The 230,902-nt window shown below is 58.1% G+C and overlaps 18 protein-coding genes across 51 annotated transcripts; 8 read left to right on the forward strand and 10 right to left on the reverse strand.

Annotated features, from left to right (window-relative positions):
* Positions 1-1,206: 1,206 nt before the first annotated feature.
* Positions 1,207-6,302, reverse strand: SLC39A4 (solute carrier family 39 member 4). Of its 2 annotated transcripts, none has more exons than XM_038555842.1 (12): positions 6,095-6,302; positions 5,395-5,676; positions 4,781-4,976; positions 4,521-4,666; positions 4,265-4,436; positions 3,804-3,976; positions 3,490-3,627; positions 3,287-3,409; positions 3,075-3,129; positions 2,834-2,986; positions 2,501-2,688; positions 1,207-2,395 (listed from the first exon to the last, which is right to left on the reverse strand). In XM_038555842.1, exons 1-12 carry the CDS (start codon positions 6,281-6,283, stop codon positions 2,267-2,269), a joined length of 1,944 nt encoding a protein of 647 aa, XP_038411770.1. In that variant the 5' UTR covers positions 6,284-6,302; the 3' UTR covers positions 1,207-2,266. The 2 variants fall into 2 exon arrangements, with proteins under 2 accessions (XP_038411770.1, XP_038411771.1); XM_038555843.1 differs by lacking the exon at positions 6,095-6,302 and adding an exon at positions 5,808-5,994.
* A 3,017-nt stretch (positions 6,303-9,319) lies between these two features.
* On the reverse strand, positions 9,320-13,406 carry VPS28 (VPS28 subunit of ESCRT-I). Of its 3 annotated transcripts, XM_038555844.1 has the most exons (10): positions 13,326-13,405; positions 12,071-12,137; positions 11,498-11,526; positions 11,342-11,379; positions 11,014-11,103; positions 10,438-10,543; positions 10,240-10,341; positions 9,848-9,901; positions 9,649-9,740; positions 9,320-9,567 (listed from the first exon to the last, which is right to left on the reverse strand). In XM_038555844.1, the coding sequence occupies exons 2-10, from the start codon at positions 12,105-12,107 to the stop codon at positions 9,450-9,452; spliced, it is 666 nt and encodes a 221-aa protein (XP_038411772.1). In that variant the 5' UTR covers positions 12,108-12,137; positions 13,326-13,405; the 3' UTR covers positions 9,320-9,449. The 3 variants fall into 3 exon arrangements, with proteins under 3 accessions (XP_038411772.1, XP_038411773.1, XP_038411774.1); XM_038555845.1 differs by lacking the exon at positions 11,014-11,103 and having other exon boundaries at positions 13,326-13,406; XM_038555846.1 differs by lacking the exons at positions 11,498-11,526; positions 12,071-12,137; positions 13,326-13,405 and having other exon boundaries at positions 11,246-11,351.
* Positions 13,407-13,532: 126 nt separating this feature from the next.
* On the reverse strand, positions 13,533-25,133 carry TONSL (tonsoku like, DNA repair protein). Of its 4 annotated transcripts, XM_038555848.1 has the most exons (26): positions 25,053-25,133; positions 24,784-24,879; positions 24,471-24,613; positions 23,702-23,885; positions 23,244-23,373; positions 22,842-23,013; positions 22,643-22,757; positions 21,994-22,139; positions 21,745-21,897; positions 21,395-21,520; positions 21,077-21,257; positions 20,116-20,198; positions 19,927-20,016; positions 19,533-19,605; positions 19,296-19,459; positions 19,104-19,227; positions 18,357-18,967; positions 18,193-18,269; positions 17,723-17,876; positions 17,558-17,636; positions 16,754-17,055; positions 16,451-16,622; positions 15,721-15,896; positions 15,137-15,210; positions 14,544-14,677; positions 13,534-13,833 (listed from the first exon to the last, which is right to left on the reverse strand). In XM_038555848.1, exons 1-26 carry the CDS (start codon positions 25,075-25,077, stop codon positions 13,643-13,645), a joined length of 3,975 nt encoding a protein of 1,324 aa, XP_038411776.1. In that variant the 5' UTR covers positions 25,078-25,133; the 3' UTR covers positions 13,534-13,642. The 4 variants fall into 4 exon arrangements, 3 of the variants coding, with proteins under 3 accessions (XP_038411775.1, XP_038411777.1, XP_038411776.1); XM_038555847.1 differs by having other exon boundaries at positions 13,533-13,833; positions 19,927-20,198; XR_005368932.1 differs by lacking the exons at positions 13,534-13,833; positions 14,544-14,677; positions 15,137-15,210 and having other exon boundaries at positions 15,754-15,896; positions 16,208-16,622; positions 19,927-20,198.
* Positions 25,134-27,858: 2,725 nt separating this feature from the next.
* On the reverse strand, positions 27,859-39,389 carry CYHR1 (cysteine and histidine rich 1). Its single transcript, XM_038555852.1, has 4 exons — positions 39,012-39,389; positions 31,104-31,342; positions 30,206-30,417; positions 27,859-28,616 (listed from the first exon to the last, which is right to left on the reverse strand). The coding sequence occupies exons 1-4, from the start codon at positions 39,387-39,389 to the stop codon at positions 28,225-28,227; spliced, it is 1,221 nt and encodes a 406-aa protein (XP_038411780.1). The 3' UTR covers positions 27,859-28,224.
* Positions 39,390-40,543: 1,154 nt separating this feature from the next.
* On the reverse strand, positions 40,544-42,310 carry LOC111098591 (cysteine and histidine-rich protein 1-like). Its single transcript, XM_038555854.1, has 2 exons — positions 41,545-42,310; positions 40,544-41,334 (listed from the first exon to the last, which is right to left on the reverse strand). The coding sequence occupies exons 1-2, from the start codon at positions 41,635-41,637 to the stop codon at positions 40,849-40,851; spliced, it is 579 nt and encodes a 192-aa protein (XP_038411782.1). The 5' UTR covers positions 41,638-42,310; the 3' UTR covers positions 40,544-40,848.
* Positions 42,311-43,005: 695 nt separating this feature from the next.
* On the forward strand, positions 43,006-50,750 carry KIFC2 (kinesin family member C2). Of its 2 annotated transcripts, XM_038555850.1 has the most exons (18): positions 43,011-43,349; positions 43,578-43,659; positions 43,797-43,960; positions 44,077-44,215; positions 44,381-44,505; positions 44,588-44,653; positions 44,791-44,919; positions 45,345-45,422; positions 45,540-45,654; positions 45,729-45,838; positions 46,263-46,371; positions 46,481-46,638; positions 48,356-48,460; positions 48,540-48,661; positions 48,754-48,877; positions 49,002-49,131; positions 49,224-49,480; positions 49,830-50,750. In XM_038555850.1, exons 1-18 carry the CDS (start codon positions 43,251-43,253, stop codon positions 50,082-50,084), a joined length of 2,367 nt encoding a protein of 788 aa, XP_038411778.1. In that variant the 5' UTR covers positions 43,011-43,250; the 3' UTR covers positions 50,085-50,750. The 2 variants fall into 2 exon arrangements, with proteins under 2 accessions (XP_038411779.1, XP_038411778.1); XM_038555851.1 differs by lacking the exon at positions 44,588-44,653 and having other exon boundaries at positions 43,006-43,349.
* Positions 50,744-54,514, reverse strand: FOXH1 (forkhead box H1). Its single transcript, XM_038555853.1, is given in 5 exon segments — positions 50,744-51,032; positions 51,034-51,675; positions 51,762-51,866; positions 52,214-52,485; positions 54,059-54,514. Coding segments are annotated over 4 exon segments (1,077 nt in total). The 5' UTR covers positions 52,388-52,485; positions 54,059-54,514; the 3' UTR covers positions 50,744-50,876.
* A 120-nt stretch (positions 54,515-54,634) lies between these two features.
* On the forward strand, positions 54,635-89,983 carry PPP1R16A (protein phosphatase 1 regulatory subunit 16A). Of its 8 annotated transcripts, none has more exons than XM_038555856.1 (13): positions 54,636-54,696; positions 72,395-72,561; positions 81,268-81,459; positions 84,266-85,267; positions 86,557-86,627; positions 86,702-86,847; positions 87,985-88,088; positions 88,155-88,279; positions 88,365-88,490; positions 88,582-88,657; positions 88,733-88,862; positions 89,033-89,198; positions 89,468-89,983. In XM_038555856.1, the coding sequence occupies exons 4-13, from the start codon at positions 85,009-85,011 to the stop codon at positions 89,837-89,839; spliced, it is 1,575 nt and encodes a 524-aa protein (XP_038411784.1). In that variant the 5' UTR covers positions 54,636-54,696; positions 72,395-72,561; positions 81,268-81,459; positions 84,266-85,008; the 3' UTR covers positions 89,840-89,983. The 8 variants fall into 8 exon arrangements, with proteins under 8 accessions (XP_038411786.1, XP_038411784.1, XP_038411785.1 ...); XM_038555855.1 differs by lacking the exon at positions 54,636-54,696 and adding an exon at positions 54,717-54,811; XM_038555858.1 differs by lacking the exon at positions 72,395-72,561 and having other exon boundaries at positions 54,635-54,696.
* Positions 89,984-90,917: 934 nt separating this feature from the next.
* GPT (glutamic--pyruvic transaminase) lies at positions 90,918-94,953 on the forward strand. 2 transcript variants are annotated; one of them, XM_038555863.1, is made up of 12 exons: positions 90,918-91,567; positions 92,042-92,201; positions 92,329-92,418; positions 92,493-92,601; positions 92,757-92,890; positions 93,041-93,284; positions 93,416-93,495; positions 93,572-93,625; positions 93,782-93,956; positions 94,129-94,284; positions 94,370-94,482; positions 94,552-94,953. In XM_038555863.1, the coding sequence occupies exons 1-12, from the start codon at positions 91,263-91,265 to the stop codon at positions 94,936-94,938; spliced, it is 2,007 nt and encodes a 668-aa protein (XP_038411791.1). In that variant the 5' UTR covers positions 90,918-91,262; the 3' UTR covers positions 94,939-94,953. The 2 variants fall into 2 exon arrangements, with proteins under 2 accessions (XP_038411791.1, XP_038411792.1); XM_038555864.1 differs by having other exon boundaries at positions 90,920-91,567; positions 93,572-93,708; positions 94,552-94,780.
* Positions 94,954-95,925: 972 nt separating this feature from the next.
* On the forward strand, positions 95,926-97,808 carry MFSD3 (major facilitator superfamily domain containing 3). The gene is made up of 5 exons (XM_038555874.1): positions 95,926-96,660; positions 96,964-97,111; positions 97,193-97,317; positions 97,385-97,494; positions 97,593-97,808. Exons 1-5 carry the CDS (start codon positions 95,976-95,978, stop codon positions 97,764-97,766), a joined length of 1,242 nt encoding a protein of 413 aa, XP_038411802.1. The 5' UTR covers positions 95,926-95,975; the 3' UTR covers positions 97,767-97,808.
* Positions 97,809-97,885: 77 nt separating this feature from the next.
* Positions 97,886-104,001, reverse strand: RECQL4 (RecQ like helicase 4). Its single transcript, XM_038555073.1, has 19 exons — positions 103,812-104,001; positions 103,403-103,737; positions 102,615-103,192; positions 102,427-102,526; positions 102,211-102,355; positions 102,002-102,112; positions 101,605-101,913; positions 101,388-101,524; positions 100,701-101,039; positions 100,447-100,626; positions 100,232-100,373; positions 99,889-100,148; positions 99,520-99,796; positions 99,304-99,433; positions 99,053-99,222; positions 98,780-98,960; positions 98,555-98,711; positions 98,329-98,437; positions 97,886-98,223 (listed from the first exon to the last, which is right to left on the reverse strand). The coding sequence occupies exons 1-19, from the start codon at positions 103,999-104,001 to the stop codon at positions 98,099-98,101; spliced, it is 3,975 nt and encodes a 1,324-aa protein (XP_038411001.1). The 3' UTR covers positions 97,886-98,098.
* A 184-nt stretch (positions 104,002-104,185) lies between these two features.
* On the forward strand, positions 104,186-107,956 carry LRRC14 (leucine rich repeat containing 14). 4 transcript variants are annotated; one of them, XM_038555869.1, is made up of 5 exons: positions 104,186-104,239; positions 104,511-104,732; positions 105,691-106,044; positions 106,216-106,800; positions 106,890-107,956. In XM_038555869.1, exons 3-5 carry the CDS (start codon positions 105,716-105,718, stop codon positions 107,455-107,457), a joined length of 1,482 nt encoding a protein of 493 aa, XP_038411797.1. In that variant the 5' UTR covers positions 104,186-104,239; positions 104,511-104,732; positions 105,691-105,715; the 3' UTR covers positions 107,458-107,956. The 4 variants fall into 4 exon arrangements, with proteins under 4 accessions (XP_038411797.1, XP_038411799.1, XP_038411798.1 ...); XM_038555871.1 differs by having other exon boundaries at positions 105,824-106,044; positions 106,199-106,800; XM_038555870.1 differs by having other exon boundaries at positions 105,824-106,044.
* A 320-nt stretch (positions 107,957-108,276) lies between these two features.
* LRRC24 (leucine rich repeat containing 24) lies at positions 108,277-113,711 on the reverse strand. 4 transcript variants are annotated; one of them, XM_038555868.1, is made up of 6 exons: positions 113,657-113,711; positions 113,503-113,551; positions 110,453-110,785; positions 110,063-110,341; positions 109,796-109,964; positions 108,285-109,255 (listed from the first exon to the last, which is right to left on the reverse strand). In XM_038555868.1, exons 3-6 carry the CDS (start codon positions 110,618-110,620, stop codon positions 108,348-108,350), a joined length of 1,524 nt encoding a protein of 507 aa, XP_038411796.1. In that variant the 5' UTR covers positions 110,621-110,785; positions 113,503-113,551; positions 113,657-113,711; the 3' UTR covers positions 108,285-108,347. The 4 variants fall into 4 exon arrangements, with proteins under 4 accessions (XP_038411794.1, XP_038411796.1, XP_038411795.1 ...); XM_038555867.1 differs by lacking the exons at positions 113,503-113,551; positions 113,657-113,711 and adding an exon at positions 112,519-112,648; XM_038555866.1 differs by lacking the exons at positions 113,503-113,551; positions 113,657-113,711 and having other exon boundaries at positions 108,277-109,255; positions 109,796-109,955; positions 110,453-112,512.
* C13H8orf82 (chromosome 13 C8orf82 homolog) lies at positions 112,935-113,822 on the reverse strand. The gene is made up of 3 exons (XM_038555875.1): positions 113,657-113,822; positions 113,503-113,551; positions 112,935-113,380 (listed from the first exon to the last, which is right to left on the reverse strand). The coding sequence occupies exons 1-3, from the start codon at positions 113,798-113,800 to the stop codon at positions 112,935-112,937; spliced, it is 639 nt and encodes a 212-aa protein (XP_038411803.1). The 5' UTR covers positions 113,801-113,822.
* Positions 113,823-115,099: 1,277 nt separating this feature from the next.
* Positions 115,100-204,308, reverse strand: ARHGAP39 (Rho GTPase activating protein 39). Of its 5 annotated transcripts, XM_038555876.1 has the most exons (12): positions 204,242-204,308; positions 160,016-160,179; positions 149,182-149,616; positions 138,005-138,088; positions 129,996-131,304; positions 128,257-128,818; positions 120,368-120,460; positions 117,800-117,873; positions 116,797-116,996; positions 116,028-116,119; positions 115,649-115,818; positions 115,104-115,368 (listed from the first exon to the last, which is right to left on the reverse strand). In XM_038555876.1, the coding sequence occupies exons 2-12, from the start codon at positions 160,093-160,095 to the stop codon at positions 115,174-115,176; spliced, it is 3,294 nt and encodes a 1,097-aa protein (XP_038411804.1). In that variant the 5' UTR covers positions 160,096-160,179; positions 204,242-204,308; the 3' UTR covers positions 115,104-115,173. The 5 variants fall into 5 exon arrangements, 3 of the variants coding, with proteins under 3 accessions (XP_038411806.1, XP_038411804.1, XP_038411805.1); XM_038555877.1 differs by lacking the exon at positions 120,368-120,460 and having other exon boundaries at positions 115,174-115,368; XR_005368933.1 differs by lacking the exons at positions 115,104-115,368; positions 115,649-115,818; positions 116,028-116,119 and adding an exon at positions 117,131-117,281 and having other exon boundaries at positions 116,861-116,996.
* LOC119874446 (translation initiation factor IF-2-like) lies at positions 115,627-127,187 on the forward strand. 5 transcript variants are annotated; one of them, XR_005368937.1, is made up of 3 exons: positions 115,627-117,025; positions 118,857-118,955; positions 120,438-122,515. XR_005368937.1 is itself a non-coding variant. In XM_038555883.1 (3 exons), exons 1-3 carry the CDS (start codon positions 120,245-120,247, stop codon positions 121,487-121,489), a joined length of 813 nt encoding a protein of 270 aa, XP_038411811.1. In that variant the 5' UTR covers positions 118,962-120,244; the 3' UTR covers positions 121,490-122,515. The 5 variants fall into 5 exon arrangements, 1 of the variants encoding a protein (XP_038411811.1); XM_038555883.1 differs by lacking the exons at positions 115,627-117,025; positions 118,857-118,955 and adding an exon at positions 118,962-120,247 and having other exon boundaries at positions 120,438-121,174; positions 121,417-122,515; XR_005368939.1 differs by lacking the exons at positions 115,627-117,025; positions 118,857-118,955 and adding an exon at positions 125,735-127,187 and having other exon boundaries at positions 120,644-121,174; positions 121,417-121,497.
* Positions 157,136-172,993, forward strand: LOC119874445 (mucin-1-like). Of its 4 annotated transcripts, XM_038555882.1 has the most exons (4): positions 157,136-157,486; positions 157,721-157,786; positions 168,850-168,971; positions 169,560-172,993. In XM_038555882.1, exon 4 carries the CDS (start codon positions 171,691-171,693, stop codon positions 172,708-172,710), a length of 1,020 nt encoding a protein of 339 aa, XP_038411810.1. In that variant the 5' UTR covers positions 157,136-157,486; positions 157,721-157,786; positions 168,850-168,971; positions 169,560-171,690; the 3' UTR covers positions 172,711-172,993. The 4 variants fall into 4 exon arrangements, 3 of the variants coding, with proteins under 3 accessions (XP_038411810.1, XP_038411807.1, XP_038411809.1); XR_005368935.1 differs by lacking the exons at positions 168,850-168,971; positions 169,560-172,993 and adding an exon at positions 162,242-164,567 and having other exon boundaries at positions 157,227-157,486; XM_038555879.1 differs by lacking the exons at positions 157,136-157,486; positions 157,721-157,786 and adding an exon at positions 165,045-166,416.
* Positions 204,309-226,068: 21,760 nt separating the features above from the next.
* Positions 226,069-228,031, forward strand: COMMD5 (COMM domain containing 5). Of its 2 annotated transcripts, none has more exons than XM_038555109.1 (2): positions 226,069-226,157; positions 226,936-228,031. In XM_038555109.1, exon 2 carries the CDS (start codon positions 226,985-226,987, stop codon positions 227,657-227,659), a length of 675 nt encoding a protein of 224 aa, XP_038411037.1. In that variant the 5' UTR covers positions 226,069-226,157; positions 226,936-226,984; the 3' UTR covers positions 227,660-228,031. The 2 variants fall into 2 exon arrangements, with proteins under 2 accessions (XP_038411037.1, XP_038411038.1); XM_038555110.1 differs by having other exon boundaries at positions 226,091-226,157; positions 226,894-228,031.
* Positions 228,032-230,902: the final 2,871 nt, after the last annotated feature.

A 230,902-nucleotide genomic window follows, 5' to 3' on the forward strand; every position in this document is an offset into this window, starting at 1 on the left:
GTGCACACAGTCGCGGCGCACGCGTCCCGGGGCCCCCGCGTGCCTGGGAACAGCGGTGCCCGCCGGGCCCTGGCCAGCAGCCGGCACGTCCAACGCCCCACGGATGACCCGGCGTCGCGGGACAGGCGGCCGGGGCGGGGGCGCGGGCGCTCTGCGGGAGCACCGCCCCGGGCAGCAGGGCGACCTGGTCAGGAGGCCCAGGGCGGGGGACGGGGCCGGGGCCAGGAGGCGGCAAGGTCCGCAGGGTGACAGACAGGAGCCCGCCTGGGGGTCCACGTTCTCAGTGGGAGATGAAGGTGGGAGCTGGCTCGTCGGGGAGGGACGGGGACCATCTGGAGGACGCCCCCGGCCGGGGAGGGACGCCCCGGGCTGAGGAGCAGGCGGCAGGCTGGGGGCTGCAGCAGGAGGAGCCCTGGCAACTCTCAGCCCCTCCTGCAGTGCCACCCGCCCCCTCCAAAAGCCAGCGCTGGCCCCATACTGGAAGCAGGGGACCCTGCAGTCCAGGCCACGCTCCTGATGCTCCCCTGGGCAGCACTGTGCTGGGAGCTGGTGGCTTTCCAACCTCCCTGGTGCCAGGAGGGCTGCGCTAATTCCCACAGCACCCTCCTGGGGGTTTGTGCAGCTTCTTGGAGAACCAAGGGTCTTGGATACGCGGGAGCATCTGCGTACCTGTTGGGCCAGGGCGCTCTTACATTCGGCCCCTCCTGCCCAGTTTGCCCCGGGTGGGTGGCGAGCAGCACCCACCTCTCTCCAGCACAAGTGGACGCGTAGAGCGTAACAGGACACTGACTTCCATCCACTCTCCCGCTTTTGTGTCTGTGTGTTGGGTAAATGACAGGCTGAATCTGATATCCCCTGGACCCCTTTCTCTTTTGATCTTTCCTTCTACCTACCTCCTTTCTGCTATCCGGACAGTGCATTTAATGGCTGGAGCTCTGGCAGCCATTTTGGACCATAAGAGGTGTTCTAGATTGAATTGTGTCCTCCCAGGGACACCTGGGTGACTCAGTGGTTGACCATCTGCCTTCGGCTCAGGTCATGATCCCAGGGTTCTGGGATCGAGTCCCGCATCCAGATCCCCGCAGGGAGCCTGCTTCTCCTTCTGCCTGTGTCTCTGCCTCTCTCTCTCTCTGTCTCTCCTGAAAAATAAATAAAATCTTAAAAAAAAAATGGGTCCCCCCAAAAGATATGGAAACCTACCAACAGTACCTCAGAATGTGACTTTTATTTGGAAATAGTGTCATTACAGATAGAATTAGTTAAGACAAGGATACACTGGAGTAGGGTGAGCTGGTAATCCCATAGGAGAAGAGAAGAGACACACGAGGAGAGGTCATAAAACAGAGGACACTGGACTCATCCTGCCCCAGACACGGAACACTTGGGCCCACCAGAAACCAGTAAAGTCTCATGTGACAAATTCTTCCTATGGAGCCAAGAAGGAACACAGCTTACCGACACCTTGATTTTAGACTTCTGCCTTCAGAATGGTGAGAAAATGTCGTTTTTAAGGCTCACAGTTTGTGGTGGGCTGTGCTACAGCCTGGGGGGCTACAAGGGGACTTGGAGGATGAACAGTTCTGGCACAGACCTCAGAGCAGAAGAGGCCCAGGCCCCGCGGACCATGGGCCACACACTCTAGCCTGACCAGCTCTAGGCCTCTATCTTTTTTTTTTAAAGATTTTATTTACTCATTTGACAGAGAGAGTGGGCACCAGCAGAAGACCAGCAAAGGCACTGGGAGAGGGAGAAGCAGGATCCTCCATGGACCGGGGAGCCTGACCTCCACCTGAGACTCGATCTCAGGACCCTGGGATCGTGACTGAGCCCAAGGCAGACGCTTCACAGACGGAGCCACCCAGGGGCCTCTCGACCTCTTTCTAGGCGAGCATAGCGGGTTGTTTTGGTCTTTTTGCTATGAGTCAACAAGTTTGATTCCTGATTGGAGACCAGGCCTCACCTGCTACCTGCAGACCCCCGCCAATTTCTCTGACCCCACTGCACCTTGCAGAGGGGGACTGGGGCGGGCTGCCAGCAGGTTCCTGGTCAGAGCCCCACCTGTCTGCCTCTCCTGGTGGGAGACACTTCCCTAACAGCACGTAGAGCAGCTGGGCTCCAAGGACAAGAATGTCTTTATTGAAGCAGGAGGCGGAGGCGGGGCGGGTGCACCCAGGGGCAGGCCCCGCACTGGCAGGTCGGGGCAAGGGGCTGAGATAGGCCAGGGTCAGCAGGCAGCATCAAGGGCCGGAGAGTGGGGCGGGGGCCATCAGAGGGTGATGTTGTCCTCATACAGCGACAGCAGCAGCAGGACGGTCCAGCCGCCCAGCAGGCCCATGTTGTGCAGCAGGAAGAGGAGCCAGGGCCGCCGGTCCCGCACGTGCAGCATGGCCGGGAGCTGAGGGAGAGGGAGAGGGAGGCTGTGGTCAGGGGCCAGCTCCGGGCCCCGGCTCACCCTGCTCAGCTCACCCCTGGGCGGCCGACTCCCGCCCTCCACCCTGACCATGTCGCAGAGCGCCACGTAGAGGAAGAGGCCGGTGGCCACCGCCAGGATCCAGGCCTCGCTGTCCTCGCCGACGTCGACAGCGAGCGCCACGTAGAGGCCGGCGAAGGCAGTCAGCGCCGAGGCCAAGTTCAGCAGCAACGCCCGGCGCACCGACAGCCCCGCGTGCAGCAGGGCCGCGAAGTCCCCTGGGGCGGGAGGGGCGGGGGCGGGGTCAGGCCGGGGCGCCCCGCCCCGCGGCAGCCCCCCCGCTCATGGCCCGGCCCACCGCCCGGGAGGCCCGGCCCCCCGCAGGCCCCGCCCCGCCCCGCCAGGGGGCCCAGCGCCGCGGACCTAGCTCGTGTGGCAGCTCGTGGCAGAACACGGCCAGCGACGTGGCCAGCCCGGTCTTCCAGGAGGACGCGAAGGCGGCGCCCACGGCCAGCCCGTCGGCGAAGTTGTGCAGCGCGTCGCCCAGTGTGATCACGTAGGGCAGCAGCCGGAGCTCTGCGGGCGGTGGACGTGGGTGCGCGCCCGCCCGGCCCCCCGCCCGCGCCGGCCCCCCGACCCTTCTGGGGCTTTCCTCGGGACTCACCTGGGCTCAGTCTCCGGGGCTCCGCGCTCAGCAGCTCCGGGCTCTCCTCCGCCACCTGCGGGGTGGTCAGGTGGGCCGGGAGGTGAGGAGGGGCGCATGGGCTGGGTCCCCCGAACAGCATCGGAGGCCCCGGGGCGGTGGCGGGGCAGGTCCGGGGCCCTTGGGGGAGGAGCTCCCTGTGGCATGGGGACGTCGGGGAAGGGCCAGCTCACCAGGTCTGCGCGGGAGCCCTCGTGGGGCTGCTTAGGTGGCCGGAGCTCGCTGGGCGCCAGCTGCAGGGACACCCCATGGCTGTGGCCACCATGGCTGTGGCTGCAGGGCCCATCCTTTGAGTCCTGTGGGGACAGTGGGTCAGGGCCCAGCAGGCCCCCACGCCTCTGTCTCCTCCACCCGCCACGTCCAGCCCCCACCTGACCTCTGGGTCCAGGGGCAGCAAGAGATTAAAGAGGTTTTCAAACAGGAAGAAGGTGTAGAGGCCTCCCAGCATGGCCACGAGGCGCCAGGTGGTCTGTGGGCCAAGGCCCTCCCCGCTGTGGGAGTGCATCCCCAGCACCTGGGGGAGAAGGGGGCTGAGTAAGGGGACCTTCAGGCCTCCCACCACCCCTCCATCCCACCACCCCCACCAGGGCCAGGAAGAGAGAGACTAGAGGGGCAGCTCCAGGAGGATGGGCCTGGAAGGCCTGGGCAGGGGCATTCCTGGCTGGGGAGAGAGAGGAAACTGAGACTGACCTTGGGTGTTAAGTGCAGGATGGCATCGCCTGTGAGCGCGCCCACGGCCATGCTCAGGAAGGTCTGGATGACATAGTGGGAGGCAGCGCGGCAGGTGGCACACGTCAGGAGCAGGAGGCCAAAAATGGCACAGAGGCAGATGAGCAGCGTGGCTAGGGAGCCGTAGAGATACCCTGCGGCAGTGGTGAGCTGAGCTGAGAGCCTCTCAGCCTCCGGCCCCTACCCCTGCCTCCCAGGGGCGGGAGTCCAGGAGCCAGCAGAGCTCACCAGGGATGCAGGTGGTCAGGCCCGCCGCCTCCCCTTTGCCCCGGTGCCTCCCTCTCCTGCCAGCCCTGGTCCAGCTCTCCCCGCCTGTCCCCTAGCCCAGTGGCCGCGCTCTCCCCCCTGTGAGGTCCCACCTCTGTGCCATTAGCACCCGTGGGCACAGCCAGGCAGGCGCTACTGGGGAGGCAGGCACTCACTCTCCGCCTGGCTGAGCTGGTCCTGGGTGGGGTTCCTGGGCTGGGGGTTGCAGGCCCCACTCAGTTGCTGTTGGAGCAGGGCAGGGCTCAGCTGGGCCCAGGACTCTGGGGTCACCCCGGCCTGCTCAGACAGCCCGTACACAGCCATCACTTCGCTGGCACTCAGGCATACCTGGGGGTGGTAGCACTCGATCAGGGACCTGAGCCAACTCGGGACCCCACCTCTCCCCGGGAGTACGATGCAGGGGCTGCTCACTGTGTCCCACAGGCTGGAGCTGCTGTTCAGGGTGGTAAGGGGCACAGGGCCCTGGTAGTTGGCCCTGGTCCTCAGGTGATCGTGGTCACTGTGGTCGGTGTCAGCCACTCTGCCTACCCCCAGGCGCTGCATCAAGGCCTCCAGCTCTGGCCGGGGAGACGGAATGGCAAAGTCGGTGTGGGCTCCGGGCCTGCCTCCCCCATGGTCAGGGAGGCCGGGCACTCAGGGCGCCCCCCACTCTGGCCCAGCCCAGGCCTCACCAGCCAGTGTGATGTTGGGAGTCTCGCCGCCGTGCTGCCGAAACACAAAGTCTACAAAATACTGGGGGGTGGGCAGGGCTCGGAGGCAGGACCCGCTGCTGACATGGTCCAACAGGGCGGCCAGCACCAGGCCAGGGCTGTTGGGAGCTCCTGCCCTGTCTGTCTCCTCCAGCAGGTGAGGCAGGTCTACGCAGGCCTAGGGGAGGAGCCAGGGCTCAGCCTCTGCTGCAGTGTGACCTTCTGGCCTCCAGCCCTGCCATTGCCCCGAGTGTCCCCCGAGTGCCACTGACCCCAAGGTCTGTCCCGACCTGGCCCAGACCAGCCTTCTCAGAGCGCCACCACTGGTCCTGCCAGCTTAAGACCCACACTGGGCCTGACCCCCCACCCCGGGGCCCCAGGAGTCTAAACGGCCCTGTCTGACTCCCCAGGGCCTGCCCTGAGTGGTACTGGACCTCTGTGATCCTCGGTCCAGCCCAGACTCCCCCAGCTACCTCCGGGAGCTCCGAGGGTGTCCCGCCCACTGCAGCCGGGCCCACCCCATGAAGTGCTCCGTCCCGAGGGATCCCCTTAGGCCCTCCCCGCCCACCCTGTCTGGCCACCCTACCCAGGCTCACCTCCGCAGCGGGCCAGCCAGCAGTCTGGGCCTGGATCCTTTGCAGCAGCCTGCTCAGGCCCGGGGCCAGCGCTGTGGGGCCCTCCAGCAGGGCCAAGAGCTGGTCAGCGCGGGCGGCCCAGCGGCCAGCCCGGATATCTGCACACGTGCCCCTGGGGTCGCTGAGGTAGAGGGCGGCGGCGGCACTGAGACGGGCGATGTGTCTGGGCGCTAGGACTTGCCCCTCTGGGAGCCCCGGCGTCTCGGGCCCGCCCAGGGCCAGGGCATCATTCACAGACAGGCACTGTGGGCAGAGACGGGTGGGCGGCAGCTGCCCGCTTCCCTGGGGGTTCCACGCCCCCCCGCCCTCCCCCTCTCATGCACCCCTGCATCATTGCTCTTTCACACCCTCCCGTCACCACCCCCCTCAATTACACGAGTGCACATGCGCACACAGAGGACTCAGGGCAGGGGTCCCCCCACCCTAGGTGGCTCCTTGCTGGAGCCACCGCCAATCTGATGTCCCGGGGCTCCCGGAGCTGTGTGCGCCCCGCACGGTGCCCAACCCTGGAGCAGCGGGGGGCGCGGGCCGCAGGGAAGGCCTGGGTGCTTGGCCACCCAGCCTCACCTTGACCCGCCCCCTGGAGTTTGCCCAGGGCCCTTTGCTTCCAGCCTGGGGAGGAGCGGCGGCCGCTGGGGGACCCGTCGGGTGGGGCCGTTACCTTTCCACACGGCCCGTCGGCGCAGTGCACACGGTCCGCCAGCGTATTTAACAGACTGCCCAGTGCCCCGCGGTCCAGAGCACCGTGGCCCGAGGACAGCGCGGCCAGCAGGCGGGCCGGCGGGGCCCCCACGGCGAGCAGCGGCAGGGTCAGCAGCAGCGCCAGCGCCCGCGGGCCCTGGGCCGTCATGCTGAGCTCCTGTGCTGTCGCTGCGGGTGCGGGGCAGTGCGCGGTGCTCCTGGGCTGGGGCTGGGCTCTGACCCGCCCGGCGGCACCTGTCCCAGGTATTTGCGCGGGGCCCTGTGATTGGCTGCCGCCAAGCCGCGGGTTAACCATTCCAGCAGCAGGTCCTCCCCCGGCCGCGGGCGGCTGCGCTCCGGCCTGCGGCCACCACCGTCCTCGGGGCTGCCCCGCGCGGGCGCCTGGCAGAGGGGCACCGATGGCACCCGACCCCTCGGGCCCGCCCGGGACATGCGGCCTGCGGCCCGGGGCACACCCCGGCCTGGCCCGGCTCCCCCGCTGGGCAGCTCGCGCCCGCCGCCCCCGGCCTCAGGTCCCTTGGGCTGTGACGCCCAGAGCGGGGGGCGGATTCCGAGGGGACCCTAAGGTGCTGGCTGAGTGCTGCCCCCTCCCAAGTCCAGAGGGCCTCGGGCCTTCTGTTTGTTGCCCCCGGGCAGGATCTTGGGCGGTGGCTCAGGCTGGGGCACCAGCCCCCCCCACCCCTGCCGGCTCCCTCTTGGCCTTTGGACCCCGGGACTCATCTTTGCCTGGTTGGCAGTGCAGGGGGAGGGGCCTGCCCGGGGAGCCCGCGGGCACCCCTGCCCGGGCTTAGGGCACTGTCGCCTCCTGCAGCGCATGTGGGTGTCCCTCCCCTCCCCCAGTTCAGCCGAGCACTGACCCTGAGCCCGGTGGGGTGTGGTCGGGACCGAGGCGGTAGCTGGGAGCCCGGGTACTCTGTCCCCAGTCCTCGGGTGCCCAGGGCTGCGGCCCCGGCCCGAGGTCACGCCACCACCACGCAGCTGGGCGGCACTGCAGGGTGACCGCCCCGGGTCCTGGGGGCAGCTGGGCCAGAGGAGGGCATGGGAACAGCCGCGGGGTCTAGATGAATCTTGGGCCCGAGCCAACAAGCAGGGAAGCTGGAGAGGCCCAAACTGCCGTCTTGCTGACCCGCGGCACCGGCCACTGGGGCTAGAGCAGGAGGCAGGGACCTGGCTGCCGCCTCGGGCCACCCCTGCTCAGCCCGCTAGCCTCAGGGCCAGGGTCTAGGACCCGCCGTCCAGCCGCCCTCCCCGGTCCCAGGCAGGCGGCCTGCAGCCCCTCGGCCTGAGTGAGCTCTGGGCCGGCCACTTCCCTCCACCTGCCGACCGTCCCACCGCGGCCGGAGCGGCCTGCAGCTCCTAGCTCACTGTCCCCACCCGTGTCCCCAGCCCCCCACATCACCTGCCATCCCGCCAGCCCACCTGCTCCCACAGCAGCGCTCACAACCTCCGGGACACGCGCCCCCCCAAGGATGAACAAAATGTGCCCTGTGCGTACAATGGGACATTCGTCCTTAACAAGGACACCTTGCTGGCGCAGGAGATAGAGCCAGCTCCCATCACAAGGTCTTTTTTTTTTTTAAGATTTTATTTATTCACGAGAGACGCAGAGACTGAGGCAGACGGAGAAGCAGGCCCCATGCAGGGAGCCCGACGTGGACTTGATCCCGGGACCCGGGGTCACGCCCCGGGCTGAAGGCGGCGCTCACCCACTGAGCCACCTGGGCTGCCCATCGTACTTACTTTAAAAAAAAAAAGAAAAAAAAAAGGACGTTTTGACAGATGCGAGAAATAAACGCACCACGAGAAGACCAATTGAGTGTGATTCCACCACTGGCGGGAGGCACGGTCACGGTCACACCCCAGGTCACACCCCGGGTCACACCCCAGGTGCAGAGAGGGTGGTGGCTGGTGGGGCCAGGGCTCACTCGGGCCGTGCCTCTGCGGGGGCCACGGAACTGCGGGAGCTGGACGCGGGCGGCGGTGGAGCGAGCGGTGCTTGATCTCAGGGTTGTAGGTTCAAGCTCCACGTCGGGTGTAGAGATTAGTTAGCAATAAAATCCTCAAAATGTTTAAAATGGCAAATTTTGGTTTTTATTAAAAAAAAAAAAAAAAGACCAGAACAGCCGTCCTGTCGGTTCAGCAGCCGCTGGCAGCAGGATCTGGGGCTCTGGGCCCTCCTGGCCCCTCGGGGCTCCCCTGAAGCCTCCCCTCCCCGGGCCGACTGGGCTCCTCCGAGTCCGCCCTGACACTGCGGCCCCTCCGTGTCCTGGGGCCTCTGAGCTTCCCAGGCCTCAGCCGCCCCCCTCGGCTCCTCGGCTGGTCTTCCCACCCCAGCCTCCAAATGTGGTGGAGCCTCGGGCCTCTGGGGAGAACCTCTGGGACCCAGGGCGGCAGCTTTGCCCGGGAGATGCCAAGCCTTCATCTTCCCCCCTACGACTCCGCGTGATGTGCCGCTGCCCACCCGAGCCCACGCGGACTCGCTCTGTCCCGGCAGCTTCCATGCACAGGACCTGCTCTGCTGGTTCTGGGATATCCACTGCCCAGTGCGCTCGGCCAGGGGGCACAGTGGGTGCCACACGCGACACAGCCTGCACCCAGACCCCCAGGGCCCCCTCGGCCCCTGCTGCTGATCCTGCTAAAGTGGATACAACGGATCATGGAACCCGGAGCCTCGCTCCAGCAGCTGGCAGCATGCACCCACGTGGATGGGGACGGAATGGGATGCTGCAGGCTGGGGTCGCTTGCAGAGCCCATAGCCCGGGGCCCCATAGCAGGTGACACTAGGAAAGGAGCCAGCTCTGGCCTCTGAACCCGCGTCCTCACCTGCAGACCCTGGCAGGACTGGCCCACCCAGCAGCCCGGCCTCAACCCTGAGGCAGACTGTTGGTGCCTTGCTGAGCCACTAAGAGGGCGGGCGTGACCCCGCGGCAGGGAGGGGGAGGTGGCTCGGCCAGCTAGCGGCCAGACACGGGGGTAGGGGCTCAGATCCCAGCTTCACCTGGCCCAGGGGGAGGCTGGCTCCCTCCCAGGTGCCCAGGCACTGCCCACCAGGGACGCGGGGGCCCTAACTCCTGCTCAGACCTGCCCCTGCGGAACCCGCGGGCTCCGGGAGGCTGAGGGAAGACAGAGCAGCAGGCCGGGGGGGGGGGGGGGGGGGGGGGGGGGGGACGCAGCCACAGTGGCAAGGAGGTCAGACAGCACCTTTATTGCGAGGAGGGCGAGGGCGGGGGCTCCAGGGCTGACACACCCGCAGGAGTCACAGGCAGAGCCGGTGGCCCTCCCTGCCCCCGGGGCCCAGGGCCCAGCGCACAGCCTCAGGCGTGCAGGAAGCGATTGAAAGCGTTGTAGGCCGACTCCAGGTCAAAGAGCATCTGGCGCACCTGCGAGTCGTCGAGCTCGTCAGAGGCTGACATGCCGCTCAGGGTCTGCAGCCTGTGGAGCACAGCGCTGAGGGTGAGCGGGAGCAGGCTGCCGGCCTGGGGGTGCCCAGAGGCTCGGCGCAGCCGCACTCACCACTGGCTGACCGTCTGGCGACCCTCGAAGTCAGGAGGCAGGTGGCTCATGCGGTGCATGGTCTCCATCAGCTCCCGCAGGTCAGGCTGGATCTGCGCACAGGACACGGGGCTTCCTCCTCCCTCCTCTGGGAGCCCGCCCCTCCACCTCTCCCCTGCCCTGCCCCGCTGCCCCTGCACCCCTGCCCCCAGAACTACACCTCATCCATGGCACGGATCTCCAGGCGCAGTTTGTCCATCACCGTGATGAAGAGCTGGGGACGAGTGCGCACGTGAGGGACCGCAGACCCAGCCCAGGGGCCGAGAGTGGGGCCCCCCAGCCTGCTTCCCCTGTCCGACCGGCCCGGTCAGCCCCCACCCAGCCCCTCCGGCCTCAAGAACCCACAGTCTCCCCCCTCAGCCCGTCCCCTCGGCTGCCGGGTCACCTAGGTCCCTGCTGCGTCCCTGTCCCCACAGCCCCTGGCTCTCCACGCGCCCCTCGCCCACGTGTGCCTCCAGGGCCCTGGTGCACGGGGGCCTCCGGCCAGGTCCTTCCTGGACGCTGCCCACCCTCTGGCCACGCGTGAGCCCTCCCCGGAGGCTGCGGGCGCACCGAGACCACATCGGCGATGCAGCGGTTGAGGTTGCCCTTGTCGTCCTTGATGGTGATGGGCCGATCCTCCTTGATCCTCTCCATGGCCAGTGGGCAATCCAGCTGCAGGGGGGTGGGGGGGTGGGAGCGTGGGTGCACAGCCCCCCCCCCCCCACTGGCCCGCAACAGCGCCGCCCGCACCACCTCCAACTCACTCACACGAAACTTGCGGCAGAACTCGTCGATGGAGCTGATCTCCGCGCCTTGGACCTGCCGGAAGGCGGCCTTGTACTGGACCAGGAGCCGGGAGCAGGCCGCGGTGTACCTGTGGACACGGCCAGGCTGCGGCCCTGCTCTCCCGGGCCCCCCAGGCCCCCCAGACGCTCGGCAGCCCCTGGCAGGCTGGGAGGAGAGCAAGCAGCAGGGAGGGGTGGCCAACACGTGGCCCCACAGGGGATGGAGATGGGAACACGGACGCGCCCTCCCACTGCCCCGGGATGCAGCAGCCACGCCTCCCCACCCACAGCTCGCGGGCTCACCGGGCAGGCCTGTCCCGTGTGCCTCCTAAGGGCCAGGCCAGGCCAGCAGCACGTCCTGTGCTCCCCTCCCTGACCCTTCTGCCAATGGGGACCCGTGTGCCCAGGGAGCAGGCTCGGGACAGAAGCCAGGGCCCAGGGGTGGGCATGCCTCCCCCCTGAGGCCCTGCAGCAGCACCAGGAGGACGTCCTGGCCGAGACAGTGCCCAGGCCGCCCGCCCTCCGGAGCACCCTCCTCGTGCGGGGACGAGGGGCTCACTCGTTGGGGGTGACGCAGTCCTTGATGTAGGCCTTCTCCAGAGCCTGCATCGTCTTCACAACGGCAAACAGCTCCGCCATGTTGTCGTACCTGAGGGCAGTGCGACCATCGGGCCACGGCTGCCAAGGCCCCCAAGGCCCAGGGCGCCCGCGGTCCTGGGCGAGGCTATTTGGCCTGCGGGGCACAGGCTCCTCGGGAACGGTTCCCCAGCCTGACCCCATGCCCTCCTGACCTCAGTCAGCCGAGGGGTTCAGAGGTTGGGGGAAGCTCCTTGGGGGGCTGCTGGGCACCGCACGTGTCGGGGCGGGCGGTCTGGGGCTGAACTCACTTCTCCCGCTCCCGGGCGTTCTTGTACAGCTTCACCTCCTGTTGGAGACAGGGGCCAGAGTGTCAGGCGGCAGGGCCAGGGAGGCCGCAGGGTCTGGGTGAGGCTCACAGCTGTCGGCTACTGGCCACTGCGGCCAGGTGGGCATTGGCCACTCACCTCATACAGCTCCGGCTTGTTTCCAGGGGCTGCAACAGAGCAGAGAGCTAGCAGGCTGCCACACTGGTGGCCCCAGGGGGGCTGGTCCACTGTCCCTGGCCCCAAGGCCTGACCCTGTGAACTGTCCCCATGAGCCCAGGGGTATCTGGAGGATGAGGTTCTAATTTCAGCTCCGCACCAGTCTGTAGGCAGGGGGGCCTGAGCAGAAGACGCCTCAGACCAGTAGGCCACAGCCCAGGCCTGGGCCCCCCATTCCACCGCCACTCCTAGTGACCTCCCTCTACAGAATGACCACACCTACTTACAGTGCAATGACAGCGTATAAGTGACATTTGTCACACATCTTGTGCCCTCTCCCCTGGCTGGACTTGATAATGCCCGGGATCCCTGAGGTTCCAGCCACACTAAAGCTGTCATCTCTGTGCCCAACTGGCCCCACCTGGAGGTCCTCTCTGGGCCGTCTGATGATGAACAGCCCACAGACACAGACCTCCCCACAACCCCTGGCTTCTGCCGCAGGGGCTGAAGGCCTGGGCCCTCTGGGTCCCTGGGACCACCTTGGGCCACACTTACCTCCCATGCCTGGAGTGGGCGGGATCCCGTGAAACATCCTGCAGGCTCAGATGGCCACAGCAAAGATCTGGGGAGCAGAGCCAGCGCCAACTCAGAGGTGACCCCCAACACTCCTGGGGCTCACGAATTGTTTCTCTGACCTCAGCAGAGTCAGATGAAAAATACCCGAGATAGAAAAACTTTAGAATTCCATGAACAACTATTTTGTTCCATTTCCTGCTCCATTTTTAATAAAAGATTTTATTTATTTATTCACGAGAGACACAGAGAGCGGCAGACACAGGCAGAGGGAGATGCAGGCTCCACGCAGGGAGCCCGATGCAGGACTTGATCCCAGAACCCCAGGGTCACAACCTGAGCTAAGGGTGGCACTAAACCGCTGAGCCCCCCGGGGCTGCCCTCCTGCTCTAGTCTTAACACGAGCTGCACCCCGACCTTGGACAGGCCTCATAGTACAAATGACGTAGGTCCTCATGGTAAAGGCCAAGGGGTTAATGAGTTCCTTGCAGTCTCCAGGCACAGGTGATAACATCTGGGGAGTGGCTGGGCGAGGCTGTCCTTGCATATTCCAGACCAGGACTGGACGTTCTGACGCCAGGACCCCTGGCCCTGCCCCGTTCCAGAGAATAACTGATTTACTGAGGACACCTGGACACGGCCCTTCGCTCTGGTTCTTGGGTGCCCGAGCCACGGGCGGGCTCAGTCTTCCTCCCTGAGTCTCCCAGACGCTCTGTCTGGATCTGCTCTCTCCGTAGCCTCCGCTCACTTCCTGCTGCGTGAGGTTCCTGGTCTGCAGGAAGCCAAGGACCTGGGGATCCCCTGGGCGCTGGACCCGGCCGCCCGCGGCACAGTGGCGCGCACAGGGTGCTGGGTGCTGCGGTGGGGCCGCCCGCTCTGCCCTCGGGCCGGCAGGAGGCCGGGGAGCTGGGCCCCAGCTCGGGCGAGCGGTGGCGGCAGGGTGCGGGGCTCCCGGGAGCCAGGGAGCCGGCGGGGGCGGCCCCCGGGCGGGGGGGAGGCGGCCCAGCTCCGGCCACCGACCCCACAGGCAGCGCCCGCGTCCCACCGGCCGCAGGAGCAGGAGCAGGAGCAGGAGCAGGAGCAGGAGCAGGAACAAGAGCGCCAGGCTCGCGGCCGTCGGGGCGGGGCCGTCCCTCCGACCAGGCGTGCGGGCGCCCGCGGGCTACCCTGGCGCCACCTTCCCGCCCCCGGCCCGGCCGCGCCCCACCTCCCTCCTCTCGCCGCCCCCACCCGGTACCTGGCTGCCTCGGCGGGTCGGGGCGTCGGGGGTCGGGGCGACGGCGCCCGGGTGCGGACGCGGATCGGCCGCTCGGCGCTCTCCTTCCTTCTGCGCCTGCGCACGCACCCCCCCCCCCCCGCGTCGGAGCCCCGACCGACCGACTACCGCCCTGACGCTTGCGCCTGCGCGCGCCGGAAACGGCCGGCCCCGCCCCCAGGCGGCCAGCGCGGACCCAGCCCTGCACCACAGCGGGCCCCCGGCCTCCCTCCGCCTTTCAGAGGCATTGGCGGCGGCGGCGGCGGCGGCGGCGGCGTCCGTTTATTGGGGCGGGGCGGTCACAGGCGCCGGAAGAAGAGCCGGGAGCCTCGGTCCAGCGTGCAGGCGCCGGGGATCGGCGGGCCGGCCAGCAGGCTCAGCGCAGTGCGGTCCTCGGGGGCGAGGCGGCGGCTGCACAGCTGCAGCTCCTGCACCCGCGCGGCGACCTGGTGCCACAGGCGCTGGCCCAGCGGGCCCTGGACGGCACAGCCTGCGGGCGGGGGCAGGAGCGGGCCTCAGCGGGGACCGCGGTGCGAGCGCCAGGGGGGCCACCCGGGATGCGGGCCCCCGGCGGCCGGGCAGGAGGGCCACTGGCCAGAAAGCCGCAGCCGCATCTGTGCCGCCCACGGCTGGACACAACAGGGGTGCCCGCGGGCCTCCAGGGACACGGGGCCGCCCGGGTCTGATCTCGACAGGTCAGCGCGCCCAGCAGGCTCAGGACCCAGGGAGCAGCCCCTTGTGCAGGCCTCCTGCCTGCCCGCCTTCAGGGGCGGGGTCGGGAGCAGAAGGGGGGGGCTGCTTCCCCGTGTGCACACCCACTCCTAGCCCTGGTCCCCTGGGGGGCAAAGCCTGTACTCTCCTGCTGCAGGCCTAGCTGGACGTGCCAGGTGGCCAGTTGGGGTCACCCTCAAGACAGCTTTGGGGGGTGCCCTGTCAGGTGTGGCCAGAACAGGCTGGGAAGGTGGAGCCCCAGCAGCCCCTGCAGGAAGTCGGGAAGATCTTGTGGTAGCAAGTGTTTGCCATCCTGACTTTGAGTTCCCTCCTCCTCCCAGTGGTAATTAGGAAATCCTTGTGAAAGGGCATCTGTCCCCGGACCACAGGGTCTCTGAGGGTCAGGCTGACAGGGTCAAGAGCAGAGATCCCATGTTCCCCCTGCCTCACACCCCTCCTGGTCACATCAGTCGCTGTCCCCAAGCTCACCTGACAGGCCAAGGAAGCCGAGGCCTTGGGGCCGCATCTGGAGGGCAGACAGGAGCTCCTCCAGGCCCACACGTGTAATTTCAGGGTTGGCAGACAGGTCCAGGGAAATGAGTGAGGGGCAACAAGGAAGGCATCTGAACAAGGGACGTGAAGGGATCAGCCTCCAGGGACGGAGGCCCCCAACACTAGAGAAAGCTGCCCCCAGAGAAACCACACCTCTGGGAGCCACAGGCCAGGCCCTGTAGACTCTGCCCCTCGCACGGCACAGTGCACGCTTCTCCAGGGCTTGCGGGGCGGCCCTGCCAAAGGCCAGACCTGGTACGCCTGCCTGGCTTGAGTGCCCAACACTTCCAAGAGCCAGCTGAGGCTGGAGGGTCAAGAGAGGCCCTCGTATGGGCTGTTGCACACGGGGTAATGGGAGAGGCGCTCAGGAGCGTCAGGAGTGTAGGAAGGAGGCAGGGTCGGAGCTGGGAGGAGCCAGGTCCTGGGACACACTAGGGGGGAGGAGCTGCTATCCCGTCCCTGCTGACCCAGCTTCCCCAGGGTGCTGGCCTCGAGATCAGACTCCCTCAGAATGGGCAGGAGCGGCTTACCTGCTCAGGTCTTTCACGGCCTTGTCACCCAGATGGTTTGCAGACAGACTCAAGTGAGAGAGAGCACAGCCTTCCTAGACAAAGCAGAGGCCCAGGGGGCCCGGGCTGGGTGTGGCGCGGGCCCTCCCTGCCTCGTAGTAGAGGCCCCATACCCAGGTCAGGGGTGTTCCTCCTTCCTCAGGAACCAGGGGGCATTGGCCTGACCCCCACTGCACCAGAGCATAGCGATATCCCTTCAATCAAGCAGATCAAAGGGAAACACCTCCCCTTCCAGGTAGAAGTAGTCACACCTGGCAGGTACAAACCACAAGGACCAGCCCCACATGGAAGAGCCAGCGGGGAGAGCCCTGGGAAGCCTGGCAAGACCTTGGGACCTGCCTGGAGCAGGGGGGCCACCCCGGGTCCCAGGCACTTTTCCTGCTGGCCAGGGACTCAGCCTGAGGCAGGCAGCCCTACAGAAAGCTTCCCCCGTAGCCGTACTTTCTGAAGCTCCAACCCTCTTCCCTGCCAGGTTTTAGCTGTGGGACTGCAGGCTGGACGGCCCCGGGTGGCTCCTCTTTGGCACCCCCGCCCCACATACATACCTCGGTCAGGTATCTGACCACAGGCTCCACGAGGCCAGAGTCGCTCTTGCTGGCTGCCACGGAGCTAAGCTCCAGGCGCTGGAGGGTGCGGGCAGGCAGGCTCTGCAGGGCCCGGGCCAGGGCAGTGGTGCCCAGGATGTTGTAGGACAGAGACAGCGTCTTCAGGTGCGTGGCATCTGCACAGGGAATCAGAAGCCCGGTCAGCCACACACCAGCACCACCTCAGCCCCACGACCCCTCTGCGGAAGCTACTGTCCCTGAAACACTGTGAGCAGAACGGAGGTAGCTCCCACGGGGGCTCTCCCGGGCAAGGAGGGGGCAGGGCCAGGCTCCTGAGCCCATCTTCTCCCCACCGACCCTGGGCACCTGCCTCCCTGTACCTGAGACGGGCTGGGCCAGGATGTGTGCATGTGGGGTGGGGCCGGGGAATACCATCCACTGCACCACCCCAGCTTCTCCCCGGCACTCTCCCATCCCTGAGCCCCACCTTCCTGGCCCACCACGGCTGCAGAAAGCCCCCAAGAGGCCCCCCAGTCTCCACTTCTCAGTCCTGGGACCGCGGCCCATGGCTCGTCCTAGGGGAATGTCCCCGAGCCCAGGAAGGCCCAGCGCGTCCAGGTCCGGTGCCCCGGGGCTGCTCTTGCTCGAGGCTGGCTGTACCTCTGGAAGGTGCCCTTCTGAGGGCAACCGGAACCCTGGGGCCAGGAAGTGGATGTGCCCGCCAGCTCACCTTGGAAGGCGCTACCCAGGGCTGCCTGGTGGCTCAGGAGGAAGCCGGGGCCCAAGCCACAGGCCTGGAGGTGCAAGGTACTGAGTGAGGGGCAGGCCTGCAGGACAAACGCCAGGGCCTGGCCACAGCCATCCCCGAGGGGGTTCATGCTCAAGTCCAGCTCCTGCAGGTTCTGTGGAAGACACGAGCCCCTCTGGAAAACTGGTCTCCCCGGGCACTGCCAGCACTGCCAAGTGCAGCCCAACCCAAGGACAGGCTGAACGCAATGCTCTGCCGCCGCTCTGCCGCTCCCCGCGCCTCTACCTGCAAGGCGGTCTGCTCCCGGAGGCCCGTGGCCAGCTGGCGTAGACCCTCAGGGCCCAGGTGGTTGGAAGAGAGGTCAAGGAGGACGAGGCCGGGCAGGGTGCCCAGGGCGGCCAGCAGCTCAGCAGCACATCCGTCTGCCAGCCGGTTCCCTGCCAGGCGCAGCTCTCGGAGCGCCGTGTGCAGCTTGAGGGCGCGCAGGAGGGGGGTGAGCTGGGTCTGGCGCAGGGCCAGGGAGCAGGCGCTGAACGAGGGGCCGGAGCCCTGGCAGCCCATGGCCTGCAGCACCTGCTGGTGCTCCTCTGCAGGGGAACGCGGTGTCAATAGAGCCACAAGCTGCTCTGCCCTGGGCGCCCTGGGGACCCAGCCAAACATGCCCGCCTCCTTGGGAGCCCTGGGACGCCCAGTGGGGTGCTGCAGAGCCCATTCCCACAGGCCTGTGGACCCACATGGGCCCCCAACCATGGCCGGTGGACGGGGTGACCCCTCTGTCCTGGTCAGGCCCTCCTCGGCAGGGCCTACCCTCCATCAGCCACCCCACGTCTCCAAGGCACACTTCCTTGGAAAGCCACCCCGGGCCCAGCCTCCGGTGGCTCTGGTGACTCAACGCCATCCCGCCGCCAACGGGGCCCGTCTTCCCCCACCTGTCAGCACATCGTGGGCACGGGGTAGAGGACGAAAGCCCGAGGCCAGCTGTGCGGGGAGGGTGCCCACGGCGGACGTGAGGCCCCAGACCTGGGAGTGGCACAGGAGCCTGCACACCCGGGCCCCTGCCCAGCTGCTTCATGCCCTGTGGGCCCTCACCTTCCTCCAGGCTCTGGCAGGCCCTGCGGTAGCGGTCGGTCAGCGGGGGAAGATCCCACGACGTGACCTCGGCCAACACCTGAGGGGCGCCACCAGTAAGCCGCCCGAGGGGCTCCCAGGGCCGGGGCGTTCCCTGCCCTCAGCGCCCGGGCTCTTGCCGCTCACCTCCTCGTTGCTCTGCAGGACGTCAGGAATGGGGTCCTGTGGGGCCAGCAGGGCTCCCTCCTTTCGCAAGAGGAGCCTCGGCAGCAGCCCACAGGCTTGGCAGTAGCGCCGGGCGGCCTGCTCCGCAAGCCAGGCCACGGAGTGGGCCTCCTTGCTGCAGGGGGAGAGCTGCGCTGGCCAGGAGCTGACGGAGGCCCCGCGGCCCCGCCATCCCTGCTCGGGATACGCCCGGGCCCCCAGCAGCCTCACAGACAGCCGGCTCTTCCAGGCTTTTCCTGGGGCCACGGGGCCCAACCCAACCAGGCCCGGGTCCTGCCGCTGCGTGTGCAGGGCGCCGTCACCAGCCCCCAGCCGGCAGGGGGGACGCAGCCGGTCAGTGCAGGCCTTGGTGCCCATGCCACCCGATAGCACACACGAGGCTCTCCCGGGGCCCAGGGGAGCCGGGCCTGGGCACGCACGCGCTGCCTTACCTGTGCGGGACGGGAACGAGGAAGAGGCTGTCCTGCACTCGCACTCGCACCCGGATGGGAGGGGGCACAGGCGGACCCTGGGGGGCGTGAGGCGACGGGCGGACTCAGAGACTCGGTCCCCGGCCCTGACTGGCCCTCCGTCCCCACCGGTGCAGGGCACCCACCGAGGGCTGCCCTGCCGCAGGGCTGTCCCCACCAGGCCCCGAGGCCCGGGACGTGTTGGGGCTCCGCGGAGGCTCTGCCGCTGCGCCGCCCTCTCCCCGCGCCCCGATCGGTGCGTTCCAGCTCGTGAGATGGGGCAGCCGGCTCTGCCTGGTCCTGGCCCGGGGCCGTGGCCTGCCTGGGCTCCTGCTGCCTGACCCGGGGGCGCCGCGGCTGGTGCCCTGGGGGCGGGGCACGGGGCCATCCTGGTGGCTGTGGGTCAACGGCGAGTCGTCCTCCAGCCAGTCGCCTGCCAGCCAGTCCTCCTCGGGGATGAGTGCCGCCCGGTGGGGGTCGGGCTCACCCAGGCCCCGAGGGCCGACCTCCGCCGCGGTGTCCCGGCTGCTGCTGGAGCCAGGCCTCCGGGCCACCTGCTGTGCGGGGACAGAGTGCCGCGGCCGCTTCGGGGTGGGCCGGGCTGGGCCGTCCTCGCCCTCTGAGCTGCTGCTGCTGGCCAGCGTGTGCCTGTTCCTCCAAGGCCGGGCCCCCGGGGGCTCCGGGGACCCTGGGCAGGGGCTCAAGGGAGGCGAGATCTCAGGGTCAAACAGATGGCTGCGTGGAAGACCGTGGGGAGCTGTGGGGGGACAGGACCTGGCATGAGGCCCCGGCCCCGCCTGGCCACCCGTGCTCCACTGCCCCCGAGAAGCAGGGCCTGGGGCACCCTCAGGCCAGGGAGAGGGTCCCCAGGCGCAGAACAGGTCTCTCCTTGCCTTGGCCTGCCGCTGCCGCCCGGAGCAGCCTCTCCATGGCTCCAGCCTTCTCTCGGGTCTCGCTGTCCAGATCCCGGCCATACAGCTTCACCCACTGCTGCAGAGTCTCCAGTGGGCTGTGCCCCTGCGTGGCAGCCAGCTCAGCGGGGGCGCTGCCCCAACAGCCTGAGCCCCCCTGCCCCCCACACTCACCTTCGAGGTTCGGAGGGTCACAGATGCCCCCCGTCCAATGAGCAGCTCGGCCACCTCAAAGTGACCGCAGGTGAGGGCGTCGTGCAGGGGAGTGATGCCCTCACAGCCCTCGCCGCCTGGGTCGTCCACCACAGCCCCGTGGTCCAGCAGGAAGCGGACGATGTCTGAGGGCCGGGGACAGGAGCTAGCTCCCAGCCCTCGGCGGCCCCGCCCCGGTGTCCCGGCCCCCGTACTCACCCAGGTGCCCATAGTTGCAGGCCTCATGCAGGGGTGTCCAGCCACAGTAGTCCCGAGGGTTCAGAGGGTGGCCCTGTGACCAAGGATGACAAGGAGCCTAGCCCTGAGTACCCCCCGGCCCACTGCAGGGCTCTGAGGTTCCAGGAGGGCCAGGGCCTAGGTCTCAAAGGCCAGAATGAGCCCTGCGGGCCCCTCCCCAGGCCTGGCCTGACCCCGGCCGACATCCCAGCAGAGGGAGGTGGTCTGCACACCAGATGCACCGTTTTGGGGAGGCCCCTGCAGGGGCTCGTGGGGGCTAGCAGCCACGGTGCACCCTGTAGCCCCGTGCCCCATGCCACCCCCCAGGGAAGACTCCGGCCCCCAGGGCACCTAGAGAGCGCGGTGGCAGGCGCACCTGTCTCACGAGGTCCTGGACGCGAGCCAGACGGCCCTCGATGCAAGCTCGGTGCAGGAGAGTCTCCCCAACGTCATTGCGCCGGTTCCACTGTGGGCAGTTGCCCCGGGACAGGGGGCAGAGGTGTGAGGGGACCAGGCAGGCCTGGCAACCACAGGAGGGCCATGCGATGCCCCGCACCATCCTCACCTTGCTCGCCCTCCGCTGGCCCAGGCAGCCCTGCAGCTCCTCATCCTCCTCTGGCTGCTGGGACAAGCCGTCAGCATCGCCCTCTGGAACAGAGCGGCGCCCACCGGGTGAGCCAAGCCCCGCTGCTGCCCCGACCGCAGGGCGCCCTGACCACCAGGCCCAGGGCCTCCACCATCCACTGCCAGCCCTGCCGGCGGCTGCCACCCTCGCGGTCCCTTTGCCCACAGGGGATGACCCACCCTATCTGCCCACCTGTCGCCTCACCCCGTGCTCGGACTCCACCCAAGACTCGTGTCCCCCTCCTGAAAGCACCTGTCAGCCTGGGTCCTGCTCCGGGAGACAGCTCATCCCAAGCCCAGGGGCCTTCACCTGCACACGCTGGCCCTCCCGTCGGCGTCTGCCTCTGGCTCGCTGGCTGCCCAACCCCACACCTTCCCTCCGCTCCTCCCTTCCACTCTCTCTGCTTCTGGCCCCCACTAGAACCTTCTCTCTCACGTGCTCCTTCTGCAGCAAGCACGCATTGAGCGGCGTCACGAGTCCCTGCTCTGGCCCCAACGCTCCCGTGGGCCCCACACTGCCCACCAGTGACCCCAGCCCAACCGCCCTGTGCATGAACTCCCCGCAGCGCTTGGCCTCTCACTCAGAGGTTCTGGAAGCCACCCAAGTTCGAATCTGACCTGATTCCTCAAGGCCTCGGGGCTGGGCGCCCCCCAGCTGCCTGCCCTCTTATGCGGCCCGCTCTGCGCCCCCCCCCCCCTTCCATTTCTCCAGGTCTGATACTGCACCTGCTGCTCCAGGAACGTTCCAGGCACCCTCCCCCCAGCCCTCCTCCATCCACCAGCACGAGCGCCCTTCCCACAGCCCGTGAGCAGCCCCCACGGCAGCTCCCCCCGCACCAGCCCCAGCCTGGGGCCCAGCGAGAGCAAGTGCCGGGGCGGCCACGGCGGCGTTCGGGCCTCACCACTCTCGGAGAGCTCCACATCGCTGGCCTCGGGAGTGTCACTGTCGCCCTCCTTCTCTTCCTCCTCATCTTCCTCCTCGTCTCCGGGCACGCTCAGCTCCTGCAGTCTGGCTGCAGTGGTGGGGGCCTCCTGGGGCTGCAGCCTCAGCTGCACGGTGTGGAGGTGCCGCAAGACCTGCCTCTGAGGAGCGGGGGATGCCGGGCTCAGGGCCACAGGGGCACTGGATGCCGAGTGGGGGAGAAGGGGGCAGGGAGCGAGGACAGGAAGGCTGTGCTAGGGGATCCTGCGTGGGCAGGGGCATGGGCAGGCTTCCGTACCTGCAGCCGGGGCTGCTGGGCCTGCTGGGCACAGCCAAGAGCCTTTTGGAAGCATGGTGCCAGCAGCTCATAGGCGTCCCCGGCCTCCTCTCGGGACAGCGCGATGTTTAGCCAGGTCTTGGCCTCCTGGAGCAGGAGGAGGAAGGATGAGCTTGGGGGCCACTGCCTACCCGCTGAACAGGCCGCACCCCGGGCTCAAGCTCCCACGGTTGCCCCCATGAAGCAGAAGGATGGCGGGCCTGTCCACGCCCAACACTCCAGGGAGGCAGTCCTGAGGCAGAGCTCGGGGACCTCCTTGGAGCCCCTCTGTATCCCACACCCTGGGTGGGGCCAGGCGCCCTCCTGCTCACCTCCAGAGCGTCGCCACCACGCAGCCTCAGCTCCTGTTCGTAGTGGGACACAGCCCGGCGGTGGTCCTTCATGTCTCCCAAGGTGGTGGCCAGGGACACGTGGATGATGGCCAGCTCAGGCCCTGGCCTGCCCAGCAGCTCCGCGAAATGCAGCTGCGGAGACAGTGACAGTGAGGCCATGGCTGCCTTGTACCTTGCCGGCCGGAGGTGTCACCACCCCTCCCCCCCTCCTCAGCAGGGGACGCACACCTGCTTCTGGTAGGCCTCAGCCGCCTTGGGGAAGTCGCCCGCCTTGGAGAACAGGTCCCCCAGCTGCTCGCAGATGGCCATGGCACCCTGAGGGTCACTGCCCTCGGACTCCTGCAGCTGCCGCTGCAGCTGGACCACAGCCAGCACTGCGGGACAGGGCCTCGCGTGAAGGGTGGTGCTGCGTGCGCCTGCCTCTGTCCCTGCGCAGTGCCCTCCGGCAGGCCAGCCACCCTCTCCAGGCCCCCGCTCACCCCGCGGTAAGAGCGGGTAGTAAGAAAATGTACCACGGGGCCCACGAGGATCCGAACTAATAAAGGACAACCTAAAGCAGCACCTGGCTTGCAGAGGAGCTACACTGCCTGCCGCCTGCCGGTCCTCACAGGCCACACGCGCCGTCCACTCTCCCATCCTCCTACGTCAGACTTCCGTCTCCACTTTGCCCGTGGAGATCCTGGCGCCAGTATAAACGCCCAGCCAGGCTCCTGACCATCTCAGTCCCCCGCCCCCTGCCCCCTGCTGCCACTGAAGGCTCAGAGAAAAGTGGGGGTCTCTTCCCAACAAGGGGGTAGGGCAGGGAAAGGCTCCCCACTGATGTGGCCACCTCTCCGCCCCTTTGGGAGAACTTCAGCCCCCAGGTCCCCAGGCTCACCATATTTGAGGGTCCGGCAGACAGCTGCCTTCTGCAAAGGCTTCTGGAAGCCCAGCCTGTAGGCTTTCTTCAAGGCTCTCTTGGCAGCCAAAAAATCCCCCAGGTCTTGGAGAATCTGGGGGGCAAGGGAAGGTGAGATGGGCAGGCTCCCCAGAGTCGAGCCCCTCTGTGGCTAATTCCAGAGCTGTGAGAGCAGCACCTGTGAGACGAGCACACAGCACTCGCTCTCCATGAGCTCCTTCCTCAGGACGCGTGCACACTCTCGGGCCCCCTCCAGGCAGCGCATGGCTTGGGAGTGCTGCCCTTTGCGCCAGTGGATGGCACCCAGGTTGTAGCGGGCACGGAACAGGTCCTCATGGAGGTGGTTCTGCCTGCGGGTGGTGACAGGTGCTGAGGCCCTGGGCACTCCTGCTTGGGAAAGCACACGGGGCACCTGACGTGCGGATGTGCAGCTGCAGATGCTAAGCTAAGCCTGCTCCTTCCCCAGCCCCTGCCACAGACGTGATCTGGGCGTGCAGGGCCTCCTCTGCTCATAGGGGACAGGCAGGGACAGACAGGGGGTTCGCTCGGGGGCTCCTTCCTCTAGGGACAGAGGTCTTACTCGGCGAGGAAGATGCTCTTCCGGAAGTAGTCGTTGCATGGGGCCATCTGCTGCAGGCTTTCGAAAGTGAGGCCCAGGTTGAGGTAGAGTCGGGTCCTCATCTCATTCAGCTCTCGCTTGGCCAATGTACCTGGAAGAAGCCCCCCCCCGCAACACCCACTCAGTGCCTTGCAGCCACTTGGGGTGTGCAGCCTCTCCCCAACCCCTCCTGTTTCGCACTGTGGGTGCCAGGGGTCCTGCTGTAGACAGAGCATAGGAGGACATAGGGCGGACTGCGCCCAGACCTGAGGTTGGAGGAGCATGGGCCACACATCTCCTGATGGGAAGCCTTATGGACAGGTCTCAGCCTTGCAGAGGAAGGGCCGTGCCACACGGACAGGACAGGCAGTGCAGCTACAGCCTCCTGGGCCAGGGGTCTGGAGGCAGGGGCTGGGGCAGTTAGGCCTCAGAGTGCTCACCCTGCAGCTTCTCGTCCACAATAGCCAAGCTCTTCTCAAAGGCAGCCTGCGCCTGCAGCAAGGTGTCCTTTGACTGGCAGTGGTCATAGATGTCCAGGTAGGTGCGGCCGATTGTGGCCCAGGCCCTCTGCTGCTCAGTGTGATTAGACAGAGAACAGGCCAGCTCCAAGTAGCGATGCTGGTGCTGGGGTGCAGAGGAATGGCCATTGGGAGCCAACCCCCTCCAAGCAAATCCCATATACACCCCAACTCCAGGAGGTCTCTACCTTTGCTAAAGAGAGTCCCCTAATCCCCCAAATCCCCACAGAGCGGGCCAAAGCCAGGCTGCACACGTTTCCTCTCTTCTATGCCTGTGGGATATGGTGGTGCCACACTCCAACCAGCCAACGTCAGGATGGGGGAGTTTGCTGGGTTGCTGCACCCCCCTAGCCAGGACGGGAGCAGGCTCTCTGTGGGGGGTGGGGGTGGGTGGGTGGGGTGGGGGCAACTCCCCAGCTGGCCCACAAACACAGCTCAAGTGTTTTGTCCATTAATGGTTGCTGGGCCCAGGCTCCCGGGACCCGCCATCATGTGCCCACCAAAGGACCAGGCTCCAAGCCCCTGGCACAGGGCTGTCTGAAGAGGCTGTGTGCAGGCTTGTCCTCCTCTAGCCGGAGGCCAACGCTGCAGACTGTGCTTCCCTCCGCAAAAAAGGGACTGGAAGGAAGCTGGGCCCCGGAGGGCTGTGTGGTCGGTGCCAGGGTGGGTGCTGGGGTGGACGGGAGCCCACCTTCAAGGCAGCAGAGTAATCCTCCAGCTCAGCCAGCCGCTCTCCGATCTTGCGGTGGGCCACGGCACAGCCCAGGGCGTCGTCCACGCTCTCCAGGAGCTGCAGCTCGTGCTGGTGCTCCCGCAGGGCCTCTGCGTAGCGGCCTGGGTGGGCAGGAACGGCGGGGCAGTGGGTCCGGGCCCGGGGGCGAGCGAGGCGCTGACACCGGCCCCTCCCCGGGGGTCCCTCGTCCCTTCCGGTCCCGGGGCCACCCCCCCCCACCTCCGGACACCCCGGACCACAGGTGGGCGAGGCGCCGAGCACGAGCACGCACCGCTGCTGGCCAGGAGCTCCCCCAGCTGGTGGCAGGCGGCGGCCTCCTCCCGCAGCTGCCCGCTCCTCTGGGCCTTGGCCTTGGCCTTGCTCAGCTCTGCAGAGACACGGAGCCGGGAGACTGAGCCCTGGGATGTGGGGCCGGCCCCGCTCCCCGCGCGCTCCCCGCGCCCCCCGGCCCGGTCCCCCCGCCCCCGGCCCGCTCCCCCCGGCCCCGCTCCCCGCTCCCCCTGGCCCCGCTCCCCGCCTGCTCCCAGCCCGGAGACTCACGGCGAAGTTCGCGCTCAGCGCTCATGCTCAGGCCGCCGCTGGCCGGGATCCGGACTTCCCGCGCTCCCAGCCGCAGGCCCCGCCCCCGACTCCGCGCCCCCGCGGCGCGGAGCATCCCGGGAAGTGTAGTCCAGCGTCCCGGTGCCCCCTGGGAGCTGTAGTCCGGCTGGCGTCGGGGGGATGGCGGCGAGAGGGCGCGAGCCGCTGGGGCTGCCCGGGGCGGGGGCTCCTGGCCGAGCCGCCCGCCGCCGCTACGCACTCGCCCAGCCCCGGTGCAGGAGGACGCGGGGGCCTCTGCCGGGGTCCAGGCCGTCGAGAGCGAGCCCGAGCCCGAGCCCGAGCCCGAGCCCGAGCCCGAGCGCTAGCGGACCGTGCGGGGCAGCGGGGCGGGCACCGGCCGTGCAGCGCGGCGGCCGCGCGCGGGCCGAGGGGGACGGGGCTGCGGGACACGGCTGCGCCCGCGGAAGGCGGGTCCGACGGGCAGGGCAGGGACCGGCGGGGAGCGGCTGGCTACCGCGCCGACCCGGGCGCCCTCGTCCTGGAGCGGAAGGGCTCCGCGGGCCCCCGCTCGGTCTGGGGCTCAGAGCAGGACCCACAGGCCGCGGAAGGGAGGTCGGCTCTGCCCTGCAGGCCCAGGGCGAGGTCCCCGCGCACACCGCGGACGCCCGCTGACCCGCCGCGCCCCGCCGCCTGTCCAGGGCGCCGGGAGCCCGGGAAGCACACCCACGGGGCTGCCTTCTCGCAGAAGGAGACACAGACAAGACGTGGTTTGGAGTTTTTTTGAAACTATAGTTACATACAGAAAATATCCAAAGAGAACACAGACCACAATAGCGACATGGAAGTCATTTCCCACAGTGATAAAAACACCTCTCGCTCTACTCTTTAAAAAATTATTTTTTTATTATTTTTGTAAATGTCTCACTTGGGTGAACTGAGGGATGTAGTGCTTGTGCGGCAGTGGCCATGTCAGGGAGGGAGGGAGGGGCCAGCTTGCTCTGTGCCCCCAGGCCACCCCCACATCGGCGGGGTTGCACCCCCACTCTCCTAAGTCAGGGTGTCAAGGTGGCAGGGGTCCTGGAGACAGACCGCTGCTATTTGCTCCTTCCTAACAGCATGGGGAGGACATCCCCAGTAAATCAACGACCCTCGGTGAGATGCCACGAGGACATCGTGACACCAGCTCCTAGGCGTTGCTGGGACATACCACCATCTCCCAGGGTACCTGGCCCCCCAGGCCGTAAGGCTCAGCTGCTGAGGTGGGGACGGGACACTGGGAAGTATGACCACTCCTCTTGGCCACCCCCAGACACATACCCCTGCAAGAAGGGCCTTGTGTGGGTGCCGTCCTGCCCCCACGCTCTTGGGCTGCCGGAACTGGTGGGCCCTATGCCCCCAGCAGCCAGGAACCCCAGCCCGCCGTCATCCCCCAACCCCAAGGCCACTAGCCCCGGGACTGCAGAGGCAGGGCTGAGAAGGCCCGGCCACATGCCTGACCTGCGTGCAGATCTGCTGCCTCTCACCCGCCCCACCCAGCAGAGTCTTGGGGTGCCACCCCACCCCCCCCCCCCGCCCGCTCAAATCTGTCCCTCAGGCAAGCCTGCCCTGCCCTGACTCCGCCATAACACAGTCGCTTTCAAATCCAGAAACTCTACAAAGATGGCATGCCCCCCAAGAACCGCTGAGCTGCAAGGACACGGCGCCGTCCCCTCTACACACAAGCCGGCCCACAGCTATCTGTCACCCTCCGTGCCCACTAGGCGGGGAGCCCTCGAGGGCAGTGGGGCAGTGGGCCTCCCGCACCAGGGTGAGCCCCCACACATGTGCCAGCGGCCAGGCTGGCATCTTTCTTTGGTGTGTGTGTGGCGGGCTGCAGGAAACCAAGCACAGCACCTCTGGGCGCCCTCAGCGGCCAGGCGCAGGTGGCCTGGCAGGAGGGCTCCCTGGAAGCCCCGCGCCCTAGGCTGCAAACGGGAAGCTGCCACCGTCTTCTCAATACAGCTCAGCAAGCTGTCCTGCGGGGAGAAGTGGCTCAAGGGCCACCGCCTGGACTAGACACCAGGGCAAGGCTTTCACTCCACCCGGTGACACCAGCTCCGGAGGGACCCTGCGGAGCCTACAGGGCCTGGGAAATGGGGGGCCAGGAGGCTGGGGGTGGGGTGGGGGCGGCAGGGACTGCTCTGAAGCCCAGGGTAGGCCAGGGGCAGAGGACATGGTTCTTTGGTATTTAAGCAACAGAAGCCTATCGCAGAAGCCGTGTCTCCTAAGACAGGAAGGGGGCCACGATCCCCCTTCCAGCGGGCGTGGAGGCTGCCCCAGGACCACCCCAGGCTGCAGAGTGGGGCCGTCCGGCCCCCGCGACCCTCACTGCTAGGCCCTTGTCGCGGTGCCCACGGCTTCCCCCACAGGCTGAGGGTGCTGTGCCCTCAAGGCTGAATACAGAAAATAGATCCTCTCGCTAAACTTTTTAACTTCTAGAAGAGCCTGTAAAGAGTTTAATTGTTTTCCTGGGAAGATACAGGAGTTCCCCCTGCATTCCGAAGCATCTGCTGAGCCTGGGTGCGGCCACGTCCTGCCTTTCTGCAGCAGATGGCGGCGGGGGGGGGGGGGGGGGGGGGGGGGGGGGCCAGGGGGGGGTGCTGGGGCCACCGCAGGACCGGCCCTGGCCCGGGAGGGAGGCCACAGCCCGTGCAGCTGTGTGTGCAGGTGTGGTAACAAGGACCTCCGGGCTCGGACCCCCAGGCCAAACCACAGCTCCCCAGATGTCCAATCGCAGCTACGCCTTTCCCTCAAACAAAACAGAAAGTAGGAAACAAGGGTGCCTTTTTAATTGCAATCAAATATGCCGTCTGAAGTCAGCGTGCTCCCCGAGCCCGGCCCAGGGGTCGTGCACGGCCCAGAGCAGACGGTGCGCCTCACCGCGCGTGGGGGCCGGGGCACGGCCGCTGGGCTTAGCCCTGCTGTGTCCCTGAGCCACCGTCTCCTCTGCAGGTGGCCCGGCCTCTGATGCCTGGGACAGGGGAGGCGGGGCGGAGGGCGAGGTGTAAGTGCTCACACCTTCGCACACGCATGCAGACTTTCCCAATGTTCGCGTTTGTTCCTTCTCCTTGGCTAAAATGGTCAGCACTGTGAAGCCACTGCCGGGCCGGCGGGGGCAGCCCAGCGGCGCCGCCTACTTCTGTATCTGGAACAGGAAGAGCCGTAGGTTGATGTTCTTGGCGGCTAGCAGCTTGTTGCACTCCACGGAGTCGACGATGGGCAGTGGTACGTAGTCCGTCTCGTTGCTCTCGTTGGTGAAGACGAAGTGGTAGATGACGGGGCTGATCTTGACGTCATCGTACGGGCCCTTGAGCAGCAGGAAGGAGCACTCCAGGGGCGCCGTGACCTTGCTCTTGAGGAGGAGCTGGAAGGAGAGCGTGCGCTTGCACGACAGGTTGGGGTTACGCTCGGAGTCGTTCACGCGCGCCTTCAGGACCCACGTCTGGTTCAGCACCGTGAACCTCGGCGTCTCGTAGTACAGGCGCGTGATGAAGTCATCCGTGCGGTAGGGCCGAAACTGGACCTCTGTGGAGACAGACAGGCCGGGAGAGCCGGCAGTCAGTGCGGGCGGGGCGGGCGGCGGCGCCTTCCGGAGGCCGAGGATAAAGGCTCAGCCAGGGAGGAAGGCCACTTACCAGGAGAACACAGCGTGCTCTACTTGTCACAAGGCAAATCAAACGCAATTATGGCAAATGGAGGCGCACATAAGCTTTAGGGAAACAACTACAAACAGAAGTGACACGCGTTAGCTGCAGGGAGTCCGGAGGCTGAGAGAAGTGAGTGGCCCGACCCTCGCCGGCCGCCCTCCTTGCCTCCCCCAGGGCCCAGCCCAGGCACAGGGAGGCCCACCCAGGGGCGTGGGTAAGCAGACACACAGACAGGATGCATTCTGAGAACAAGTGCACTTTATTGGTTCTGATACAGAGCTGCCAGGAAAGCCGGCGGCGCCGGGCGGGCAGGCACGTGGCACGGGAGCCTGCCGGGGCGCGAGGCAGAGCGCGGGCATGTGGCCCGGTGCTGGGCTCCTGTGCTGTCACACAGTTCTCTCAGCACAGCCCGGGGCCCATGGCCCACGAGTCCCTCCACGGAGGCGGCCAGTCCTTCCTGTGTGGACGGGGATCCCCGCCCAGCCACCGCCACGATCACGATGCCTCAGCCCGCCCAGACCCACGAGGCGAGGCCTGGACCGTTTGTGCCATGGCGCCCACCAGGGCAGCTGAGGCTGCAACTAACTAGGGCCCACGGCCTTCTGCTGCTGAGGCTGCGGGGCCCTTCGCCTCTCAGGCCCCTGCGGGCCCACACCTAGCCAGGCCCGGTCCAGGCAGCGTGGTGTGACTGGTTGCCTGCGCCCGCCCTTGACGCTCTGAGCCGGCTGCCTGGTGTGGGCCGAGCCGTAGAGGGCCGCGGTCTCCCTCAGTGGCCCCAGTGGCAGCAGGTGCTTCTCGCTGTTCTCTGTGTCTGGACCAGGCCCTGGCCTGCTTCCTGCTCCCCAGCGTGTCCAAAGGCAGTGGCCGGGGCCAGGAGAGCCCACGGGATCCAGTGGGCCTGGGTGTGATCCAGCCTGCCCGTCCCCGGGCGTCCACTCCCAGCTCTGCATTTTGAGCGGAGCACCCTCAGCTCATTCAGGAGCCCTGCCCCTGAGCATCTTCTTGATGGCCTCAGGAGGCCCGTGGCCACTGCAGTCAGTGCCTGCAGGCAGGACCGGCTGTGCTGAGTGCTCTTCTTGCCTTTGGCTCCGCAGGGCAGGCCCCTAGCTGCCGGGCCCTCCAAGACACACCCACCTTCTGCTTAGACACTGACTGTCCCAAGGGCTGTGCAGCCCCACGCAGCGGGACACCACCTTGTTAGGGTGGCAGGGCCAGGGAGGGGAGGACAGGTGAGAGGGCCTCTGAGAGCCATGCAGGTGCCCCTGGGGTCCTGCCCCGGCCCCTCCCCTGCTTGGCCTCTGGCACGTCTTCTCCCCCAAGGTGTCCTCCCATTCACCAAAGCTTGTCCAGAGCCTGGCCATCCAGCAGGGCCCGTGCCCACGGCTCAGAGCCCACAGCTCCCCAGGCTCCCAGCCACCCGCCCCCCCCCAGCCTGTGCGGCATGCAGTGGGCGGCGGGGCGCCTCACCTGTGTAACCAATCTTTTCAAAGCTGAGCAGGCTAAAGATGCTGTTATAGAGCTGCATCTCCTTGCGGTGGCTCTGGTCCATCTCATCCAGAATCTCCATCAGCTCATTGCCCGTCTTGGTTGGGTGGGCACATGCAGCCTCATGCACCGTCAGCTCGTGGAAAGGGCCATGCCACGGGCAGCCGATGCGCTTATATTTGCACTGGGTCACCCTGGGGAGGAGGTGAGCACCGTGGTCACGGCCTGTGCCCTGTGGCAGGTGGCTCTGCCCAGCGGTCCTCCAGGGTGGGCCTCTGCTCGGTCCCCTGCCCGTACACAGGTTACCCCTCGAAGGACATGTTCACCACGTGCCAGCCCCAGGAAGGGGTCAGAGTGTGTGTGGGAGACAGGAAAGCAGCGCACGAGAGCTCTGAAGACGCACGCCACCGACACCCTTTGCTGTGAGGATTCTCTTGCTTGAAAACAGTGGTCACTGACCGTGATCTTGGACCCTATGCAAGTCTCAGTGGCCTGACTCCACGGGCAGGGACCGGGTCGGGGTGCCCATGCAGCTTCGCACCGAGCTCCCGGAGCTTGCCATGCTCTCCTGGGCTCAAGGATGCCAAGGACAGCCAGGTCTACGAGGCCACCACGCAGCCAGAGAGCCCTGGAGAGCCAGGGCGATGTCCCAACAGCCACTGGGTCCAGATCCAAGCGACCGGCGCTCTGCAGCCCACTCCTGCCCACCCACCCCCCCAGGCCTGGGCCCCGAGCAGCTCCACCCTGGCCCCCGAGGGAACTCCGGGTTGTCACTGGGCTAGGTGTGCAGGAGCCAAGGCCAGGCCAGGCAGCAGGGACCAAGCAGAGTAGGTGGCGCTCCGGGCCTCGCCAGCCCCATCCTGGGCCCCCAGGAGGTTACCTGTCCTGGCACTCCTCCTTCTGGTGCCTCTCCAGGAGGGAACGGGGAAACTGACGCAGGCAGAAGCCACACTCGGAGGGCAGTTCGCTCACGGCTTTCTCCACAGCCAGGTTGCGGCAGCAGAGGCTCTTACTGATCTCACAACGACAGTTAGGGCACGTGGCCTGCTCCTCCTTCAGCCGGGCATCTGCTAGTAGGTGGATAAAACAGCCAGCGCACATCAAGTGACCGTTAGTACACTGCGAAGAAGGAAAGGGAGATGAGCTCACAGACCTGCAGGACGTGCACACACGCACGCGCCAGCCGGGCCGCTGGCCGCAGCAGGAGGGCCTGCTGGCCAGGACAGGTGCGGGCACGCTGCTGTTCGGCAGACGGGGCCACCGCTCAGGAGGCCCATGGCCAGGGGGGTTCCTGTGGAGAGCGAGGTGACTCAAAGTGGCCCTCGGCGGCTTGCAGACGTTGCGGATCCGCACTGAGGTGGGCCCGCTGGTGGTGACCGGTTTGGCCACACTGGGGCTTGGAGCCAGGGACTGTCTCAGGAGCCCCCAGAGGCCCTGATTTCAGGACGCCTGTGGGGACGCGGGCTCCCGGCACCTAGCCGGCAGCCCGTGCGGGGGCTGGGGACCTTGCTCAGACGACCCAGCCCTCCCTGGCCAGCACAGGTGAGAGATAGCTGCCACCTGCCCAGTGAGGCTGGCTTCCTGCAGGGACTTTCCTAAAAGCTGGTGGCCCAGAGAGTGGCAGGCGGGGCGGCCTAGCTGGCCTGGGTCAAGGGTGTGTGTGCCCCATGCAGGCCCGGAGAACGGGGGCTACAGGGCTATGGGCAGCAGAAGGGAGGCCCCTCCCCTTCTGACCCCGCGGCTCTGAGGCCCAGACACTGCATGTCAGCACCCTGCCCTGCTGGGAGCCTTGCGCCTGTGATAGTCTCTGCTCTTGTCTTGGGTCTCTGGTTCCACACCTGCCTCTCGAGTTCCCACTGGGTGCTGTTCAGAGAACTACACGGGCTGCGGGGAAGGAGGCCCACGGAGAAAGGAGATGTACGAGGGCAAAGCCTTGGGCAGACGTATCTCCCCAGGCCTGGCCCTAGCTGGTCAAACCCTGTGGAGGCAGAGGTTAGGGAAGGCTGTGGGGGGCACAGGGCGTTCCGCTCAGGGCAGCTGGACTTTCACTTGGAACCCTCCCACAGCCGGGCGAGGGTGAACGGGCACATGGCACTGTCACAGGCCTCGCCAGCAGCTGGCCCGGGCTTGCCCGCCGTGGCACCCCTCCAGAGAGCCACCCCTCCAGGCTCCCCTCGAGGTCCAGAACGCTTCCGAGGGGCACGCTGTGCAGCACACGCCTCTGCCCGGCCACAGCCACACCCGTGGGACGCTCATAAACACCAACTGCTGTCCCATCAGCTCAGGGGTCTGTGTCCCCTGAACTGAGCCCGTCGCACGGGGTGCTGGGCCCGGGGTCTTCTGGGCGATGGGACTGACGTGCTGAGGACAGAAGCCACGTGCACGCACACGGCACAGACGATCTGTACTGAAATCTCAATTCAGGCCAAAAATTAAAGTGTGCAAGATGAGAAGGGGAGCTGGCTGGGTTCAGGTTTGCAGGGGGGCAGTGCCAGCTCCGGACACACGGGCTGGCTGGGGGGTGGATCCCAGAGGCCGCCGGGCTGCGCTGGGGCCTGCTCCCAGGACGCCTCTCCCGTCGCCCCCAGGGGTGGATGGAGAAGCCAGAGACACTGTGAGGGGAGGGGAGGGCACAGACACCACAGGCCCTTTCCACCCGGCAGGAGGCACAGACTGAGGGCCCGAGGCTCGTCAAACCACAGCCCGAGGGAAGACTGCTGCAGCTCGCGGGAGGCATCAAGGGACGGTGCTCACGCTCATCTAACTACTTATTCATGGAGGAGACTTCAGGGTTCCCCTTGGAAGTGAAGCCACAACCAGCGTGGCCACCACTTGCCTGAGCGGAACAGCAACGGAACGCACATGGCTTCGTCTGCGTCAAGGCAGAGCAGCAGGGTGTGGGCTGAGGGTGAGGGACTCCCATGGAGTCCGAGACGCTCCTGAGGCACACCAAGGGGGCCAAGCACATGGCTGCCTACCTCCCAGCACTACCCTCAGAGTCCACTGCTGGGGCGCAGAGAGCCGGCCTGCACACTCCTGCCAGCAGGTCTCTTCCTATTCCCCGGGGGCTGAGGGAACCTCCAAGCTCCCAGGCCAGCTCCCACCCGCTCCTCCTGAGCCATAGGTGACAGGGCACCGTGGAGCAGTAGGACTCTTGCCCTTCTCTGGGGGAGGCAGGTCACTGCCCCTTAGGCCACAACAGCTCCGTTGTTAAGTCGAAAGACAGTGAGCCAGGAAGATGCTGCAGAGTGCTGCTGGCCCTGCCAAGGGACGAGCGGACGTCCACATGCAGCCAGCACCTCATGGTTAGCCAAGGGATGTTCTTGGGTAAAAACCAGGTGGCTGGTCTGGGCCCAGCTGGTCTGTCCACAGCAGGGTGGGTCACCAAGCCCCAGAGCCCTCCCCGCTACCCAGGTCCTCCTTGACCTGAGCACAACTCCGACTTCACATGCAGGCCTGGCCACACGGTAACACAGAGCAGCGTCCTCGGTGGCTGGGCTGGACTGCACCTCCCCTGGTCTGCGCAGCCACAAGCTGGGCACAAGCCTCTGATGGACAGCTAGGGCAGGCCAGAATGCCCCACTCGGCATGCTAGAGCCAATTCTCCAAGAGCCTAGGTACCCCAAGAAACAGCCCCTGCAGCGCCCACCCAGCCAGGAAGATCCTGATGGGAGGGGGGCAGGAAGAGGGCAGCCCACCACAGAACACTGCAGGGCTTCCCCCGACAGATGCTGGTCTGACCTCTAGCCTACAGGTCACCAGCTGCATGACCTGGGCTTCTTGCTTCCCTCTCTGGGCCTCACTTTCCTCAGGCACAAGAAGTGACAGGGAGAGGACTAGCCTCATCATGTGCTGAAGGGGTGAGGTGAGACAACACGTATGACAGCAAGCTCAGCCCCCAGCACATGACAGGAGCAGAAGAAAACCCACCACGGCCATCACAGGGCTGCCACCTGCAAGGCCTCAGAGGGACTCCTGGCACAGGCATGTGATTTCAGCAAATGCCCTCCCTCACCCGTGGACCCTCCAGTCCCACCCAAGCCACAGCAATAGCCCCCAAGCCCCTTGCAAATGCCCCAGGAGCGGGCATTCATACCTGTCCTCTGAGGACACCACCCATCAACCCCATCTGGCCACAGGCAGCTCACATGCACCCAGGCCAGCTTTCCCCTGGGTGACAGGGGCGCTGAATGTACCATCCAACCTCACAAGGAGGAGCCCTGATCCCAGGCCTTGGGCCGTAAGAGAGCCTTAGAAAATACCTTCCTCCCCAACTCCTGGAAACCAAGCCTTGGCCAATCGGCCTTTTAGGCCCTCTCTTAAGCCTGGAGTGCACGGACCCCTCAGGTGCCAGGGGCTCCAGGAAGGCTTCCCACCTAGGCCGATGTGAGCACCCCAGCCTCCAAAGCACAACTAAGGCACTAACCCCAAACCTGCTGCTCAGCACAGCTGAAGGCCCCCTTCACCATGCCCATCAGGGCTGCAGGCACCCCATGTCCCCCTCCCCCAGGTTTGGCCTGAGGTCTCCTCAATCCCTTTATTCAAGGGGCTTAAGAAAGGACCTCACAGGGACACCTGGGGGGCTCAGCGGTTGGGTACCTGCCTTCTGCCTGGGTCATGATCCTGGGGTCCTGGGAGCAAGTCCTGCATTGGGCTGTGAGGGGCCTGCTTCTCCCTCTGTCTGTGTTTCTGCCTGTCTTTCTCGGTCTCTCATGAGTAAATGAATAAATCAGAAAGAAAGAAGGAAGAAAGGAAGGAAAAAAGAAAAGAAAAAAGAACGAACCTCACAGTGTCCAAGGGATGCAGCTGTTTTGGGTAAAGCCAAGCCCTAACACTCCACCAGGTTTCGGGTTTGAAGTCCTGGTGTCACACCTCAAGACCTAGGATCCGGATGGGAACCAATCAACCCCATAGCCACGTTCTTGCTCAGATGTAGATACTCCCTGGATCAAAAAGCAACTCAAATGACAAGTAACCACCACATAAAACCCAGCTTCTCACACAGCCAGAGCTCAGAAACCTTCTCCTCTCAATGCTCGTTTTAGAGAAGCAGACACACCTCCGCAGCTCTACTCTGCTACCTTTCTCAGCCCAAAGCATGAGGCAGGACTAGGGAAGAGGATCCCAGGCCAGCTGGGTGGGCAGCCCCATGGGGGATTCCTTAAAGATCAGCGGGAACAGAGCCTGCAGCACCGGGCACGCTGACAACCACTGGAGGCTTCTCCAGGCCTGCGACCATGCGGCCGGGCCTGGGCAGAGACGGGCCTACCCCTGCTTTCTAGGCCTTTTACCAATGTGACGCCAATCAAGTAACCAGTTTCCTTGTGCCAGGGCCCGAGTCCTGGTGGAGACAGGAGACCCTAGGGGTGAGAGGCACAGCAAGCTACACCCACCCCCCACAGGGCAGAAACCGGCAAGTGCCCCAGTCAAGTGAGGACAAGCATCCTGTAGCACGGAGCCGCTGCCTCTGTGGGGCCCTGGAAGAGGAGGAGGGATGGAAGACGGCAGCTGGGTAGAAGGGGCACAGGAGCAATGTGCTGGGGGCAGGTCTGAGGCCGCGAGTGCCAGGCCAGAAAGCCAGCTGGGGGGCCACATCCTGAGACCCCTGACTATTCCTTCACCCCGGGGATCACAGGGAACTTCTCAGGCTGAGAACATGGTGGGGGCGGGGGAGGTACACGTGCACTGCTCCAGGCACCACCAAGGCTGTGCCTCCCCCACAGAAGGCACTCACACACGCAAGGCACCCGGGCACCCTGCCCCGGAGCCGCAGTCTGCATCTACGCACACACCTGTTGCCTGTCCCGCGTGAGTGTCCCAGCTGCAACTCACTCCAGCCCTCTGCCCCGACCTCGGTGCCTGCCTGCGACTCTGGTGAGTGGCCCCAAACCCGGTCAGGCCAGTCACCAGGGACACACCCAACACCTGCAGAGAACATCAAAGCACCTGCCGTACCTACTGTCCCTGGTCTGACCTGCGTAAAGTAGGCCACGGGGGAAACCATTTGCATGAGCATCTTGCTCTTACACCAAAGCAAGTTCCCCAGCCCAGGTGTGTGGCTCAGCATGCCAGATGTGTAGGAGAGCCAGCTGTGCGGAGCCAGGCGCTCAGACTTGGGAATGGGGGCAAGTCTGTTCAAGGCGAGCTCTTGCCACCACCGAAGCTCCCCTGGCAGTGCACAGGTGGGGTCTGGTGGCCACAGGGCAAGCTCTCAAGTTACCATACACTCAGCCGACTCGAGACCCAAGGATTTGCCCCCCAGGCTCAGGCAGGCACAGTGCACAGGACTCAGCACGGCCACTGGTTACTCTCCTCACCCCAGAGCTGGGCACCACCTGGTGCCTGCCCCAAACCATTCGTCCTGGTGGGTCAGGAGAACAGAACGTGTGACGTGCCCGACACCAGCCCACCGGAAATGGCTAGTCAACACGGCTTACCAAAGAAGGCCAGCAGAAACGGAGGGGCTGAGCCCAGGCCACGAGGTGATGGCTAATAACAGGCCCCAACCAGGGACACACAGAAAGCTGTGTGTCTGCCTGTTGCGAGACAGCATGTGTAGGACTGATGCCACTTGCTGACCAAATCCTCCTGGGAGCAAACCCAGCTCAGATGCAACCAGGTAATGGCCCAGGCCTCCAGGCCCACCCCAACCCCTACCCTTAATGTCCCCATCCAGGGTTGTATGCGGCAGGAATCACCAAGAAGCCTTCCCTCCTTCCTCTGGCTCATCCCTCAGGCCCCTCATGGGCACTGCTATGCATCCTGCCAGGTGTGCTCCTGACCCATGGCATGGCTTCCAAAGCAAATGCTGACCCGTGGAAGGTCTCTGGTCAACCTTTCTAGAGCCAAGGGCTCCACCACTGATAACATGTTCTAGAGCTTTCTCCAGGCCTCTAGAGATGAGAGGGAAACAACTCCCTACCAAGGCCTGGCTGTCACTTGGGAAGGATGGAGGTGGAGCAGGGGACCAGTGCCAGAGCCCACAGCTTAGCCTCACTCTCCTTGCTTAGCAGGCCTGTTTCCAGGGCAGCTGCTCAGCAGAGCCCACTAGGCCTGGGGAGGGCCACAGGTCGGGCTGCCTCAGCTCCTTCACTCTATCCGTCACAGCTGCTTAGCTGCCTGCCTTCAGCCTGCCCAGGACAGAGCTCAGCTCCCAGCACAGTGCGGGCCAGTTTGAACCAGCCAGGCTCAGAGGCCCCATCACAGTGGCTCTGGCCAGAGGCAGAGCTTCGGCTCTGTGCTGAGTGGACCAGGAGGCGGCATCATGTGGCCTGTCATCATATCATCATGCCAGGTCCAGGTCTAACACAGGATGGGAGACTCCCCCAAATTCCCCTGGGACCCTCCTCCCACTCATCATTAGCATGGCTGTTTGGGCTCTCATTTAAGACCCGAGGAAGGAAAAGTTCTTCTACGTAAGAGGATCAAAAGATCACGGGCAAGGAAAAAGGGGACCGGAGAGGACACAACTCCTGAGGGTAGCACCTCCAAGGCCGAGGGGCTATGGGAAGCATTCCCCCAGTGGGGTCAGAAGACCTGCGGTGTTCTTGAGCAAGGGCCTCTCGCCAGGGTAGGCTGAGAGCCAGTATCCTCCACCCAGAGAACTCAACCCACTCCCCTGCCAACGCCTCCTCCCTTCTCTGTTACCTGGGCACACCAGGGTCCTCCTAAGCTACTTCATGCCAAAGTAGGAAAGGACCTGGAGACTTACAGGCTGGGGAAGCGGCAACCCAGGTCAGCTTCGTACTGCTTACTACAACGGCCCTCTCACCCACTGCCCCAGTCAGAGTAACAGCAGGAAAACAAGGCCCCAGCAGCAGCGACCAACTCCCGAAAGTGCAAAGAAAGGTGATCGCGAACGTGTTCTAGCCCTCACAGGGGCACTGGGAAGAAGGGGTATCCAGGTCAGAGGATGAGGTGGAGACACAGATGAACAAAGAGGGCAGCACACTGCAAACAGCCCTGGGCCAGCGTGTGGCCCCTGCTGCTCGTGATGCAATGGCAGGCCCACCGGGGCCAAGTGCCCTCTCTGATGGCTCTGGCTGGTTAAGGACTGGGTCCAGCCACTATTCTGGACCCACACCTGGGAGAAGGGGGGTGGACACACCTCCTGGAGTGCTGGTAGCCTAAGAAGCCAGGCCTGGTGTGGGTCAGGCGGGATGGGGAGGGAGTCTAACTTAGGACATAGCGTATCTGGACCACACAGCACAAGGCCAGGCTGGGAAGAGAGAAGGGACCCAGACCGTGGGGCTCGATGCAGGTGGTTGATCCAGACCAGGAACGACAGGAGGGACAAAACGTGATCAAATCCCTTCTTTCAATTGGGAGACAGAAGGTATAGGAGAGAAGCTTCAAGACAGCTCTCGGGGGTGTGGCTGCTAAAAGAATAGAGAAGAAGCTCTTGAGTGAAGGGGGAGCACCAGGATCCCCCGAATCCAGGGATGCAGAGTGAGGGGAACCGACTCTGGGGGGTGTATGGGGGGGCGTCTGTCACCAGCTTCCTCGGGGCCAACTCAGAGGGTGGGCTGGGGAGCGCTGAGCTGGGGCAGCGGAGAAGGCTGAAAAGCAAAGAGGAGAAATAACATTCGAGTCGAGAAACAAGGGAAGCGAGGCCGGGAAAGAAGCTGGTCGCGGAGAGGAGGCGAGAGGAGAGCTCCCCAACAGACGCCAGGACCCGCCTGCCGGGCCCCAGGGCTCAGACCGGCTTCCGAGGGCCGGGGGCGCGGGGAGGGGGCGGCCGCGGCAGGGCTGCGGCCGGGCGGGGTCGGGGTCGGGCCGGCGGCCCTACCTGGTACACGGAGGCCTTGGGCAGGTCCAGGCAGACGGTGCAGCACAGCACCGAGTAGAGCCGCTCCTCCAGCTTCCCGCTGCCCGCCGCCGCCGCCGCCGCCGCCGCCTCGGCCGCCTCGGCCGCCCGCAGCCGCTTCTTGGGCGGCGCGTCGGGGTCGCCGGCCGCCTCCTGCAGCTGCCGGGCGCCGGCCAGGCCCGCCTCGTCCGGGAGCCCGGGCCCCGCCGCCTCGCCCAGCGCCGCCGCCGCCGCCGGCCCCGCGGCCGCCCCCGGCCCGGCCCCGACCCCGACCCCGGAGCCGACCCCGGCTCCGGCCGGCACGGCGCCCGCGGGCCCCGCGGCCGGCCCGCCCCCGCCGGCCTCCTCCGCGCCGGACATCGCGGCCGGTCGGCCCGGCGGGCGGGTGCCGGCGCGCACCCGCGGCTGGAGATTAGGGGCGCCGCGCGCTCCCGCCGCCCTCTCGCCGCCGCCGCGACCCCGCAGCCCCGCTCCCTGCGCCGCCGCCTCAGTGGGTCCGGCCCGCGCGTCGCCCCGAAGCCGCCGCGGCCACCGACCCCGGCGCGGCCGCCATCTTTGTTTTCGCTGCGCGCCCCCCCTGCCGCCGCCGCCGCCCCCTCGGCCTCCCCGTCACGTGACCGCGCGGGGCCAATGGGAGCGCCGCTCGGGGCTAGACGGCACGTCCGCCGGGGCCAATGGGCGCGCAAGGACGCCCGAGGGCCCGCCCCTGCAGAAAGTGGGCAGGAAGGAGGCGGGGCCCCCGGCGGCCTGCGGAGGGGCGCGGGGCGGGGGAAGTCCTGGGGATGGGGGCGTGCGCGCCGCTTCCGGTCCTCTAGGGTGCGGCCCCCGAGCCAAGGGCCACCCGAGGGAGGTGTGCGTGCGCCTTTGTCCCGCAACACGGAGGGCTGCATGCGCGGCGCTGTGGCCAGGCTCGGCCGAGAACCCCGCCGGCCGGTCCCGCCCCTCTGCTGCCGGACCAGCTGACGGCCGTTGCTTCCACCGCACGCAAGCAGAGATACTCCCCGAGAAAGGGCCCTGGACCTCGAATTTAAACCACCTTTCTGCCTAATCCCGGGGTTGGGAATGGAAGAGGGGTCCGGTGAGGAGCGTGAGGGTTTGGGGACATAAGGACGTGCCTTGCACAGGCCAGAGGGCGAATGAGCACACGTCGAGTTAGCTCTGGGAGGGAAGGTGCATTTCTGAGGACAGCCGTAATACAGATGTACTACAGTCCTCCCCTGTCCCCATTCCGATTGGCAGCCCGTGACGGTCACTGTCCCAGAGGGTCACCTGCCATGCTGGGCAAGGATACTCAGAGCTCCACCGTGTCGCAGGAGAGCAAAGGCCCAGGACGAGTTCTTCTCAATCTAGGGGCCCTCCTGGCAAAGGTGCCACTAGGTCAGGCCGAGTGAGGCCCCAGGGCTAGTTCTAGGATATTCCCCTTTTTTGCACAAGGAAACCAGCTGCTGCCCTAAAGCTTTAGAAAGCTCACTGGAGGATCCCTCGATCCCTTGCAAGAATGGGCAGATTCCATATTCCTGCTGTTTCCCTAAGGTTTATTGGAGACCAAGCCTCTCTCTGGATCCACAACCATGGCCTGCCCAGCAGCAGGCCCCAAAATGTGCCTGGGGCCCCATCCCCTTCATTCTGGTCTAGGCGAGTTCCCACACTCAGGCAGAGGAGGGACGGTGGTGCCTGGACTCAGCCTCCTAACCAAGGCATCCATCACCCTGCAGCAAGCTCTTTTTGGGAGACCCGAGAGTCCATCCTTAAGGGAGCAGGCCTGTGGGAGAGGGAAGCGGTAGCCAGGACGGAAGCCCCACCATGCTGTCTCTAAGCATCACTCCCACTGCAGGCGCTGTGTGTGCAGGGCTCGGTGGTAGGCCCAACTGCCTGCAGCAAGGGCCCAGCGACAGATGTCCTCTTTTGGCAGCAGCAGCAGTCTGTCTTCCTCCAGCCGGCTCAGGAGGCCTGCAGCACCCAACATCGCACCCCCCCACATTCCATAAGTGTTGGTTGTGAAAACAGCCACGATGAGGATAGTCACTGCAACCACCAGCACCACTGCCTGGCCAGCCACAGAGCGACCCTCAGCACCAAGGTGGTCACCGGCCACAGCCAGCACCATCCCTCCTCCCAGGAGCAGGTTGGCAGAGGAGCGGTCCCCATTCACCCAATGGAAATCAAAGGCCAGAAGGGGCAGGCCGATGACAGTGGCCACCCAGGCTCCAGCAAGAGAGTCTTCATCTGTGCCCAGCCCTGGGGCCAGCAAGGTGGCAGAGGCCAAGGCCTGGAGCAGGAAGCCAGCAGCCGCCCCTCGACTTGCCTGTCAGCACAAGGATAGAAGGAGATGCAGGGGAAAAAAAGAGCAAGGACCTTCCTTCAGGCAGAGAAAGGTCTGGGGGTCTCATGCAACCCTGGCCCCCAGACTCAAGCTCGCACCACCCTTTCTCCCTGACCCCGGGGAACTGGACCCGATTCAGGTCCTTGCAGTTTGTGAGTGGGTCACACCCCTGCTCCACCCCAGTGTACTCACCTGGGCAGTGCTCACGGCTGCATGCAGAGACACCACTCCCAGTGTCAGGTGGGACAGGGTGGTACTCCACTCATTCCAAGGCTTGGAGGCCATGGTACCTCGGGGGTAGTGAATGTGAAACAGGAAGGGGACTCAGAACTTAAGGAAGGAGCCCTCGACCAGGAGCCCTAAGGGCGATTCTCCAGGACTCCCAGGTTCCAGAGCCCCATCTCTAAGTGTTGGGATAGGCTCATCCGAAACTTTCTGGGGCCCTGAGGCACCGGACACAACTGTGGGGAAGAAGAACCTAGTTAGGCTGAGAAAAGAAGGGGGAAAGAGAGTCAGACCTGGGAGGCCGTGAGTTCTGGAGCCCTGGAGTCCAAGTGGGGGTTCCGGGCCTCGGGGAGAGTCATGCGCAGGCCCACTCGGCCTGGTTCCTGCGCTCGGGGAGGCGCCGTCTTCGGAACCGGGCCTGGGAGCAGCTACGGTGCAGGCCCTCAACGGCGGCTTAGCTGAGCGCCCCGACGCGGCGGCGAACAGTAGGCCGGAGTCGGCCGCCCCACCGTCCGCCGGGGCCCCGGCTCCAGCCCAGCGCGGGCCGGGCGCGAACCAACGAGAGGAGCGGAGGCTAGAGTGGCGGCGGGGGGCGGGGCCTGGGCGAAGGGGGAGTCCGAGGAGAGCCGGACGAGGTTGCGAGGGCGGAGGGCCCACCCGGAGGAGGGAGCTCGGCCCTCCGATCCGGGTAAGGCACCCGCGGGGTTCCGAGGGCTTCGTGGCTAGCGGAGGGGCTGTGAAGGGGAGGGCTGTGGGCGGGGCTGAAAGGGGAGGAGGGGTACGGGCAGAGGGGAGGGGCTGTTGCGGGGGGCGGAGCCTGTGAAAGGGCTTGTGGGCGGAGCTGCGAAGGGAGCTGATGGGCTGGGAAGGGTGTGGGCGGGACTGTAACGGCGGTCTGGGCGGGGCCGGGTGGGAGGGCGGTCTGGGCGGCGGTGGGAGGGGAGGGGCTGAGAGGAGGGCGGCTCTGGGTGGAGCTGTCGCAGGGGGCGGGGCTGAGAGGGATGTGGGCGGGGCTACGAGGTGGGACTGCGAAGGGCACTGGGCGAGGCTGAGGGGGTCCGGGCGGGGCTACGAGGTGGGACTTCGAAGGGCACTGGGCGGGGCTGAGAGGGGGCGGGGCTACGAGGTGGAACTGAGAAGGGTACTGGGCGGGGCGGGGCTACGAGGTGGGACTGCGAAGGGTATTGGGCGGGGCTGAGGGGATGTGGGCGTGGCTGAGAGGGGAACTGGGCGGGGCGACAAGGTGTCTGGGCCGGGCCGCGCGGGGCTGGAGGGGTCTGGGCCGGACTGGGCGGGGCGATGAGGGCCGGGGCTCCGTGGAGACGCGAGCTTGGCCTCCCTCGGCTGCCGGCTGCGAGGGGCGAGGGCGGTAGGGGCCTCCGCGGGAGGCTGGGGCGGCTTCCGAGCAGGGGCCGTGCGGAGGCCGTGGGCGCTGTCAGCCCGGGGTCGATGAAGTAGGGGTGGTAGGCGCGAGGCGGGTGTCCGGGTGCGGCCCCGGGGACTCCGTCCCTGGCACCCCCTTTCCTCCGGGCGCGCGCCCTCCGCCCGCGGGAGCGGGGCCGTGGGGGCGGCCGCCCCGAGCATGCGCACCGGTGTTGCAGCGCGCGAGCGCGGAGTCGGGGTGCTGGGACGCGGGGCGGCGCGAAGCGGGCCCTCTGCCGCCCCGCGCTCCCATGTACGCCTTCTATTCGCTGCTCATCTACATCTTCTACAGCCTCTTCCGCAGGGATGGCGCTGCCCCGGCGGCCGGCGACCCCGAGGACCCCGCCCAGGTGAGAGGGGCGGGCGCAGCTGGGCCGGCGCCCCCCTTCTGAGCGGGTTATGCGGGCCCGCGCAGCGTATGTTCCCGGGGCGCTGACGCTGGGGCGGGGGTGCCGTGCGGGGGGCTCCGTCTCTGTTCTGGTGTTGGAAGCGGAGACCTCACCTCCCTCGGCCCGGTCTCGGAGGGCGGGCCCACAGGCTACCCCCCATCCTCAGAGGTCCCGCCGCTCCCTCCCTAGCCTGCAGGTTGCAAGCGCGGGGGTCGCCGCCGCCCCGACCCGCCCACGGCGGAACTGTGGACCGAGCTGACAGGCCTGGTCGGTAGGTGCTGTCGGTGCGCCGGGAGGGAACCCGCCGGCCGAGGGAGGCGGGGTGCCGTGACCTCTCTGGGAGGGAAGGGCCCAGCAGGTGCCGCCTGCCGGCCTGTGAACCGCGAGCCTCGCCTTCCCCGCTCCCAGGCCTCCCGGGCTGCTCCGAGTCCGAGGATGGACCGGAAGAGGGAGCGGAGGGCCGCCCTGCCGAGGTGTCCCTGGAAGAGGCTCTCGTGCGTCTTGCTGAGTTCCTCTCCGTCCAGCTGGGGGCGGAAGAGAGCTTCGGGAATCCTCCTCCTGACCTGACCAAGGTGAGCCGGGCTGGGGATCCTTCTCCAGCCCACCGGGACTGTCCGCAGGCCTTCTGGGCTCCCCGTGCGTGTCATCACCTCAGGCTCCGTTGCTCTGGTCCTTGTGTCCTTTACAGCCGAGCGATGTCCCCCCACTGTTGACGGTGACGGGTCAGCTCTTGGCTCTCCTGGCCTGGATTCGGAGCCCCAGGGGAAGGCAGGCCCTGTCCCAGGGGACTCAGCCAGCCGCCGAGGGGCAGTGCCCCACTCCTGCTGGTGCGTAGGGAGTAGTGAGTTGTAAAGGGAGTGTGGCAAGGGAGTGAAGCCCGCAGAAAGGGAGCGGCCTGGAGTTTGGGGCCCCATGCCCAGCTTTGCTCCCGAGGTGTCCCCTTCTTCAGGTTAGAGACCTCATCGGTCTTAACTGGGTCCACCCCACCCCAGGATCCCCATCTCAAGAAGAAAGCCCTCCTCTCTCACCAAGGGATGAGGCCCAGGGGCAGAACCCTCCCCAGTTGGCGGAGGACCAGAGGGCGTGGCAGCGGCTGGAGCAGCTCATCCTTGGACAGGTAGGGGTCCGGAAGGCAAAAGGGACAGGGTGGAGGGCCTTGGAGGGAGATGCCTCACCCTGTGCCCTTCCCTCCTCGTCAGCTAGAAGAGCTGCGACAGCAGCTAGAAGTGCAGGAGGAGGAGCTGGGCCGATTGCGCCTGGGAGTGGTAAGGCTGCCGGCCACACACACACACACACACACACACACACACACACACATACATATGCCTCCGGGAGGGTGACCGAGGGTAATGAGAGGTGGCCCCAGCTTCCGGTGAGTCTTGAGGGCTTCTCTCTCCGCCAGGGGGCGACAGACTCCGAGAAGAGAGTTCAGCATCTAACCCTGGAGAATGAGGCTCTGAAACAGAGCCTGAGCCTCACCCGGGATCTCCTGCTGCACTGGGGTCCTGGCCCCTCCACCAGGGCCCCCCAGGTATCCTCCTTAGCTGCTACTGTTCCTGCCGCCTGGGGCTCCTGCACACCTGGCTATCTGCAACACTGCCCAGGATCTAATGCTGCTGGAACAGAAGCAGGGGGGCCTCTCTGACCTTTCAGGGCCAGAGTCTAGGAGTGTGGACAGGCCCTGGGATGGTCTGTGCAAGGTAGCCCCATCAAGGAGACCCATGCCCGCAGGAGAACATGTCTACCCTGTCCTGTGGCTTTCCCAGTGACGGCCTCAGGAGAGCAGAGGGACCTGGGGAAAGGCGTCCGGCATAAAGTGGGGAGATGTGGATTCATGGCCAGCTCTGCCCGCCCCTCTTGACATGACTTCCCCGTCCATGACATGGGGCGGCTGGAGTGCCCTCGTTCACGTCCCTGCCGGCTCCATAGCTGATCTGGCTCCCACCTTTCTTGCAGGAGGAGGCGGAGGCACTGGTGGAGCTGCAGAGCCGGCTTCAGGAAGCCCAGGACACCACAGAAGCACTTCAAGTCCAGGTGGGCGCTGAGCCCAGGGGCCGGGAAGGCTGGGGCCATGGGGGGCGGGTGGGATCTGAGGCAGGGCCTGGTAAGTGCCTGTTGCCTCAGTGACAGGGGTGGGGTTGGGCGGGCCAGCTGGGGGTGCAGGAGGTGCAGCTGCAGGGCCTGCGGGGGGCCCTTCGGCAGCTCCAGCAGGAGACTGAGCAGAACTGTAGAAGGGAGCTGCGGCAGATGCTCGGGCAGTTGGCAGGTAAGGGCGGGGACCCGCGGTTCACGGGGAGGCCGGGAACTGGGCTTTCCCTCACAACAAACTCTCCCTGCCAGGACTTCGGACACGTATGGCCAGCCTGCGTCAGGGCTGTGGGGACCTCCGAGGACTGGTCAGCACGTTTACCCAGAGCTGTCAGTGTTCGCTCAATGAGGCCCGGGGTCAGGTCAGAACCACTGCCCCCTCTCTAGCGCATGTTCTCTGGGCAGCTGGGTCACTGTTCTTCCATGGGGGCCTGTGTTCCTTCTTCCCACCCCAGGGCCTTGCCTGCTCCAATGCAGGTGGTAGGCTCTGGAATCAGAACAGCTTGTGATCTCACCCATTCTGGGTGTGATCTCGCCTGTGGGCCTCATTGTTGTCTGTGTAAACTAGGGCGACAGTAAACCCCTCACGGAACTGTCAACCCCATAGGAGATAGATGTCTTTTTCCGTGATCCTCCTCACGTTCTGGGTCTCCATCCTGGGCCCACTGAATGATGCTTCTAAGGGCCCAAAGCCAGTAAAAGTTGTGCATCACCACAGCTGGTAGCTCTGCATTGCCCCAGCACCCCTCCCCCAGCCCCCACTTCCTCACATTCCTATCCCACCAGGTATCCTGGGCCCTGGGGGCACTGTCAGCTGGCGCGGCTGGGACTCAGCTCCCTGAGGAGCAGCAGAGGCCCCCAACTGGATGCCCAGGGCGGCTGCTGGAGCTCAAGGGTATGGCAGGCTTGGAGAGCAGAGGAGTGGGGCGGCGAGCCTGAGGACGGAGAGCCTCCCTGTGTTTCAGGGCCCCGGAGGCAGCCCACTGATGTGATCTCCACTCCAGGAAATATCCGTGTGCTGTGTCGGCTGAGGCCAGGGACACCCTCCAGCCTGGTGAGCTCGGAGCCTGGCCCCAGTGGCACTGTCACCACCTGCTATCGAGGGCGCCAGCGTCGCTTTCGCCTGGACTGGGTCTTCTCTCCAGAGGCCAGCCAGGAGGAGGTGATGCTCTGCCCTTGCACCTGTGCTGACCTTCCCTCGTACTGCCTGAGAGTCAGAAGAGGCTCCGGGTTTCCCTCCTTCTGCCTTCCCAGTAGCTGGACTCCCGTGAAGGGAAGCAAACAGGAGGTTCTGGGAGACAAGAATGACAGCCTAGCTGGATACCTCCTTTCCTTCCAGAATATTCCCATTACATCCCTTTGCGATTTCAATGAAAACGAGCCTGCTGGTTTAATGGAAAGGTTAACGTTTTTAAACGTAATTTTTTACCAAGGAAGTAAGAAAAATGAGCGTGTCTGATATGATGATGGCTGCTGCTCACAGGGAGCTGGCTGCAGAGCAGGGCCAGGGTGCTGCTGTGGTGGGGACAGTGCTGTGACCTTCCCCCAGGCTTCATGGGCTACTCACTCTTCCAAGCCTGGTGAAGTGGGCCAGCTGTGAGGGCAGGGCCAGGGCGGGGCAGCGCAAGGCAGGGTGTGGCGGGCGCACGGGCTGGGGAGCCAGTAGCTTCCAGCCTTGGCGCTCTCCTGCCCTCCTCCTCCCAGACTCCCAGGCCCAGCTCAGCACCTTGCTTCCTATACTGGCCGTCTCTGTCTACATAGACTTCCAAAGCTCAGGAAACAGAGTCAATCACGTAAGGTGCAGAGCTAGCCGAGATTCCGACCCGGGTTGGCCTCACAGGGACACAGTGTGAGGAGGGGCTGGCAGGTGGCAGGTGGCCAGAGCTCAATCGCCCACTTCCTAGAGAGCAGGGGCTGTTTTTCACCTGTGTCTCTATCTCACACACTTCCCCTGTCTCAGCCTGCTTCCCAGACTTCAAACATCCCCCACCCCCCCACTCTCCATCCCCCCCCCCCCCCACGGTCTGCTACCTTCTGGGCAGTCCTCTGGACACTGCTGTCCCTTATGTGTCTGACCAGAGGCATCTTTCACTGAGCCCCCTCACCTGTGTTTCCCATCTCTGCAAGGACACCACACAGTCCCCGCACCCTGGTCACCCCCAGTGCTTCCTGTCAGTCATGGAATCTTAGTGACCTCATGGGCAATTCTGGATTCCGCGCTCGCTGCTGGCAGTCAAGGTGTTAAGTAGAACCCACAGGCTACTCAGTTACCAGCCTTCTGGGCACAAAAGCTGGCCATGTCGGTGCTCAAAAGGCTGCTGCTGGGGTCCAGTTGCCAACAGGATATGAGTCCCAGCCACATCTCCTCAGCTGCCTCTGGACTCTCCCAGGGCCAGGGTTCCGGTGACCTTGGCTAGCCACCCTCTGCGCACCTGTGGAGCCCTCCTGGGCTCACCCTTTATGTGAGTCCTCTCGCTCCGAGCTCCCCTTGATCTTTACACCAGGTATCACTGCAGTGGTCACCTTGGAGGGAAAGCCTTGGCCTAGAAGATCCATGTGTGCTTTGCTTCCTGTCACAGCTGGGCTTTGAACCTGGCAGTCAAGCCCAGCATTTGGGCTCCTGGCTGCTGCTCTCCTGGGCCTCCAAGCCTCCTCAGAAGTCCAGCGCTCCGTGTTGCTTGTTCTCTCACATCCCTTTCCTTCCTTGCCTGGCAAATTCTTGCAAATGCCAGTTTCTCCAGGGAGCCACCTCAATTTGTTGGGAGATCTGCCCTTCCACCATGCTCCCCTGGAGCCATCCTCCCTGGGTAACCAAGCTCTGTCCACACTGTGTCCTAAGTCCTGGGGCTTAGGACCCCTCGCACCCCTCCTCCCCCTAGGTCTTCAGGGAGCTGGAGCCAGCTGTGCTGTCCTGCCTCCGAGGCTACAGCGTCTGCATTTTCACCTATGGTCAGACAGGGACAGGGAAGACCTACAGTATGGAGGTGGGAAGGGGAGACCCTGGGTGGCTCCTGGGGCCAGGAGCTGGGCTGGGAGTCTGATGCAGCACTTGCCCTGTTCCAGGGCCCACCTGAGGACCCTGGCATAGCTCCTAGGGCACTGCAGTCACTGTTCCAGGAAATGGGGACTGGGGGACACCACCGTGTGACTCTCAGCATGGTGGAGATCTACAATGAGGCTGTCAGGTCAGGTCCATGCTATAGCCCGTCCTCTGTATCCTGTGCCCCTCCAGTGACCCTGGGAGTCTCGGAAACCCAGCCCTTCCCTTTCTCACTAGGGACCTCCTAGCCCCAGGGCCTCCTGAACGCCTGGCCGTCAGGCAGGGCCCGGCAGGCCAGGGGGGCATTCAGGTGGCTGGCCTGACGTACTGGGACGTGCCCAACCTGGAGACGCTGCACCAGGTAAGGCTGCCCAGTGGCATCGCGCCCCCCCAGCCCTCCCAGCAGCTCTCCAAGGCCCCCGCCTGTGCTCCCACGCAGGGACGCAGACCCTGCGGCAGGCCGGTCGTGTCGCTCCGCCCTCCAGATGCTGAGCCTGGGGAGGAGCAACCGGGCCACCGCCGCCACCACCAAGAATAGGCACAGCTCTCGGTCTCACGCCTTGGTCACGCTAACGCTGCGCACGGCGGCCCCCCCGCGCGGGCCGGGCACCGCAGGTACCGGGGGCGCACCTGAGCCCTGCGGGGGGCGGGGGGCTCGCAGCGCCGGATCCGGGGCTCCCCCCACGCCCGCTCGCTCGCCCGGGCAGGCACCCTGCACCTGGTGGACCTGGCGGGATCCGAGCGTGCCTGGAAGGCGGGGGCGGCCGGCACGTCGCGGGGAGACCGAGACGGCGCGCAGCGGCTGCGGGAGGCCCGGACCATCAACCGCTCGCTGCTGGCCCTGGGCGGCGTGATGGCTGCGCTGCGGGCCCGCCGGCCGCACGTGCCCTTCCGCGACTCGCAGCTCACGCGCCTGCTGCAGCCCGCGCTCGGGCCGGGCGCCACCGCCGTGCTGCTGCTGCAGGTGGGCGGCGGGTAGGAGGGGAGGAGCGGGGCGGGAGCCGGGTCGAGGCGGGGGTGGGAGGGGACCGGACGACACCGGCGTGCTGCTGCTGCAGGTGGGCGGCTGGCGGAAGGGGACCGGGGCGGGAGGGGGGCGGGCCGGGCGCCACCGCAGTGCTGCTGCTGCAGGTGGGCGGCGGCAGCGGGGCGGGGCGGGGCGCGGCGAGGGAGCGAGGCCGGGAGGGGGCGGGGCGGGGGCGGGGGCGGGAGGGGACCGGACGACCCCGCGGTGCTGCGGCTGCAGGTGGGCGGCCCGGAGGGGGCCGGGAGCCGCCCGCGCGGGGCCGCCCACCAGCGCCGCTTGCCTGCAGATTTCCACGCGGCCGGAGGACCTGGGCGAGACTGTGTGCTCGCTGAAGTTCGCCGAGCGAGTGGGCCAGGTGGAGCTGGGGCCCGCCCGGCGCTGCAGGGTTCCGCGCTCGGGGACGCCGTCTTCGCTCAGCACCGACACGCCGCTCACCGGGACCCCGTGCACGCCCACGCCGCCCCCTGGCAGCCCTCCCAGCCCCGGCCCAGACAGCGACTCCAGCTCGGCCCTCGGGACCCAAAAGGCCGGGGACTCCTAGTCCCGGCCGCGCCTCTGCCGGCAGAGGCGGCAAAGCCCCTGCCCCCCTCCCGGAGTCGGTCCCCCTGCCCCGCGAGGAGTATTTAGCCTAGGGACCTGATCGCCGCTCCCTCCCCCAGGCCCCCGGCTCCCTCCTTATCACCATTTGCTGTTATCATCGCGGCGCACAGCAGGGGATGCCAGGGCTGTGGGAGGTAGGCCCCGCCAAGCGGCTACCCCAGTCACCCCCATCACCAAGAATCAGACTTGGCATTAAAATATTGTCTACTCCTTTACTGTTATCTTCCCCACTACCACCACCGAAACCAAGTAGGGTCTTGATTTCCTTTCCCCAAAAAGGTGCTACTACCTCATTCCCAGGCAGAGGAGGGAGGACAGGACTTCAGGCTGAGGCACCGTGTAGGGTCTCCCTCCCCCAGCCGGGAGCCAGGGGTGGGAAGTGACACGTGGTGATGGATGGATGGAAGGAAGGAAGGACACACGGACAGAGAAAGTGGGATCAGGAAGGGGCTACTGCGAGCCAAGCCCCCACTCTTTGCAGTTTGGCCTCTGGGGGTGGGGGGATAGGAGAGGCCCGACTGAGCATCCGGGCCAGAGCAGTGCCTAGCTAGACCCCAACCCTTTGTGGGGTATGGGGTAGTCCAATAAACATGGTGGATTCTCAGCACCGCTGGTGCCTGGTGTTTCAGGGCTGCTGCGGCCACAGACACCTCCTGGACCTCTTGGCCGTGGTTCCCCAACAAGTCAGTGGTGGCAGGAAGGTTAGAAGAAAGCCGCCCCTGCCCCGGGAGCCTCACAGGCTGTACCAGGAGAGTAGCCAGCCAGGGGTGGAGGCAGCTGGATCTCGGGAGTGGCTCACCCATACATCATAGATGCTCTTGTTGGGTGGTACCCCCTGGAAGAGGGCATCGAGATCCCAGAGCAGCCCTGGGGGGCCGTGAGTTTCAGAAGGCCACCCCCCAGTAGGCTGAGCTGGTTGAAGGTGGGCACTGGGGACAGGATGCGGGTGGTAGTGGAGCCAGGGGCATTACCACATTGGGAGTGTAGATGGGCAAGTAGGAGGTGGGCAGCTGCCCCCAGAGTGAGGGCCTGTGACTCCCACCGGGCAGCCCCCCGGGGTCTGGGGAAGCCTGCAGTAAGTGGAGAGGCCAGGCTCTGTGCTCAGGGGAAAGGGGTGGGGGCCTGCTGGTCCCCCCCTGGGAAGCCTCCCCATCTGCTCTCCTGGGCCCGGTGAGCAGGCAGGGCGGCCACGGAGGCTGCTCGCAGGGCAGGGGGGGAGTGCGCACCCCCTCCTCCCCCGGGCTGCCCCGGGCTGCCCCTTCCCCGGGGTCCCCCAGCAAAGACTTTATGCTGAAGCCCTCGCTGGGCGGCGGCTGGGGGCTGGGCGGCGGCTGGGGGCTGGGCGGACGGTAAGGCCAGCCGTGCAGCACGTAGGGGCCCAGGTCCTTGGCGAAGGCGCCCCGCGCGCCTCTGCTCTGCCAGCGCCTGCACAGGGCCGTGTTCTGCAGCCGCAGCGCCTCGGCTGGGATCAGGCTCACGTCGACGGCCCAGAAGTTGCCCTTGGCCTGGGGCTTCGCCGGATCCTTAGGCACCTGGACGGGGAGGGGAGGCTCGGTGAGGCGTCTGGCCCGATACAGCCCTGCCGCCCAGCTGCGACCCCCCCACCCCCGGGCCCCACCTTGCGGAAGCAGCGGTTGGAGGAGAGGTTGTGGCGGATGGAGTCCTTCCAGCCCTCGTAGTCGTCCTTGAAGAAGGGGAACGCGGCCTGGACCTGACGGATGATCTGAAAGCGCGGCCCGGCCGGTCGGCCCGGCGCCGTGAGCGGGAGCGGGAGGGGGAGGGGGGCAGCACCACCCCTCCCCCACAGCCAGGCTTAGGGGCGTCGCACCCCTCCCCCACCCCTCACACCCCCGCCCACAAAACACCTTGGTGCCCGCAGGAGGGAAGGGTGCGCCTGCCTGAGCACCTGGGCTCTTTCCCCTGCTGCCCAGGCCTGGATGGGCGCCCTGGCTTAGCTGGGTAGGGCCAGGTGAGGATGGAGGCCGGAGTCCCAGCCTGGGCCTAGAAGGGGGACGGGTCCCGCCAAAGGTCCGATCGCCCAGCGTCAGGGAGAATGGGGGTCCCTCTCACCTGGGCCAGCTTCAGCCTGCGGGAGGGTGCGGCCTGGATCACCAAGGCAATCATGGCCAAGTAGGTGTAGGGGGGCTTGTCATGCCGCAGGTATCTCTTCTTCCTCCTCTTGGGGGGCTGGGAGGACGACTCCGACCCAGGGAGCCCCAGGCGTGGGTGGCTGCAGGGCCCCATGCAGGGGAGGCAGGCAGCGTGGGCTGGGGCCTGGCCCCGTGGAGGCAAGGCGACCGGGCGGTGTAGTGAGGAGACGCTGGGGGCCTGAGGCCGGGGGCCTGGCGGGCCAGACCCTTTATCATTCGGATGGAAGGGGGAGGGGAGGGGAGGCAAAGGGAGGGAGGAATCGGCTGGTGGGGGAGGGGAGCATTCGAGGGCTGCCACAATTAGCAGGTTTCAGCTAATCTGGAAGGGAGGGGTGGGGAAGATTGCAGTGGGGGCTGCGGGCGGCCACCCGGGCCTCATTCTTCGCCCCTAGGCTGCCTTCAGCACCCCCTGCAAACTGCAAGGAAGAGCCTTTGGAAGGGTCCCCTGACCTAGGATTCCTTTATCCTGGCTGCGCTGGCCTATTTGGGAGCCAAGGGAGTTGGTTTACCCAAAGTTGACCTGCCAAGAGTGGGTGGGGCCTGCTCAGAGTTCAAGGCTGAGCAGTTTCCCGGACCTAGATGGGGGGGGGGGGGGGCGGGGAAACCTGGAGGTTTCCTGGAGGAAACCTCAGGAACAAAATAGGTACACAGTTAATCCAAGGCATTTCCCCAGGGGCTGCTACAGGGCCCCAGTGGATTCCCAAGGCCGTGGAGGCCCCTTCCTGCCTTCCATGATGCCTGTCAGCAGTGTAAGCTGACCAGCTCTCATTATTCACTGTTTACCTCACTGGCCTTCCCTGGCCACAGAGGCCTTTCTGGAGGCAGTTTGCCTCCCTTTTCCTCTTTTGGTCCTCTGGGTCCGAAGCTCCGGAGCTTGCTACGCAGGAGGTTGCCCCTCCTTCTTCTAGGGCACCTGGGCCATGCTCCTGGGTGTGTGTGTGGAGGAAGAGGTCGCCTAGCTGGAGAGGGTTTGCTGGACACCTCTTGGGGCCAGGCCTGGAGGATACAGCTCCATGGGTCATAGTTCCTGCGCAGGGAGCGTGCAAGGACAGGAGTGAGAGCACAGGTGTGCTGTGAGAGTACACAGGAAGGCTTCTCAGGCAGCCACAGGACCCTGAGGCTTAGTCTAGATGGAAGGAGATGCTCCCCAGGCAGGTGGGGGGTGGCCTGCATGGAGGAGGGGCACTCTAGGAAAGGGCGGAGCCGCAGGCTGGGGGGCCTGAGGGGCCGGCACCCCCTGGGCACCCCTTGCGCAGGCCTGGCTGTGGCCTCTGAGGATTTTGGCAGGCCTAGGGCCTGCCCCAGTAGTGTAGTCCCAGAAAAATGCCTCTGGCAGGTGCCCTGAGGCTCACTGGTCCCTCTGTTCCCAGACCCTGTTCTGTCCTCACCTTCTCTCGGGCCACCTGATTCGTCAAGGCCTTTTGAGTCAGTCAAGGCCTGTGCTCTGGACTGTGACCCAAAGCGCGGTCCTGCCCCTCCCCAACAGGTTTGCCCAAAGCGGGTGCTAGGTCCAGGACACTAGCAGCGGTGTCTGGTGCTGGTGTCAGGGCCCCCAGGCCCGGGGGGAACCAGAGGAGCACAGGGACACTTTATCACCCCAGTCCCAGGTCGCAGCTGTGCCCGGGTAGCCAACACTCTTAATTGGTTGGAAATCCGGGGCATATAGGAGGTTCGTAACTGGGGCTGCGGCGCTGAGGGGCGCCCTGGAGACGCAGGGGCTGACCCAGGCAATGGGACGCAGGAGCGCACTACTCCCCTCACTCACACCACCTCTTCCGGTCCCGGAGCTCTGGTTAGAGGGTCGCGGTGTCTCCGCGGGCTGTGACCACCGTCTCTGAACTTCTAGCCCTACTCTATCCGCAAAGAGGCCCTCTCCTGCAGGTCTGTCACCACCTCCCTGGCACCGGGCCTGTCTCGACATTCAAGGCTCCTTGAGTCCGGACCGGGCTCCTCCAACCCCTTAGCCACCACCGCAGTGGCTTCCCATCGCCCCAGGGCACCGGGTATGCCTCGCCCTGTGTGTGTCCGGGATGGGTCTGCTTTGGTGCACTCCGACTTCTCCCTAAAAGCCCAGGGCGGGGAGACGGACGCCCTCCCGAGAGCCTCAGGACTGCCGGCCCCTCCCGCCCGCCTCGCGCCTCCCGCGCCTCGGAGGCCGCCGCCGCGGAGAGGCTGGCACAGCACGGTGGGCAGCGGTCCCCGCCGGGCAGGCCCCGCCCCCGGCTCCCCGGCCCCGCCCCCGGGCTCCCGTGGGGCGCCGCGGCTTCCGGCTGTGGGCCGCGCGGGCCGGAAGTATAGCGTTGCCATGGCGAGGGCCGGGCGCGGGACCCGCCCCCCCGGCGCCCAGAGGAGCGCGGGGCGGCGGGAGCGGTGGCCGGGATCCGGCCGGCTGCGCGGCGGAAGGTGCGGCGCGGACTTCCGGGGCTCGCGGCGGGGGAGGGCGGGGGCGCGGGGTGCCCCCGGGTCGGGCGCGGCCGATGTGCCTGCGGACTGGTGGTTCCTGCGACCTGCGGGTCAGGTAGGCAGGGCGGCGGGGGCTCAGGCCGGCGGGGCGGGGCGGTGCCCGGGCTTCGTGCGGGCTTCGGGCTTGGGCCAGGCGGGGAGCCGGGCGGCCGCGCGTCTCGGGGGAGGCGAGCGTGGCTCCGGGCCGCTGGGGACGTGCAGGCCCCGGGGCAGGGGCGGAGGGCGCGGACGGCCGTGCCGGGTTAGCGACGCCGCAGGAAGGCCGCCTCCCGGGGGTGCAGCGCCTGCCGGGGCCCAGCGGCCAGGCCCCGTGGGTGCTCCGCTGGGTGCCGGGGTGCTCCTGGCTGTGCTGCCTCGTTCACTTCAGGGACCGCGAGGGCGCCCCAGCCGGGGTGTCGAGGAGCCGCGGTGCCCGAAGCAGCCTGCGCAGAGGCCACGCCGGGCTCCTCAGCCCTGTCCCCAGGCTCTCGGCCAGAGCTGCGGTGCGGAAGCTTTAGGGGGTCCTTCCTTGCCTCCTTCCCTCCCTGTGCACGGGCTGGCCTTCCTCTTGGTGGCTGGAGCCTCCTCCCCGGCTCTGCTGCTCCGTCCTGGCCTCGTCTCCCACCTGGCTGGGCTGCGCCTAGACTTTGCCCTCTCCTGCCAGCAGGAGGCTGGCGGGCACTAGGAAGAGCGCTTCGGATTCTGTGGGCTCCACCTCGGGATCTGTGTCCCAGGGATGTCTGAGTCTTTGGTCTCCACCAATGATCGTCTCCATTGTGTGGTTTGGGAACTTAACTCTGACCTCACCTCCCACGACCTAGCTCACCAGACACAGGGAGGTACTTGGCTGTGGACTTGGAAGGCAGAGTGGTAGCAGTGTCCCCACTCTCCCTGGTCACCTGAAGACAGTGAAGATTAGCGCTTAATGTCATTGGCTTCTTAGGAGGAAAAATCACAACCAAATCATTTTTTTTTTAAAGATTTTATTTATTCATGAGAGAGAGAGAGGCAGAGATACCAAGCAGAGGGAGAAGAGGCTTCATGCACGGAGCCCAACGTGGGACTGGATCCCAGGTCTCCAGGATCACACCCTGGGCCGAAGGCTGTCACCCAACCACTGAGCCACCCAGCCGCCCCACAACCAAATAATTTCTGAGAGCAACCTGAGGACCCGTGTCCCGAGCAGGCTGTGAAGGAGCACAGACTTGTGGCTTTCCACAGTGCAGCTCCCTTCAATCATAAAGGAAGGTCAATATAGTTAGAAGGCAGGTTCAGGGTTCCAAACACAAGGATGTTTTACCACATGATCACCTTGGCTTCTCACACGGCACGCAGAACACGGCACAAGGCGACCCACCCGACAAGCCAGGTGACAGAAGGGACAGGATACTGGCGACCCAAGCCTCAAGTGGGGCTGTGGGCGGCGGGGGAGACGAGGCCTGGGGGAAGTCCGGGTCAGCTCATGGGGAAGCAGGGAAGGATCCCAGTCCTGTCGGGGTGAGCCGGGCTCAGCCAGGGGCAGGTGCAGAGGGGTCGTGTCTGAAAAGTTGGCCGGCTGGCTGCACGCCTCCTCCCCTTTCTAAAGGGGTTTAATCAGTCTTGGGACCCTGCCGGCCTCCGCCTCCGCTGGTTATCGGGCCTGGGGTGTGAGCTGCAGCTGGACCCAGCGGGGTCTCGCTGCAGTAGCATTAACTGCGCATCACGGCCTGACAGGCTCCTGCTTCCGTGAGGCACCCACCCTGCTGGCCACCGCATCCCACCCGGCACCTCTGGCGCGGTCTACTCAGTAGGCGAAGCGAGACACCTGGGGGGCTCGTCCCTCACTTTTAGGCTCTCTATGAACATCTTCCTAAATATCCTTGATTGTGGCCCTTCCAGTCCATCCCTTCCACCAAATAGCCCACCTCTGTGGCTCTTCGTGACCCTCTGGGATATCAGCAGTTTCTCCTGAGGGGTCCTGGCTCTGTGTTAGCCCCTTGCCCCCATCCTTCTCACCTTACAGTGATCTGAAATGCAAATCTGATTTTTATATTTTCCTCCTTGAAATCCCTCCTCACAGACTTCGGAATAACACTCCTCTGCCTTTGCAGACTAGCCCCCATCCTCTGTCCCTTCACCTAAACCCTGAAGACTTTCTTATGTGTGTGTCATGCTGCCACCATACTGAACCCCTGCGTGATGGTAGAAGGGAGACAGCAAACCTCCCTCCACCCCTTCCACCAAGCTCTGTGGCCTTGGGCAAGGCCTCAGCACAGTAGGGTGAGAGAGAAGGGCAGAGAGATGTAGGACCGGGTAGCTCCACAGATGCTCAGGGGCCAGGGTCCCCTGGAGGAGGAGGAGCTTGACTGCCAGGAACCCCGTTGTGGCAGCTATGATAAGGTCTGCTGGTGGATGTTGGATTCTGGGCTGTGTCCTTCCTAGGCAGCTGTGACAAACGCGAAGATTGAATAGATTGGTACTGGCAGAGGCGTACTGGAGAGGTCCACGGAGATCGGAGAGATTATGGAGATGATCTGGGCAGAGGAGTGCCTGGCATCGTCAAGGTTCCAGGCAGATAGAAGGGGCCTGGGCTGCACAGTGGAGGTGGAGGGTTGGGTGGTTGCACTGCTCCTGTGCTCCATGCTCAGCCCTGTCTGGCCGTGCCAGGATTCCCTGACGCCTGGGCCATCCTTGGATGTGACCATTGCGGTTTTGTTGATTTTGTGTGATGTGCTGTGTAAGCTTCACCCCCCCCCCCTCCCCCGCCGACACACACACACACCTTTTCCTGTTTGGGAAGGAAGGGAGGATGGTGGGGATGCAAGTGACTCTTTGGGAGCCTCCAGGCCTCAGATGAGGAGTCCGGCTCCTGCCGAGCCCTCCCACACGTCAGTAGGTTTGAACGTTCCTCTCTGTGCCACAGGGTACAGGTCAGAGCCCTGCCATTGTGATGGACCTCCCATTTTTCCAGTCCTGACACCCCTGTAGGCACAGCAAAGTGATGGTGCTTTCCATCAGATCAGCTCACCCACAAGCTCAGAGGCTCCTGAGTTATGGTCTGTACTAACCCCCCGGGCCAGGAACACAGTTACTGAGCACTTCCTACACGTCAGGCACTACGCTCAGCCCTGAGGACACAGCAGGGGAGGTCACAGTCAAAGGCATGTCAAGTGTTAGAACAGGGTGGGGCGCTGAGGTGGCTCAGTCTGTTAAGCGGCTGACTCTTGATTTCCGCTCAGGTCATGATCTCAGGGTGCCGTGAGCGAGCCTGCATTGGGCCTGCACCGGCTCCGTGCTCAGTGAGCAGTCGGCTTGAGATTCTCGTTCTCCTCTGCCCCTCCCTGCATGTGGGTGTGCATGCCCTGACCCTTGCCCTCTCCCTTTTGCAAATACACATATACATACATTTTTTTATAGGACTTATGTCCTATAGGACATAAGTCCTATAAAAAAATTAGAACAGGGTGGAAAGATAGTGACAAGGTGACAACAGAAGACTTCTAAGGAGGTGATATTTACATTATGACCTGAGTTGCAAAAAAGTGAGCAATTCTAAGATCTGATGGAAGAACTTTCCAGACACAAGGAACAGCTAATACAAAGTGGGAGCAATGATGAAGATAATAGCATCAAATAAACATGATAGATCAGGGATTGGCAGTTTTTTTTTTTGTTTTTTTTTTCTGTGAAAAGCTGGATAATGAGGCACCTGGGTGGCTCAACTGGTTAAGCATCTGCCTTTGGCTCAGGTCTTGATTTCAGGGTCCTCTGGTTAAGCCCCACCTGGGGTTTCTGTGCTCAGCGGGGATCTGCTTATCTCTCTTCTTCTGCCCCTCCCCCTGCTCATGCGTGTGCTCTCCGCCCAAAAAAAAAAAAAAAAAAGCTAGATAGTAGATATTTTAGACGTCACAGGCCATATGGCCTCTGATACAACTACTCCATCTGCCATTTTGTGTAGAAGGAGCCACAGAAAATAGACATGTGGATATTCTCTTTCAACAAATCTTTATTCCTAGACCTTGAAATATGAATTTCATATCATTTTCATGTGTCACAAAATATTTTCTTTCACAATTATTTTTTTAAATTTTATTTATTTATTCATGAGAGACACACAGAGAGAGGCAGAGACACAGGCAGAGGGAGAAGCAGGCTCCGTGCAGGGAGCCTGATGTGGGACTCGATCCTGGGTCTCCAGGATCAGGTCTTGGGCTGAAGGTGGCACTAAACAGCTGAGCCACCCAGGCTGTTCATCTTTCACAATTATTAAAAAATGTAAAAGCCATTTTTAGCTCATGATCGTGTACAACCAGATGGCAAGCAGTCATATGCCAATCCCTGTGCTAGATACCAGAAATACTGTTACTCTCTCTCTCTCTCTCTCTGTGTCTCTATGAATAAATAACAAATCTTAAAAAAAATGAATCGACAACATAGATATTTCAGGATTTCCTATTCTATTCATTGATCTTATGCTAATATTCCCACAGATTTGATTATTATAGCTTTATAATAAGTCTGGAGATCAAGTAGTGTATATTCTCCAACATGGCTTCTGTTTTCCAAATCATTTTGGCTCTTCAAGATATAGAGCAGTTCTATATAAATTTTAAATTTATTTATTTATTTATTTATTTATTTATTTATTTATTTATTTATGATAGAGAGAGAGAGAGAGAGAGAGAAGGGCAGAGGCATAGGCAGAGGGAGAAGCAGGCTCCATGCACCAGGAGCCCAACATGGGATTCGATCCCAGGTCTCCAGGATCATGCCCTGGGCCAAAGGCAAGTGCCAAACCGCAGTGCCACCCAGGGATCCCAGAGCAGTTCTATATAAATTTTGGAAGTAGCTTGTCAGTTTTTCCAAAAGGCTTTCTGGGATTTTGTTTGGGATTGTATTGAAGCTTTAAGTCTATTTAGGAGAGATTTGGCATTTTAACAATATAGAATAGAAGATGGTATATTTCTATAATTATTTAGGTCTCTGTGTTAACCTTAAAAGTAAAACTGCCATTTATTTTGCTAGCAAAAATGCATTTATTTGGGTACAGCAGAGAACTGCAATCCCAGACAGGCAGGTCTGCAGAGTGAAGGAGAGGAACAGAGCAAAGCAGAGGAAAGCTGTTTTATAGAGGAAAGGGGGAGTTAGGAAGGGCTGTTGTAAACTGAAAGCCCATTGGACTAACCTGGGAGTTCTAAGTATAGTGGCTTCTCATTGGCTGGGCTGTTGCTAGGGGGAGAAGACAACCTTCCTCTGGGTAGGGTGGTACAGTAGCATCCACTGTGCTAGATCTGTCTCTTCCTCCTGGGTGAGGAATTGAATAAGGACTGGAAGGGCCAGAGGTCTTCTGCTGGCCTGGGGCTGCGTTCTAAACTAAGTTTACTTTTATTGATCTTTACATTTCCCCTTTTGATTAAGATCTTTCTTTGAGGGGCACCTGGGTGGCTCGGCTGTTGAGTGTCTGCCTTCAGCTCAGGGCGTGATCTCCGGGTCCCAGGATCTAGTCCCACATCGGGCTCCCTGCAGGGAGCCTGCTTCTCCCTCTGCCTGTGTCTCTGCCTCTCTCTCTGTGTCTCATGAATAAATAAATACAATCTTTAAAAAAAAAATCTTTGTTTCAAAGCATCACTAATCAAGAGGCAGATTCTCCATATTTACTGGTTTTGCCCCGCAGTACCAGGGAGGACCTTTCCTAGTTGTCATGTCCTAGGCAAGAAAGAACCTGCACAGCATTTGGGAACCATTTAAGGCCACATTTGGGTATCAAGGAAGGTTAGGAGGGAAAACTCTCAGGCACTTCCCATCTGTAGTCTATAATTATCAAGGTCTTACTTGTTGGAGATCATCTTGAAGCACAGAGCCAGCATCACCTTATTGGGTACACTGTTTTTTGTTTTCTTTTTTAAGTTTGACAGATGGGTTTGACACGGCTCTACAGGGCTTGATCCCAGGACCCTGAGATCACAACCTAAGCTGAAACCAAGAGTCAGACGCTCAGTCTTCTGAGCCACCCAGGCGCCTCTATTGTATAATGGTTCTAAGCCAGGACTCTAGGTCTGAAAGTAGCCAACTGAAATATTTGTGGGCAATTATTCAGACTTAGGAGGGGAGGGTTCTTCCCACAAAGGTAAACCCAGAGTCATGTGTGCCTCCTGGAAGTCTCCACTTAAATTATGGAAGCAGAATAGTGGGTACTGCAAGAGCACACTAAGAGAATTAACCAGGTTCATTTGGGAAGATACAGTGCAGGTATAAACATGAAGCAATAGCTGATGAATTTTGTGCAAAACAGAAAAACTCCAAAGATGTTTGAAAATAATTATTATCTCAAAAGAATTGTTTGAAACCAAGTGTGTTACAGATAATACAGCCTATAAGGTTGCAAATTCAGGGATTGTGAATTTGGATAAAAATATAAAGTCTGTGAATATTTCCGTTGAAAGAAGACTTTTGGGGGGTGGGAGTGAATGGGTGACGGGCACTGGGTGTTATTCTGTATGTTAGTAAATTGAACACCAATAAAAAATAAATTAAAAAAAAAAAAGAAAGAAAGAAGACTTTTGTGAATTCTGAGCCTTCTAACCTTTCAGAAAAAGCAGTTGAAAAATTAATTTATCATGAGATCATGATGAGGTTGTTTCCAAAAGGCCATAATCATCCCAGGACCCCGGAGTCATGACCTGAGCCAAAGGCTCAACCGCTGAGCCACCCAGGTGCCCCTCATTTACCCCTTTTGTAAGAGCTTGGGAAATGCAGACAAGGGCTTTGTCTTTCCATGAAAGAGAAATAAGAAGCAACAGTGAGAAAAAGGTCCAGGGGCCTAGTCTGGACGTCTTGGGAAAGCTGTCTTGTCAGATGTCGTCTGCTTTAGTTGTGGGAGCTCTTTACCTTCAGGTTACCAGGTGTTGTGCAGGGCCAGTCAGGCTCTCCTGCTTCTTTAGATGGATCTCATGAATCCAAGAGTCTATTTCTCAGAGTTTGGTGGCACAAGGGTGATTAGCAGTACCTGATAAGGACTGTTTCAGAGAGGTTGAAAAGTCTTTTTCAACAGATAAAATCTAATTTGCTGTGTGATGCTTTAGGTCATTGTCTCCTGCGAAAGTACTGTGAAAAGGTTGCTCTATTAAAGCATGGTTACTTTTTTTTTTTGATGATTTTATTTTTAAGTAATCTCTACACCCAACATGGGGCTTGAATTTATAATCCCAGGATCAAGAGTCACATGCTCTACTGACAGCCAGCCAAGTGCCCAAAGCATGGCTACTTTTAATGGAAGTAATTAGGCCTTTACAGTATCGAAACATATCTCCTTTTATCAACTGTGGGTCAAAGGAGGGAGAAGCCAAGTGCGTTGGATGTCTTGTGACTACCTCAAAGGGTGAGAATCTATGAGTTCCCAAGGGAGTGGATCCAAGATTTAGATGGGTTGATGGCAGTGCTTTTAGCCAAGGTGTTTAGAGGGTCTCTACAGACTGTGCCACTGAAGTCTTTTTTGTTTTGTTTTTTTTATGCCAGTGAAGTCTTAATAGTGCTGTTAGTGCAACTAACCCTGAGGATCCAGGTTGGTGTGTGTAGTCAAAGTGTTGTGAAACTGCTGAGCAGCATGGATTTGTCAAAGCCACCTGACCAGTAAAATGAGTTCCCTGGTCACCAAGACATTTAAGAGGGGTTCCCTGAGTAGAGGTAATCTTTTCTAACAGAATTTTAGTCACAGAAGCAGCATTGACCTGTCTAGAAGAGAAAGCTTCATTCCAGTGAAAAAACATACAAACCATGACTAAAACGTGTTTAGTTTTAGATGGGAAAAGCTGTCAGAAATCCACACGTATGTGAACAGGTTTCCCTGGATTATACTTCAGACAGGTGGGAAAAGCAAAATAGGCACTTTTTGCTTTTCTTTTCTATTTCCCCACCAATATTCGTTCATGAATACTGTCATTCTGTTAGTAGACCAATGGTTTAATGCAAATTTTAGAATTTCTGGTAGGGCTGGATTGGTTTTTTTTTTTTTTTTGGATTGTTATTTGGTCCAAACTAGAGTTCTTATTGAGCCCCAAATTACTAGATTTCCAAAATTGTTTTTATTTTTTATTTTTTAAGATTTTATTTATTCATGAGACACACACACACACATACACACACACACAGATAGAGGGAGAGAGAGAGAGAGGCAGAGACACAGGCAGAGGGAGAAGCAGGCTCCATGCACGGAACCCGATGTGGGACTCGATCCCGGGACTCCAGGATCACGCCCTGGGCCGAAGGCAGGCGCTTAACCACTGAGCCACCCAGGGATCCCCTCCAAAATTGTTTTTCATCTCTGGGGCCAATTCTTGGATATCTCTTGTCAACTGTTCTAAATGTCCTTTGGGAGAACATCCCTTTGGACTATGACAGAGATCTGGCTCTTGGTTTCCTCGAGAGCAGCATTTTTTGATGGAAGCAGCAGTGATTTCCTTTGGCCTCCAGGGAGCCGAGTGTGGAATGCCCAGGAAACTCAATAATAGAGCAGCCAACCAAAGTGTAGCGTGTAATGCTATTTTGGACATAGGACCCATTTTAAATTTTATCCCCATTGTAGATAACATTCCAAAGTCATAGAATACCCCAAAGGCAAGCCAACCTTTGGTATAAATGTTTATGATTTTACTGTTGGCTGAGGTACAAGCTAGAATAAGGGGATGGGGCAGCCTGTGCGTGGAAGTAGCCAGAGGTCAGACCGCTGTCTCAGTGGCTTCAGAAGGACTTGCAATAGCATGCCCAGCACCATACTTAACGTTTTCATTCTTTTCTTTTTTTTTTTTTTAATTTTTAAAAAGATTTTATTTATTTATTCTTGAGAGACCCAGAGAGAGAGAGAGGCAGAGACCGAGGCAGAGGGAGAAGCAGGCTCCCTGCGGGGAGCCCGACGAGGGACTCCATCCCGGGCCCCTGGGACTCCGGGGTCACGCCCTGACTTCAGAGGACACTCAGGGGCTGGCTGGAGCACGCGAGCGGGTTAGCAGCCTTCTTACCCGGAGCCTGGCTCTTTGCAATAACAGCAGAAGCTAGAGGGGTTTGGTTGGTTTGGGGGCCTTCGTGTCTGGAGTTGAAAATTAAGAATTTTACTGGTCTTTCTTCTGTGTTGACTCGTCTAGCCTGTGAGTGATGTGCTTTGCCGGATCAACCTAGATTGACTTAGCTCTTTCCTGGTCTCTTTAAAGCAGAAAGACCCGGTTCAGCCTGTTAGTAAACACGGAGTTCAGGGCTCCCCGGGTGGATCTAGCCTCTAAAGGAAGACCAGAATTTTCTTTAAAGACATTTGGAGTGGATCGTAATTATGAACAGGTTCATCAGGCTCTTGTGTACAAGCCCGGAGTTCGTTCCAGTCAACAGGCTCGGGAAAAGCTCCCGTCATTGCTCTGTGGAGACTTCCACCTTGTAATCTTGCCTCTTGCCCAAAGTTAGGGCTTTGTTTCTGTAAAGCCCCTTCCGGATGTCTCCTCCTGGCTAGCTTCATCCGATATTTGGCCTGGCCCTCACAAATAACATGTGGCCTGATTAATAAAAATCTGAGAGACCAGGTAGGTAAGTTTGGGTAACTATGTTAAATTCTTCAGGAATCCTAGGAGGGTCTTTAGGACACTTTTTAACAATGGCCCACAATTTGACCTTGGTCTAGGGAACATAGGAAACTTGGGATTAATGGATTGATTGATTTTTAAAGTTTTTATTTATTTATTTGAGAAAGAGATAGAGAGAGACAGCACGTGCAGGGGGAGAGGAGGCAGCAGATTCCCTGCTGTGGGGAGCCTGATGCCCCTGGATCCTGAGACTCCAGGATCATGACCTGAGCTGAAGGTAGATGCTTAACTGACTCAACATCCAGGCGCCCCGGGGTTTATTTAGAGCCTCAGAAGACTTAATTTTACTTATTTAAAAAAATGTATTTATTTGTCCATCTCTCTGCCTATCTTGGGGCTCCGACTCCCAAGCCCCGAGGTTGAGTCTCATGCTCTACCAGCTGAGCCACTCCGGCGCCCCAGAGGACTTCACTTTAAGTTTTATTCTTTTTCTTTAGAGAGGGAGTGTGCGCCAAGGGGGCGCGAAGGGCAGCCGGGAGAGGCCGCGCCCACGTGAGGTCCGCGAGTGGGGAGTGGGCGCCGCGGCAAGCCGGGGAGCCTTGGGCCTTCCTCCCACCGGGGCAGCGAGGAGGCGGGGCAGCGAGGAGGCGCTGCAGGCTCCGGCGCTGAGTCCCTGCAGCGGGGCGGCCCCTGCCGGCCGCCAGCTCCCATCTGACGGAGCTTCCCTTTCCTCCGTGTTCACGTCTGTGCCTGTCCATTGCTGGGCAGCACGTCACCCGAAAATACAGTGACTTGAGACAACAGCATTCATTATCTGGCAGCTGCCGTAGGTCAGGAGTTCAACAGTGGCTTAGCCGGTGGCCCTCGTTTAGGGATCAGGGTCTCCTGTGGTTGCAAACAGGATGGTCAGGCCTGCATTTTCTGGGGGCTCGATGGGGGCTGGAGGGCCTGCTCCGAAGCGGTGCCCTCCCCGGGCTATTGTCAGGAGCTCTCAGCCTGAGCCTCTCCCAGACTGCGTAGACGGTAGACCCGCTCATTTCCTCCAGCAGCAGAGATCCAGGACGTGGCAAGCAGGCGGCTGCATCGCCTTATGGTCTAATCTCATAAGTTATACATGACCATTTTGTTTGCTTGTTTTCTATTCATTCAGTTTCTGACATTTTTTGGTTTGTTTTCTGTTTGTTAGGAATAACTAAGTCCAACCCATAATGAAGGAAAAGTGGATTAGGCTTTATCTTTTTGAAGGGGGTGTGAAAGTATCCCGTACTTTGTATAATAATTTTGTGAATGATAATGAACATTTTACATTTTCTGATTGTTGGTGGTACAGAGATACACAGTTAATTTTAACATATTGTCCTTGTATTTCACAACCTTGCTAAATATATTCTAGTTCCCATATTGAAGGTTACTAAGGGTTTTATTTTTATTTTTTATTTTTTTAAAGATGTTATTTATTTATTCCTGAGAGAGACAGGGACACAGGCAGAGGGAGAGGCAGGGGACCTGGGATCCGGGACCCCAGGATCACACCCTGAGCCAAAGGCAGATGCTCAGCCACTGACCCACCCAGGTGTCCCTTTCGGAAAGTTTTTCACTGCAAATTTAATTTAATAGGTATATGGCTATTCTGGTTTGTTTTTTTTTTTTTATTCTGTTTCTTCTTTAGTTCATTTTGATAATTTGTTTCATTCAGATAATTTGCCTATTTAAGTGAAATATGGCAATTTTTCTTTTATAAAGGGCCAAATGGTAAATTTTTTAAGCCAAGTGGTGTCTGTTGCAGCTACTCAACTATGTCATTGTAGCACAAAGCAGCCATAGACAATACATAAGCAAATGAGTACTGCTATGTTCTCATAAAACTTCAGTTATGGTAACAGTAACCAGATTTGGTCAGTGGACTCTCGTTCATTGCCCCTTGACCTAAAGTATTGAATTTAGTGTCATAAATTGTTCAGAACACTACTATTTTATCATTTTTTTGGTCTGTAAGGTCTGTACCCCCCTTTCTCAGTCATGATATTGGTAATTTTTGTCTTCTGTATATATATTTCTAAAGATCTATTTATTTATTTATGACACACACACACACACACACACACACACACACACACACGCAGAGGCAGGCCCCCATGCAGGAAGCCCCATGTGGGACTTCATTCCGGGTCTCCAGGATCAGGCCCTGGGCTGAAGGTGGCGCCAAACCGCTGAGCCACCTGGGCTGCCTGTCTTCTATATATTTTTAAAAGATCGACTTGTTTATTTTAGAGAAAGCGTGTATCCATGAGCAGGGGTAGAGACAGAGGGGGAGCGAGAGACTCTGAGGCAGGCTCCCCGCTGAGTGTGGGACTCATGGTGGGGCTTGATCTTACAACCCAGAGATCATGACCTGAGTCGAAACCAGGAGCTGGACACTCAACTGAGCCACTCAGGCACCTGTCTTCTCCTTTCGTGATCATTTAGTAAAAGTTTATCAATTTTATTGAGATTTGTCAAAAGAACAGTTTTTTTTTTTAAGATTGTATTTATTTGAGAGACAGTGGGTGGCAGTGCTGGCATGCACATGAGTTGGGGAGAGGCAGAGGGAAAGGGAGAAACAGACTCCTCACTGAACATGGAGCCGGATGCAGGACTGGATCCCAGGACCCTGAGGTCATGACCTGAGCCACAGTCAGACACTCAACCACCGAGCCACCCAGGAGCCCTTGAAAGGAGCAGCTTTTCGTTTCAATATTTTCCTCTTTGTCTATTTTGTATTTCATTATTTTTTATTCTTATTAGTATTTTCTTTTACTTACTTGGGTTTAATTTTCCTCTCTTTTTCTAGCTTCTTAAGTGAAAGCTTAGGTCCTTGATTTGACCTTCTTACTTAAGCAATCAAAGATAAACATGTCCTTCTAAGCACTGCTTTAACTGTATTTCACATTTTTTTTTTTTTTTTTTTTTTTTTATTTATGATAGTCACAGAGAGAGAGTGAGGCAGAGACACAGGCAGAGGGAGAAGCAGGCTCCATGCACCGGGAGCCCGACGCGGGACTCGATCCCGGGTCTCCAGGATCGCGCCCTGGGCCAAAGGCAGGCGCCAAACCGCTGCGCCACCCAGGGATCCCTATTTCACATATTTTGATATGTATGTTTTCATTTTCATTCAGCTCAAAATATGTTCTAATTTCCATTTTTTTTTTTTAAAGATTTTATTTATTTATGATAGTCACAGAGAGAGAGAGAGAGAGGCAGAGACATAGGCAGAGGGAGAAGCAGGCTCCATGCACCGGGAGCCTGACGTGGGATTCGATCCCGCGTCTCCAGGATCGCGCCCTGGGCCAAAGGCAGGCACCAAACCGCTGCGCCACCCAGGGATCCCTAATTTCCATTTTGATTTCTACCTTAGCCTGTAGGGTAAGCATACTTTTAAGCTTCTAAATATTTGGAGTTTTTCTAGATATATTTTTGTTATTGACTTCTAATTTAATTCCATTGTGGTTGGTGAACATACTCTGTTTTCATTTCTTTTTCTTTTTTTTCCTGTTTTCATTTCTTATAAAGTTACTGAATCTTGAATTATGTTCCAGCATATGGTCTACCCAAGTGAAATCAACTTTTTTTTCTCTTTGATAATGGAAAATTTCAAACATCCATACAAGTAGTTAGAATACAGTGTTCCCCACATACTCATCACCCAACTTCAACAATTGTCAACTCATACCAGTTTTGTTTCACCTATGTCTTTTTTTTTTTTTTTAAGATTTTATTTATTTAGGGGATCCCTGGGTGGCTCAGCAGTTTAGCGCCTGCCTTTGGCCCAGGGCGCGATCCTGGAGTCCCGGGATCGAGTCCCACGTCGGGCTCCCGGCATGGATCCTGCTTCTCCCTCCTCTCTCTCTCTCTCTCTCTCTCTCTCTATGTCTATTATAAAATAAATAAATAAGTCTTTAAAAAAATATTTTATTTGTCAGAGAGAGAGAGAAAGGGGCAGACAGAGGGAGAAAGGAGAAGCATACTCCTCACGGAGCAGAGAGCCTGATGCAGGGCTCGATCCGAGGACCCTGGGATCATGACCTGAGTTGAAGGCAGACACTTAGCTGACTGAGCCACCCAGGAGCCCCAACTGTATCTTTTATATTATTTTAAAGGAAATTTCAAATATATTATTTACTCTGTAAGTATTTTTGTATCTGTTTCTAGAAGGGATACTTTTTTTTAAGTTCTACCCTTAATATGGGGCTTGAACTCACAACCCTGAGATTAAGAGCCACAGGCTCTAACAACTGAGCCCCTAGAAGGAACTTACTTACTTACTTACTTATTTATTTACTTATGACACAGGGGAGAGAGGCAGAGACACAGGCAGAGGGAGAAGCAGGCTCCATACAGGAGCCTGACGTGGGATTCCATCCTGAGACTCAGGGTCACGCCCCGGGCCAACGGCAGATGCCAAACCGCTGAGCCACCCAGGGATCCCTAGAAGGAACACTTTAAAAACATATCACAATTCCTGAACAAATTAACTATAATTTCTTAATATAATTAGTGTTCAAATTTCTAGTTGTCTCATAAATGTCATTGTTCTGTATTTTATGATTCATTTGAATCTGGATCCAAAAAAGGTACATATCTCTTACCCTTTTAAACATACAGGTTCCCCAACCATTGTTTTTTTTTTCTTCCGCAGTTTATTTGTTGAAGAAACTTGGTGTCTTGTTTTTATAGTTTCCCATGTTATGGAACTTTCTGGTTGCACCTCTGTGATGCCATATGATGTGTTCTCTGTCCTCCATATTTCCAAAGACTGGTAGTTGAATCAAACTTTAATCAGATTCTATTTAGTTTTTATTGTTTAAAAAGACTACTTGATATAAGATGATTGTTCCTCCATTGTGTGGCACAATGTCCAGGTGTCTTTTCTTGTGATTAATAAAAATCTTACCACATCAGGTATTTGGTACAGTTTATACAGGAGAAGAGAACAGATGGTCACCTGATGGGAGCTGGGTGGGAGGAAATGTGAACGGTGCTGGGGACTAAGGAGCACACTTGCGGTGATGAAAACAAAACACAAAAACATCTCTCAAGAGGATTAAAAAGAAAGGTGACCCGTTCTCTCTTAGTTTACAGTTTTCAAAATAATGAGTTAGAATTCTCTGATGAGGGGGATCCCCGGGTGGCTCGGCAGTTTGGCACCTGCCTTCAGCCCAGGGCGCGATCCTGGGGACCCGGGATCGAGTCCTGCGTCAGGCTCCTTGCGTGGAGCCTGCTTCTCCCTCTGCCTGGGTCTCTGCCTCTCTCTGTGTCTCTCATGAATAAATAAATAAAATCTTTAAAAAACATTTAAAAAAGTGTTAAGTATGAGCTACTTACCTGTTACATCTCACAGGAAGCCTAGAACGGTCTTAGGGTGAAAGTACGAGCTTCCCTGCCAGTCACATGATTGTGGCAAACAGGCTGTTTAGGCAGCTTCCCTCTGCCTGCGGGATCTCCATCCTGCTTCAGCCCAGCCCGGCCTCCTGCGAGGGTAGGAGAGGTGCTGGAGCCTCCCGCCTCTTGTCACCTGTGTGCCTTTACTCTTTTCCCCCATAATTGTGATAAAATGTCCATAACATAAAATAGACAGGGCAGCTCCGGTGGTGCAGCGGTTTGGCGCTGCCTGCAGCCTGGGGCATGATCCTGGAGACCCGGGATCGAGTCCCACGTCGGGCTCCCTGCATGGAGCCTGCTTCTCCCTCTCCCTGTGTCTCTGCCTCTCTCTCTGTGTCTATGAATAAATAAATAAAATCTTTAAAAAAAAAAAAACATAAAATAGACCATTGTAACCATTTTTAGGAACAATTCAGTATTGGGCAGCCTGTCAGTGTCCATTAGCAGAACCTCTCAACTACCTGAAACACCAAACTGTCCCCTTTAAACAATTCCCGCCCAGGCCCCGGCCCCGGACAACCTCCAGTCTGTGTGTGTCTGTGAATTTACCTGCTCTAGGTCCCTCTTGTGAGTGGAATCGCACACTGTGTGTCCTTTGATCGCACGCTGCGGCGTGGGGCAGAACTAACTTCCTACGGCTGAGTGTGGAGACCACATTTTGTTAATCTTTTCATTTGCCCGTGGACATTTGAGTTGTTCTGCTCTTTAGCTAGTGTGAATGATGTGAACATTGGTACGTGGCTCTCTGAGTCCTGTTTTCAGGACTGAAGTCGTCAGGATCCGTATCCTAACGCCGTCACCTTTCACCGCAAGGTTGGTAGAAGGCCGCGTCTACTCGGGGCCGCGGTTCCTCATCCTGCACTGCAAAACTGCAGAAGTTGGAGACGACCTCGGTCCTTCTGTTTGCAGAGCCAGGCGGACCACAGCTGTGCCTCCTCCTCTGAGTGGCCTGCACCCCTAGGGGAACGGGACTCCTGGCTGGCTTTCGGGTCTCAGGGACTGTGCTGCTTCATGTATTACCTGTCCCCTTTGTCGTGTCTTTGGGTTTTCCTGACCTGCATCGTTCCCTGGACACCTCCTCTGCCATCCTCTCTGTTCAGGGGCTCCCACCGCCCTTCCCTGCAACTTGCAGGGATTGGTGTACTCATGAATGCCTTCCTCTCTGACGCCCCTCACTGTGGGTACCTGGGTGCTCAGTTGGTCATTTGCACCCGCACATGTCTCGTTCTCAGGCTGTGTGGTCCGCGTCCCTTGTCTACATCCGCCCCCCGCTTTCCTCAGTGCTGTTCCGTGCCCAGGGTCATTGCTGGGGAGCACATTCTGAGTCCAAGCAGATCCAGGATTACAGTTTTGTGGTTTTGGCCTTGTACCAGACAGACCTCAATTTCCAAATCTACATGATGGGGTCCTGGCCTATTGGGGTAACTAGGCTGACACGCATAAATGGGACAGTGTGGGCTTTTCTTTCCTTTTTTTTTTTTTTTTTTTTTTTTTTTAGTGTGGACTTTTCTCTTCAGTTAGGGATGAGCCTCCTTTCAAATGGAGATGCCTCCAGCCTGGCTTTTCATGAGGGTGCCTAGGCCCCTGGCACCTTGCTGTTTATTAGCTTTATTTTGGAGCGGAATGGCAAAGGAAAAGAACATGGGGGAGGAGGCTGGGAGCCTCCTGATTTCTGGGGAGAGGCCGTCCCAGATTCCGGCCCCTTGGGGGCACTGCTGCTGGAGCCCACCTGTGGCCCGTGCCTTGTGTGGTCCACGCATTTGACTAGTGCCCGCGCGAGGCCCCGGGCCCTCACCCGCAGATCCCCTCACGGACCCATCACCTGGCAGTTGTAACTGAGCCAAGTGAGAGTGCATTTTTGTAGGTCAGAAACCAGGATAGCCTCGATTTCTGGCTCTATGGCTCTAGGGTAACGGGAGTCGTTGGAACACTGAGGCCCCCCGGGAAGGATGCGGCCCCCATGGGGTGTTAGGGAGGCGGCGGCTGGGCCCGGGTCGAGGGCCGGAGAGCTAGAGACGAGCTGGCCACGAGCCACCGCAGGTAGTGCTGCATCGTGTGGGCGCAGGGGAACGGAGTCGGGAATCTTTGTGGACCTGTCACGGTGGTGGCACTGCCCATGCAGGGCATGGCCTTTACCGGTGTGGCCAGGCCGGTTGGGTGTCCCACGGGGAGAGTGGGTTGGAGCCCGCACCTTGGGGCGGCCACACCCCTGCGTCTGCGTGTGGAAGTCGCGTGTGGATGTGCGCAGAGGAGACCTGCGTGGACACGGACACGCGCGGGTGGGTGGTTCCCACGTGGCCTTCGCGGTGTCCTTTTCTGCGCTTTCTGTGTTTGTATCAGTCCTCACCATAAAGGGCTTTCAAAGGGGACCCCGACACCCTGGGGAATTGCGTGGGAGCCTGTCCTTCCAGGCACTGGGCTCGCAGGACTGATGTGAGATCCAGCCTGGCCGGGTGGGGGGGCGGGTGTCTGGCCGGGTGGTGAGCAGGCCTGCTGGTGAAGCTCGGCCTCGCGGGGCCTTGGGTTCTGGTCCCAGGCTGCGGTTCAGAGATAAGCTGGAGCCCTGGCTGGAGCAGGCCGGCAGGCGGGAGGCTGTGGAAGGTGCAGACCTGGTGGGCACCAGGCCCGCGGTGCCGTGGGCCTCCCCACTCCTGCTCTCACCTGCTTCCCGGTTCTTAAACTCTCGTGTCTTCCCTCAGAGTCTTGCCACTGGCCCTCGCTTGGACTGGATGCTCCTTGCTGCCCACAAGATGGCACCTCGTGGGTGTGTTGACCATCTACCGCCCTTCCCTTGAGTGACTGCTACTTGTAGAAGACACGAATGGACGAATGGATGAGCAGGAGAGGCAGGCCTCCTGGAGCCGAGGTCTGCCCTGGTGACGGTTGTGGTGGCAGGGTCACTGAACCGTGGAGCCGGGTGGCCAGTGCCAGGGCCGTTCCCAGGGCGGGCACTCCCTTCTTGGGGATGCTCCTGGGAGTATGGTGTCTGGGAGGTGGAGGCTGGGCCCAGGGGAGTCGGAGGGACCGTAGGAGGTCCCAGGCAGTAGTGTAGGCAGGATTAGAGTCCAGTCCACCAAGGGGCTGCCCATAAGGGGTTCCTGAGACCCGATGGTAGGAGGCCGGCAGAAGGACAGAGGGACAGGCATACGGCACTGTGAGAGATCAGGGCATGGAGGAAGGACCCTTTGGAGTAGGAGGTCATTAACCCCATTCCTGTGTTGGCTGTGAGACACATGTGAACCTGGAATGACAGCTGTGAAACTGTGGATATGGCTCCTCTCCTGGGAGTCCTGTGCCACCCGGGCCGTGAGCAAGGATGATAATCCCTCTAGCCTCGTAGGGCTGGTCTCTGAAAGTGCGTTCTGATGCTGTGCCAAGTGGCAGTTATGTGACAGCTGATCCCTTCCATTCTGCTCCTGGAATGATCCTGGTGGTTCCCCACTGCCCATGAGGCCAGGTGCTTGGGAAGCCATTCATGCCCTTAATACTTGAGCAGTGTTTCCTGAAGGTTCAGGGAGCTGGACGTGGACACAGCACTGAGCCCACAGCACAGGTGGCCAGCTGCCCTGGGAGCGTCCTGTGTAGCCATGCCCCTGGAGCAGCTCAGTTCAGGACCCTGGCGCATCTCCCTCGGGGTCATGCCTGCAGTGGGGTGGCTAGTGGGGGACACGTATACCATGGGCAGTCTGGGGTGCTCCCAGTTGCTCTGCGCCTTACCCACCATGGGTCTCCACTGGCGGGGAGTGTACTAATATGAGTCTCTGCTGCCTTTGGGCCTGGGGCCCCTGTGTGGCAGCGTGTGGATGAGGTGAGGCAGTAGCAGACGGTCTTGGCCCGTTGCCGTGTTTGGTGGAAGGGTTCCTTTCGCTTTTTTGTAGTTCTTTCTAGATCACTTGCTAGTTATATATTGCCAATACCATTCCCTACACTAGGCCTTCCTTTTTCACTCCTTTTATTTTGAAACTCAGTTTTGAGGCCACTGTAGATTTTCCTACAGTTGTAAGAAATAGTTCAGAGAGACTGTCCTGTTGCACAAGTTGCCAGTCCCTTGAAGGCATCTAGGACCCTGACTTGCACACATTCCACTGACCTTTTCAAATTTTACCAGTTTTTTTTTTTTAAAGATTTTATTTATTTATCCATGAGAGACACACAGAGAGAGAGAGAGGCAGAGTCACAAGCAGAGTCACAGGCAGAGGGAGAAGCAGGCTCCATGCACCGGGAGCCTGACGTGGGATTCGATCCCGGGTCTCCAGGATCACACCCTGGGCCAAAGGCAGGCGCCAAACCGCTGCGCCACCCAGGGATCCCAGATTTTACCAGTTTTATGTGCATTTATTTCTGTGCAGTCTTGTTAACCGTGTAGATCTGTGTAACCATCAGAGTCAAAGTGAAAGAACAGCTCCATGACAAGGACTCTGTGCTGCCCTGTGCAGCCCTGGCCACCGCCTTCCTCTGCCCGCACGCCCCACCCCACAATCTTACCACATCAAGGATCTGTATAAGTGGAATCATGCAGCGGGTGGCTGTGAGGGAGGAGCCTAGGCCTCAAGAGCCATCCAGGCTGTGTGATCCATAGATGACCCTTTTCATCCCTGAAGAGTGCTCCATGATGTGGGTGGACCGGAGTTTGGTTAACTACTTGCCATTGAAGGCCTGGGCTATTTCCAGGTTGGGCCTCTTATGAATAAAGTTGCTGTGAAGTTCACGTACAAGTTTTTGTGTGGATGTAAATGTCCATTTCTGTGGGACAAATGCCTGAGAGTGCAGCTGCTGGGTCACGTGGTGAGCGCATGCTCAGTGGTTTTAGGATACTGCTGATCTGTTTTCCAGAGTGGCCGCACCGTTTTATGTGCCCACCAGTAACGTATGAGACCCCTGCCATTCTGATAGGTATGCAGTGATGCCTCACTGTGGGTTTTGGGTTTCTTTTTTTTAAGATTTTATTTATTTACTCATGAGAGACACACAGAGGCAGAGACACAAGCAGAGGGAGAAGCAGGCTCCATGTGGGGAGCCCGATGCAGGACTCGATCCCAGGACCCCAGGGTCACACTGTGGGCCAAAGGCAGACGCTCAACTGCTGAGTCCCCCGGGTGTCCCCCTCACTGTGGTCTTTTTTTTTTTTTTTTTTTTTAAGATTTATTTATTTATTTATTCAGAGAGAGCAAAAGAGAGGCAGAGACACAGGCAGAGAGAGAAGCAGGCTCCATGCAGGGAGCCCGATGTGGGACTCGATCCTGGGTCCCCGGCTGCAGGCGGCACTAAACCGCTGCGCCACTGGGGCTGCCCTCTCACTGTGGTTTTAATCTGCATTTTCCTAATGGCTGATGCTGTCAAAGATTTTCATGGGCTTGCTTTCTTTCTTTCTTTCTTTCTTTCTTTCTTTCTTTCTTTCTTTCCTTTCTTTTCTTCTCTCTTTCTCTTTCTTTTTCTTTTTGCTATTTGTATATCCTCTTCAGTAAAATGTCTGCTCACACCTTTTGCCCAATTTCTAATTGGATTGTTTGTTTTTTACTGCTGAGTTTTGAGTCCTTTATGTGAACCAGAGAGAAGTCCTTTTTGGCCTGTGATTTGCAGACGTGCTGTCCGGTCACTAGTTTGGCTTTTCACCCTCTTCACAGGGTCTTTTGTGGAGCAAAAGTTTTTTAAGTGTGGTGTGGTCAAGTTGTGATATGTGGACTGTGCTTTGGTGTCCAGTCTGTAGAATATGGCTTCACCTTTAACATTTAAATGTGCAGCACACCTGGGGTAGGGGTTAAGATGAGTTGTTTTTTCATGTGGCTATCCAAGTGACCCAGTCCAATTTATTGAAAAGGTTCTTTTTCTGCTGCTCTTCAGTGTCACAAATTGAGTGTCTTCCCTTAGTGGGTTTGTTTCTGGACTCTCCTCTGTTGCATTGGTTGCATTTGCCTCTAAGCCAATACCGGAGAGTTTTACCAATCTTTATATTAAGTTCTGTTACAGAGTAGCATGAGCATTTCACATTTGTTCATTTTTAACCTTGTCCTGACTGTTCTTGGCCTTTTGCATTTCACATAAAATGGAGAATGAGTTTTGTGAGTTCCAAATACAGCTACTGTGATTTTGTTTCTTCTTTTTTAAAATTTTTTTAAATTAATTAATTTATTTATGATAGTCACAGAGAGAGAGAGAGAGAGGGAGGCAGAGACACAGGCAGAGGAAGAAGCAGGCTCTATGCACCAGGAGCCCGATATGGGACTCGATCCCGGGTCTCCAGGATCGCGCTCCGGGCCAAAGGCAGGCGCTAAACCGCTGCACCACCCAGGGATCCCCAGCTACTATGATTTTGGTTGGGATTGTGTTGGACCTTCAAAGAGGGGAGAAATGACAGGCTGGCAGTTCTGAGCCTTGTGACCCACAAGCACGGTGCGTCCTGTTATTTTGTGGTTCTCTGTGTATGAGTCTTGTGCCTCTTTTGTTAGACTTATTCCTAGACATTGATGATTTTGGATACTATGTTACTATAAATGGCTTCGTAAAGCTTCATTGTCTAGTTGTTGCTGGCATTTGTAAATACAGTTATTCTTTTTTTTTTTTTTTAAAGGTTACCTTTTTTTTTTATTTTTATTTTTATTTTTATTTATTTATGATAGTCACACAGAGAGAGAGAGAGAGAGGCAGAGACACAGGCAGAGGGAGAAGCAGGCTCCATGCACCGGGAGCCCGACGTGGGATTTGATCCTGGGCCTCCAGGATCGCGCCCTGGGCCAAAGGCAGGCGCTAAACCGCTGCGCCACCCAGGGATCCCTCTTTTTTTTTTTTTTTTAAAGATTTTATTTATGCATGAGAGACACAGAGACACAGGCAGAGGCAGAGGGAGAAGCAGGCTCCATGCAGGGAGCCTGACGTGAGACTCGATCCTGGGTCTCCAGGATCATGCCCCGGGCTGAAGGCGGCGCTAAACCGCTGAGCCACCCGGGCTGCCCAATACAGTTATTCTTTATGTTGACTTTGTATGTGCCAATATTGCTGTTTTAATTAGTCCTAGTGGCTTTTCTATAGGGTCTTTCAGGTTTTTTATCATACACAATGTCATTTGCAAATAATGAGTTTTTTGTACCCCTCCTATCCTCATTCCACTTAGTTTTTTCTCTTGCCTAGTTGCAGTGGCTAGAACCTTAGTACAGATATGAATAGAAGTAATGATAGCAAACGTTACTGTGTCATCCAGTATGATGTGTTTTTATTTATTTATTTATTTATTTATTTATTTATTTATTTATTTATTGTTTTTTAAATTAGGTTAGAGTAATCACTGTGCTGATGGGAAGGACCCAGAGGCAGGAGAGAGCTCATGCTGGAAGACGGTCCTGGAGGGGTCCTGGGGCGTGCATCTGGGTCCTTGCAGTGGGATGAAGCTGGGGCGGGGGCTGCAGGTGGATGTCCTTGTCTCATGGCTTCTGTCTTCTCTTGAAACATGTCAGCAGCTGAGCATGAAAATAAGGGAGAAGAGGCAAGGAAGCTGTACGATTTCTGGAAGAATTCATGCCATTGAATGTGTGGGGTCTCCTCATTACATGGTCACCAAATGTGGGGTGACCCAGTCGGGTGCAGGCTGGCCCCACGGGTGGTGAAAGAATTCACCTGAGGCAGAACAAAGGAGAGAACTTTATTAAATCCATGGGCAGGACAGCACTCAGGACAGAGAGGGAGACTGCCAGGAGGTGGTGGTGGGGGCTGCCATCGAAGGGGGAAGGTATGGGAACGTGGGGAGACTGCGTCCAGGTGTCAGAGGCCCGCTGGTCAGCTAGGGCTTCTGGGTCTTTTGAGATGGGCCACCTGATGGGCCTGTCTGTGCTCAGCTAGGGGGCTGGGGGTCGCCGTGGGCCCTTCTGCCTTCCTCATGGTTCCATGGCGCAAGGTGTTGCCTTAAAGCGGCCTCTGCCGAATGGCCCTGCCCGTGTCTGAGGTGTGGACTTCAGCCTGCGGCTCTGCTGGTTCATTCAGAGCTGGGGCAGCGGTGCTAGACGGGCTGGGCTTGCCCCTGCACTCACGGAAGGGTGCGTGATGGTTGAGCACAGCTTGAAGCTGAAGGTGAGGCCGTGACAGCATGGGGTCGGCATCTGCAGGACAGGAGCTGGGACCGCGCTGGGGTAGGTGACGGTCTGAGAGTGGGATGTTGGGTTGAAACGCCGGAGGGGACTTGAGGGGGGACAGGTACTGATGGCGACAGGCTCAAGGGCATAATTGGGGCAGAGGACGAGGTCATTGGCCGGAAGAAGGGGTCACGACTGAGGAGCAGAGAGCTGCAGGCTGGTCCTAAGAAATTGAGGCCACCGGGAAACAGACCTGGTGTGGCGACGGGGTGATGCCCGCAGCCAGGGCTGGTGGTGGGGGTTGGCTCAGCTCATGGCTTGTGTCAGCGAAGACTCCAGAGAGGAGTGGGGAAGGGGCCGCAGGCCACGGTGAGGAACGGGGGTGCCGGGTGCCCCCTTCCTGGCCAGGGGGCTGAGGTGGCTTCAGAGTTGGGGGATTTTTTAAAAAATATTTTATTTATTCATGAGAGAGAGAGAGAGAAACAGATGGAGGGAGGAGCAGGCTCCACGCAGGGAGCCCGATGTGGGACTCGATCCCTGGACCCCGGGGTTACACCCTGGGCTGAAGGCAGGTGCTAAACCACTGAACCACCCAGGTTGCCCAGAGTTAGAGGATTGAGCGCAGGGTCAGAAGCCCCCTCGATGCTGCTTCTCTGGTCAAGCCTGTCTCTTGGCTCCCTCCCAGCTCAGCCGAGGTTCTCTGGAAGTGGAGTCCACACCATGTCCGTCCACGGGGACTTCTGCTGAGCTCGTCTCCTTATCCTTCTCTTGTAAAAGACAAGACGGTTCCTCCTTTGAGAAGGATCACCCATGCAGTGGGAGGTCCACGGGCCGGGCAGTTGTCCCCACACGGTGTACCCGGTCCAAGGCCTTTTCCATTTCCCTAGAGCCCCAGGAGCATCCTCCAGGCTGGCACCCTTGGGCTTAATGCTCCAGCCTTGTGTGCCGTGCGGGCGCATGTCCTGCTGGTAATTATTGGGGACTGGAGTGTCTGACCATGTTTCCAGTGGGATCCGTGTCCTTTGTCCCAGGAGCCGTCTTCACTTCGCCCACGCTGCAAGGCCCCATCATGACTGCCCAGAGGACCACTTTGCCATGTGCATTACATGTGTTTTGTCCAGCTGACCATCTGTTTTCTGGTTTTGGAGGTTTTGGTTTGGTTTGTTTTCTTCTTCAGTGCAGATCTAGTGCAACCGTATTTATCAGTCTTTTCATATCTGGGTTTTGTGTCAAATTTAGAAAAGGCTTTCCCCTGTGCTGGGATTACACAGATAATTCTTCCCTTCTTTCTTATACTCCTGTGGCTTTATTTTTCCTTGCAGCTGTGTCTCTGATGAGTCTGGAATTGATTTTTTTAAAATATTTATTTATTTATTTAAGGGGGGGTGCAGAGGAAGAGTGGGGGAGAGAACCTCAAGCAGGCTCCCCGCCAGCACAGAGCTCTACGCGAGGCTTGATCCATGACCCTGAGATCATGACCTAGGCCAAAATCAAGAGTCGGATACTTAACCGACTGAGCCCCCCGGGCGCTCCCGGAATTGATTTTGGGGCGTGGAGACAGGGAGGTCCTGCTCTGTTTTTCCAGGTAGTTGGTTACCTGCCATCTGTAGCCATGCGTTGGAGCAGAGTTTCCCCGGTCACTGTGCACGGCCCTCCCCTGCTTCCCTGCAGTGGTCACGCTGGTCCTCCCGTCTGTATCTCTGCTGGCCCCTCACTCCTGGATGCTCTCTTCTGGGCTTCCTGGTGCCAGTTTGCCTGGACACTGTTCAGACCTGCTTCTGCGGGCCCTCCTTCCTCTGCCTCTCACTCCCTTGCCCTGCATCTGACAACCTGTCCCCTCCTCATCCTGTTCTTGACTTCTCCTGTCCATTCGTGGGCAAGTGTCAGGTTCCCCTTACCCCCAATCTGATCACATCAATCATTTGTCTGAAAGCTTCTGTGGCTCCCAAACCCTAGACAGCTGAGGATAGAAGATGCTCCAGGAGCTGAGCATGGCCCGTGCTGTTCCTCCCAGGTCGGCCCTGGCAGCCAATGGGAGTGCGCACACCTGCTCTTCTGAAACAGCACTTGCAGGCGCTGAGGAGAGCCTTACCTGGCGTGCCTCAGAAGCCAGCAGGAGCGACCCATCCACCTGCGTGTTCCCCATCCACCTGCCTCTGCACCCCACCGTGACTTTTGGTCTTTTTTGGTGTTTCTTGTGTTCTTATATACATTAAAATAAATATATGTTCTTATTTACTCCTTTTTTCCACAAAAGGCAGCATACCGTATGCAGACTTTATACCTTTTTTTTTTTTTTTACTGAACAAACACTATTTCTTTTTTTTCTAAAGATTTATTTATTTGGACCCCCGGGTGGCTCAGCAGTTGAGCATCTGCCTTTGGCTCAGGGTGTGATCCCAGGACCCTGGGATCGAGTCCCACGTCGGGCTCCCCGCAGGGAGCCTGCTTCTCCCTCTGCCTGTGTCTCTGCCTCTCTGTCTCTCTATCATGAATAAATAAATAAAATCTTAAAAAAAAAGATTTATTTATTCATGAAACACAGAGAGACAGAGACACAGGCAGAGGGAGAAGCAGGCTCCCTACGGGGAGCCCGACGTGGGACTCGATCCCGGGACTCCAGGATTGCGCCCTGGGCCAAAGGCAGGTGCCAAACCGCTGAGCCACCCAGAGATCCCCATGAATAAATAAATCTTAAAAAAAAAGATTTTTTTATTTATCTGAGAGAGAGAGCATGAGATGAGCAAGGCGAAGGGCAGAGGGAGAGGGAGAAGCAGACTCCACACTGAGCAGGGGTCCCGATGTGGGGCTTGATCCCACAACCCTGAGATCATGACCCGGGCTGAAATCAAGAGTCGGCTGCTGAACCGACTGAGGCCCCCGGGTGCCCTGGACAGACACCGTTTCTTAGTGACCGTTCCATGGTGGTGTATGGAAGGTCACGAACCCCTCGGGGTCTTGCTTGATTAGGCCCTTTGCTAACAGGTAGGTCATTTCCAGTGTTTCTGTCATAGAGGTTGCTAGAGCCTTGGCCTGCCGGCAGCCCGTACCATTGCTGCTGGGTGCTCTGGAGGGTGTCCCGGCGCTGGGTGCCCGTGGCCATGGCCCAGATCTGTTCGTCCCTTGGCCTGTGTACAGTGCCAGGTGCCACCTGCCATGCCACCAGCTCCCCACACTGCAGCTGTCCGGGCGCCCTGTGACCACGGCCTCCTGCCCACGGCCCCGGCCTGAGCACGGCCGACCTCCCTACGCAGCGACGCGCACCCTGCTGCTCTGCCAGCCCAGTCCCCAGCCCTGGCCTGCCGTGGGGCAGAGGAGAGCAAGCGCCCAGTGGCCCGGCCGCCCTTCACAACCTGGTGCGGCCGTGGTAGGGTCTCCGGGCATCAGGTCCTGACTGCGTGGTGTGGGTCGTAGGGCACCTCGGGCCTGCGCTTGTCCACTCCTTAGCGTCACTGCGCCAGGCCGGGGCCCCCCAGCCCTTTACACACTCTGACCAAAGGCTCCTCTTGCAGGTGCCGGCACGTGGTTGAGGAGATGGACGGGGCGTGTGCCCTCAACACGCTTGGCCTCTAGTGAAAGAGACAGGCCGGGACAAATAGTGCTGTGTCTGGTGTCCAACCTCCGCCGGCTCGGGAAGCTGCTGGAGGCGCCTGTGGCCTGTGCCCGTGAGGGAGTGGGCCGTGGTGGCATGGGAGTCTTCCAAGGTGAGCCAGTCTGCGGGAAGGGCGAGCACGAGGGGTGGGGCCTGGCTCGGCCCGGAATGGGGGCATCATGCTGTGTCTGCACCGACGGACAAACCGGGACTGCGTCGGCCCCGTGCCAGGGTTTCCCAGGCACTGTCCCGGCACCTTCCTTGTTACTCTGTACAATGGGAACATGTACTTTCCCAGAGCGAGAGGCGTCTAGGGTTCTCCCATTTTTTGCTCTTGTACATAATGCCACAAATAAAACCGGCTCTTTGATTGCAAGTCACAGGAATCCCCCCCCAGGAAGCCAAGCAGAGCTTCACATGTGGGGGGTGGGCAGCCCGAGCTCCCCCAGCCTCCAGCCTCCATCTCTTCCCTCCGCACAAGGCCATGGGTGAGTAAAGTGACACTCACTGCCCCTCGCAGGCCTAGATTCTCGTTACACCGTCGCTCACCTTCACACGGTGCTGATGTGGGCATGAGGTGGACCGGCTAACAGAGGACTTTGTTTTTTGTTGTTGTTGTTGTTTTGTTTTGTTGAATTTTTTATTTTTATTATTTTTTTATTTTTATTTTTTTTTATTTTTTATTTTTATTTATTTATTTTTTAATTTTTATTTATTTATGATAGTCATACAGAGAGAGAGAGAGAGAGAGAGAGGCAGAGAGATAGGCAGAGGGAGAAGCAGGCTCCATGCATCGGGAGCCTGACGTGGGATTCGATCCCAGGTCTCCAGGATCGCGCCCTGGGCCAAAGGCAGGCGCCAAACCGCTGCGCCACCCAGGGATCCCTATTTTTTATTTTTTTAATATAAATTTATTTTTTATTGGTGTTCAATTTGCCAACATATAGCATAACACTTGCTCATCCCGTCAAGTGCCCACCCCAGTGCCCGTCACCCAGTCACCCCCACCCCCCGGCCTCCTCCCCTTCCACCACCCCTAGTTGTTTCCCAGAGTTAGGAGTCTCTTATGTTCTGTCTAACAGAGGACTTCGGATGGAGGCGTGGGCACAGTGTCCCTGTGGAGCAGACGGGGATCATGACCGGGATGTGCTGGGGAGGTGGTGACAGTGGATGTTCGGGGCCGCTGAGCACCCGGGCCAGCGTGGACCTGTTCGCGCTGGGCTGGGGTCCGGGTCCTGGGCCTCCCGTCCCAGAAGCCAGGGGTCCCGGCACGCTCCCAGCAGTGTGTGGTGTGCGCTGAGAGGCTTGGGGGGCAGTGGCCATTGTCTTTGCAGGTGGCTCCTCCCATCTCGGTCCCACGCTCTTGTGCCACTTACCTGGGCACGGAGCTGAGACTTGGATGCCATCGCCTAGATTCTCTCTGTTTGACATTCCAGCGAGACTTAGGGGGCATTTGTGGACAAGGTGGGAGAGGTCCTGCTTGCCTCCCTCGCCATCCCCCCTGCAGCCTGGGTTGGTGTGCTGGCCATTTTGTGGGACTCCCCTAAGCCATCTTGGCCTTGGTGGCCCCGTTGAGGGTCGGCTCTTTCACTTCCTGTGGGCTGTTCCTGGACTGGCTGGGAGGAGGCGGCTGAGGGGGTCTAGAGGCCGTCAGGCAGGTCCCGGGGGCTGGGGCCCAGAAGTCTTGGGCTGAGCCTGGAGGGGCCAGGCATTGGGCGCTGTGTCACCCCCTGATAGAGACTGTCCTGAGATGGGGTGCCCACTGTAGTGTTTCTTCCTTAGGGTCACCTTGGGCTCAGAGAAGATAGCAGCCCAAGGACCTGCCCAAAGTGACGGGGAGACTACCCTCGGGCATCTTCCAGCAAGGGGTGCTGCTAAAGAGGCCCAGAGCAGACCCAGGGTGTCAGGGCTGGGCCCACCAGAGTCAGAGGCTGAGGACCCCTGGAAGCTGCCACAACCCAAACCAGGGGACCTCCTGGTTCTTCCCACTGTGGCTGGGTTGGTGGGGGAGATGCTGAGGCTCTTGGTCCTGCCTCGTGACGAAGGTTCATGGATGGCCTTCAGGATGAGTAAACCAAAAGACGTGTATTCAGTTCAAAACCTGCGTGCTCTTTTCGGTGGTTCTCCGTCGGACGTGGTATCAGAACCCCTTAATCTGTAAAGTCACGGGCTGGATGATGCCCCCTAAATCTGGCTAAACACAGCCAGGAGTTGGCTTTGGTCCTGGTGCCCGTCTTCAGGAAGCGAAACGGTCCCTACGACCCTGTGAGCCCACTCTCCAGGGAGCCCTGGCCTATGGGGGGGGCTCCTTCCTTGTGGGGGGGACTTCTCCTGTGGGTCCCCCCCCCATGGCTCAAGACTGAGTGTGTGCCTTGCTCCTTGCTTATGATTCCCTTGGAGTGGGTTATTCGGGTCGGCTTCCCGGGAACGTCACGCCCTGTAGCGCGCGTGTGGAGCCTCTCCTCCTGGGGGGCTGGGAGTGGCTGGGAGGGAAGGGGAGTCCTGCAGAGGCGCTCAGGCTCTGGTGTAGGGTGCAGAGCCCTCCGGGCAGCCCCGGGAGGGCCCAAGGCCAGGGTGACCCTGTGCCCACCGGCCTGGGGGCAGACGGTCAGGGACGCCGTAGGGACCCGGGCCAGAGCCGGTGGCAGGGAGAGGCTGCAGACATCTCCCCGAGGCCAGCACAGGGGAAGGCTCGCTGCCACCTGCGCCTGCGGCCCTGCCGACTCCTGCACCGCGCCGCCTGGCCCTTCCCGGGCACACGTGCGAGCCAGCACTGGGCACAGCAGGCCCCGGCCGGGAATGTTGTCCCACAGTGTGGCTGTGCGCTGCAGCCGGGCCTCCTGGGGCAGGGCGAGCTCGCACCTGCTGGCCTCCCCGCCGGAGCCACCCGTGATGTGCTTCCTCTTCCTCCCCTGCAGGCTAGTGCAAGCCGCCTGCTGTCTGCAGCCTGACCAACCGCTCTTCGAAAGCAGGCCCTCCGGGAGACGTGGTTGCCAGGCCTGCCGTGCCCCTGGTACTCTGGCTGCTTAGACCGGCTCACACTGGGGCACTGGGGGCTGAGACCCCGGGACTCTGTGGGCACACCCTGCCCTGGCCTCTCTGGCTGCACCTCCTTGTTAGCACTGATGTACTGACCCTGGTGGGAGAGGGGAGGGAAGGCCAGGGCATGGCTGCTCCCCGGCCCCACCCAGGATCCTGAGCCTGGAAGGTGAAGGGGCTTCCGGAACTCCCAAGGTCTCCCAGGGGCCTCTGCCCATTGCCCTGCCCTCCCTTTGCCCTCACTGAAGTACCAGGACACTGCAACTTTGTTATCTGGGTAATTAGCTTCAGACCCTGGACTGAGGCTGGCCAGGTCCTGGGGTGCTTCCCACAGGTGCACCCTGACCCCAGGAGGGAGGTGAGGCCCTGCCCGTTGAGCAGCTGAGGTGCCAGGGCTCTTGAGAGGCAGGCTACCCTTCCTGCCTGGGGTCCGTGTCCTTCAGGATTGCCTGGAGCCTCGTGACCCAGCCTTGCCAGGGGCAGAGGGCACCACCGAGCCTTAGGAAGGGGATGCCCCCAAAGGTGCTGGTCCAACCAGCTGCCCCAGTGCACAGGCCCAGTTTGGCCCCTGTGCTCCCCCATCTGGTGCCCCGTGCAGCCCCCCTGGCAGGTAGCCCCCGCCATGGCCGAGCACCTGGAGCTGCTGGCAGAGATGCCCATGGTGGGCAGGATGAGCACGCAGGAGCGGCTGAAGCACGCCCAGAAGCGACGTGCCCAGCAGGTGAAGATGTGGGCCCAGGCTGAGAAGGAGGCCCAGGGCAAGAAAGGGCACCGGGAGCGGCCGTGGAAGGAGGCCCCCGGTGGCAGGCCGCAGAAGCGGGTCCTCTTCCCTCCCAGCGTCACCCTTCTGGAGGCTGCTGCCCGAAATGACCTGGAGGAAGGTGAGCGTGGCCGAGCCCCAGGGCAGGCCCTGTCCCTGGCCCAGCCCCTGAGAGCCGTGAGGGCACAGTGCCGTCGTGTGGAGGCCCGGGGCAGGCCCGCCGCCCTCTACTGCATGCTCTACGTGGTAGGCCGCCCACTGGAGGCTGGCCCCTGATGGGGCCGCATGCACAGGGTGCTGCTGCGGGGGTGAGGTTGGTGGGCAGGGGCACTGGGGAAGCCCCCAGGAGTCTGGAGAAGTGCCGGGGGCTCGGCTCAGGTGGGCTGGGAGTGGCCCATAGTCTCCGCCGCCTCTTGCCAGGGCACTGGGCGATGATCAGGAGAGTCCTGGCCACCACCTGCTTGGGTCCTCAGTCTCCACCTCTGTAAAGGAGGACGGTAACACCCACCTCAGCAGGTTAGAGCGTGGGGGCAGGGGTCCCCCACAGGCCAGCCCGCGCGACACCTGCCTCAGGCCCTGTCTGACTTCTTCCTCCCCATCAGGACCTCCCTGGCTAGATGACAGGCCTGAGCTTTTGGCAGCCTCCTCATTCCTCCCCTGCCCCCTGCGTGCTCACTGCTCTCGTGGAGAGGCTCTGGAGGGCTCTTCCTGGCTTCCTGCAGGGCAGAGGCTGGGGTGCAGAGGGCAAGGAGGGACGGGCAGTGCCTCAAGGCAAGGGAAATAGGAGGGCGTGGTGGGTGTGCCCAGGCTATGGCCCGGGGAACTGTGGGAAGGTGGGCGAGTTCTCCTCCTGCCTGTGGAGCGCCTGGGAGGGAGGGCCAGGCCACCAAGGAGGTCCAGGGTGACCTTGGCAGCAGCCTGGGCCTCCTGAAGAATGAGGACAGGGGCTAGCTCTGCGGAGGGGCAGACCTTGAAGGGGCCGGACTGGACGCCCTGGGCCCACGCTGCAGGCTGCGGCGGGGCAGGAGGTTGCTCCGGGCGGGGCATGTGTGGGATGGAGGGCCCGGAGGCGCATGGGAGGGTGGTGTTGGGGGGGCGCCGGAGCCCTGGCCAAAGTGGGATCGATGAGCCCAGGGGGGACTGCCCCACACGGGAGCCTGAGGGCTGGGGGTCCTCCAGGGGCTGGAGGCAGGGCACGCGGCGGACGCGCACTCGGGGCAGATGGAAACCCAGTGCCCCGGCCCTTGAGCCTTCAGCCTGTGCTCGGGGTCCCTCTGGCCGCCTGACCGCAGTCCTCCTCGCCGTCCTCTGCCTCCAGCCGCAGTCCCGGGCACCCTGACCAAGCAGGGCTGGTCTGTGGCTGGACCTCTGCCTCTGCACCCTCACCACATCCCGCTCCCCCCCTCACAGTCCGCCAGCTCCTCGACAGTGGGGTCAGCCCTGACCTGGCCAACGAGGATGGCCTGACGGCCCTGCACCAGGTCAGCCATGCGGGGAATTGGGGAGGGGGGCGCACTGGCCCCGGACTCTGGCGCTCAGGCCCTGTGGTTTGTAGAGCTGCATCGATGACTTCCGAGAGATGGTGCAGCAGCTCCTGGACGCCGGGGCCAAGGTCAATGCCCGTGATAGTGAGAGCTGGACGCCCCTGCACGCTGCGGCCACCTGCGGCCACCTACACCTGGTGGAGCTGCTCATTGCCCGGTAGGGCCCTGTCGGTGTGGCCACCGTGGGCACCTGTAGGAGGGAGGGATGCGGCCAGGCCAGGAGGGGCCAGGCCTTCCTTGCAGGCAGTGGTTCATCCCGGCACAGCCCAGGGGTCTCCTGCAGGAGGCATGCTGGGCCCTTGGCCTCCTGTGTTCCCACTCACCTTTGCTTCCCCTGCCTTCATCTTGGCGTGGAGGTCAGGGCCTGGGCAGAGGCTGCAGACTCCGTGACATCAGGGGAACAGGCATGTGCTCAGGGAAGTGTGGCCGTGCGCCCGGGTGCGTTCTCCTGCCAGGCACCCTAGCAGTTTGGGAACTCCTTGAGGGCTTTGGCCTCTAGCTCGGGTCTCCCTGCGGTCTGCACAGAGACCTGCCATTCTGGACAGTGACGGGGTGGCAGTGACACAGATGGAGGGGCACCTGGACACAGGGGATCTTTAACAAGGAGGGCGGGATGGGGCACATGCGCCTCGGTGAACAGGAAGGGTGGTCGGCCTCACCAGGGGCCAGGAATTCCCCCCACTGCCCTGGCCCCTCAGCTCTGACCCCTGCTATGGAACAGATGGTCAGGGGCTCAGGCTCCCCTGGAGGGGTCCGGGTGCTGAGGGTGGGAGTGTGGGCGGGAGGCAGTCTCCTCCTGTCGCATGTAGACGTCTCTGCGTGGGGGGGCGTGTGTACCCAGACGGTTCCTGTCCACAGTGAGCGCCCACCTTTGTGGTCTGAGCTCCCTTCAGCTCCCCGTCTTCCCCAGGGCTATGCTTCTGCTTGAGCCTTGTGCCCTGAAGCTCTCTCCTGGCACCCAGGCACTCTTCCTCCTTCTACCTTTTGCTCCCTGGGGCTCTTGAGTGTGGCTCCCCCTCCCAGCTGGCAGGCCCAGGCTGACCGAGGCACATGGGTGTCAGGAACGTGGAGCTCAGGCAGGGGTGGGCACTGGGGCTTGGCCTGGCTGGCTTGAGGACAGGATCCAGAGCTCAGGGCCAGCCAGGTGGACCCGAGGGCTTGGGCCACCTCCACATGTGACCCACACTATCCCGGAGGGAGCCCCAGGCTGAGGGCTGATGCAGAGGGTGGACCTGGGGCCTCCGTGGGGGGAGAAGGTTGCTGTGGTCAAGGCCCCTGCCCGTTCTTCCTGCAGCGGTGCTGATCTCTTGGCCGTCAACACTGATGGGAACATGCCTTATGACCTATGTGAGGATGAGGGGACGCTGGACTTCCTGGAGACAGCCATGGCCAACCGTGGTGAGTACGAGCCCACTTGCCCACCAGTGGTGCCAGGGTGCCAGCTCTGAGCCTGCTGCCTTTCAGGCATCACCCAGGACAGCATCGAGGGGGCCCGGGCCTTGCCAGAGCTGCATATGCTGGACGACATCCGTGGCCTGCTGCAGGCGGGAGCCGACATCAACGTCCCCCAGGACCACGGGGCCACGCTGGTGAGGGTGGGGCCGCGTGACCTGTGGGCGGGGGCTGCTGCTGGAGGGCACAGCGGGGACTCAGGGCTGAGGCGTCTGCCTGTAGCTACACGTCGCGGCTGCCAATGGGTTCGGCGAGGTGGCTGCCCTGCTGCTGGAACACCAGGCCAGCCCGAGTGCCAAGGACCAGGACGGCTGGGAGCCGCTGCACGCTGCAGCCTACTGGGGCCAGGTGAGCACGGACCTGGGGGCAGCCGGGCCTGGCTGGTGGCTCCCGGCTCCTGGCTCCGCGGCCTTCAGCAGCCCGGGTCGCTGGCCCTCAGGTGCACCTGGTGGAGCTGCTTGTGGCACATGGGGCCGACCTGAACGGGAAGTCTCTGATGGATGAGACGCCTCTTGGTGAGCTGGGGCTGCCTCTGCCAGCCAACAGGGTGGGCGGGAGGGCACCCGTAACCTCCGCCCGCTTCTCCTCAGACGTGTGTGGGGATGAAGAGGTGCGCACCAAGCTGCTGGAGCTGAAGCACAAGCACGACGCTCTCCTGCGTGCCCAGGGCCGCCAGCGCTCTCTGCTGCGCCGCCGCACCTCGAGCGCGGGCAGCCGGGGGTGAGCGCCCGTGGTTGCCCCCCAGCTGCAGACACCCTGCCCGTCCTCCCATCTCCCTCCCCGCCTGCCCAGGCTTTGCCCCCGCTGATGTTGCTGAGGTGCCAGCAGGGCCCCCGGTAGTTCCGTGGGGCGAGTGGCACCCTCCCCCACCCTCTCCCTGCCTTCCCCAGGAAGGTGGTGAGGAGGGTGAGCCTGACCCAGCGTACCAGCCTGTACCGCAAGGAGCATGCCCAGGAGGCCATCGTGTGGCAACAGCCACCGCCCACTAGCCCGGAGCCCCCCGAGGAGGACGAGGATGGCCGAACGGATGCAGAGCTGCGGCCTGTGCCCAGCGAGGTGAGCCCGACGCGGGTGGTGGGCCTGGGCGCTGCCCTCTGAGCAGTGCGGGCTTGTGGCCTGACATCGGTGCCTTGGGCCTCCCGCCGCACCCGCCCTAGGAGTCGGTGGGACCAGCGAGCCAGTGCCCCCACTGGGCTAGTGCCCTCGGGCAGCTGCTGCCCACACCCCTGTGTCTGCGCCTCGGCTGCCACGCCGCCTGGTGCCCAAGTCCCAGGGAGGCCGGAGACGCCTTCCCGACAGCCTCTGAGGTCCCTGCTTCCTGGCAGGAGGAGGAACCAGAGTTGGCCAGGCCACACAACGGCCGCGTGGGAGGTTCCCCAGGGCGGCACCTGTACTCCAAGCGGCTGGACCGGAGCGTGTCCTACCAGCTGAGCCCCCTGGAGAGCACCACCCCTGACGCCCTGGCCTGCGCCAAGGCCCACCACACCCTGGCGGAGCTGAAGCGCCAGCGAGCCGCTGCTAAGCTGCAGCGACCCCTGCCCGAGGGCTCCGAGGGTGCTAAGCTGGGGCTGCCCGTGGACCCCGAGAGCCCCCAGCCATGCAGCCCCAGGGCCGCCGGAGACCCGCCCCTGCTGAGGCTCACAGCGCCCTCGGAGGAGGCCCCCACGGAGAAGAGGCCCTGCTGTCTGCTCATGTGAGGCTGCCCTCGGGCGACCGACGACGCCCTGCTCCGGACCCCGGTGCTGCTGATGGGGGACGGCCCCTGGCAGAAGTCGTGCGGGGGGACCTGCTGCGGAGACCTAGTTTCATCCTGTGACTCCTGATAAAGGGCTGTTCCGCCACCTGCCTTGTTGTGTGCGTCGGCCGGGCCACCGTCCCGAGGGTGGGGAGCCGCGGTGTTGCTGCTTCTAGGTGTGCCTGCCCCTGTTGGGAGGCCTGTAGCTGCTTGCTTGTGGCTGCCTGGCCCTGCGTGGGAGTGAGGCCCACGGCCACTGGGCGAGAAGCCCGGCCTGCGCCGCTCCCGGCCTCCTGGAGGCTCCCCTGTAACTCTTCACCTTCCTGAGAGCAGCAGGGAGCTCTGCAAGGACATTCCTTGGGGGGTGGGGTGGGGGGCATCTGTGCCACAGGGGCCGGGGGGGCCTGGCTTAGAACAGGGAGAGGGGTTTCCACAGGCCTCTGGAGCCACACGCCGGAGCATTGGTGCGAGGCTGGAGTCAGAAGCCTCCCTGGGGGATGAGTCCCCCGATCCTGGCATGGAGCCCCGATCCCGGGACCTGGCTTCTAGCCTCCGCCTGGGCTGGCAAGGGGGCCAGTAGTTGGCCGGCCAGATTCACAGCGTGTCAGGGTGACAGGGGTCCCTTAGGGGCCTCGAGTGGGAGGGCAGATGGCACCGCCAGCTCCTCTATCCCTGGGAGCAGCTCCGCATGGCCACCAGTGCCCAGTGACACGGGCTCAGGTCACCTCCTCCTGGTGGGCACTGACCCAGTCAGCCCGGTGACGGCCAGGCCCCCCTTCCCTGAGTAGCACTGGTTGTAGGGGTGTCCCCAGCAGGGCTGGGAGGGCCGGGGAGAGGCTGCAGGTTAATTTTAGCGTGTGGGGTAGCGCAGCTGCCAAGGTCCACCTGCTAGCACGGCTGCCGCGTGAGCCTTGCTGCCAGGGGCTGGGAGGGCCTGGCTCTGCCTGGGGCTGGGATCATGTTAACCTGTGCTCTGCCTGGGGGCCAGAGGGCAGGCCTGTGCACTGGGAGGGCGGGGGGTGGGGGGGGGGGAAGGGGCGGTGCCCGAGGTGGGCAGAGGCGCAGGGTGAGACTAGCCTGGCTGCCCGGGGCTCCTGCTCTTTCCTTTCCAGCCAGTGAGCCGGGGAGGCCAGGCCGCCCCCAGGCCTGACCAGCTGCCACAGCCCCTCGCGGAGGGCGGAGGGATGGCTCCTTGACCTTCCGTTCAGTCAGCTGTCAGCCCCTGGGGCAGCCACCTCTGGGCATGGCCTATCAGCGCCTGGGGAGGTGGGGCCCCGGGGGCCTATCACAGCTTGCTTCCCACTGTCACTGCCAATCAGGAGCAACAGGGAGGGGAGCTTAGGTCACCCTGCGATGTGGCCCCAAGGGCAGCCCCGGGCTGGCGCATGGTGAAAGGGCACGACAGCGGCCCAGAGCTGCCGAGGTGTCCCAGGGCCCTCCGAAGGCCCGGAGCTGCCCTACCCTGGCCCCCGGCACCCCAACCCAGCGGCTCTGGCCCCCACCACTTGCTGACTGGGGACCAACGTCCAAGCAGGGCTCCTGTGGCCTGCGGGCTGTCGCAGGAGGGGTTCCCCTCCCCCATAAGGCCAGGATTCTATAGAGGCCTGGCCAGTTACCTGGGAGACAGGCCGCTGGCCCACGCTAAGATGGGGGGCCTGAGAGGGCTCAGCCTTGGCAGAGCCCTGCTGGGGTAAATCTCCAGGGGCCCAGCTCCAGTTCCCTGGGGCTTTGGCTCTGCCCAGCCCTGCCAACCCCTTCGGGCACTCAGCGCACCTCCCCCCAGGCCCAGGCCCTCAGAGTTTCTTGAACCTTCTGTCCATCCCTCCCCCTATGTAGGTCTCCTGCTCCCCTGTCATGGGGACACTGGGCGGGCGCTGGGCGTCACCCCAAGCCCCGCCTGCCTCCTCCTGCGCTCCCTATGGCTCCCTGGGGCAGAACTGTGCCCGGACGGGTGGGGCGGGGCCCAGTGGCCCGGCTGCTTCTTCAGCCCTTCCTGTCCCTTTCAGTGGGGCCAGCAGCCTGCTGCGAGGAGGGTGCCCTCTACCCTGAGTGCCCCTCCCCTGCTCCCTGTTCCCAGCCCTGGCCCACTGAGTCTGGACTCAGCGTCCCTTAGCCCCACTTCTGGATCCTGCCGCGTCCTGACCTTCCTGCCTGGTCTGAGTAGGATCATGGCCTTGAGGGCAGGTGACCAGGTTGCAATGAACGGGCTGAAGGAGAAGGTGCTGACGCTGGACACCATGAACCCGTGTGTGCGGAGGGTGGAGTATGCCGTGCGCGGTCCCATTGTGCTGCGTGCCCTCGAGCTGGAGCAGGAGCTGCGCCAGGTACGGCCCCGGGCCCCACCACTTTCCTCCAGGCTGCACCCGGGCAGCCCATCCCCACAGTCACACAGGACAAGGAGCCACCAGAGGGATCAGGCCCCTCCTCACTGCACGGGCCCCTCTGTCCCAGGGAGTGAAGAAGCCCTTCACTGAGGTCGTCCGCGCCAACATTGGGGATGCACAGGCCATGGGGCAGAAGCCCATCACCTTCCTACGTCAGGTGAGGCTCAGCCTTGCCCGGGAGCCCTCCCCCGTCAGCCCACGCGCTCTGGCCTCAGGATCTGCCCCTCCCAGGTCCTGGCCCTCTGCGTCCACCCGGATCTCCTGAACAGCCCGGACTTCCCCGAGGATGCCAAGAGGAAGGCGGAGCGCATCTTGCAGGCATGTGGGGGACACAGCCTGGGTAAGTGCCAGGGCCAGGACGAGTGACTAGGAGGCTGTCCCAGGGGAGGGGTGGGCCCGCCTGCTGGAAGAGGCGGCGGAGAGGTCCGGGAGCACTGCTAAGGGACCTCTTGGTGCTCTTCTCCTCCCCGCTCTGCCCCCCGCCCCCGGGCCCAGGGGCCTACAGCGTCAGCTCCGGCATCCAGCTGATCCGCGAGGACGTGGCTGAGTACATTGAGCGGCGGGACGGAGGCATTCCCTCGGACCCCAACAACATCTACCTGTCCACTGGGGCCAGCGACGCCATCGTGGTAGGCTAGGGCCAGGGCAGGAGGACACCGTGTCTCTCCCAGCGCAGCTGGGCGGACCCTGCTCCTCCTGGCACCGCGGTTCCAGGCGGGGCAGGAACAGGTGCAGCCCCTGTGGGCCCCACCAACGGTGCCTGCCTCCCTCCCCTATAGACGGTGCTGAAGCTGCTGGTGGCCGGAGAGGGCCCCACCCGCACAGGGGTTCTCATCCCCATCCCGCAGTACCCGCTGTACTCGGCTGCTCTGGCCGAGCTCAACGCGGTGCAGGTGGACTACTACCTGGATGAGGAGCGCACCTGGGCGCTCGACGTGGCCGAGCTGCGGCGCGCCCTGTGCCAGGCGCGGGCTCACTGCCGCCCCCGCGCACTGTGCGTTATCAACCCTGGCAACCCCACCGGTGCGCCGCCCGTCGCCCCAGCCCTCCCGCCCCCCCCCCCCCCCGCCCCGCCCCGCCCTTCACCCGCGGGAGCTCCAGAGGAGCTCGGAGCCTGAGTCTGACCCCGCCGCGCTGCCTCCCCCGCACCCCAGGGCAGGTGCAAGCCCGCGAGTGCATCGAGGCCGTGATTCGCTTTGCCTTTGAGGAGCGCCTCTTCCTGATGGCCGATGAGGTGCTGGCAGGGGCCCGCCTGGGCTGGGGCCCGAGGGCGGCGGCTGCCCCCGCCCCTGACGCCGGCTGCCCCGCAGGTGTACCAGGACAACGTGTACGCCGAGGGCTCGCAGTTCCACTCGTTCAAGAAGGTGCTCACGGAGATGGGGCCGCCGTACGCGACGCACCAGGAGCTTGCCTCCTTCCACTCGGTGTCCAAGGGCTACATGGGAGAGTGCGTGCAGGCCCGCAGACTGGGCGGCCCGGGCTCCTCCCCCGGCCGCCTGCACAGCTGCCTCGCCTCGCAGGTGCGGCTTCCGCGGCGGCTACGTGGAGGTGGTGAACATGGACCCCGCGGTGCAGCGGCAGATGCAGAAGCTGATGAGCGTGCGGCTGTGCCCGCCCGTGCCGGGCCAGGTCCTGCTCAGCACCGTGGTCAGCCCGCCCGCGCCCAGCGACCCCTCCTTCGTGCAGTTCCAGGCGGTGAGCGGGCGGGGGCGGGACGAGGGCCGGGGCCAGGGGTGGGGGTGGGGGGTGGAGACAGGGCACGGGGGCGGGGCGGGCTCCACCGGCCCTGCGGGTCTGGGTCTCCTAGATCAGATCTGCTCCCCGCCCCCCCCACCCCCCACCCCCCCCCCACCCCCCGTGGCCGCAGGAGAGGCAGGCGGTGCTGGCGGAGCTGGCGGCAAAGGCGAAGCTCACGGAGCAGGTGTTCAACGAGTCCCCGGGCATCCGCTGCAACCCGGTGCAGGGCGCCATGTACTCCTTCCCTCGCGTGCAGCTGCCCCCCCGCGCCGTGCAGCGCGCTCAGGTCAGGGTCCCCTGCGGGCGGGGCCGCGGCGGAGGGCGCAGGCTGGGGCGCCGCCCTGACCTCACCGCGTGCCGCCCGCCCGCAGGAATTGAGCCTGGCCCCCGACATGTTCTTCTGCATGCGCCTCCTGGAGGAGACCGGCATCTGCGTGGTGCCCGGCAGCGGCTTCGGGCAGAGGGAAGGCACCTACCACTTCCGGTGAGGCCTGGCCCTGCGCGGCCCAGCCCCGCAGCCCCAACACCTCCGCTTACCCCGCTTCCCCTTTAGGATGACCATTCTGCCCCCCATGGAGAAGCTGCGGCCTCTGCTGGAGAAGCTGAGCCAGTTCCACGCCAAGTTCACCCGAGAGTACTCCTGAGGCCCCCCCCCTCTTTAGGGCCAGGCTTGGCCGGCAGGGCCGACTCTGGATTTACGATGGCCGGGATGGCCGGACCGTGGGGGTCTCTGCAGCCCCCTGGACTTGCTCCTGCTGCCTGTGGGGCTGGGCCCCAGCCTTCCTGCACGCCCCTAATAAAGCTACGAGGCAGTCTGACCACTCCGAGGCTGTGTGCACACCTGCCCACGTGGCCCACCTTCCTCTCTGGGCTGGGGTTCTGTGCAGGGTATTGGTCGGCCTCCAGCAGGAGTGGTCGCGGGGGGTCCCAGAGGAGGTGACCTTCCTGCCAATGAAGCGCCTCCCCCGGGCTGGTCTCCACTGTGGTCTCTGGACTGGAGGCCGGCACCTGCAGGCCTCACAGAGGTGTGAGAGGTGTGGAGGGCACTCGGCTGGGGGCGGGGCTGGATGAAGAAGCGGAGGCTGAGTCCAGGGGTGGCCACATCAGAAGGAGCCTGAGGAAGACCAAGGGGTGTTCTCCGGCCTGGCTCCCCTCCTGGACTGGCTGGCAGCACCGGGCACGAGAGGACGGACTGGGTGGGGGGGCGGGCAGTGGGAGACAGAACAGAGAGGCCCCCGGGCGGGGGGGCGCTGGCAGCCTCAGTGTACCTCCTAAATGGGCAGCTGGCACGCAGCTGCCACCTGAGGCTGCTGGGGGAGCAGCCATGCCAAGAGCGGGGAGGGAGCCACAGGGAGCAAATGGGTCTTGCTTTCTTTGCGTTGGGCTTGAAGCGTGTGACCCCGTAGTGCAGATGCAGCCCTTGCGCTGGAGGAGGGCGGTGGCTCCCACCCTGGGGCACCCAGGGGCGCAGGCCGGGAGAGGGGCGCGTGGGGTGCGGCCGGAGGGGCCGTGGGAGGCCCAGGCTGGGGGGCCGAGCCGCCCTGTCCCTGACGCGGGACGCAGGAGCACCTCCCGTGCGCGGTCGGCCGGCTTGTGGCCGCCGTAGTCCACCTGTTAGGAAGCCTTGTAGGACGACAGGTGGCTTCACTCGCCGCCACTCGGGGCGCCAGGGGTGGGGAGAGCGGCCTGAGGGCTCCGGACGTAGGTCTCGGCCACAGGCCACTCCCTGCTCCCACGGGGCCCAGAGCCGTGGGGCTGCAGCTCTGGGAGGACCGACCCTCGAGGCCCGGGACGCGGCCAGCGGGGGGCGCCCGAGGGCAGCTGACGCTCTGGCCCGCCCGCCGCTCCGTGGCCGCCGTCTGCGCCTGGGCGCTGCGCTCGCCCGGCCCCGCGCCCTGCGCTGTCGGCGGCGGCGGCTCCCGCGGCCTCGTCCCGCCCGGGCCGGACCCCGGGCAGACCGGGCGGACCGAGCGGGCCATGCGCGGGAAGCTGCTGCCGCTGGCCGGCCTCTACCTGGTGCAAGGCCTGCCCTACGGGCTGCAGTCGGGCCTGCTGCCCGTGCTGCTGCGGGCGCGGGGCCTGTCGCTGACCCGCGTGGCGCTGGCCAAGGTGCTGTACCTGCCCTGGCTGTTGAAGCTCGCGTGGGCCCCCCTGGTGGACACGCGGGGCTCCCTGAGGGCCTGGCTGACGCTCAGCACAGCCGCCCTGGGCCTGGTGTGCGCGTTGCTGGCCGCCCTGCCTCCCGCCGCGGGCCCCGCGGGGCTGCCCGCCACTGTGGCTGGGCTGCTGCTGCTGCTGAACCTCGGGGCAGCTGTGCAGGACGTGGCCCTGGACACGCTGGCCGTGCAGCTCCTGGAGCCCGCTGAGCTGGGGCCTGGGAACACCGTGCAGGTGGTCGCCTACAAGCTAGGGGCCGTGCTGGCAGGAGGGGGCCTGCTGGCCTTCGTTCCCGCGCTCTCCTGGGCCCTGCTCTTCGTGCTCCTGGCTGCTACCTATTGGCTGGCCGCTGCCCTGGTCTGGGCCGCGCCGGCCCTGCGGCAACTGCCCGTGCACCAGCCCCAGCCCTCAGAAGCACCCCTGCGCACCCTGCACATTCTGCAGGACTTGCTGGCCATGCCTGGTACCCTGTGGACAGCAGGCTTTGTGCTCACTTACAAACTGGGTAAGTGAGGCCTTGGCTCAGGCACAGCAGGGATGGGAGCGTGGGGGAGCTCCGGCTGGGTCCCCGGGAGCCCTGGCGCCCACTTGGTGGTCACCTCCTGGGCCTTGGTGCTCACAGCCGAGCCTTGCCCCTTGTCCTTCTGCAGCTGTAGCTGCACGGCTTCCGGGAACTGCAACCACCCCTCGGGTCTCTGGTGCTGCTTCGTGCTGACCCTAAGCTTGGCTGATGCCCCGTCCCAGCTGTCTCCCGGCAGCGAGGCCCCAAGTGGAGGGAGGTGGGGAGCCTTGCTCGTTCTCCCCACAGGTGAGCAGGGCGCCAGCAGCTTGTTCCCGCTCTTCCTGCTGGACCACGGCATCTCCACCCCAGAGCTGGGGCTGTGGAACGGTGTGGGCGCTGTGCTGTGCTCCATTGTGGGCTCATCCCTGGGCGGGGCCCTGCTGTCCTGGCACTGGTGAGCCTGCCCCAGTGAGCCCGCCCCGGCCCCCTGCCCCCACCCTGCCCCTGCTCCCTGACCTGCCCGTGTGCCCCTCAGGCAACCTCTGCCCCTGCTGAGGTCATTGCTCCGGTTCCGTCTTGGCGGCCTGGCCTGCCAGACCGCCCTGCTCTTCCACCTGGACGGCCCAGGGCTCAGGCTGGGCCCCAGCGCAGCCCTGAGAGGTGAGGGGCTGGCCGCGGGAGGGGAGGAGCGTGGCGCCCTGGGCCCCGCTGACGGTGGCCCTCCCAGGGGCAGCCCTGCTGAGCCTGTGTCTGCAGCACTTGCTGGGGGGCCTGGTTACCACCACCACGTTCACCCTGATGATGCGCTGCAGCCAGCTGACACCCAGTGCCCTGCAGGTGAGAGAGGGCATGGCTGGGGCGTCCAGGGGGCTGCGGGGCTGGACCCAGGCAAACCCTCACCTGATCGCACACCTCATCCCCCCCCACCCCTGCAGGCCACGCACTACAGCCTCCTGGCCACTCTGGAGCTGCTGGGAAAGCTGTTTCTGGGCACGCTGGCCGGAGCCCTGGCTGACAGCCTGGGGCTGCATCTCTGCTTCTCCCTCTTCCTCGCCCTCTCAGGCTTGCCCATTCTGTATCTGAGCCTGGCTCCCAGCACCCTGGCCTGAGCTGGGTGGCCAGCCTGCCTAATAAAGCTGAGCGTGCGCCTAGCTGCCTGGGCTGCATGACGGCCAGGGCTGTCCCAACACCGTAGGGGCCGCCTGTTCAGAAAAGAGGGCTCCTAAGAGTGGCTTGAGCATTTTTTATTCTGCATTTTGGGGCATCCTTGCTCCCACACTTCTGGTGGTGGGCCTTGCCCAGGGTCATCAGTCACTGTCGTGGACATCTGTGCCCTTTTCCCCTGACAAAGTCCACACCGGGCTCCCTGCACACTGGCCACGCAGCCCCCAGCGCGTGCCTGTCGTGACACGAGGGAGCAGGGCCCGCCCCAGCAGGGTGGTCAGGGGCCGCACCGCAGGATCTCCTCTGTGGCTATGCGCATCAGGGCCTGGAAGCTGAGGTGCAGGAATCTCCTCCAGAAGCGCCGGTCCCGCCCGTACACCTGTGCCGGGTAGCGGGGGCTTCCTGTGGTGGGAAGGGGTCGCGGCCCTGAGGACTCTGGGCCAGGCCTGGCTCCTAGCCCCACACCTAGCCCCTGCCCGGTCCGAGCCCAGCCTCCCGGGCCCTCACCGATGCCGTGGAAGATACGGGCCACGGCCCTGCCTGAGAACTGCTGGTCTGGCCATGAGGACAGCAGGCGGTGGACGTCCTGGCGAACCTGGTCCTCCCAGTCCTGGATCTATGGGTGGTGGCAGTGGAGCGTGTGAATGTGTGCGCACCCATGCGTGCCCGTGGCCTCCCAACCCTGCTGCGGGCTTGTATTCTCTCCACAATCCCAAGAGGGACTAGCACCCACCTTCTCCTGTCCGGGCTCCAGGCCCTGCTCATCTTCCGAGCCCCCTGGACCCTCCTCCTCCTCCTCCTCGAAGTAGCCGCTGAGTAAAGCCTTGAGCCTGGTGCTGCGTTCCTCATCAGGCTGCTCCAAGCAGGGCCCGCAGCTGGGGAAGGCCACGCTGTGGAGCAGGGTTCCGTTAGAGCGGCTCACTACGCCTGCCCCAGCCCCCGCCCACCCCTCCCCTACCTGAGAAAGGCCTGGAAGGTGCGGCGCAGGCGGGCCAGGGCCTCCTGCTCTCGGGCCTGTATGTGTCCATACAGGAAGTCACAGATCTGGTCCCTCTCATGGGCAGTCAGGTCCCCAGGACTGTGCACACAGAAGGCGAGCTCCCCGAACTCCACCTGCACCCCCGTGCCCCCATGTGCACCTGCCAGAGAGCTCATTAGACACGGGCAAGCAGGTGGCACGCAGGCCTGGGGGCTGGGCAGGGCTGTGGGCTGGGCTGGGGGCAGGGCGCACCTGTCCTGGGCTTCGGGTCCCACTGCAGCTGACGGAGAGCCTGCCGCACGCGGCCCAGCTTCCAGCCCAGCGAGTCAGCCAGGTTAAAGACGTCAAACTCTACAGAAGAGCTTCCCCCATCTGTGGTATCCGCTGGCTGCTGGGCCAGACACACAGCCAGCAGGGGGCACCTGGGCCAGGGGGAGGGACATATGATTAGCAGTTCCAGTCCTGTGTCCCGGGCCCCAGCCGGGGGTGGGACACGTGCTCACCTGCGGGCCAGGGCCTGGAGCTGGGTGGGGCCCCCAGGGCAGTGCAGGCGGCACTGGGCATAGGTGGGTGGCAGCAGCTGCAGCCAGCGCTGCGGGTGTAGCTCCAGGTAGCACAGCAGGGTCTCGATGGCTGCAGGCAGAGCAGGGCTCAGGGGCCGTGGGGACGTGGGGACATGGGCATGAGGGGGGTGCCCACCCCTGCCCCCAGGTCCTCACCCTCCTCAGGCATGTCCAGGGCTTCCACCAGTGCCTGCATGGGCAGTGCCCGCGTGTGGCCTGGGCACCGGGCTGTGCCTTTGCTGTTGGGTTGCTCGGCCTCCGTCGGGGATGGGGCCACAGGCTGCTCTTGACTCCTGGCTCCCTCCTGCTCCGAAGGCCGTGGGGCATGGGTGCAGGTGCAGGGCGGGAATGCGCGCTGGACCAGCTTCTTCATAGTGAGAAAGTCCGTGGCATCAGCGTGCACGTGTCTGCGCAACTCCTGCAGGTCCTGGCTCTGCAAGAGAACGGCCGTGGACACGTGGCTATGGGGTGGGGCGGAGTGGGGTGGGCTGGGCTGGGTGGAGCTTGAGTGGGGCAGGTGAGAACCTGGGGCTGCAGGAAGAGGTGGCAGTGTGCAGGCTGGCCGTCACGTCCGGCCCGGCCCACAGCCTGCACGTAGCTCTCGAAGCTGGCAGGCAGCCCCAGGTGCAACACAGCCCGCACGTCTGGCCGGTCCAGCCCCATCCCGAAAGCCACCGTGGCCACCACCACCCGCAGCCGGCCCTCCATGAAGGCCTGTTGCACGCGCTGCCGCTCCCGCGGACACATGCCGGCGTGGTAGGCCTCGGCGACAGCCTCGGACTGGCCTGCGGGGGAAGACACAGGTGGTTGGCTGGGATGTGGGGGGGGGTGGGCGGGCGGGTGCAGGGCACAGTCCTGCTGACCTCACCTCCAGGCCTGAGGTCCCAGGCCTCACGCAGGCAGGTGCGGAGCAGCGCAGCAACTCGCTCTGTGTCCCCGCGTCTGTGGCAGTAGACGATGACTGAGCTCAGAGCGCGAAAGCGATCACTCTGCAGCAGCGTCACCAAAGCCTAGTGGGGGACAGTGCTCAGGAAGGGGTCATCACAAGGCAGTGCCCCTACCTGGCCCAGGGTGCTCATCTACCTGGTCTGGGTCCCTGTCCCTGGACACAGAGAGGTGCAGGTTGCTGGGGACGGTGGCTGGCCCCCTGAGGACCAGATCCTCGGCCACACCTAGATGCCGGGCCACATCTCTTGCGGTGCTGCGTGTGGCCGTGGCTGTGAGACCCAGGAAGCAGCGCACGCCCATGTGTTCCCGCAGCACCTGTGTGGGAGCAGTGCCTGTGAAGGGACCCAACCCCCCTCCCTGGCCTGCCCGTGCGCACCTCTGAGGCTCACCTTGCAGACACGCAGGTAGCAGGGCCGGAAGTTGTGGGACCACTGGGAAATGCAATGGGCCTCATCGATGCAGGCGAAGGCGACCGGAGGCAGCTGAGGGAGGTGGCCAGGCATCCCCGCCCCAGCCCCCACCAGCGTCTCGGGTGACAGCACCAGCAGCTGCACCTGGGCCGCGTGAACCTGAAGACGCAAGGTCAGGCGTGTCACCGAGGGCCGGCTGCCCCCCTGCCTGTCCTGCCACGTGAGGCCCCTCACCTTCTGCAGGGCCGACTCGCGCTGCTTCTGGCTCATGCCCGAGTGGATGCAGACCCCCTTCAGGCACGGGGGTAAGCTGGACACCTGTGGGTACAGGGTGACAACCGGATGGCCCTTCCTCACAGGCCCCTCATCTGCTCAGCCTGACAGCTGCTGCCCTCGGCCTTGGGTGCCCCAGGAACAAAAAGCTCAGGTCACGGACCCCATGACTACAGACTCAGGGCCATCGGGGAGCCTTAGTTCAGGAGCCCCGGGAGCAGACGGGCTGCCCCCTCCCCAGGGTCGTTCTCCCTGGGGGAATCCCGCCTGAGCAGCCGTGTCCCAGCTGCCCTCGGGCCACTGCCAGGCCTTGACGCAGCTCTGCGTAGCTCCGGTCGGGCAACAAGCAGCAGCCCCAAAGGATCAGAGGACCCACGGGCAAGGTCTGTGCACCTGGTCGTCCATGAGCGACAGGAGGGGAGAGATGACCAGCGTGAGGCAAGGGCTCCGCCGGGCGTAGAGCAGCGCGGGAAGCTGGTAGCACAGAGACTTGCCAGCACCAGTGGGCAGCACCAACAGCGTGGACATGCCTGGAGGGACCAGGGGTCAGTACTGCTGCTCTGTGGCCAGGCCCTGACCTCGCCTTGTCCCCCGGGGCAGCCGAGCTCACCAGAGAGGACGCGCATGACCACCTGTTCCTGCCTGGGGCGGAAGGCCCGGTGCCCCAGCTGCTCTAGGGCCTGGAACACCTCAGCTGGGGTCTCTGTGGACACAGGTGTTGGCCAGCACGGCTCCAAGTGGTCCCCACCCCCCAGCGAAGGCTCTGGGCAGCCAGGCTCCTGCTCACCTGCCACCTGCCCCGAGGGCCCTGGTGGGTAGAGTGGTGGCACAGTGGGGGGTGGGCAGGGGGCCTGCAGCACCGGCCGCTCCGTGGTCACCAACCGCTCAGGCCCAGCGGGCTCCGTGTCTTCCTCACTCACTGGGAACAGACAGGGGAAGGTGGTGTGGGAGCTCCAGGCTCAGATGAGCCGGGCGGGCCGCAGCCTGCCCTCCGCCCCCTCATTCACCAGGGAGCCGGCAGCTGGTGGTGCCCGTCCTCCGGGGGCCCTCCTCTGGGGTGAGCTGGGGCTGCACCTCCTCTTCCTTCTCGCTGCTCGTCTGGGGGCCCCAGGTAGGCTCTGTGTCAGATACAAGGAGCTTAACTTGAGCTACAATTGCCCCCCTCCCCCCACCGGAGTACAACTCTTCTCTAAACAGGGTTAGCGTGACCTCTCACCTGGAATGGAGACTTCACTTGGCTGGGGGCACTGGGATGACCAGTGGCCGAGCTGCCCACATCGGAAGCAAGAATCGTCGGCTGTGGCTCGGGCTTGGCTGCCTCCAAAATGCTCCCCCTTCTTCCGCCACTTCTGCTTCCACATCTGAGGGCCACAAAGGAACGTCACAAGGCGAAAGGCGACAGGGATGAAGGGAGCGCCTGCCACTACCTCACCTGCTTGCGGAGGAGCCTGCCGCGTCGTGCTGGGCCTCGCACGTAGCGTTTCTGCTTCAGGTTGAGCCGAACGTAATTACCTTGGTCCCGCACAGCTGAGCTAGAAAGGATGTATGAGCGGGTCGTACCCAAAGCCTGCCCCTACCTCGGTTCACGGTGACCCCACTGGGAGGCTGAAGCTGTGGTACCTTGTGGCTGTGGGACCACTGGCAGGCTGTACCCTCAGGGGTTCTCCCGGACAGTCTTCTGCAGGTCCCACAGCCCCGGCTTCCTCAGGCGGGGGTCCCGCTTGGCCGCTATCCTGCTGTGCCTGTGCAGGACCCCCTCCTGTTTCCTTAGTCCGTCTTCGCTTCTTGCCTTGACTGTTGCCAGCTTCGGGGCTCCCTGCACCAACTGCAGCTCTCTGCAGGGCTCGACCCTCGGGGCCAGGGCTGGCTCCAAGGACCGACGGGACCCCCGAAGTCAGAGGCTGTGACTCCTCTACACCCAGGCTGGGCTGGCAGGCCGCGGAAGCCCGCAAGCAATCTGAAGCTGCACTGTGACAGCGCTCTAGCCAGCCTGGGTCTAGGGAGCTCAGCCGTAGGCTCAGGGATGCCTGCAGCTGCTGAAGGCGGCCTGGTCTCGGCTGGGGCCCAGGAAGCTGGAGCAGCTCCTCGCTGACTTCTGCAGAGACGGGGGCAGCCCCTGCATCTGGTGGTCCCGGGAAGGGCATCTCGGACGAGAGTCTCCGTGGAGGCCGGGGTATACCGCCCAGGGCTGGCCCGGCCTGAGGGGGGAAGCACAGACCAGGAAGGAGGCTCGGGTGCGGGCTGCTGCAGCCTCCGAAACCCGCTGGAGCGGCCGCCCTGGGACAGGGGCGGGGGAGGAGCCCGAGGTCGGCTTCGAGGGTCTCGGGTCGCCCCGCTCCCCGCTGGAAGGGCACGTGTGCGGGCAGGTTGGGGAGAAAGGCTGCGGGGTGGCCGCCCTGGACCCTCACCTGGCGCGTGGCTCTCAGGTTGGCCTTAAGCCTCGCCCCGTAGTCGGCCACGGCCCCCGCAGAGCCTGGCGCAGAGCCGGCGGCGTGAGGCCTCCGCGTCGCTGCCCGACTCAGGTGCGGCCCCCAGCAGCTGGGCTCCTGCATCTGCGGGGAGACACGGCGGGCGTCCGAGCCCCCCCCCGGCCCCAGGTCGTGCCCCGGAGAGGCTGGCGGGCCGGCGACCCCAGGCCTCGGTACCTCCTCCGCCGTCGGCCGCGGCTGCTTGGGGCTGCGGGGTCCCGCGCCGCCGGTCCGGCCCAGGGCCCTCCTCAGCGCGCGGTACTCCCGGTAGAGCGCTGCGGGTGCGGCCAGGAGTCAGCGGGGCCGCCGGGCTCCGCCGCCACCCACCCCCCCCGCCCCGCGCGCTCACCGCGGGTCTCCTCCGGCGCCGCCAGCACGTCCTCCTGCGGAGGGAGCCCGTCAGCTCTCAGCCGCCCGCCCCTGGCCCGGCCCGCCCGCCCCTGGCCCGCCCGCACCTGGCCCGGCCGCCGCCCGCGCTGCCGCCGGAACGCGCGCTCCCAGGCCTGCAGCCGCCCGCGCACGTCCCGCAACCGCTCCATGGCGCCGCACGCCGGCCCGGTCCCGCGAACCTCCCGCCGCCGCGGCCGCCGGCCAATGGGGGCGCCGGGCAGGGCGGGAGGCGGGGCGGCTCGGCCGCGGCGGCGGGACAGCCAATCCGCGGCGCCCGGGGGCGCGGCCAATGGGGGACGGCCACGTCATCCCGGCGCGCGGAGGCGGTGGCGGGGCGCGGCGGACGGCGAGGCGGGGCCCGCGGCGGTGGCGGCAGTGGCGGAGCCGGTGAGCGCGGGCCGCGGGCCGGGGACGGCGCGGGCGCTGGGGGCGGCGCCGCCCGGGAGGCGGGGGCGGGAGCCGGCGTAGGGAGGGCCTGCAGCCGCGGGGGTGGCGCTCCGGCTCCGCGGGGTCGCGGCACGTCCGGGAGGCGGAGGGCGTCGTGTGGAGGGTCCCCCGCGGCTCGGGGCGGAGGCCGCGGGGAGCGGGGCGGGGGCGGCCCCGCGGGGGCTCCTCCCACGGCGACCACAGTGGCTGCTCTCGCTTCCTCTCGTGACAGGTGCTCGGTGGGGCTGTCCTGTCGCGGCGAGGTATGAGTCGTCCTCGCGAGATTTGCCTGCAGGCCGAGCAGGGCCGGGGCGGCGGCCGGGGCTTCTCCGGACCCCGGGCCCGGAGGACCTCCATCGTGCCGTAGGCCGGGGAGCGGGGCCTGTGCGGCGGGGCCTGTGCGGCCGGAGCTCCCCTGCCCCGAGCGCATCGCGGGGGCCGTGACCTTGGCGTGGTAAGGCTTAGGTCTTAGTGCTCTGACGTGCTTGCAGGGGTGTGGCTGGGAAGCAGTTTGAGGATGAGGAGGATGCGGTGTTTGGCCCACAGTAAGTCCGCTGGAGTCAGGAGCGCAGCTGATGGCCAAGTGCCCGTCACCGCGGGCGCTTCCCGGGGCCCCAGCTCTGCGCTGCCTCCCCTCCTCTGAGCCTTTCCCTGCCTGGGGCCTCCTGAATCACGTGGTCGTCGAGGGGAAAGGGGGTGTTCAGACAGGTGGCCAGGACTTTGGTGGCTGGGGTTTGCTTCCTGTGAATCTGCGGGGATCCCCGTGCCTGGCAGTACTGCCGGCCGCAGGTAGGGCCGGAGGATCAGGCCTGTGTGGACCCCGTGTTCCCGCCCTCGGGCCTCTCTGTCTCTGCTGGTATCTCTGGTGCAGTGGTTGCCTGGGTTCTTGAGGACCACCTGCAGGAGCTGGGGGAGGGGGGCAGGGGCGGTACACAACTAGTGATGCAGTTTCCAGCCCCTTAGGAGTGTCCTACCTCCTCCAGCGCTTGGGGGTGTGGGAAGGACCGAGCTCTATTCTACCTTTGAGGAAGAGACGGTCTCTGATAAGCAGCTTTGTGATTTGGGAGGCCTCACGTACAGGCTGTGCGCAGGGAGGCCCCGCAGAGCAATAGCCATCAAAAGCACATCCAGGCAAGCTGGTCGTATGTGATGCTGGGCTGTTTGAGGGCTCTGTTTCCCTGAGGAGGCCCCGTGTGGCTGGAGGGAGGGAACTGGGGGGTGGCCTCGTTCCTGTTTCCACTGAGACCGTTGCTAGGCAATTAACGCTTGCTCTTCGGTGCCACAGTCCTTCACTGAGTGCCAGCTCCGTGCCCGGTCCCATGCTGGGCTTTCTCACCACCAGTGATGGAGAAGGCTGTGGCCCGGTGGTGGCCTGGGGTCTGTCCTCCCTGCTGAAGGGCCCTTCCCTGCAGGTGGCTTCCTGCCTGGCCCAGCGCCATGCACACGCTTGTGTTCCTGAGCACGCGGCAGGTGCTCCAGTGCCAGCCAGCGGCCTGCCAGGCCCTGCCCCTGCTGCCTCGAGAGCTCTTCCCCCTGCTGTTCAAGGTGGCCTTCATGGACAAGAAGACTGTTGTGCTTCGCGAGCTGGTGCACACATGGCCTTTCCCGCTGCTCAGCTTCCAGCAGCTGTTGCAGGAATGTGCCCACTGCAGTCGGGCCTTGCTGCAGGAGCGCCCCAGCACAGAGAGCATGCAGGCTGTAATCCTGGGGCTGACAGCCCGGCTCCACACCCCGGAGACCGAGGCTGGCACACAGCCTCTCTGCAGGTATGGGTTCATCTGGGGGGCCCTCAGGCCTGGGGGGTGGAGAGGGTCCCCCATGAGGTTCCAGGCCAGTGCAAGAGCTCAGGGTGGAAACAGGCCTGTTGTTTCTGTCTCAGGGTGGCTGGGAGTGGGTGTGGGCTCTTGTCTCCTGCTTCAGCCTACTCGTGCTCCCAGGAAGCATGCCCTGCGAGTGCTGGACATGACAGGCCTTCTGGACGACGGTGTGGAGCAGGACCCCGGCACCATGAGCATGTGGGACTGCACAGCGGCAGTGGCCCGCACCTGTATAGCACAGCAGCAAGGCGGGACTGCGGAGCCTGGGCTGGCCCCTGTTCCTGTGGAGGTTCGTGTGGACCTGCGGGTGAACCGGGCCTCTTACGCGTTCTTGCGGGAGGCACTCCGCAGCAGCGTAGGCAGTCCCCTGCGGCTCTGCTGCCGGGATCTGCGGGCCGAGGACTTGCCCATGCGCAACACTGTGGCTTTGCTGCAGCTGCTGGATGCGGGCTGCTTGCGCCGCGTGGACCTGCGCTTTAACAACTTGGGTCTACGTGGCCTGTCTGTTATCATCCCACATGTGGCCCGCTTCCAGCACCTGGCCAGCCTGCGGCTGCACTATGTGCACGGGGACTCCAGGCAGCCTTCTGTGGATGGTGAGGACAACTTCCGTTACTTCCTGGCCCAGATGGGCCGCTTCACTTGTCTGCGGGAGCTCAGCATGGGCTCCTCTCTCCTCTCGGGTCGGTTGGACCAGCTGCTCAGGTGAGCAAGCCCCACTGCTACCCTGCTCCTCCTCCCCCTGAGATCCTCCCCTGGCCCTGCCTGTTTGTGACTGCACATGTCCCCTGTAGTACCCTGCAGAGCCCCCTGGAGAGCCTGGAGCTGGCCTTCTGTGCCCTGCTGCCTGAGGATCTGCGCTTTCTGGCCCAGAGCCCCCACGCTGTCCGTCTCAAGAAGTTGGACCTCAGTGGCAATGACCTGTCTGGCAGCCAACTAGAGCCCTTCCAGGTTCTACTGCAGGCGGCAGCAGCCACACTGTTGCACCTCGAGCTAACTGAGTGCCAGCTCGCGGATACCCAGCTGCTGGCCACACTCCCTGTGCTGACGCGCTGCACCAGCCTCCGCTACCTCGGCCTCTATGGCAACCCGCTGTCCCTGGCGGGCCTCAAGGAGCTCCTACGAGATTCAGTGGTGCAGGCTGAGCTACGCACGGTGGTGCACCCCTTCCCCGTGGACTGTTATGAGGGCCTGCCCTGGCCACCGCCTGCTTCTGTTCTGCTGGAGGCTTCCATCAATGAGGAGAAGTTTGCTCGTGTGGAGGCCGAGTTGCACCAGCTGCTACTAGCCTCAGGTCGTGCTCATGTGCTCTGGACCACAGACATTTATGGGCGCCTGGCTGCAGACTATTTCAGCCTATGATCTCCAGGCTGTCCCGGTGTTCAGGGCTACTGGAGATCCTTCCCTGCCTTAGGCAGACAGAGCCTTCACTGGGATCCTGGCCTGACCCAGAGGCGCTGGGCTCGGGTTTCCTTGCTCCTGGGCACTTTGAGCCTTCCTAAGCTTCCTGCACCGCTGTACCCATTCCCCTGACTGACTGTGGGCTTCAGGGCTGGATTCCAGGCCTGCGGGCCAGGTTTGATCATGGTGCACTTGGCTGCCCTCTGGGGTTCTGATCCTTCTGGAATGTTTGTAGGGTCCCAACTGCAAGCCAGCCGAGAGAGAGTGTTCTCTAGGCCCGTCCCAGGAGAGCTGCGTGCTCCGGGTTTAAGGTTGGAACAGGAACCTGCTTCAAGGAGAACTGGGTCTCCATGCACTGGGGCTTTTCATGGTCCTGCCTGCCCCAGCACCCAGGCCACCTGTGGGCTTTGGAGCCAGAAGGGGTCGTTAAGGTAGAAACGTGCAGTGTGTTTGGAACTTACATTTGTGGTGGTTTTTTATGTCCTCACCGGTTAGAATGACTGGTCACTATCTCTGCTGTCCCTGGCCCCCTTCCCCCGGCTTCCCACCGGCCCCACAGCCCGTCCGGGCGCCTGCACCGCCCACCCTGGGGATGCCCCGTCGGGCTGGCGGCCCGGAGGAGAGGGCGGCCTCCAGCAGGGGTGCAGGGAGCCGCCTCGGCCCCGCAGAGCTGGGGTCCGCAGGTGCCCGCGCCGCGCCCTCGGGGCCCCAAACCCCACACAGGCTCGCCGCACACTGCGCAGCTTCGACCCTTTACTGAGCGCGCCGGAGCATGCGCGGGCCGAGCCCGCCGGCCGGCCAATCCGCGCGGCCCACGTCATCAGCCCGCGCCCGCCCCTCGGCCCGGCCGCTCAGCAGTGGATCTCGTAGGCTGCGGGCGGCTGCAGCAGGAGCCCGGGCCCCGCACCGTCGGCCGCCTCCGTCGGGACGTCAGCGAAGAGCGGCTTGGAGCGGTCGATGACGAACATCTCGTGGCCTCGCTCGTCGCGGAGCTCCTCGAGCTGCGCGAAGGTGCACGGCCCGTCCGAGTAGTCGTTGACGAAGAGCGCGCCCTCGCCCGGCGGTCCCGGCGCCTTTTTCCGCTTGCGGCGCCGGCGGCAGATCATGGCGGCCAGCAGCAGCGCCGTGAGCGCCAGCAGCGCGATGGCGGCCGCCACGGCCGTCTGCGTGGCCAGGCCCAGGGCGCGGAAGGCCATGCTGCCCGCCTCCTGCAGCGGCTCGTGGCTGACGGGCCCGGCGGGCGGGGGCGGCGGCGGCGCGGGCTGCGGCGGCTGCGGCCGGGACAGGTTGACCAGGAGCTGGAAGGGCACGCGGGCGGCGCCGCCGGCGTTGGAGGCCTCGCACTCGTACTTGCCGGCATGGGCCAGAGTGATGTTGCTAAGGAACAGCATGCCGCTGCCCGTGTCGGGGCCGCCGGGGCGCGGCGCCCCGCCCTCCGCCTGCGCCTGCGCCCGCGGCTGCCCGTCGCGCGGCTGCGCCACCTTTCTCCAGGTGACCAGGGGCTGCGGGTAGCCCGAAGCCTGGCAGGCCACCCGCAGGTCCTCGCCCAGGTTGGCCGTCACCTCGAGCGGCTCCACGTGCACCGAGGGCGGGATGCAAATGAGGCTGCTGCCGGAAACGTCCAGGAGGCTCTGCAGCGCCAGGCGTGGGGGCTCGGCGCACACGATCTTCTTGTCCCTGGAGCTGAGCAGCCGCTGGCCGCCCTCCTTAATCCAGGCTCCCAGCCAGTGCAGGGCGCAGTCGCAGCGCCAAGGGTTCTCTGCGGGCAGAGCAGGGGCGCTGGCTCCTGGGAGCAGGCTCTCCCCTCCCCTGTGGCTGCGCGGCCCCGCCCCGCCCCGCCCGCTCATCTCTCAGCCTCTGCTGCTCTGAAGTCTCTGCCTGGAACCAATCCCATCATCGGGGCGGAAGCGTCGGCGCCCGCACGCACGGGCCGCAGCACTAAACCCCGCGGTCCGTCAGCCGCATCCTCAGGCGCTAAGTCCTGGAAACGCCGGCCCGGGCCGTCCATGCAGGTGCTGCCTGCCTGCCTGCGCTGGTGGCCCCAAGGCCGGCCAGCCCCTCGCCTCTGCCCGGGACTCCGAGCCTCTCCGACCGCCGTGCGCAAGCTCCCCGAGCCGCGCCTGCCCCAGCGCCGCGCTCCCGTCAGCCTTCGTGGCGGCTGCGGGCGGGGCCCAGGCCCCAGGAGGGTCGGACGGTCTGCAGTTGGGAGCCCCTGCGGCCCGCCCCGGCTGCCCCCGGGCCTGTTGCTACTGACCTGCCTGCGCCCGGAATATGCCCCGCACGAGACCCCCGGGGGTACCTGTGAGGCGCAGGACCTGCAGGCTGGCCAGGGGCCGGAGGGCCTCGCGGCTGAGGGTGCCCAGGTGGTTTCTGCTGAGGTCCAGCAGCGCCAGTGAGGAGAGCCCCGCCAGGGCCTGGTCCTCCAGCAGCTCAATGCTGTTGTCCTGCAGGTGCAGCTCCTGCAGTCGCTGAAGGGACAGCGAGGCATCAGGGAAGGGGCCCCAGGGGACAGGCGCAGGCCCGGGCAGGCCCCTCCGGCGCCCGCCGTCCCGCCCGCGCCCCTCACCGGCAGGTGCAGGAAGGTGAAGTCCAGCAGCTGCCCCAGCTGGTTACCCGCCAGGTAGAGCGCGCGCAGCTGAGCCAGGCCTGCGAAGGCGCCGACTCGCAGGCCGCGCAGCCGGTTCCCGGTGAGCGCCAGTTCCAGCAGGCATGACTGCGCGCGGAAGGCGCCAGGCTCCAGGGCGCGCAGGCTGTTGTTGTGTAGGTAGAGGCGGCGCAGGGCGGCGAGAGGCGCCAGGATGCCTGGGTCCAGGCGCGCGATGCTGTTGTCCTGCAGGAACAGCGTCTGCGGGCCGGAGGGAGGTCGGGGACTGTTCACGCCGCGGAGGCGGCTCCCTCCTCCACCGGGCGCCCACACGCCCCTCCCTCCGGGCCGCGGGCCCCACGCGGTGCCCACCTGCGTCCCGGGTGGGATTCCGGGCGGGACGCCGCGCAGCCGCAGGGCGCCGCACTCCACCGTGGCGCTGTAGCAGCGGCAGGCGGCCGGGCAGCCGGCAGCGCGGGGCGGGCAGCCGGGGAGCCACAGCAGCCACAGCAGCAGCAGCGTGGGCGCCCCCGGGGCCATCTCCCACGGGACCGGCGGCCGACCGCGAAGCTGAGGCCTCCAGCGGGGCCTCCGAATAGTCCAGCCCGGATGGGATGTGCCTCCTGAAACACAGGTCGGTGTGCCGGCCCCTGACACTTGAGAACCAGAGAACGTGGATGGAGGCCCGCACCCCGGGTGCAATATCTGAAAGGTCATAAGTCAGTTCAAGCAACTGATTAAAAAAACAAAAAACTTTACCAGAACAGCCCTGACATCTGGGGCATAGGCTTCCACGGCAGTTCCCGCTGTTCCCAGTGGTAGGCCCCACCCTGCCTGAGCCCCCTCTCCCAGCTCTCCTCCTAAGGGGCTTCCTGCCCAGCAGTACCGAGCTCAGGCTTCCCTGCGCTCTAGCCGCTGCTTGCCTGGGGTGTGGGCTTGGGGACATGATGGTGGGAGGCCCCGGGCCCAGGTAGCCAAGCCCAGGCTGGAAGGGGGACAGGCTCTGGGAAGGCGATTTCCCTTGTCCAGGTGGGCTCTCCTCTGGAACTTCCAAAAGCCGAGTCCAGAGCATGAGGCTTGTGCCCTCAAGACAAGGCCCAGTGTCCTTGTGTGACCCCTCATGAAGTCCAGTCCTGTCCCTGGAACCCATTCTGTGGTCCCCATCCCGGGAGCCAACCACCACAGTAAAATGCGAGCACAGTTTTGTGCAGCCCCTGCCCCCGGCGGCTGAGGGTGGGTCTCGGAGCTTGCTAGAGTGGGGGCACGTGGCACACGACAAGACCCTCAGTTGAGGAGCCATGTCCTCCTCCCTGCTGGCTCCCGGGAAGGTGCTTCTCTTTTTTGGGCCGTGGAACAGCTGGGTTGTGAGGATGGGCCTTGGGCCACCAACCGGTTTTGTAGGGCCATTTCCCACACGGCTCTGGGAGCAGCGAGCTGAATTGTGAAGGGATGCCTAGTGTCGGGGGCTTATGCTCACACGCCTGTGGTCCTGGCGAGCGGAACGCCCGGGTCTAGGTCCAGGCACAGGAAGTCCAGTGCTAAAGGTGGGGCCCGGGCTGAGAAGCCAGCTAGTCTGGAGCAGGGGCAGCAAACCGGGGTGTGCTGTTGTCCTGCCTGCAGCCCGCCCTCAAATGGTCCCCGCTCAAAACCTGCCCATTGACCCTGCCGGCAGGAGTGAGTCCTGTGGAAAGGCACCAGGTGGCCTTGGTGTCTGTTCAAATCGCGCTCTAAATTGTAACTCACGTAATTATTTAAAGTCACTAGAAATGAAGTGCGCACAGCAAAAGTTTTAATGCAATAGCTTTGGCTCAAGCAGGGCAGTTCCCGGGTGTCTGAGGGTGTGTGTGGACCCCAAGGACGGGAAGGCATCCTCGGGCTCCTGGGACCCGCTCCCCTGAGCCAAAGGCTTGCCGGGGCTTTGCCCCCTCTGCCTCCGGCAGCAAGCCCTCAAGCAGAGGAGCTTCGCGGCTTCCTCCTTAGGATTCCGGGCACTGCTGCTCCCAGGGACGGCCCTGCGCGCTGACTGGGACACAGGGGCCCGAGCAGGGAGAGGGCCGGGACCGGGTCCGGGGCGGGAAGGGGTGGGCAGGCCAGCCCCGAAATCCTTTTACCCGGCGGGCGGCCCTATAATCGGCTGGGCAGGGGGCGGGGCGTCACGCACTGGATTCAGCGACAGCTGTCACCGACTCCAGCGCGCCATCTGTGCGGAGACCAGAGGGCCGAGGAAGCCCCGCGACCCCCTGGGGCGGAGCCCGAGCCGCGGGCCTCGATTTCCTCGCGGTGTCACCTGCTCCCCCTCCAGCGCGGGTCTGTCCCAGGGCAGGGCAGGGCGTAGCCCCTGCCAGTTCGCCTCCCCCTCTCGGTGCGCGCGGGGCAGGGCCGGCCCGGCCGCGATCCCGCCCCCACGCCCGCTGACCTGGGATCGGGCGCCCGCTCACCTGACGCTCCCGCGGCGCGGCTCCCCCGCCGAGCCCACGGCGCTCCGGCCCCACTAGCAGCGCCGGGCGGGGGAGGGGCGGGCGCCGCTCGCGCACGCGCACTGGAGCCCCCCCCCCCCCGCGCTCCTCCGGCCCGGCGTCCGCGGCGTCGCCGGCGAGCGAGGCCTGAACCGGTGGCCGCCCGAGGCCCGAGGCGAGCGGAGGGAGCGGAAGGGGCCGCGACTCCGCCCCTCCTCGCGGTCGCGGCCCCGGACGCGGCAGCACCTCGGACAGCGCCAGGCGGACAGGTGCCGCGGTGCACCTCTGCCGCGCACGCGCATTCGGCCGGCGCGCTCTCCGGGTGCGCGTGCGCAGCGGAGCGCGGCCGGGCCGGAGGGTGGGGGGAGTGGGGGGGGGTGGGGGCGGCTCGGGGCGGCTCAGGGCGGCGCGGCGGGCAGCAGCAGCGGGGCCAGGTCCATGGTGAGGGCGAGGCGGCGGCCCTGCCAGCGCACGTGCGAGGGCATCGCGGCCGCGCCGGGCGGGTACTCGAAGCAGGTGCTCAGCTCGAAGGCCAGGGCGGAGCGCACCAGGCCCACGCCGCCCGCACGCTCGGGCGCCGGGTGGTAGAGGCGGCCGTTGGCGGCCAGGGGCAGCAGGCGCGCGGGCTCGAAGGGCACGGCCAGGGCGTCCCCGCCGCCGCAGTAGGACAGCCGCGGGGGCCCGGGGCCCGAGGCCAGCAGGTGCGTGAAGACCACCGGCCGGTCCTCGCAGCGCAGGAAGTTGCGCTCCCGGCCGCAGGGCGAGAGGAAGGGGAAGGAGGCCTCGTAGCGGCCGCTGCGGTTGGGTCTCAGGCGGGAGAAGAAGGTGACCAGGAACTGTGGGTCTGGAGGGGAAGGACGCGGTTGCTGCGCGCGGCCGCGGGGCCCCTCCCCTGCCCGGCTCGCCCTGCGCGGCCCCGGGCGCTGCCGCAGGGGCGCGGGCGGGGGGGGGCGGCTGCAGCCGTACCTTTGAAGCAGGTGGTGAAGTTCTTCATTTTGGAGTCGTCCAGGAAAAGCTGCGGACGGGGACGGCCGTGAGTGCGCCCAGGCCGGGGGGTGGCCTCCCCCCGCGGAGCCCCGGCCCGCCCCCGCCCGCCCAAGCGGCCCCGCCGCACGCCCACCTGGCCCTGGTGGTCCACGTAGTAGAAGTACTCCCGCGTCCGGGGCTCCGGGGCCTGGCCCTGCGCGTACGGCACGTCCCCGCCCCCGCCGCAGGCCCGGGCCCCCGGGGGTCGCGTCCGGAGCGCCCCGCACGCCCGCCACATCTCCTCCCGCGCCGGAAGCGGCGGCCCGGGACGCGGGGCGGGCGCTGCGTGGCCACGCCCCCCGGCGGCCGGGCTCGGGGTCACGCCCCGCCCCCCGGAAGCCCGCGCGCCGCTGGGGTCCGCACAACAGCACACGCAGCCTCCACGTGTCCATAGTACTTTATTCACACAAAGTGTTGCCACCTCTGGGGTCCATGCGTCAGGGCGAGTCTGGCCCGGAGACCCCGCGGCTCGGGGCGCCGCAGGGGACACCCGGCAACGGCGGGGCTTTTTTTTTTAATAATAAATAAAAACTCAACTCTAAAAAATATATATATATATATATATATAAACTGGGGAGAAATTAAGTTTTACAATCGGAACTCAAAATTCCAAAATGGAAAATGTACAAACTGAGAGTCGAGGTGCCCCCGCCCCGCCGGCCCGTCCCTCCAGACGCGGGTGGACACGGCTTGGTTTTTGGTCAGAAGCCAAGAAAGTGGCGAAGAAAACGAAGGAGTGATGTCAACTTGCTCCGCACGGAGGACAGGCTAGGACGGCTCAGAGATAAATAGCATTTGGGTTAAAACTAGGTCATTAGCAAATTTAGTTCTTATATCTTTCCCTCTATATCTTTATACACAGGCGGGTTGGTGTGCTGGATAGAATCTGAATTTATAGTTACACGAAGAAAAATACTCTTGCCCCTCCCCCACCCTGCCCCAAGAATGCCTGCCCAACCCTGCCCCCCACCCCAGAGGACTTTGGTTTGGGCCCCCCCCCCCCAGAAAGCCCGCCGGGCCCTGCTCTGGTGACGGACAGTCCAGTGCCCTGCGCTCCGCCCCCCAACCCCCCCCCCCTCCCCGCGCAGCCTCCGCGCAGGCGGCCACACTCAGGTAGTGGCGGAGAGGGGGGAGGGGGGAAGGGGGGGGAGAGGGGAAGGGGGGGGAGGGGGGAAGGGGGGACGGAGGGAGAGGGGAAGGGGGGACGGAGGAAGAGGGGAGGGGCGGGGGGAGGGGCGAGGAGGAGGGAGGAGGAGGAGGAGGAGGAGGGAGGAGGAGGACGGAGGTGGCGGTGGCTGCAGGCCGGACCGGGATGGAGACCCGGCGAGGCGCTGGCCCCGGGGCCGGGCGGCGTGTGCTCTCAGGCCGGCCGGGAGGGGCAGTGTCACTTGGCTCCAGGAAACAGAAGGCACTTTCTCGGGGCTGACCGGCCGGCGGGGGGCGGGGCGGGGCCCACGGGACTGGCCACTGGGCGGGGGGCGGCGTGTGGGGGCCTGCAGGGTGGGGCGGGCACGGCGGGGGCCTGGCATGCTGCCTCCGCGGCCGGGGCGTTCCCTCCCCCCTCCCCGCGTGCTCCCCTGCGCTCCCCACCGCGGTCCTAGGGCCCCCGTGCTATAGCACGCCCTCCATGAAGCTGGTGTCCAGGTGCTGGATGAGCACGCGCAGGAACGACATCTCCTTGCGAGTGTTCTCGAAGATGACGCGCGGGTCGTCCGACCGGCAGCGCAGGCAGTTGGGCGCCATCACCATGGCCAGGTTGCTGACGTCCATCTTGGTGATGGCCACGTTGGCGGGCTGCACGAACACCTGCGAGGGCGCACGGGCGGGTGGGCGGTGCCGGATAGAGGGGCGGGGCCGGGAGCTGGGTGTGGGCGGGGCCGAGGCGCAGGTGGGTGGACCGGCAGCGGGGTGGGGGCGTGGCCAGGAGTCGGGGGGCGGGGCCCCGGCTAGAGGGGCGGAGGCGGGAGTCAGGGCGGGGGCGTGGCCGGGAGCGGGTTGTGGGGTGGGTGGGCAGGACCGAGGCGCAGGGGGCGGGACAGGTGGCCGTGGGGGGGGGGGGGCGGGGCCGGGCGCGCCCCGCGCGTACCTGAAGGAAGCGGATGAGGTAGCACAGCACCAGGCGGTTGATGCGGGGCAGCGCGTGCACCACAGCCACGGCGGCCTCGGGGCTCTCGTAGTGCGCGATGCACTGCTCGTAGAACTCGTGCGGGATCAGGGGCTCCTCCAACTCCCGGTACCACAGCTTCAGTAGCGAAGCTGTGGACACAGTGCGGGGTGCCGCTCAGCGCGGCCTGCAGGGCGGGCACCCTCCCACAGGGGGCGGTGCGGACCGGAAAGGGTCGCCGGGCCTAGGTAGGCTGCACAGACCCAGGCCCTGGTGGATCGTGCAGGGGTGAGGGCAGGTGCAGGCAAGGCCCGAGGGAGGCCCCCGGGGGGCCGTGCGTCCTAGCCGAATGGGGGCTCACCAGGGACGTGGGGATCCTCCAGGCCTGTGGGCACCTTCCACTGGTCCACCTGCAGCTTCAGGGCGTTCACCTCATCAATGTCCCCGGGCACTCTGTGGAGCAAGGGTGGGTCTCACCGAGGAGGACTCTGCCTTGCCCTGCGTCAGGCTCCTCCCCATGCGGCCGGCCTCTCTTCCATCGGGGAGAGAGACAGCCGCCGGCCCCCCGATGCCTTCATCAGTGGGGCCACTGAGGCTCAAACCCACAAGCCTCACTTCCCAGCTCTCCTCTCGGGGAGTGAGTCCTGACAGCAGGTAGCAGGCCCTGTGCTATTCCCCATGGGGCAGGGACTGTCATCCCTATTCATAGGTGAGCACCACCTGCTGGCTGCCGCCCAGACTCCTGTTGCAGGCCCTGCCTAGGGTCCCTGCCATTCAAGTGCCCTCTGGGACCCCACTGGCCATCTTTACAGAGGCATCATCCCCGGTTGACCCTCCTAAGTTCAGGCATGCTGACACCCGGGGTGGGGGTTCCTTGACTTGCCCCCTGGGGATGGGGACCTGCCCTGCCTTTCCAGGCTGCACAATGGCCTGTGAGCTCCAGGGTGTTCCTCCCACCCACAGGACAGCCTCTTGTGGGGTCCCCTCTGGCTATCCCCAGACAGGGGCATGGGTCTCCTGGCCCCAAAACCCAGGGCTGGGGCAGGGAAGGAGGCCCGGTGGTCCTGGTGCCTGCCTGAGACAGCAGACACACCCGAGGCCTCACACCCGGGCCCCAGGTAGCAGGGCACCTGAAGATGCCTTCCGTCTGGTCGCCGTTGAGCGCTAGCACCTCCTCAGACAGACGTGTTTGTACCCAGGGCAGCTGCCGATCAGGGTATCGCTCCTTCTGCATGCTCATGACCTCCTGCAGGGCACTGCCAAACATGGACGGGCTGAACACAGCATTCTTGGCGTGCCGGATCTCCTCCACATTGGGCTTCTTCAGCCCCTGCAAAGACAGCCCAGCGCTCTGACCTGGTGTGGCCCCGCGGCGCTGCTCCCAGCCTTCCCTCCCCCTGTATCCCTCCCAGGGCTGCCCCTGGCTTGGCCACCCTCCCCTCTCTCCCTGGTAACTCCAGGCACCTGCACAGAGCTGAGGGCACCCCAACTCCTTGGTCCCCAAGTCACTGGGGAAGAGGCATCCTGCTGGGCCAGCTACAACACCCTAAATCTTCAGGTGGCCCCACTGGTCACACGGGAGGAAGGTGGGAGTGGTTCCTGGAATGAGAGCTGCCTGGGGCCACAGAGGGGCCAGGCTGGCTGAAGTGGACCAGGTGACACCACCTGGGGTGGAGGTGGGGGGAGAAGAGGGGAGGGACGGCCAGGCTCCGAGACCTGGCAGGAAGGGTCAGCCTCCAGAGGGCCTGAGGGGCTGCCTGGGTGGAAGTGGGGGCGGGGGTACGGAAGGGGAAGATGGCCAGGTGAGTGGCCCAGCGTGAGTGAAGGGGCCCATGGTGGTGTTCTGAGCCTGCCCTGCAGTCCCAGGCCAGGCCTCCCCGGGGCCCAGAGGCAGTCGGCCAGGGTGTGAGGGTCCCCTCTAGACGGGTGGTCTCTTGCCTGCTCACGGGTGAGCCTGGGGCAGCTGGTGCCGTGGCCACAGGGCACCTCACCGTCACTTGGCCCTGCCCGCCTGTGCCCACGGCCTTCCCTGGCTGCCTGCCTGCCTTGGTGGGCTCTAGGAGAGCAGGCCAATCCCTGACGCGTCCCCCTGGACCAGTCCCCCTGACCGCCCAGCCCGGAGGATGCTCATACCTTCTTGGCTCCGGTGAGGGCCGCCTTCTGCAGCTTGTGGTAACAGTACTTGGCATACGTGCTTATCGCCACCCCTGGAAAAGAACGGGCACCGGTCAGCATGCTGTGGATGTGGGGCGCAGGGGCTGAGAGGCCAGAGTGGGAGGGGTGAGAGGCCGCTCCCGCAAGAGCCCTGGGGTCCCCCCTCTCCTGGGCTGAGTCCTTTAGAGCAGAAACCCGCACAGAGAGGCAAGGGACCCTTCCCGCACCTCAAGGAGCCTCGCTGGGGAAGGGACCCCTCTGCTAGCCCCCCCGCCCCTCCCACCTTTACCAGGAAAGGCAGGACACGGGCCCCAGCCCTGGGGAGTCCCTAAGAAGGGCCGTTTGACAGGAAACAGGGCTAGGGGTGCTCTGTGCCCACTGCCTGGGGCCAGTCCTGGGGAGGGGGCTTTGGGGTAGCTGGTCATCAGGCCCAACTCCCCGATAGCCCTGCCTCCAGCCAGGGATGCTGCGTGGCTGCGGGCTGCCTGGGCCAGAGTCCCGGAAAGGGAGGCCGACAGGATGGTGGGAGTGCAATGGGGAGGAGGAGCATGGAGGGGACGCCCCGTGTCCTGAGCCCGGGTGTCCCTGCAGGGCCAGCACACAGACACCTTTGGGTTCTGCCCAGGGGCCGAAGGCGGGAGGGAGGCCCGTTTCCTTTCTCTGGGCAGGGGCTAGCTCTGCCCGGCAGCAGTTGCGGCTGGCAGTCACGGGATGGCGGCCGGGGGGGGGGGGGGGGGGGGAGCGTTTGGAGAGCAGGGGCCTCAGGGACCTTGGCCAGGAAGTGTCCAGATACAGGGATGAAGGGCAGGGAGGAGGAGCCCGCGCAGGGCGGGTGTGCCCCGGGTGGCATCTTTCCTGGCCCAGGAAGGCAGGCGCAAGAGAAGCTGCAAGGAACCCAAGACACGGAGCGAGACCTCGCCTGGGAGCACCCGCCCCGGGGCCGTGGACCAGTCAAGGGGAGGCTGGGAGGGGGCCGCGGAGGCCCCGGCCTGCCGACCCCAGCCTCAGATCCAAATAACCCAGTCTTCTCTTAAAGGAAGCAGGTTCTTGTGCAGGAAGCACAAAGGGGTCCTCGGACCTGGGTCTTAGCCCATGAAAATCTTCGTCTGAGTGGTCATAGGACCGTGTCGTCACCGTAAGCAGCAACCGTTCTCACTGTCCCTGGGAATCCGTTTCGGGTCCCTGGGATGCAGCCCCCCAGGCCAGCTCAGGACACTGCGCCCAGAGCCAACTGGGCCTTCGGACGCCTCACAGGCAGGGGGGCGGCTACGGTGGGGGGGGGGCGCCCCAGCGACACAAACACCCCAACCCCTGTCTCAGGGCCTCGCCCACGGGGCTGCCTCTCCAGGGGTGGTCCTGGTCCCGAGGCGGCCTTCTTGGGCCTCAGCGTCCTCCCCTCTAGGACGGGAGGGGGGGGGGTCCCGGCAGCCCCCGTACCCTGCACCGCGTGGCGGGCGTCGCTTCCCGGGCCACGACCAGGGGGAGGGGGGGTCTCCCGAGGACCAAGCTGTGCAGCGCCCACGGCCAGCCCGGGAGATCCTCACGATGGCGTGGGTGCTCCGCCTCGGGCCCCCCAGGACATGCCTTCCAGGGGCCCGGCTGCAGAGGGACAGTCGGGCGGCTCTCCCACAGTCTGCCCCGCCCCGCCCCCGCCCCTGGGCCTATAAGTTGTGCGGTGGGACCAGAGGCCACCCCGGCCACCCCTTGGCGCCTGCACTGCGGGTCCTGGGCCTCGGCTCCACCCTCGCTACACAAGAGGATCTCGTGGGGCCAGGCTGAGCCCTGTCCCTGCGGCAACCCCACACCCGGACTGGCGGGAGCTCAGGGCCCCCCCACTTGGCTCCGATGCCTGGGGCCAGAGGGCAGCGACCCCCTCCACCAAGGGCAGCGCGTAGCCACCAGCTTCCCAGGGGAGGGGGGTCGAGGTTGGGTGGTACCGGCACAAGAAGTGGGGCTTGGCACAAGAAGTGGGGCTCGTCTGGAGGAGGACGTGTGTGTTCCAGGGGTGGGGGGAGTGCCCGAGGTGGGGCAGCGGCCGGTCCCAGAGCCCCAGTGCCAGGACAGCAGTGAGACACCCCCCCCCCCGGGGACAGCTCAGTCCTGGGTGGACAGGGCCTCCCTGCAGCCTGGACAGTGGTGGGATGGGGCTGTGGTCCCGAGCCAGGGCCCGGGGAGAAGGGAGAGGCTGGTGGGACGGTGGGAAGTTCTTGGGCTCCCTCCAAGGAAGCCCCTCCTCAGCACTCACCTAGGGGTGCTTCCGGCCGGCCTTGCCCAGTCTGTCCTCGCCCTTCCCCACCAAGCGCCCAGCGTGCAAGTTGGAAATTGTTCTGAGCACCAGGGAGAGAGGCACAGGGCGGGTGTGGCCTCCCCCAGACACATCTTCCGCGACCGGGGCCTCGGCCGGCCCGGAAGGCCCCAGGCCCGATGGTTAGTGCCACCCCACTGACACCCCTTCCAGCCCAGAAGCGGTTAGAGAAAGGGGCCAGGCGGCCCAGGCCGGAGAGCAGAGCTGCGCAGACTGCACCCAGGCTGCGGGAGAGGCCCTACCATCCGGCTCCTCAACATAAGGCTTGGGTTTCTTTCTCAACTTGGGCTTCTTCTTACTGTTCCTTTCCAGGAGCGCTCTCATATGCTGCGTCACTGGGGAGCAAACAGAGCCGTGAGGACCACAGAACACAAAGTCGGGCGTGTCAGCCCACGCCGCCCGCCGCAGCCGCAGCCGCAGCCGGGGGGGCCCCTCAGGACTCCTCACAGGGACACGGCCCGGTGGGGTCCCGGGCTGGCGGGGTCCTGGGCTGGCGGGGCTGCTCCTCGCGCGCAGGCGGGCGGGGGAGGGCCAGGGGGGCGCCTCCCAGCTGTCTGCCCTCGGGGGTCTCAGGCTCCTGGCCGGGCCGGGGGCAGGGTGCGGAGCCCCCCAGCAGCCTCTGGGCCTGACCTGCGCTGCCAGCACTCCGCACTCCGCACACAGCACCCCAGCAGGGCGGCCCTCCACGCCTGCCCCCGGAGGCTCTTCTCCGACTGCGAAGGCAGCCTGCCACCTAGTCGCCCCCCAGGGCGCGCGGCCCGCCCATTGAGGCACTCCCGCCAGCAGCATGCCCCTGTGGACGGGCCACGGCACCCATGGCTTAGGAAGCAGCGTCTTCAGGTTCTGCTCGCTCGGGCCGCAGGGAGCCTGTGGCCGGCTACTCCGGCGACCCCGCGGCTTCTCCGCGGCCGGTGCCTTGGACGGAGAACAATGCAGGAGCCAGGCCTGGGGGTGCGGCGCTCCCCGCCCTTGGGGCGCCCACAGAGGCACGGCTCCGCCCATATACACCTCCCTCCAGGCCCCCCGCGGGCTGGGACCGCCTGTCTCTGGTGAGCATCTCCCGAAGAGCAGGAGCTCCAGGGCATCGAGGGTTTCCTCTTGCACAGACTGCTTCTGGCATCACACCTAGAAACCCCGGCCCAGCTCGAGAAGAAGCGTCTATGTTTCGTTCTAGCTTTACAGTTTCTAGGGTTTATGTTTTGGTTTGTGATATTTTGAGCTAGTTTTTGCAGACAGCACAGAGTAGGAGGCTCATCCTTGAAGTTCATCTCTTTTTGCGTTTGGCCACCAGCTGTCCCGGCACCAGAGGCAGGAGGCAATGCCCTTTCTTCACGGAGGTGCCTCTGCATCTCTGTGCAAAATAGTGCACCACGTAAGTCTCGGTTGAGTTTTGGACTCTGTTCTGCCCCACGGATCTACCTTTACATCAACAGCTTATTCTCCTGGCTCCTGGAGCTCATGACAAGGCTTGAAGCAGGATATGGTCAGTCCACCAACCTCCCTCTTCTTTTTCAAAGGTTATTGTGGCCATTCTAGGTCCTTTGCATTTTCTATGGATTTTAGAATCAGCCTATTGATTTCTAAATTAAAAAGAAAAACTATTAAGATTTTGGTTAGGGTTGAATCTGCATCTATTTAGGTGGAAGTAAAATCTTGATACAAGTGAGTCTTCTGATTCATGAATATGGTATTTCTCTCCACCTCAGGCCTTCCTGACTTGCAGTAACATTTGGGAGTTTTCAGCATAGAACTCTCAGACATCTTTTGTCAGACTTATCCCTAAGTATCTTATTTTTATTTTTATTTTATTTTTTTTTAGTATCTTATTTTTAAATGCTACTGTGGATATATATTTTTTTAAGATTTTATTTCAAACTAATCTCTACAGCCAATGTAGGGCTCAGACTCACAACCCCAAGGTCAAGGGTCACCTGTTCCACCTGCTGAGCCAGCCAGGCGCCCCGAGATGGTATTTTTAAAATGTCCATTTCCAGTAGTTTGTTGCTACTATGTAGAAACACAATTAACTTCTATATATTGGTCTTGCATCCTGCAAACTTGCTATTCTCACTTACTATAGTATTTTTATAGGTCCGTGGAAGACTGTGTGGTCTGTGAATAGACACAATTGCACACTTCCTTCCCCTTCTGGATGCCTTTTATTTCTTTTCCATGACTTTGCACTGGCTAGGCCCTCTGGCATCACGTGGAGCAGGTGCAGGGGGGCTGGAGGTCCTTGCCTTGTTCTCGATCTTGGGGGAAAGCAGTCTTTCACCATTAAGTATGATGCTACCGGGGCACCTGGGTGGCTCAGCAGTTGAGCGTCTGCCTTTGGCTCAGGTTGTGACCCCGGGGTCCTGGGATCAAGTCCCGCATTGGGTTCCCCACAAGAAGCGTGCTTCTCCCTCTGCCTGTCTCTCTCTGTCTCTCTCATGAATAAATAAATAAAGCCTTAAAAAAAAAAGTATGATGCTGGCTAGAGATGTTTTTTTGTTTTTTGTTTTTTGTTTTTTTTTAATTTTTATTTATTTATGATAGTCACACAGAGAGAAAGAGAGAGAGGCAGAGACACAGGCAGAGGGAGAAGCAGGCTCCACGCACCAGGAGCCCGATGTGGGATTCGATCCCGGGTCTCCAGGATCGCGCCCTGGGCCAAGGCAGGCGCCAAACCGCTGCGCCACCCAGGGATCCCTAGAGATGTTTTTTAATTGTGTTTTTTAATTTAATACAAACATAAAAATATAGCCATTTAACCATTTTTAAGTGTACAATTTAGTGGCATCTAGTACACTGTGTCATGCAGCCACCACATTTCTAAAATTCTGATATCACCACGAACAGAAACACTGCACCCATTAAGCAAAACTCCTCATTCCCCCTCCCCCAGCTCCTGGTAACCTCTAATCTTTCTATGAATTGCTTACTTTAGATATTTCATAGAAGTTGAATTATACAGTGTTTGCCCTTTTGTATCTGCTTTTTTAACTTAGAATAACTTTTTCAAGGTTATTCCACGTTATAGCATGTATCAGAGCTTTATTCTTTTTTATGGCTGCAAAATATTCCACTTATCGATAGACCACATTTTGCTTATCCACGCACCTGGACACCTTGGTTGTTTGCACTTTCCGGTTATTGTGAATAATGCTGCCATGGACATGGGTGTACAGGTATCTGAGTTCTCATTTTCCATTCTTTTGGGTGCTGTAGGGTCTTAAAAAATATTTGCCTTTTGTCCGGTTGAAGAGGGTCCCTTCTGTTCCTAGTTTGTTTAGAATTTTTATCAGGAATGGAAATGTTGGATTTTTGCCAAATACTTTTTCTACACTTACTGGGATGATCACATAATCTTTCTTTTTTACTGGCGAATTACATGGATTGATTTTTTAGTGTGAAACCAATTTTTCATTCTTCAGATAAATCTCACTCAAGATACATTATCTTTTTTTATACATGGTTGGACTCCATTTGCTTAAGTAATGTTAACAATTTCTGTTCTATGTTCAGGAGGGATACTGTCCGTGTTTTTCATTTTTTTGGTAATGTCCTTTTATAATTTTTGTATGGAATAAATTTGGAGATAGTCCCTTGATTTCAATTTTCTCAGCGAGTTTGTAAAGAATTGCTGTAATTGGTAAAATTCACCAGTGAAGCCATTTTGGCCTTTATTTTTCTTTGTGGGAAAGTTTTAAGTACCAATTCAATTTCCTTAATAGATACGTGGTTTTGGTTGTCTATTTTTTATGGAGTGATCTTTGGTAGTTTGTGTCTTTCAAGGAATCCATTTCCTCTAAACTGCCAGATATACTGGCATAAAGTTGTTCATAATATTTCCTTATTATCCTTTTGCATGTTGAATCTGCGGTGACATCATCTCTCATTCTTGATATTGGTGATTTATGTTTTCTTTTTGATCAGTCTGGCTAGAGATTTATCAATCTTATCAATCTTCTCAATTAGCTTTTTGTTTCACTGACTTTCTGCATTGTTTTTCTGTTTTCGCCTTCACTGATTTCTACTTAGATCTTCATTATTTTCGTTCTTCTGCTTGCTTTTGGTTTATTTTTTAAGTTTCTTAAAATAGGAACTGAGGCCCCTGATTTGAGATCTTATTTTAGAACACAGGTATTCACATGCTATGAATCTCCGTCTAACAACTGCTGTGGCTGCATCCCACAGTTCATATGTTTTGTTTTCATTTTCTTTCAGTTCAAAATACTTCCTAATTTCCCCATAGCTTTTTATTTGACCCATGGGCTATTCAATAGTATGCTTTTAAAAAAGTTTCCAGGTACTTGGGGATTTTCCAGATATCTTTGTGTTACTGATTACTAAGTCAATTCTGTTGTGACACTTTCTATGATTTGCCTTCTTTACCATTTATTGAGACCTGTCTTGAAAATGGCTGGGATTGGAGTCCAAATGCTCTGGCCGAGAATCTATGCTCTTGCCTACTCTACGGTAGCTGCTTTGTTTCTTAAACAGACTTTCAAGCAGTCCTCTGTTTTCAGCTTCAAGACCACACACCTTCCAAACCTCTGCTAGAGAAAGCTGGCTCTACCCACTGTGGAGCTTTTAAGGGTTTGCTACCTGCTTCAGCTTCTGAGCTTTGTCCACTGCTTGGGATCCACCCTTCTTGGCCTGAATAAGTCAGCTTCCCACCACTCGCTCCTGCACTTTTCAGCTTCCAAAACAGTGTTCGTTCTCTTTGTCCTTGTGGGTATCCTTATTTTTATCGTGGTAAAGTATACATAAAATACACATTCTATTGTGGTAAAATATACACCTGGTAAAAAGTACAAAATTTACCATTAGAACCATATTTAATTATACAGGTCAGTGGCATTAAGTGCATTATTACTGTTGCGCAACTATCACCATACTCCATCTCCAAAACTTTTTCACCAGGCCAAATGGAAATTCTGTAGGCAATGAACAAGTCTCCAGCTGTCCCTGCTCTAGCACCTGGCACCCACCATTCTTTCTGTTTCTATGAATATGAATATTCTAGGGGCCTTGTATGAGTGGACTCACACAGTACTTTTTTGAATTGGCTTATTTCACTGAACATAATGTTCTCTGGTTTCATCCATGTTGTACATGTGTCAGAACTCCCTACATTTTTTTAGGCTGAATGATATTCCATTGTGTGGATGGACTAAATTTTATCTATCTACTCATCCACTGACGAACACTTGAGCTGCTTCCACTTCTGGGCTGTTGTGAATATACTGCCATGAACCTGTACAAGTATCTATCTGTTCACGTCCCTGTTTCCAAATTTTTTTGGTAAGAAGTGGAAGTGATGGGCCCTATGGTAATTCTATTTCCAGTTTTTTTAGGAACTGCCAAACAGTCTTCCACAGTGGCTGCACCATTTCCCAAGCCCCTTCTCCTCTTCTTTAAAAAATTCCTTCCCAGGACACCTGGGTGGCTCAGCGGCTGAGCATCTGCCTTTGGCTCAGGGCATAATCCCGGAGTCCCGGGATCAAGTCCCGCATTGGGCTCCCCTTGAGGAGCCTGCTTCTCCTTCTGCCAGTGAATGAATGAATGAATGAATGAATGAACGAATAAACAAATAAATAATAACTTCCGTGTTCATTTGGCAGGACATCGAGGTAGATTCCAAGTAAATATATGTGTTCCATCTGACACCTCTACATGGAAACCTTACGTCTTACTGAACACATGAAGGGTGAAGGAAACTCCTTAGGGTCTGCACCGTCCACAGTGCTGCTGCGAGGAGCACATGGGGTAGCTGCCGTCCGTGGTGTCTGCAGAAAGCCTGCGAGGGAAGGCCTGATGAGACGAGCTGTGAAAGCAGCCTGCTGGTGGCTGGCACAAAGGCGTGACTGTGTATAGGACAAGGTTAAGCTGGGGGTTAGCGGACAGGTGAACTAGGGTTCACTGGAGCCTTGGTCCCTTGTGATAGTGACCACACAGAAGATGTCACATATGTGCTGGAAGATGAAATCAAAGCTCCCTGAGGCCTGGGCAGCACGGTTCAGGGTGCAGTGTCACTCGGGAGCTGGGCTCAGTGACCCTGAGAGGCTGCAATTTTCCTTCCGCAAGCACAGGCTCCATCCTTGTGGGCTGATGGGACCTGCCTTCCTGAACACCAGCCAGCAGCACGCCTGTTCCTGATGTGCCTGTGGGAGGGAGCACCGGCCTCTCCACTGGCTCCACACTGAGCACAGCCTAGAACAGATGCCCACCCAGCAATGGTCCAGGGGTTGTTTTCTGGCTGGAAGGCAGCCCTGTATTATACACGTGAGATCAGATCCCAGAGCCTAGAAGCAGGCTCCTGTTGGTGGGACCACAGAGACCCAATCTCCTTTTGCGGGCTGAGACCACGTGGGCCTCCCTCAGTGTGGGCAGATGTTCAGAGCCACACACGTCCAACTGACCACCCATTCCTCATACACGCCATGCCCATCCCCGTAGTGCAGACACTAGGAGGAAAGCCCACAAACCTCTGCGCCATAAGGAGTGTCCTGCTTGGCCCTGCATGGTGCCTGAGCTCAAGCTCCCCACAGGAGTCCCAGCGCGCTGGCAGGAATGGCCTCAGGAGCCTCTGGCCTCGTCCATTCACTGCTCACTCACCTTGTCACTTGGCAAGCGCTCCCTGAGCCCCCAGGGGCTGTGTGTTGAGCAGTAGACACACACCTCAAGGCCTCTGTGGAACAGGCTGAACCATGAAGCTAATGGGGGTTCACTTCCTCCTGGAAAGGCCCAGGAAGACCAAGGCTGACTGAGGCCACCCACCAGCTTGCGTGTTCTGCACATGGGGGAAACCACCTGGGACGCCCTCTGCCGTGTTCAGTGACCTTGCTTAAAAAACCACATGCCTCAATTAGGGGCGCCTGGCGGCTCCGCTGGGTGAGCATCCATCTGTGGGTTTCAGCTCTGGTCACGATCTCATGGGTTGTGAGATCAGGTCCTCACTGGGCGCCTCCTAGCAGAGCCTGCCTGAGGATTCTCCCCGTGCCCCTCCCCTCCTCAGCTGTTTCTCTCTTTCTCTCAAAATAAATAAATCTTAAAACAAACAAACAAAAAAAACAACTGAAAATCCCATGGCTTCTAAGATCCGGCCCCCCCATGGCTGATGGGCTGACGGTGCGTGTACTGGACACACCTTCCCTAGGACTACCCCTGCCGGGGCAGCTGTAGCCCCATCACTGTGTGCACACACCCGGCTCCACACACCCGGGCTGGGGCAACGCCCTGGACAGACCAACACAGACAGTCACTCTCAACGAGGAGTCCACAGCACCTGAGCCAGATAATGTGCGTGTGCACGTATGTGCACACGTATGTATCGAGATGCTGGTTCCAGGGCGATGCCTTGTGAATGCCCACGACTGGGTGGTGGACAGCCTGCTGCAGGGGCAGGTGTTGCCTGTGGCCCCAGGCTCGGGCTGTCCCCGCCTGGCACCATCTAGAAGCAGGACCGGGGCCCTGAGTCCTCCCCGAAGGAGACCAGATCTGGGGCCAGACAAACCTGATTCACGGCCCTCAGGCGCCCTTGGCAGAATGTGGCTGCTTCCACACCTGACTTCTCGGGATGGCTCAGGGCCAGGCCAGCTTGCAGCGCCCCAATGGCCTGCCAGTCTTGCCAGACCTGGTGCCGGGTCAATGCATCCCTGGTCACCAGAGCAGCTCCTCCCTGCTCGCAGGAGCCCCGCTCCAAGGCCCTCCTGTCTCTTCCCCACCCAGGACAGATGGCACCAGCCTGCCTGTGGTGACCACCCCGCCAGGCCATAGTATGGCTGAAACACAGTTAGTACACAGGCCTGACTGTGGCCTCCCTGCCCTCATCAGGCGGAGTGACCACGTCCGGAGGCCTTAGCAGAGTGGGCACCAGCTGGCTGACACATGGAGGCCAGCCCTCGTCCAGCCCCCTCCTCCCTGAACCGTTGGCCTGTGGCCGCGGACCCCAGTCCAGGACTGTCTGTCATTCTTCCCAGTGGGGACCTAGAACATGGCACTCAGAGGACGCACGTGTCTGCGTGGAGGTGCAGAGCCTGCCTGCACCAACCTGCCCAGCGCAGACCAGGAAGCTCTTGCCACAGCCCTGCCCTGAGCCGGTGGCAGAGCCAGGATGCGAGAGGTCTGGTGCCCCGGGCCTTACCTTTGGTGTCATTGACGGGGTCCATGTGCCGGTAGATGTAGCCCTCCAGGTAGGAGTGGAATTTGGGTGTGGGCGGGAAGAAGGCCAAGCAGATGGCCATGAGCTCCCAGCCGCGGGCTAGGCTCTCGAGGCGGAAGTTCTCCGTGGTCTGCCGGCACAGCTGGATATAGAGCTCGTCCCGCAGCCCCTGCACGCTCCAGCCCTTGGTGGCGATCTCCAGGGCCACATGCAGGGGGTCGGCCTTGGCGCGCCGGTCGCCCATGTACATCTGGATCAGTTTGAAGATCTCACAGGCCTCCTTCTTCACGTGGCGGTCGCTGGTCACGATCATGGGTTTCTTGATGGACTCACTGCTCCAGGCCAGCATGTTGGCGATGGACACCTTCCGTCGGAAGAGGCCCTGCGTGTGTGTGTTGAAGTGCTTGGAGGCCCAGTTCTCGATGTCGGTCTCCGAGGACGGCTTACGCAGTGTGAAGGTGGGGAACACGCAGCTGGCACTGGGCATCACACTGCGGGCCTGCCGGCTACTCTCAAACTGGGCGCAGGAGCCGAGGTCCTCAGACTAGGAAGGAAGAGGGGCCGTGAGGGGCTGTGGGCTCCACGTGACCCAGCCAGGAGAGGGGTATGGCCTCCCCTGCTGGCCGTGAGCTTAGCGCCTCCCCTGGGTCTACCCACCTCGTAGACACACGCTGTGTCCTCCCACGAGGCAGGGGAGGGGACCACAGAGGCCCTCTTCCAACCTTTACCCTGAGGAGTAAGAAGTGCCCTCCCTATTCCTGCAAATGAGGGGTACTAGTGGCGGTGGTGGTGGGTGTCCAGGACAGGTCTGGGGTGGGAGGATGCCAGGGGACGCCGTCCCCACCGGTGCTACACGGCTGTCTCCATGCGGGGTGGTGGTAGGTACTGACTGGTCCACGACCCTGCCCTTCCCTCCCTGTCAGAGCCTTCCCTGCCACCAGAGATCCCCATGTGGGGCCATGGGCGGAGTGAGGTTGGGCCACGCCATCCCCTTCCACAAGGCGTTTTGTCCCAAGCCTCCCTCCTTGCCTCCCTCAGGGCCTCAGCACAGCTGCCCAAGGCGTCACCGGCGTACTGGCCCTTTGTTTTCTCAGCCTGGACAGAAGCGCTACTCTGAGCTCTCTAGCCTGCGCAGGCATTTGGCAGGGACAACGGCCTCCCAAGGCCACCCTGGGCAGGTCTTCCCTGGCGGGGTCGGGAGCCCAACCCCAGGAGGCCCTCTGACCACTGCAGGCTCTAAGCAGGTGCCAGGGCGGACCCTCAGCCTTGCCTTCACGTGGCAGACTGGTGTGAGAGGTCCGCGGGCAGAAGGGAGGAGGGGGCACTAGGACACTGGCCTCCAGAATGTGACCCAGACCGAGATGCACGTGAGTCGGAGGAGCGGCCAATGCCCGACCTGGTGCTGACCGGAGAGGACAAGCAAGCCAGGCTCCTGTGTGGCTCCAGCTGCAGCACGAGGTTCCGCCCCCTCCTGGCTGCAGAAGGGCTCTGGGGGCCCCTGACACACCTGCAGGGCGCCTCGCCCGGAGCCCGGTCACAGACGGGAGGCCAGAGGCTCAGCGGCCCCGAGGTCGGGGGCTGCCCGCCAGCCCCGACTCCCCTGCGTCCGTGGCCCGGATGGCGTCAGGGCGGGGCCTCTGAGCCCCCGGTGACTGGCTAGCACACGCCCGGCCTCAGCCCCGGCCCCCCGCCGCCCCGGGAGCCCGGCAGCGCCTCCCTACCTGCGAGGGGTGAAGGTAGGGCTCCGGCGAGGCCAGGTTGGTCTGCACCGAGACGCTCTTCTCGAGGAGGATCTGGGGGAAGGCCAGCCTCTCCAAGGCGCCCCTCTGCCAGTGCTTGCTCTCCTGCTGCGCCAGGGCCTCGTCCTCGCTGAAGGCGCGCACCACAGGCCCAGGCATGGGCAGCGGCACGGCCCCGTCGCTCTCGTAGCCCGAGCCGTCCTGCTGGGAGTCCCAGCTGCCTCGCTGCTTCATGTGGAAGTGGGCCTGCTGCGCCTCCCAGGCCAGGCGTGCCTGCGCCAGGAACGGCTCAGCCTCTGCCGTCTTGCCCTCGGCTCGCTTCCCGGCGCCCAGGCCGGGGCCGCACGGCGCCCGCTCCTCGGCCGGCGGCTGCTCGCCCAGGACATCGTGGTCCCCGGGGCCGTCGGCGGGGCCGTGGCACAGAGACGGGTTCCTGCTCTTCCTCTTGCGTGTGCCCGGCGAGTAGCCGCCGGAGGACATGGTGTCCTGCTGGCTGGACCAGGACATGGCATCATCCTGCGCGGCCCGCAGCTCGGCTCCCTCCATGCTGCTGTAGTCCCCCGGGGGGGGCCCCGGGCGCGGGCCACGCAGCGGGCAGGGCCCGGGCTGCAGGGGCAGCGAGCCGCCGCTGGGGCTGGCTGCGAACCTGGGCCTCGGGCCGGCCCGCAGCTTGGGGCTGGCGCCCGCCTGCTCCACATACACCAGCTGCCGCACGTACTCCTTGCCCGCAGGGCTGTACTCCAGGCTCAGGAAGCGCTCGGGGCACTTCTGGCGGGTGAGCACCAGCTGCTGGTAGGGCGACGCGGGGCCCTGCTTGGGCGACGGCGGGAAGGCGGTGGGCTTGCGGCCCGGGGACCGCTGTGGCGAGCCGGCCGGGTAGGCGCCGGCCTCGTACTGCACGTCCATGGGGGGCTCGTCGTAGATGGGCGCCTGGTACTCCACGGGGGGCTCCTCGTACAGCGGTGGCTCATAGGCGTAGCGTGGGGACGACGGCTGCGAGTCGCCGGCAGCTTTGCGCGGCTGCGCCAGCAGCGGGGAGCAGCTCCCCAGCTCGGCCCTCTTCAGGAAGGGCGACGGCCTCCGCTCGGGGAAGAACACGGGGCCGTCGGGCTCCGGCGCGAACTGCTGCAGGCTGGGCGAGTGCGGCCCCCCCGACGGCCGGCGGGTGCGGCCGGCCTGGCCCTCCAGGGCGTAGCCGTTGCCCTGCGACGCCAGGAAGCTGGGCTCCCGGTCAGCGACCTTGATGAGCATGCGCTCCTTGGTGCCCGAGTTCCACCGAAGCGAGGAGGTCCTGCGGGGACAGGCGCGGTCACTCGCTGGGTGGGGACAGGTGCAGCTGTGCCCAGCCACCAGCCCGATCCCTCCACTCACCAGCCCGGGCCCCGCAGCGTCTGGCGTCAGAGCCCAAGAGGCCCAACAGCCGCCGGGAGCCCCTGTAAGCGGCCCGGGCACCCTGCACCGTGGGGCCCGACACCTGGGCGGCGCGGCCTGCAATCGCTGCTCTCCCGTCCTCACACAGCCCTGCAGCCTCCTAGGCGGCCTCCTGCCCAGGCCGCGTGCCCCCGGCCTGCCACCCCCACCCCAGGGCCCGTCCTGACACTCCCTGCGCGGGGGGCTCTGCTCTGGTCACCCCAGGACCAGGCACACAACTAGTTCTATGAGAGCCGGAGGCCCGACTCCGGAGTCGATCTGATTTCCCCCACAGGCCCCACTCCTGGTCCCGCACCCGCCTGTGGCCCCTCAACCTCTGCCTCTCAGGGTCTGCTTCTCAACCACGGAAGGGCCTGCGAGCTCCAAGGCGGACTCCCTGCCCGAGACTCTGCCCTCACACACACACAACACTCGGCCCCTGGGCACAGGTGGAAAACTGCTTTCCAGAGCAAAGATGGAAAAACTGCTTTTCAGAGCAAAATTGAGGGGAACATCCAGAGATTTCCCTCCCCCTCCTCACGTCCAGTAGCCCAGTTATCAACCCCCCCAGAGCGGTGCACTCGTTACAGCCGATGACCCTACAGGTCCATGGCCACGAGGCCTCCTCGCCGCACGGCGCCCTGCTCGCCGAGGGCTCCCCCAGGGGCCGGGCCTCTGTGGGTCTGCACGTGTCCTGGCACTGGGGGGTCACACAGACAGCTTCGCGGCCCTGGACCCTCCGCGCTGACTGCCCCCCCCCGCCCCTCGACCCCTCATCTGCCTCCACGGTGTTGCCGTCCCCAGAACGTCGCGGACCTGGAGTCACACAGGCGGGCTTCTGTGACCCCGACGCGTGCCGAGCCTCCCCCACGTGGTCCCCGCGCAAGCTCCTGTCCTCTGAGTGCCGTGGGTCGGCCCGCGGTTCATCTGTCCACCTGCCCACGGGCGTCTGGATGCTTCCGGGTAATCGTGAACAGAGCTGCTACGCACATCCACGTTACATCCACGTTCGGGTCCTGAATGGATGGGGTCTCCACCTCTTCGGGGTAACCGCCGGGACGAGGTGCCGCATCATGTGGTCAGAGCACATTCAGTTCTGTGAGAAATCTTCCAACCGTCCCGTGAAGCGCCACTGCCTCTGCTCTCCGGCCCTGGTCCGCACCAGGTGTGTCGTGGGATCTCGTGTCTTCGTTTGCATTTCCCTGATGACACAGGATGCGGAGCATTGTTCATGAGCGTCCTCGCCATCTGTGTGTCGTCTTGGCTGAGGCGTCTGTTAGGGTCTCTGGCCCACTCTTTTTTTTTTTTTTTTTTTTTTTTAATGATAGTCACAGAGAGAGAGAGAGAGGCAGAGACACAGGCAGAGGGAGAAGCAGGCTCCATGCACTGGGAGCCCGACGTGGGATTCGATCCCGGGTCTCCCGGATCGCGCCCTGGGCCAAAGGCAGGCGCTAAACCGCTGCGCCACCCAGGGATCCCCTCTGGCCCACTCTTAAACTGCGTTGCTTGTTTCCTCACTGTCGAGGGTCACGAGCTCTGCATATTTTAGATAACAGTCCTTTATCACATGTAGCTTTTGCAAATACTTTGTCCCAGGCTGTGACTTGTTTTCTCATTCTATCACTGTCTTTTGCAGAGCACAAATTTTTGATTTGATTTTTTTTAAGATTTTTATTTATTTATTCATGAGACACAGGCAGAGGGAGAAGCAGGCTCCCTGTGGGGAGCCCGATATAGAATTCGATCCCAGGACCCTGGGATCACAACCTGAGCCGAAGACAGACGCTCAACCACTGAGCCCTCCAGGTGTCCCAAAATTTTTAATTTTAATGAAGACCAATTATTTTTCATGGATGAGCCTTTAATACTGTATCTAAATATCACTGTCACACCCAAGGTGTCCTACATTTTTTTCCCATGTCATCTTCTAAGAGTAAGTTTTGTGTTTTACATTTGGTTGTGATCCGTTTTGAGCTAATTTTTCTGAAGAGTGTAAAAGTGTGTCTACATTCATTTTACATGTGGATGTTCAGTTGTTCCAGCTCTATTTAGTGAAAAGACCATCTTTGCTCCACTGAATTGCCTTTGCCCCATGTCAAAATCAATTGATTATGTTTTACGGGTCTATTTCTTGGCTCTCTTTTGTTCCATTGATCTATTTGTCTATTCTTTGCCAATACCATATTGTCTTCATTATGGTAGCTTTATAGTTAATCTTCAAATTGAGTAGTATTAGTCCTCCAACTTTGTTCTCCTTGAATAGTGTGTTTGGTATTCTGGATCTTATGCCTTTCCACAGAAGTTTTAGAATGAGTTTGCTGATATCCACAGAATAACTTGCTGGGATTTTGACTGAAGTTGCACTGAATCTATGGAGTAAGTTGGGAAGAACTGACATCTTGACAATATTGAATCTTCCTGTCCATGAACATGGGATGTCTCGCCACTTATTTAGCTCTTTGATATTTTTCATTAGAGTTTTGTACTTCTCCTCACTTAGGTTTTGTACATAGTTAGATTTATACCTATGTATTTCATTTTGGGGGGTGCTAACGTAAATGGTATTAATTTCAAATGCTACTTGTTCATCATTTGTACATAGGAAAGCAACTGACTTGTAAACTTACCTTGTATCCTGCAAACTTGCCATAATTACTTATTGGTTTTAGAATTTTTTGTCAATTCTTTGGGATTTTCTACATAGACAATTTTAGACTGAGATTCAGGTGAAAAACTGAAGAGGTTATTTGAGGCTCTGGATTTATTTTTGTTTCTGACAGGCAGCTGAGGAGAGGGCAGACAGCTTGACTTTCACCTAGGACTAAGCTGACTTAGGTCTGAGGCTTAGGTCTGAGGGTCGGTCTACTTACGGCTCATCCTGCTCCTCAGTATAGCCTTTCAGGAGTCCAAGTGGGAACATGGAATGGTAACTAAGGCTCCTTTTTGTGGCCTCTCAACTCTGATGTTTGGAGCCATGGAACCACCCAGTGGTCAGCTCAGCTTCTCAGCCTCTCAACTGTCCGGAGGGAGAGGCAGTACCACATGTGGCTGGGCTGCACTGGTCCCTCCTCAGCCCTCAAGTCTTCACTCCTTCGTAGATCTGTGATGACTTCAAGATGATCTTCCCTGTTTTGTTCTCTGTGTGCAGGCTGGTCTCAGATAACTCACTGCTGCAAAAGTGGAAATCCAAAGTTTCTTAAACCAGTTCTATAGTTTTCCACCTCTGCCTCTGTCCTCTGATTGGTGTTGGCCCTTTCTGGAGAAGGCCATAACTTCCCACTACTGGGGCTGGGAGAGGCAGGCCTCAGAGAACGAGGGCCGATGCGGTGAGATAGGGGTTGAGAGCATGAGGGTCCATGGCAGCTGGGAGGAAGCCTACTCCAACATACCAGATATGTGGCCCACTCAGTGCAGCCAGGACCTGACCCTGCCCATGACAGTGATGCCCAGCAGCTTGGCCTCACTGTCCTGAGGAGAAATCAGAGAGTGACAGGACTTGGGATGCAGGCTCCCACTCCTGGCAACTCTTCTCCTGGTTGCTGGAGGCAGAGTGAAGGGTTGCAGTTAATTTGCTAGGGGCCAGCAAACCCTCACAACTGGCCTCAGAATCCATAAATCTTGGACTAGACTCCAGCTCCCTGTTGCTCCCTGGCTGTGGGCTTGGGGAAATCACTTACCATCTCTGACTCAGTGTCCTCACTCATTCTTATGAGGATTAAGTCCCATACTGTGCATACGATAAAGTCCTTAGCTCAGTACTGACACACAGGAAACACTTAGCAAGCATGAAGCATTACTTTTGCACTTTTTTTCACCGCTTGGCAGATAGTGATCCAGTCCTGGTACCAGGGCCCTGCAGGGGCTGTGAGGTAAAGAATGATCCTTGCCTGGTGAAGGGTGCTGAGGGCTGTGGCTCACGGAGGCACCCTGTGGCCTGTCAGTTGTGGGCGATCAAGACTGTGCTGTGGGATGAGGAGGGTGGGAAAGACAGGCCAAGAGCACGTGAGAGGCCTGCTGGTCAGATGACACATGTGTTCCAGGACCTGAGAGCAGTTCCATCTAGTCAGGGTGGAAATGAGAGACCGAGGCAGGAGAAAGGCAGACCCGTGGCCTTGCCCTCCACCATAAAAATAATGCCCCTGGGCTGAGGGGCAACGCCCAGCACTGCAGCATACGTGTGCACTGAGCACCCCTCCTGAAGTCTCTTTTTCCATTGCCAAGGCAGGCCTGAGGCCCATGCAGGCACCTCTGAGTCATAGACTCCAAGTCACAGCTGGGAAGATGGGCCCCAGGACCCAGAGGTGGCCTTTGGTCACAGAGAGTAGGAGCCCGGAAGCCAAGAGGGGCCTACCCCCGATGGGCTTCATTGTGCAGGCAGCCTCCGCGGGCATCCTCAGGCCAGGCCCTTCTACAGCCCCAAACTCTGTCTCCACCTGACCCCAATGCTCTACTCTTCTTCTGGAAGCCCTCTTTGAAGCCCTACACCCAGTTTCCAGGCCCTGCTGTCTGTCTCTTGTTTGTCTCCCACCTCTGATCACTGAGCGGCCAGACGACCCAGCTGCCCGTGGCCACTCTTTCTACCCGGTCCGACCTCCCTGGCCGGCCCTCAGACCTGTCTCCTTACGGTTCCCCAAACCCAGGAAGCCTGTCCTCACCCATGCCTTGATCCCCCATCACTCTACTAGCAGACAGTCACCACTTGTCTCTAAATAAAATGGTTGCTTATCTGGTTGTCCGGTGACTCTTTAAAACCATGAGGGAAGGAACAAAACCCCTCATGCACTGGGAAATGCTGGAAGCAGGCAGGGCAGAGGCGGGTGTTGGACGTGCAGGAGCAGAGAGAGAGGAAACTCCACTCAGCTTGGAGAGCTTCTCCACGGCCTCTTTCCAAAGGGAGAATGGCAAGCACCGCACAGGACCAAAGCCGGAGGAGCTGCTCTGGCGTCACCTCCTTGGGGCCTTGGCTGCCACGTATGCAGATCCTGAGCCTCGGTAACGACGCTGAGTGGAACTCAGAGAGCCTTGCTCATGTGGACAAGAAATTGTACGTCTGACGTTCTGTATGCAACACAACTTAAGGGCCCCTGGGGGGCTCAGCTGATTGGGCGTCTGCCTTCAGCTCAAGTCATGGTCCCAGGGTCCTGGGATCGAGCCCCACATGGGGTTCCCTGCTCAGTGGGGAGCCTGCTTCTCCCTCTCCCCTCACCCCTGAGATAAAGAAAATCTTTAAAAAGAAAAAAATGAAAAAAAAATTAAAAAAAAATATAAAGAAAAAGAAAAAAAGAAAAAGAAAAAAATGAAAAACAGCTTGAACTATGCAGCCCCCCAACTGCCCCGTAGATGCACCTCTGTGCCTGGGCTAGAAGGCATCCCATCGTTGCCTTGCCCTGCTAGGGGTCCTGAGCAGCAATACCACCTTGGTTGGGCGACACAAGCCTCCTTGGACAAACTCCTTTTTGCTCCCCCTTCTCCTCACAGACCCTGCTCACAGTGTGGTGGGGAGAGTCTCCTCCCTCATCTGTCCATAAACTTTAGCTTTCTGTTCTTCCCACGCTGGCTGGGTGAGTGCCTCTATTCCTAAAACTGCAACATGTTGTTCTCATATCCAGCTCAGGTGGCACCCAGGACAGCAGGGCCAGGGCTGCAACAGGCCACCAAAGACCAGGTGGGCACATGCATCCTACAGGGTGGGGGGACTCTGACAGAGACCACTAAAGCACTGCCCATCCCCCAGGGAATACCAAGTCAGAGGGCCTGCCCCGGCCTGCAGGGGCACTGAGGGCTCACCAGCCATCTGACCCCACTTTACTGAAGCGCACATGGAAGCAAGGCTACAAAACACACCCACGGTCACACCCCCTGACAGGTGGGCCCAGGTCGGCTCAGGTTCCATTCCATATCAACAAACCCACCCAGTCAGCACTACCAAGATTGATCTTGGAACCATCTGAGCAAGCCACCAAAGGCCCCTCAGGTCTTCAAGTTCCTCCCCAGTGCTGGTATTACTCCTGTTGGTCTGTGCTGAGGGCACCTAGGCCACCCAGAGGCACAGCACCCCACCTGGACTCACAACTTGGCTGAGGACAGCTCCCACCCAGTCTGATAGATGCTGCACCCCGGGATCCGTCATCTCTGGAACCTTGCAATACCCTGCAGGGCCAACCCAGGACTAAGGGAAGCCAATGTCCATTTCTTTCCTTGTGATCAATACCAATCTTCCCAGCTTCAACTGGGGAGCACTCTGGTGTGTGGCCTGGAGCTCCAGGGGAGAGTGCATGCTGAGGGTTCCCCAGGGACTCACTCCTCTGGTAGGAGCAACACTCTGTGGCTCCCAGGCTGGGCAGTGACAAGCTTCTTCCAGCTTCCTGAAAGCTGCCACATGAACCTGGGGACCACTCCAAATGGTGCTGTGGCCCCACAGCCCCTCATGTTCCTCTGGCAGGTGTGGGACCCCACATGCCATGTACATCCAGCTAGCTGCTTCCTATTGAGCCAGATTCTTCTCCAGCTCACCCAGGAGCTGCCAGGAAAACCACCCTCAGGTCAGGAGCCAGGGCCAAGTGTGAGCCAGTGGGTTCTACCTGTAGTGAAGAAGCTGGCCATCTACATTATAATCCCGGTAAATCTCATAGTCCTTCTCAAGGAACACTCCTGGTGGTGAAGAACTGAAACATAGCAAAAAGGAAAAAAGACAGAAGCGTAAGTGCAGTAATTTAAAAATAGAGTACATTCAAAATAATAATCTTTCACTTTCAAGAACGTGTCATTCTTTTAGTGTCTCAGGAATAACTCCAGTGTCCAGCCCACAGAACTGTTCCCTCCATCAGGTCAAAGGGGTATTTCCTCTGCCCTAAGTCCACCCTCATTGCATGTGGCCTGGACAAAATGGACTGGAGACTGACCTGCCCTCCAGCAGAGACCGCCCCCGTCCAGAGGCTGGGGTTCAGGCAAAGATATCAGCTGCTCCATCCTGGATCTTAGGAGCTCAGATGACTTGGAACAGGGCTTCTACTCTAAGGCCATAGTGACGGGGTTAGTGAGAACCACAACTTTGACCAGATGACCTGAGACAGAGCAGTGTTAGAAATACTCTCATAGTGGGGCACCTGGGTGGCTCAGCAAAATGTTCAGCTCTTGGTTTCCTCTCCGGTCACAATCTCAGCGTCCTGGGATCAAAACCCTGTGTCAGGCTCCGCACTCAGCAGGGAGTCTGCTTGAGACTCTCCCTCTCCCTCTGCTGCTGCCCCTGTTCTCTCTCTCAAGTAAAATAAATGAATCTTTTTTAAAAAGAGAGAAATAGTCTCCTAGGGATAATAAACTTTTTAAGAGTGCATGTGCAGAGCACAACACACACTCAGTATCTGGGAAATAAATTAGCAGGTGATTATCTTGGCAGATGTTCAAGAACATGTGGTCAAATTAATGTCTATGACTTGAAAACTCTCAGTAATCCAGAAGTAAAAGAAAATTTACTTAACTTGATCAAGAATAACCCATATTAAACTCAAGACCTTCATAGTATCTAGTGGTAAAAGGCTGAAAGCGTACTCTACGTTGTGAACCTAGAAAAAGCGAAGGAATCCATGGAACAACTACTAAAGGCACCGCAGAGACTCGTGATGCTGTATCACTCGTGTGATACAAGAGACCAACAGCTCTTCTTGTCGGGAGCAAAGCTCACTTTCATCACGGCAATAATAACCACAGAAATGAAATAAAAGTCCAGGCATAGGCTAAAAAGGAGTATGTTGGATCGGTATGAATAAAACTATAAGTTATTATTAAGGTATATAAAGGAATTTGAAAACGCACAAGGTTCCTTGAACAGGAAAACTCAATAATTAGGAAGATATAATTGATATAAGATATAATTCAAAATTGGTTAATACACTTAATGTTAATTCTGATAACATTTCCGATAGGAAGGAATGTTTTCAGAACTTAGAGTGTTTGGAAAGTTTACCCAAAAAAAGAAATAAGCACATAAGAGTAACTAAGAAAAAGTTTAGAAATTATAATGGGAGAGATCATTTTTACCATTAGATACACACAATACTACAAAGGTAAATAATTAAAACAGAGCTGCACTGGTAGAGGGCGTGGCAGATTCTGGAATGCAGCGGAAAGTACAAAGGCGGACTTAATGTGTATAAGGGTTTAGTAAATACGGGTTTAAAGTTTCATGCTCAGAGATCCCTGGGTGGCGCAGCGGTTTAGCGCCTGCCTTTGGCCCGGGGTGTGATCCTGGAGACCTGGGATCGGATCCTGCGTCAGGCTCCCTGCATGGAGCCTGCTTCTCCCTCTGCCTGTGTCTCTGCCTCTCTCTCTCTCTGTGACTATCATGAATAAATAAATTTAAAAGAATCTTAAAAAAAAAAAAAGTTTCATGCTCAGCAAGTACAACGGAAACAAATCCTGTGTCTAGCGGTGGGAGCTCCTGTTGCCTCGGTCCTGCTCATACCGAGACGCAGAACGCTTCTGGAAACACTTCTGCAGTATTTTCAAAACCGCAAAGGTAAATGCCAGAAAACTGAGAGAGTGCGTTTAGTGCGTTTGTAAGTTTTTCTTCTGTGTAACTATATGTACTAGAAAGTACAACTGATGTGCACTGCTTCTCTAATAAAAACGTTCTTCTAAAAGCCGAATGAGTGAGTGCTTCAAGTTACCATGGGCTGGTGGTCTGAGTTCCCAACACATAATCGAGCTGCAGCAGAAACAGCTGGAAGCAGGAGCAGTGATGTAAGCAGACATGTCTGCGCGACACCCGCACACGTCTACCTCTACCTCGGCTGGGGCATCACTCCCTCTCTTGGCTGGACACCAGGGGACGACAAAGGGCCCGCAGGTCTGGGAGCCCTAGCTGTCGGCCAGAGTGGCAGCCACAACCTGTCTGTTCTCTGTGCTTACAGCGGTCTGTCGCTTGTGCCTGAGCCAGGCTGGTACACGGTTCTTCTTTCTTCAAAGCCAAAGCCAACACAAAGTTATTGCCACCAGACGGCCATCGTCACCTCCTGCAGGTCCCGGACCTCCTCCTTTTGAGTCCTATGCCGCCAGGGTGCCCTGGGCCCTCCCCGCCTCCACGTCTGGCACCAGGGCCCAGTGCTGTCAGGGTCCCGGGCTGCTGCGCACCCGCGGAGGCACCTGCTTGTGCTGGGCCCGGGCTGGGGCAGGGGCACGAGGCGCAGTGGCGGCCAGAGGCGGGCGGGCACGCGGGGGGCGCCCACGGACGACCCGGGGGGGGGTGCAGCGATTGGGGCGGGGGGGGGTCACGCAGGGGCCCCAGGGCTGCACCTGGCACCTCCTGGGCAGGAACGAGGCCTCGGAGCGGAGAGAGAGGGTGCAGAGCGGCCCAAGGCAGGCCCAGCGCCCTCGGGGGCCACCTGGAGAGACCGCCTGGCGCCGCCCCAGGCCACGGCCGCCTGCTGCCGCTTCCGAGAGCCCACGGTGCGGCCCAGAATGGCTTCTGGATTTTCCAAAAATGTTTGGCAGAATGTGAAAATGTTAAGAGACTCCAACTTTGGCGTCCGTACATAACCGGGTCGCAGAGCAGTTCCGCGCTGGCTTCTGTGCGGGCTGGGTGCCCTGATGACAATGGTGGATGCCAGTCCCCGCAGAGACTGGGCCGCCGCCTGTCACCTCCGGGCCATGACCTGCCCGCCAGGGGCAGCTTCACAGACTCCTGTCCCAAGGACGCCAGCCCTCCGACCCCAGCCCACAGGCTCGACGGTGGGACACTTTTCCTGAAACCCCCTGGTAACACTGGACGCTGTGAATAAGGAAACCTCTCCCAGCCACTATGACCGGACACTGCGTGATTGGAACGTGTGTGTGTTTGTTTTTTTTATGGGGGGGAGCAAATTTTATGCTTCTTAATGAATTCGAACTAAAGCTGTGAGGCAAACATCATTTATATGTGAAACAAACACCGCAGTCAAGTCATTTGGCCGCCAACCAGTGTCTGAATCACAAACAACATCAACTTGCTTTATCTACGTCCCATGCTGTCCAAACTTAAAATAAGAAGCAAGAACTTCCTTCCCACAAATTTGCGGCAGATACAGCCTCCAAGATCGAACTACAGTTCCAGCAGGGCCTTCAGACCTCAAGGCAAGTGCCAGCGCAGAGGAAACCTCCCTGCTTTGAAACCCACCTCACTGTGTACGGAGGAGCTTCCATCTCCCCTTAGGCAAGGGTCAGCAATCTGTGGGGTCGCGGCCTCTACAAGGCAAATACCAAGAGGAAAGTCTGAGAGAACTTGATAAATGTCTTCCGAATGATGCTCATAGATTGATAATCAGTATTTAACAGTCTCTAACTGTGTAAAAAGACACTTTCAAAGATGAGATATGTAAAATCTCATCGTAAGTCTCGACAGATGCACACCTATAGCTGGTTTGGAGAACAGGGCAGAGCAACTCCCTTCGATTCCTCTGAGCAGCCACCGTGGCCTTCCGGCCGATCCCTGAGCACATCAAGAGCCCTCCCTCGTCAGGACGCTGACCGGTGCTCCCTCCACAGGAACAGCTTACCCCTGGGTCTGACATGGTGGGTCCGCACAGGACTCAGGGTCCTGCGGAAAATGAACTGCAAGCGAAGAGAAAATTCAATCAGAGCCAACCCAGAACTGATACAGATGATGGAATTAGTAATGAGAATGTTGAGAGTTATTAAAATTGTATTCCATATGTTCTAAAGCTAAAAAAAAAAAGACATGTTAGGTAGAGAGACGGAATATATAAAAAGATTCCAATCTAAGTTCCAGAGAAGAACAGGGCAACGTAAAAAATGGAGAATGTGCTGGAAGGGTGAGCAATGGGACAGGCATCGCAGAAGGAAGGGTCAGCAGACTTGAAAGCACAGCAGTACTGTCTGTCCAGTGAAACACAGGAAAAACAAAGATTAAAAAGAAAGAAGGAAAACTGAGAAAAGGAACATCCAAGACCATCATGAGCTGCAGTCTGTTCTACATGTGACTGGAGTCTGCAGGGATAGACAAAAAAAAAGAAAAAAAAACTTGAAAAAAATAACATTTTCCAAATTTGATGAAAACTATGACCCTATAGGTTCAAGAAGCTCCACGGACTTCAAGTGAGAAAGATGAAAAAAACTTTAAGGCAAATCATAAACATATTGTTTGTAATCAGCAATATAGAGAAAACCCTAAAAGCAGCAGAGCACAAGGACATACTCTGTACAGAGATACAAAGTGAGGATGAGAACAGACGTCTCAGCAGAAGTGATGCAGCCCAGGAGGGCAGAGCGGCAAGACGGGAACATCCGTCTATCAGGATTCGAGACCCAGCAGAGACTGACGGACCTCACGGGTGAGAAGGAGATACTTATCTACCACATGAAAATCCACAACAGAACTCAAGAGTCCTGGAAATGGTAACTATACATTAATATGGGCAATGTTTTCCCCTTGTGTGTACATCTCTTTAAAAGATAATTAGCAGCTTAAAGCAATAATAATAACAGTGTATCAAGATGTTTACCTTGGACATCAGGTACACCAGGAGGACGCCTGGAGTGTGCGTTAGGTTCTCTCTCAGGCCTGCTCTGATCAGTTAATATACGATACAAGCCCCAAAACAACAAGTAAAACATACCAGACAAAAACAACAACAACAAAAAAAAAACACAGCATAGAGATGAAGTTGAATAAAAAAATGTTTAATTAACCCAAAAGAAGAAAAAAGAACAGATGGAACAACAAAACGCCAAACGGCAAGATGACAGACTGAAACCCAATCACACAAATAATCACATTACATATAAGTGGTCTAAGTCTCCCAATTAAAAGGCAGAGACAGTCGGATGGAATAAAAAAGCAGGACCCGATCACAATGAAAGCATAACAATAGTTTAAAGGTTAGAAAAAGAGATACCACGTTAACGCTTCAAAGAAACCTGGAGTGCCTGTATCACTACAAGCAGATTTTGGAGCAGAGACTACTAATAGACATCAGGAGAGCCATTTCATAGGGACAAAGGGATCAACTCTTGAAGAGGACACAGTTGTGAAGGTCTCTGCACCACACTGCGGGACTGGACAACACGTGTGGGTGCCTACCCATGAGAAACCACCTAAACCATTCACACACTCGTGCACACACACTCTCTATGTCGGTGGACGCAGCAAAGAAGATCAACAAGCATCGCCAAACGACCAGGAGTGCACGGGGTGACACACGAAGCCCTGAGCCTCCTGCCGTGATAGGACATCATCTCACACGTCAAATCCACACTACGACGCTCCGGAGAGCCCTAACCAAAGCTCACTGGGAAGCTAAAACCAAAGGCAAAACTACAAATACAAATGAGTACACAGGAAGGATTTAGAGAACACCGTGCCTTGCATGAAGGGGATCGTGTTCTTGTTTGATAACAAAAGTCGGATTTCAAGTCGTTTACGTTCCCTGTTGCTGAGGGAGTGGTTCCCGAGTTTGTGTCACCTCCTGTTTGGCTTCTATTATTACAGAAAAACACTGGGCTGCCTTTCTCCTTGCTTTCGCCTTTTACTAGATTAAGTAGGTTTTGTTTTATTTTCCCTCTTCTGGTCAGAAAGTTATATATGCTATGATTCTATGGGATTTTTCCTCAGTGGTTGTGCTTAAAACGTCTGTGGATCCGTACGACATAGGCATTCAGCAACAGGGAAGGTAAACAGCTGGGAACTAATGACTGCAGGCTTCTCAACCGGCGCTGCTCTCACAGAGGACGAGCCACCTGAGAGAGGGTCAGCACTCCTCAAAATGCAAGTCAGTAGATCAGCGAAAACGTCGCTCGGGGCAGCCCGGGTGGCTCAGCTGTTTAGCGCCACCTTCAGCCCAGGGCATGACCCCGGGGTCCCGGGATCGAGTTCCACGTCGGGCTCCCTGCATGGAGCCTGCTTTTCCCTCTGCCTGTGTCTCTGCCTCTCTGTGTCTCTCATGAATAAATAAAACCTTAAAAAAAAGAAAGAAAATGCCGCTCGGATCTTCTGCAGCATTTACATGATGAAGGAAGGCACACAACCAGCTAAGATGGTCTTAATGACGAAGAGGAGAGGGGGCTTCCAGGGGTCGGGGCGCTGATGCAAGCAGATGTGCAGGCACTACTGTGGCCCAGGGCAGCAGTGGGCAGTTTAGGAGATGAAAGCATATCCTTCCTGCCTCCCAGGAAATAACTCCAGATTCAGGCTTTAATGTGAAAATAAAACTATAAGGTGAATGCAAGACATGTAAGGGAATATCTTTGGATTTAGGCCAAGGAAAAACTTTTAAAAACAAAACATTAAAAGCATAAACCGGGCAGCCCGGGTGGCTCAGCGGTTTAGTGTCTGCCTTCGGCCCAGGGTGTGATCCTGGAGACCCGGGATCAAGTCCCACGTCAGGCTCCCTGCATGGAGCCTGCTTCTCCCTCTGCCTGTGTCTCTGCCTTTCTCTCTCTCTCTCTCTCTCTCTCTCTCTGTTTCTCACGAATGAATAAATAAAATCTTTTAAAAAAATAAAAATAATAAATAAATAAAAAATAAAAGCACAAACCACAAGGAAGAAAGAGTGATAAACTTCGTCGCATCAAAATCAAGGACACAGGGACCAGTTAGCAGTCAGGTGACAGAAGACAGAATACTCATAACATCTACCAAAAGCAATGAGGAATTGATATTAGGAATATACTAGGAACTCCTGCAAACTAACACAGAAAGTAAGCCAACAACTCCAGGGAGAAAATACATAAAAAAAAACATAAGCAACAAATAGAAGAGAAAACTCAAATGGTTTTCTCTCATGAAGAGAGAATAAGAATCAATGGCAAAGAGGAAATGAAAATGAATGCACCAGCAAAACACCACCCACCACGGAGCCCAGGGCTGAGATCCTCTGGCAGCCACACAGAACAGACCCCCAGACCCACCCCCCCAGGCCCTTAGTGGGGAGGTGCAGGGGCAGCACCCAAACTGGAGCTGCAGGGCCATCCCACAGTTGGAAGAGCAGCACCCCCTGAAGAAGGCACCCGGCCTATGGCCCGTACATCACAAGAGCACATGTGAACTGCAAGACACACGCCAGGTCACATGGAGGGAGTGGTGTCGGGACAACCAAAGGAGAGGAGGGCGGCCGTGAACAGCGTGTACCTCAGAGGACACAAAGATGATAAACTCAATCCTTTGGCTGTGTCAGTGATCTAAGTAAACAGAATGGCAATGGTCCTGCCAAACCAGAGACAGGTGTTCAGAACTGGTGACAAGTAAACCCAACAGCTCTGCATTATTTATAAGAGACACACTCAAAGTATAAGGAAAGGACTGCAGTTTGGGGAAAGATATTAAGCAGCCAATGCCCACCAAAGAGAACAGCAGTGCTACGTGAATATCAAGCCGACTAGGAGACAAAAACATGGGGATCAACGGGACGACTGCACGATGACGGAAGCGGCCATTCCCTAGGAAAGCGTAACAGCCCTAAATTCTTGTGCCACCAACCCACAGCTTCAATACAGAGGAAGCAGTGACGGACGGATTAACAGGAGAGACAGACAAATGCTACTGATCCAGTAGGAGACGCTACCTTGTCAGAAATGATACATCACGCAGACAAAAGATTGGTACGAAACCTGCCTGATATAAGAGATTTGATCTAATGAACACACAGAAAACCTCAGACCTAACAAACAGGGAAAAGAAATTATTTTTGAAAATAGTCATAAAAAATTACAAAATTCAGGATTTAAGCCACAAAGTAAGTCTCAACAACAAAAAACGAAACCGTTTTCGTTTTCGAAACCCATGCTTTCTGACCAACGTGAAATTAAGGTGGCAATGAAGAACAAGAATGAAAAATAACCTAGAGTTTTAGTAATTAAGACGTTTCTAAGTTACAAATAAGTCAAAGAAGAAATCATAATTGAAATCAGAAAATACTCAGGGCGTCTGAGGGGCTCAGTCGGTTAAGCCTCAGACTCCTGGATTCAGCTCAGGTCATGATCTTGGGGTCGTGAGATCGGGCCCTGCGTCGGGCTCCCTGCGCAGCGGGGAATTTGCTTCTCCCTTTCCTTCTGCCCCCTGCACTCTCTCAAATAAATAAATACTTTAAAAAAAATATTAGCAATCTGAATCTATTTTGAAAATAATATAGAGTATTTTAGAAATGGGAGAAACAGAATTAAATGCCGACTGAGAAGGGGCCGGGGGCACCTGTCGCCAAGCGCCCCACGCCACAGCTTAAAACAACAGAAGCTCCTGCTCCTCCCAGGCCCAGAGGCCAAAGGTCCAAGCTCGGGGCGGGCGGGGCGGGTGGGGCGGCCCCTCCTGGAGGCTCGGAGGCTCAGAGGCTCGGGGTGTCCCAGGCCTTGCTCCCGCTGCTGGAGGGGCCGCCACCCTGGGCGCCCCGGGCTGGGGTGCCAGGCCGTCTCCGCCGCCACCGTCGGGCCTCTCCGTGCGTCTCTGTCCCAGCGGGACGCCCGTCCTCCCTGCGGAGGGCTCGGCCTACCGTGCTGGGGCCTCACTGCAACCAGCCAGGCCGGCTGCCTGGGGCCTGCTCTCAACCGCACTCGGCCTGAGCTCCTGGGGGCTTAGGATTCCAACATATCTGCGGGGGGTGGGGGTGGGGAACACACGGACAGTTCAACCTACAACATTGACACCAACAGACTCCATAAAATGCGACATCCATTCTTTCTTTTTTTTTTTTTTTTTTTTTTTTGCAACATCCGCTCATAATAAAAAGTCTGGCAATAGAAGGGGGACCTCCTGCACCTGCAGCGTCATAGCGTTACAAGGACAGCGGCCCCGGGACAAGGCCAGGTGCTGGTGCTAGATCAGCAAGACTGGGACGTAAGAACCGATGTGTGTGTAACAGGAATGATCATAAGACAAGACTTCTGATATAAAATAGATAAAGCACCTGGAAATAAACCTTAAAAAATATGCAAGTCCTATGCCAAGATATTTTAACACATGTTGTCTTAAAGTGGGAGAAGACAATTTAACAGAGATGCCTATTTCCCCCAAATTTAATAAACACAACATAATTCTAATCCAAATCCAAACAGGGCTTCTTGTGGAAATTCTGGCCCCAGAGTGTGGGTGACAGACACGTCTGTCAACAGAATCCTACAAAAAATTCCGATCTCCCCATCTAATCACAGAGACGAGTCAGCAACCAATAGGATAAGAATTCAAAATCATCACAGTCCACGTGAGGCTGCACCTGCCGAGCCCAGAGGCCATCGAATCTGCTGGGCCAGAGGGCCTGCAGGAGGGCCAACCAGCGTGGCACAGCACGGTCCGGCCCCGCAGGAAGCCAGAGGCAGAGCCCGAGCCCCGCTGTGCTCTCTCCTGGTGCTCACCACGGGAAGGTCGGTCTCCTCAGGCCCACCCAGCCCCTGCCTCTCTGGCCTCTGACCTCTGGTGTGTGTCAGACCAGAGGTGTGTGTGCAACGTAGGGGCCCAGGCCAGGCCACCCCAAAAGGTGCCACAGCAGCAAACTGATTATTTTGCATTGCAGCCGCTTGGGAAACCACTGGAGCAAGGTCATCAGATGCCCCTCTGTCCCCTGAAAGCTGAAGTAACCCTTCCACGTGAAAACACCCTCCCTGCCCTAAGAAGTAAAGAGACACCCTTCTCACCAGAGGGAGGGACCTCACAGCTGAGAAAGCCGGAGAAACAGATCTTGTGCAGGCACAGTACCTCCGCCCAGCCTCGGCTTAGGATCCCTAAGTAAAGCTCCAAAGGTCTGTTGTCTTTACCCTGTCAGCTCCTCACAAATCTGTTGTCTCTTTGTCTAAGAGGTATAATAACTATGCGCCTTGGCCACTTCCTGGGGTCTCAATTTCATCATTGGACCTTGGAGCACGAAAAGAAACTACTTTTTTCCTACTATTGATCTGTCTCATGTCAGTGTAATTCCCAACGCAGCTGGAAGAGCCCTGAGAGGAAAAGCAGCATGCCTCCCCAGTAGCAGCATCCACACGGATCCCACCCCTGGACCTGCCCCATCTGCCCCAACCCATCTAGGAACACCACAGCCAGCTGTCCAGTCCCCCAGCCCCCTACAACCACCAGCACGCCCACCCGACTGCGCCACACAGAACAGCACTTCCAAGTGCCACTGACGCCGCCAGCCTGCCCTGTTTGCATCCTCGACCCCTGGACGTCCCTTAACAGGACCATAAGCCAGGTTTAGTCACTTCGTGGTTTCCACTGTCCCTGAGGGAAATCCAGCCTGCCCCACCCCTGACCCCACCCTCCCCATCCCTGCTATCCTGTTCCTGCCTGGCCTCCCGGCCGATGAGTGTCCCTACACCCTCCCTGGCTTCATGTCACCTTGTGTCACCAAGGCACACCCCATCCTAGCACCTTCCTGACCAGCCACTCCTTCTGGACTCCCTGAGCACTGAGCCCTGGAGCAGTGCCTGCCAGGTGTGGGGCACCTGGGGTACGGGGTACTTCTGGGAGGTCTGCCTCTGGTGGGGCCCCATGCCACATTCACGTTTCCCACAGTGGACAGAACCAAACGACCTCATGGCCATTCGCCAGGGACCGTCCAGCCCCAGATGCCTCCTAACAGCCCTGTCTGGGAAAGGTGAAAGTAGGAAAAGTGGAAAGTAGGCCCATCTGCTGTCCCCCTAGAGGCCGCCCTCCTCGTGGTCAACAGGGGCTCCTGCCAAACAGAAATGAGAGCGTTTGGGGGGCAGGGGTGGGAGCTGGTATAGGCCACTACTTGCATGAGGTTCAGGCCCCACCCATCACTCCAGGGTCACCCGACTGCCTCACCTGCCGCTTTCTTCCTGCAGAGCCCCAAAAGTGGCCTGGCGGCTAGCCCGCCCTGAAGGCTCCTGTGCCTTCTCGCTGACATCCAGCTCCGGCTCCAGGGAGGAGCTGGTGCTCCCCTCACGGCTGACGCTGCTGCCCCTCCCGGGGCTGTTTTCTGCAGAGGCACGGGGTGACTCGGTGTTCTGCTTCAGGGTCTGCAGCTTGGCCAGGGGGATGATGTCACAGTCCTGTGGCCGGTGCCACACGGTGCGCTGGGTGGTAGCATTGTAGTAGTAGAAGCGAGATGTGTTGGGGTCAAACAGCTCCCACCACTGGTTCTCGCTGGTGCGCTTGATGCGGACTCCGGTAGGAGGGTCCCACACGCACTCACCAGTGACCAGGTTGGCATACATGCGTTCGCGGGTGCGCGGCTCGATGATCTCCACCCACTCCAGCCTGAAAAACAGCAAGAGGAGCGTTAGCAGGGTCGGGGCGCTGGCCTCTGGGAACAAGGGGCTCCCGCAACCTTGGCCCCACTGCCAACCCCATGGAGCAGATCCTGCCCACCCCGTGGTTTGTCCTGTGTCCCCAGCCGCTGCACAGTCCACCTGCCTGGGGAAGGGGTGATTTAGACCTTCTGACCCAGCATCAAGCCTTTCCTACACCTCCTGGCTCCAAAGGCAAGAAGTTCTATCACTTGGACAATAAAACCAGGCCACAGTGAAGTCCCACTGCTGATCTTCCCCATGCTCATCACCGCCCGGTGTCCAGGAGCTCTGGGGCGTCCTGACCGAACACCTCCTCTGGCCTCTGCAGGCTCTAGCGTCCTGTCCTCAGAGGAACCTGTGTCCTACAGGATGCCCTGACCACCGAGGCCACCATGTCCTGCCTGCCTGTAGGAGGAACAGATGGCGCCGTCTTTACAGGGCCCAGCTCTGGGGCCATTTCCTCCCCGGGGCGCTCAGGGTACCTCCTACCCCAAAGACACAGTTTCCATCCCACTAAGTTTTTTAAAAGTTTTTATTTATGTATTTGAGAGAGAGAGAGAGCAAGAGAGCATATGCAGGGGAGGGGCAGAGGGAGAAGAAGCAGGTTCCTTGCTGGGCAGGGAGCCTGATGTGGGGCTCGATCCCAGGACCCCGTGGATCCTAACCTGGGCTGAAGGCGGACGCTTAATGGCACTCAGCCACCCAGACACCGCTATTCACTTATCTTAGAGAGATACCGAGAGGATGAGCATGGGGAGGGGAGGGACTCGGGGAGGGGAGAGAGAATCCCAGGTAGTTTCCCTGCTGTGTGCAGAATCCAACATGGGGCTGGAGCTCACGACCCTGAGACCACAACTCAAGCCAAAACTGAGGGTCGGATGCTCAACTAACCCCAGGCATCCCCACCCCACTAAGGTTTTTAATGAAAACTAAATCTACTCAGAACAAGAGAATCCTTTTTTCTTTTTTTTAAAGATTTATTTATTCACGAGAGGCGGGGGGGGGGGGGGGGCAGAGACACAGGCAGAGGGAAAAGCAGGCTCCATGCAAGGAGCCTGACGTGGGACTCGATCCCGGGTCTCCAGGATCACACCCTGGGCTGCAGGTGGCACTAAACTGCTGTGCCTCCGGGGCTGCCCAGAACAAGACAATACTAATGCTGATACGTCTGCTATCAGGATATGTCTGGCTGACACCCAGCATATTCTTTTTCTGCCTCCAAGTTTCCACAAACAACAACCCTTTATTTATTGTTTTAAAGATTTATTTATTTATTAGAGACTGAGAGAGAGGCAGAGACACAGGCAGAGAGAGAAGCAGGCTCCCTGAGGGGACCCCGATGCAGGACTCCATCCCAGATCCTGGGATCAGGACCTGAGCCAAAGGCAGGTGCCCAACCGCTGAGCCACCCGGGCGTCCCAAACAACAACCCTGAAATGCCACAGGCTGCTGAGCCGTGTGAGGCTCTGTGCCCGTCGTCGGTCCTTCTGCTGCTCCTGACCCTGTGATGGACGAGTGTCAGCACCACAGGCCCGGCCCCGGGGACCAGACCTGCTCTGGCCGCCCCCGCTGGAGGGAGAGGGACCAGCCCCTCACTCGCCATCTGCTCCCAGCAGCTCTGAGGCTCTGGGTCCTCCTTCAAGGTCAGCAGCTGCTCCTGGAAGCCCGAGTCCCTCTGTCACCAGCGCCTGGTGCAGCGCAGCGAGGCCGGTGTTAGGACACCAAGCACAGCGAGTCTGCGGCCGGGCGTGGCGGGGGCATGGGCAGGGCCCCGTGGGCCCCGGAGTCCCAGGCCAAGGCTTGAGCAGCGGGGTGAGGAGGAGCGCGGGGGGCAGGGGGCAGCGGGCATCCCTGCGGGCCAGAACCAGGCCTCGCCGAGAAGCAAAGCGCCCCAGGAGCAGGCATGGAAGGTGCTAAGGCTGAGCTCCGTGTTGGGAGGAGTGGGCAGCGGCCATCCCGATGCCGGGGCAGCCGGGGCACAGGGAGCAAGGAGGGCATGGGGGGCACGGGGCACGGGACTGGGGGGGCACGGCCCTAGCCAGGGGCCCTAGGACCCCTCCCCACCCCGCCCCCCCACGTGGCCCCCAGACCACGAACCCCTCTCGGAGCCAAGTGGCCTGCACTGGAGCTGGGCCGCCGGGGGCTGCTCGCCACCCCCTTTCCCTTCCACGTCTCCAACTCTTGGTTTGGAATCGCCCTGGGGCGGCGACACAGCCCGCGGTCCCGAGAGCCCCTCCCCGCAGCCCACGCTCCTCGCCGGGGGGCACCGGGCACCGACTCCACGGGGGCCGCCTCCTCCCCAGGCCCCCGAAGGCCCCGCCACCACGTTCGCGCATCCCGGGGCACGGGCAGCCCACAGCCGACGACCCAAGTTCAGATTTAGGAAGAGCCGAGAACGGCCACAGGACCTCCGTGGGGGCCGGGCGGGGACCGGGGCGGGGCTTGGAGGGCGGGGCCGTGATGGGGCGGGGCTTAGAGGGCAGGTTGGAGGTGCTGGGGGCGGGGCCACGGCTGCACCCAGCGGCACCCTCTCTCCCCGGGAGGGGGAAGCGCCCCCGGGACATCCCTCGTGTCCATCCCGCGCATCCGCGGACCCCGCTGGTCCGGGACGGACACCGCCGCTTCTGCGTCCCCCCGAGCCCTGCCCCTTGCCGGGTGCTGAGCAGCGGGCAGGGGGGCAGCGGGAGGCGCACCTCTCCTTCCCACTCACCCTCGTGGCCAAGGTCTCACCATGTGTCTCCACTCCACGGTGCCTTTTGGTTTTTTGCTGAAGTTTTGATTTTAACGTAGTTGAATTCCCACTTACTGTCCGGATTCCTTCCACCTCGTTTAAGGAATCTTCCCTCCTTCTAGGTCAAAACGATCTTCTTTGAAATCACCTTGTCAGTTTTACACTTGACGTCATGTTGAAGTTGCTTCTATCTGGGCTTCTGTTTACTGTGTAAAATTTCATTTCCCCACACGGGTAACTGGGTGTCTCAAGACACTGCCCTCCGCCACGGACCCATGTCCAAGCATCCGTTCTGGGGGCGTGTTGGGGGGCCTTGTCCGAGCATCCATGTCCCGAGGCCCCTTTCCCAGCGCCGGGGTCTGAGGGCCCATGTCTGAGCTCGTGTCTGAGCTCTGGTGTCCAGGGGACGGTGTCTGAGTGCCAGTGTCCAAGAAGCTGTGTCCAGGGGGCCTGTGTCCCAGGGGCCGTGTCCGGGCTCCCATGTCCGAGGGCCTGTATCCAAGGGCTCGAGTCCAGGGGCCCATGTCCAAGCTCCCGTGTCCAAGCTCCCATGTCCAGGGCCCATATCCAAGGGGCCGTGTCTGAAGACCCATGTCTGGGGGCCTGTGTCCGAGGGCTCAAGTCCAGGGCCCGCGTCCAAGGGCTCAAGTCCGGGGCCCGCGGGCTCAAGTCTGGGGCCCGCATCCAAGGGGCAGTGTCTGAGCTCCCGTGTCCAGAGGCCAAGGTCCAAGGGGCCATGTCCAGGGGGCCCGTGTCCGAGGGCGCCGTGGGCTCTGTGGCCCAGCTGAGGTGGTCCAGCACCCTGTTGTCCTCACGACAGCGGTGTATGATCCGATTTCCGAAGCCCCTGCTCCGCGTCCTCCTCAGGCGTGTCCTGGCTATTCCTGGCCCTCCTCCCCGCTACAAACTTCAGAATCGGCCATCCACATGCCCACGCGGTCTACCCCGGGAGGATCAGACACGCATCCACCCGCACCATGGGGCACGCACTCATCCAGGGGTCCTTCAAAGGGCGTGGACATCTTGTCAGATTTATTCTGAGGCTTCATACACACTATCGTAAATGGTATATTTATTCTTTTAAAAAATAAATCATGACCTATCACGTACACAGAAGCATAGCACATAGAAATACCGTCATGAGCAATTATGACTTACCACGGGCACAGCCATCGCTCCCCAAGAAAGAAAACTAGGCAGCATCCAACACCCACACCTCTGTTCACCATGAAGACACCACTGTCCCGAGTTTTAGGACCACTGCCTCCTTGCCTCTATAGTTTCTCTGCCTTTGAAGATAACTCTAAACAAAGTAATTTAGGTGTATTTCTTAATCATATTCACCCGATAACACTATTTTTTTGGTGTGTTTTGTTCCTTCACTTGCAACTGACACTGACGCTCTCACCTGCCACCTGCTTAAGCTCTCGTCCTTCACTGGGCAAACCTGTTACTTGGTGTTTTGTTTTTTAATATTTTATTTATTTATCTAACAGAACGAGAGCAAGTGAGCCAGAGCGCACCAGCAGGGGAGGGCAGAGGCAGAGGGAGAAGCAGCCCCCCCCATCCCCCACAGGGAGCCCAACGTGGGACTCGATCCCAGGGCCCCAGGATCAGGACCTGAGCTGAAGGCAAATGCTTTACCACCTGGGCCACCAGGTGCTCCTGTTACACAGTGTTGTTGTTTTGTTTTGTTTTGAGTTTATTTAAGCAATTTCTACACCCAACATGGGGCCCAAAGACCCCGAGATCGAGAGTTTCATGTTCCACCGAGAAGCCCGCCAGATGCCTCTGTCACACATTTTTGATCAGTTCTACTGCTGACAGACACTTGAGTTGTTCGCTCTCTGGAACTCTTTCTCACAGCCCTGCTGTGCAGGAGCCCCGGCAGGGGGTACAGAACCCTGCAGAGGCCAGAGGTGGGTCCCAGGGGTACAGGCCAACTGCCAGAGGGCCCCGACCTGCTCTCCCCGGAGCTGTGCACAGCAACACTGCTTACTCCTCATCCTGGCCTGCCTGCTAGTGTTCAGTTTTTGCACTGAGAGACCATGGACTCTCTCTGCCCCAGGCAGAGAGGGAGACCCCAAGAAGATGCCTGGAGGCAGAGGCCTAGGGGCAGGGGCCTGGGGGCCAGGGCAGGAACTGCGGTCTTGCTCAAGTGAAGAGAGAAGTCACAAGAGCAGCTCTGGGCAGGGCTGACATGATCTCACTCAAGCTGATCTACAGAGAACAAGGATGGAGACTTCTGGAAAGCCAGGCAGGAACCCGCCCCAAGGTCAGGCTGGGCGCTCCCCAGGGGCTGAGACACAGCAAGATGACAGGCAAGGGGACCTGAGAAGCTGGGAGAGGGACAGGCCCACAGGGGACAGGGCACAGACCCCCAGGCCAGTGAGACGCCGCTGGAGGTGGGAATGGAAGCTTGGCCGTGTGCTCAGCCCTGGCGCTCCCCGCACGGACAGGCAGCTGCCCCCCCGGTGGGGCACCCACAAGGCACAGTGAGGTACCTGCATCCCACCTCCTCACATAGCTGTGTTGTTTTTCTATCCTGGATCACAGAGCTGGATTTGACCAGAACAAAGTCCAGATGCTCCCAACGGAAGGACTGTTCTGGCGCAGAAGCTGAGAAAGCACTGAACTGAACATTCTAAGCCCTAAAGAAGCATTTTCAAGCAAATTTAATAGCTATAATTCTTTCTAAACAAAGAATAGCATCTGTTCCTTTTTTGGCGCACTCCTGTGTGTGCGTGGGTAGAAACCCCGCTTTTTTGGAAGAATGTTCTGGTCACCCCTGGGGTACAGCATTGAACCCAGACAGACTGTTGGGGAGCCAGTGGGTAGAGAATGCACACAGGAGGTGGACCCCTGCCCAGAGCAAGGAGGTGGACCCCTGTGCAGAGGGAACAAGCCCTCCCTCCCCTGTGAGGGAGACACAGCAGAGCCGAGGCTGGCCCAGTGGTCGGCTCCTCCATCCAGGCCTCCGCCAGGCAGGCTGGGGACAGGGGACACACCTCACCCCTGGGCTGGGGCTGTCTGTGCACATGGACAGAGAGTCTGCACGGTGCAAGGACGCTCAGTCTCCAGGCACCTGACAAGAAACTGCTCAAACTGTCTCTGTGGGCTGTGCTGCCAGGAGGGCTTGGGACACTGCAGGTGACAGACTGGCAGCAGCATCAAGGTGGGCTAGTGAGAAGGAGCTGCGTGATGGCAGAGGCAGAGGGACACGTGAGGGGGACTAAGACACGGTGCAGATGCCAGGCTGGCCCGCAGCCCTCTCAGTGCGCTGTGCTGTGCACCAGAGTCAACATGTAGGGCCCTTGCAGCCTTCACCAGTTCTTGGAGATGTACGCTTGCAGACGGTGATGTGTTCAAATAAATATTTCCTGAAACAAAATGAGTGTCAAATACATGCCAGGCAATTTACCAGGTGAAAGGGACACAAGAGTGACCAGCACATTCTCTGCCCTCCAGATCCTTACAACAGGGGCACCAGACCCGTTCACTGGGGAAAGACAGTCTTCCCAGCAAACGGGGCCAGGACAGCTGCACATACACAAAAGAAGGAAGCTGGACCCCTGCCTCACACCACACACACAAGTTAACTCAGTATGTTTCAAAGTCCTAAACATAAGAGCTAAAGCTGTAAAACTTAGAAGAAAACATAGGGTATAGTTTCATGACCCTGAATCTGGCCATGGATTCCTAGACCCGACACTAGAAACATGAGCAACGGAAGAAAAACAGATGAACTGGACTTGATCCAAATTAAACACTTTTGGAGCACCTGGTGGTTAGTGATCCCGGGGTCCTGGGATCGAGTCCTGCATTGGGCTCCCTGCTCCGTGGGGAGTCTGCTGCTCCCTCTGTGCGCTCTCTCCCGCTGTCAGATAAACAAACAAAATCTTTTAAAAATTTAAAGACTTTTGTGCTACAAATGATACCATCAAGAAAGTGAAAAGACAATCACAGAATGAGAGAATAGGTTTGCAAATCATGGATCGATTAAGGACTTGTTGGCTCTCTATCTTCTTTGGAGAAATGCTAATTCAGATTTCTACCCATTTTTTTTTTTTTTTTAATGCCCATTGAGAGTTCTTTACATATTCTGGATACAACAAACACACAGGGATGCCTGGGCGGCTCAGTGGTTGACCCCGGAGTCCCAGGATTGAGTCCCACATTGAGCTCCCTGCAGGGGGCCTACTTCTCCCTCTGCCTGTGCCTCTGCCTCTCTCTGTGTGTCTCTCATGAATAAAATCTTAAAAAAAAAAAAAAAAAAACAAGCACATAAAAGGGTACTCAACATCATTAGTCATCAGGGAAATGCAAATCAAACCGTGATGAGTCTCCACGTCACACCAACTAGGATGGTTATGATAATTTTTTTTAAATATTTTATTTATTTATTCATGAGAGACAGACAGAGAGAGAGAGAGAGAGAGGCAGAGACCCAGGCAGAGGGAGAAGCAGGCTCCATGCAGGGAGCCCGATGTGGGACTTGATCCCGGGACTTCAGGATCTCGCCCTGGGCCAAAGGCAGGCGCCAAACTGCTGAGCCACCCAGGAATCCCCAGTTACGATAATTTTTAAAAAACATGAGGGGCACCTGGAGGGCTCAGTCGGTTAACATCTCCCTTGGGCTCAGGTCGTGACCCTGGGGTCCTGGGATCGAGCCCTGTCTCAGGCTCCCTGCCCAGGGGGGAGTCTGATTCTCCATCTCCCCGTGTGCGTGTTTGCCTTCTCTCTTGAAAGAATAAACAGAATCCTTAAAACAAACAAGAAGACACCCTAACAACCAGTACTGGAGAGAATGTGGAGACACTGCAGCCTCCACGCCCACTGCTGGTGGGAAGGGCCTGGCAGCGCTCCAAACACTCAGGCACGGAGTTAGCACATGATCCAGCATTTCTCTGACCCGAGAGAAGTAGAAACATGTCCACACAGAAACCTGTGCGCAAACGTTCACAGCAGCACGAGCCACTACAGACAAAACGTGGAGAGCCCAAGCGCCCATCACCCAAAGAACAGATAACAGCATGTGGTACCGTCTACACAGGGTTAGCCCTGAAACGTCCTACAACGTGGGTGAGCCTGGAAACAGGATGTGGAGGTAAGAAAGCCAATCATAGAAGGCTGCCTGTTGCGTGATTCCATTAACTTAACAGAAAAGTCCACAGAATGATGGTGGATTAGTGGCTGCCAGGGCTGGGGCGGGGCGGGGGGGCGGCTGCTAATGCAAAGGGGTTTCTTTACGGGGTGGTGAAAGGCTGCAGATGCAGAGACGGTGGTGACGGCTGCATGACCTCAGGAGTGTGTAGAAACACCAACCATACTCTCTTTACAGGTACATTCTACAGGAATTTTATCCCATCGAAGAAAAAGCATGGCCACTTCAGGGAAGCCTGAGCAGGTCGGTGTAGGGGATGCGGGGGGCGGGGTGCTGCCCACGGAAAGCCGAGGGGAGAGGGGCTGGGGTGCAGGGGCACGGGGACTCCCTGCAGGGTGGCTGGTGTCGGGGACAGAGCGCGCCCTCCATCGCCGGGGGCACGTGGACAAGCACGGAGGCAGGAATGATGTTAGGGCCCCACGGAGCTGGGCCACGGCCAGCGGCGCTCAGCCCCTGGGTGCTCCCGCCGAGTGCTCCCCTGGTGCCTGGGTCCCGCAGCATTGCCTGGCCTGCTCCAGGCTGCCTCCCTGCCTCCCGCGGAGGCCTCGCCCGTCCTGTGGCGCCCTGCCCCATCCGACCGGCGGTGGCGTCCCCCGCACAGCATCCGTTAGTCAGCGCAGTCCCAGCGTGCTGCTGCCTTCCCACAGGCGGTGTGGAAGCAGCCACGGGATGGGCCGGAGGGCCCGCAAACCCCCGCACAGAGGCTGGCCACTCCCTCGCCGCCGGGAGGTCCTGCCTGGAGGGCACCCCCCCCCTCCGGGGCTCTGCCCTCGGTCCCCAGATAGCCACGGGCACCTCGGCCTGCCGCACGCTGGGCCGCTCGGCGCACAGTAAGCACTTCCCGGCCTCCGGGGACATGAAGCTCACACCTACTAGCCAGGAAGCACCACCCTCGGCCCCCAGGCACCGGCCGCTGCGCCCAACCTCCCAGGCCTGCGTCCCGGCTCCGGCCACCAGAGGGGCACCCACCACCACGGGGACACCACAGCATGAGCCCGGGGTGCTTGATGCGACCACAGCGCCCGCAGTCCTCCCGAGAGCGACAGCTCCCTGGTGTCCCGGGCACCCTACTCCCTGGTGCACGATCTCACCCTCAGGGAACAGGGAAGCAACGGACGAGAATCAACCACGAGCGTCACCTCCCGCACTGGCAGGACCAGCGCCCTCGGTGCCACGACACTGGGAGCATGAGGACGTAGGGAAGGAAGGAGGAAACCAGGAAGAGACACGGAAGCAAGAACAGCCCTGGGCACAGGTGTAGCCTAGCACTCGGCCCCCCACCGGCAAGCGATGGGCCTCGGCCAGGAGCTGCACACGCCACAGCCGGGTCTCCCCACAGATCACACCGCCAGCCAGAGTCCCAGCAGGGCGTCTTTCCTGGGTGGGGGGCAGACTGACTGCCATCGCCCCACACGGAAGGGACCAATGGCCAAGCAGAGCCCAGGCGTCCTGAGAAGGCAGGAGGGCCGTGTGAAGGCTGCCGGGAAGCCTGGCAGGCAGCCTGCACCGGTGCACAGATGCGTGGACACCAAAGCAAGCCCCTCACAGATCCGCCCCCTGGGGGACAGGCAGCATCAAAACCCAGCTCAATCTTCAAACATCTAGCAGAGCTTCAGGGCCTCAATCGGGAAAGGATTTATCAAATCAGACAGAAATGGTATGAAAACACAGAAAAGCCAGTGGGACAGACTATGTTAGGGTTTAACCTGTTTGTTCATCAAAAACCAGCCAAATAATATGAAAAAATGTGAACACGAACTAAGACACAATCTTCCATGTGTGTAGCCCAAACATGACGTCTACACAGAATACAAAGAAGCAAAGTCTACAAATCAGGAAGGTCAAGGCAAATGATCCAGGGGCGCCTGGGGAGGCTCAGTCAGCCGAGTGTCTGCCTTCAGCTCAGGGAAGGACCCCAGGGTCCTGGGACCGAGCCCCGCGTTGGGCTCCATGCTCAGCGGGGAGCCTGCTTCTCCCTCCGTTCTCCACCCGCTCGTGCTCTCTCTTCACCCCAAATAAATAAAATCTTAAAAAAAAAAAAAGACAAATGATTCACAGAAAAAGAAAGGAATAGAGATTATTCCCAGAGGAAGAAAAGTGAGGAGACAAGAACACACAGACCCCCCAGTCTCCTGATGCTGGGCCAGCCACCAGCCAAGAGGAAACCATGGGAGCAGAAGACCTGGCATCAACTCTGCCAGAGGGCAGCCCTGCGGCGCCGTGGGCCTTCACGTAAGAGCACAGCCTGGGACGTGGTGCCACAGGCACTGCAGGAGGAGCAGTGTGTCCTGTGCCACTGGGCCTAGGAGGTGCATGAGCCGTAGGACGTCAGCGAGAGGACGGCAGGCCAGGAAGCCTCAGTGAAGTCAGACCGTGGCCTCGTCGGGACATGCAGGTTCACCCCCGATTGCGAAGCAGGGCCTCCTGCCGGTGCAGGTGCACGGCCACCCGCCCACCGCGGTGCCTCCTCACCTGGTGCTCGATCCCGAGAGGCGGGGCTCCTGCGCAGCAGCATCGTGGCTCTCACAGTCATAATCCCTGGCCTGGGACATCGCAGGCTCTCCCCGAGGACCCGGGTGCGCGGAGTCAGCGGATCATCGGGACTCCCGTCCGGCGTCAATCAGGAAAGCAGCGGCCTGGGGGAGAGCAGACGTGTCTGAGCAGTGGGTTCCCAAGAGGTCGCTGCCCACCCTGGTGTTTGCAGAACCTGTGCAGCCCCTGTGCCCCCCCGGGCCTGGCCCCCCAGAGGCTGCCCGCCACCACTGCCTGGCGCCGCTGCGGTGATGAGCATGAGGCGCCTGGCAGGACCCGGACGGGGGAACGTTCACAGGAAACGCGCGGAGGCCCCCTGGTTCACGGCCGGGAGGTGACCTCCCGGGAATGGTGCTGTGCTCACGGGACGCACACGCAAACAGCCCGAGCCATGGCCCTGGCCGCCCCACGGAGTGCTGTTCCGGACGAACACCTAGACCAACGTCGGAGTATCAGAGCCATCAGGCAGGTTCAGGATCTCAACCAGGCAGAAGCAACCACTGGCCACGAAGAAAACTTAAGGAGTGGGCCGGGGTAAGAGTCAGAGCCCGTTCATCAACACACACGGGGAGGCAAGGAAGCCCAGGGCGGCGACGCCGGCGTGGAGGGCCACGCCCCGGGCACGCAGAGCTCCTTGAACAGGGCAGATGATCCACTAGAAAAACAGACGAAGCCAGAAGTGTGAACACACACTTGACAAAGTAACGGCATCGCTGCGGCTGATGATCACCGGGAGCGGATGCCGCCGGGGGAAGGGGGAAGTGCGCGCGGGTCACCCTGGAGGGGGCCGAACACCTCGGTGGACCGTGCGACGCTCCCCACCACAGAGGGCTCCCCACGTCCCCGCGGCGAGGCACTGAAGCCAAACTCGACCCGACACACACCGCGCGACGCCCTCCCACGAAGTTCAGCCTCATGCCTGGCAGTGGGGACCCAACGGGCAGTGCCGCCTGGGGTCCCCCCTGGTGCCATCAGTGCGAGCTCAGGAGCTTCACGCCCACGCGCTTACGTCTTCTGCACCCAGGCCTCACCTCAGGAGAAAGGCTGCAAAAATGAGGAGCAAGAGTGTCACGGGGGACACTGCCCCCATCCCAGCTGGACCGGGACAGACCCACCCACCCTGCACAGGGGACTCACAGATCCCAGGATGCTATCCAAGGGGAAATAGAACAGATTCAAAGCCCCGGGTGGGACACAGCTGGCCAGAGGCCCACGGAAGGAGACCGTAGGCCCAGAAAGAGGGTGACACCACAGGTCAACCTGACCGTGCCGGGCTCGTGGCTGCTGAGATGCTCCCAGCCTCCTCCTCGCTGACACTCCAACATCCATACAACTTTTATGTAAATACTTAAAACTATTAGGAATGCCACTTAAAAAAAATGAGGGGCACCTGGGTGGCTCAGTGGGTGAAGCATCTGCCTTCAGCTCAGGTCGTGATCTCAGGGCCCTGGATGGAGCCCCGGGTCGGGCTCCCCGCCCAGCGGAGTCTTGCGTCTCCCTCTCCCTTTGCCCCTCTCCTGAGCTTGTGATCTTTCTTTCAAATAATACAATCTTTTTTAAAAAAATTTTTAAAGATTTTATTTATTTATTGAGACACACACACAGAGAGAGAGAGAGAGAGAGAGAGAGGCAGAGAGAGAAACAGGCTCCATGCAGAGAGCCCAACATGGGACCCGATCCAGGGTCTCCAGGATCACGCCCTGGGCTGCAGGCGGCGCCAACTGCTGCACCACCGGGGCTGCCCTCAAATAATAAAATATTTTTAAAAAAACCTCAAGTACTTCTAAGTCCTTGTCTGAGTGAAAACAGGTGACCTTGTGTGGCTTCCACATCATCACAAAAAAAAAATACCGAGCAGTAAAAATTCTGAAAAACTACAAAGTATCAACCATAACCTGAAACTCACATCAGCGGCCCCCCCCCCCCAGTCTGTGTCCCCCCTTTCAGGCCTTGTCTCATCCTTCAAGGCCGCAGCGGTTGGCAAGGATGACCCAGGAGGCATGTGACTGGCCCTCCTTGCTCCAGAGTCGGCCCCCTGGCCCCCAGAAAGCCTCCTCCAGCCCCGAGCAGAGGCCTTGGTGACCCCAGGGCCCTGGGTCTGAAATTACACACCGCCAGCCCTCCCAGCTGTGCTCTTCACTTCTGAAACTGCTGTCATTATTCTAGGTCGTCTGTGTTTCCCTGCGAGCTCCTCCTGGTACCGTCTTTGTCTGGTTTCGGTATCAGGAGAAGAGCAGCACAACCAACAAAACCAATCTTCTCAGTATTCTGGGCCAGTCTGTGTGGACCACCATCCAGTCCTCAAGTGTGTGCAGGATCCACCTGTGGGGCCGTCTGGACGCGGAGTCTTCTTTGTGCAAGGCTCGTGACTACAGGTTCAACTTTAGCAGATACGAAGCTCACCAGGTCTTAAACTTGAGTCTCCTTTAGTGGTTTTGCTTTTCAAGGGGTCTGTGCACTTCGTGCAAGCTGTTCCATCTACAGCACAAGGCTCACGGGCCATTCTCCTGTGATCTCTTTAAGATCAATATAACATGTAGTGATGCCGTCTCTTTTGCTCCTGACATTAAGTTCTCTTCACTCTCTCATGTCATCTGGCTGGCCGGAAGTTTCTCAATTTCATTGATTTTTACATTAAAAAAAAAAAAAAAGCGTTTGGCTTCATTAGTTTCCTGTCTTGTGTTTCTGCTTTAATTTCCACTGTCATCTTAAGTATTTCCTTTTCTTTGCAATCCTTTGGATTTAGTTTGCTCTGCTTCTTTTAGTTTAAGGTAGAAATTGAGTGCTTTGCAATGTTTTCAAATTCCAATCTGGGGGCAACCCCGGTGGCTCAGGGGTTTAGTGCTGCCTTCGGCCCAGGGTGTGACCCCGGGTCCCGGGATCGAGTCCCACGTCGGGCTCCCCGCAGGGACCCTGCTTCTCCCTCTGCCTGTGTCTCTGCCTCTCTCTCTGTGTCTCTCATAAATAAATAAAATCTTTTTAAAAAGTAAATAAAATAAAATTCCAATCTGAGACAGGCATTTGGTGTTGTAAAGCCCCCAACAAAGCACAGCTTCTCTGGCATCCTGCAAATTCTGACTGTTTACAATTTCATCCAATGCTTCTCAATTTCCCTTTTGGTTTCTCCTTTGAGTCATGGATTACACAGAAGTATGTGATTTTCTTTGCTGACAGTTGGTGATTTTCTGACATTTTTATGGGTTTCTAACTTAATTCCATTTTTGTCCAAAAAACTTATGATGCAAAAAAAAATAATAAAAAATAAATTAAAAAAATAATAAAAAAAAAACTTATGATGCAGACTAATGACTTATCTTGGTCAACATTTTGAACACACTGGAACAGCATGCTGCTGGTCCAACCAGGTCAAGTGGGCTGATAGCGCCAGTACCAATCCTCTGTTTACTTAGTTTTCCAATGACTAAGAAAACGGCACGGAGAGTAGCAACTATAATCGCAGATCTGTCTACTTCTCCTTGCAGTTCTATCGGTTTGTGTTCCCTGTTTTGTAGCTCTGCCATTAGGAGCAGGAAACTTACATTGTCTTCTTGGTGAATTCAACTCTTTATCATTATTAAATATCTTTATCTGGTAGTTTCCTCAACTCTGAAATCAGTGTATTTGCTATTATTACAGCAGCTTCCGCTTTCTATTAGTGTTAGAATTGTACATCTCTTGCCTTCCTTCTACTTTTAACCTATTTGTGTCTTTGTATTTAAAGTGGGTTTACTGCAGCCAGCATATATTTGGGTACTGTTTTTTCATGCTGACAATTTCTGCCTTTTACAAAGACGTTTTTATTTGAGAAAAACAGCAAGCGCGTGCACATGCACACATACTGGGAGAAGAGCAGGAGAGAACCCTCGAGCCGACCCTGAGATCATGACCTGAACTGAAATCAAGTCTTGGATGCTCAACCGGTGCCACCCAGGTGCCCCAATGTCTGCCTTTCAAGTGGGTGTTTAATCATCTAGATTTGTGATTGTTGCCATGGTTAGGTTGAAATCTACAATCTTGCTACTTTTTAAAGTTTGTCCCATCTGTTATTTCCCCTTTCTTCTTTTTTTTTGCCTACTCTAGGGTTAAGTATCTTACGAAATTCAATTCTATGTCTACTGTTAACCTATCAGCTGTAATTTATTGTTTTGCTATTTTAGTAGATGTTTTGGGGCTAGTGTCCATATTTATCATAATCTGCCTTCAAGGAAAATCACACTCCTAAGGGGGATCCCTGGGTGGCTCAGCGGTTTAATGCCTGCCTTCAGCCCAGCATGATCCTGGGAACCCAGGATCGAGTTCCACGTTGGGCTCCCTGAACAGAGCCTGCTTTTCCCTCTGCCTGTGTCTCTGCTTCTCTCTCTCTCTGTCTCTCATGAAGAAATAAATAAAATCTTTAAAAAAAGAAAATCACACTCTTTCAAGTATACAAGTTTGCCATTTCTTCTGTGCCATTCTCGTCATACGTTTTATTCTATATACATTATAACCACCCCCACCCTTGTCATTTTTTCCTTGTCACTTTTATTTAAATTATCATCTTTTTTAAGGATTTTACTTATATGAGAAAGAAAGAGAACATGAGCAAGGAGGGAGAGTGAGGAGAGGCCGACTCCTCAACCGAGCAGGGAGCCTGACGTGGGACTTGACCCCAGGACCCCAGGATTATTATGACACCCAAGCCAAAGGCAGATGTTCAACCCCCTGAGCCATATCTTAAATAATATCTCTTTTTTTTAATATTTATTTATTTATTTATCATAGACAGAGAGAGAGAGAGAGAGAGAGAGAGAGAGGCAGAGACACAGGAGGAAGGAGAAGCAGGCTCCATGCCCGGAGCCTGACGTGGGACTCGATCCCAGGACTCCAGGATCGTGCCCTGGGCCAAAGGCAGGTGCTAAACCGCTGAGCCACCCAGGGATCCCTTAAATAATATCTCTTAAAGAGATTTAAGTAATAAGACAGCATCTATGTATCATTTTATCTCTATTTTAGCCATGTGGCTACCATATCCAGGGGTCTTCAGTCTTTTGGGTAGATCCAGATTTCCACAAGGTCTCATCCCTCTGCCGTCTGAAGCTTTTAGAACAGTTCCTGTAGCACTACTTGCGGGGAAGGTCCGCTGGTGACGAATTCTTCCAGCTTTTGTACATCTGAAGTATCTTCACGTCACCTTCGTCTAACGATGGATGTACCTGGCACAGAGTTCCAGGCCGGCTGCTCCTGGGCTCCTCACCTCCTCACCCACACTCTCCACACAGCAATCCGCTATTGTCCGTGACGTTGCTCCTCTGGCTGTATTAGGTCTTGTTTTCTGGCTGCTTTTAAGGTTTTTCTCTTCATCACTGTTTTTGAGCAATTTGATTATGATGAACCTTATGTGACTGTACTTGGTTTGTTAAGATTGTTCAGGACTAGAGTTTTCATCAAATTGGGAGGCATTTCAGCCATTATTTATTTAGACGGTTTTTCCGCATCCTTCCCTTACCACTGGGAGCGGCAATCACACAAGTACGAGTCTCTCCCAGGTGTCCCGCAGCTCAGTCCGCTCTTGTTTATTCAGGGGTACTCCCCTCTTCTTGTTTTAGTCTGGATCGTTCTTACTGCTCTGTCCTCCAGTTCACTGTCCTTCTCTTCTGCAGTGTCCAATTTGCTGCCAGTTCCACGCAGGATGTTTTACGTTCCTTTTAGTCTCAGCTCTGTAAGCTGAATTTGGATCTTTCTGCATTTCACCGTCTTTACTTCACTGTGTCTCTACTTCACTGTGTCTCTACTCAATGCGTCCCGCGTCTCCTTTAGCTTTCTGAGCACATGGAATACAGTTATAATAACTTTTCAATTCCTATAAATATTCTTGGGCTCTGTTTTGGGATCCAGTTACTTGGAAACCATGTGAAACCTTTGGCTCTTGGTTCCTAACTTGGGTCAGGGGCACCAAAGCAGTATTTATTCTATGGCTGGTTACTCTCCCCTGAGTAGACTGGGGGTTCAGCCAGCCTCGAGACACAGCACCCTCTGCGCTATTCTGAGGGCTCTTGGCACCCTCTACCCCTTCTGCGGGATCCTCCGTCTCTCAGCTTCCTCAGGTCCACGTGCTGACCAGCACGCTGTAGGAAGCAACGGTTCTGTCCCACGACCTCGGAGTGCCCTCTGCTTGCAGCAGTCCATTCTGCTGCCCCCCCCACCCCCACAAATTCCATCGCCACGGCCACCAGACTCTAACTCCATCTCCTGAACTCAGGGCCTCTGCCAGACCCTGCATCCCTGCAACACGACCTGGAAACTCCCCTCATGCAGCAAACCAGGAAATCATTGGACTTACCCTGTTTGACTCTCGTCTAACAGTAATCACTGTACTTTATCCTCTCACACCCAAAATTTAGAAAACTAGGGTTTCTTTCTTTCTTTTTTTTTTTTTTTTAAAGATTTTATTTGATAGAGAGAGAGCGCACACAAGCAGGGGGAGCAGCAGAGGGAGAGGGAGAAGCAGTCTCCCCACTGAGCAGGGAGCCCGACATGGGCCTCCATCCCAGGACCTGGGATCATGACTTGAGCCGAAGGCAGACACTTAACCAGCTGAGCCACCAAGTGCCCCAGAAAACTAGGGTTTCATAAATATTATCCAGCTTTTTATTAGTTCCTTGTGAGAGGGTATGATTCCTGTTATTCCACCTTGTGAACATGAGGAAGTCCAGGTACTTTTGCTTAGTGATCCCTAATTACACAAATAAAGCATTACAGCTTTGATATTTAATTTCCCTCCCTCACCAGAGGGTAAGCAGCATGGGGGCAGAGATGGTATTTGTTTTGTTGACCACTGCATCCTTGACACAGAGTAATCAAACATTTACTGAATAAACACACTCCTTAATCACTTGGAATGTATCTTGACACACTGTATAACTAAGGACTTACAACGTTTGTTCTAGGCTACACTGATGTAGGATCCTAAATATACGATAGTCTGTAAAACACAAAACTGTATTAGTGGCACAAAGATTATAGCAACTACTAATGACTCGGGAGGGAGGAAGGTTGAATGGGTGACCACAGTGGATGTCTTGGGTGGGGGGTGAAACTACTCAGAATGACAATGCCATTATGAATAACTGATACTACGCGTTTGTCAAAACCATGGAAATTTATAGCAAAAAGAGTAAACTTTAACAAGTTTATAAGAAAATAATTTAGGAGGTCAAGGGTTCTCAAGACACAATGCAGTATAGGACAGAACAATCTGTCCTGCAATTGCAATCCCGTATTGCAAACAATGGAGTGGAGGGAAAAATGCTGACCTGAGTAACTTTTATTTTTGACCTGAGTAGCTTTATTTATTTTAAGATTTACTTATTTGAGAGAGAGAGAGCGTGCACGTGGACACTCACGTGCACAAGTGGAGGGGGGGAGGGACAGAGGGAGAGAATCTTTAAGCAGACTCCCTGCTGAGTGCAGGGCCTGTGGTGGGGCTCGATCCCACGACCCTACTGAGCCACCCAGGCGCCCCTGACCTGAGTAACTTTAGAAATGAGCAAGGATGTAAGGAAGAACGGTAATTTGACACGGTCTCATTGATAAAGTCACTTCCCAGGAGTATGGGTCTCCAACTCTGATACAACTACGTGTGTACATGGGAAACAATTCAGCAAAAGGATGGCAGGTGACAGGTAGGCATGGGGAGGAGGCTGGGATAACCCACGTGGTGAGGAACAAGGGCAGACGAGAGTCAGAACTCCCATTCAATGTAAAACACATACGGATAACTACACCAGGAGAGATCTGTGTGCGCTCGCGCTCACACGTACACAGGTCAGTGTGCACAGACAGCTGTGCGGAGAGGTATGTGTGCGCACCCCGTACACAGGTCAGAGGAGGGGTGTGCGCGCACACACAGGTCGGAGTGCATACACAGACTTCCTGGATCTGCCAGCTGAGGACCTACGCAGCAAGGATCACACCCAGGGCCCAGTTCTTGCTCCAATAAGAGGTCCCAGGGATCCTTGGAGGAACGGCTGAAATCCCGGGGGCAGGAAAAAGGCACGAGTGTGTGGGGTCCTAGGGAGGCAGGAAGGAAGAGCTAAACCAGAAACACCGCCGCACAGGGATGGGGTCTGTCACCGGGGCTCTCGAGGACCAAAGCTGGAGCCATGGGGACGAGTCTTATTAGGTGATAACCCAAAGTATAAAGGAAACATGCCCAAGTGCGCACCGATACCGACGACTGGCTCAATAGAAGAGTGGGGGAGCGGGCAAGAGTCCCTGCCGCCGACGGCCTGGGCCACGCTCTGCCTCCCTGCACGCGAGTGCCCACTGCGCCTGTCCATCGGGGGCGCAGCGGGGAGCACCTGCACTGCCCCTCCGCCGGGCGGGGCGCCCGTCCTGGAGCTGAGCTGGCCCAGAACAAAGTCCTGGAGAGCACCGGTCCTTGCCGCCCCCGGAGCAGGGACGAGGCGGGCAGCACAGCGGCCTCAGCCCCCGACGGTCCCCTCCGGGTGCGGGGCACGCTCCACTTGCTCTGTGCAGGCCCGTGTCCAGAGCCCGCACCCTGCGGGACGTGCTCCTCAGCAGCCACGGCGGCGGGTCTTCACCTTCCTTCCTCGGCTCCACGGCCGCGTCCCCTCCTGCTACCTCGTCTTTTCTTTGAGCTCTTTTCTCTTTAGCATCGTGAAGTCTCCTTTTCCCAGTAAACAGAACATGCTCTGTCCGCCCTCTGCTGGTTCTCCTGTTTTCCTCCCTCCCTAACTGGGCTCCTTCCCTTTCTTTCCTTCCCGACCCTCTAGGTAAAGGTGCACGTCGGCTCCTGATTCCTGCTCATCTCTGAACAAGTGAAGGACAGCCGCAAGTGGGGTGCGTCATTCCAGAACACTCTGCTGCCACAGTTTTGCACAGGCTCTGCCTTGAAGTGAGTTTCTGGTATTAAAACTTTTTTTTTCTTTGCAAGTGACAGAAATCCAGCTCAAATGGAGAGCAGAGAGGCCCGCCCGTCACCTAGCAGGCGGCCTAAGGTGGGACCGGCCGCTGAGGGTCCCCGAGGAGCCAGGCCGCGTCCCCAGCCTGCTGCTCAGCCGGCGCGCAGCAGCCACGGCCGCAGAGGCGTCTCCCGAAAGGGCCGTGGAGCCGGGGCTGTGCATGGGCCCCGTCAGGGCCGGACAGTGGCCACACGCGCCCGCGGGGCCCCTCGGCCGGGAGCCCAGGCCTCTCCTCCGCCCCCAGCCCCGGGAGCGACCCCGGGGGGCCGGGGTCTCATGGAAGGTGCCAGCGGGGCCCGTGCCCGCTGCAGCTCACCTCCCGCCGCCCGGCAAAGCATCACGTCACACCGCGGGTGGCGTCCCTGGAACCCGCCGGGAAGGACGAGCTGCAGGCTCATCAGAGCTTCGGCTCCTGCCCCCCTTCCCCACTGGGCAGCATCCTCCACTGGCTGCCGCTGTTCCTTGGATTCACTGGGGATTCAATCTCATTCTCTATTTTTCATCCGTTTTGTCCATTTCAGAGAGTTTCAGGGAGGGAAGTAGAATAAACAAGCCTTGAGTCAGCCACCATGTCCAGAAGGCCCAAGTGCCACTCTCAATGCTGTTTTTAATAAGTTTTCCAAGTTCTGAACAATGCGGGCATCTCAGTTTCATGTTCTGAAAGCCTGGCTCTGAGCTGGAGGCACAATGGCCCATTCTCCGCACTCAGTGACCAGGACAGGCTGGCATTTCTCGCTCGCGCCTCCCGCACGGCTCTTCTCATCGACCCCCGCCAAAGAAGGGGCCACACTGTCACAGTTAAAAAACCGTGACCCTGACCTGCCAGTCATGGCATCGACTTGTGGGTCAGGACCAGCTCTTCAAACTTTTCTGGGAAAGGATGTCAGGCCGCGCCCCACACAGAAAGAACACTTGTTTGGAGCCACTTGGTTGCAACACAGAAGGAGTCTCTGAGGGGGGTGCTGTTGGCCCAGTACTTGGACGGCGGCCCTGGGGACACGCCTGACCCCCACCTGCCATGGGAGGAGCCGGCCGCACAGCCCCCCTCAATCCCTGCGGCCCTCGCCGGGTCCCCCTCATCCAGGGCTGGTCTCACCAGCAAGACTGCATCGCAGCCCCTGGGACCATTTACAGAGAACAAAGTACGCATCACACATTCACGAGCCAGTGGTCAGAACAGAGAAGTGGCCCTGCGACCAGAACTGCCTGGGTCACACTCGTTCCCCAAACCCTCCATGAGCACGGGTGACCCCACTGGGTCTGAGAGGGCGAGGACAGCTGGGGGAGGGCTTTGTGACCAATGGGCGCAGCTCAGGGCCTGCGGTCACCCTCCCAGTGTCCCCAGGCTGGGAGGCTCCACCCGGGGCTCGCCCCGGCAGCATCAGTGAGTCTGGGACGGCAGCCCGGTAGGGGATGGACATGTTTTTATTACTTAAATCTCAGCTGTTTAAAAATACACTAAACTAGGGGGCCCCTAAGTGGCTCAGGGGGTGCACTCCTGACCTCAGCTCGGGTGTCGACCTCAGGGCCCCGCGTTCAGGCCCCGTGCTGGGCTCTGCTGGGCGTGGCGCCCACTTAAAAAAAATACGCCAGAGCTAGCACGAGGCCCTCAGCTCACTACTGGTCCCCAGCGCCTACAGTGCCACTTAGTGAGTCAACAAACAAGAAATGAACGGACTCACTTCGTAGCAGAAGTCTACTTTTGAGTGAAAATACGGCTTCAGAGTGTGAAAGTCAGAGGAGCATGGGAAGCGCCCTGGCCGAAGCCTCTCGCAGGTGCCTCCCCTCCCTCCTCTGGGGCGTCAGTGAGGTCGGTGAGGTCGGTGAGGTGGCACCCAGGACACACGCTGCCCACCAGCAGGTTGACCTCAGGAGGCTGGGCTCACCTCGGGCCACAGACCCGAGCAACAGAGCAGATGTGGGGAAAATAACCCACAAATGCTGCAGATGCCTGGAAATACGTCTGCATGGCATGGGCTCCGTGGCGCCCGGTCTCAGCCTGGAGAGGCCTCGGCCCTGCACCAGGCGGTTTCCAAACGCCTTCGCACGCGGGTTGTCTCTCCACCTGCTTTCGTCCATTTCTCTACTTTTACGCCCTGCTTTTGTCATCTGCACAGATTTTTAAAATAGTACCTTCTGCAGAACGGAATGTTTTTGTTTCTATTCGTGGTTCTGGCAACATTCCTCAGAAAGTCCTGACACCTGTACCTCTGCAGACCCTGCTGCTTCCTGGGGCGCCTCCCCCTATCTGCGAGGTGCAGGCCACCCGGTGCACCTGGGGGAGCAGCCAAGCCCAGCCCCTCCGGGCCTGCTCCTCCCTTCCGGGCTGGCTGGGCAGGGCGCCTCACCAGAGACGTGCACCCTGGGACTGTTCTCAGGAGCACGTAAGGGGAGGCCGCAGGTCGGGGCACTGTCCTAAGCCGGCATGTGAGCGCCCTGCACCTGACCCGAGACGCCCCCAGCCCTGCAGGTCCCTTACCTCGGCAAGGCCCCCGTGCCTCCCGCACGCAGCACCCAGGGCCGTGCGAACGGACAGCTGCTCTCCTCCCCTTGGCAGACGGCGGCCCCAGGCTCCACAGGTCCAGGAGCCCGCCGGGCCAGGTCGCAGCCAGGGTGACACGCTCCCTAGGGCGAGGTGCACCCGTGGGGAGAATGGTGCCCAGCGCTCAGGGAGGGTGCCAGCAAGGCCTGTGTGGCCTGGACTGCCGGGTCCTGCTCCCACTCAGAGCCTCGCAGCCTCGCCTCCAGGAGAGCACAGCACAGCGCGGACGGGGAGCGTGTGGCGACCCCAGGAGTCCTTGGCTAAGATCTGGCAGCTGCACGCACGTCCACCCCCATGGACCCTCACCCCGTGCGGCGTGGCTGTCCTGCCCGCCCCTTCAGGAGCCGACCTGCAGCCTGGTGGGGCAGCCAGCGGCCTTGGGCCTCCAGCTGCACCCCCACCCCGGGGCAGCTGCTCGCTCCTTTCCACCCCACGCTGCAGGAAGTTCCGGGCACGAGTGGGCGACGAGGCTCTTGATTCCAACTTCCTACACCAGCCCCGGAACAGAAGACGCTCTGTGCCGGCTCCTGACGGGGGCTGTTGGGAGAACGAGCCCCAGGAAGCTGCAATCTGCTCCTGGTGCCCAGCAACATGCGTCACTCTGCGCCCGGCGCCCCCGCCCAGCGTCCACGGCGTCCACAGCCACCACGGCGTCCACAGGCCAGCAGCCGCACCCGCATGCTTCTCCCCCCTCACCAGGCACAAGCTCCAAGCCCCCTGCCCCCTCCAAGCCCGCCCGGAATGACGTCCACGCCCGTGTCCCGGCGGGGGCGGTGACTGCAGGCAGCCACACAGCCACAGCCTCTGGGCGCCCTCGGCCCGGGGACACGGAGCCCATCTGCATTCCCGGTTCTCGGTTCTCGCTGCGTCCAGACAGAAAACCTCCCAGGAGGCGGGCCTGCCGGTCCCGGCCTGCGCCACGGGCACGGGCACCAGCCACTCTCGGAGGCAAGCAGGCACCGTCCCCCCGCGCGGGGCCCGGGCCAGCTGCTACCCCCACTCGCGCTCCAAGAGCCTGTGTTCTAGGACATCAGCTGCCGCCTCTCCCCACGGGGGAAAGGCCAGCAGACATTCCCACCACCGCCGCCAAGTCTGCCGATTGCCGTGAACAGATAAACCCACGCAGCTGAACGGAGCCCAGCAAAGAGGCGATTCACTGGGGAAATGGGGTGTCCTGCGGCGGCTGCCGCGGGCCCGCGTCTGTGCGGCGGGCAGGCTCCCCACGGGCCCGAGGGGATCACGAGCAGCGTGAAGTTCCAGGCCAGCGAAGTCACACCTCAGAAATGGGAGTAAAGGGATCCCTGGGTGGCGCAGCGGTTGGGCGCCTGCCTTTGGCCCAGGGCGCGATCCTGGAGACCCGGGATCGAATCCCACATTGGGCTCCCGGTGCATGGAGCCTGCTTCTCCCTCTGCCTGTGTCTCTGCCTCTCTCTCTCTCTCTCTCTGTGTGACTATCATAAATAAATAAAAATTAAAAAAAAAAAAAAAAAAAAAAAAAAAAAAAAAAAAAAAAAAAAAGAAATGGGAGTAAAATCAAGTCCTTTGCGGACACAGAATCCAGAGCCAGCCTCCCGCCCACAGAGCTGCGAGCCTTAGCTGCGGGGACCGTCCCCGGGGGAAGCACGGCGCGGGGGGGGGGGGGGGGGGGGGGGGGGGAGCACCTGCAGACACGGGACCGGCTGAGGCGTCTCCAAAGTGACGAGGGACACTGTCAACACCATGACAGCTGACGTGGAGAGGAGTCCTCGGGCCCCAGAGGTGCTGAGCCGCCTCCGACCCCTCTTTAGGAGGATTCACAGTTGAGGGCACGACACAACGTTAGTCAAACACCAGACAAAAATAAAATGGCAACTTTTAATCTCAACAGAACGCAGAATAGAAAAACACTGGGAAAAGGCCGTAACCAGGAAACGGGACTTGAGCCGCACACGCCTGCCCACGGCCTGCACGGCCACGCGCCCAGGGTGCCCCTGAGGGACGGTGCAGCGGGCCGGGCCGAGAGGCAGGGCTGCCTGGCTGGGAACCCCTTGCAGGAGACCACAGCCAAGCCCGAGAAGCGCCTCCCCAGCGGTGCCCCGCAGGGGCTCCTCTCCATCCAGTCCCGGCAACAGCGGGGACGGCCGCCGCGGGGACTGCGCTGGGACACCGGCCTACAGCACCTGCCGGGGACGCGTCCGCACTGACGACCGCGCCTCCGTCTGCACGGGGGGCCACGCAGCTCCTCCACGCTGATGGAGGCTGGACCCCGTCCTGAGGGTTTCCAGTGAGGGGAGTCACGCGTGCCCGGCATTCAGAGGCCGGTCCCCTCCACCAACAAGGACGAGCTCGCGGCCCCGAGATCACGCCCTGAGCCAAAGCCGGGAGAGGGATGCTCGACCAACTCTGCATGCTGGGCGCCAGAGCCCAGGCCGCAGGTGGAGGCGCGCAGGAGCTGCTCCATCTAGGCAGCCGTGACCGATGGACTCAGGGACACAGACGGCAAGACTCAGAACTTCCCCAAAGAAATGGAATCGAAGGAAGGGGTCAAGGGCAGGTTGGAGGACCGGAAAATAGAAAAACTCCCCGCAGCCAGTTTGATGGGGGGACGTGGCAGAGAGAGCCCGGGCCCAGGAGGAAGGGCTGCACGGAAGCCCAGCCGGGGCCCGGGCAGCTCGGGGACAGCCGCACGGGAGGGACACCACAGCCCCGCCGGGGCTGCGCAAGGGGCGGAAGCATGACAGCCGAGAACCCCCCCGGAACCGACAGGACCCCCGGGAGTTGCCGGGAGCACGTGGCGCACATGCGGGGCCGGGGCGTGGGCGCGACACCGCTGAGGGGCAGGTGCCGAGAGCCCCACGGCCACTCGCAGCCTCTCCAGGAATGGCAAGGATAGGCCCACCGGCCACTGTCACTGTCCCACCTGCTGGAATGTGCTGGGCTAAGTTTTCCAACCTGTTAGGCGGCCTGTGCCTCTAGGGAGATCCGAGTACCCCAGCCCCTCCAGAAAGCCTCTCACCCCCATGCCCACCTCCCCCCACCCTGTCCCGTCTCACTCTGCACCCACAGCACCACCCCAGATTCCTCTCTCCCATCTCTCCTGGCATCCGGTTGCTTATCAGAAATCTTCAGTTCCTCCGGCTCCCCACCCCTGCTGTGCCAGCCCCAAACTGCTAAACACCCAACGATTATAGTGGAGAATTAGCAACAGCACGTGAAAGGGCTCGGGAACGCGAAGGAAACAGGGAGAACCCGCAGCCAGATTCCCGGGCCGGTGTGAGTCGTTCTCACTGTGTGAGTCGTTCTCACTGCAGCGGTGGGGGCAGGGGCACGAGAGGCAGATAATGGAGAGTGAAGGAGGAGGGGGCTGCAGCCCGGGCCGGCTCCCACCAGCTGGCTCCTCGTGTCCCTACACAACGCAGATGATCCGGAGGCTCCCGGATGGCAGGGAGGCAACTACATCAGAGACTGCAGGAGGCTGCAAGGGCAGCGTCGGGGCCCCCGGTCTCAGCCGTACTGCTCTGCGCGACGCAGGTGCGTGTCCCCTGCCCGCCCTCTGCACCGCCCTCTTTCACCCAACCACCATGCACACGGTTTGGAGGACAAGCTGTCACACATCACATCGCTACTCCACACCCCACAAACTAGCTCTCCCACTTACTCCCTTGTTTTGGTAAAGAAGGTCTCAGTCATTGCCAGAAAAGGAAGGATGGGGCAAATTCTAAGGCTTTTGACAGTTTCAATGGGTAAAAAACAGTACACTGGAAATTGCCTTCCATCACAATTTTTGGCAGTGCCTCATGCACCTCTGAGTTGCAGAAATGCTACTAAGAAGTCCAAAGTCGGGTGCCTGGTGGCTCAGTCGGTGGAGCGTCTGCCTTCGGCTCAGGTCATGATCTCAGGGTCCTGGGATCGAATGCTGGTGGGGCTCCCTGTTCAGCGGGGCGTCTGCTTCTCCCTCTCCCTCTGTCCCTCCCCTGGCTCATGCTCTCGCTTGCTCTCTCTCTCAAATAAATGAAATCTTAAAAAAAAAAAAAAAGTCCAAAGTCCTCCTGATTCTTGATTCATGAACTGACCTATTTCTCTCTGAGAGCCCAGAGTCTTCTGTTTGTCCTCCGTGTTCTAGGATTTCAAGGTGATGGGTCTGATTTCACGCCTGTGCAGTTTTCTTCTATGACCTTGATAACTGTCATCGGTGCTTCCTCTCTCCCATCTCTGGAACTTCTATTACCCACCTGCTGGACTTCCCAGGCTGGCCCTTCAAATATTCGTCTCTCCTCTTTTCCAGCTCTTTGTTCTCCTTTCTGAGAGTTTTCCAACTTCATCTTGCAACCTATGCTGTGGCTCGGTCTCCGCTTCTGAACCCTACAAAGGGCCGTTATTTCATTCAATGTTTAGATTTAGGGACAAGGTCATCGCTTGTTAAGGGAGACCTTTCCACATCTCATTCTTTTCTTTTAAAATCATTTTTCTGGGGCGTCCAGGGGGTGCAGTCAGGTGAGTGTGGGCCTCTTGATTTTGGCTCAGGTCATGATCTCAGGGTAGTAAGACGCAGCCCAGGGTCGGGCTCTGCACTGGGCACAGAATCTGCTGGAGGAGTCTCTCCATCCACTTCTGACACTCCATCTGCTTATATGCGCTCTCTCAAATAAATAATATCTTAAAAAATAATAAAATCATTTTCTTCCTTCTTTTTTTTTTTTTTTAATGATAGTCACAGAGAGAGAGAGAGAGGCAGAGACACAGGCAGAGGAAGAAGCAGGCTCCATGCACCAGAAGCCCGATGTGGGATTCGATCCCGGGTCTCCAGGATCACGCCCTGGGCCAAAGGCAGGTGCCAAACCGCTGCGCCACCCAGGGATCCCCATTTTCTTCCTTCTTACAGTAGATCTTTTAGGAGTATCTTTAATGAAGTTCTGTGGATAATAAACGCGCTATTTTGGTTTATCTGAAAAAGTCCTCATTTCACCTTTGTTTTTAAAAGACAATCGGGCAGCCCAGGTGGCTCAGTGGTTCAGCGCCACCTTCAGCCCAGGGCGTGACCCCGGGGTCCCAGGATCGAGTCCCGCATTGGGCTCCCTGCAAGACTGCTTCTCCCTCTGCCTGTGTCTCTGTCTCTCTCTAAGTGTCTGTCTCTCATGAATAAATAAAATCTTAAAAAAAAAAAAAAAAGATAATCTTGCTGGACTCCAGGTCTAGGCTGCCGGTTGCTTCTCTCAGCATCTCAGACCTCCTCCACTGCCTCTGCCGTCCCTCCTTCCTGCAGAGACGGCAGCCACGACTTTTGTTGCCATTACTCTGGGTGGCATTTCTCTTATTGCTTGCTTTTTAAGAAATATTTTAAGACTTATTAGAGAGAGATAAACAGCGAGAGCGCACCCAGGTGCTTTATTTTTTAAAAGATTTTATTTTTAAACAAACTCACAAGCCCAAGATCAAGAGTCACGAGCTCCCCTGATTGAGCCCACCAGGCACCCTACTTCTGGTTGCTATTAAAATCTTCTCTTGGGGCAGCCCCCGTGGCGCAGTGGTTTGGCGCCGCCTGCAGCCCAGGGCGTGATCCTGGAGACCTGGGATCAAGTCCCACGTCAGGCTCCCTGCATGGAGCCTGTTTCTCCCTCTGCCTGTGTCTCTGCTTCTCTTGCTCTAGCTGTGTCTATGAATAAATAAAATCTTAAAAAATAAAATAAAATAAAATCTTCTCTTAGGGGCCCCTGGGGGGGCTCAGGCCAGGATCTCAGGGTCCTGGGATCAAGCCCCACTTTGGGCTCTGCACTCAGCACAGAGTCTGCTTGAGGATTTCTCCCCCTCTCCCTCTGTCCCTCCCTTCCCTGAAACATAAAATAAACTCCTCTCTGGATCTTCAGTGTTTTGGAGCATCACTATGATGTGTCTCAATATGGACACTATTCTGTTTGAAATAAACTACATTTCCATCATCTTATCTTTTATCAATTCCAGAATATTTCCTAGCCAACAGCTCTTCACATATTGCCTCTCCTCCCTTCTATTTTCCCTTCTGGACTGAAAGTAAATGCACCTTAAACTTCTGCCTTCTGTCCTCGACCACTTCTCCATCACCTTCTCCATCCTATTTTCCATCTGATCAACCCTTTGCTGAGTTCTTAACTCCTTTCAGTTTTTCCACAAAGTCTCTTTGTGCATAATCTAATAGCCTGTTTTTTGTTTGTTTGTTTTTTAATTTCAAACGTTTATTTAGAAACTCTATTTGGTCCCTCTCATACCCTCCTGATCTTTCAGGTTAGCCTCTTGCTTTCTCTTTATGATTCTCTCTTCCTTAAAGCCCCCTGGAGCCTCTGAATTTTGAGCTTTCTGAGGATTCTGTAGTGCCAATGCGATTAGTTCTCAGCTTTCTTCACTGCCAACACAGTCTGGCTTTCCCATATCTGCCAAGTGAATTAGGACTGATCCATCTGCTCCCCAGATTCCAAAACTTCACCGCTATTGTATCCTCTCTCACTTTACCCATCCTTCAAAGTCTGACATTTTAAAACATCACTTTACTGTTCAGTCAGCAGGTGTCTGGGAGAGAGTGAAACTGTACCTTTGTGTCCAATCTGCCATCATTACCAGAAAGCCACCATGCTTCGGGGTACCAGGGGGGCTCAGTCGGTTGAGAGTCCAACGCCTGGTTTTGGGTCAGGTCATGATCTCAGGCTTGAGAGACTGAGCCCCGCCTCGGGCTCTGCACCGACTGGGGAGCCGGGATCCCCCACTCCCTGCCCTCCCTCCGCCTGTTCCTGTCCACTCTCATTCTCTCTCCCTCAGAAACAAACAAAAAACAGCAAAACTACCTTCAGCATAAAACACTGGAATTGGACTCTAGAAATATTTTTTAATTAATTTAAAATTTTATTTCCGCCATATGTATTATTTCAAATACAAAGGAAATAACTTCTTAACCTCACTGTCTATTAACATTAATCATGTCACAAACACAGGCGTACCCCATGGACATCTTCCTGCTTAACGTTTCTTGGTAGCATGTCCTTTTGTTTTTGATAGTTTATATTTTTTTAAAGATCCTATTTATTTGAGAGAGCGAGCATGGGCGAGAGAGCACAGAGGGAGAGGGAGAAACAGACTCCCCATGGAGCAGAGAGCCTGAGGTGGAACTCGATCTCAGGACCCCAGGATCATGACCTGAGCCAAAGGCAGATACTTAACCAACTGAGCCACCCAGGCACCCCAGGTTTTGGATAGTTTAAAAGTTCACAAATCACATTATTCCTTCAATATGTATTCCAGTTAATGGTTATAGGTGTAAACTTGTATTTATATCAGAAAACCAAATCAACCTTTTCCTCAAAACAGCTTGCAGGAAAACACTTTAAGCTGCATTTCAAATCCAACTGGAAGGCCTAATTGCACATACACACTGAAAGTATGCCAAGTGTCAAGTGGGAGTGCACTGTGTAGCCTCTGGGTGCCTCCGCAAGGAGAGGCAGCAGCAACACCGTCCACCAGTCGTATGGAGGTCAGGGAACCACGTCTGACAGCCTAACGCAACAAACTACTTCTTGTAGAAGGGTCTTTTGCCAGCGTCTTAATTATGTTTTAGGAAACTGGTTGGCTGACATAATGAATTGCTTTTTCCCATTAAATATGATGAAGAAAAAAATCAGTGTTTTCATGCGGAACGTCTGATTTTCAAGACAGGTTACCAGTGTTACTTGAAAAATACCTGACTACTTGCTCTGTGTAGAATATATTATAAGTGTTATGTGAAAATACTGAGAACCATCTTTGCTAAAAGAAGATTCAAGAAATCAGGGATCCCTGGGTGGCTCAGCGGTTTGGTGCCTGCCTTTGGCCCAGGGCACGATTCTGGGGTCCCAGGATCGAGTCCCACGTCGGGCTCCTGGCATGGGGCCTGCTTCTGCCTCTGCCTGTGTCTCTGCCTCTCTCTCTCTATATATATATCTATTGTGAATAAATAAATAAAATCTTTAAAGAAAAAAAAAAAGAAGAAAAGGAAGAAGATTCAAGAAATCCATGCCCTGGGGATTCCCGGGTGGCTCAGTGGTTTGGCGCCTGCCTTCGGCCTGGGGCACGATCCTGGGGTCCCGGGATCGAGTCCCACGTCGGGCTCCCTACATGGAGCCTGCTTCTCCCTCTGCCTGTGTCTCTGCCTCTCTCTCCCTCTCTCTGTGTATCTCATGAATAAATAAAATCTTAAAAGAAAAAGAAAAAGAATTCCATGCCCTATTAGAGGTTCCTTGATACCAAGGATTTGCTAAACTCAGACGAGTTCAAACAAGCTACTTACTTGTTTTTCTGCCTGTGGCCCTGCTCAGTGTCATACAGAAGGTGACTGAGAGAAGGCAGTTTTCATGGCAAAATTAAAAAGCAACATTTCAATACAGTTTAGCAACATGTATTACAGGAAAGAACAGTGTTTTCTTGGTAAGTGCCCACTGAGGCAGATAAACAGCTCACAAAATTTTATAAAAAATTTAGTGAAACTTCATTTCACTATTGTTGATCAGTATCTCCCTAGTATTGTGGGTTTTTTTTTTTTTTTAAGATTTTGTTTATTTATTCATGAGACACACAGAGAGAGGCAGAGACACAGGCAGAGGGAGAAGCAGGCTCCATGCAGGGAACCCGATGTGGGACTGGATCCCGGGACCTCAGGATCATGCCCTGGGCTGAAGGCAGACGCTCAACCACTGAGCCACCCAGATGCCCCCTTGCTAGTGTTCTGTTCTGGTTTTTACTTCATCAGACTTTAGTGCACAGAAGACAATGGGACACCATCTCATTCTTCATCTATATTAGCATTATTCTATTTTTTCTTATCTATAAAGGTAAAATTCACATTTAAGTACATTTTTAAATTTCTGTAATCTTTGTATTCATTCCAATAAGTACAAAAATTCAAAACACAATTCTTTTAATAAGATATTACAGGCATACCTCACAGATATTACAGGTTGGGTTCCGGACCACCACCACACAGCAAGTATCACAAGAAAGTCAGTCAAATGAATTTTTTGTTTCCTAGTGCATGTAAAAGTCACGTTTATACTATTCGGTCATCTGTGAAGTGTGCAGTAGCATTATGTCTAAAGAAATGTACATAACTTGATTTTAAAAATGCTTTATTGCTAAAAAAATGCTATCACCTGAGTTTTCACTATCGCAAATCACTTTTTTTTTTTTTTTCTTAATCGCAGATCACTTTAACAAGTATAATAACAGGGCAGCCTGGGTGGCGCAGCGGTTTAGCGCCGCCTGCAGCCCAGGGTGTGATCCTGGAGACCCGGGATCTGTACCTACATTTAAGTTTAAAAGTTAGATGCGGGGCACCTGGGTGGCTCGGCTGAGCATCTGCCTTTGGCTCAGGTCGTGGTCTCGGAGTCCTGGGATGGGGGCCCACATCTCCCTCTCCCTCTGCCCCTCCCCCTAGGTGTGTTCCTTCTCTCTCTCTCTCTCAAACTCTTTAAAAAAAGAGAGAGCTCTTTTTTGGAGCTGCCCCTCTTCACCAGCTCAGAAGCTAGATCCCCATGTGCGTGGGCACCTCAAGAGACCTCTGCATAGGGGTCCTTGATCTCTGGGTCTCCTTGGGCACCAGTTCTCACAGAGGTGATGTGGGAGGTGGTGTCTGAGAGGTCCTAGTCACAGGACCGCAGGTGGAACGGCCACACCCCATCCAGCTCTCGGCGCTAATCCGTGGCACGGGGGTCCCTAAGTGGTGACCCACAGGCCTCCAGGCAGCAGAAACAAGAGGTGATGGCCATGAACACATCAAAGGCACCTTCCAGGAGGGGACACCATGTGGCCTCCGTGCTCGCCTAGCCGTCACAGGAACAAAGGCCCCAACCGGTGCAGACACCCATCCCGTCCCTCTACGTGCTTCACAGGCACAGCCAACTGTCCCTACTGACTGCCACACACACGTGTGCACCTTCCTGACCTCACTGCTGCCTACCCAGCAGTGCCCAACCCCACACCACTCACCTTCCCCTTAAACACCGCCTTTGCTTTTTCCTCCGAAAGGGCGTCTGGAAAAGTCTATATAGGAGGTGAACCCAGGAACCAAGCTCTGGCCGCAAACAGAGCCTGGTTCTTCAGGGATCCAACGAGGTCCCCGCAGGCAGGGAGGGCGCTGGCTGTGCCCAGGATGCACCTATGGCCAGAGAGCAGAGGCCCCCACACGTCCCTGGGATACCCACGGCGCCCAACGCCCTTGCCCTCTCAGACAACCAAGCAGCTCTCCACCTCTCACAAACCAGCCCCACGAATCTGACTCAGTTCTGACTGCGTCAACCTGGAGGAGGCATTAGATCCCACAGGTTGAGGGCCCAGTCCCACAAGACTATGCCCATTTCAGATGCCAAGTGCAAGTGCCGGTTGTCACTGGTGCTTCTGACCAACTGGCTATAAATTGGAGGCTCCCATGACCCACTCCTCAGCTGCCATTAATTTGCTAGAATGGCTCACAGAACGCGGGAAACCAGTTTACTCACTAGGTTACCAGTTTATTACAAAGGATATGAAAGGATATGAATCAACAGCCAGATGAAGAGATCCACAGGCTAAGGCCCCAAACAAAGGAGCTTCTGTCCCCTCAGCGTCTGGGGTGTGCCGCCTCCAGCACCCAGATGCCTCTGCGCACACCAACTCAGAAGCTCTCCAAAGCCTGTCCTTTTGTGTTTTTAATGAGGCATCGGTAGCAGGCTTGACTGATGAAGTCACTGGCCACTGGCAACGCCATCATCTGCAGCCCCTCTCTCCTCCCCGGAGGTCAGGAGGTAGGAATGAAGCTTCCCACGGTCTAGTCCCAGGCTCGGGTCCCTGGCCACCAGCCCCCACCTTCAGGCGCTGTCCAAAAGTCACCTCCGTAACGCAAGACGCCCACTTCACTATGATGGTTCTGAGGCAATTTCAGGAACTGAAGACAAAAAACCAAACATGTAACAAAAGATACTTAGGAGATTCCGAGGGTTTTGGGAACTGAGTCAGAACCCTATGGAGACCAAATTCTCATTGATTATAAATCACAACATCAACACTGGGTCCCTCCACACGCTCGCCCACACCCCCACTCCCACAGGGACCTCAGCGCCCTGCACGCCACAGACCTGGAGTCAGAAAACCAGGAGGCAACCGCTGCTCCCCGGGGAGTCGTGCCTTAGTCACTCCCATCTCCCCCTCCGTCACCCTCCCTTTCAGATTTCAGTCAGGTCCTAATAACCCCAAATTCAAAACTGCAACTTAGAGAGCCTGCCCCTTGGTCCTGGTCAATGCATTCCCTACATGTGCCACGACCCTCGTCTCCCGTTCCTTCACTTCCCGGGATCCCAAAGCCCTCACTCGTGTCCCACCACTCCGCAGGCGCCACGACTTCCCAGCCGCTGCCTGGCACTAACCCTGCTGAAGGACCAAGACCTTTTAGATGCGATGCTCAAAACGCATATGACAGAAGAGAAAATTGGTAAAGTGGACTTTATCAAAATTCGAAACTGTGGGGCGCCCGGGGGCGGGGGAGGGGGCCTGTCAGTGACACGTCTGCCTTCGGCTCAGGTCATGATCCCGGGGTCCAGGGATGGAGCCCCCCCATCGGGCTCCCTGCTCAGGGGGGAGCCTGCCTCTCCCTCTGCCCCTCCTCCTGCTCATGCTCTCTCCCTAAAAAAAAAAAAAAAAAAAAAAAAAATTAAAATCGTGCTTCAAATGACATCAGGACAGAGAAAAACTAAGCCACAGACAGAAAAAGGTATTTGCAAATCATATAACTGATGAACTTGTATCTACAATGTATTAAAAAACTCAAAAAAAGAAGAAAAACAACCCAAGTAAAAACCAAGCAAAGAATCTGAATAGACATTTCTTCAAAGAGGATATGCGAATGGCCAGAGAGTAAAGATGCTCAGCATCAGTGGTTATCTGGGAGATGCAAACGAAAACCACGGTGTGATGCCAGGTCACACAGCCCCAGGACGGCTGTCACCACGAAGGTGGGCAGCAAGTGTTGGTGGGGACGCAGAGGAGCAGGGGCTCCCAGGCACGGCTGGTGGGCATGCAAAATGATGCTGCCTCTTTGGAAAACAATTCGGTAGTTTCTTAAAAAGCTAAAACATAAACGTTTTATATTTTACACAACCAGCAACTGCACCCCCAGGACCCCGCCCAAATCAAATGAAAAAGGGCGTTTGTACAAAGACTGGCATGTGAGCGCTCACAGCAACCGCACTCACAGAGCCCAAGCCTAAAACACCCAGTGGTCCCCCCACAGAGGATAGACAACCTAAATGTGGGCGTCACTGCAACAGGACGCCGAGCAAGGACGGAAGCCACCAGCAAGACCGCGACGCAGCTGCCCACGAGGCGTGGTCCCACTTTGAGGACCAGGACGCTGCAGGAGGACGGAAGCAGGCGCCTGGGACCAGGCGCTACTCTCCCAGGAGCTGGGCCGCGCGTGGGTCACCTGGTGGCGCGGCTCTAGATGCAGGACGCCACGGGCGCACCTTGCAGGTGAGCCTCACCCCCAGGACGACGGCCCTGCCCCCAGGCCTCAGCTGCGGTCACCCCAACCCCTCACCGCTCAGCTCTGCGTCGCCATCTGTCCCCACGGGCTGTCATTGCTGCCAGCCGGCCCGATGCCCTCGAGCGCCCTCCAGAGTCCGGGCCGCTGTGACCCGCTCACCGACGAGCCGCCAAGGGCCACGGCCAGCCCACAGCGCGTGGGGCGGTGTCGGGGGCTCACGACCGTGTATCTCCGTGCAGGCGGGGGGAGGGCAGTCCCGGGCAGGGGCCAAGTCGTGCCGAGGTCGGAGACGGCCGCCGGTGGTGTGGCGGCCACACTTGTGCTGCTCCGCGACACACAGGCTCCGTAGCCCTGGGGGCCTCGGCGCCGCCACCGAGCCCTCCGTGCCCGGGTCAGCGTGGCAGCGGGCTCAGCTGTCTCAACAGCACACTCTGCTCATCCTTCTTAAAACGTGAAAATCGTGCGTCCCTCTCGGGGCAGAGGGGAGCAGGGTGTCCCGTGCTAACTTCGGGCTGTCGAGTGGGAGCCTGGAGGGAGTGCTCCTCGCCAGCCGCAACAGCAGCCGGACGCAACCTCAAACTTCGATGGGTGCAGGAGAGAAGAGCACCTCGAAGCCGGGGACAGCCTGGTGAACCAGCGGCCGGGGAGCGACAGGGACGAGGCACTGTGCACACAGGACACCGACCCGCCCACCTCCAGCCTCACAGGCCCGAGGACCCCACACCCCAGGAGCTCCCACGAGGCCAGGCCCCGCTGTCTGAAGACATGCTGGCCTCTCGGTCAGCCTTACCCACGGCTCCCCGGTAGGCGCAGGGAGGAAGTGACCCCAAGACCACCCAGGGCCACACCGAACACTGCCCTTCCCCACACGCCTCACACAGGAGCTTCAGCTGCTCAGTGACACTTCCCGCTACAAAGGTTTACTGCCGGAGGTCACGGGGGTGGCCAGCAAAGGCTGCTCCCCCAGCACCGCTGCTCCCCTGCCTCGGCTGCTCCTCTAGCACCAGCTGCTCCCCCACCCCGGCTGCTCTCAGCACCAGTTGCTTCCCCAGGACCAGCTGTTCCCTCACCCTGGCTGCTCCCCCAACCTGTCCCTGATCCTCCTCCAGGTACAAGGAAGGGAGCCTGGAGGTGACCCAGCCCCAGGTGACCATACATGATTGCTACAGGCCCTTAAGTTGTGGGGTGATTTATCACAACTGGGAATAATCATCTACAAAAAAATACCCAAGTTATATATCAGATTTTGGCAGTCACAGACTTTCAGTGTAAAAACTACTAAAGGATTGATTTTGGAAACAAAACAAGCCAGAGAAAAACAATGCTAAGCAGGGAAAACATACGACAAATTCAATTACTAGCTGCCCCTGCTGTGGTTGGACCGGATAGCACAGGGTTTTGGTGGGAAGAGTCACTGCCCTTTCCCAGTGAACTGACACAGGCAGGGACAGCTGGACTACAGAGTTTATTTTTATATTTTGTGCCAGATCGGGCCTGGGCCTGCACACTCCAGCCCTAAGGGCCTGAGACCCAGTCAGCAGGCCCCTGTGGTCACCACCCTGGGCTCGTCCAGCCCCTGGCGCCCACCTGTACCCCCTCCCCCACCTCACCCGTTGGGCAGCATGCACTGAGTGTCACTTTGCTGCAGCTGGTTTGTTTCCAATAAAAATTTCTGTGACTTAAAAAAAAAAACAAAACCTGGAACAAGTTTCACTCAACAGTTATAAAGACTACCTAGGAGGGGCAGCCAGTGAATGGCTGATGGGGATCGAAAATAAATGTATACTATGAACAACACCAAAGAACAACTCTCAATCCTGGCCACATACTTGAAATCAAGTGGGAACTTCAAAAAAAATTAGTTGGATTTTTTTTTAAGATTTAGCATCTCTCAAAAAAAAATTTTAAATCTTAAAAAAAAAAAAAAAAAGTAGGGATGCCTGGGTGGCTCAGTGGTTGAGCGTCTGCCTTCAGCCCAGGGTGTGACCCCGGGGTCCTGGGATCAATTCCCACATCGGGCTCCCTGCATGCAGCCAGCTTCTCCCGCTGCCTGTGTCTCTCCCTCCCTCTCTCTCACAAATAAATAAATCTTTAAAACAAAACAAAAAAGTAGCTGATGGCAGACTCTAGTACATTTTTAAAGTCCTCAATGTGGTTTTCACCTGTAGCTGGAATAAAAAATCACCAATAAACAAAATAGAAATTAAAGCCAAAGTATTAATAGGAAACCAAAGAAACTAGAATAGTAAGTGACAGACACAAACACAACACCAGGCCTGACAGCCAGCTGTGCAGTAAAGAGTGGCTGAGACAATGAAAAAGAGCTGCACCCTCAAGGAAGCACAGCAGCCCCCCATGCTGTGTTCTCCCTGCAGGTAAAATCCTCACAGAGTGACAATCACCAATATTGATTAGAGACTCTGAAGACACTAACGCTTAACCTCCAGATCGTCATTTAATCTACAAGGACTTCATGTGCAGAAAACTGAAAAATTCCTAAAAAATTTAAGGAACAGCCTTCTGTTCAATGGAGCCAGAGCCCCAGTCATGGCTCAGCCTGGGTTTGTCCTCCTGCTGCAGCCACTGAAAACTAGACTAGGGGTGTGCAAACACTCCTGTCACTGCTGGACAACAAGCAGCACAGTGCTTGTTGCAAATCATATAACTGATGAACTTTTATCTACAATGTATTAAAAAATACATTAATACAGGGAGCGAGCCCTGCCATTTCTCTACTTCTGCCTGGAGACACTCCCAGACCATGGGGCAAGGACAGGGGCCCCAAGTGGGCAACTCACTGAGCCAAGCAGAGTCACTGGAAGCCAATGACTGCACTTCCAGCTGTGAGAGGAAGGAAGGTGGTGAATTTGATTGAAGAAGCACAGAGAAAACAAACAGGTTATCAATTAGCCCAACATAGAAACCATTGGAACTCGCCCCAAATAGAGAGGATGATATAAATAGCTGAAAAGATAATGGCCAAAAATATTCTAAAATTGGGCAGCCCGGGTGGCTCAGCAGTTTAGCGTGATCCTGGAGACCTGGGATCGAATCCCACGTCGGGCTCCCTGCATGGGGCCTGCTTTTCCCTCTGCCTGTGTCTCTGCCTCTCTCTGTCTCTCTCTCTCTCTCTCTGTATGTCTCTCGTGAATAAATAAAATCTTTTTAAAAATTCTAAAATTTCAATAAAACTAAAACGCTACAGATGCAAGAAACTCAATGATTACCAAGTAGAAAAACAAGAAATCACACCTAGGTTCATCATCACTTAAAACCAGTGAGAAAACACTCATCAGAAGGCATACACAATGGAAAAAAATGAGCAGCATCTTTAAAATACTAAAAAACAGAAAACAAAAATGCCAAAAGCCAAAAGCCATCAATCTAGCATTTTATGTCTAGTTAAAATATTCTTCAAAAATGAAGACAAGCGGTGTCTCTGGGTGGCTCAGTCAGTTAAGCATCTGACTTTGGCTCAGGTCAAGATCTCAGAGTCCTGGGAGCAAGTCCCATGTCTGGCTCCCTGCTCAGCAGACAGTCTGCTTCTCCCACTGACCTTTCCCCTGCTCACATAAATAAATAAAATCTTTTTTTAAAAAATAAAGACAAAATTTTTTTCCCCTTGGTGTCCATCAATAGATGAATGGATAAAGAAGATGTAGTCTATATATACAATGGAATATTCCTCACCCATTAGAAACGATGAATACCCACCATTTGCTTCGACGTGGATGGACTGGAGGGTATTATGCTAAGTGAAGTAAGTCAATTGGAGAAGGACAATAATTATATGGTTTCACTCATACAGGGAATATAAGAAATTGAAAGGGATTAAAGGGGAAAGGAGAGAGAAATGAGTGGGAAAAATTAGAGAGGGTGATACAACATGAGAGACTCTAACTCTGGGAAACAAACAAGGGGTAGTGAAAGGGGAGGTGGGTGGGGGGATGGGGTGACGGGGTGATGGGCATTGAGGGTGGCACTTGACAGGATGAGCACTGGGTGTTATACTATTTGTTGGCAAATAGTTAATTAGCATTGATTAATTTTTTTCCACAGCATTATATTTTACTTTATTTTTTTATACTTTTTTAAAAAGATTTTATTTATTTATTCATGAGAGAGACACAGAGAGAGGCAGAGACACAGGCAGAGGGAGAAGCAGGCTCCATGCAGGGACCCTGATGTGGGACTTGATCCCAGGAACCCAGGATCACAAGCCCTGGGCCGAAGGTGGGCACTAAACCACTGAGCCACCCAGGGATCCCCATATACATTTTTAAATTTAAATTCAACCATATTTAAAAAGCCTAAAAAAGAAAAAATAACATGATCATAATAGAGGCAGAAAAACATTTAATAAAATCCACCATTCATTTTTAATAAAATCTCAAAGCAAAGTAATAGAAGGGAACTCCTCAACCTGATAAAGGGTATATATACAAAACCTACACACATACTAACTAGTGAAATACTGAATGCATTCCCCCATGATCAATAACAAGGAAAGCACATCCACTCTCAGTACTTCCATAGGTATTTTACTGGATGTCCTAGGTAGTGCAATAGGCAAAAAAAAAAAAAAAAAAAAAGAAATAAAGGGAATTTGAATTCAAAAGGAAGAAATGAAACTACCTTTATTTACAGACAAAATGAGTGCATATAATAAAAAACATTGTTTAATATTAGTAAACTTTAACACTTAATAAACATTAGTGACAAATCTGACAAAATATATACACCAAGTACTACAAAGTATTGATGAAAGAAATTTAAATGGATCTCAATTTATGAAGAGGTATTACTAGGTTCATGGATTAGAAGGTTCAATCTATTTGATCCCATGCAATTCACTCTTCCCACAGATGTTGACCCCAAAAGCACTCCCAAGTTTCTGCAAATCTCCATCCCAAAGTCTGCTTCCCAGGGAACCCAACATGGATAGTAATTAAAACTGACCCTTGAACAATGTAGGGTAAGGGTGCCGACCGCCACACACTTGAAAATCTGCATATAACTTGTGACAACCTCAAAACTTACTACTAACATCCTACTGTTGATCGGAAGACTTCTCAATTACATAGACAGTCGATTAACACAGATTTTGTATATGTATTATATTCCATACTATTACAATAAGGTAACCTAAGAAAACGAAAAATATTAAGAAAATCATAGGGAAAACACATTTACGGTACCATATTGTATTTTAAAAATCTGTGTAGGGGCACCTGGGTGGCTCAGCGGTTGAGCATCTGCCTTTGGCTCAGGTCATGATCCCGGGGTCCAGCATCGAGTCCCACGTCGGGCTCCCTGCATGGAGCCTGCTTCTCCCTCTGCCTGGGTCTCTGCCTCTCTCTCTCTCTCTCTGTGTCTCTCATGAATAAATAAATAAAATCTTTAAAAAAAAAATCTGTGTATAAGCGGAACTATTGTTCAGACCAAAAGTTGTCCAAGAGTCAACTTTATATATATGTGAAGGAAACAAAGGAGACGGAAGTGTAGGATATAATACTTACGTACGAGGGGTAGATACCTAGCTAGCCAGCAATGTGTCAACCCCGACGGTGGAGTGTGATGAGCATAACTAGACGAACACAGTGAGGGCTGGAGGGAAACGGCCAGAAACCCCCTACGTGTGCTTCAAAACTGTGCTTTTGAAGAATGCTTGCTTTCTTCATTATTTTTTTTAAGATTCATTTATGAGAGAGCGCGGGCAAGTCGGAGAAGGCGCAGAGGGCGATAGTCTCGAGCTGAGTGTGCTGAGCGCAGAGCCGGATGCGAGCATCAAGCTCAAGGCCCTGAGACCAGGACCCGAGCCAAAACCAAGAGTCACACGCTTAACTGACTGAGCCGCCCAGGAGCCCTGAGGAATGTTTTCTTTTACGATAGGTAAGATCATATAAAATTGCCATTTTTCAACAGTTTTTCTGACCTACAGAAACTGCAATTTCAGATGGTTCAACTTTGTATTTTCACGGTGTCCTGCCTCAACCACCACAAAATACCCATCAGGCTAATAAATTCTCTCTTTTCCATCACCACCAGCCCTAAAATCTAAGTGTGGAAACACAAGTGTTGTCCGTCGAGTTCAAAATTCAAGAGTCTACAATGAAGACATTTTTTAGAATATTTCACGAGGTCTAAACAACGAGATGAGAGAATTCCAAACAATCCTCTGAGGCACTCGCCCTTGGCTCATTCTCTGGATGAAATGCTTCACCCTCACCTGCAGACAGGTCAGCTCCCCGACCGCAGTCCTGTGGGCCCCCCTGCGTGGGCCCCCAAGGCTCAGCTCCCCTACTCTGCGTCCCTCCCGGGTCTGCACCGCAGACCCTCTGGCAGCCAGCCGCGCCCTCAGAGCCCGGCCACCGCAGCCCCCAGGTAGGCTGAACGCCCACGTCTGCTGCGCGCCCGCCCAGAGCCCACCGCCCGCCTGGCACCTATCGGCGCACACCCGGGGCTGAACTCCCTCCAGCCGCGCGGGCGCGCGGGTCCAGTACGGGGGACTCCGGGCTCGCAACCGCTCCCCGTCCAGCCCCCGCGGCCCGACTCCACAGGTTCCCGAGGGCCAGCCAGCAGCACCTCAGGCGGTGCCCCAAAGTAGAGGGCCACCCTTCACACCACCGTTTTCCGGGGTGTGCCCACCGGCACTGCTACCGGCCACTGCAAGGGGCGCCTGGTGTCTCAGGGCCTGGGTTGAGCCCCACGTGGCTCCCGCTCGGCGGGGCGTCTGCGGCTCCCCCTCCCTCTGGCCCTCCCCTGCTCATGCTTTCATGCTCAAATAAGTAAGTCAATAAATAAAATCTTTAAAAAATAAATTCTAATTAAGACTAAATAACATTTTTTAAAAGATTAAATAACATCTAGGGATCCCTGGGTGGCGCAGCAGTTTAGCGCCTGCCTTTGGCCCAGGGCGCGATCCTGGAGACCCAGGATCGAATCCCACGTCGGGCTCCCGGTACATGGAACCTGCTTCTCCCTCTGCCTATGTCTCTGCCTCTCTCTCTCTCTGTGTGTGACTACCATAAATAAATAAAAATTTAAAAAAAAAAAAAAGATTAAATAACATCTAACATTCACCTCCCCCCCCCACAAGGCACGTTTCAGCCCTCAGCAGCCCTCGTGGCTCGTGGCTGTGCTGTTTCTGGGCAGCACCACCAAGAGTGTGCCTCTTACCATCCTGGTCCAATCCTCTCCCACTACTCTGTTCCAATAAAAACATCTCGCTAATTGCTCCTCAATTACGCTTTGCACGTGCGGAGCCCGAGTCCTACCTGAGGAACACTGCCGTCCATCACAAAGGCCTCAAGGAGCCCCGGGGGTGACCACCAGTCCCCACATTCCCGGACACCAGAGTCCAGCCGGGCTTCAGAGAGCCCTCACGCCCCTTCCTCCAGGAGGCACTCAGCTCAAACCCGTCCTGCCGCTCCTGAGCCAGCAGCGCCCCCTCCGTGCACACAGATGCACACACATGCTTGTACGCATGCACAGTGACAGACACATCTGCACGTACACACTATCTGCCCACAGCAGCCAGAGTTTTCCAAAGTGTCTATTAAATGAAGTGGCTGCGATATGATGATTTATAAGAAACGTACGTTTCCTTTTCATCCACAGTTCCTAAAAACTGCTTCAGGGTAAAAGTGAAATGGGGGTGTTATTATTAATGAAGGTGACTTCTGGGCCCCGCCAAGGGGCAGGCGCTGGGTGCCAAGAGGACCAACCAAGAGATTAGAGGTTAGAACTTTGGTCCTGACTCCCGGCCCCCAAGGGAGAGGGGAGGTGGGACTGGGCCCCTTTCACACCTTCTCCCCTCCCAAACCTCCAGCAGCCCCTCCTCCTCCCCATGGAGAAGCGTCAGGAGAGGACATGCATCGCCCCACGCAGGCACCCACCACGGCGCGGCAAGTGTCCCCCTACAGCCCTTCTTCCTAAGATGCCAGCACCCCAGCGCTCAAGCAGCTATAATTTCTTGCATCCTACACAGCATGCGACCAAGTAACCTTCTGTGGCCCATTAACGGCAAAGCCCTTGAAAAAGGGGTCTGTGCTCAGAACCTCCAGTCTTCTGTCCCTTTTCTCTTCCGCCCACTCCAAACATGCTTTTGCTCGCCGACCCCCAGAAACCCGGAGTCCGCTCTTCCAAGTCGCCAAGAGCCTTGGTCTTGAGCCCAGGGGGCTGACAACCACTCCCTCCTGCCCACGGACCACCTGGGTCACCCTGCCCCCCATATCCTCCCGACAGCCATTCCCCGGCACCCCCTCCTCGGGGCTCCCCAGGCGCTGCAGGTCTGTGCCCACAGTCTCCCTCTGAGCTCAAACTCCCAGATGGAGCACACCCAAACTAGACTCCCGAGCTGACCGCTGGGACCCCACCAGGAAATCTTCATGGTTAACCTCAAAACATGTCCAGATCCTCAGGAAAGACGAAGAAAGGGGACTATTAAGAAAAGAGATCCCCAAAAGATCCACACACATCGCCAGACTCCGGGGTCCTCTCCAGCACCTTGCCCTGCTCATGCCCCCACACCCGCACTGCGGTCCGTGCCCCGCCCAGTCCTCCCCCTCCTCCGGCCCCCAACAGTCTGTGCTCAGCAGCAACCACAGTGGGGCGCCTCTGCTCAGGGCACACATGTGGCCCGGGAGGGCCCCGGGCAGTCTGCAAGCACAGCGCCCCCAGCCCCTAGAGGCCTCTGCAGGCTGTTCTCGGGTCTGGAATCCTTCCCCCGCATGTGGTTTACCACTTTCACCTGCTCCACCTCGGCTCAGATTCATCATCTGCGAACGAGGCCACCTGTCCCCATGCGGGCCCAGTCTCCGTGGCAGCACCGACACCTGACGCAGCGCTGGCTACTGCTGGCCAGAGGGCCGGGGCTGGCCCCCTCTCCACGGCGGTGCCCAGGCACCTAGAACAGCCCCCGCCGCAGGGAGTCGCGCAAGTGGTGCATTTACCCGAGGCCGGGGAAGCCACACCTGGACAGAAGTACGCGTCGAAGGTTAGGGGCTGGCGTTCCGCGGTCAGCGCACGGGGACCTGCACCCCAGCTCTGCCTACCACCTGGGTGCTCGGGTTCGGTTTCCGTGTCTGCCAGGTGCGACCAAGAGCACCCGCCACACGGGGCAGGCGCAGAAGTTACACAAAGCACAGACTGTGCTCCAGACGGCGTCTGCGCCAGAAGCATCAAACCACAACAGCCGTAACAGGCAACATGTATCTTTAAAAATATTTTTCCAGGGGCGCCCGGGAGGCTCAGCGGTTTAGGGTCTGCCTCGACTCAGGGCGTGACCCCGGGGTCCTGGGATAGAGCCCCGCATCGGGCTCCCTGCATGGAGCCTGCTTCTCCCACTGCCTGCGTCTCTGCCTCTCTCTCTCTCTCTCATGAATAAATAAAATCTTTAAAACAAACTATATCTAAAAAAAAAAAAAATTTTTTTCCAGGGGCGCCTGGGTGGCTCAGGGGTTGAGCATCTGTCTTCGGCCCAGGGCGTGATCCTGGGGTCCTGGGATCGAGTCCACATCAGGCTCCCTACATGGAGCCTGCTTCTCCCTCTGCCTGTGTCTCTGCCTCTCTCTCTCTATGTCTTTCATGAATAAATAAAATCATAAAAACAAAACAAAAGAAAATTTTTCCAGGGACGTCTGGGTGGCTTGGTCAGTTGAGCCTCTGAGTCTTGGTTTTGGCTCAGGTCACGATCTGAGTTGTGGGATCGGGCCCCACATTGGGCTGCCCAGCTCCCTGCTCGGTGAGGAGTCTGCTTCTCTCTCTTTCTCCTTCAGCCCCTCCCCCTGTGCACATGCTCTCTCTCTCTCTATATATATATATATGTAAATCTTTACAAAAGCATTTTTTCCTGGACTTCACAGGCAGTAACAGCTTGTTAGCTGAGGCAATGTTCAAACCACTGAGCAAGCCGAAAATGCCAGTGAGGCACATCAGGATAAATCACATTTGTAGCCTTAAAAAAAAATAAAAATTAAAATTAAAATTAAAATTAAAATTAAAAAAAAATTTTTTTTAACCTACTCCCAGAACTCAAAAAAGCTACTGAATGATCAGCCCCCTGAAAACCGACAAACTAGAGGATGGAAAGGTTGGAATTTGTCCACTCTCCATTATTTTCAGAAAGATTTTTGTAAAATAAATGCACTAAAATTTTTGTAGTATATTATTTCTATTGCTTATTTAGAATTATCAACCCAATGGGGAAAAAGAGTATGCATATGCATTTGCTGAACCATGCAATATCCCTGCTGGAAGGACAAAGGAGACTCTAAGTCAGTGGCTGCCTTCAGGAATGGGACCTGGAGACCTGAAGGGGGGGAGGGGGAGAGAGACTTTTTACTGCATACTCTTTAAGTCCTTCAAGGTTTTGAACATTTGTTCAAATAGATAAAAGAAAAAATTTTGAAAGATTTATTAGCAATGAAAAACCTGAAAATACAATTAACAAAGCAATTCCATTTATAATCACAAGGAAAAAAAAATCCACTGAAAAAAATAAAGGAGAGATCCCTGGGTGGCTCAGCAGTATAGCATCTGCCTTCGGCTCAGGGCGTGACCCCGGGGGTCCTGGGATTGAGTCCCACATGAGGCTCCTCTGCATGGAGCCTGCTTCTCTCTGCCTGTGTCTCTGCTTCTCTCTGTGTCTCTCATGAATAAATAAATAAAATCTTTAAAAAAAATTTAGTAATAAACTTAACAAAAGAAATTCAAGACTTATACACTGAAAGCTACACAATATTGTTGAAAGAAATTAAAGATCTAAGAATAAGATATCCCATATTCATGGAATGTTCTTAACATTCTTACTCTTAACAATAAGCCAAAACACTCCAAACTCATCTATAGACTCAACAGATCCTTATCAAAATCGAACTTGCACTTTTGCAGAAACAGAAGCCGAACATGAAATTCATATGGACTTTCAAGGGACACAGGAAAGAAAATCTTGAAAAGGAAGATCAAGTGGAAGACTCACACTTTCTGACTTCAATACTTAACTGCAAAACTATGGTAATCAAGACAGGCTGGTACCAGCGTAAGCACAGACATACAGACCACTGGAACAGAGTTAAGAGTCAAGAAACAAACCCTCAAAGTTACAGACAAGTGATTTCTGACAAGGGTGCCAAGATGATTCAACAGGGAAAGAATGAGCTGTCTTTTCAACAAATGGTGCTGGGATAACTGGATATCCACAGCAAAAGGATGAAGCTGGACCCTCACTTCATATCTCACAAAAAAATTAACTATAAAATTCTTAGAACACAACACAGGAATAAATCTTTATTACTCAGGATTAAGAATTGGTTTTCTAGGATCCCTGGGTGGTTCAGGGGTTTAGTGCAAGCCTCCAGCCCAGGGCGTGATCCTGGGGTCCCGGGATCAAGTCCTGCATCGGGCTCCCTGCACGGAGCCTGCTTCTCCCTCTGCCTGTGTCTCTGCCTCTCTCTCTCTCTCTCTCTCTCTCTCCGTGTGTGTCTCATGAATAAATAAATAAAATCTTTTTTTAAAAAATTGTTTTAAAAAAAATTGTTTTTTTTAAGCTACAACACCAAAATACAAGCAACAAGAAAATAAATTGGAATTCATCAAAATTTAAAACTTTTGTAGGGATCCCTGGGTGGCGCAGCGGTTTGGCGCCTGCCTTTGGCCCAGGGCGCGATCCTGGAGACCCGGGATCGAATCCCACATCGGGCTGCCGGTGCATGGAGCCTGCTTCTCCCTCTATGTCTCTGCCTCTCTCTCTCTGTGACTATCATAAATAAATAAAAAAAGAAAAAAAAAAAAAAAACCTTTTGTACTTCTAACAATACCATCAGGAAAGTGAAAAGACAACAACAAAATGGGAGAATACATTTGCAAACTGATCAGGGGCTTGCTATATGAACACACAGCACAGTAACCAAAAAGATAAATAACCCAATTAAAAAATGAGCAAAGGACGCCCGGGTGGCTCAGTCAGTTAAGTATCCAACTTCAGCTCAGGTCATGACCTCAGGGTCCCAGGATTGAGTCATGTCGGCAGACTCCATGCTCAGAGGGGGAGTCCGTTTGTCCCTCTGCCCACTCCACTCCCTGCGTGTGCGCACACGTGCTCTAATATATTACATCTTTTTTTTTTTTAATTTTTTTTTTTTATTATGATAGTCTCACAGAGAGAGAGAGAGAGAGAGAGAGAGGCAGAGACACAGGCAGAGGGAGAAGCAGGCTCCATGCACTGGGAGCCCGACGTGGGATTCGATCCCGGGTCTCCAGGATCGCGCCCTGGGCCAAAGGCAGGCGCCAAACCGCTGCGCCACCCAGGGATCCCTATTACATCTTTTTTAAAAATGAGCAAAGGACAGATGCCTGGGTGGCTCAGCCGTTCGGTGCCTGCCTTCAGCTCAGAGCATGACCCTGGGGTCCTGGGATCGAGTCCCTCGTGGGGATCCCCGCAGGGAGCCTGCTTCTCCCTCTGCCTGTGTCTCTGCCTCTCTCTGTCTTTCATGAATAAATAAATAAAATCTTTAAAAAAAAAAAAAAAAGAGCAAAGAACCTGAATGGACATTTCTCCAAAGCTGACATATAAACTGCCAACAAGCACATGAAAAGATACTCAACATCATTAGCTAGCAAGGAAACGCAAATCGAAACCACAATGAGACCCTACTTCACACCCACTGGGTTGGTTATAATAAAAAAGACACTCAGGGGCCCGAGTGGCTCAGCTGGTTAAGTGGTGAAGCGTCTGACTCTTGATTTGGGCTCAGGTCATGATCTCAGGATTGTAAGATCAAGCCCCACAGCAGGCTCAGCGCTTGCAGCAGTCTACCTAAGCTTCTCCTCCTCCTGTCCCCCAGCCCTCTCACCTCCACCCCTGCTCATGAGCACACCCTCTCTCTTAAAAAAAAAAAAAAAAAAAAAAAAAGACAAAATAACAAGTGTTGGAGAGGATGTGGAAAAACTGGAACCTTTACATGCTAGTAGCAGGAATTTAAACTTTGGCGCTTCTTCAAAAATAACCCTAGAGCTACCGTAAGATGTAGCAATTTCACTCTTAGGTAAACACCCCAAAGAAATGAAAACATATGCAAACACTGGTTCTCCAATATGTACAAACACTTGTTCACAAATATGTACAAACAGCAGCATTATTCATGATAGCCAAAAAGTGGAAATAACTCAAAAGTCAGTAACAATGAATGGAAAAATAAAATGTGGTACAGTCATAGGATGGAATATTACTCAGCCATAAAAGGCTGAATGCGTTACCCCAGCACACCAAGCAGCAGCACGGCGTCCGCAGAGACCAGCAGCTCAAGACAATCCCTCCTATCACCCTCCACATGTAACCATCAAGCCCTATCGATGTGACACCTCTGCCGACCTCTCCGCCTCCACCCCACGTTCACTCCTGAACCTGTTTCTGTATCTTCATCTCCAATTCACTCCTGATGTGACAGCCAGGGTAAGGCTTCCAAAAGACTGCCTTCTGACATGTCCTGTAGTTGGTGGGGTCTGGCTGCCCACCCACCTCGCCCCTCTCCCAGGCTCCCACTCCATGAGCCCTGCTGCCCCCAGGGCGCCGTATGAGCTAATCCTCCTCCCCACTCTCCAACCATAATGTGGCTTCAAACTCAATCTTGTGCCCAATTAATACACCTGAACACCCAGTCACAGAGTCCCCTCCTTTCTAGATGAGATACCCTTTCTTCCAGAAAGCCTATCTAAACTTTGTTCATTCCAGGCCCAGCTAGTCGCCACTGCAGGCATCTCCTCAAGACCCTACGCTTGCCTCTACCACTGCTGTCTACATGAGGTTATCATAATCCACTCTCGTGTGTCCGCACCAGGGGGTCTGGTCTGTCTCCATCTCAGGACACTGACAAGAGGCTGGCACACAGCAGGTGACAGGAGAGACCAGGAGCAGGATACACGTGGGCGGGCCTGTCGACACAGAACCAGATGTCAAGTCTTGACAAACCAGTGGAGAAGCCGTCTACTCGTGAGCAGCCCCCATCCTGGGCCCCAGCGGCCACGGGCAGGAAGGCCCAAACTGTTCCTGGACAGCTACCTGTGGTCCTCACACACCCCTGTGAATGAAGGTCTTTGAGACCCACAGAGTTACTCCCTTCTAACTTTTAGGAACCAGAGGTGGGATCCCTGGGTGGCGTAGCAGTTTGGCACCTGCCTTTGGCCCAGGGCGCTATCCTGGAGACCCGGGATCAAATCCCACATCGGGCTCCCGGTGTATGGAGCCTGCTTCTCCCTCTGCCTATGTCTCTGCCTCTCTCTCTCTCTCTCTGTGACTATCATAAATAAATAAAAATTTATTTTTTAATAAATTAATTTGTTATTGTTCAAATAAATAAAAATTAAAAAAAAAAAAAAAAAGGAACCAGAGGTTACTTCATGGATTTCCCAGAGTTGGAAGAAATAAGAATCTTAATAGCATAGCTGAATTGCGAATACAAAATATAATGGCCAGCACCACAATTAAACAAAAAAACAATGAGTCCAGAAGCTGCCTCGCCTTTATTAGTGACATACGCAAGCTGATGCACAAATAATGAGAGAACTGTGGGCTGGGGAAGTTTATATTGTACATGCTTCGTCACACTCCTAACTGCTAGGAAGAATGTGCTAGCCACCACAGAAATACCAGGGAATGGTGGAAAGGTCTCTACTAGAAAACCATTGGCAGCGTCTTAGGGACAGTATTACTGTAAAGCTCAACCCAGGAAGGAGGTCCCAGCCACTCTGAGAGGAACCCCAAGAAATGACCAGGAGAGAGGCTCCTGCCCTGTCTGCTGACCGGAAGGAGTGGATCCAGTTTTGTCATCTGTGAAATGGTGTGAAAAGGAGGGGCGCCTCGGTGGACTGCTGTGAGGATGGGGGGAACTGGTACATGGAAAGGGCTTTGGATAACATGTGGTGGTCCCTGTACACTGTCGGTATTACAGGAGTCCCCCTTTATCCACGGGACATGCTTCAGACCCCCAGTGGGTGTCTGAAACTCCAGATAACACCTAACTGTATATACTGTTTTTTCCTACATATATATATACCTGGGATAATAAAGTTTAATTCATAAATCAGGCACAATAAAAGATTAACAATAATAAACTAGAACAATTATTAATAATACACCATAAAAGAGTTATGTCAATGTGGGGAAAAGAAAAAAAAAAAAAAGACCAAGAGAAGAAACAAGACAGACAAAGGCACAGGGTCAAAAAGGAAAATCAGCTGAATACCCGAAGCTGGGGTGACTGGTTTACACTGCAGCCAGGAACATGGGGCTTGCTGGTCTTCCCCCAGTGTACACAAGGACAGAAAACGGGCTCCGCTGACTCGTCTGCCTCTTGGTGTTAAAACTAATTTTTAAAGCCTCGTGCACATACAACACTCAGTACCTTACAGGACCCTCCAGGATTCAGTCGTGCTGCAGCCTTACAACACCCCTGGAAAATAAACAGGACAGACATCCTCTAATCCGCACACAAAAGCCCAGGCTCGGATGTTAAACTGTTCAGCTGTGATCAGCTGCACTGGTCAGGGATGGAGTCAAAGCTGAAGGCTAGTCTTCTGTAGCATCAGCGACACCTGGCAGTCAGAAGCCGACCAGGGATTTACGGCTCACTCCCCAAGCCGCCCAGTGGGCCTTTCCTCACAACCCCGGGACGGCGTCAACACCAAGACTCCCTGTGGGCTCCCACCCTGGAATGCTCCCTTCTGAAAAATCCCAGTCCCTCTTGTTCCTAACAGCTTTATTGAGGTATAATTCACATACCTAAAATTCACCCATTTAAGGTGGACAACACACAGCCTTCACCACAGGCAATTACAGGATACTTTCATTATCCCCCAAATAACCCCAAATCTCTTAGCTGTAACCCCTCAGGCTCAGACAACCACTAATCTACTTTCTATCTATGGATTTGCCTACTCTGGACATTTCACGCAAATGAAATCATACAATATGTGGATTCTTATGTCTGGCTTCTTTCGCTCAGCACAATGTTTTGAGATCCATCCATGTCGTAGCATGAATCAGTACCCCATTTTTTTTATTGCCAAATAATATTCCATTCCATGGACAGACCACATTTTGTTTATCCATTCATGTGTTGCTGGACGTTTGGGTTTTTTCCAATTTTTGGCTATTATGAATAGCTGCTGCTGTGAACATCTGTGTACAAGTATTTGTGCGATAGTGTTCTCCTAGTTACTCTTATCTATAAGAACACACAAAAAGTGAGCCAATTTCCAACTGAGAAACTCATTTAACCTGATCATACCATATTGTTTAAGATCTAGATAACTGGGAAAAATAAATGACCACAGGAAGTACAAAGATAAAGACATGAAGATATAAGAGCAAAACTTGATCTAATGGAATAAATAATGATTAAGGAAAGAAGTGCTATTTCTAGGGATGGGTCCTACAGGGATATTCCCACATTACCAAGCTCTGTATCTGCAAACTTACTTGTGACTGCACAAAATGTGGTATTCAGCATTAGGGGCTACTGAGATAAATCATAGCACCTCCATGCAGCCAAACACAATGCAGCCACGTAAGAAAATGAACTGGGAAATGTACTGATATGGGATGACTTCCCAAACATATTTAGTTAAAAATGGCAAGGTTCAGAAACTTTTTGGAAAAGAGTAGGAAAAAAAGCATTTGCTCTTATAGGTATAAAGTATCTCTAGAAGGAGATACAGTAGGTGCCTCCAGGGGACCAGGCTCCTGGGTCCAGAACAGAAGTGACATTGTGCGGTATTTTCCACTGTGAACATGAATATATTATCTATCCTAAGAGAACTTGTTTTAACCTTTCAAGAAGCAAAAATAAATAGAATCTATGAGAATTAAAAAAATTATACTTAAGAAAGAAGAAAAGAGGCTCTGGGTCATTCTAAGCAGCCCAAATGGAGGAAACAAATAAGGGAGCTGCTCCCACTGCTGTGTTAATCCTCCTCTGGGGTGAAACCTGCCCAAATCCACCATCTTTCCTGAGGTCAATGCCCTAAGAAAATGTTGCAAAGAGACACTGAGAATACAAAGGTTTCTTTTGCCCTCAAAGACCTCCCAGTGCAGAGGGGAGACAACTCTGATTTGTGCAGTGACCAAAGGTGCAGCTCACATACCACGGGATGCAGAAGTTGTTCTGAGTGAAGGAAGGCATCAGACAGGCTCGTCCTGGGGCAAGCCCCCTTGAGGGCCAAAGGAGGTGAAGAGGCCACTCAAGCTTTGCTTGTTTTGAGAGGAGCGGGGGGAGGAGGGAGCGGAGCAGAGCCTGGCCTTTGCAGCTCCGGCTGCTGTCGCTGGAGAGCAGAGCGTGAGTCAGGGGCACACAGGGAAAAGCAGTCTAAGAGGCATGTGGAGCCAGGCAGGCGTGCGGGGCAGAGGAGCAACCAGCTGGACACCCTCTGGGCCTGCTCTTCAGAGAGCACGCTGGCTGCATACCTGTCCCGTGCACCGTAGGACGCTGAGCAGCACCCCAGCCTCCACACATTTAGAGCCAGTAGCACATGCCCCAAGGTGGAACAATCAAACCCTTCTCCAGATGAACAGCCTCTGGGTGGGAACCACTGCTCTCAACACGTCACCTGAGCAAGTCACCTGAGCAGTTACGGGGAAGACAGAAGAGAGGGAGCCCACCCAGAAGGCACAGCCATCACGGGCACAGGCCCTGGACGATAAATCTGAGGAAGGATAAATTTGCTGACTACTTAGGAGGTACAATGAGGAGGGCCTGCAGCAAAGAAATGTGGTCCTAGGGGAGGACCTAGGACACCAAGCTCTTCAGAGTAGCGATCAACCAGATGATGGTCCCAAAGCACCCAAGGACTGAGGCCAGAGGTGAAGGAGGAGGCAGGGTCTTAAAAGCCTAAAGGGCTTTTGCATCCAGAGGCTGGCTGCAAAGTCTGAGGCTGAGGGCAGAGTCTGGCTGGCACCGTTGCCCTGGGTGAGACCACCCAGACAGAGAACGAAGCAGGCCCTTTTTTTCCTTTGTGAGGGACAGCCCACCCCAGCGCGCATGCAGGAGAAAAAGCTAGGATGGACATTTTAAAATCTGTCTTTAGATATTTTAAATTTTGCTCACATAAGCTGCTTTGTCACTATATGTTCTGAACATTAAACCCCATTAATGGGGCACCTGGGTGGCGCAGTGGTTAAGCATCTGCCTTCAGCTCAGGGTGTGGTCCTGGGATCAAGTCCCTCATCGGGCTCCCTGTGAAGAGCCTGCTTCTCCCTCTGCCTGGGTCTCTGTCTCTCTCTGTGTGTCTCATGAATAAAAAAAAATAAAATCTTTTTTAAAAATTAAAAAAAATAGGGATTCCTGGGTGGCGCAGCGGTTTGGCGCCTGCCTTTGGCCCAGGGCGCGATCCTGGTAGACCCGGGATCGAATCCCACATCGGGCTCCCGGTGCATGGAGCCTGCTTCTCCCTCCGCCTGTGTCTCTGCGCCTCTCTCTCTCTCTGTGACTATCATAAATAAATAAAAATTTTTAAAAATTAAAAAAAAATAAACCCCATTTGTGCCCAAAGACTCTAAAGTGGAAGGACCCCCCCCCCCGCCCACCCCACCCCCCCCGACACACACACCAAGTCTTAGTGTCACAGGTTTAAAGGAGATGAGGTATGGTCATCAAGAGTAAGTCTAAAATACTCTCCCTAGATCTGAGAAAGAGAATCATCTCCTTGGGAATGACTTTTCCTTCTTTGCTCTGAAGCAGGTTCAATTTTATTTTTTCCAACAGCTTAGCAAGATACCATGTTACAGAACTAGTATTCCAAGTTCTCACTCTGTTGCTTATGTCCTCACTGCCATTTAAGTTTGTTAATAGTTATCTTTTTTTTTTTTATCCCAAGGATAACACTGTTCAGTAAAACAGCAGTAGCTTCAGCGGTTTAAATCAGAGAATTACCCAAGAACTGCTCTAAATCTCATTCCTGTGTATAGAAATGAGACAGATCCGCACCTGCCCCAAGGACAGTAAGTACCGCAACATACTAGAGTGGCTCCTTGGCAGGTTTTTTCTTCTAAAAGTATCTGATGTGACAACTTCTGCATCACAAACCCATAGTAACTGATACATAACATGTCTAAGTATATAGATGTGTTCTGCATTTCCCTTTATAATGACTCGGTTTTTGCAAATACGACCACAACTGGCTTGAGTAAGAAAATAGAGCCAAAGACTTCAAGCGAATGTAAAACCAAGACGGTGACACTAGGAGCCACTGAAGAGCCAGGAGCCCAGCAGAGGGGCCCTGGGAACCCGGTGTCCGCGGCGCTGACCCCGACAGGTGCGGCGCGCGCCACACGGCGACTGCCTGGCCCCGGCTGCGTCCTCACAACCAACCCGGGAGCCCAGTGTTACTGCTGTTCCCATTTTTCAGATGGGAAACCAGAGGCACGGAGTACAAAGCCAGGAGAGCCCGGCCCCGGAGCCCGCCCCTCTGCACCCCGATCCCCGGCCTCCCGCGAGGCCTCCCGCGGGGCGAGGTGCGGGCGAGGGCGACCGGCCACCGGGCCTGCGCCAGGACGTTTCGCGGGATGAGTCTCCTTTGCAGTCACGCCTCAGGTCGCGGCTCGTTCCCCTCCCCCGGCGAGGCGCACACCTGGCTCCTTGCGCAAGGGCAGCCGCGGCCGGGAACCACCTGCTGGTACCGGGCGCCGCGGGCCGCGAGGCCGAGCACCGCCGTTGGCTTCGGACACGAGCGCCCATTGTCCGCGCCCTGGGGCGCCGAACCCGGCAGCAGGCTTGTGCGGAGGTCACCGGAGGTCGGTTCCAGCCCGCGCCGCCGGCGGCTGCGGAGGGCGCCGCATTTCTGCGGAAGGTTGCGCAGCGGCGGCGGCTGCGGGCGTGTGACGTGCGGCTCCGGCACCGCGGCCTCCGCGTTTTAAGATAAAAGACGCCCCGACCCCCGAGACGCGCGGCGTCCTCGCTCGACCGCCGCCCCGCGCCCCCGGACAAAGCGGCCCGCGCCCCGCGCCCCGGCCAGGTGCGCCAGCCCGCCCCGCCCGCCCGGCACACCCACGCGCCCGCCGTCGCCGCGGGCCCGGCTCTCCGCGAGGCCCGTCCGGGGACCTCCCCGAGGCCGGGCGGGGGCCGCAGCGCCGGCCTCTCCGCCATCTTCCCGGCCGCGCCGCCCACCGCCCGCGCTCTCACCGGCCGGCTGCTCGCCGCCGCCCTGCATCCCGGCCCGCGCCTCGGCTCTCCGCGGCTCTCCCGCCGCCGCCGCCGCTGCAGCAGCTGCCCGCGCGGTCCGCCTCCTGCGCCGCCGCCGCTGCCGCCGCCGCCGCCGCCAGCCCAGGGCGCCGCCGCCGCGCGTCCTCCCGTCACCAGCGCAACCCCCCGCCTCCGGCCCCGCCCCCGCGGCCCCCGCTCCCGCCGCCAGGGGGCGCCCCTCGGCCCGGGTGCGCCTGCGCCGGCGCGCGGCATGCCGGGAGGGGCCGGGGCGGGGGGCGGGGGGCGCGCGGCCTGCCGGGAGGGGGGCGGGAGGGCGGGGCCGAGAGCGGGGGAGGGGCGCGCGGCCTGCCGCAAGCGGGGCGGGGGGCGGGGGCGCGCGGCCTGCCGGGAGGGGGGTGGGGCCGGGGGCGGGGGGCGCGCGGCCTGCCGGGAGCGGGGCCGGGGGGCGCGGGGGCGCGGGGCGCGGGGGCCGGGCGCGCGGCCTGCCGGGAGGGGGCGCGCGGCCTGCCGGGAGGGGGCGGGGTCTGCCCGCAGGTGGACGCGGGGCCGGGAACCCGTTGTGGGGCGGACCCGGGCCCACCCGCCCTGCGTGCTGGCCGCGCAGACCCTCCCGTCGGTGCGGAGGGCGGCGAGCGCCTGGGACGTGGGCGCGGGGAGCTTCCCCTCCCGCGGCGGTGCGGACGCGCCCAACCCCCGGCGCCCCTTCCCGGGCTCGGGACGTCCCGTTGCACGCCCTTGCGCAGGTGGGCGGCCCCTGGCGTGTGGCCACCTCGCCGGTCCCGGGGCGCGCTCCAGCGTCCGCGCCTCCCGCGGGGCTTCACGCCGGAACCGCCATCACCTGTGTCCGTGGCCAAAAGTCGCGTTTGCTTCGGCTCCAGAGCTCGCCCGCGGCTGCACCCGCCCCACTCCGGCCCCCCGTCCTGCAGCTCAGCCTCCCCGCCCCACTCCTGCCCCCCACCCCCGGCCTGCAGCCCAGCCCCCCCCCCCCCCGTCTTGCAGCTCAGCGCCCCCCCCCCCCCCCGTGCCCTGCTGCTGGGAGCACTCTGACCCCCTCCCCCGGCCTGCTCAGTGCTGTGCCCCACTGCTAGGAGCGCCCCCACACCTCCCATCCCCACGTGGAGGACTGGTCTCTAGCTCTCTCTCCGCTGTAGGCCCCTGAGGACCCCCGCCGTGCGTGGACCCAGCCATTCCCCAGCATGACCACTGGGGAAACATCACACAACCAGGCTGGCTGGCTTCACTTTAAACTTAAAATGAGTGCATCACACTTCCTTGCAATTTGGTGATTTTCTCTGGTGGGGTAAGTCCCTCACCCTCCAAGTGACCAGAACGGCTCTGGCCTCTCTCGTTGAGCCTCAGACATGAGACCAAAACTCTTCTTACCACCAAACCCAAAGAGCCACCCACCTCTGTCCCCTGACCTTCACCTTCCCTCCGGAAGACAGGCATAGTTTCGCTGCTGCTGCCTGAGGCGGGCCCTTCCCTCCGCTCCCTCTTGAATTCTCAAAGATATTGCTTAGCCATCTCCTCCCCTAAAGACCTTTCTCTAATATTTCCACGAGCATACAAATTCACTCTGATATTTTTCATTAGAAAAAAAAAAAAAAAAAAAAGCTGTAGGGCAGCCGGGTGGCCCAGCGGTTAGCGCCGTCTTCGGCCCAGGGCGTGATCCTGGAGACCTGGGGTCGAGTCCCAAGTAGGGCTCCCTGCATGGAGCCTGCTTCTCCCTCTGCCTGAGTCTCTGCCTTTCTCTCTCTCTATCATGAATAAATGAATAAAATCTTAAAAAACAAAACAAACAAACAAAAAAACCTTTAACTCCACATCCCCCTCGGGCTCCCTGGTGACTCTGTTGCTCAAGAGGCTTGCTTGCACCTTTTATCTCCTTCTCTTCTCATCCTCTAATTCCATGGAACACGTCCCTGTTTAGATCACGTGTTGCTGACTCCAGTGTACTTTTTCCCTGCTGTCATCTGGTTGTCCCGGCAGGATGGTCCAACATGTTAAGTCTGAGTTGCTTTTGTTTTTTTTTTTCATATGTCTTTTTATTTTTATTATTATTATTTTTATGATAGTCCCAGAGAGAGAGAGAGAGAGAGGCAAAGACATAGGCAGAGGGAGAAACAGGCTCCATGCACCTGTGGGATTCGATCCCGGATCTCCAGGATCGCGCCCTGGGCCAAAGGCAGGCGCTAAACCGCTGCGCCACCCAGGGATCCCATGAGTTGCTTTTGTTGATGGGAGCATTGGATCTGCAAGTTTGGGGCTCAGAGGATGTGACTCTGTGTATTATCTGCTTGTAACACAGTAAGAGGCCAGTATTTTGGCTAAGGACAGCAGCTGTCATATGGCCACATATACTAGAAAGGTGCACACACCTACTTTGGGGCTTCAAGAAGGTGGCCAAAGACTGCTCCATAATCCTCTGCCCTTCACCATTGCAGGTAAGTGGGAGCTAGGAAGTGACAGGGTGAATGAAAGTTTCCTTGGAAAAAGATGTAGACCTACTAGTTTATTTCCTTCCCCACCTCTTGCCAAACATAGGTGAAAGTATGGAAAAATATGTTAAAGCGGGAAATGATCCAAAATAAAACCAAGATGGAAAAAAAAAAAACTAAGATGGAAATTTACCATCAGATGAAGCAACTGAAGTGCAAATCATTACCAAGGCAAAAAGGAGATTACATTCTGTTAAAGAAGAGACTACAAATAATTAACAATATTCTTAACTTTATAACTGCCAGTTATTTTGCCAGCAAAATGGGTTTATTTAGTAATAGCGGAAAATTGTAATTCAAGATAAGCAAGCAAAAGCAAAACTGCAGGTAGGTGAGCCGCAGAGCACAGGAGAGCAAAGCTCTGGTACAGGGGAAAGGGGGAGAAAGTGGCATCTGCGGCGACCGACGAGGCGCATCTCCCTTCCCATCGTCTCCTCAGGCTGGAGGGGGCTGAGCTCCCCCTGCCGGCCTCCCGGCGCATCGGAAACAGGGTCTCCTCTATGCAGTTTCACAGTTCACCCCTAAACAACACGGCTCCAACCGTGTGCGTCCACTTATAGGGGGATTTTTTTTTTCAAAAGTGTGTTAGAAAATTTTTTGGAGATTTGTGACAATTTGAAAAAATGTACAAACTGTGTAGTCTAGAAATATAAAAAAATGTTAAGTATGTGAGGAATGTATAAAATATATAAGTACTAGTCTATTTTATCATTTGCTACCATAAAATATATACAAACTTATTATAAAAGGTTACAATTTGGGACGCCTGGGGCAGCCCGGGTGGCTCAGCGGTTTAGGGCCGCCTTCAGCCCGGAGCGTGATCCTGGAGACCCGGGATCGAGTCCCACGTTGGGCTCCCTGCATGGAGCCTGCTTCTCCCTCTGCCTGTGTCTCTGCCTCTCTCTCTGTGTGTCTCTCATGAATAAATAAATGAAATATTTTAAAAACATATAAATAAATAAATTTTAAAAATTTGGGACGCCTGCGTGGCTCAGCGGTTGGGCGTCTGCCTTTGGCTCAGGGCGTGACCCCGTGGTTCGGGATTGGGTCCCGCAGCGGGCTCCCTGAGTGGAGCCCGCTTCTCCCTCTGCCTGTGTCTGCCTCTGTGTGTGTGTGTGTGTGTGTGTGTCTCATGAATAAATAAATCTTTAAAAAAAAACTAGGCTTCCTACCTAACCTACTTGTCATCCTGCCCCAGAAATACTGTCTCCGAAATTTTCTGGTCAGCACCAATAAGGTGATCTGTCACATGCGTCTTTCCATCCTCCAAGAAGATGCAATAATCCACATACTAAGAACTTTTTGTCCCCAAATGAAGGTGACCTAAGCCTAAAATAATCCTTTTTTTTCCATTTATGACTTACTTCCCTGCTCTGCTTTCAAAAACCTTTCTCTTTCTGTAGCACTTTAGAGTTCCACTCTATTTGCTACATACTTGATTCATGAATCACTTAATAAAGCCGTTTAGATCTTCAAATGTACTTGGTCGAATTTTTTTTTTAACAGTACATACTGTACTACTGTGATAGATATCGGCCACCTCCTGTTGCTTTGTGGTGAGCCCAAGTGTCCCGAGGATCCACTGAAAACACCATGTGACATCAATCACTCTACATCAGTGCTTTGTCCCTCCAGTAGACTACACAGTAAAGATGATCTCTTGTGGTTCTCTGTATTTTTTTTCTCGTGTATTTTTCATTGTATTTAGTGCAACACCATAAACCTCCAATAACACTAAGAGACCCATACGAATGCCAATGATGGCATAATGATGCCAAGTGTGCTTCCAAGAAGCAGGAAAAAAACCACGATGTTACCAAAAAAAGTTGAATTGTTTGATATGTACTGTAGATTGAGGTCTGCAGCTGCTGTTGGCCCCCATCTCAAGATAAATCCAGCATGAGGACCACTATAAAAAGAGAAAAGGGGAGCAGCACCTGGCTGGCCCAGTCTGTATAGCATGTGACTCTTGATCTCAGGGTTGTGTGTTCAAGCCCTGCTTTGGACATAGAGCTCACTGAAAAAGGGAGAAAGAGAGAAGGAAATCATGGAGCTGTTGCTGCAACTATGCCAGGAAGAATGAATATCTTGCAAATTTTGTGAAATACCTTGTTATCTCATACTGAAAATGCAGCTTTTATGTAGGTGCAGGACTGCTATGTGGCATACCTATAGGCTCTGATATGATTTGAGAAAAAGCCACATCACTCTATGACAAATTGATGTAAAAAGATCTAAAGCTGGATGATTTAATGCCAGCAAAGGATGGTTTGACAATTTTAGAAAGAGGTTTGTTTGGCTTTGGGATCCCTGGGTGGCTCAGCGGTTGAGCATCTGCCTTCAGCTCAGGTTGTGATCCCAGAGTCCTGGGATCGAGTCCTGAATCGGGCTCCCGAGAGGGAGCCTGCTTCTCCCTCTGCCTGTGTCTCTGCCTCCCGCTCTCTCTTCTCTCTCTCTCTCTCTCTCTCTCTGTCTCTCATGAATAAATAAATAAAATCTTAAAAAAAAAGTGGAACATCATGGGCAAGCTCGTAGATAGTCCTTAGAGAGGCATAAAGTGAGTGATATTAAATATAAAATTAACATGTCAGTTTTCTGTTTTGTACTATTGCTTTCAAAGAATGGTATACAGGGCAGCCCAGGTGGCTCAAGCAGTTTAGTGCTGCCTTCAGCCCAGGGCCTGATCCTGGAGACCCGGGATCTGGAAAGTCCCTGGAAGTCCCATGTCGGGCTTCCTGCATGGAGCCTGCTTTTCCCTCTGCCTGTGTCTCTGTGTCTCTCTCTCTCTCCCTGTTTCTGTCATGAATAAATAAATAAAATATTTTGGGATCCCTGGGTGGCGCAGCGGTTTAGCGCCTGCCTTTGGCCCAGGGCGCAATCCTAGAGACCCGGGATCGAATCCCACGTCGGGCTCCCGGTGCATGGAGCCTGCTTCTCCCTCTGCCTATGTCTCTGCCTCTCTCTCTCTCTCTGTGTGTGTGTGACTATCATAAATAAATAAAAATTTAAAAAAAATAATAAAGGGATGTTTAAAAAAAATTAAAAAAAAAAGAATGGTGGGATCCCTGGGTGGCGCAGCGGTTTGGCGCCTGCCTTTGGCCCAGGGCGCGATCCTGGAGACCCGGGATCGAATCCCACGTCGGGCTCCCGGTGCATGGAGCCTGCTTCTCCCTCTGCCTGTGTCTCTGCCTCTCTCTCTCTCTGTGACTATCATAAATAAATAAAAATTAAAAAAAAAAGAATGGTATACAAATGTACAGAAACGTACAGTACAATGCATCCCTCTGTCCCCTAGTTGGAGGAAACGTGTATCAGCCTGTCATCATGGGTAAGCGGGTTTTTACAAAGGTAAATTTCCAATACTGTAGTATAAGTAGGACTATAGTGCTGCAGGCCATAATGATTTTATAACAAATCATTTACTAGTGTATATGCTAGGCTCCTGTGAGGCAATCGTATCAGTTCCGCTAGGCTCCCATAAAGCAGTCACATTACTGCTTCGTCATTATCAATGCATAGATTGTTCAACCTGGAAATAAATATGAGAAATGAAGATTATCTTTTCATGTTTGCTAGCTAGTGCTAGTAATATCTATAATATGTACAGTGTCTTGTATCATATAAGACGATATTGCTGTAGGTACAGACAATTCATCTTGCTACTGGACAATCTAAATGCATAATCAATACAGTACAGTAACAAATTTATTTTCTCTTATGATTTTTGGGTTTTTAAAAATACAGTGTGGTATTATTTTCAGGTCTACAATATAGTAATCTGACAATCCTATCCATTACTCAGTGCTCATCATGATAAATGTACTTTTAATCCCCTTATCTATTTCATCCATCTCCCATCCACCTCCCTTCTGGCACCCATCAGTTTGTTACCTGTATTCTGGAGTCTGTTTTTTGTCTTATTTTATTTTGTTTGCTCATTTGTTTTGTTTCTTAAACTCCACATATGAGTGAAATTATACAGTATTTGTCTCTCTCTGACATTCCACTTAGAATTATATCCTCTAGGTCCATCCATGTTGTTGCAAATGGCAACATCTTTCTTTTTGGTGGTTAAGTAATATTCCATTGTGTACATATACCACATCTTCTTTATCCACTTATCTGTTGGTGGGAATTTGGATTGCTTCCATTATCTTGGCTATTATAAATAATGCTAATAAACACAGGGGCAAATCTATCTTTTCAAATTAGTGCTTCTGTTTTTATTGAATAAATATCCGGTAGTGAAATTACTGGATCATATGGGAATTCTATTTTTAATTTTTTGAGGAACTTCTATACTCTTTTCCACAGTGGCAGCACCAATTTACATCCCTGCCAACAGCACACAAAAGTTCCTTTTTTTCCACATTCTTGCCAACACTTACAGTATTTTTTCTTGTGTTTTTAATTTTAGCCATCCTGACAAGTGTAAGGTGGTATTTCATTGTCATTTTGATTTTCATTCCCCTGGTGATGAGTGATGTTAAGCATCTTTTCATGTGTCTATTGGCTATCTGCATGTCTTCTTTGGAAAATTGTCTATTCAGGTCCTCTAGCTCATTTTTAAAAAAAAATATTTTATCTATTTATTTATGAGAAACACAGAGAGAGAGGGGCAGAGACACAGGCAGAGGGAGAAGCAGGCTTCACACAGGGAGCCCGATGTGGGACTTGATCCAGGGTCTCTAGGGTCACACCCTGGGCTGCAAGCGGCACCAAACCACTGAGCCACCGGGACTGCCCCTGTGTAAAATTTTAAAATATATTTTTTTATAGTAAACGCTTGCCAGATATAGCATTTGTAATATCTTCTTCCATTCAATAGGTTGACTTTTTGTTTTGCTGATGATTTCCTTCACTGGGCAAAGATTTTTATTTTAGTGTTGTCCCAATAGTTTAATCTTATGATTTTCTTTTTTTTTCCTTTTTTAAAAAATATTTTATTTATCTATTCATGAGAGACAGAGGGAGATGCAGGCTCCACGCAGGGAGCCCAACATGGGACTCAAACCCGGGTCTCCAGGATGAGGCCCTGGGCCGAAGGGGGCGCTATACCGCTGAGCCACCCGGGCTGCCCACCTTATGATTTTCTTAATGATATTTTCTCTAGCTTATTTTATTGTAAAAATACAGAATATAATAATATAACATACAAAATATGTGTTGATTATGTTATAGATCAGGCTTCCAGTCCACAGGAGCCATTAGTAGTGGAGTTTTTAAGGAGTTAAAGTTACATGTGGGTTTCCAGCTGCACAGCATGTTGGTGCCCCAACCCGTGTTTTTCAAGGCTTAGTTATATAAGCAGAACTTTGCATTGTGTTTACACTTGAAACATGCCTCCCATCCTTTCACTCATTCATGCAACAAATGCTTTTTGTGTGCCACCTGTGTGCAGGCATTCTTTTAGGTGCTGAGGTTAAGAGCTAGCGAAGCCAAGTCTTTGTATTTGTGGCATTTGTGTTTTGGTTTAGGAGAACATTCCAGATTTTTTTTAAGATTTTATTTATTCATGAGAGACACACACAGGCAGAGACCCAGGCAGAGGGAGAAGCAGGCTCCCTGTGGGGAGCCCGATGCGGGACTTGATCCCAGCACCCCAGGATCACACCCTGGGCTGAAGGCAGACGCTCAACCGCTGAGCCACCCGGTCGTCCCATGTTCCAGTTTTCAGAGGAATTCTCTGTCCTTACCTGATCTGCTGCCATATATTTATTTGTTTATTGTCACTCTCCTCATTAGAATGTCAGCTCCAGGGGCAGCGTCGTCCCTCATCACCATCCCAGCGCCAGAGCAGAGCCTGGCATGCAGCAGGCACTCAGCAAGCACCTGTTGAAATGCATTCATGCGTGTCTTTGGTAGTTGGCACCTGCTTTGTGCACAGTGTCACAGAGATGCTATGGAGACCAGCATGAGAAGGCACCTGCCCTCAGAATCTCAGGCCCAGCTAGAGTGATGGACACAAACAACTAACTGTGATTCAAGATAAAATGGGATAAAGTTTTAACAGAAGGGATAAAGCTCTGATCAGGCTGATGTACAAGATGCATGAAAATTTGATTTAGCTTAATCATGAGCGTAACTACTTTTTTTCTCCCTTCACAAGGAAGCTTTAACTTTTCCTTCTGTTTCAGATTCTTAGATCAAGACAAAGCACAGTCAACTCCAAAGGAGAAATCTTGGGACGCCCGGGTGGCTCAGCGGTTTGGTTCCTACTTTCGACCCAGGGTGTGATCCTGGAGACCTGGGATCGAGACCCGTGTTGGGCTCCCTGCATGGAGCCTGCTTCTCCCTCTGCCTGTGTCTCTGCCTCTCTCTCTGTATCTCTCATGAATAAATAAATAAAATCTTTTTTTAAAAAAAGGAGAAATCTTCTGAAGAAGAATTAAAAGGAATAATTCACAACATTTTCCTAATGGTCAATCCAGAGGTGTTTGAGTTTCAACAAGCTTGTGGGGCTGAGACAAGAGCAGAACCCCTGTGGGGAAAAAATCACAGTAAAGGCCAGGAGGAAGCTCTTTTCTCAGAAGAGAGGTTCTGGTCAAGTGTTCAAAACTAATAGGCCAGGGAAATACTAGTAACGTAGCAAATTTGGGGAAAAGTTTGACTCCAGGCACAAACCCGTTGCACCTCAGAGGGACATAACAGGAGAGAGAGCTGGTCAACATGGCAGAGGCTTTCCATGTGATTCAAGCCAGAATGCACACCAAATAGGTCCCAGTGGGTCAAAGTTCAGTGGATGTAATCTGCGTGGGAAGTCTTTCAGCAAGTACTCACAACTTATTCAGCATCAGAAAATTCAAACTAGGAAGAAGCCCAACAGATGTATGAAGTATGGGGAAAAATTAATCAAGACTCAATCCTCATACATCAGAAAATTCAGTGGAGAGAAACTGTAGTCAATGTGACAAAGGCTTTAGAGAGACATCAAAGCCTGTTAAACAACAGAGAATTCACAGTGGAAAAATAACCCCTGTGGCTGTACTGAATTTGGCAAGGCCTTTAGTGGGAATTTGAACTGTCTTAAAATGTTACTGGAGAGAAACCCTGTAAGTATAATGAATGCAGGAATGCTGTTAATCAGAGAATAGATAGCATTAAACATCAGCAAATTCATTCAAGAGAGGACATTTTTGAACGTAGAGTGTGGGAAAAGCTTCAGTCAACCACCACACTTGATTCACCATCAAAGTATACATTCTGAAGAGAAGCCCTGTAAGTGTGACAGGTGTGGAATAGGCTTTGGTCAAACATCCTACCTGGTCAATCATCAAAAAATACACTGGAGAGAAAGCTTTTGTGTGTACCACGTGGGGGAGAGGCTTTGCTCAGATGTCCCACTAGATTCTGCAGCACAGAACACGTTCTGGAAATGAATGTAGCGAATGTGGGAAATCCTTCAGTGAGAGCTCAATACTTACTAGACAGTAGATCGTTCACACCATGGAGATCACGTGTGAATTGAATAGATGTGTCAGGCTCTCAGTGTGAGTTGGCTTCAGGCACACTGCACGATTCCTCCTGGAGGGAAACGCCTCACTCAGGAAGAAGACACGTCCATGAAGACAAACAGGTGGGAAAGTCCTTCGTTGTTTGTTATGCAGCACCTGAGAGTTCCTGTGGGAGAGATCGCTGGGTGTAATGGATGCTGAGGAAGCATTTAGTTGGCTCTTATACCTTGTTTGCAATCAGATAATGCGCAGATAATGCGCAGAGGCTGTAACGGACATGGACGCGAGAGGCTTTTTTGTTTTGTTTATTTTCTTTTTTCTTAATATTTATTTTTTTTTAATTTTTATTTATTTATGATAGTCACAGAGAGAGAAAGAGAGAGAGGCAGAGACATAGGCAGAGGGAGAAGCAGGCTTCCATGCACCGGGAGCCCAACGTGGGATTCGATCCCGGGTCTCCAGGATCGCGCCCTGGGCCAAAGGCAGGCGCCAAACCGCTGCGCCACCCAGGGATCCCCTGTTTTGTTTATTTTCGAGAGGCTTTGGCGTTGTGCGCGGGGCAGCTGGATGGGCCTTGGCAGCCTCTCCCTTTGACCAAACTGCCCAGCGATTGTCGTCCGGGTGGCAGGGCTCTGTAGGCGGCCTGCTGCCCTTAGATCGCGGTGCGGGGTGCAGCAGGGATACCTTCCTCCCACGTTAACCTTAAAAATAAAGTTGACAGTTATTTTACCGGCGAAAGTGGGTTTATCTGGGCACAGCAGGGGATTGCAACCTGGAACACGCAAGCGCTGGCCAGACCCCAGGCGAGTCCACGGAACAGAGGAGGGCAAAGCTGTCTTCGAGGAAAGGGGCGGCCGGGAGAGGCCGCGCCCACGCGAGGTCCGCGAGTGGGGAGTGGGCGACGCTGCAAGCGGCGGGGAGCGCGGGCCTTCCTCCCGCGGGGGCAGCGAGGCTGCGCTGCAGCTTCCGGCCGGGAGTCCCCGCAGCAGGGCGGCCACTGCTGGCCGCGGGCTCCCGTCTGACCGAGCTTTCCTTTTATTTAGTCTTTTTTCTTCTCTTTTAAAGATTTCATTTATTCATGAGAGACCCAGAGAGAGACTCAGACCCGGCAGAGGGCGAAGCGAGCCCGGCGGGGAGCCCGCCGGGGACTGGACCCCGGACTGGGGTCACGCCCGCAGCGCATCCGGCCCCGCGCTGACCCCCAGGCGTCGCTCCTCTCGTCCACACTCGCTCCAGGGGAAGTGTGTAATCCGCGTGACCCGTGACGCGGCCGATCCCCAGCGGCAGCGGCGGGCACTCGAGGCCCAGGCCTCCACAGGGCATGGGAAGGGCAAAGCGCTGGAGTCCGCCTTGGGTCCCTAGAGCTGCCAGCCACCTGGATGGTGACGAACAGAGACTCAGCGTCCGCGTGAAGCCGACCCGGACTGCCCAGCCGCTCCCTGGGCTCCTTGCCGGCTTCTCGGGGGAAGGCCAGGGCCGCCACCTCCACGCAGCCGCTGGGCTTGCCCGAGGGACGCAGAGGGGGCGCGGCACACTTCGCTGTAAACAAGGCCCCTGGGAAAATCACTAGTCCCCCCCCCCCCCAAGCTGAGTCAACATTAGGTATAGAATAGGGTCGTTAAAGTAGAACGTGGTGGCCGCAAAGGCCTCTCGACCTTCGCCCCACGGACACCACAAATGGCTGCTGAACGTCGAGGACTTTTGTGCCAAGGGCTCCTCCCAGAACGCGCGGCCTGAAAACCACCCCTAAATCGAAGGCAAAATGGGAAGAGAAAAGGCTCCTGTGAGAGTCGTTGCCTTCCCGGCGTGCCTCCCGGGGCCAAGCTGCTCTGAGCCTCCTCCGGATCGGAAGTCTTGGCTTTGCACGCGCAGCTCTGGGCAAGGCCAGGCTCTCTCGGTCGTGTGATCCACCAGAGGGGCCTGGACGAGCGAACCAGCCGTGGAAAGAGCTGGGGGCCTGCTGAGGCGGGAAGGGCTCTTGGCGGCGGCGCCGGGGCTCAGACGACCTGAAGGCTGAGCCGAGTGTGGCGCCACCACTGGCTCCTCCCCCTGCGCGCGGGAGACCGGCAAGTGAATCTGCCTGTGACGCCCGGACTTGGCCGAAAGCACGATTCCAGGCCCGCCCGAGCTGACCTGGCTCCTGCCTGCTGCTACTGCTGGTGATGCGGCGGCCGCGGGTATCCCCAAGAACGGGCCCACCCGAGCAGCCCCTCTGGCTTAGCGCTGGGTGTGCAACAGTGAACTGTTGCAGTTTACAAACCGGGTTCTGCTGAGCATCCTACAGCCGGAGAGATGGGAAGCCGCCTACACGGACGGCAACGCCAGTGGAACCGCAGCGCCTGGAACTCAGGACTGCGTCTACCACCAGCTTGTCCAATGGACACGCCTGTGTCTGCCCCTCTGGATGGTGAAAACTTGGCGTCTTAGCACCGTCCCTGCGAGCTGAGGGGACACTGGCACGGCGGCGACCTTTGCTCCAGTGTTACGACTGAAGTCAAGTCTATGCAATTTCACCATCAGGCTTTGAGTGAAACTCTTCCTGAAGACAGTGTGGGCCTCCACGTCAAGAAGCTGCCTGTCAAAAAAAAAAAAAAAAAAAGAAGCTGCCTGTCAGGGCACCCCGGGTGCTCAGCGGTTTAGCGCCGCCTTGGGCCTGGGGCGCGATCCTGGAGTCCTGGGATGGAGTCCCACGTCCGGCTCCCCTGCATGGAGCCTGCTTCTCCCTCTGCCTGGGTCTCTGCCTCTCTCTCTCTCTCTCTCTCTCTCATGAATAAATAAATAAAACGTTGAAAAAAAAAAAACCTGCCTGTCAAAGATGTTTATTATGGCAATGTGGCTGGTGACAGCAAAAATGATCCACCAATGGAAGCAGCTGGCTTCATGGCTCAGGTAATAACCGCAAACCATCGGGGCCAAACCAGTGCTGCCTACGATTGTGTAGCGGGGTGCTCACACATGCCTCCTCTTCCTTGCCCTGTTCTCTCCATCACCCTACCCCACCCCAAGTTGTAGGAAATGCGGCCTTTGTTATGATTTTGATAAATGGTTATCACATCATTTACCACATAATTGCATATATGTCTGGTTTCTCCACTGGATAGCAAGTTGATGGAGATCAGAGAATAGATCTTATTTTACTTTTTTCTCTCCAGTGTGCCTTGAAATAAGTGTTTGTTGAATTAAATCAATCAAAGATAAAAAAAATACTGAAAATAGGGACAACTGGGTGGCTCAGCAGTTGAGCATCTGTCTTCCACTTAGGGCGTGATCCCAGGTCCAGGGATTGAGTCCCATATCAGGCTCCCTGCATGGAGCCTCTTCTCCCTCTGCCTGTGTCTCTGCCTCTTTCTGGGTGTCTCTCACGAATAAATAAATAAAATCTCTTTAAAAATCCCGAAGAAGTTCATTATGCTAGAAAACTGTCAAGTAATATGTAAGGCGTATATAAAACAGCATGAAGATGAAAATAGAATAAACATTATGGAACATTTACAAGTTCAAGCATCTAAATAGGAGATTATGGATAAAGGTATATAGATTCTCCCCACCCCAAACAAGAAGGGAATATAAAATCAGATATTTGGATTTTAATATCAGGCTTCAGGAGGAATGAAATGCACTTCTGAATCTTGCCATGCCTCCATGAAGCCATAAAGAATAACAAGGAGAGGACACTGGGGTGGCTCACTTGGTTAAGTGTCTGTCATGATCTCAGAGTCCTGGGATCAAGCCCCACATAGGGCTCCCAGCTCAGTAGGGAGTGTGCTTCCCCTCTCCCTCCGACAGCCCTCCACCACTCATGCTCTTTCTCTCAAATAAATACAATCTTTATTTTTTAAAAAAAAGAATAACAAAAACAGATGAAAAAGAGAAACTTTCTGACATCAATGAAAAGTCATCAGAAAAACGTCATGAAGCAAATGAAGACTGTTACCTAACATGCCGACATTAACTAAGAAACAAACAAAAACTTGAAGCTATGAAGGGATCCACAAGCAGAAATACCAGAACTCAGAGAAGAGATGGCCAGACTCTACGGGGTGATGGCCACCCAAGAGCAGAAAACAGATTGACAGACCTAGAAAAGGAGGGGACAGGAAAAAAATTCTCAGTGAAGGAACGGAAGGACAACAGACGCTACACCAAACAGAAATAAGTACATTTTAAAGGACTGGAGAGAAAGTGACAGATGTAGAAGACAGACAAATGTGTACATATTTGGAGTCTCCCAGGAACACCCGATAAATGGAACAGGATGAACAATTAAACCCATAATAATTAAGCCTATAATTCAAGAATAGTTATCTGAAGCAAAATACCTGAATCTACATATTGAAAGGGCAAACTATACACCAGGACGAACTGACCCAGAATAATCAATACTGGGGCACTTCCTAATAAAATTCTTGAGCTTCCAAGACAAAGAATTTTGGGGAGCATCTGAGTGAAGAGGCCAATTCATTTATTTTTTAAAGATTTATTTATTTATTTATTTATTTATTTATTTATTTATTTATTTATTTATGAGAGAGAGAGAGAGGCAGAGACACAGGAGGAGGGAGAAGCAGGCTCCATTCCGGGAGTCTGATGCAGGACTCAATCCCAGGACCCCAGGATCCCGCCCTGGGCCAAAGGCAGGCGCCAAACCGCTGAGCCACCCAGGGATCCTGAGGCCAATTCATTTATAAGGGAAAGAGAACGGGTTAGTGTCAATTATATTCGATGCCAGAAGATGAAGGGATCAAACCTATAAGTTATTCAGGAAAGAAAATGTGAGCCAGGGATTTTACATGCAGGCAGCCTGTCCTCAAGTGTAAAGGCTGCATTCACTCTGTGGTCCTAAGTATGATGGGTAGAGACGCTACTGGACAATCTGTCCCACCCTCTGCAGAAAGCCTAAATATAACACAAAATCAACCATCTGAGGGTACTGGAGTAAACAACATGCCAACATGCCCTGGTGGGGAGTGCAGTAGGGAAGGGCAGGAGGGAGAGCAGGTAACTGCCACTCCCACCGTCTGCAGCCTAAAGCTGAGCATAGTCTTACTGTGCACAGCGGCAGGGGCACGTGTTGAAAAACATGCGGTGTTTCTGGCCCGGGGATCCAGAGATGAGAGGCCAGACACTGCGAACGCTAAAGATAATGAAGGGCTCCTGGAAGGGAAAGAATCCGTGGTTTAGCACCTGCCTTTGGCCCAGGGCGTAATACTGGAGACCTGGGATGGAGACCCGGGCTCTCTGCATGGAGCCTGCTTCTCCCTCCTCCTGTGTCTCTGCTCTCTCTCTCTCTCTCTCTGTGTGTCTCTCATGAAAAAATTAAAATAAGAAAAGAAAAGAAAAGAAAGAAAGAAAAGAAAAGAAAGAAAAGAAAAGAAAAGAAAAAGAAAAGAAAAGAAAGAAGAAAATAAACTAATGGCTTCATACAACCAAATTTGAATGTGCACAAATTTGGGGCACATCACTCATAACAGCCTTTCTAAATAAGCTGCTATAAGATAAACTCCACCCAACCAGAAGTTGATGGAGAATATTTTGGGAGAAAGGACAGGGATAAACTACTTAACTGTAGATCTAAGGCACTAACAAAGGTGGGGGTAAGAGTTACAGTCAACAAAACCACAAAACAACCTACAGATGGGAGAAACTATTGGCAAATGACCTCTCAGATCAAGAGCTAGTGTCCAAGATCTATAAAGAACTTATTAAACTCAACAGCAAAGAAACAAACAAGCTAGTCATGAAATGGGCAAAAGACATGAACAAACATTTCACCAAAGAAGACCTAGACATGGTCACCAAGCACATGAGAAAATGCTCCGCATCACTGGCCATCAGGGAAACATACATCAAAACCACAATGAGGTCCCACCTCACACCAGTGAGAATGGGGAAAATTAACAAGACAGGAAACCACAGATGTTGGAGAGGATGTGGAGCAAGGGGAGCCCTCCTGCACTGTTGGTGGGAAGGTGAACTGGGGCAGCCACTCTGGAAAACTGTGTGGAGGTTCCTCAGAGAGTTAGAAATAGACCTGCCCTATGACCCAGCAATTGCACTGCTGGGATTTACCCCAAAGATCCAGATGCATTGAAACGCCGGGACACCTGCACCCCGATATTCACAGCAGCAATGTCTACAATAGCCACATTGTGGGAGGAGCCTCGGTGTCCATCGCAGATGAGGATAAAGAAGCTGTGGTCTGTGTATATGGTGCAATGTTCCTGAGCCAGTAGCAACGACAAATACGCACCACGTGCTTCCACGTGGAGGGACCTGGAAGGTATGATGCTGAGTGAAGTAAGTCAGTCGGAGAAGGACAAACATTATATGGTCTCATTCATTCGGGAAATATAAGAAATAGTGAAAGGGATTAAAGGGGAAAGGAGAGAAAAATGAGTGGGAAAAATTAGAGAGGGAGACACAACATGAGAGACTCTAACTCTGGGAAACAAACAAGGGGTAGTGGAAGGGGAGGTGGGAGGGGGGTGGGGTGACGGGCACTGAGGGGGGCACTACAGGATGAGCACTGGGTGTTATGCTACATGTTGGCAAATTGAACTCCAATTTAAAAAAAAAAAAAAAAAAGAGTTACGAAGTGTTCTTTGCAGTCTTTGTGGTAAACATCATCCTTCCCTCTGCTCTCCTGCATACACTCAAGAGACAGTTTTAGCTTTTTTTCTTTCTTTCTTCTCTCATGGAGACAGCCAGAGAAAGCTGGATTTTGTGCTCAGCGTTGAGGGGATCCAAGCCCAGCCCCTGCTCTGTCTCAAAGTTCCTGGATCATACTTGTAATTTTTTAAAATAACTGCTTCTGTTTACACTCCCAACAACGTGCACAAATGCTCCAATTCCTCCACATTCCTGTTCCTGTCAACATTAGTTCTTTCTTTCCTTGTGTCCTTTCTTCCTTTCCTTCTCCTCCTCCTCCTTTTTCTTTTTTTTTAAGATTCTATATATTTACTCATGAGAGAACCAGAGACCCAGGCAGCAGGAGAAGCAGGCTCCCCGCGGGGGCCCGCTGAGGGACTTGACCAGGCCGGGATGGTGACCTGGGCCCGCAGCACGCAGGGTCCAGTCGCGTCCTTAAGGGGGCGGGCTGCTATCTCCGCGTGGCTCCGATCTGCATTCCCCTAATGATTGCTGATGTCGCCCGGCTTTTCATGTACTTATCGACCGTTTGTACAAATTCTTTGAAGTAATGCCAGTTCAAGTCTTTTGCCATTTTTGACTCAGGTTGTCATGGTTTTTGTTGTTGAGTTTTAGGAGTTAACCATATAATCTGGATATTAATCCCTTACTGTGATCTATGATTGACAAGTTTATCTCCCATGTTGTGTGTTGCCTTTGTACTATGTTGATAGTGGGGTTTGTTTGAATTTTTTTTTATTGGAGTTCAATTTGCCAGCATATAGCATATCACCCAGTGCTCATCCCGTCAAGTGCCCTATTTTAATTTTTAAAAAGTTTTTATTTTAAGTAGGCTCCACGCCCAACATGGGGCTGAAACTCACAATCCTAAAATGAAAAGTCACATGTTCTACCAACTGAGCCCCAGGCACCCCTATTGATAGTGGTTTTGATGCACAATTATAATTTTTTATGAACCGAAATTTGTCTATTTTTTAATTTGTTGCCTGTGGCCTTTGTTGTTGTATTCCAGAAATCACTGGCAAATTCAGCATCATGAAGCTTTTGTCCCATGCTCATTCGAAAAATTTTGTAATTATAGGTCTTACATTTAGGTCTTTGATGCATTTTTGAGTTAATTTTTGTATATAGTGTTGAGTTCAAGTTCATTCTTTTGCATGTGGATTTCCCAGCACCATTTTTTGAAAAGGCTGTCCTTTCTCCATTGAATGATTTCAGCACCTTTGTCAAAAATTATTTGACCGTATCTATGAAGGTTTGTTTCTGGTCTCATATTTCCATCATTGCTTCATGTCTGTTGTAATGTTAGTACCACACTGTTTTGATGACTACAGTAAGTTTCAAAATCAGAAAGTATGATCCTCTGGCTTTGTTCTTTGTTTTCAAGACTGTTTGGGCTATTTGGGTCCCTAGAGATTCCATATGAACCTTAGGATGGGACTTCCTGTTTCTGAAACAAAATGTCATTGGGATTTTGATAGGGATAGCATTGAATTGCTTCAGGAATATTGACTTTTTTTTAAAGATTTTGTTTATTTATTAGACAGAGAGCACAGGTGGGGCGAGGAACAGAGGGAGAAGCAGACTCCCCACTGAGTGGGGAGCCTGATGTGGGACTTGATCCTGGGACTCATGACCTGAGCTGAAGGCCACCCAGGCGCCCAAGGAAGTATTGACATCTTAACAATATTAAGTCTTCCAATACGTAAACATGGGACGGAGAGAGAGACGCAGAGACCCAGGCAGAGGGAGAAGCGGGCTCCATGCAGGGAGCCCGATGCGGGACTCGATCCCGGATCCCAGGATCATGCCCTGGGCTGAAGGCAGGGCCACTCAGGCATCCCTATTTCCACTTTATAAAGGTTTGCTGCTGGGTCTCCCTAACATGCCTTTGCAGGCCTTATAGACCTCACTTCGTAACGGGAGGTGTATGCGGACACATAGCCACTTGATGTCCCATGGTCAGCATTCTTTTCCTACCAGAGTCCAGGAATATGCCAAGACCTCTTTCTCAAATGACATATAATTCTCTTCTGCAGATGGCACAGCCATGCTCATGCCCAAATCCCAGGACTCTGTCATTCTACCATTCTCCCCATATTTTCCAAGCGCTTGCATCATTGCACCTCTCACAGCATTTCCTCCCATTGGGTCATGCGGCCAGGTCACCACGGGTGACCTGCTTAGCAACCGAGTCACCATTTTGTGCCAGGGACCACCTACTGACCAGGACAGTGTCCTCCTCACCAGCCAGTGGGTTAGGCAGTCCCAAGTGTTCTCCCGGTCACCCAAGTATGGTTCATTTGTGTTAGTCTGGGTCCTCCAAGAAGCAGACACGAAGACTGGATTAAATATGCAAATGTCAGGGAAAGATCTGGCATGAGAGAAAATAGGGAGTCAGGGAAGATGGAGAGAGCTATCAGACCACAATTCAGGTCTGACGCAGAGAGAAAAGTTTGGGTGAAATCATCCCAGGCTTGTCCCATCTAAGCAAATTATTGAGACCAAGTCGGCCACCTGGGGACCCTGTGTATTCCAGGAATGGGCCTGCCCTAGTGTCCCTGCCATGCGCAGTAGCTGGTGGGGACCAGCCCTGAGAGGTGTGGCCTCAGCACGCCAGGGTAAGCTTCAGAGCTCAACCACGGAGCTCTTCGTTAATGAGGTTCCTGTAGTTGCAGGCGCGTCCAGAACATTCTCCCGGCCACCACAGTTGCCAAGCAAGGTATCTATTGCGTCTTTGCCAGGAACGGAAGAGCACAGGGGTTCAGGAAGCTGCTAGTGAAAATGTTCACTAATGAAATTCTTGTTTCCCTTTTTTCCTCAGTCTGAAAAGTGTAAATAGGGGCAGTAATGGGGGGTCTGTGCACAGACATGTTTGGGAGTCATATGAGACACGTGATAATGACATGTGAGAGCGGGGCAGAGGCGGCAGCCCTGCCATGGGGGTAACGATGGCCATGCCAGGCCCATGCAAAGAGCAAGGGCAGACCGGGGAAGTAGGGGCAGCCCCACAACCTAAGGACTCGCTCCTACTCCAGGGGCCAGTTGTCACTCCCAGTTTGTCACCGGTGCTTCTGAAAAACCAGCTGTAAGTCAAAGGTTCCACGACTCCTCCTCAAGTTTGATAATTTGCGAGAGTGGCTCAGAGTTCAGGAAAACACGTTGCTTGCCGGATTCCCGGTTTATTATGAAGGATGTGACTGAGGAACAGCTGGTTGGGAGAGCAGCACAAGCGGAGGGCCGAGGATGGGGCCCTCCGTCCCCTCTGACGGCGCGCCACTCTCCACATCTCCGAGTGTTCCCACCCCGAAGCTCACTGAACTCCGTATCATGCGGATTCTTGTGGAGGATTCGTCCCATGGGTGTGATCGATAATAAGCTTATTTTCCAGTTCCTCTCCCCTCTCTGGGGGACGAGGTAGGAGAACTGAGCATTCCAAGCTCCTACTCAGAGCCGCTCAGGAGCACACTGAGAGTCACCTCATTAGAACAAGACACTCCGCAGGGTGTCCGGTGGCTCAGTTAGTGGAGAATCCAAGTCTTGGTTTCGGCTCAGGTCACGATCTCATGGGCCACGAGACTGAGCCCCGTGTGGTACTCTGAGCCCGGTGTGGTACTCTGAACTCTGGGGAGCCGGCTTGAGGGTTCTCTCCCACCACCCCTCACCCCACTCCTGTGCGTGCCGTCTCTCCCTGTCTCTCAAATAAATAAATAAATCTTAAAAAAAAAAAAGACGGTCCTATGACCCAGGAAATTCCAAGGGTTTTGAGGGTAACTCCTTAAAGTCCTATCACTTTGGAAATTACAAGGTTTTTAGAAGTTTGGTGTTGAACTGCAGTCAACAGCTAAATATTAGCAGGAACTTGGGGCAGAAACATATATGTGTTTCTTATTATTTCACATTGGGAAAACTGGATGTCTACATGCAAAAGAATGAAATTGGACCCTTATCATATGTAATATGCAACAATCAACTCAAAATGGATTAAAAACTTAAACATAAGGGATCCCTGGGTGGCGCAGCAGTTTAGCGCCTGCCTTTGGCCCAGGGCGCGATCCTGGAGACCCGGGATCTAATCCCACGTCGGGCTCCCGGTGCATGGAGCCTGCTTCTCCCTCTGCCTGTGTCTCTGCCTCTTTCTCTCTCTGTGTGACTATCATAAAAAAAAAAATAAAAAAAATAAAAAACTTAAACATAAGACTTAAAACCATAAAACTCCTAGAAGAAAACGTAGGGGGAAAGCTCCTCGACATTGAATGCTTGTGTGTGATACCAAAAGCATAAGCAGGAGAACAGACCGCGAGGCCCTCCCCGGAGCAGAGGCGCTGCGATCCGCTGTGCTAAACTGAGGCGCCCCGGACCGCACCGGAGCCGGGAGTGCACCGCTGGGGGGCGTGGGGGGAGGGCGCCCCCTGCTGGCCTCCAGGCTCCGCGCTCACCGAGATGTCCCATGAATTTTCACATCAAATTGAACCCATTTTGGGGGCGCCCGGGGGCTCCGCCGAGGAGCGCCTGCCTCCAGCCCAGGCCGTGACCCCGGGGCCCGGGATCGAGTCCCGCGTCGGGCTCCCTGCGTGGAGCCTGCCTCTCCCTCGGCCTGGGTCTCGGCCCCTCTCTGTGTCTCAGGAATAAATTAAATTATTTAAAAAAAAATTGAGCCCATTTAAAAAAATTTTCTATTTATTTATTCCTGAGACAGAGAGAGAGGCAGAGACGCAGGCAGCGGGGTCTGCGCGGCGGCCTCGGCCCAGGACCAGCTCCCCGCAGCAGCGGCGCCGGGGCCGGGGGACGCGGCGGGTCCCGCGTGTTCTCCGATCTCCACCTCCGCACGGCGTGGCCCGGCCTCCGGCCCGCGTCTCCCCAGCGACCAGCCAGCGACGCGTCCCCGCGACGACCGCCGGCCGCCCCAGAGCCTCCTCTCCGACTCCTCGGCTCAGTTTGAGGCTCCGCGCCTCCCCTTCACCGCCGTGAGCGAACGGCCCGAGAGGCAGCGCACACGCCGCCGCCGCAGCTCCCCGGGAGGCCAAGCAGCCCCACGGCGGGGCGGCCGACGCGCAGCAGCGGGCGGGGGAGCCGGGACCCCGCAGACAGCGCCCCGAGCGCCCCGGAGCCGCCGGCCGAGGCCGACTGCCGCGCCAGACCACAGAGGCCCGGGTTCTCCCGCCGCCCTAGAGCCGCCCGGAAGTGGCCGCCGTCGCTTCCGGAAGTGGCCTCCGTCGCTTCCGGGGCCCGGGGCCGCTTCCGGCCTGGAGGCGGCGTGGCCCTCCGGCAGCTGCTGCGCGCGGTCCTCTGCAGGTGCGGGGGCGTCGGCTTTGGGGGCGGGGCTGGGGCCCCTCCGCGCGGAGCCGCGGCCTGCTCCCCGTTCACCGCGCGCGGGGCTCCGGAGGCCGCTCCCCGGCTGCGCACAGGCCACAGGGCCGCCCCGGCGGGCACGGCGCACGGCTCCGGCCCTGGGATCCTTGGGCTCGCGGGTGGCGGCGAGAGCGCCAGCGGGGGCAGCCGGTCCCGAGCGGCGGGCGGCCGGGCCTTCCCGGGACATCGGGCGTGGGCGCGGCCAGGAGACCCGCATCCCTCCGGGCGCCCCGGGGAGGCCCCAGGGCCAGCCCCTGCGACGCGCCGTGACATCACACCGCCCTCCCGGCCCCGCGGGTCCCGGTGCCGTCACGTGCCTCGGCCCCTCCCGCCCGCGTTGTGGGAACAGGCCTGCGTTCTAGTCCTGGGGCGGTTGTGTGTGGGCCTCAGTTTCCCTGTTGGCTCCTGCAGACCTTTGGGGCGGCTCCGCCTTGGGTGCTGTAGGGTGGCAGGTGGCCGCGGCCTGGCCGCCCGCCCCTCCGCTCTCGGGGCTGCGGTCGCTGCCCCCTGCTCCCCGTGATGTGTTCGAGGTCTCCGTGAGCCTCCTGTTGGCCGGGCCTCCGCCCGCACCCCGTCCCCCCCCCTGCCGACGCCCGGGCGCCGCCACCCGCTCTCAGCGCCCCCCTTCCCGCTGTCAGCGCCTTGAGGCCGCAGCGTCAGTCCTCATTTTCTGGCCCAGGGCACGCGGTGGTCACGGCTTCTCTTCTCCCCGCCCTGGCAGCTGCGGCGGGGACTCTCCTCGGGGCTTCCGACCGGCCGGAGAAGCAGCCATGTCTGCCGTGGGCGCCGCAGCGCCCTACCTGCATCACCCCGGCGACGGGTACGCGGGCCGGCTGAGCTTCCTGGGGGCCCAGCTCCCCCCGCAAGTAGCTGCAATGCCGCGGCTCCTGGCCGACCTGGACAGAGGCACCTTCAGAAAGCTGTTGAAGTTGGTGGTGAGCAGTCTGCAGGGAGAGGACTGCCGGGAGGCCGTGCAGCGCCTCGGGGCGGCTGCAGACCTGCCAGAGGAACGGCTGGGTGCCCTCCTCGCGGGCACACATACGCTGCTCCAGCAGGCCCTCCGGCTGCCCGCCGCCAGCCTGAAGCCCGATGCCTTCAAGGACCAGCTCCAGGAGCTCTGCGTCCCCCAAGACCTGGTCACAGACTTGGCCAGCGTGGTGTTTGGGAGCCAGCGGCGGCTCCTCAACTCTGCGGCGGGGCAGCGGGGGGCCTGGCTGCCCCGTGTCGCCGGCTTGCGGTGGAGGGTGGATGTGGCCATCTCCACCAGTGCCCTGGCCCGCTCCCTGCAGCCGAGCGTCCTGATGCAGCTGCAGCTGTCGGATGGGTCAGCCTACCGCTTCGAGGTGCCCGCCGCCAAGTTCCAGGAGCTGCGGTACAGCGTGGCGCTGGTGCTGAAGGAGATGGCCGACCTGGAGAAGAAGTGTGAGCTCAAACTGCAGGACTGACCGGGCTTGCAGCCCCACCGCAGTCACGTGGGAGGAGCCGGCCCTTCCTGGAGGCGTCCTCAGTGAGATGTAAGAATCTCATCATGTCCTACTCGGTTCAGTTGAGGAGGTTGTATTTTCCCTTTTTATTGGAAATAAAGCAACAACAAAAAAAAGTGTCCTGGGGGATCCCTGGGTGGCGCAGCGGTTTGGCGCCTGCCTTTGGCCCCAGGGCGCGATCCTGGAGACCCGGGATCGAATCCCACATCGGGCTCCCGGTGCATGGAGCCTGCTTCTCCCTCTGCCTGTGTCTCTGCGCCTCTCTCTCTCTGTGACTATCATAAATAAATAAAAAAAAAAGTGTCCTGGGAGGGCATCACACTGCGCACCCCTCCCCTGGCTGTTGGTCTTGTTCCTGGGTGAGGGCACCTGCTGCGCTGCTGAGGCCAGTGTGGTTCTGGTTTTGATTCCCTCTGGTGTCGAGCTAAGGCCCGTCTGCGGACACCGTTTGGTCACTCGGTCGGGCCTCATGTAGCATCTGACCTCCCTGCCCACTTGCTTTCGGGAATGCTGTTTAGCGTGGGCATTTCATTCCCTGGCTTCTGTCCTTGACCTCATGGAGCCAACATTCTAGCGGGGAGGGGAGACCTTACAAAGTGACTGGCAAAGCTTGTCAGAGGAGGGTAAGTGGTGCCGAAATAGAGCAAGGGGGTGGCGCCTGGCGGCCTTGGGAGATTGAGCCCTGACTCCTGTTTCCACTCGCTTCATCATCTCTGGGTCCTGGGATCACGACGTGTGGGGCTCCAAGCTCAGTAAGGAGTCTGTTGAGATTCTCTGTCTCTGCCCCTCCTCCCACTCGCACCTTTTTCTCTAAAATATTTGCCAACAACGACAACAAAAAGGGGCGCCGGGGTGGTGCAGTCGGTTAAGCAACTGCTTCGGGCTCAGGTCATGATCTCGGGGTCCTGAGTTGCAGCCCCGTGCCAGGCTTCCTGCCCAGCGGGGAGTCTCCTACCTTGCTCTCCGCCCCCCCCCCCCCCCCAGTGTTTCTCTGTCTCTCTCATAAATCTTAGGAAGAAAAAGAAAGAAAAGAAATAGAGCAGGGTCCCAGGCATGGAGGCGGGATAAAGCGCTGGGCTGTCCGTTTAAGTTGGGTCCCGTGGGGGCCCTCCTGGAGGCTGCACTGTACCCGAGACGTGGAGCAGTCGGCGGGGCGCTGCTCGCGGTGGGCGAGCTGTGGGGGCTGGGGGGGGCCCGGCCTCTGGGAGAACGGCCCCCAGTCCCGAGCCAGGTGGGTGAGTGATGGGTGCTTGCTTGAGGTGAGGGCGGAGGGCCCGGGCAGCTCTGTGCCATCACGGAATATCCCAGGTTAAATGGCTTAAAGGACAGATTTCTGTTTCCTGACGGCCCTGGAGGCTGCAGGGGGAGGTCGGTGCGGGAGGAGGCCTCAGCCAGCCAGCCTCCACTGGCCCGGGGGCCCCACAGGGAGCCTGCTTCTCCCTCAGCCTGCGTCTGTCTCAGGAATAAGTAAAATATTAAAAAAAAAAAAAAAAGACCGCAGCCCTGTTGGGTCGGAGCCCCTGTCGCACGTCGCTTAGCCGCATCCACCCGCAGCGGCCCCTCCGTCACACCGGGGGCTAAAGCTTCAACACAGCTTTGCAGGGGACACAGTTGGGCCCTAGTGAGAGTGCACAGGTGGCAGCGGGGTCCCTTGGGGCCTGGAGTGGGCGTGTTCGGGGCCGCAACCTGGGTGACGCCTGCGGTGTCCCTGCCTCCGTGCTCCCCCCGCATCCTGGATGACAGCCCTAGTGGCTCGCAGGAGCTTCCTGCTGCTGAGCCCTTTCTGCCCCCCGCTCCTCTCGTGTGCGAGACCCTCCTGGGACGAGGCCAGTGGGGCAGGAGCAGAGGCCGTCCTGCCCTGGGCTCCCACGGCCCCACGCGGGGCGCCCCGAGCTCTGCTGCCGCCGGGCTGCTGGGCCTCCGTGCCTGTGAACGACACGCGGGAGCAGACACAAGGCCCCCAGGCCACCGTGGCCACATCGCGTCGGTGAGACGTGCTTGGGGAGGACGAAGCCGCACGGGGAGCCGCCTCCAGCTGTGGTGGGAGAGGGCTCCTGCCCCTGAGGGGGGCCCACGGGGGCTCAGGGGTGCAGGAGGCATGGGGAGAGGCCTACCCGCGCACTCGCAGGCTCAGCACCGGCACCTGCTGTCCCTGCACCTGCTGCACCTGCACCTGCTGTCCGGCCCGTGGGGGGCAGCGCTCTGCTCAGTCCCCCGCTGCTGCCCGAGGGCACGCGCTGTGCTTTGTCCACAGCGATGGCCAAGAGCAGGGACGGTGTCCGGTCCTGGGAGGGGGGGGGCACGGCGGCCGCCCTTACCTCCATCTCCAGTGCCTGGGAGCTGCGGGGCGTGACCGGGGCGTGACCTGCCCGCCGCCCGGGGGCGACCGTCGTGGGCCTGGCGGCCGCGGCGCAACAAACACCAGGCACAATCCTGTCCAATAAAAAGGTTTTAGTGTCGAGGAGATTTTAATTTCATGTCACAGAATCATTTCATCTTCGGTCCTTTAAGGCCACACTCAGGACGCTGGGTCCACACAGGGCCCGTAGGACAGCAGTTGGTAGGCTGGGGGTGAGCCCCGTGCCCAGGCCGCCCCACCTGTGCTCAGTCCTCCCACTGCCGGATTCGAGGGCCACCTTTGCCTCCAGGCCCGCACAAGGCCTTGGATGCAGAGCGGACACTCCCACTTGGAAGATGACCCTTTTCCATTTTCTGGATCTTTTTCAGATCTCTGTGGAAATCTTTTTTTTTTTTTTTTTTTAAATAATCTCCACACTCAACCTGGGGCTCGAACTCATGACCCTGGGATCAATCAAGTCACGCGCTCCACCTGTGGAGGCGCCAGAGGCCCCTGTGTGGAAACTCGATGCCCGCGGATTCTTCTTCCCGGAGCGCTGAACAAATGCATCTACTGCGTTTGGGAGGCATCCGGCTGAGCCGGGCCGTCAGACACATTTCCGAGGCTCTGAGTGGAAGCCACAGGGCTGTGAACTCAGCTGGCCCCACACCCCCCGCCCCTCTGTGGAGCTTTGGGGGAGCTCAGTGGTTCCATTCCGATATCCTAAATCAAAGCTTAATCTGGTAATTGAGTAAAAAGTAGTTCAGGTCAAAATTGTAGGTTTATAGTCTCCAAGAGAGAAATGCCAGATCACCTCTACTCCGAAACAGTTCTCGGTGTTCCTAAAAACGTGTTGTATTCAGTAA

This window comes from Canis lupus, chromosome 13 (assembly GCF_011100685.1).
Source record: "Canis lupus familiaris isolate Mischka breed German Shepherd chromosome 13, alternate assembly UU_Cfam_GSD_1.0, whole genome shotgun sequence".
Taxonomy (NCBI): Eukaryota; Metazoa; Chordata; class Mammalia; order Carnivora; family Canidae; genus Canis; species Canis lupus.

What these genes read in the sequence shown, in the direction of transcription:
- SLC39A4 (XM_038555842.1), bottom strand. Translation starts at nt 6,283, where the DNA reads ATGACGGCCCAGGGCCCGCGGGCGCTGGCGCTGCTGCTGACCCTGCCG. An exon ending in GCTCCAGCCTGTGGGACACA is followed by an intron (nt 4,437 to 4,520) that starts GTGAGCAGCCCC and finishes TACCACCCCCAG; the next exon opens with GTATGCCTGAGTGCCAGCGA. An exon ending in TGCTGCCCCTGGACCCAGAG is followed by an intron (nt 3,410 to 3,489) that starts GTCAGGTGGGGG and finishes CTGTCCCCACAG; the next exon opens with GACTCAAAGGATGGGCCCTG.
- RECQL4 (XM_038555073.1), bottom strand. Translation starts at nt 104,001, where the DNA reads ATGGAGCGGTTGCGGGACGTGCGCGGGCGGCTGCAGGCCTGGGAGCGC. An exon ending in TGTCGCTCATGGACGACCAG is followed by an intron (nt 101,040 to 101,387) that starts GTGCACAGACCT and finishes CTGTACCCACAG; the next exon opens with GTGTCCAGCTTACCCCCGTG. An exon ending in CCTGGACATGCCTGAGGAGG is followed by an intron (nt 99,434 to 99,519) that starts GTGAGGACCTGG and finishes CTCTGCCTGCAG; the next exon opens with CCATCGAGACCCTGCTGTGC.
- COMMD5 (XM_038555109.1), top strand. Translation starts at nt 226,985, where the DNA reads ATGTCTGCCGTGGGCGCCGCAGCGCCCTACCTGCATCACCCCGGCGAC.
- LOC119874445 (XM_038555879.1), top strand. Translation starts at nt 171,006, where the DNA reads ATGGCATGGGCTCCGTGGCGCCCGGTCTCAGCCTGGAGAGGCCTCGGC.
- VPS28 (XM_038555844.1), bottom strand. Translation starts at nt 12,107, where the DNA reads ATGTTTCACGGGATCCCGCCCACTCCAGGCATGGGAG. An exon ending in AGTTCTGCCGCAAGTTTCGT is followed by an intron (nt 10,342 to 10,437) that starts GTGAGTGAGTTG and finishes ACCCCCCTGCAG; the next exon opens with CTGGATTGCCCACTGGCCAT. An exon ending in AGATCCGTGCCATGGATGAG is followed by an intron (nt 9,741 to 9,847) that starts GTGTAGTTCTGG and finishes TCCTGTGCGCAG; the next exon opens with ATCCAGCCTGACCTGCGGGA.
- LRRC24 (XM_038555865.1), bottom strand. Translation starts at nt 110,797, where the DNA reads ATGACCTTTCAGATATTGCACCCGGGGTGCGGGCCTCCATCCACGTTC. An exon ending in GAATCCCACCCGGGACGCAG is followed by an intron (nt 110,342 to 110,452) that starts GTGGGCACCGCG and finishes TCCGGCCCGCAG; the next exon opens with ACGCTGTTCCTGCAGGACAA. An exon ending in GCAGGTCCTGCGCCTCACAG is followed by an intron (nt 109,256 to 109,795) that starts GTACCCCCGGGG and finishes CTCTGCCCGCAG; the next exon opens with AGAACCCTTGGCGCTGCGAC.
- KIFC2 (XM_038555850.1), top strand. Translation starts at nt 43,251, where the DNA reads ATGTACGCCTTCTATTCGCTGCTCATCTACATCTTCTACAGCCTCTTC. An exon ending in ACCTGGAGACGCTGCACCAG is followed by an intron (nt 48,878 to 49,001) that starts GTAAGGCTGCCC and finishes TCCGCCCTCCAG; the next exon opens with ATGCTGAGCCTGGGGAGGAG. An exon ending in CCGCCGTGCTGCTGCTGCAG is followed by an intron (nt 49,481 to 49,829) that starts GTGGGCGGCGGG and finishes GCTTGCCTGCAG; the next exon opens with ATTTCCACGCGGCCGGAGGA.
- C13H8orf82 (XM_038555875.1), bottom strand. Translation starts at nt 113,800, where the DNA reads ATGTGGCGGGCGTGCGGGGCGCTCCGGACGCGACCCCCGGGGGCCCGG. An exon ending in ACGTGGACCACCAGGGCCAG is followed by an intron (nt 113,552 to 113,656) that starts GTGGGCGTGCGG and finishes CCCCGTCCGCAG; the next exon opens with CTTTTCCTGGACGACTCCAA. An exon ending in CTTCACCACCTGCTTCAAAG is followed by an intron (nt 113,381 to 113,502) that starts GTACGGCTGCAG and finishes CTTCCCCTCCAG; the next exon opens with ACCCACAGTTCCTGGTCACC.
- ARHGAP39 (XM_038555876.1), bottom strand. Translation starts at nt 160,095, where the DNA reads ATGTCCCAGGCCAGGGATTATGACTGTGAGAGCCACGATGCTGCTGCG. An exon ending in CAGACGGAAGGCATCTTCAG is followed by an intron (nt 116,120 to 116,796) that starts GTGCCCTGCTAC and finishes CTTGCTCCACAG; the next exon opens with AGTGCCCGGGGACATTGATG. An exon ending in GGAGGATCCCCACGTCCCTG is followed by an intron (nt 115,819 to 116,027) that starts GTGAGCCCCCAT and finishes CTGTGTCCACAG; the next exon opens with CTTCGCTACTGAAGCTGTGG.
- CYHR1 (XM_038555852.1), bottom strand. Translation starts at nt 39,389, where the DNA reads ATGTCCGGCGCGGAGGAGGCCGGCGGGGGCGGGCCGGCCGCGGGGCCC. An exon ending in CCAAGGCCTCCGTGTACCAG is followed by an intron (nt 31,343 to 39,011) that starts GTAGGGCCGCCG and finishes CCTTCTTCGCAG; the next exon opens with TGTACTAACGGTCACTTGAT. An exon ending in TGAAAAGATTGGTTACACAG is followed by an intron (nt 28,617 to 30,205) that starts GTGAGGCGCCCC and finishes CTGTCTCCACAG; the next exon opens with AGGTCCAGTTTCGGCCCTAC.
- GPT (XM_038555863.1), top strand. Translation starts at nt 91,263, where the DNA reads ATGGTGAAAGGGCACGACAGCGGCCCAGAGCTGCCGAGGTGTCCCAGG. An exon ending in CCATCACCTTCCTACGTCAG is followed by an intron (nt 92,419 to 92,492) that starts GTGAGGCTCAGC and finishes TGCCCCTCCCAG; the next exon opens with GTCCTGGCCCTCTGCGTCCA. An exon ending in CAACCCTGGCAACCCCACCG is followed by an intron (nt 93,285 to 93,415) that starts GTGCGCCGCCCG and finishes CCCGCACCCCAG; the next exon opens with GGCAGGTGCAAGCCCGCGAG.
- LOC119874446 (XM_038555883.1), top strand. An exon ending in GCTGGGACCGCCTGTCTCTG is followed by an intron (nt 121,175 to 121,416) that starts GTGAGCATCTCC and finishes TTTGGCCACCAG; the next exon opens with CTGTCCCGGCACCAGAGGCA.
- MFSD3 (XM_038555874.1), top strand. Translation starts at nt 95,976, where the DNA reads ATGCGCGGGAAGCTGCTGCCGCTGGCCGGCCTCTACCTGGTGCAAGGC. An exon ending in TGTGCTCACTTACAAACTGG is followed by an intron (nt 96,661 to 96,963) that starts GTAAGTGAGGCC and finishes TTCTCCCCACAG; the next exon opens with GTGAGCAGGGCGCCAGCAGC. An exon ending in CCCCAGCGCAGCCCTGAGAG is followed by an intron (nt 97,318 to 97,384) that starts GTGAGGGGCTGG and finishes TGGCCCTCCCAG; the next exon opens with GGGCAGCCCTGCTGAGCCTG.
- LOC111098591 (XM_038555854.1), bottom strand. Translation starts at nt 41,637, where the DNA reads ATGGCCTCCAAGCCTTGGAATGAGTGGAGTACCACCCTGTCCCACCTG. An exon ending in CAGCCGTGAGCACTGCCCAG is followed by an intron (nt 41,335 to 41,544) that starts GTGAGTACACTG and finishes TTGTGCTGACAG; the next exon opens with GCAAGTCGAGGGGCGGCTGC.
- PPP1R16A (XM_038555858.1), top strand. Translation starts at nt 85,009, where the DNA reads ATGGCCGAGCACCTGGAGCTGCTGGCAGAGATGCCCATGGTGGGCAGG. An exon ending in CTGCAGCCTACTGGGGCCAG is followed by an intron (nt 88,491 to 88,581) that starts GTGAGCACGGAC and finishes GCTGGCCCTCAG; the next exon opens with GTGCACCTGGTGGAGCTGCT. An exon ending in TGCGGCCTGTGCCCAGCGAG is followed by an intron (nt 89,199 to 89,467) that starts GTGAGCCCGACG and finishes GCTTCCTGGCAG; the next exon opens with GAGGAGGAACCAGAGTTGGC.
- TONSL (XM_038555847.1), bottom strand. Translation starts at nt 25,077, where the DNA reads ATGAGCGCTGAGCGCGAACTTCGCC. An exon ending in TGTGGACGAGAAGCTGCAGG is followed by an intron (nt 23,374 to 23,701) that starts GTGAGCACTCTG and finishes GGCTTCTTCCAG; the next exon opens with GTACATTGGCCAAGCGAGAG. An exon ending in CTGCGGCAGGGCAGCCCTCG is followed by an intron (nt 18,270 to 18,356) that starts GTGGGTGCCCTG and finishes CACGCCCCCCAG; the next exon opens with GGTCCGCCTGTGCCCCCTCC.
- LRRC14 (XM_038555873.1), top strand. Translation starts at nt 105,598, where the DNA reads ATGCTGGGCTTTCTCACCACCAGTGATGGAGAAGGCTGTGGCCCGGTG. An exon ending in GGCACACAGCCTCTCTGCAG is followed by an intron (nt 106,045 to 106,198) that starts GTATGGGTTCAT and finishes CTCCTGCTTCAG; the next exon opens with CCTACTCGTGCTCCCAGGAA. An exon ending in CGGTTGGACCAGCTGCTCAG is followed by an intron (nt 106,801 to 106,889) that starts GTGAGCAAGCCC and finishes TGTCCCCTGTAG; the next exon opens with TACCCTGCAGAGCCCCCTGG.